Raw genomic sequence first — 250,550 nt, 5'->3', positions numbered from 1 at the left:
GGTGGGGGGTGGGAGAGTAGAGATGTATGTGTGGTGGAAGTGCGGTGACATTAACCTTGAAACATTTTTTTAAAATTTGCTTTTTGACCCAAGCGAACACAAAACCCACAAAAAGGTAAACCACTAGGACTGTGATCACTATGAAAATGAATTAGATGTCTCTGGTCCATTTGGTTGAATTTTCAGGCACCTTGTGTCAGCCTGCTGAGGTAAACCAGACTGCCAGATTTTACATTTGCAGAATCTTGCAAATCTTTCTTCCCCATTCCCTTTACAGCCCAAGGAACTAGGGAGGAGCTCTTAGGAACCCTTTGCCCTGCCCTTAGTCCTGTGGGCTAGGTTGCCTTTTATCATATATACATCTATGTTTCCTTGGCTGCAACTCTTTATCCTGTCTCCCAAGGTCACTTGCACATACAGTCACATATTTGTCTACCTTTGTGTCTTTGCGTGACACAAGCAGAGAGACAATTTTCTGGCAATTTTCCACTTTTCTGTGTGGTGGCAAAAGCTCATTGAATAAGCCAAAGCAATTGGAAAGATACAACTTGTTTCCTCATTAGGCTAGTAAGATACAGTGATTAATGAGTTCCTGTCAAGCTTCCCAAGTAGAACAGACAGAAAACATGACCAGATGAACTAATTTTATTTTATTGTAAAAGGTAAAGGTTCCCCTCGCACATATGTGCTAGTCGTTGCCAACTCTAGGGGGCGGTGCTCATTTCCGTTTCAAAGCCGAAGAGCCAGCACTGTCCGAAGACGTCTCCGTGGTCATGTGGCCGGCATGACTCAACGCCAAAGGCACACGGAACGGTGTTACCTTCCCACCAAAGGTGGTCCCTATTTTTTCTATGTGCTTTCGAAACTGCTAGGTTGGAAGAAGCTGGGACAAGTAACAGGAGCTCACCCCATTACATGGCAGCACTAGGGATTCAAACCGCTGAGCTGCCGACCTTTCGATTGACAAGCTCAACATCCTAGCCCCTGAGCCACCGCGTCCCCTGTTTTATTGTACGGCTAGATTAACATCATCTTTTAAGTGTATAAATCTCCTGGCATCTCCTTTACAGACTGAAAAGCTAGCTGGGGAGGATTCTTCAGAGCCTCTTTGTCAGGCCATTGTGCAGTTACAGGCTGTGCCTTGTTTGCTGACCTGACCTTTCCCTAGGCAACTTATCCCCCATCTCCCAAGGTCTTTCTCACATATCTCCCAACCAGCAAGAGTTAAGAGCAAAAAGACTGGTTAGTGTAGTTCTTATGTAGATGTACAAAGGATTGCAAGGGAAACTGTAAGTATATTATCTATGTTCTTGAAGAGATTACAGTGGAATATGCTTCTCTACTTAGTCTTAAAATACAAATAGAAAAGGTTAGGCACTGCTCTGCAAGAACTGAGGAGGTGAACTCCAAAATACCTGGAAAAGGTTTATTGGTGGCCAACCCTGTTTCAGATGAATTCTGAAAGACATTGGCAAGTTTTCTGTTTATGCTGAATAAATTAGCTCATTCATCATGCCCATAACAAAAAATTCCATCCAGAATAAATTGGGCCACCAATAAATGTTTTGTTTGTGTCCTTTTAGATCATTTTAGTGTAGTGTGGGCTATCAATCTAGTTTTATGTTATATCTCTTTTTGTGGGGTTTTTTTTGCTCTGTACACCACCCAGAGTCCATTGGAGTTGGGCAGCTATAATAAATATACATGAATAAAATTAAAAAAATACTTTCTCGTTTGCTTTGTATGACAATTGTTTGAAACTGTTATATAATATTGTCTTTTATATTCTTAACTTTCCTGAAGATTGTCCAAAAGTGTAGGATAACAGAATTCTGAGAAGCAGTATGGAAAGATATATAGTTACTCCTATATTACTATTTCAACAAAAGAACTTCCTTTTATCAAATGTGCAATACTAAAAATTGCACCTTAATCAGGATCAACCAGAGAACTGCAGAAAAAGATTAACATGTGTATGAAACCATACAAATGTAACCCAGAGAGTTTCCTAGATTCCAATGGGATAGTACAGTATGTCAAGCAAGCACCTTTCTTGCTTTTCTCACCAGGAATATACAAAAAGGAGAAGCATGGAGAATAACTTCACATGATTTTCATAGTTTCTTAAAGATAAAAATCTACTTGGAATATTCTTGTAATCATTACATCTTTTGAAGTGAAGGTTCTAATATATGATGAGCCATATTCTAATCAAATGGATGAGATGAATCAAAACGAGCATGGTTAGAAGGGTATAATGGCTGATCAAGAAGTGGAATTGGACTAAAATACACACATGGTTGGAGAAAATTATCAAAAAACATATTGATTTTAAGTCAGAAGTGTTTTTGCTTGGAATTTTACTTGAAACATATACTAGAGATGTTAAATATTTGATTGTGAATATTATTACAGAAGCTAGGATTGTTTGCTAAAAATTGGAAAAATGAGAAATAACCCTCGCAAGATGAAATTATTAGGAAGATGATGGAATGTGCAGAGATGAGTAAATTGACATTTGAAATTAGAGATCAAGAAGATAAGCAATATTTAAAAATATGGGAGCTATTTTATTATTGGCTAGAAGAAAAGATATGCTAGAAAAGCATATATATATATATATATATATAGAATAGAATAGAATAGAATAGAATAGAATAGAATAGAATAGAATAGAATAGAATAGAATAGAATAGAATTTTATTGGCCAAGTGTGATTGGACACACAAGGAATTTGTCTTGGTGCATATGCTCTCAGTGTACATAAAAGAAAAGATACGTTCATCAAGGTACAACATTTACAACACAATTGATGATCAATATATCAATATAAATCATAAGGATTGCCAGCAACAAGTTATAGTCATACAGTCATAAGTGGAAAGAGATTGGTGATGGGAACTATGAAACGATTAATAGTAGTGCAGATTCAGTAAATAGTCTGACAGTGTTGAGGGAATTATTTGTTTAGCAGAGTGATGGCCTTCGGGAAAAAACTGTTCTTGTGTCTAGTTGTTCTGGTGTGCAGTGCTCTATAGCGTCGTTTTGAGGTAGGAGTTGAAACAGTTTATGTCCAGGATGCGAGGGATCTGCAAATATTTTCACGGCCCTCTTCTTGATTCGTGCAGTATACAGGTCCTCAATGGAAGGCAGGTTGGTAGCAATTAATTTTTCTGCAGTTCTAATTATCCTCTGAAGTCTGTGTCTTTCTTGTTGGGTTGCAGAACCGAACCAGACAGTTATAGAGGTGCAAATGACAGACTCAATAATTCCTCTGTAGAATTGGATCAGCAGCTCCTTGGGCAGTTTGAGCTTACTGAGTTGGCGCAGAAAGAACAGTCTTTGTTGTCCTTTTTTAATGATGTTTTTGATGTTAGCTGTCCATTTGAGATCTTGCGATATGATAGAACCCAGAAATTTGAAGGTTTCTACTGTTGATACTGTGTTGTCAAGTATTGTGAGAGATGGAAGTATGGAAGGGTTTTTCCTAAAGTCTACCACCATTTCTACGGTTTTGAGTGTGTTCAGTTCCAGATTGTTTTGGTTGCACCACAAGGCTAGTCGTTCGACCTCTCGTCTATATGCGGATTCGTCATTGTCTCGAATGAGACCAATCACTGTTGTGTCATCTGCGAACTTCAGTAGCTTAACAGATGGATCATTGGAGATGCAGTCATTGGTATACAGAGAGAAATATATATATATTTTATATATATATAAAAAGAATTGTAAGACATAAACATTCTATTAGATCAATGGTCCATCTAATCTATCTAACCCAAAGTGGTTGGTCAGATATCTGCAGACAATGTAAAATAAGATATACAAGCTTCATACTTCGTATAATATATATTAAGGTAGTAGGCAATTTCAAGGGAGGGAGAGAAAGGGGGGAAAGTGATGAAATGTAGATATGATACAAGCTTCCCCAAGCATATGATCCTGCAATGCAAATGTAAAAAGGGTGACACTTTCATTGATGGCATCATCATACATTATTATTTTGGTGCCATCATAGTAAGGAAAGACACCTACGTTAGTGCTCTGCACTGCTTTATTTAGTTAGTTAGTTTGTCAAGCATGTATGATAAAACAAGAATAAGTATGAACATAACATATAAACATATAAGTATAAACAGGTATAAGTATATACATAAGAAATGAGTACGAATAAATGGGAACAGTAGGACAGGGACAGAAGGCACGCTGGTGTGCTTATGCATGCCCCCTGCACTTATGCTTTGGAAATATAATTTAGAAAGTATGTGTCAATCAATATTTAATAAATATTTAATAAAAGTTTAATTTTAATAAATTTAGTTATTAAAATTTAGTTATTAAAAAAGAAAGGAGCAAGAAAGATTTACAAACATTGTGAGATGAGATAAAATATTTTCAGATAACAAGGATTCAGCTATACATATTAGAAAACCTTACTTCAATTTTAAAACTTTAAATCAATACTAAAATTATTATGTATGCCTTTGCTTCAAGTTAAGCTTTTAATTCATGACTGAAATGACTGAAATGTGATTATATAATAGCCTAAAACTGATGGGAATAGTATATCTGCTATAGTTACCTCTCCTTTATCAAACTGGTTAAAGGCAAAACTCTTGAAAACTACTTGCTGCTGTCCAAATGTGTGGGACCTGAATTCCCACTTTTATTGGACAAAATGTCCTCTGGATGAGGTGGAAGAAAGGGAAGAATCAAAGGAACAGACAAAAAGCAGTATCAACATATTGGCAATTGAAACAGAATTATCCATAGACAGAAATGATAAATATTTGATGTCTCATATATATATATATATATATATATATTTGTTTTCTGAGGTTTTCGCGGGTGTTTGTATGTAGGTCTTTGGTTATTCGGGTTTTCTCCCGCGTAAAATTGGAAGTGTCTTGCCGATGTTTCGACGAAGTCTCATTCGTCCTCTTCAGGCTTCAGCTTCGTGCTTCTGGGAGCAATGTTCGTGCTTCTGGGAGCAATTGCTCCCAGAAGCACGAAGCTGAAGGCTGAACATGACGAATGAGATTTCGTCGAAACGTCGCCAAGACACTTCCAATTTTACGCGGGAGAAAACCCGAATAACCAAAGACCTACACACACACACACACACACACACACACACACACACACACATATATATATCTGTCTGTCTGTCTGTCTTTGGTTATTCGGGTTTTCTCCCACGTAAAATTGGAAGTGTCTTGGCGACGTTTTGACAAAGTCTTATTCATCATCTTCAGGCTGGTGTTTACAGCTTTGTGCTTCTAGGAGCAATGTGTGATCGCAGCAGTTTCTTCCTTTTAACTGCTAGTGGGGGTTTGAACTGAACACTTTAACAACAGAATAATCAGAGAAGCCATTGAGATAGAAAAAAGCCCACACAGCATGAATAAATGAGATGATACCTTCCGCCTACCAGCCATTTGGAAATCCACCCTTATCGACAAACGAGTCCCTAATATGAAAAATGACGCAATACTCACACTCACGAGTGCCACACAGCATGTCATCACCACACATCCACGCAGAAAGCAGACTGAAACCCACTGATGATGAAGCACGACCACGGACCAGAAGCCAGACCGCAGCTGCATCATTAGCCATTTCAAACCCCTCCAATCCATACATGCAGCAGACGGACAGGCACCATGAAGATGTAGCACAACCACGAACGTGAAGCCAAACAACAGCAATGCAGCTCACCAACTCAAATCCCCCTGCAACTCAGACTAACCTGAGCACAACCAAGCCCCCACCACCCAAACAGAACACACACCCATCCAATCAGAGCACAGCCAAACCCCCACCCAATCAGAACACACCTCCACCCAATCAGAACACAGCCAAGCTCCCAACCAATCAGTTCAAACCCCCACTAGCAGTTAAAAGGAAGAAACAGTTGCGATCACACATTGCTCCTAGAAGCACGAAGCTGTAAACACCAGCCTGAAGATAACGAATGAGACTTCATTGAAATGTCACCAAGACACTTCCAATTTTACGTGGGAGAAAACCCGAATAACCAAAGACCTACATACAAACACCCACGAAAACCTCAGAATATGTATATGTATGTTTGTATGTATGTATGTATGTATGTGTGTATGTATGTGTACGTATATATATATATGTGTGTGTGTGTGTGTGTGTGTGTGTGTGTGTATATATATATATATATAAATTTTATTTGCCTATTTTCATTGTTATTACATAAAACATATATTCAAACAAAGAAAAATTATGTTGACAAGTCTGGAGACCAGTAGTATAATAGAAGTATTGGATATGACTTCCTAAAATCCAACATTAGCATTAGCAACAGTTGTACAGACTACAGAGAATAAGACAAGAACGAGTCAGGCAAATGACACCTGCTTGTTGACATGCTTATATTTATGGGCTGAAGCAAATGTCTCCTTTTCAAAGAAACCATTACGCCTATTGAAACTTTTAATTAGAGGAAATCATGCTTGTCAACTTGACTGCTTTCTTTACTCCTTCTTTGCTAGTTTCATTGTAGATCTTCTGAAAATACAGAATAATAAAAAAGTTAGAAAGGAAAAATATTCAATAGAAAAGATGTAGCAAGACAAGAGAAAGCAGGAGGAAAAGATTTAAGAAAGAGAATATAGTATCAAAGTACTGAAGAAATCAAGAAAAGCCTTGGGATCTTCATGAACCTGTTTGTAAAATTTTAATGTATATTTGTACAAATGTAAGGTTACAAATATTACTTTCAGAATCATTAAGTTTCTACCCCATAGGATTGATGACAGATATGATTTTTGAACAATACATCTACATAATATCATTGCCTTATAAAAGAAGAATGGTCCCAAAAATATCCCATAATTTTTTTTAAAAAAATAGTCTGAGAAATCTGTTTTACAGTCTTTAGACCCACCTTTAGATATGTGTTGAAAATCAATGGCAATATTTTTAACTAATCCGAAGCAGAAAAGCATATGGTCAGTAAATTATAAGGTATAAACATTGGTATTGTTTCTTTTTAAAACACAGGTTTGATGGGAGGCAGAGAGGAAAAAGTGTCAAAGAAGTCTTGAAAGTCAGGGAAAAGAAATTGGGAATTCTGCCCCATTCATACTTATGACATGGCTTCACATAAGTTGCATAAGTTCCCTACTCTCTGAGGGCTTAGACTTCCAAAAAAGTATTAAGTATTTCAGTCTACCCCAATTTTTCTTATTATACAGTAAGGTCACGTTTGTCTAGAAATAAATATAATTTATTACTCAGAGTTTATTTTAAAATTTGTAATCTTATACTGCCATTGTAGCCAATCCCTAGCCATATTTGCTTAGTGCCAGGTTCCTCATATATGCATATATTGCTGTGATTTTTCAACATTCTAGGCAACTTCACCCAGTTAAGTAATTCCAGGAAGCAAAATTCAATTATTTTATTATCAACTTGCTTCTGAGCACTTTGCTATTCTTCAGTTATTCAGCAAAACTTCTCAAAATCAAATTGACTGATGAATAAAAAATTAATCTGTCTCTTTCCAGAAGAGGCTTGCAGACCCATTTATTCATTCTCCAAAACATCTTTTGTGGCCCAGCGTTAGGAAAAGATTGGTCTATATAGCTATACCAAAAAAGGGACAAGCAAGCCCATGTTAAACATGAGTGTGATGCAGCTGCTAAAAGGCCATGCTGTTTTGAAATGTATTAACAAAAACATAGATTCAAAATCAGTTATGCAAGTCATTCAGCCCCCACTTGGATTGTGGGGGCATCACAGTTTGGAAAAGGGAAAATTTCAGCAAGTTGAAAGGGGTGGTGGATGAGGGAGTACCAAGATAGTGACAGATCAGGAATTCAAGCTCTATAAAGAACGGTTAGAGGGTCTTAATAGATATAGCCCATGGATGAGCCAATTGACAGGGTGATATGATAGCAGTCTTCACATATCTGAAGGGTTACCACATAAAAGGGGGATTAATTTCTTCTCTGATTCCAATTGAGGAGGAACCAGTGGATTAAAACTATATTAAAATACTTTCAGGAGGAACTTCTGACTTTATAAGCTGTAAATCAATAAAACAACTTGCCATACAACGCAGTGAGTTCTTCATCATGGAAGTCTGCAACAGGGGCAGTAGTATAATAATTTCTCAGAGACTCTTCAGTGGATCCTGCACTGAGCAATATTTAGAACTGATCCATAAATGGAAAGAAAAATGCCAATTAACAGTCAGGTTTTAGAATACAAGAGTAACACAGATCAGATTGCTAACAGGGAAAGAGCAAGAGAATACTAGAAGGCTTATTCTTGTTACTGATAACAGTGTAAATTGTGTCAAAATGTGAACATATTAAGGTTACGGAATAGGACAGAACACCTGATTATTTTTCTGAGGAATCTACTATGAATAACTGTAACAACTGTTAACATCTGGATCTGAAGAATTAGAATGGTTCAGAACAAGGAAAGGAGTGAGATAATGATTCACTGTCACAATTTCTTATCTTGTGAATAGGTAAAGATAAAAGTTCCCCTCACACATATGTGCTAGTCGTTCCCGACTCTAGGACTCTGTTTATTGTGAATAAACAGTAACAAATTCAGAAAGCCAAACACTAACAGTTTGCAATGTTAAGACATTACGACATTCCTGAAAGTAAAGAAGATTTAGAAGGATTCATTATGAACATGAAATGGAAAAAACTGTTAAGGTTAATTATTAAGACAGAAGCAATGTCAACCAGCAGGCTTGAATGTACAGTTCATAGGACATGAAGATGGTAGATGGTTTGATTTGCTTGAGCTCAAAAATAGATGGGCAGTATACCAGAGAAGGAAAAATGAAAGTCATCCTAGGAAGGAAGAGAAGTTAATAAGATTGTGAAAGATAAAAATTTCAATGATAGAAAGGATTAGAATTCTTAATTCTATGATCTTTTTATGGCAAGGTGTAGCTTTGTAAGCTTGACACTGAGAAAAAGCAAGAGAAAGAATACATAGCTTCAAATTTGGAGGTCCTGAGTACTATGGACTGTAAGAAAAATAAATTACTCCTGGACTGAATAAAAGCTAGTTGCTCCTTTAGGGGCATGAACAATGAACAGAAAGTAATACAGTTTAATCATGGGACACAAGCTGTTGATGGGCTAGATAAAATGATTATGCTTGGAAAGGCTGAAGGTAGTAGAAAACAATGGATAAAATAGACTGATTGATTGATAATCTATCATCAAGTTAGTGTTGACTCTTGGTGATTGCACATATTATCTTTAGGTTAATCTGTTCTGAACCCCTTCAGGTCTTCCAACTACCTCTGTAATTGAGCTCATGCACCTTGCTACTTGTTGTCCTCTTCTGTGTATTCCTTCCATTTTTTGCAACACTAGGGATTTTAAAAGGGAGCTAGGTGTTTACATATAAATTCAAAATGTGAATTTGAATCTGGTCATTTGCGCCTAGAGTTAAAACTGTTTTCTTGGCTATTCTCAAGAGTCCTCTACAACACCAATATTCAAAGGGGTTAATAATTTTACTATCCTGCTTCTTCAAAGTCCAACTTTCACTTTCATAGTGTGTCCAAAATATAATAATTTGTTCCTAAAGTGAAAACTGAATTGTTTCTTCTATTTATTTGTTTGTGTATTCTTGGCTATTCTCAAGAGACTTTTCCAACATCAATGTTCAAAGGGATTAATAATCTTCCTGCTTCTTCAAAGTCCAACTTCGACTTCTACAGAGTGTCTCTGGGAAAACCATTGCCCATATGATTCTGTTGAGGTATAGCCACATCCCGGAATATGAAGTACTGATGTAACTTCATTTCCTAATACTAAATTATTTAATAAACATCTTCTTAAGTATTTTAAATGTTGACATGTCTATTGTACAGAATTTATTATACATTTCCATCTTTTTTTGATGTCTATGGAGATTCTCAGTCATCCAGGTCATGGTTGTCCCAAAGGTGCTTTTTCAAGAGGCAAATGGACTTTCTGGTTTTTTCTTTGAAGATGTTTTGCTTCTCATCCAAGAAGCTTCTTCAGTTTCAGAGTTAAAGAAGCTTTTTGGATGAGAAGCTTTTTGTCATTCTTAAGCTTTGGCTTCTCAACAAATTCTACTATTGGTTGTGGCAGTTAGTTTTCTTCTGTTTTTGTTCTTTGGCAATCTTTTCCACATTCATCCAGTTTATATTCTGTTCTACAGTCGATTCCTGGCCTGACTGCTGTTGCTTTTATAACTGAACTTTTCCACCTCCTTGTACCAGTAATATAATTTGATTTCTGTATCTCCATCTAGTAGAATGTGTATATTTATCATTTTTTATTGTTTGAAGAGTTTGTTAGCAATGAAGAAATCAATGGACTAGCAGATATTGATAAACGATTTTCCTGCTGCAGTCCTGTTTTTTGGCCATGCAGTCTAATTATGTTCTTCTCCTTATGATTCCCAACTTTAATATTCTAGCCTCCAAACACTATCAACACTTCTTGCTTTCATGTTCTGTCAACTTCCTCTACTTCTGCATTAACAGTTGAAGCTGCAACTTGAACAACCATAATGGTCATTCATGAAATCTAATTAGTTAGACACTCGCTCCATATACCAACCCCCCTTGCTTTGTAACTATGAAAGCAACACCATTCTTCCTGTTTTCCATTGTCCTGAATAGTAATGTCCAATTCCCATCCATTTCAAGTTTTGGGAGAACTACTTAACCCTTTCCTTTGATATATATTAAATAAGTAATAGATGGGATAGGATAGGACGATGGAAAATCTTTTTGGCACCTAGTGCCGAAAAGGTTGTGCGGAAACATTGCACGCACACATCCTCATCCAAGCCTGTGCTCCGGAAAAGCAGAACTTCCAGGTTCTAGGCACATGAAGCCATGTCGCCTGGCACACGTGGCCTACCTGTTTGTCTTCTGGGTTCTGGCACGCATGCGCACCCAACAATCTACAATGATTGAAATTTCTTTTGAGAGCCAATTTTTTTAAACTTAAACTATATAGGTAGGAACTTTATTATTAACTTAATTAGGGTACTCCTAAGATGGCCTTTGCTAAAAACATCCTCAATCTGATTGAGGTACATTCGCTGAGATCAACCCCTTCCAACTCTCCCATCCACACTCGTCTTGTATACTTGTTTTGTCTATCTCCTTTCGTTCATCCTCTCTATATGTCCAAACCATCTCAACATACCTTTCTCAATCCTCGACACTACATCTTCTTTCACTCCACAACATTCCCTAAAATTAACTTAATAAACTTTACTTAAAGTTTTAAGTAAAAACTTTACTTAGGTACATTGAATAAAACTTGATATCATACTTAATAATGATATTATTTATTGATAAAATTAAATTTCTTACAATTTACTTTACAATATCCATAAAATTAAATCATGACAATGACTGACAAACACTAATGTGAACAATGGCCTTGCATCTCCTTGGAAAGTTTGGGTAAGTCAGGTTTGTATGTTGTTGTTTTTAATTTTAGGCACAATTCCAGGTTCTCATTAATAAGACGACTTCTCAATTTACTGTTGATAAGGTTCATGCTTAAAAATGATTGCTCACATAAATATGAAGACCCAAATAAGGAAAGAACAGCAAATGCTAGTTTTTTCAGTTGATTATATGAGACAGGAATACTATTCCAGGTGTTAAAAATCAACATATTTTCCTTCTCCAGGTCTTTCAAAGCAGACCACTTGTGCTGTGAACTAAGTTCACATTTGTTTTTCTCCAATATTTCTATATCAGCACAAAGAGGTTCAAATTTCAAGCTCCACAATTCTTTGTTTTTTAAATCCAGCAATTGCATTTCAAAGTTGCCAATGTCAATATTAAAGGGAGAAAAATTTAATTCTGTTGCAATAGCATTAAGAGGTTTTTTAACAAAGGCTAACGTTGCTTTGCTGTTTCTGAATTCCTGAAACCTGTTGAGAAAAGCTTCCCTCATATTTAAAAGTGTTGTTTTGAAATAGCAAATGTTAATATCAGAATTATTTTCTTGGCGATGTTTCAATAGGCTTGGAAAGTGAATCAAAGTTCTGTTTCAAAATCTTGAGCAAAAAGAGATAATTTGTTTTCGAATGAAATAACCTCTAACATTGAAAAAATTGTGTTTCCTTTCCCCTATAGTTTAGGATTAAGCTGATTTAGATGAGATGTAACGTCTAACATGAAACAGAATTTTTGGATCTACTGATCATTCGTTAGTTCTGGATAGCGAACACTCTTCTCAAGGAGAAATGCTGTAATTTCTATTAATAAGGAAGCGAAACATTTCAAAACATTTCCTCTTAATAACCAACGTACCTTGTTACGCAGCAGAAGATCTGTGTACTCACTCTCCATTTCAACTAAAAATTCTTTAAATTGGCAATGATTAAGAGCTTTAGCTATAATGGAGTTGATAATCTTAATCACCAATTCCATAACTTTGCAAATTTCTTCAGGAAATGTCTGCGCACAAAGCGCTTCTTGATGAATGATGCAATGGTAAGTAAGTATCTTGTGATTATTTTTTTTCTTTCAAAATAGCAACAAACCCGTTTCTTATGCTGGTCATACTTTTCACCCCGTCTGTTGAAACTGAGACAATTTTATCGAGTGGAATATGATGTTTTCCAATGCACTCAATTACATCATTTGCTATATCCTCTCCACATGTTTGACCTTTGAGTGGCAATAATCCTAAAAGTTCTTCTTTAGGACCTGTAGATGAAATAAATCATACAAAAAGTGAAACTTGCGCTGTATCATTTATGTCACAAGACTCATCAACTGCTATTGTTAAAGCTGAAACCAGTTTAAGATCTTCGACTTGCTGGTTGGTTATATTTGACATTTTGACTGTTCTGCCTTTCACTGTTTTAGCAGACAATGGTAAATATCTGCTTTGTTCTTAAAATCCCAAAATAGCTCTTTGGATGCGTTTATAAAACAACTTTTTATGTATTCACTGTCTGTATATGATTTTCCTCTCTTAGCAATCTCTTGACTAACCATAAAACTTCCAATATTAACATTGTTGGAAGATTGCATCCAGTAATTAAATACAGAACTTGATTTTTCTTGACTCTTCTAAAGTTCCTCAACTGCTTTCTTCCTTGCATCACTGACAGGATATTTAGTACTAAATGACACATGTTTAGTTGTAAAGTGTCTCTTCAAATTTGATTTCTTGTTATGCGCCCATTTTTCCTGACAAATAAGACAGGTCGGAAGGCCATTTAAGTTTTGAATAAACGTGAAAATCTCAGTCCATTCAACTTTAAATTCACAGTTTTCGTCTTCCGTTTTTCTTCGCTTCTTCTTTGTAGCCATGTCAAACAGGGCACCTAAAAAAATGTTTCATTTTATAATAATAAAGCCACCAACACAAAATAATTACAATTCTTAAATTGATGCCAAAAATACCTGTAGGATTTGCAGCTGGTTGGAAAAATAAAGGTAACTTTATGCTTTATGTACTTTTGTCACCCGAATGCAATTTGAGGACGTGACTAGCACTAACCGCTGCACAATAAGACTGCTGACTGACTGGCTCACTCAACTCATGCATGAATTGTGCGCGCCTCCTCCACGCTGCGTATCCTGCGGCCTGCCTGCGCCATGTCTCCTGTCGCCCGACTGATACTCCCACTTCTTCTAATGCCACTTCTTTTTCGGCCCAGGCCGAAAACCGACTTCCTTGCATGGGCCACAAAGTTTCAATTGCACTGTACATGTGTGCCCGCACGTGATATTTTGTGGAAGAGCCACACTCAAGGGGCCAAAGAGCCGCATGTGGCTTGCGAGCTGCGGTTTGCCGACCACTTTCTTAAGGAATATGTTTATATCACGGCAGGAAACAAATTGTCTTATTAAAATTTCAAAGGATAGACTGACATCAGTGAGGAATTGTTAAGAGATGCCATGTGGAACTGACCATTATTCCTAGTGGATCAAATAATTTCTAAACACCTTTTGAAACCTTAACAAAGCGTGCCAACCTTTAAAAAGTCCTCCCCTCCAGAAGAACCTGTGCAGCACCCAAATTTATTGCATGTGAGAAACACATTTTTTAGAGGACAGCAGCATTTATATTTGAAATTAAGAGAGACTGAGAAAAGGAACTTTTCAATGGGAAAGGGGTGTGTGATTATCAAATGGTGTGTTCTTATGAAATAGATATTCTAGCCCTTTGACGGTGAAGCTATGGCATGCGTGCTGGAAGTGGCACGCAGAGCCATTTCTCTCGGCATGTGAGCCCATTGCTCTTCTGGGTTCCGTTGCACTGGCCAGCTGGTTTTCACATGCGTGGGAGTACCAGAAACTGGAAGAGCAGCCATCCAGTTTGCATGTGCACACTGGGCGGCTGCTCTTCTGGTTTTTGGCATGCGCATATGCGCCAGCCACCTAGTTTTCTGGTTTCTGGCACACAGGCATGTACGAAGACCAGCTGGCTGGTGCGCATGCGTGCACCAAAAACCAGAAGGGCAGCCACCCAACATGCGCCTGCACGTGGGAGACTGCTCTTCTGGTTTCTGGCACATGTGCACACGCGCTCCCATTTCAGCACTCGGTGCCGAAAAGGTTTGCCAATACTGCTCTAGCTTGAAGGGTTGCTTCTCTCCAAAAGGTTTTTCTCTTCTTTGGGATTTTTTTTTTTTTGGCAGGGAGGAGCTCTTTTCATGTAGTCAGAAAAAACCTAGATGCATTTTCATTCTAAATTAGCTTTATAAATATGAAAATTTATCTACTCTTGAGCCTTACTGTGTGTTTTTACCCCTGTTGCTGTTTTTAATTCTAATTTAAAAAGCGACTTCAATGCACTTTTTGGATGGAATGTTTTAAGGAGTTTCTTGAGCTGGTCTTTACACCCCATTTCATAAACATTAAGTAACATTGGCATGTTTCAACAGGTGGCAGCAGTTAGCTGATCTTATCTCAGAAGCTGGTCCAAGTCAGATCTGGTATTAGAACATGGATGAAGGACTGCTTGGGAATCCCAGGACTTTTAACTAGCTTTTTCAACTGGGAAGTTGAAAACAACATTGTGGAAGGAAGCCAGAAGGTATAACACTGCCAAGAAAACTGCATTTATGCAGTCATCACTCTATATTTCACACTAATAAAGTGTCTCCTCTAATCTTTTTTATCCTTACATGTGTTAATCAATTAATAAGCACAAGATTATTTATTTCAAGTCCAGCAACCCTTTATTGACAGTGACTACCAATAAAAGTGTCATCAGAACAGCAACTGGCTATCTAGTTCAAAACATCCTATTTCTAATATTTAATATTCAAATATACTTTCCTTTTACCCTTCCCTGCTTTTATTCTGTACAAGCACAAGCTTTTCTATAGCAGCTTGGTTGTGGTAACAGTGTCTGTATAATAGATGACATATAAAATGAAATATAATTCAATGTAAAATAAGAACAGCAGGGGAATAATGGTTGAACAATGGTTAAACAATTCATCTTGATTTCCATTTGGTCCTGTTATTTTGGCACTAACCTCAGCTCATCCCTAAATGCAAGGCAGGACTAACTCTGAAGGTAGACCTGATGACAATGTCACAGGTAGCTTTAAACACAAAGCAACAAACAAAAATGGCTAATAAATGATAATAAATAAAAGGCAAATTGGAAAAAAACTATATAGCTTGCAGCAACATACCGGATAATGTCTCTCCTTGATAATATCCCATGAGCATAGGTAGTTTTCAACTTACAATTTTTTGTAATTTACATTTATTTAGTGACTATTCAAAATTACAATGAAAAAAGTGACTTATGACCATTTTTCACATTTATGACTTGCAGCATCCCCATGGTTACATGATCAAAATTCAGACATTTGATAATTGGCATGTATTTATGGTTGCAGTATCCCAAGGTCATGTGACCACCTTTTGTAACCTTGACAAGCAAAATCAATGGGGAAGTAAGATTCACTTAACAACCGTGTTACTAGTCAAAACTGCAGCAATTCACTTAAAAACTGTCGCAAGGCCACAAAATGGGGCAAAACTCACTTAACTGTCTCACTTAGCAACAGAAATTTTGGGCTCTATTGTGGTTATAAATCAAGGACTACCTATATCTGTGAATGGTTTTGTGTCAACTTGGAAGATCTCAGATTGAGTCCTGGAAGGCTTTTTTTCCTGTGAACACCTTTTAATAATTTTATTACATTTAGAAATCTTATCAACAGAAGATCAAAAACAATAGAATAAAATGGGACAGTAACACTCTGGAGTCTGGCAGTACAGAACAACTTTACCATCCTTTGAAAGCAGAGTTAGCAGACAATCCTTCTTCCTTACAAGAGTTCGATAATCGGAGTATTATTACTGAAAAGAACATGTATATGCTTATCAAACTTTTTTAGTACTGCACATCTAATAGAACTGCTGCTCTTTATAGTAATTTAATGTGAAAAAGGCACTTTCAGATTTATTAACTTCGAATTGTTCAGGGTTTGTCAGACAGATTTGATTTATGCTAACAAATAGGAAGCCAGTGGAACTGTTTTCAATTTCGGAGCAATGTATCTCCAAAGTGTATGTACGTGATTGTATTTTGTATTACCTTTGATTTTCAAACATCTTTCAAGGCAACAACCCACATTTGTCTTATTGAAGATTAGGGAGAAGGTTCATTCACAGTAATATATCCATGTGCTTATCAAGGTCCATGATATGTACTGGGTGCAATATTTTAAGAGTATTAAACACAGCCTATCCAGAGATAGATAAGCAGAATAAGTGATCTGGAAGCCATGTTGAATGTTGGATATATTTTCAGCTTGGAGAAAAGCAGATAAGCTATTCAAACTGACAAGTGAGAAAAATCGAAGATGAAGCTTTTGCTGTTGGTTCAGAGGGCAGTGCATTGATGATGTTGATTTCATCAGATGATACAATACACTAACATTAATTTATATAGCAAATGAAATGCCAGTTCCCTGTCCAGTTTACAATCTAAATATTGAAGTGACGTCTTGAAGATACTCTTGAATATTTTTCTTCCAAACTTTGAAATGTCAGAATGAGTACTTAACTGATAGCTAATTCAACAATGTTTCTTTCAAATTTGTGTATTCCGTCCCACAATCAGTACAGCTCTTGATCTAGTTGTTCAGATTCTAAACAAACTAAAAAAAATTGGGACTGTTCCACTTTAAATATGCTTTGCCTAAACCTTTTGGCACCAAACCTACAAACATGATTGGGAAGTGTTACTAAATATAATATTTATATATAAATATAATAAATATATAAATAGGCTTTGGTATTTGAGACCAACATATGGGATAAAAATAGGAATAAAATCCTTTTTTGCTGAATTGTAAATTTTACTTCAAACATTTTAAAATACAAATGTTTCTTAAATCAATTTTTAAGAAAAATACATTATTATTTTTTCTTCTGCAGGGAGAGAAATGTTTGAATTTTGATATTTTGGAGTCAAAACTGTTACATATTAACCTTTATTAACTTGCTGCTTGTTGCAAAACATGTTATTCTTTCAGTCTCCAGAGGGTTTATGAAATTTTGTTCTTTGTGAATATATTCTGTATTCGAAACTGGTCCAAATCTATTCATTTGCAGCGACTCCACTAGGATCCTAATGTAATGAATCCTAAATTGCTTGTTGATTTAACTAGTGGCTCTTGTCTTTTCACCGAGTCTTTTTCTTATTGCCCTTAGTGGAACTTTGGCAAAATGCAATTACTTGCAACTAAAAGATAGAATGTATGTCAAGGAAATAAAGGAAAAACATGGCGAAAGTTTATAATGTACTGCATGGATAAAAGTAGAGGAAAGAAACCCGTTTCTTGGCTCCTGAAAATCTCAGGTAAATAACTCCACAGATATCTTAAGAGGTTTCTTTCTTTCTTTTTTTTTGAAAACTGTAAATGTTGATTACAGTTAAAAAAAATATGAACATTATTAAATACATGCTTGAAGAAACGTGTATTAACTATATCTAATGTTCATTAAATGAACCAAAATTTAATTCAGTTTTGGTTTGGTTCCACATACTGCTTTATTTTAGCAAGTGTGATGCTTGGCCTAGTTTCTATAGAAGAAAACAAAAAGAAAATTATTTTTAGAAACATATAACAGAATCTGGGGTATCAAATAGCTTTTAAAAACAAGAAAAAAGTTGAATTATGAATTTCAGGCAGGGATTACAGCATATGCAGAAGGTTAATACTTTTCACTCCAGCTGTATTTGCCTCTTGGAATCATGCATCCTTGGAACACTGACAATAGCTATCAGTGGACACTTTTTAAAAAAGTTGTGTATAGGAGACATTTATATTTTGCAAAGTCTCCCCCTCACTAATCCTGTGAAGTAGATTAGACAGAGAGATAGACAGCCCTAAATCATCTAATGAGCTTCATGACCGAACAGGGATTAGAACACTCATCTGCCCAATCTTAATCCAACACTCTAACCATTATGACACACTGGCTTGCACTTTAGTTGGGACTAAGAAAAGGACACTTGAAAACCAGACAGGAATGTTTCCCCAGCTGTATTTTAAATAAAAGAAATCAAAAGTTTATTGGCATCAATGTAGAGTCTGTTTTCAATCCGTCCCCAAAGAAGTACGGGGACTCATTTTAAATCTGAGAAGTAAAACTAGTAATTCAAATTATAAACAGCAACCGTGGAAAAATGGCTTGTTCACAAAGAAGTGAAATACATTAAATTTCACAGATAAAATTAGGTTAAAATGAAGTTTATTAGGTTTTTTGTGGGTTTTTCCTTTTAGTTTTTTTAATATATATATATATATATATAAAACTGTTTGTGAAACAGCTATTTTATTCCCATGGCAGAGTGATCCGTGAAAGATGCACTAACCCCTTCTTAAGGCCTTAACAAGAGAAAAAAGTTTTGTTTCTAAAACTCAAATGTTTAAAATTACACAATGTACAAACGAAGAAAAAATAACCATGTGGTGTAGGCTGCTAAATTGACATTCCCCCTTCCTCCTTTTGGGTAACAAAAGAGAAGGGCTAACTGAATTTTCCTGGACAGCTTAACACACACTGATTATATCAACATTCAAACATCTTTTGAATGCCCCTTTCCAGTAGGCAAGCCTCATATAGACTGCCTTCAAAAAAGGCAGCAATTCCTTGGAATGATTTGGGAATATTTGTCAGCGGCCAACAATGGCCCCAATCTCCCACCTTTTGGTACAAAGTTATGTATATAAGGTTAAAGTATCTGAATATGAAGCAAGTAGAAGACACTCTTTATTTCACAAACCACATGACATAGTAGTCTTCTGATGCTTCTCAGGCTTCTTTTCTTAATAAAAATAAATAGTGTTTTTCTTTTTTCTTTTTTTTAAGAAAAAAATGCTATTCACACATACACAAATACAAGCACCCAGCAACCATTCATCCCCACTCTCATCCCTGCAGACAATTTTGCCAGCAACAAAAAACTTGTATTTTTTAAAACCTGGATCTTCTATTGTGGAAAATGGAGCAGAGAAACAAGTTTGATTAAGAAAGCTCATTAACTCCAACACTCCTTCCGAAAGAAAAAGTGATTACATTGTAAAGGCCTTTTCTGACTTCTAGTTAATACACGTTTATGAGCAACTTCATACCTATGTGGGTCCTAAAAATGGAATTTAATGCATAAAAAGGGATAGCGCACCTTTCATTTAAAACAAGTCTATCAAGACTAAAAATAGATTTTTAATATATATATATATATAAAACTGTTTGTGAAACAGCTATTTTATTCCCATGGCAGAGTGATCCGTGAAAGATGCACTAACCCCTTCTTAAGGCCTTAACAAGAGAAAAAAGTTTTGTTTCTAAAACTCAAATGTTTAAAATTACACAATGTACAAACGAAGAAAAAATAACCATGTGGTGTAGGCTGCTAAATTGACATTCCCCCTTCCTCCTTTTGGGTAACAAAAGAGAAGGGCTAACTGAATTTTCCTGGACAGCTTAACACACACTGATTATATCAACATTCAAACATCTTTTGAATGCCCCTTTCCAGTAGGCAAGCCTCATATAGACTGCCTTCAAAAAAGGCAGCAATTCCTTGGAATGATTTGGAATATTTGTCAGCGCCAACAATGGCCCCAATCTCCCACCTTTTGGTACAAAGTTATGTATATAAGGTTAAAGTATCTGAATATGAAGCAAGTAGAAGACACTCTTTATTTCACAAACCACATGACATAGTAGTCTTCTGATGCTTCTCAGGCTTCTTTTCTTAATAAAAATAAATAGTGTTTTTCTTTTTTCTTTTTTTTAAGAAAAAAATGCTATTCACACATACACAAATACAAGCACCCAGCAACCATTCATCCCCACTCTCATCCCTGCAGACAATTTTGCCAGCAACAAAAAACTTGTATTTTTTAAAACCTGGATCTTCTATTGTGGAAAATGGAGCAGAGAAACAAGTTTGATTAAGAAAGCTCATTAACTCCAACACTCCTTCCGAAAGAAAAAGTGATTACATTGTAAAGGCCTTTTCTGACTTCTAGTTAATACACGTTTATGAGCAACTTCATACCTATGTGGGTCCTAAAAATGGAATTTAATGCATAAAAAGGGATAGCGCACCTTTCATTTAAAACAAGTCTATCAAGACTAAAAATAGATTTTTAATATATATATATATTTATCTATATATATATTTTATCCCTCCCTCTTTAATTCTCCCACTTTCTCTTCTTTTCCCTCCCCTACCCATAGTCACTATGAAGAGTGTGTCCATGAAAATAGCTGGTTCAGACTCCTAGATCATATTCTGTGATGTTGTCAATCAAATGTGATGAAAGAATTGATGGAGGAAGTGCTGGCATTGGTAGGCTTGTCAAAAGAGGGACATGACTGCACAGTGGGAAACAAACGATCTAATCTTGAATGTCCATCGCTTTTATCTCAACAGCCTAACCTGTAAGAGAGAAAAAGGCAGTATTACTAACATTTACAGATATTATATATCCTGTTAATTACAATATTTCTTCCTTTAGCTTAAACATCATTGCATTTCTGAAGATTGCAAGTAGCACACAAATAACATAATTTTTTTTAAAAATCACCTATTAGGATGGGTACGTGTGTAACCCTTTTATTAAGTATAATTTCAGAAAACACGGGTGAAAAATACCATACAAATACTTTGTTAAGATACATGTCAATAGCTGCAAGAATAAGCTTGGCATAAAAGAAAAAAGAAATTCTGCCTACGATACAAAATCGAAAGAGTAAAATGGCAAAATGATAGTGTATAACCTTAATAAAAAGTTTTAACAATTCAAGCAGGAATGGTTCTCTTAAAAACTGCACTTCACATAGCAAGACAAATTCAGATATTTGGAATATGGGTTTTAGGAAAAGAGACATGAGCCAATTAAAAGTAAGAGAGTCCTTGACTTACGACCATAATTGGGATCAGAATTTCACTGCTAAGCAAGGTGATTGTTAAATGAGCTGTGCCTGTCACAGTTGTTAAGCAAGTCACAGCAAATATTAAATCAATCATGAAGTCTTTAAGCAAATCCAGTTTCCTCCACTGACTTTTTGGAAACTGTTCTTGGAAGATAATAAATAGTGATTTCATGACTCCAGGACACTGCAACCATCATAAATACATGCTGGTTGCAAAGTAGCCAAATTTTGATCATATGACCTGCTATGACAGTGTGAGAACTAGTTGTTAGTCACTTTTTTCAGTGCTGTTGTAATTTTGAATGGTCACTAAACAAATTGTTGTAAGTCAAGGACTACTTGTAGTTGAAATGACTTAAACAGACAATACAGAAATGTTCAATTATTCAATGTATAAAATACAAATATTTAGGTTGTGGTTAGTGGTTAGGAAAATAAATGAGAAAAGGAGGATACATCATTAATATTTTTCCACAATAGTTTTTTAACTCAAGTTTTTAAATTGGGTTTTCCCTTTCTTTTCCACATTGTTTCTTTGTATATTTATTCTTGGTTTTTTTAAAAAAAATGTATAATAGTAATATTTAATTAAAAACTAATAGCAATGCCCTAATGTCACCATTTAAGGAAAAGAATCTTCAAACATCCTCGAGGCTCCCATGTAAGACCTCTCCTGCGCAAGCTGCACTGGCTTCCGGTGGTCTTCCAGGTGCAATTCAAGGTATTGGTCACCACCTTTAAAGTGCTCCATGGCATAGGACTGGGTTATTTATGGGACCGACTGCTGCCACCAATTGCCTCCCATCGACCTATGCGCTCCCATAGGGAGGGTCTCCTCAGGGTGCCGTCAGTCAAACAATGTTGACTGGTGACCCCCAGGGGGAGGGCCTTCTCGGTGGGGGCGCCTGCCCTCTGGAATGAGCTGCCTCCGGGGATACGTCAACTCCCTGACCTCCGGACCTTCCGACGCGAACTAAAGACCTTTTTGTTTTATCGCGCAGGGCTGGCTTAATGTAATTTTAACATGGGTTTTATTATGGTGTTATTATAGTTTTTAATTTTTGTTTCAGCTTAATTGAATTAGATTTTTAAAATGCTTTTAATTTTTTGTGTAATCTGTTTTATTTGGCTGTAAACCGCCCTGAGTCCTTCGGGAGAAGGACAGTATATAAATTAATTAAATAAATAAATAAATAAATAAATAAATAAATAAATAAATAAATAGATTTTCTGAAGAGCCAAGCATTAGGGAAGGGAGCCATCTCCTTTCATCCTTCTTCCTCTCATAAGGAGTTAGCAAAAAATTAAAATTCAACTGAAGTAGCATAATCATTCAGTTACTGGATCCTGTATTGATTCATTATGCATACTTACTAGTTGGTAGGAGATGGGTTAACAGAATATTAATTGCAATTAGTCTTTAGATTTGAGATCTTAGCTTGCATAGAGTAACACGAGCACATTGGGGGAAAAGCTGGGCTTTGGCTCTGCTTATTGCATGTGGTCCACAACTGATGTCAAACTGTGCCAAAACTGCAAGTGGCATTGATATGACTAAGATTGGTAAACTAGTTTCCCTTTATCTGACCAAAAAAAAAAAAAATTGCTCTTGGAAATCTGTTGGATAGTGAAGTCCAATATTCTATAGGCTCTTTTTTGATTATTTGAGAGTTGGATTCGGCAAAAACTATAAAAGAAATGTGGATAAATTGTTAGAGAAAGGGGAAGGGTATAATAAATGAAAATAGTCTGATCCAATGGAATGGAATTGACTATTAGCCACAAGTTGAGGTAGAGGTTTCACTCTGAAAACATGTTAAAATGCTCCAGTGTAAGGCGATAATCAAAGAACCATAGATCAATTTTTGGAAACAATATTTGCTCAATGTTCTGAATACAAAATATTTACCCTATTATGATTGATTTAAGATAAAAGACTGGAACAATTAGTGAAGGATACAAGGATGGTAAAAAGTTCTGAATGCGACCCAGAGCTTTATTTCATACTTTCAAAAAGTAGAATGAGGGGAATAAAAACAATGAAAATAGAATATTAACAGTATAAGACCTGCATGAAAAATTATTTAAAAATAAATTCAATAAGCTGAATGGAAAGTGGATATAGGAAGGCAGTTTTTGAAATTGTTCGGAACAGAGCAACAATGATAATTTGATTAACCACTCCATCTTTCTCCCAGGAACATAAGCAGGAGTGCACCAACTTTATCACACAACAATCCTGTGAGGTTGGCTGGGATGAAAGAGGTGACTAACTATATGAAAAGGAGTCATAGAAGTCTGTAAAGTTATTGTAACTGGAAAAATAAAAAACATGCTTGGTGGAATTACACAGATGAGAATACGAATAGATGGAAAAGTAAAGGGATACTGTATAAAGAACAGAGAGGAAAAGACTGCTGTAAAAATGTAGTCAGAGGAAAGGGAAGATAAATGTTAAAAGACATAGAAAATGCAGTTGTCGTGATAGAAATAAAAAACTGGAAGTGGATAAAAAGGAATAAAAGTGCTCTCTGACAGTAATATGCTCTTATTGTGCTCTCATATACAGAAAAAAAAAGACAAAAGCTACATGAAAATTCATTTGCTAAATGTACCTGGGAAGAGCTTAGCAAAATTGTGACTGAAAGAATAAGGAAAGCAACAATAAGCTAGGAGGGGCAGTTTGACGTCAAATGCTGCATGTCAGATTTCTGCCTTTCAGTATAATTGAGAAACGCACACACAAGAAAGAACATTTATTGTAAGGTTGTTATTAAAGAGTTAAATTAGTAATTAATTTGAATTATGAAATATTTCTGCCAGTATTGTGGTGAAGGTTGATTACTGAATACAGTAAGAGGAATATGATAGAAGCATATGTAAGATAAATTGAGGGGTCCTTGGTGCTCTCTGAACTTGCTTGTTTTCTTGCAGAAGTTTCATTACCCAAAGTAGGTAACATCACCAGTGCTAGTGACTAGCACTGATGATATTACCTAGTTTGGGTAATGAAACTTCTGCAAGAAAAGAGAAAGCACCTAGGAAAGCACCTCATGTCAACCCTGAGCTACAAATATTCCCCTTTATGAGAATAAACTGCATACTTAGCAAATGATTCAAGTCAAGAATTTGTTCTATCCCCCTTAGTTGTTTAATATATTTGTAGATAAATATATTAGAGAGATGGTGCTGAGGTCAGAGATATGTTGGTTGGGATAGGGACGTGTGTGTACTTTTGTATATAGATGATCTTGTGCAGTTTGTTGAGAACATAAATGTTAGAAGTTATCAAAGTGCAGGGGGAAAAGTGAGTAGAGAGCAAAAGAAATTAAAGGTATGGGAAAAACAAAGGAAATATAGATAAAACTGATTTATATCAACTTCATTCACTATATCTCTTTAGAACTATTCCACCATGTCTTTGACCAACTCAATGTATTTATATGCTTTGTATTCTTCTCACCTCTCTTCTTTTGAGGACTTCATCAGATCAATCCAATAACAATTCTCTTGGTCTTCTCTTTCCTCTCAGCTTTTTACTTTTCCTGTATATATTTGTTTTGCAATTCAATAATCATTCCTTTTCTCTGACCAAATCAATTCATCATACTTTTGTTATGCTTATTTATTCAGTAAATACTCTCTTGACTCTCTTTCTAGTAATGTAACTCACTCTCAGAGTAAATATATTTCTCCAGTTGAAAAAGCCAATTATTGAAGCCAAGCAGAGTTGTAATAATTTAACAAAATAAAAGAAGAAAATGACTGGCATTCATAATTATTGATTTTTCTGTTCTTTTCTGATATATCATATTTTTCAGTGTATAAGATGCACCTTTTTACCCCCCAAGAGGCTGAAAATCTGGGTGCGTCTTATACGCTGAATGTAGCCACACCCACCCGCTGGCCCCCACCCTTTGGACATTTTCAGGCAATTCCAGGCGGCGGGGGTACAGCCTGTTCTGAAGAGGAACAAACCTCTTTGGGACACTTTGGGGGCGGGGATCTGCCCGGTGGCTTTGGTGAACAAGGTGGGCCCCACATTTCGCGGCTGGTTACCCTCTGGCCGCCCAGCAGGCAGCTCAGGCCAGACAATGGTCGCGATGACTTCACTCCCTAGCAACGTGAGGAGCCATTGTTGCTGCCACCGCCTAAGCCCTCTCTACGCCCAGGAGCCGAGCTGAGTGGGAGCCCCTAAAGTGAAACGTCCCTCCTTTTCAGCCACCGCTGCCCGTTAGCCCGATTCCCCAATGCAATTCTTAGAGCCGCGTTTCAGGCAGCAGCCAGTTCCCCTGCAATGTGCAGTGGGGAACCAGGAACCATTTTGGATTTGGGGAGGGGATCGTAGCGCTGCTGCCTGAAAATGTTCCTTCTTGTTGCACATTGCAGAGCCACGCACTCTCATCCTCTTTCTCAGCAGACTCACCTCTTTCCTCCTGGCCAGATCTGTTGCCTAAAATGCAAAGCAATTTTTTTGCCTCTGCACACACCCCTTTTGGAATCAGGAAGGGGATTGTGGGTCTGCTGCCCGAAAACGCTTTCCTTTGGAATCAGGATCTTGATGCTGGTAGGCAGAGGCAGAATTCTTTTTTTGTTTTCCTCCCCCAAAATTAAGGTGCATCTTATACTGCAGTGTATCTTATACACCGAAAAATACAGTAATTCAGAATATCAAAACAGAAGTAAAATAACCAATTAAAGTCAAGAGATGTGAAATACAGAACATTTTTTACTGTTCTCTTTTTCTATTCTTGAATCCAGTTCAGAGCTGTAGCCCCATTCACATTTCATTTTCATTTTATTCCATCAGATTTCCACTCCTGTAAGTTCTTAAGTACTGCTTTTATAGGACACATAAAAGGTAAAGGTAAAGGTTCCCCTCGCACATATGTGCTAGTCGTTGCCAACTCTAGGGGGCGGTGCTCATCTCCGTTTCAAAGCCGAAGAGCCAGCGCTGTCCGAAGACGTCTCTGTGGTCAAGTGGCCAGCATGACTCAACACCAAAGGCGCACGGAACGCTGTTACCTTCCCACCAAAGGTGGTCCCTATTTTTTCTACTTGCATTTTTACATGCTTTCGAAACTGCTAGGTTGGCAGAAGCTGGGACAAGTAACGGGAGCTCACCCTGTTACACGGCAGCACTAGGGATTCGAACCGCTGAGCTGCCAACCTTTCGATCAACAAGCTCAACATCCTAGCCCCTGAGCCACCACGTCCCCCTTATAGGACACATACACACAGCTAAATATGTATGTACTAAATCAATTACAAATCATTATAGGGAATCCTCACTTCAATGACCATTTGTTCAGCAAACATTTGAAATTATGGCAGTACTAAACAAATAGTAAAACTGGTCTTGCAAGTTCTACTGCAGCACCTCTGCAGTCACCTTATCTCCCCCTCCATTTCTGCTCTTTTGACCACTCTGCATTCTGACACATACCCTTCTTCCCCCCACCAGGTCACTGCTTCTCTAGCTGACCTTTGCCATTTTCTTCCTCCTGTTACTAGTTTGGGATCAAGACATTGGACGAGAATGTAGTCTTAGGATGCATGTGGCAAGCATAGCAGGCTGGCAGATTCTTGTCTGCCAAAGGGGTCTTACCAGGCCCAGTTGGGGAGGAGGAGGCAAAATGGGATGGTAAGGTGTGGTACTCTCTGCCACCAGATTAGTCAAGAGAGGTGGCACCAGCTTCCGGGCAAAGGGGAAGGCTGTTCAGGAAGCGCTGTTTCGGATGGCAGAAGAACTGAAGGAAATTGAGTGATGAGAATTTGGCACAGTGTGCACACTGTAGTTGTGTTGGAACTGCTTCTGGAGACTTGGCCTATGGTCTTCAGCAGTGAACCCAGCACTAACAGAACTGACCCACGGGCCATCTGCTCATTCTTGGCCCAGCCTTTTTGCAAAGCCTCATGAAGGACCCGCATTTCGAATGTGAGGGGTTGGCAGAAATAGGCAGCAGAGTACAAGGTGGCCAAACTGTGGGGGGAGGGGGGAGATTGGCATGGTGAGTTTAACAAAGCAGAAGTGAGAGTTCCTTCTCTAACAATGACACAGTCCTGGACTAATGACCATAACTGAGACTACTGAATCTGCTGTTGCTAAGTAGCATGGTCAAGTGTTATTTTTGCCTAATGCCTGTGTCACTTAGTGATGGAAATTCTAGCCCCAATAACTATAGGACTACCAAGGACTACCCGTAGTTATATCTGTAGCCTTCTCTTTATATATACAAATTCCAGTTTCTCAAGTCTGTTTGCTGTTGATGATTTATTTCATTTTAACTTTTTGAGTTATCATTTATTATTGATCTCACAGTCAATCACTAAATTGATCCACCTATTTAGTTCTATTGCCTTGAATGTAAAGTACTGCTATATACTGAAGTAATGTCCTCCATCTATTGAGCCTATGAAAATTGATCTGCTTTTTCCCTAAAAAATATCCCATAAACAAGGTATAGTACCTTCAGCATGTAAGACAAAATCATAATAGATGATTTTGCAATCATATGAAGTCCAGAACAAATATATCACATTAAAGCTAAGCAGTATGCATCTGCTTATGCTTACCACATTGTATGAATAGACTACATTAATGTCCATAATTCACCAAATAACATTATACATAAAATAAATAAGTTTTGTATCAGAGCTCAGATAAACTATGTAACAGCCAAAATATCCCTCTTTGCAGGACTATATGCAAGTAAATCACACAATTAGTTAATGCCTGTTTAATTCAATCCTATGTAACCTTCCAGATATTTTGATTACAATGTCTATCATTCCTTAGTTAGCTATACTACATATCCTGAAGGCACCAGCCTTAGGAAAGCTGATCCAAGATCACTTGCAAATTAATATAAAGTATGATGTTATCCAATTTAACTTCAAGCATCAACTAAATCAATCTTCCCTACATAGTTATCCTCTCAATTTTCTGCTGAGGGAGCTGAATGTGAATTAAAAATCAAAACACCTGGTGGATACCAAGTTAAAATAAAATTTTAACGCCTTTATTAATGTAATCATATTGCATGTCCAGCAGACTATTGCATTTTAAAATTAATTCTTCTGTGTGCTAAACTGGAATCACTGTACTTTGGGGTTGCTTTAAAACCCCAAATATGAACATAGAATCACAACTAAAAAATATTCAGACACAAAGAATTGGAAATATAATATTCCCATTCATTATTTTTTTCAGGTTGTGAATAGCATTTTTAGCAGTTAAGTAGTTTCCTATTACTATTGTTTCAATAGGAATTTTGAGAGCTTTTTTGGAATCCAGAAATTTAATCCAGAACGGAAAGAGGGGAGAAACAATAAATATGTGCACAAGTGTCCTTATTAGAGTTGAGTCATTATATCTGAATAAATCGCAAAAATGCTAATCTTATTTTAGAGACTTTAATTACCAGAGTTTCTAAAGAATGAAACATACCAATTTTCATTAGAAATGACGTCAAAATGAAGATACCCACCTACAATAAGTATGTATCATGAATCAAAACCCATTTCTTGTACTAGCTTTCCATTTTAGCTGTCTGCTTACTGTGGGGGGGGGGAACCTTAATCCTCATATAAAACTACAATTTCCCCCAAAGCATCTGATTAATTATTCCCATGCCAAGAGACTTGAATAAATGGAATTCAGCTTCTGCTTCCCTAGTCTCTCCCATATAATCCCATTTATACAAAGGTAGAACTGGTGAAAATTGGACTATACCTTTGTAATCCTCAGGAGGGCAAGTTTAAGGTAGATAATTTTTAATTTGATAATCAGAGCAAGACACATAAGACTGCTATTATTAACTGGACAATGCAACAGTCTCTTCAAAACCCACACATTTGTAAAGTGCTAAGAGGAGGAGCAGGAGCAGGAGCAGGAGCAGGAGCAGGAGCAGGAGCAGGAGCAGGAGCAGGAGCAGAAGACAAGCTACTTACAAAGGCATAAGCAGAAGGTTCAGATGCTCTCTTCCCAACTATCTTTTTTTACAATGCAATGAACATATGCTAAGTACAAGGAGTAATAAATGAATGAATGACCTAGGCTGGATTATTCTGATTTGGAGGTTTGTTAGTGTATGTGTGTGTGAGAGAGAGACTGATGCCTTTTCTTGCTTTCCTTATATTCTCAATTAACTCCTTTTTATGTCTATATCTGTAACTTGTATCTAGACTAGGCATCATCCATTTTAGAAGGAAATATTTAATTATTTTTGTACATGCAATATTGCTAAATCACATAGCTAACCCTTGTGTTTCAGGATTGATGCATGGTTTGTTAGGTTTTGCATTTCTGGGCTCTGCCCAGGTAAAACACTTTCCTTTTCAGTTTTCCTACAGCTGGGCTAAGGAAAGAAATCACAGGTAAGAGGACTAAGAACTTCCCAGCTGGCTAGACTATGGTGTATCAGTAGTTGCAGCCTGGCAGATCGAAGCCTATTATAATGATTCTTTTACTGAAGAAAGAAGGGGTTTGCCAAGAAGACTTTAAATTATCTTCAATGATGATTTAATTGGGAGACAGCTACATTTTTACTATTGCATGGACAAAAAAGAGTAAGAAGTCAGTACTAAACTATCCATACAAAAGTACAGGTACTGTACTTAGTTAACTAAGCTAAATCAAATATCATTGTGAAAGATGATTGTATGCCTTTATTCCCAGTCTTTTCTAAATACAGACAAACTCTTGGGAGAGATATAATTTATTTGATGCAATTATATAATCCCAATTTTTATTATACAAAGTCCATACATGTGACATTAATATTTATTAAAATAAATTTTTAAGTAAAAATAATACCTGTCCACCTTTCCCCCTCTCTTTTCAGGAGTCGTTTCTACAGAGCTGTTAATGGTAATAGTAATAGATCTCTTTGAAGAGGGCAGAAAAACTCAGATTCTGAATGGTTTTCACCAGTCTTCTTCGTCCTCTTGACAAGGATTCAAGTCCAGAACGTAAAACTGTGACTTAGATTGATATGTCATAAAGGCTGCTTCCTAAATATCCAGTTATCAACAGTTAGCTGAGTTACCTTTCTATAACTCAAGTATTGTTGAACTGCATGAACTACCATGTTGAAAATGCTTTGTTTTCTGCCAATTAAAAAAGCAGATGACTTGATGTTTTCTCAAATCTACAATTTATTCTTCAAATAGCTGTATGACAAACCATTATTTGTGTTAGCAGACAAAAATAAATAGGTAAATAGTTCAGGATACTGAAGCAAAGTTGCTTCACTTTTGTCCCGCACTAATAAATATGACTAGTAGTTATAAAATGATTTGATAAGACCAACACCCTAAAGAAATAAACTGCAAGTTAAGATAAATACCTATTTCTCTCTTAAACTAGGGAGAAGGTAGGAGGGGCAACTCAGTGTCTTTCCCTCCACTCACCTGTGCTTGCCTTTATTTTCATTCCCACGAACACATTTCCCCCCTCACCCCCGCTCCGACTGCTCTGTGCTGAAGCTGCCTTTCACCATCTTGTTCTGCAAGGGGGGAAGAGAGCAAGGGAGGGGGGGCTGTTGTCCAATAGACCAAGGTAAGATGAAAGAGAAAGAGAAAAGGAATATACAGAGCATGAAAGAGATAAAGCAGCATCAGTACCACTATCAGTTTTAGAAATAAATTCTGATTTTTCAGGTAAGATCTCTGCAAGTCAACATTTGGTATTTTTGAGAATCAAGCAATATTTATTTTTATTTAGCTAGTATTTTTATTTTGCTAAGTGCAGGATTTTTATACCATAAAATCATGGAATTAGAATACATTATTTCAGTAAAGATTAAAATTGAAATTTAAAAAAAAACCAGATTTTAGCGATTTTGTTGAACTGACTGCACAGTTCAAAATTTCAACACCAAACTTTAATGTTCTCTCACAAATCAAACACTGACGCTCCATTTTTTAATAACTTCCTCCTAAATATTCTGAAATGACTTTTTGCTTGCCTCAGGAACAAACTCTTCGATTTTGCTATTCAGCCACATAAAGCTGAAAATAGTTTCATTTGTGACTTAACACCTTTAAATAAGAATCTTCTCCTTCTCAGTTACTTTGAATTATATCTACCCTTGTTTACATTTTAAAGCAGCAAGCCTTTTTTGTGGTAGGACATTCTTGTAAAAAGCACTTTAGCATTCCACTGGAACAAAATGGGTTCCATGGGTATTTCAGTCATGAGCAAAACCAGAAAAAAGTAAATATCGATTTTGGGCAAAAAAAACCAGTAACTTAGAGACAATATCTTATTTTTTCAAACAAATTAGTGAAAATGAATGTAAATTTCAAACTCTGATCAGATCTTTAGCATAAACAAAGACATTATATGTTTACAAGCTACTGTATTAAGAGATAAGGCATTGAGTATTCTGTAGAAAATGCAGTCTTACTGCAACAGAATTATTATATACATTTGATTTTTAAAGTATGGAGTAAAATTTTTGAAGCTGCTTAGTGAAATGAAATGTATTTGCGAATGGAAAGTGTTTTTTCAACAATAGCATCAATAACTGCTCAAGCTAAATGATAATTTCATACCAAAGTTTCAAAAAACCTCTATTTCATAGCATGTTACAGTATATTCTAATTTATCCTGAAATATACTAACGTTGCTTCGAAAATTCCATTCTTATTGGAAAATTATCAATTTTGTGTAACAAAATTTTATAAGAGTTTTATAAAAGTTAATATTATATAAGTCAAATGGTTTTTAAATCATATACATAAGCTCTGAACTTGGCCAATTAAGTTTATTCTCTCATAATATTATAGATTTCATTTACCATGACAGAAAGCTGGTCCTCAACAAATCTATTTTCTGAGATAAGGAAAAGAAATTCCAAGTATATATTTTACATTACAAAACATTGTTAACCAAGCTTAGTGTTTTGTTCAAAGAACAAGAAGAAAGTAATTCCATCAAAATTCCATTTTCAAATTCTTATTTTTTAGAAAATACTGTATGTGGAAACAGAAATGTAAGTAAAATTATAGAAATATACTTTTAGCAAGCATTATGAGGCAATACCATTTGATTCTGGATCCAAGAAAGGACAATACCAAGTACAATTTAGTTACCTTGTGCTTGGGGCACCTCACTGAGAAATTATCTTCATTTAGTAAACAATCTAGAAGAGAAGATAACAACAAAATATCAGAGTATGCCTAAAATCAAATGGAACCAAACAATTTCACAACCTGCATTAAGAAATCATAAATGAATACTTAACAATGGCATTGAATATTTTTCTTCACCTATAAAATGAATTCATTTGCATTCATTCAAGCTAATTGTGTTAACCAATGTGTAACTGACTAGACTGGTTCATACACAATTCTGAATCAGTTTGATTTTATTTTTGGCTTGGTTATATAGTACATGAACCAACCCATAACTTAGCTTTAATGCATAAACCAACCATTATAGCTTATTTAAACTTTTAAAAACTTGGCTAAGCATTATGTGTGAAATCAGACAGTAATTCAACTCTCCCATTTAAATATATTTCATTAGATCAAACAGAACTTTACAAATAGATCTTTTCCCCCCTTAATGCTGTGACAGAGAGTTTTTTTTAAGATTCAGATTCCAAGCTCAAACACGCAACAATAAAAATGAATATCCTAGGCATTCTTTTCTCAAAATACAGTTTCAGTTTATGCTTTAAAGATTTGTGTATAATTTTTTTTTTCCAGCTGTGCTTTGGGCTGAGGTGAATCTAATGCTAGTAGTCTTTTGGACACCAATGGACGCAGTCCTTGCAATACCTTATAACCACCAGGCAATTTTCAAGGTGATTTTAAAAAAAACACCACATGTGATATATCACATATAATTATGTGATTTAATTATACCTTACTGCCTTGGAATCTTTTGGAAAAATTATAAGTCAGCATGAACCTGGCAAAGAAAAAAACCTGTAACCTCTCTGATCCTGGCTCAGTTTTTCTTCAATATTATAAAATATATGTTATATATTTGCTTTAAGCTGTATAAAGAAAGACTGCAAAAGAAAAAATGTAGTTTATTAGGATAAAATTTCTTTCAGTTGGTAGCTAACTTCAAAACATAATTTTAGAGATACTAAATGATTCTACAGTTTGCATTATGGTATCGTACACATAAAGACAGTTTTCACTGAACTGGAATCTTCAAAAATAATTATTAGATTCCCCAGAATATTATTATAATTTAAAAAGTGATGGAAACTGAAGTATCTTCAAACATGGACAATCATAAAATAAATCTGATCAGTCCAACAGTCTTTCTAGTTCAAACATCATTTTAAAGATGCCTGCGAACAGGCCATTATCAGAACCTGTTTTCCTACCCTGATTGTTTTCAATTTCAGTACATATTTTTTCTTTTACATAAATACTTTTCCTTTAAAAACTTTAACTTTTCTAGGAAACCCTTTTTTTCCTAGAACTACCATGACTTTCCAATTAGCAGCAATTACTTGCTTAAATTAAAGGCTGATTTAATAAATGAGTAATAATAGTCAGTAGAAAAAGTTTAAATTAATGATGAATCAAGATTAAAAAAACCTGCTACAGACTAGCATGAAATGTTTAAAAATACTTATTTTCAAAAGCAGCATTTCCTAATTTTTTTACAAAGCAAAGATATCTAAATTCAACATGCCAATTTAGGATTGTAAAAAAACCAATTACTGTTAAACATCATTCCTTCCTGCACCAGCTTTCCTAACAAAATTTCTAAAATAATTAAACCTTTTAATTCCTCTTCACTGTAACTGTCAATATTCCAAACACAATTATCCTACTAAATCTTCTCTGCAAATGAAATAATTTGGGTAACATTAATTCCAGATTTCAGCGTGCTGATTTTGATGTGGAAAAATTAGGATTGGTGAGTTTCATGTTTAAGTCAACTTCAGTCATGGAAACAATGATCTTGGCCTGGTTTCTGTCTCTCAGTCTAGCTCAGAGGGTTCTTATGGGAATAAAACTGGAAGGAAAGATATGTAAACTGTAGGTCCTTGGAGGAGAAGCAGCATATAAATCTAATAAATATATAGTAATTAATGCAGCTAGCAATTCGAAATAGATTTTATCAACTATTTATGGTTCCAATCATATATACAAGTTGGGTAAGAATCAACAAATGCCATATATAGTTTGGGGATACAGTTTTATCTCTGGTAGGACAAATGTCCTTATGATTAAAATAATACTGTATTTTTCAGAGTATAAGACACACCTTTCCCCCACTAAAAGAGGGTGGAAATGTTGGTGCATCTTATACACTGAATACAGCCATTTTTGGCCTCCCGAAGCCTCGCCTCGCTTGTTCCATTTTTGTGACAAATAAGCCAGTTTTTCACAAAAACAGGGGGATTTTTGCCCTTCCCCAGCCCCCAGGAGCACTCTGCAGGCCTCCCAAACCCACTATGTGCCCCATTTTTCGTAAAAACGAGGCCTGCAGAGAGTTTGGGAGGCCTGCAGAGTGCTCCTGAAGACCAGGGAGGGCAAAAACATTTTTACTTCTTTGAAATCTTGGTGTGTCTTATACAACAGTGCATCTTATAGTCCGGAAAATATGGTAATACAAATATATAATTTAGCTCACGTTTTCATATGAAGAAGGGGAAAGGCACATGAGATTCTCAAAGTTCTGCTTTTAAAGGTATCTGGAAGAAGCCCTATTTATGTATAAAATACTGTCATGTTTTAATCTTCGCTGTTGTTTTTCATAAATATTTGTAATTTCTTATATAACATACTGTTCTTTATATAACATACTATGTTCTTTATTTTTGTCCTTAACAATGTCCTTGTAAGTCATTCTGTGTCACTTTAGCAGCAAACAATTTTTAGTCTCAGTCTCTCTCTCTCTCTCTCTTCATATCAGTAACTTCAATTTTTTTACCTGCATCAATGGCACATGGATAATGATACCGGAAGGAGCAGCCTTTGTTGTAGCAGCCTAAGGTGGCTCCTGGTTCCTGGCAATGAGAACATTTCTGGAAAAAAAATTGGATATAGATACTAGCTTATATAAAAAATATTTTTACTTAAGCCATTGTATATAATTTTTCATCTTTTGAGTCACTAAGTTCATCATACTTTTTTCTTTAAAACATCATATCACCTCTATTTCCTTGTGGATCCATCTTTGGATGAGGTAACAAGAATCTTTTAAATTATGGTGTCCCATCATTACTCTTCCCCAGTATACTCACTTAGTATATGGATTTAAAAGTAACCATTATATAGTTTTTCTTAAACTAAAGTTCAGGAAATATTATAATTATTACTAAATAATTGTCACAAAAAGTATAATAATGCAGGTATTTGAATTATTCAAATTCCTTTATTATTGTTCAAAGAATGCTGTCTGGATACCCAACAAAATTCCATAATGAGAAGCTTCAAGACGTCAAGGGGCCTTCATAACACGGAAATTGCCTTGATTGTGGTCTTGGATGACCCGTAGAGAGAGTTAGGGGACTGGAACACCCTTGGTCCTCCTGGTTCTCCTAGCAACATTCAATAGCATTGACCATAGTATCCTTCTAGACCAGTGATAGCTAACCTTTTTGCCATTGAGTGCCAAAAGCGGGGGAGCGCGGGGGGATTGTGTGCATGCCAACACCCATAATTCTATGCACCCTACCCCCCACATGCGTGCATGACACCCCCCCCCCCGTGCTCCCCTGCTTTTGGCACACAATGGCACAATGGGCCTGGTAGGGCCATCTTTTGCTCTCCCCAGGCTCCACAGCCTCTCTAGGAGCCTGGGGAGGGCGAAAACAGCCTCCCCCCCCCCGGAGGCCCTCCAGAGGCTGGAAACGGCCCATTTGCCGACTTCCAGTGGGTCCGAAGCCCAAAAATCATGTGGGCCAGAGCTGAGCTCGCATGCCCACCGATATGGCTCCATGTGCCACAGGTTTGCCATCACGGTTCTAGACCATCTCTGTGGGACTGGAGTGAGGGGCACTGTCCTACAGTGGTTCTTCTTTCTGAAGAGATAATTCCAGCAGAATCTTGGAATCTTACTTCTAAGATAATAATATTCCTGCCCTCCAGAATTTCTCCCATTTGCTTATGATAATAATTGCTAGCTTTGAACTTATTTGATCATCAGTGGGAAAGAGGCTTGTGTTTGGAGACGGAGCCTGTTCATTATGTTTTTTGTAAAGTAGTAGAGCCTTCCATTGTTACATATGAAAAAGTTGATGACCCAACCTTGATAGGATGGGAATAGCAGATACATTTTCTATCCTTTTCCCCCTTCCTAGTTTGCTGTCATTCATTCAACGAAACAAAATAGTTCAAAACTTTGGACAATGGTATCCTTCTAGACCAGGGGTGTCAAGCTCAAGGCCCAGGTGCTGGATCTGGGCTGCAGTGTACTTAGACCACGGGGCCACCCTAGAAACAGCAAAGGACTGGCCTATGGTGCTTCTGTCAGCGAAAATATGCTCCCAAGCCCTGTTTTCGATTGCCATGCCCTCCTGCAACCCTCTGCCAGTGATAGGAGTGACGTTGAGCTGGCCATGCCCACCTTGGCCATGTCCCCCCCCCGAGGTCAAACACAACCCTGATGTGGCCCTCAATGAAATAGAGTTTGACAACTCTGTTCTAGACTATTTCCAAGGATAATCCACAAGACCAATTAACTGAACTCCACACAACTCAGTGACACTCTCCACACCCAGTGCTTTGGGCTCCTGTTCCTGTGCATTAATATCATCAGCAAATACTAAATAAATAGTCATTTTTGCTAGGTGGCTCACAAAGTCATAGGAAAGCTTTCTCCCTCATACAATGTTATGCTGTCCTTCTGTAGTTTTGGATGACAAATCTAAAAGGTAGCATTGGCAGAAAGGCTCTGCCCCTATGATTCTGGAGAGATGGAAACCACAGAATATGTACTTGTTCATTGTTCCATTGATTCAAATAAGATTTATCCCCTCTCTGATCAGCAGTTATCCTGACTGCTTAGATCTGACCTATGCCCAGATGCTACTTATAGATTAATTGCTATTTATTACATGGCGTATGGCTAGATTTTGTGCATGTTACATCTGCCAGACCTTGACAGTTCTTATTTCTGCTATATAGATATATTTTATGTAATTTGAATATTACCACAATTTATATAATTTTAGGCATTAACTCATTTATAACCTTGCCAGATTGTTTCTTTTGAATTTATTAACATGAGGTGCAAGTAACCAAGGCTAAGTGTTGAGTTGAAAGCACTAAAATTTTATTACTTGCTACCTATACACATAATAAATAATTCAGGAGAACGAAGTTCCTGGTCTCAGTTTATTAACAAATTATTAGAAGACATTTCTAGTGCATAGCCAATAAATTTTCAATTCACTAGCTTTCATTTTGGAAATATTTCAAACATATCTATAACAAAACTTTCTGCAACCTTCTCTAAATGTATTCAAAATTGCAGAGATGTTATTTATGTTTCCTAACATTTTATCCCAAACTTAAAAAAAAATACTACCTAGACTTTGATTTAAAAAGTAGAGAGATTTATATTTTCTTTGAATGGTCTGCTCAAGCTGCTACATTATTAAAATTACTTTCAACTGCCCATTCAAAATTCCTACTGAACTGCAATTCCACCTACTATACCAAGGACAGCTCATCTGTTGCTTCTGCCAGCTTCCCTATCCTCAAATAAGTCTACAATTTGACAGCTGTTGCTGTTTTCCATGGTTTGCTCACAACATAATAGCTTCAATCTCTCCAGTTCTGAAACTAGAGACCATCTGCTTCTTTCAATAAACTATGGGGCACAAATTTCTACACATTCTGACTCTGACTGAATGGATCATTTATTAAAATAAAGCATCCTCACCTTTGTCCCATACTTAATATTCTTTATGCATCGAACAGTTCTACTTCAGAAATACCATTGATTTTAATCAGGGACAAGTATCTACTGCCTACTATATTAGATGAGTTGCATGATCTCCTCCATCAATTCCACATACTGAGATAATCTGCTAGTGTAGATACTTGCTAGTACCAGTATGGAAGCAGCACCACTATTTTATTTATCTGCAAATGAAGAACACTTGTATTTATCATGATGTCACAGAGTTTGTTCCCACTACTGACAAGGTATGTCGGGCCTAGCTGCTGGGCTATGGAAAAAGAAGAAGCCAAAGGCAGCTACAGAGCCATGATGCACAAAAAAAATCCCTTTGTGTTACACTCTTGGGTAAGGCTGGGCTAGGCTTTCGCTGCAAGAAAAAAAAATGCAAAAAGCAGCCTCTGAGCTACTGTACAGCTTCTCCTGCAAAGACTTGCCTCTGGAAGTGCCTCCTGCAAAGCCTCTGTTTGTGAGGCTTCGCCAGAGGCACTTTCAGGGCAAGGCTTCCCAGGAGTGCTTCCAACGTGAGCTGCAGAATGTCTGCTGTGCCTTCAGAAGCCTGCATCCCTTAACTTCCTCCAGTTGTGCCACCCTCCAGAATAGCACTTCCCAGACTCCAGACTTCAATTTTGCCTGAGGATCTGCTAGCAGCTCTCCAGCTTCACCCACCAATGGGGATCCTATTGTTTGTCCCATTGCTTCTTCCCTGGCTGGGCCTGGGAAGCTTCCTTTGCAGACAAAGCTATGCTGCCCTGTCATACTCGCTGTGCACATCCCAGGCCTGCACCCTTGCCAAGCATCTGGATCCTGGGCCAGCAGGAGGAGGAAGAAAAAGATGGGAAAGTTAGGTGTAGGTAGTGGGGAGGACAGCTATAACTTACCATAACCCCATAGTAAAACCACTCTCTTTAAAATGGGCAAGGTTAAAGCTGCCATGTCTTTTTTTTTTTTTAAGAATCACACAACAACCAAAGAGGACAGACATACAATCCCAGGAAAAGACATTTTTGAAAGAGATGAACACTAGTTTTGCAACTTGAAGCAGCTTTTTGATAATGAATCCAAAGCACACCATAACTCATATAACCATGCAATATACGCTGTTTCCAAAGAAGTATACAGTATAGCTTTTGGTCATTCCCTTTTTTAAGATCACATGTAGTTAATAAATATTACCTACATATGATATTCCAATTCAGCTGACCCATGATCCATCTTGGAAATCTTTATGGTTCTCCAAGTCAGAAAGCAACATGCATGCATAACTTAACTGGGGTTTTCAACCAGGGTTTCTCAGTCTAACATCTGATTTCCTAACTACTTTTTTGTCTTTATGAAAAAAAATCAGCATGGATTTTTTATACTACCCGAGGAATCTTTTTGCCAAACAACAGATTAATAGTGTATTCAATAAATTTATTTATTTATCAAATTTTAAAACCACCCATCTCCATCATAGAGGGATTCTGGATGGTACACAAATAAATTGTTAAAAACAAAACTAAACAATACAATACACACAGAAATTTTAAAAAGGCAAGCACTGTTAAAAATTCATTAAAAGGCATGGGGAGGGCTTTCAGAGTGCTAACCAGCTCCACAACTGTGTTCCTCTGCCCACATTCTATATTGGCTGAAGCTTCTGGATCCTTTTCAAGGGTAGCTCCATGTGGAATGCATTGTAATAGTCCAAACGGGAGACGAGCAGGGCATGAGTGACTGAATGGAAAGCTATCCTATCCAGGAAAGGATGTAACTGATACACAACACAAAGTTGCACAATAACTTCCCAATAAAATCCAGCACTTTACATGACACCACAGAATGCCTAACCTAGTATATTTTAATTATTTTACTTTTAAGTATTAGGCATGTATTAAATAGAATTTCTGTCAGTACAAGCCTGTTGATTTTTTTTTTTTACTAAACTGGCTTTTATTGCCTACTTATGTGTAGAAATTAAAAGATTAGCATCCACAATCACCAAATATGAAGTCAACAGGAAACAAAGTGAACTTCACCTTATCTAGCTAGAAAATAAAATTATTTGTTTTATTTATTACATTTATGTGATGTCCATCTCACGTTGTAGCAACTCTGGCCTGGCATAAATCTGAGAAATCATAACAAATACAAAGTAGAGTAGCTGCTAGACATAATTACAAAACATACAAATCTACTGGAACTTAAACTATGTTTAAACTAGGCTATGGGGGCCTGGATGAGACACAACAGGCTTCAATAGAACTCTGGTAAGATGGAGTGGATATGGGTTGATGGTTGTTCTGCATTTGGGACTTTATCATCTTTGGTTTTAGATGGGATAGCACTGCTCCAGACAGACCTGGTGCATAAGCAATAGGTCCTCCTGAACAGTGAGAAGGTGGCAGTCATGGCCAGGAAGGCCTTTGCTTAACTTTGTATTGTGTGCCAGTTATGCTCCTTCCTGGATCAAGGAGCTCTCCTTTCATAACACATGCCCAAGTCATTTCCCAGATGGTCTACTGCAATATGCTCTACATGGAGCTAGCCTTGAAGAGTATGGGAGCTGATAGGCAGAATGCAGCAGCACAAGCTGTTTTGGGTGCCCCTAGAGTGCTTGCATGTAAGACTGCTCCCACACGAGATGCACTGGATGCTAATTTGCTTCTGGGTCCAATTTAAGGTGTTGGCTATTACCTTTAAAGCTCTTTATTGACCTGTGCACCTGGCTAGACAGGTAGGTATGCTGCATATCAGTCAAGAAATTTCAACTGATGGGATGTAGGAAGTGGGACTTCTTAGCTGCTACCCCTGCTCTCTGGAATACCTTAACCCCAGAGATGAGACAAGCTCCCATTCTTTTGGCTTTTCAGAAGAGTGTTAAGACCTGGCTTTGCCAATGAGCATAAAGGATCTAAGAGTAAGATGCAATCTTGGCAATGGTTGGTGTCTTAAGGACACTCATGCTGCCTTGTTAACCTTTTTAGCCTTTTGAATTTTTTACTCTTCTCAGTCTTTAAGCTCTGTCTAGGGAGAGGCAGTGGCTTTTTCAAGAATTAGAATTAGAATAATAATGAGGCGGGGGGGGGGGAGAGAGAAAAAAGGCAAAGAGGAAGAAAGAGAGAGCTAAAGCTGAGGTGAAAGAGGCAACACATATTGTGGGTGTTAAGAGTGCCTGCACTTCAATTAAGAGTGATTCCAGCAACAGGAAACTTGATAGATCAGCCTATCAAAGATGTACTTCAGCATAGGGACAGATGCAAGCTCAGGATCAGAAACCAAAGCATCAGAGCCAAAACCATCACCAAGTCTTATGAACTGTCTGATGAAGGAGCCAGAGGGCCCCCAGAGATAGTAAAGAAAGCAGAGGCAAGCAATGCACTAAGAACTAGAAAGCAGCAATTGCAGCAACTAGTGGTGGCAACTGTTCAACAGATAAGATCCTCACACAGTAACACCCAAGCCAGGCCTCATTAATGATACCTCAGTTGAATCTTTCATCTCTCTATGGAATATTGGAATGGATGATATGTATAAGCCCTGATAGCTCAGAGGAGGAAGAAGGCAACCTTGCTAGGCTTCGGGAAAGGTGGGAAATCTACCAGATGTTCATTAAACAAGCTACTATTTATTCATAATCCTTTTCAAGCACACACACAAAAAGAATGAGGCACCATAAAGCATGAGTGAAAATACCATATGACATAGAAATGGCACCCAACCTGGCAGGAACAGAGAGAAGGGAGGAAAGAGCCAATCACGCTTGGGATCCTCAGCCTTCAACACACTATGTGATGAGGAGGAATCCCCATATCCTGTAAGCAAATGAAGGAGAGAGTTATATAAGGCATCCAAGGCTTATACTTTGTGGAATTTTGAAGAAAAGGAAATCATCTTCAAAGGACTGCCCAAGCCAGACATTCACATCAGAAAAAGTCCAATGCTGACTTTTTTCTAATGATACTTAACAGATCAAATGCTACCGACACCTAGCACTACTGAACCAGTAGCAGTATTGATTCCCAAATCAGTTGCCCCAAAGACAGAAGTGAAGTAATTGCAAATCCAATGCAGCATACAACAGAAAGAGCTCTAAAAGCAGTACTCAAAGAAGTAGCTCTGAGAATTGGAAACAACATTGCAGCTATCTCATATATTATTGCCTGATGCAAAATCATAGTGTAAAAAACCCCAATAACTTTAAATTAATATTTTTCTTTTGCTACTTGATTAAAGCCATACTATTACATGCCTCAGAGCTGGTTTGGGGTAATAGTTAACCAGGAGACCATGAGTTCTAGTTCCACTTTAGGCACAAAGCCTGTTGGGTGACCATAAGCCAGTCACTTTCCCTCAGCTTTAGGAAAAGGATAATAGCAAATCACTTCTGAAAGACCTTGCCAAGAAAACTGTAGGGACTTGTCCAGGTAGTCTTCAAGAATTTGATAGGACAGAAGAAGAAAAAAAATTATATGCTTAATTGAATGTCTAAGTGAATGCTTAAACAATCAAATAATTCCCATGGATTAAAAAACACCTTCAATAATGTATGAGAAAACTTGACAACAGTTTTAATTTGACTATTAACATCCAATTTTATCAGTGTAAAAGTTTTAGACACAGAATTTATCAGGTTTTGTGCAAAGTAAATATGTAAAAAATTAAATATTAGCATTTTTAGAAATTTGTTTATATGGAGAATGCACAAATACATAAGGAACAGGATTACTTCTATGAGCCCATCCACAAGTCCAGCAATGTTTTTCAGTATGAATGAGCTGGCTTTCTTCTGTGGTATTCTCCAACTTTTATAGTTTGACTAATTTGTGGAAATTCAAAGTTTCCTGATAATGCAAATATAAATGTAGTTGCAGCTACTTTTTAAATTTAATTATTTGTCTTTATCAGTAACTTCTGACTTTGAACTTTTTCATAGCAATCTGCTTTTCTCCTCAACTTTGTCCTCTACTGACAACAGTGAAAATACTGAAAATAGTAATCACCTAAATTCCACTGCCCTAACCCATTTCTGAAAGGACAGAATTATTGGTGTTCAGATACATAGTAGTAGTTATATTAGTTTCTCAACCTTTGTATTGTCCTAGGAGAAATAGCAGTGACAATTCAATTTTCCAATATGAATTTAACACTACATTTCTATTAGTAAGTATGAATCTTACCACAATTACAGGATATCAAGCACCAGTCCTTTGGCTATACTATCATGAACACAGATTCCATAATTATTAATATTACACTCTTAATACTGATTTACATTCATACATGAGTGAAAAGAAAAGAGCAATCATTGCTAGACTTTATATTTAATGAAATGAGGCTGACTCCATCCATGCTGATTTTCTAGACATCCTTCAAAATTTGGCTATGCCAACAGGTCTGGGTAACCAGGGGACTGGTAAGATACTGAGGTAGTTGCATTGTTATTAATATCTGGTCTTTGTCTATTATTTCTCTTAGAACCTTGACCATCTATCAACTGCAAAAGGCAGCTTTACTTGGAACAGCTTACATCCTGTAATGATACCTTTAATACCGTCAGAATCCATCCGTCTACCCAGGTCCTTGAGAAGGACTCAATAGATGGATAAAAATGCCAATGAACCATAATAATTATAATTATAATTTTGCATATATAGTTTTTAGCCATGTTGTACATCACCTGGTGTCACTTGTTTTGTGAGAATGGTGGTCATATAAAGTTGATGAATAAATAAATAAATTTAAAATAACAAAAATGTATAATTAAGTAAGAGGTGCCACGCTCAAAGCAAACCAGCAAATATACAGTAAATCTAATTTTTCCAGCCAAAGAAAGAAAAAATGTCTCAGTATGAATGCAAGAAACTACTTACAGTTCAGAATAGCAATCTCCTAAAATGTCTTAAATTCTTCACATTTAAATTCTTAAATGTGCAATGAAAATCTCTTTACTTCTAAAGCATAAACTATTAGACAAGCTTAGGAACAGCTACAGCACAATAATCTATAGCAAACAACATCTTGACAGCACAAGAGTTCAGAAGTCCTTACAAATTTGCCTTTATTACGTCAAGATGTCAGAACTCATTTGCATTATCTGATTTTTAAATATATTCTCTCTTCCACCCTAGCTATTATCTGGATAGATCTAGAATCTGGGGAAAAAAGGGTCGGTACAAGAAAGAAAGCTAACAAAATCTATCTTTTGCAGATCAATGAATGTTTGGAATTTTAAAAGCCCAACCCTCTGGAGAAGAAAAGATAAAGCATGTGGCTGTATACACACAGACTCACAAAGTCACCCAAGCTTAATTTCAAGTAATGAAAAATGCAAAATTACCCTCAAATGACAGGATTAAATAGAAACTAGTTCAACTAAGTCCTTTGACAATCTAAAGGTATCTTCTGGCAAATAATTTGCTTTTCTTTCCAATCTTTATATCTGATCAAACTTTATCTTATAAAATGCTTTTCTTTCTCAATTTTACCATTTGAAAGGGAAAAGTCTGAGAAATAATGAAGATATTTTTAATATGCCAACAACAAATGCTTCTTTCTAGTATCAGATTATTAAGACCAGTTAAATGACTTCCATTAACTAAAGTTGGCTGATCTAAACCAAGCAGGACCAGTCCTGGTTATTATTAAGATGTGAGACCACCAAGAATTTACAGAGCTGCAAGGTAGACTAAAAATATATTGGAAGAAGGCAATGGCAATCATATCTATACTTTTTTGAGTATAGATAGTCCTCCACTTACAACAGTTTATTTAGTGACTGTTCAAAGCTACAATGACACTGAAAAAAGCAAAAAAGGTCATAAAATGGGGCAAGTCTCACTTGTCTCATTTAGCAACAGAAATGTTGGGCTCAATTGTGGTTGTAAGAAGAGGATTACCTGTACAGTATCACATGGTCATATCATTATCATATCACATGAACAAAAATTCAATGTGACCAAAAGGAAATGTTATCTTTTACAAGCATTAAACCCTGCAATATCATTTGTTTGAGGAAATGTATAGCCTAATAAGAATACAATAATCACAGCATAAAATGATTCTATGGATTTCAAGCCAAAATAATTCTGAATAACGTAAAATTATGAGATTGGCTCATATAAACAATCCATAAATTACAGTGGCACCAATATGTTTAAAGATAAAGGTAAAGGTTCCCCTCGCACATATGTGCTAGCGGTTCCCAACTCTAGGGAAACACCAATATGTTTAAGACATGGCAAAAGAAGAGAATTAGAATATAATAAATATAGTGACAGTTGTAAAAGACACATTTGATTGTTTATATATAGTACTCACCATCTCTTTAGCTATTTCCACAGCTTCTTGCAGCCCATAAAGCCTGCCACAAACTAGGTAAATCCCATTGGCCCAGAGAATACAGCCCTCATGGACCCAAAATTCATTGCTATCAAGAGGTAGTTCAGGAATTTGTAGCTCCAACTCAGGACCACCTTCAGAAGTAGGTATGGGGGGTTTAGAGTCTGAAGAAGTATTTTCACCAACACTGCCACCCTCAGTGGCTGCTTTTTTACAAGCAGTGCCTCTTGAAAGTGACCGAGAAGTCCCAGCACAGTCCTCAGAGCGATGTCGTCTTTTAAAACGTGGGTGGGCAGCCAGGCTTCTCTGTTCTTTTTGCTCTTGTTCCTCCTCTTCTTCCTCTGTGTCAGTCTTGGAACCATTAGACAGACTTTTATGTCGTACTTTGATCTTGTTTTGCATCTCTGTGGACTTCTTAGGAGGGGGATTCTTGGGCAGTGTGGCTGCATAATCTTGTGGGTAGAAAGGTCCAAAGAGATCACCCATGTTGCGGTAGCTGGCCCATTTGCCGCAAAGGCAACAAACAAGATGGCCCATAACAGATGACTCTGTTACAACAGGACCTTGTAGCATAAAAGAGGAAGTAGGCAGTACTTTACTCTCAACGTTGCTAGGAGGTGGTGTTGATGACCTCTGTCCTTTTCGACCCCTCATCAATTTATTCTGCTCTTCTTCTTCTGCATTAATTATTGTGCATACAGCACCTAGCTCGCATTTGTTTACCACATGAATGTATGGGAAAAAAGATTTATTCCTAGTATCAGTTTTATCAAGAGACTGAATAGCATATTTTAGTTTGATTTCTGGTTCTTGAGGCTCCACAATGGGAGCAGCTCGTCTTGGTTTCCGCTTTCGTGGTTGTGTTGTAGTTTTCCTCCTCTCCCTTCGCTGTCTTTTAGGTTTTGGTTCACTGTCTACTGTCTCCTCTGATAGCTGCACTGCTTCTGGCACTAATAGAAGCGGTAATTGTTGCTGCTTCTTTTGTTTGTTTACACTACCGATAGGTCTTCCCTTCTTCTTACCAGAAGGAAAATATCCCTTTGGAGGAAAGGGATCTGACTTGGGTGTCATAATGATACCTCCATCTTTTTCTTCTGGCTTTACGCTTGTTTCAGGAGCCAAAATATTGGTTGGCGGAATTGATTTTGATTCAGCAAAATTTACAGATCCATCTATTCTTACTTGCCCAACAGATTTCTGCGAAGATGCTGGAATCAAGACAGGCACTGAACCATCCTTGCCAACAGTGACATGTTCAGAAATCTCTTTTTTCACAATCTCATCTCCATCATCACGCCAATCTTCAGAAGATATTGTCCGAGAAATTTCATTGGTCAGTACTTGATTTTCTCGATCTAACACTTCAACTTTTATATTTTCTTCTCCTATTTCATGATTGGCCACATTCCCACTGTCTGGGCGGCCACTCTTCAGAGACAGAATGTCATCAAGAGTGACTGCATCTGCACCAGCCTCAGCACAATTTGAAGATGCACTTCTCCTAACACTGGGAGAGGTGATTTTTTGAACAATAGCTTCCAACTTTAATCCACGACCCTTTCGTGGGGGAAGAATTTTTGTTTTAGCTGGGCTTGTGATGGAAACACCAGAACAGTTTCTATTATCAGGACTTGGAAGATTCTTAGATGATTCTCCTTTTGAGAATGATCTGCCAACATCTTGGTTTTGAGAGGAATGGGCATAAGAATTGAGAGTTTTATCAACTCCATCCTTTGATGAAGGGAGTATGCGTCCTTTGTCATCAATCCCACTGGTTTTCATTTCCTGCAGCTGCCTCTTGCTTGGAATAGGAGAAATGAATGAGCGGACTCGCCTTCTCATTATTAAAGGATTTTGAGGAGATTGATCTTCTTGGCCTGGAATTCTTACCATGGCATTGGCAGATTTAAGTACATCACCAACATCATCACGCCTATGTGTATCACTATTTTGTGAAATAAATCTCTTCTGACTTGTTGTCCCTAGAGAGCCACTGTTCTTTCCAGGGGTTAACTGACGGGAAAGATCCCAACCCGATTCATGTTGTTGAATCTTTTGATTTATGTGTTTAATTTCCACACACTTATTCTGCAGAGTGCTTTCACTCCCCAACAAACAACGGCTGGTTTCTTGGCACCCCACATCATGGTAAGAACCAGAATGGAGATATATCATTCCCTCCTTGTCATTTTTTAAAGGACTCCTTACTCTATCTAGGAATTGTTGCTGTCTTGGGCTCTTTCTAGCTGTTTCCTGCCTATGCTGAGCTGCAGCAATCACACCCTGAGCAGAGCTACTACTCCAATCTTTATAATCCTCTTGCTGTTGATGGTATAACTGTCTTTTATAGTGATACTGGGAATTCAGTCCTTGATTAGGATCACCATAAACGTGGGATCGGGAATTACCATGATATGCTGAAGCCAAAGATGAACTTTCAGAATTTGAAGAGAAAGAAGTATGTAAGGAACTCCGGTTGACCCTGTCAGAAAGCACCATATGTGGATTCATCTGGTGAAGATCTGTCCCTGGGCCTCTGTTTCTTCCAGGTGACATCTTTAATTTATCTGCCAGATCATGAAATTGAGAGGGAGATTTACCTCTCATTCCTTCCCGACTGCTTCCTATTCTGCTAGGTCCTCGTCTCATCTGTGTTGTTCGGTTATCCTGTTGTAACAGGTAGTCTGATGTAGAATCAAGTGTTGCAGCTCCAGGACTAGCATTCCCTCGGTAAGATTCATGTTTAAAACTGGCATGGTGACAATGATCTCCTGATTTTTTGTTGTTGATGTTGGCAGAGGTCTTAGGTTCAAAATCCTCCTCTTTAATCTGCCCACTATGAGACTTTAGCTTGGCTTCTATAGCTACGAGGCCACCAGGGAGGATGACTGACTGATTTAAACCAGAAGTCAGACGGTCACTTCTTCCACTCCTGCCATCAGAACTCATATGCCCTCCAGAATGTGGCCCAGAATCTCTAGCAATCTGCCTCAAAGGTGATATATCACAAATAACGGATCTTCTCTCAGAGACTCCTCCAGCTTCATGAGCTGTAGACTCTAAGTCAAACTTTCTAGGTATAGGATAATCTACCAAATTTATCTGTTTCATCTCAGCTGTATTGCCACTTAATTTTCTATCCCAGTGTCCCCAATGTGAACCTTCCATAAGAGATCCAATACTTTTATTTAAAAGGCCTCTGTTACTTAGTTCATTTGTTTGATTAACCAGAACATTGGGTCTCATGCTACTTTCTAAACTTCCACTGATTCCATGCTGATCTTGGGCATTTCTAGAATATCTTCTGTCAGGATGATGATGATAGCCTTGTAGAACTTCCTGCAATAGACTGGGAAATTTTTCATTCCTGCCCTTTCGCTCACTATGCACTGAAAACTCCCCTTTATCCTGACCTGAAGGATATTGTGAAAAGCTACCAGAAGTTCTTTGCATATTAACCCCAATACTATCTTTGAAGCTGTACCTCAAACTACCAGGGGATTTAGAAGGTTCTGTTCTGCTTGAAAAACTAGAGCCAATAGCAGCATGACCAGGTGGATTGTTTCCATCTTCATTATGATTAGTGCTGCTGTCCCCAGTTCTGCTTCCCTTATTTCCGCCTTGTGACTCTTGCTGAGCTCCTACAAGACTAGTTTCTTTCACTGCAGAGGCAGAAGGCAATGCTTGAGCACTTGTAGAAGCATCATCTTGTTGGGGTTTGTCTTGTCCACTTGATTTTTCCACTCTTCCTGACATAGCTTCTCTGGAGACTATCACGCCAACTGTCTTTTCATTGATCTTTGGGGGGACCTCCACAGAAATCAAAGCTTCTTTTTCATCAGCAGGGGAGGCCGCTTCTTCCTCAACTGCAGAGCTGGTAGTGATTTTTGCAGGTTCATTTTGAGATAGCGGTGCTGGTGATGACTGAGATTTCTCTAAATTACCCCCTTTATAAGTGGTGTCAGAACTGGTGCTCTGACCACTCAATTGTCTCACCCTTTCTCCTTGATCTTCTGAACTACTGGAACAGCCACCATCAATGGACTCTGCTAGTGGAGACTTAAGCTGTTCTTCTGCTTGAGAGGAACCTTCTGAGTTTGTGCAGCTCTCTGATTTTTTTGATGATTTTTTTGAGCTTTTCTTCTGAGGCACCAAAGCATCTGAGAGTAACATGTGCTGAACTGTATTGGGAAGATTAGCTACTTGACTACTCAGGGCACTTAAACTGCTTAGTCCTGGATCTGTAAGTCTTTTTTCTTGCAAGCCTTCAAGCCCAAATCCTTTGAATCCTGCACCCTGAGCACTGGGGCTTGGCATCATGGATGGTGTTGGACTAAGCTGAGGCATCATTTGTAAAATGCGGTTTCTAGATGTTACTGGAATGTTGCTTTGTCCACATTGAAGATTCTCACCACTTGGCATGAGAGGAGATGGTGTGGAACTGCAGCTTGGAGACTGAACCACAGAGGCAGCTGGTGACGGGTTAGATATAGGACTAAAATTCTGATGGAACTGCATGGGTGATCTTACAGGGACCTCAGCTTGATTGTACTGCCCCACTTGACTTTGAAGAGACAGTTTGGAAGCAGTATTTGAATACTGCATTACATGTTGCGAAGGAGTCTGTTGTTGTTGTGACTGTTGTCCCTGTCCTTGTGCCTGTTGACTCCCTTGGGTCAACTTTGACTGCTCAAAGTTTTTCATTGGCTGTGTCTGAAAGCTGTAATTTGACTGAGTCCCATAAGCTTGTGCACTTGAACCAACAGCATGTCCTTCATACTGTGAACCAGCATTCACAGTATAATTACCATCATAGTTCTGTCCAGATTGACCAAACCGTTGAGGAGAAGGAAATGAAGAAGAGGAAGAAACAGGAGGCTGATAGTGCTGACTATACTGACCTATTCTTAATGGATAGCTAGAAGTAGATGAAGGCAGATTTGAAGGGCGTTGAATTGACTGCAAATGAGGTGTGTTAGAGGCAGATTGGTTAGAGGCCTGTGGTAAAGGCTGATGAGATTGATAGAGCTGCTGCCTCATTTGCTGCACTTGTTGCTGTTGTTGGCTAGATGTCGGCTGCTGGTACTGAGCAGTGCCAGGGGAGAAAGGACCAGTATAGTCCTGCTGATAATGTGTTACTCCACTAAGTGATGAGTGTTGTGTTTGAAACTGGTTCACGTGACTTTCACTTCCATACTGACTCCCAAAGCTGCTACCTTGGGGTGGTCCATAGCTTTGTACTGGTCCAGAAGGCCTACGCTGAGGAAGCTGTTGTCCTGCTGCTGCAGGATCCTTGCTGGAAGCCATATAATAGAATTCTCCTGCTTCTTTTCTAAAACCTTGATAACTCTGATGTCCAGAGCTTTCACTGCCCATAGATGCAGAGTTTCCTGTTGCTTCACGCCGTCCACTAGTGCTGCCACCTCCTCCAAAGCTCTGAAACATCTGAGCTTGCTGGCGAGTGCTAAATTCCTCTAGCCGGGATGCACCATGTACTTCCTGTGGGTAGTTCTGTTGGTTTCCGTGGTAACTGTTCTGCTCCCGAAAGGACTGCATGCTGTTCAGCTGCGTATTGACAGCTTAACAGCCTGCCTGAAAGAGAAAAAAAAATAAATAAATGAGCAAACCAGTTCATGTCCCCCAAGTCACAGAAATATACATATTATCAACTAACTGACCTAGTATTGTTTTCCCCTCAGGAAACTAAGAGCATGAATTTCTGCTATGGAAACAGAATAGGATGACAATGACTATATTTTATAAGAACATTTTGGAAGATTGTTTTTATTAGCTATTTTCCACCTATTCCATGTTAGAGCTGCTGTGACAGATATCAGAATGACTCCAGCCCCAATAGCAATTCTATACTGCTTACAATAATATCTCACAGCAGAGGATATTTGAAATGGAGAAACTTTGAAATAGTTTTAAAATATTTATCTGGTTTGAAAACACAAGTATCTATGGTGTGAAAAATACAGAATGTACATCAATATTTATCAAGAAGCAAATACCATCTTTTATGAAGTGAATTACAGCGCCAGAAAAATAATCATCAGGTTGAGCATAACTTAAAATTACGAGTGAGAAATCACCAATAGTGCTTTTGGATTTTATGAAAGATTCCTATATTCCCAATTTTCCACTGTCCCAAAATTCAAATAATAATATCACATAAACAGCAATATTAATATTTGTACACATCCATGCACCTAGCACAGTTAAAAATCTGAATATAAAAGGTGGAGCACATAAACCAAATTTCAATTTAAGCAAAACAAATTTAATGTAAAATAGTTGAATACTCCCAAAATGCTTCCTTATGACTCTATAAATATTTAATTCAGGTTATGTCTATCTTCAAATATATGAATGCAGTCTGATTTAAGTGTATGTTCATCAAAAGCTATAATTTGTTTTAAGTCACCAAAAGTTAAGGAAAGAACTAAACAATTACAATTGTTCTGCTAGCGAAACCAAATCAAATATGTAACTGAATAAACCAATTAATTTACTTCATCAACAATCTTTAGGGATCAGAACCTGACCAAACTTGGCTGATTCCAGAAGCTAAGAGTATTAACACTTGGATGGGAGATACTTGAGAATTCCAGAGCTGTAAATAGAATATATGCTTTTGAATGCTGATGCTGGAGAAGACTCCAGAGAATAGCACGGAAAGCCAAGAAAATAAGCAAATGGATTATCAAACAAATAAATGCAGAATTTTCACTTAAAGCACAAATGACCAAGCTCAAATTAATCTACTTTGAGAAGAGGATGACCAGTAACAAAATGAATGAACTTGGTTACAATGGCAATAAGTGCTCCAATGGTAGATTGGAAAAACCAAGTTAGGAAAGATTGTAGTGGTGAAAAAAATCTGTCTACATGGTAACTAACAGTTGAAATGATTTGATGACATAATCAGGCAAGAGTAAAACAGGAAAAAAAAATATCCTCGAAGGCATTAGCAAACTTTTAAATAATTTTGCCAATGTTGAATGGATATAGTTACCTGGAGTTAAGCTCACCTTTACTATGGTACTCAAGAATTTGATAACAAATATAAAATGTAAATATAAATATGAAAAAAATATCAATAGACCAGTGGCGAAATCTAAAAACTTTTCCTACCAGTTCTGTGGGCGTGGCTTGGTGGGGTCATGTGACTGGGTGGGCGTGGCTATGTAGTCATGTGACTTGGGGGTTTCAAAAGACAGAAACTCACTTTAACAATGTCCTGCTGGAGCAGGGGGTTCGACTAGATGACCTCCAGGTCCCTTCAAGCCCTGGATTGCTGTGCTCTTTCACGGTATCCTCTGAAGCTGTATCTAGTGCCAGGTTTGTGGTCCTTCCTTCCTCTCCTTTGGGAGCCCACCATCTGGTGGGAAGGGGGGTTCCGGAAGTTGAGACTGTTGTTGGTCCTGAGCCACCAATCCGGAACCAGGTGAAAGGAGCAGAGGGAGATATACAGCAAGAGCAAGAGGAGTTCCCAGTTTTATACGGGGATTTGGCAAGTGTCTTTAGTGAGGAGGAGTGTGAGGTCTTACCACCTCATCACTCCACTGATTGCACTATCGAGCTAATACCTGGAACTAAACTGCCAAAGCAAAGCATATGTACTCGATGATCCCGAAAGAGATTGAAGAACTGAGGCGATAAACCAGTGGTTCTCAACCTTTATAGTGCTGCGACCCCTTTAATACAATTCCCCTCGATGTGGCGACCCCAACCGTAAAATTATTTTTTTTTAGGCAGCGATCTCAGCGCGCCTCAGGAGCCGAAGGGGGAAAAAAGCAACAAACTGTTTTTTTGAATTTATCGCGCCTGAAGCCATATTGGCTAGCAATCTGAACTGCTTGCGATTGCCTTGAGGACGAAGGCATTAAAGCGGAGACTCCTCCCCTATTAAGTTTATCACGCCTGAAGCCAGATTAGGCTAGTGATTGGGAGTGATTGCAGCTGGCTTGAGAGGGAGACATCAGAGCAAAGATTTCTCTCTTTTTTAATTCATCGCACCTGAAGCCGAATTCAGCTAGCGATTTGAAGAGCCTGCAGCTGGCTTGTAGAGTCAACCATTGCAGCGCGATTCTTCGACTCGCAAGTATACTTTCCATATTTCCGATGGTCTTAGGCAACCCCTGGCAAATCGTCATTCGACCCCCGACGGGGTCGCGACCCACAGGTTGAGAACCACTGCAATAAACCCTAGCACCAACAGAACAGCTGAAAGTAGCATTCTAATGCTATGGTGGAACGCTACTTGAGTTGTTACATTTCATATCAACAAACAGACTGGTCCAATCTTCTGCCATTTGCTGAATGAGTGGCCAGATAAAATGAGAGGTTTGGCCACAAGTCAAAATAGCGCTACAGAAAGCAGCCGATGAATACAAATGGCAAGCCAATAAAAAGAGGGCTGACCACAAACCTTTCCAGGTGGGGGACCAGATGTATCTAACCACTAAATATCTCAAATTATGGACACCCAACAAAAAATTGGGACCCAAATATGTTGAACCGTTTACTGTAACCAAAGTTATTAAACTTGTGACTGTAGCCCTGAAGCTGCCACTCCTGTTGGGGAAGGTACACCCTGTCTTCCATAGTAGCCTACTGAAACCAGTAGAGGCTATTAGGGCCTCCGCTAATGTGCCAGGGCCCGTAACCAATGACCATTACAAGATAGATAAAATACTTGATTCCAGGTTTTATAGAGGAAGGGTCCAGTATCTCGTACCCTGGAAAGGATACCCATACACGGATGCTTCATGGGAGAAGGGTGACTTCAATGGCCCAAGCCTGCTATGGCGGTTTCACCGCAAATACCCATATAAACAGGGGCTCTCCCCATGCCCACGCAGATAACATTAACCTCTCCATTTTGTCCCTTAAAGGTGGACTCCTGGTAGAGTGGGGCACCTGTTGAGCCTTGGTCTGGGCTCAACACATGAATGCGAGAGGGAGCGCACAAACCGAGGACGGCGAGAGCTCATGGGATGACGCATAGAGCTAGGGTGTGGGCATGGGTGATGGTGGTGGTGGGAGTTGCGACAAGTGGTGAGAGACGTAAGTACCGTGGACATGGTGAGCTCGGTGGCAGCAATGGCGGCAGACTGCAGGCGGCTGGGAATCCCAGCAATCCCTACTGATGTCAGGACAGGCGGTGCATGTGCATCAAACTGCCAAACAGCTGTTAAGCGCGGCCACCTGGGTGATGGATATGTTTGGCGGAGGCTAGAAAAGGGCGCTGAGAGGCGGAAGTTCTCAGCACCGACTTTGGTCACTGGCATTGACGAATAGCCACCTTGTAGTGGGGAAAATAAACCAGATACAACCCAGCATCTAGCGTCTGGAGGATCCATCATTCGGCTTCTGGATAGGGTCACCTTAGCAAGCGGAGATATTTATTGAAATGTCAATTTAGTGTGGCTGCTTTTATCACTGTTGCCACTGGTCAGAAAAACACTTTTTCCCATTCTCCCAATAGTCTATTATCAGTGACACTGTTTTCCCTGAAGGAATAAAAAGGTGGAAAAGAAGATGCAGGAAGGAAAGCAATAATAAAGGTGAGATTAAAAAAAATAAACTTGAGAAAGCAAAAGAAAGAAAAAAGAAGGAAAGGGGAAGACAGGGACTAGAAGGAACTGATTATAACTGATGAAGAAAAATCAGAAAAGTACACTTTAGTTTTTAGGGAAATCTCACTAGCTTACCTCACATGCTATGACAAATCAGAATATAAGAGTTAATGCAATGTATAAACTGCAACACCAAGCCAGAAAAGAAAGGGACAAGAAAAACAAATTAGAGATAACACATGTGGATAAATGAATAATTCCACATCAATACATTGGCCAATTTTGATTTTAAAAATGCTTCATTCCCTAAACTGAAAGATTTATCCACTGCAATACTTCTTTATGCAACCAATGTTGCAAATACCTCAGTAATCTTAATTAGCTTCAGCAAAGATAATTTTCTTGCCTTTCTATTGCTCTATAGAGGAATAACTATAAATGATCAAAAACCAAAGGTTATTTCCTTTATCAAGAGGCCTGTCAGTCACACATGGCTAATTAATAGATACACATGGAAGATATTATATTTTTTAAAACATGTAAGACCTCTTTTATTATTATTCAAATTCCTTGAATGCACAACTAAACCTGCTCTAGAGCCCAAATACCCGACTACTCAAGAATAAGTTTTAACATTATCTATCTTTGTCATATGTTTGCTAAAACTTAGTTGTTATTCGTCATGAAAAAAAAACTTTAGGAATTAAATTTCTTGATTTGTAAGTATATGTTTTATTTTTAAGAATCCCAAAATATTCCTGGATTATCTATCTGCAACGTAACTATCTGGATAGGGTATGGGTTAGGGAACCAAATAAAATCTAACAAGTAAAATTTTCCTTCCCCCACTCCCCTTCCTTTCCTCTTCTTCAATTTTAAATGGTAGAGATAATGGGGGTAAATTGAAATACACCAAATCAAGAAATGAAATAGTATACTAAATGGAAAAAATCCCAGTCCCCATAAAAGCTTCAACTTCAAACCTCCAGCAAAAATGGTAAAAATGATTATGCAAAAGTAGAAAATGCTGTGCTATTACTGTACTACAATTTCAAGTTCATTTTGGAACAAAACTTATTGCAATATAGTTTAATGCAGTTTAATAAAAATTAGATGATACCCTTTAACCAGTACTTGCACCCTATAATATTAAACAAGTACTCCGTAATATTGACCACACTGACTTCTATTGTTTGTTTGGGATGATCCATTCTCAAAATATAAGTTTATGTCATCATTCTCATACCATTTCATATCTCTCTGATAGCACTGTTTTGGACATATCATATCAGCAAACAGATCTAGTGCATCATCTACATATGCAAAAGAAAAAACCCTCCATAGTACAAAAACAATAAATAATTGTAACTGGTAAAAAAACTGAACAAAAATAAACATCAAAGTATTTATTTTACAGTAAGTTTCATCCTTAAGATAAATTACTTATTAAAATCTCCATCATGTTGCTGCCCTTACACCCACACATCCAACACATTAACATCTTTAACATTAAAAAATTTATCTACAAATCTAGTTACATACATTAATATATTATTTCAAAAAGATGTCAATAATTTACAGGATCAAATCTTGAGTCAATGACTCATATTTTTTACACTGACAACCAAGAAAATCACATGGCAATTCTTTGGGGTGTAGACTCGAAATAAAAACCTTTGATGAATCAATTTTAAACTTAAATCCACTGAAACCAATTTAATTATTTTTAAGGCCAGCAATCACTATATAATATTCAATTTTTTAAAGCAGAAACTGTAAATGTTGTTATATCAACTCTGGAATTATTCTTTAGTTTTTGATAGAAATATAATACAGATTAAGGTTTAATCAAACTTAACTCCATCAAAAACAAAAGTACTTTGACTCCATCAAAAACAAAAGTACTTCAGGTTTCTTGGAAGCAACCAAAACATCTGGTCCATATTGAGCAGACAAAACATGCCTGAGTTGATACCACTATTATGAAATAAGTAGGCCAAATTTTAATGGGAATGTGGCAAATATGAAATCCAAGTTTCCCATTCCTTCACATACAGGTAGTCCTCAACTGTCCAAAGTTAAGAGCCTCAGAAAGATTGTTTTACCACCTGACTGACATAAAACATCACACGCCCATCATATGACTGCAGTTCAGATGCTTGGTAATTGGCTTACATTTACAACTGGTTGCTAAGTGATCTGTGATCATCAGAAAGTCAATGGGGAAGCCAGAAGGGAAGGTTGCAAACAGAGAGAATGAAGGGGAGCTGAAATCCCTTGGTGAGCTCCAGAAGCCAAAATAATGAAGATTTCAGCTCCATTCCTGCAGTCCCATGAAGGATTTCCCTTCCGTGCATGGAAGAAATCCTTTGATGGGCTGCAGGAATGTTGAGAGTGAAAGGGCTGTCTGCCAGGATGATTTCAGATTCACATGAAACTGAAAACCTCCAAGCAAGCAGCCTTTCACTCCATCCTCTTAACAATCTGAGAGATTGCTTAACAACTGCAATTGGGAGTTCTGCGATTAAGGTCATTGCGCGAAGCACTTACATGGGTATCTCATTAATGATCACTTCCCTCAATAACTGAGATTCCAGTCCCAACTGTGGTCATAAGTCCAATACTATCTAAAACAATAAAAATAATTTACACACTACACAGTTATGTAGTAACTAAAACATCAGAGAAAATATCTTAAAAGTACTGCAATGAACAAAAGTGATCTGGTAAACAGGAGTTCACACTACACGGGTAAAACCCAGAAAATACAGATATATTATTATGCAGATGAAAAATTACAAATATAAAATATTCAGCAACATATATTTTCTAGGAAAATTTAAGAGGTGGCTATGAACTAACCTCAGAGACAGTCTGGCATAGTGATTAGGGCTGCAGGCTAGAAATCAGGAGACTAGGAGTTTTAGTCCTGCCATAGGCACAAAGCCAGCTGAGAGTGACCTTTACCCAGTCATTCTCTCTCAACCCTAGGAAGCAATCAATGACAAACTATTTCTGAAACCTTGCCAAGAAAATTGCAGGGATTTGTCCAAGCAGTCAGCAGGAATCAACAAGTCAAAGCACACCTATACACAAAAACAGAATCAACCTCATGTTACAATAAAGACCACCTCCAGCTAACTGCAGCAAATATGCATTTTATCATTTTCTACATATACGTTGAACAGCAACAGTCTCACAACAATTACTTCTCAACCTCCTCTGTTTTGAAATCTCTAGTTTTAAGCTAGGTACTTAGCCTCTCGGTGATGATAGCAACAATATTTCTGATAGGAACAGGCTTTCCATAACAGTGGGGTCAAAATACGTAACTAATATTGCCACTGGGAATCAAGGTGGTTTATAGCTACTGTATGAACTGATTCTTAGTCCTGCTCTCTCTGCTAATTCTTTATCTAGAACAAAGACAAATCTTAACAGGTTTCAGTCTAGCTAACCTATTAAGGTTTGTCTTTGTTCTAGATAAAGAAACTAGGGATAGGCAACATGGAAGTAATGGATACCTCTCAATGTGGAAAAAGAGTAAACTACTGATAATGATAGTGATTCAATCCCTCACTCCTCAGGAGGCCACCCTCCCCAGGTCAACAAGAGTTCTGTAATGCCTGCCTCCTTTACAAATTGCTTCTGGACCTTAGTGGATTCACAGACTTTCTTACTTAAATGGAAAACGTGAATCATATTATATTGCTTTAGGTTACTCAAAATCCAAAAAGGAAATAAAAAATAATTTTTGGAAAATCATATGTGCTACAGGAGAGATCAGGAATTTGGCAAATGATTTGACTAAATGAAAAAGTACCAAGCAAACTGCTGAAGACATCATCATGCAAGATCAAGTAGTCAGTTCCACAAAAACTGCAGCATTAGATACAAAATACATGGCATTTATAGTAATATTCTGCTTTTCATTAAGAAATTCAAGTTCAATTATGGCAAAAAAACTCTGCAGCAAAAACAATTACTACCAATCTGCTTTCCTTTGAGGATCTGTATACTGCACGAGTCAAAAAGAGGGCTGTGAAAATATCTACAAATATCCTGGACATAAATTGTTTCAACTTCTACCCTCAAAAGGACACTATAGAGCACTGCACACCAGAACTAGACACAAGGACAGTTCTTTCCCGAATGCCATCACTCTGCTTAACAATTAATTCCCACAACACTGACAAATAATTTACTAAGACTGTATTACTATTATTCTTCTCTTCCTTACTAGTATCTATTTCCACTTTCTACAGAATAAAATACATTCATCAAGAATAAAATGATACAACGCTTAGTGATAGTCAAGGTTACTAATAAGCTATCAAATCATACTAGAAAACAAAAACAATATGTTGAAAGATACAAGAAACATGGTAATAGTAATATAGTAATAACCATGTTTCTTATATCTTTCAATTTATATTGTTTTTGTTTTCTAGTATGATTTGATAGCTTATTAGTAACCTTGACTATCACTAAGTGTTGTTATCTTTTTATTTTTGATGAATGTATTTTATTCTCTTCATGTACACTGAGAGCATATGCACCAAAGACAAATTCCTTGTGTGTCCAATCACACTTGGTCAAAAAAGAATAAAGAATTCTAACACAGCTTCATGGCTAAACAGAAACTGAAGCCACACTTTGCTTGATAGTTTACCATTTTGAATTATGTTCTCAATTATATAACTACAGTACCTACAACTGAAGTGTCATATTACTTCACCAAAGGGAGTATATATTTTTAAAATTTTATAAAGTGGAATAATAATAATAATAGCAGCCATGATGGTGCAGTGGTTAGAATGCAGTATTGCAGGCTAATTCTACTGACTGCCAGCAGTTTGATCCTCACTGGCTCAAGGTTGACTCAGCCTTCCATCCTTCCGAGGTTGGTAAAATGAGGACCCAGATTGTTGGGGGCAATATGCTAACTCTGTAGATCACTTAGAGAGGCTATGAAGCAGTATATAAACCTAAGTGCTATTGCTATTAAATCTCACAAAAAACTGCTTATACATACATCTACCACCGAAAAGCTATTTTACCATTCATGAAAACTCATCCATCCGTATCACTCTATTTTCTGCTATATCAACACTAAATCATTAAATCTTTGACATGACTCATGTCTTGTGCACTCATCTTGTGCAGACTGAGGGTAGTGTCAAAAATCATGGGATATATTATTAATTCAAACAATGCAGATTGGTGTGAAAAAAACATCAGATCTGTGATTATAATGGTTCAGCTAGGCAACTAAATGTGAGGGGTAAACTATTTTGGAAGTTAGTATTTTTAAATAAGCAGTAAATGCCATTATAAAAACATCCACAAGTATTTTTTATAGAAGTACACACAAGTGCTTAATTTACAACTTGTGTATAAGACTAGAGCTACTGCCTTAGGGAAAAAAATATTAGGAAAAGTAATGAGACTCAACTATTGAAAGAAACACTGTTTTACTCTTCTTCCTCCCACATCCAGCCTTTGAATCCCTTCATTATACTTTCCTCTCAGACCCCTTTCTTCTTCTCGAGATGCACATACGTAAGGAACCAAGCACGGAAGTATGACAGGGAACTGAAAGGTCTGTAAAGGAACTCCCGAGGGGCGGATTTAGCTGAAATAAAGGACTTTCTGCCGTCTCCCCACTTCCGATCCACTCTAGGTCTTCCCTCTCTTAGTAGCCCGCGTTCCTGGTCCAGGCATCTATACAGGTTGGGGGAAGGAGACCCAGATGCTGCGGCCCAGAAACTGCCTGGCACCGTCTCCTTCTCCCACCCCGCCCCTTCCACCAAGGCCCGCAGGACGGCTTTAAACGTATGGAAGTCATTACCCAAGCCTCGTTCTCCTCCCCGCTCCCCCCCCACAGAGGGGAGCGCGGAGTGGACAAGATTTTTTTCAGTGGCGCGTGGGGCAGCAGGAATCTGCTTCTGTCCGGAAGCGGCTCCGCAGTAACAGACCGAAGATTTCTCTCTCCATTCTCCCCTCACAGAGACACACACGCAGGAAATAACACAGGGTCAGCTGACAAAGCCGGGCCAATGACGAAGGGGCGAGAGAGCGCGCGCAAAAGGGAGGAGTGCAAGACAGCGGGCGCCGCGGGTGGAGTGTGCGTGCGTGCGTGCGTGCGTGCCTCCCTCCCTCAAAGGCGCATAAAAAAATGAGTAGCAGGCGCCGCCCTCTAGATCAAGTCTTTAAAGAGGCAGCGCCGGATAAGAGCACCTCGATCGGTAATGGGAAAGCAAGCTTACGGTACACAAGTGGTGGATTGTGAGGAAACGCTGTGAAAACGGCATTTTGTCGCCTCTATGGACACATTAACGGTGTAATGCGTTTCATTTTCCATTCAGCGCAGAATTACTTGAAAGCAAAACTTTGAACTACGGCTTTGGAGAATGAAACTGCAAGTATGGATTGCAATTATATGGCTGAAATTGCTACTTCCCACTCAATAACTTCACACCACCAAGAAGTGGTAAACAGAACACTAAAATGTGTGGTTCATCCAACCTATATTTGAAACCGCAGGAAGGTAAACTTTGGAATCTGTTGGATGCCCTCAGAAGTGGCCAAGTAAGGTACTACAGTATTCTTTTGCTAAATCCAACATATATGCAAATATAGAAGATAACACTGGACAGTTACACTGAAAAAGGCTGGTGCAGAAATGGACATGGTCCTGGAGGCCACTCATATGTCCAAGTTTCTATTATGCAAACATTTATTGTGAACATTAGTTATTATTGATGCACCAAGTGTACTGTCTTCCCTAAGATCTAAACTTAGAACTTTGTTCATAATGGTAGCTTTTCAATTGGAAAGTTGATGTACAAGTTGTAGGGGACCTGTATTAAGAATTACAAAGGAATCAGGTAACATCTTTTTGGCAGATAAAAATATATATAGTTAGTCCTTGACTGAGGACCATAATGGAGTATGGACTTTCCATTGTAAGTCATGATGGTCATAAATTGAGGCACCCATGTGACTGACCTGATTTTACAACCTGTTTTATAGTAGTAGTTAACACCACATTGGTAAAGAGAATGTGCCAAACATTAAATGGTCATTAAGTCAGTCAATGCATTCCTATGAGCATTTTTTGCTGGAAATGTAAATTAACACATGACCATGAAATGCATCAATTGGCTGTAAAAGACAACCAGTTGCTAAGCATCCATGTGACTGCACGTGGGATGGTGTCTCTCTATTGGCACTCCAGAACTAGTACCTTCTGAGGGTCCGCTTTAATCTCAAACCATAGTTAACTGATTGGTCATTAAGTGATGACTATCTGTATTATAGTACCTATGATAAAAATACATTTTGCTGAAGTCCTATTTTGAAACTATTTTGAGAAGATACAGGAATTTTACTGAGACAAAGCAGCCTTTCATTCTCTCCACTGTTTAAGAAAGGACTGCAGAAAACATTCTACCATCAGAATCTTTATTCCATTTTTTATATTTGCATTGTAATCCTACAATTATTCATAGTAGTAAACTTTATAGGACTTGATCTCATGGTACACTGCATATGTTATACAGCAAGCGTGTCAAACTCGTGATGACACTTCATGTGAAGTATCATGACTTTCTCCCGCTTTATTAAACTGGGGATGGGCATGGCCAGCACGTGACGCATCCGGCCTGCGGGCTGCAAGTTTGACACTTCTTTTATAGTGTCTTTTGTTTAAACAGCACAAATGGAAAAACAGGCCTAATAAACCAACATCTTAAATTCTCGAGTTATCAGGTTTGCTAATAACTTAGTTCATATAATACATTCCCCAAAATATGTACTAAAGACCAAATATGATTATATAAAATAATGATTGTTAGTATAATTGATCCAAATATCTCCAAAAGAATAATAAAATCAGAATTTCCTTAAGATCAGAAGGACCAGTAATATCTGTGTAGGCCCTGTAATAGTTCATGAATTTGGATCACTCAATAACAACAATATGGGTAATCAAGACTTAAAAGGCTAATCACAACCTAGTACTTGTGTTGCATCATGTGTGGAGTAAATTATAGTAAATATGCTGCTGAGAGGGGTTTTTTTTTGCTTTTATTTTTTGCAAGTTTTAGAACTGGATAAGTTCTTTGAGCTTTGTTTTAGGAATTTATTTCTGGCATTTTTTTATGTTTTCAGGAATGTGTTTATTATGAGTAAGTTTAGCTTGAAGAAGAACTGCAAGTCATTTGTAACTTCATTGTCAGAATGTGAAGGTTATAAAACAATAAAATATTACTTTATCTACTGTTTTAGCAATTTCATACAAAGGAGAGGTGTATCACGACACACTATACTTTACACTTTGTAACTGTGGGATAATGTGCAGAAGGGATGATGCTACATTTTTTTCCATCCTAATTTCCTTTCTTCTTAATCACATGATTTGTTTTGGGGTAACAAATACCACTAGATATCAGCTATCCGTGAACCAAAAAAAAAAAAAAAAAGCACAAGTTGAAATGAGAAGCTTTCTCTTCTCCAACAGATGCCAGAACAGCAATAATTTTTCCACCCAAGATTTATAGTTAGCTGGCAAAAACTGTCCCCAGTATGGCAGAAGAGGGCAGTAAGTCAATAAATCTCCATTATCTAAATCATTAGAAGCATCCCTAGTTGGCAGTATAGAAAAATGCTACTATTGTGACTACCTCATCTTTTTATATTGCCTCTTTTAAAGATGTGCTCAATTACAGAATGTTTTATGGAAATATTTTTATGCAAACATTGCTTTGGAGATTCAATTTTTTTAAAAAAAAGCATAAGTAATCAAGTCATGGTCACCTTAAATATAATTTTAGAGCAGAGTAACTCCATCAGGGAGATTGGGGAAAAGGTTTTGTCAATCTGTGACAAGAAAATAAACACAAACTGAGCAGCAGCTCACATTAGCTTATGACTTAATAAACTTGGTTAGTCTTAAAGGTGCTACCAGACTTCATGTTTATTTCATTCGGTGAGGAACACAGAAAAGAAGAAATTATCTCTTGTAAGTGAGAAATTCATAGCAGCTGAACAATCAGCTTTCTCCTGAAATCATACCAGAACTGAATAGCAACCCACGAACACTGGTAGTAGTCTAAATTTTAAAAAATCAAGTGATATAAATAGTATATTGGAACAACTGCTTAAAGCAAAAGATATTTGGTAATAATATTTCCATTCACATCCGCAATACATTATTATTTATTTTAAAAAGCTATATGCCAATCATTTTTATTAATGATCTAGGCAACCTAAAAAACACATACAATACAAATTATTAAAAACTCTAAAGGTATGAATAAAATGAATACAGGTAGTCCTCGATTTACAACAGTTCATTTAGTGACCATTCAAAAGTTACAATGGCACTGAAAAAAGTGATTTATGACCATTTTTCACATTTAAGACCATTGTAGCATCCTTATGGTCACATAATTGAAATTCAGATGCTTGCCAGCTGGTTCATGTTTATGACGGTTGCAGTGTCCTGAGGTCATGTGATCAGCTTTTGCGATCTTCTGACAAGCAAAGTCAACAGGGAAGCCAGATTCACTTAATAGCCGTGTGACTAACTTAACAATTGCAATGATACACTTAACAACAGTGGCAAGAAAAGTCGTAAAATGGGCAAAAGGCACTTAACAAATATTTCACTTAGCAACATACATTTTGGGCTCAACTGTGCTGGCAAGTCAAGGGCTACCTGTACTTTCAGGCCTCTGCTAAACTGTAACAAGGGTAGGTACTGCCGTGTTCAATAATCAGGGCTTGTAACAAAAGTGAAGTTATTGATGTTCAGTGCATTTCTCTCTTTCTCTCTCATCTCTTTATATATTTACTCATTTAGTTTATAGAGTGAGTGTAAGCCCATCTCAAATGCCAGACTATGGGCAGCTAACAACGATTTAAAATGAAACATTGTATTTTACAATAAATCAGTAAATAACATATATGGCAATCCAGATAAAAAAAACACCCAACACATAATTAACACATGATAAGCCCTTAACCACACATTTGGGACACCAGAGCCTTATGAAAGGCCAGAAGGATCAGAGCAAGTGTAAACTGAGGGAACTGATGTTTCAGATGGAAGGTGCCATGAAAAAAAAAAGGCTCTTTTCCTGGGTCCCATTTTCATCCTATACTTAAATGTAACACTTCTGTCCTCGTCCCCCTCCCCCACTGTTAGTTTGATAATTTATATGTGAATTATATCAATTGGGCAAGAATTGAACCATTCATGTGGGATTTAAGCCAGTGGTTCAGAGATACAACTAATATTGTCAACCGATTATGGGAGAAAACACAACTAGTTTCTTTTAAGAGCAATTTGAGCTGTTGATTCACAAATTGAAATGTGAAAATATTTCAGTTGAAAATATGGATTATCATGAAAATATGGATTATCAACTACATCAGATAAAATAACAGTAGCAGGATCCTCTAATGGAGCTCTTTCCATTATTTAAAGCCAATCTATTATTAGATTTTTAAAAGCTTTTGTTAGTCTGCCTTATACTATACACTGTTTGACAGTATAGTAACAGTATCTCATAACTTGCTATTTGGAAATAGCTGTATAATTATATTCTGAAGGATTAGCTGATCACTTGGATGCATTTGGAATATATAATAAGGGAAGTGCTTTTATTACTGATATTTAAAGTTCTGCTTAAAGATTGGACATTTTACAGGCAATATTTGAAGGGCACAAACTATATATGTTTTCCAATAATAAAAGTCTACTGTAGTCATTTAGTTGTCTTTTAGCATGACTCTGAATTTTAGTTAGTACGTGATCAAATATAGCATCCACATGGGGCAATTCCCTTTATAAACTAGGATTATAATTCAAAATTCTTACTAGGTGTCACACCAAAAATAAGAACATAAATTTTGCCCAACTCCTGAATCTGGGTAGCTCACAACACACTAAATAATATTTTAAAAAAACAGAGAAACAACAACCAACAAACCAGACTCAAGACAAAAGAAATGAAGAGCAAAATAGCAAATTCCAAAACATCTTACCAACAACTTAACATCCATCAAAGGAGCACCAACCATCCTAAACAAAGGTCTGGGAGAACAGTTAAGCTACGAGGGGTCCTGCCTTATTTTTGAGATAGTAAAAGTGAAGGATTGTGGGGGGAGGTATCTTCAGACTTGTAACATTCTTTTAATGTAACCTTACAATAAAGATAGAGCTAGTATTTCTGGTTTTGCTCTTTGTCTGGACTCTGTAAGGCTAAAATCAGTTTGAGAGAAGAGATCACATAGACATACAAAGCATGCTCCTAACTGCGTACCTGGACCAGTTAAAGCTTCCAAATGGTCTCCAAAATCAACTTCATGTAGTATGCATTACAATAGCTGAGCAGTTGATTTCACCCATGTAGATGTTGAATAGAAGGGGGCAGAGTTGAATCCTATGGCACCACACAGAGAAGGGGGCTAGGGAATAACCTCTTCCCAAACCAATACAACTGGAACTGGCCCTGAAAGAAGTCAACCACTGTAAAACAGTGCTTCCCATTCCCAACTCCAGAAGCTGATCCAGATAGATACCATGGTTGATGGTAAGAAAAGCAAAAGCCACAGATCAAGATGCACCACCTCCATCCTGACTCCACCCCAGCTTATCTACAAGCAAAACCAAGACTTATTTGTACTAAATACCTGCCTGAAATGGGCCCAGGTAATCTGCTACCTCCAACATTCTCTGTAGTCCACTCCAATTACTTTCTCAACAATGTTCCCCAAAAGGAGAAGATTGAACACAGGGCAGTAGTTACCTAAAACGGTTGGGTCCAATGACAGCCACTTGAGAAGAGACATTATTATCACCTCTTTATGGCTGAAGGCACCAACCCCCCACTCCAACACCCCCCCCACAGCAGTTACCACAGTATGGAACCAAATACAGATTAACTCCCTAGATACTTTTGCAATTCAGATTTCAAAAGTCATAAGTCACTTTTTTCAGTGCTGTTGTAACTTCGAATAGTCACTAAATGAACTGTTGTAAGTCAAGAACTATCTGTAATGGTTAGATAACAGAGGAAAGAGAAAAGTTTTCTAAATAGACCTCAGAGCTATATGACTTCAATCCTCAAGTTCAGCCTCCAGAATTCCTCCATATGTTAATTTTTAATCAACTGTTACTTAGAGAACAAATTAATTTAATCATTGTAATTTTAATTAATTTATTTTGGCTTAGTCCATACATTTTCTAATATGACTTGTGGAATATCACTCAAATATCACGTGATTTTCCACTCCATTAAAAAAAAAAACTAGGCTTAGAAATGTTGCAAATATACTTTTCTCCCTCAGAATTAACAAATAAAAAACATTTCAGAGCCTACATAACAATTTCTGAAAGTTCCTCACCTCAAAAATAATATCAGCATGATTGTGATTTTTCAGCCACAATAGTTGGGAAAAAAAGCCTTCAAAAGGAATTTTAGAGCTGAGGCTCATTTTTTTTTCTTTAACTGGAATATCAAAATCTCAGGAAATCAATAGATCTGTCAATCAAGGTCTATTATTTGTGCATGTGTACATTAGAAATAGTGTGTGTGTGTGTGTGTGTGTGTGTGTGTGAGTGAGTGAGTATGTGTCCATACAGATGTGAATATTGCTAAGGAGAATGTAAATTGGAAAAATATGTGGGGCATACATGCATGCATATATGTATGTATAATGAAGGAAAGAGGACTAACAAATGGTTTTAGGGAAAGCATATTTTAGGAAGACGGAAGAAAAAAACATAAAACGGAATAGCATTCTGAGTCAGTCTTTTCTGCTTTGTATTTCAAATCAACTGTTCTGATCATCCAGACAAACTGGGGAGGGGAGAAATGCTGCTATATGACAATCATCAATTTTTGTGGCAAAACTAGGAGTGTCAGTCTTTCAAGAGATCAATCGTCCTATTAAATTTAATAAATGCTGCCATCTAGAGATCATTCAGATTAATTTTCTGCAGTCAAGCCTTGTATGCACACAGACAAAGTTCAACAATAGCAATCCTGACTCCTGGACAACACATACAGACACATTCAGACACACATACTAAATCAAAAGCATATTGCAACCCAATTGGAAAGGGAGACCGGCCACTTGCTCATATTAAGACACACTAAAGCTATAATCCCACACTTCTGAAAACATATTTTGCACTCAGGGAAGGGTATCACCTGGAACTCTCCTTCAAATTGCTCTTGGCACTCTGTTAAGGGGCCCACCATACACAGTTTTGTAAGGAGAGAAAAAAGCCCTGCAAAAGGGAAACTTGTATAAGTTTTCTTTCTCCTACGAGGACTCTCTGCAGTGCATCTTCTTGAGTAAGAGCAAAGGAAGAGAAAGGACAGGGATGCTGCAAGTGCAAGTAGTCCTCGAGATACAATTGTAATGGAGCCTGTCATGTCACAATGGCTGCTAAGTGAAGTCTCTCACTTAACAAACATCCCACTCCTGCTCTCCCCCCAATGCAATTGTTAAATGAACTTGGGGGTCATAAACTGGGAGGTTGCACAGCAGAAGGAAAGCTTCCAAAAGCTGTAGAAAATTTTTCCAGTGCTGTGCAAACCACATTAAGACAGCAAAATGGAGCAGTCTACCCTTCGGCTGCACAGCACAATTCCAAAATCTCACCATACAGCAAAGTGATAAAGCAACCCATTTTAGTGCTATGGAAGACTTCAGTGCTCCTCAAAAATTAAGTGAGGAGGAGTGTGTGGGACCAGGTAGGGGTTGGAATCAGAACCAGTCCGGGAGGGGGGGATAGGTGCAGGGAGGTTCTACAGCATCCCTGCGGTCAGCTGTAAGGGCGAATTAATCTGGTGGTACTGCTGCAGCAACCATAAATTCAAGACTGGTGGTAAGTAGCTTTTAGGGGATCTGTCATAACTTAAAACTGCCATTAAGCAATCTATTAAAAGCCAAGGCCCATCTATAATCCAAATGCCTGCTAAAGGCAATAATTATGAAATACTTTAATAAACTAATGTTCTCATATGTGATAGCCTGTTAGAAGAGACATCAAGTAGTTAATAAAATAAGGACTAACTAAAATAATTTGGCTGTTCTGCCTGTCCACCTCTAGGAAAGTGATTGATGCCAGTTTTCCTAATGGTAGGTAACACTGGGTATGGTTGGAAAAAATAACAGGGAATAACCCAATTGCTGCCCTGAAACATCCTCTCTCCTTCTCCCCACACCTTAATTTGAAGACACAAACACTCCTCGGCTATATTGCGTAAGTATGGGTAGTCTTCAACTTATGACTGGTTGCTTTGAAATTACTCCCTGAAGCTCCCTGTGGATACTTTCAATTGAATTCTGAAGTTCTGATGGTCATCCCTGATGTCATATGACTGCACTTTGGACACTTGATGACCATGCCACTTTTACAGCCGTTTGCAGCATCTCAAAGTGACATGAACTTGTTTTTGATCTTTTTGCTGAAAACTAGCATTTACTTCAGGGTTTATTTTGCAAAACTGGCCCATAGTGACCATGGTGTTTTCTTAACTATTGCCACAAAAATAATCATAAGATTGGATTAGTTATGTGGGTGATCAGTTTATGCCTGTGGTGGGCAGGTTCCATTATGGTTGTAAGTTGAGAATTACATGTATACAATACCAAACTATGGGGGCAGCACAATTTATGTGGCTATACTCTCTTTCTAACTCAGAGGTTGGGAGAAAAATACATTAGCATGGCTATGAAGAAGAGCTCTATGCCTGTAAAAAAGTAACTGAACTTTTAAGATTTAAAATCTCCTAATAAAATAAACAGGTAACTCCATGAGTTTTTCCAACCTTGTCGTCTCCAATGACTTAAATGAAATAGGTTGTGACTAAATTTACATCTATCATGTAGACTTGAACAGTTGTAGTCATAGAATTTATATTAACTGAAACATTTTGCTTCCTAACAAAGCTTCATAACATTGTGGAAAAGGCCTAGCTGTTTTCAACATGCACTTAAAGTGATACAATGCTCTGTTTTGTAACTCTATTACAATAGCTAGGAACGCAAAATGCTACTGTTTAACTGGGCCTGCAAGAGCAAAGCATTTTGTTTACAGTTACAACATTATTACTGGAAGAGAACTCCAAACTTCTTTCTACTTCTCCATATGATTAATTAAAGGGAAGATGGGTTCATACATTGTGCTATTAGGTTTGTTTGATTTTGGCCCAGTCCGTTGGAGAAATTCAGCCACTAATTTGAAAGCTATGGTTAATTCAGGCCAATTGTGGAAATGCTCTGGGTAGAAACATCAAGTCAGAAAAATAAGCTAACACTTGGGAGTGTACGATTGTCCCCTAATCAAGATGCTCAGTAAGATCTGGTAATGAAGAAGGAAATTGGAGAAGAATCCCAAAAATCATGAGTTGTAATTCTGGAGATTTCAATTACCCACATATTGACTGGGTGAATATGGTTTAAACCATGACAAGTAAAATTCTAATGATATTATAAATGACTACACTGGATCATTTGGTTATAGGATATTTATATGTAGTCCATCCAATTGAGAATAGTAACCATGATGCAATAAAATTAATATACAAAGAAGCAATAACTTCTACACAAGTTCCACATAATTATTATTTGACTTTAAAAAAAGGGAACTTCTCAACATCAGGAACACTCTGAAAAAGAAAATCAAAGGAAAGGTTGAAAGTGCAAGCTCATTCCATAATCTTTGCTGTGGTTTAAAACCACAATAATAAAGGCTTTTTTTTTTTTTTTTTTAGGAAAATGACTCCAAAGTCCAAAAAGAGGTCTGCATGGTTTACCAGCATTGTAAACGAAGCTGTTAGGGCCAAGAAAGCATTAAGAAAGTGTGGCAGAGGTGCTTTTCAAAAGGCAGCTGGACTTTCTTGGTTTTTTTTCCTTGAAAGTATTTCACTCCAATCCAAGAAGCTGAGAAATGAAGAAGCTTCTTGTAAGAGAAGTGAAACGTTTTCAAGGAAAAAAACCAAAAAAGTCCGGTTACCTTTTGAAAAGCACCTTTGTGACAATCATGACTTGGATGATTGACCATATACATTAAGAAAGTAGAAATCCTGGTCTAATGAACACAAAAGGAAACAAACTCTGGCCAAATAAATGCACAGTCAGCAAGGGAGGCAAAAAAAAATAAATCCAATGAGCATATTACCTAAATTCTGAAGATGGATAATAAAAGATTCTTCAAATACATTAGAAGCAGGAAACTAGCCAGGGAGATCATTGGTCTTCTGGAAGAAGGAGTCAAGGGTACGTTAAGAGGAGAAAACCAAATTGCAGAGAAGCTGAATGAATTCCTTGTTTCTGTCTTCACAGGAGAAAAATTGGGGCAGATCCCCAAGACATATAATGGTGACAAGAGAAGTAGTACTAAATCTTATTGAGAAAACTGAACCTCAACCAATCACCAGGCCCTGATGGCATCCAGCCATCAGACTGTGTATCTCCTAACTAGAATAGGTAATTAGGTAGACTGCCTCTACCCTCAGCCTTTGAAGATGAAGACTGGTAGGTGAGAGGCATAACTCCAATTTAAGAATGGCTCACAGGGAGATCCAGGAAATTACAGGGCTGTCAGTTTAAGAATAAAGAATAAAGAATAAATGGGGAATAAAGTGGAAACTGTTATAAAAAAGATTTGGAGACCCAGGCCTTGCTCTGACATACTTGATATGGCTGCATTAAGGGAAAATTCTAACTAATCTACCAGAACCTTTTAACAGTAATTTTATTGAAAATTACCATTACAACAATACAAATATAAAATAGAAGACTAAAAAGAAAACATATAAGGTACAGAAAAAAGAAAGTAAAACAGAAAATAATAAAGAAAAACAAAAGACATAAATTATTTCCCACTTCATAACAAGTATAAACATTTTAGTAACTTATTACTTCCTCTTAAAATGCAACAAATTATGCCCTCTTCCCATATCCCATCCCTTATCTATACACAGATCATTAAAGCTTTGTCATTTCAGTCCTGATGTCAGCAAACTCCATTAAAGCTACATCTGTTTTAACCATGATCAAATAAACCAATCTTATATTCCTTCCTTTTACCTATAACAATATTTAACTTTCAAATAATGTCCTAGAACTTAAATTTTCATTTTTTCTTTGTCCCTTCTGACAAAATTCTTAAAACTTTTAATCATCTCTTTTGTAAATCCAATATAGGAAATTAACATTCTCTTTGTTGGGCATATTTTAAATACATTATTTAATACATTTGCTTGGGTGTGGGGTGGGGAGAAGGAGGAAGAAAGCCAGGCTTCATGGGAATGAGGGGGCCTTGGTGCTCTGGGATCTTGTTTTTTTTTTCTTGCAGACCTTCAATTACCCAAAGTAGGTAACATAATCAATGCTAGTAAAGAGTAAGGTTTGATCTCAGTTTATATTTCCTGTGCATTTTATATTATCTACTAACTGAAATTGGTTGGATACTATACAATCAATTAAAATATGAAGTGCAAAATTATGAAAATATAATAGAAAGGAAAACTAATACAAACAGCATATGGTAAAAGTAAAATCCAGAAATTAAAATAAGATACAATAAAAATAAAACTGACACTACATAAAGAGTAGAAAGCTCTAAAAGCATTAAACTCACCTAAAATGTTTTAAAATGGAACAATTTTAAAAAGTCTTTATTAGCACCTAAACCAGATTGCAACGTAGGCACAATGCAAGCTATTGTGGGACAAATATGATATATTTTGTAAGCAAGTAATCCTGGTTAGAATCCTCCAATTCATTATCTAGGGTCCATACTTAGCAAAGTGCGCATGTGTGAGAAGAATCAGGCTCTTTACAGATTTCTAGAGGGAAATGTTTAAAATCTGAAAGGATAAATAACATTTAAGTTACAATATATATTATCATAGAAAATTTACATCTCCATCTTTCTGCTGTAACGATGCAGAAAGATTCAGATGACAATGCACTGACTCAGTATGATAGTATCAAGTACTATATTATGATGGCTCCACTTCTGGACTAAAATATTCAGATGACCCATAATTCAGAATCACTGTTTTCATTACCCTACAATGCCTCTTGCTTGTCATTCATACATTTGGAATTAAAATTAGACTCAGTTTGGAAGTAACTTCCAGGCAAGTCTGAGATCCACATAGGACCTCTGTTTGTAATCCACTATAATTAAAACTATTATCTGGAGTTAAGGTTTTGCAATGAATATTATTTGCCCTTAAAAACCAGGTCAATGGTGGCAACGCTGCCTTTCTGCATCAATCTTCAATACACTAGCAAAATTGCAGGAAATATTAAAGGAAGAATAAGTGGCAGAGTAAAAGGACAGGGAAAAATCAATTATCCTATAGGATCTCACTTCAATCTAGTTAAGACCAAAGTCATCCCAAGCTGCTGCTGCTACCCCCCCTTTTTTTTTTTTGGCCTGTTACCAGGAAGCAAACAAAAGGACATTCTGAATATTATGATGGTAAAGCACAAAATATTCAATCAATATTCACTCATCAATGAGAATCAATGTTTTAAGAAGGAAGCAAGACTATTTTTTATCAATAAACGCCTTCCTAGATGTGAAGAGAGGACAGGGTCCTCTTCAGGAGAGCACCCTTCACTTAAATACTACCCTTTTAAACCCTCCCTCCTCCGGAGCCATGCATTTAACAAATGCGGAGAGATAAAAGAACGTTCCGCATCCTTCCGCCTTGCGCTCCCTCTCCGTCTTTCTCAAGCAAAGCACAAAATGGAAATAGAAAATGATGGTTCTGGGCAGCCCAAAAAGTACCCACCCCCCCCGCGCGCTGTGTCGCTTAAATGCCTCTAGTTTGATTCTCTTATACGAGCCAGATTATAACAGAAGCCACCTATTTGCTACCCCTGCAAAACCAAATTTCTTCTTGTTACAAATTGACAAAAAACGGAGCTAAAAACGAGGAAAAGGAGGATGGGGCGAAAGCTTAGGCAAAGGCACCCGCCGGCAGGGGAGGGAAACCGAATGTTGCTTGGCGGCGACGGGCGGTTGCTGCTGCTGCTGCATCCGCATTGCTATTATGATGTCGTCAGTCAAAAGATGGAGAACGAGATGTGTTTTTTTTTTTTTCGCCAAAGAATCACCCCCCCCCAATCGTCAACCCCTCTCCCCCGGACCCGAAGCCTTGAAGAATACGACCCCTTCTCTTTCCCCGTGCTCTCTTTGCTCTGGGCAAATTGCTGCCACCCGGCCCTAAGTAGCCTGCAAAGCAAAAGTAAAACAGAAAATACGACATCAACCTAAGAGGCGCCCGAGCGCAATAACCCATTTGTGTCACATGCGCAAAGCCGCAAGACAGACTGCAGCGAGCAGCTGCGGCCTTTTGAAACGGACAAGGAGGAGGCTCGTCGCGGCCAGCCCAATAGGACGCCAGCTGCCTGCTTCTGAGAAATGGTCTGAAGCGGCTCGCTCGCCTGCCATCGCTCACTGCCTCCTTCCCCCTCCGCGCACTCTCTCTCTCTCTCTCACACACACACACACAAACACAGTACAGCCGATGGCACCGTACAGCCAGAGCGTCACTGGGTGACACGCGCGCACACACACACACATTACCCCCAGCAGCACCACCCCCTCCCCCACGTGCGCGTGGTCTGCAAAATCTGGCCTCTGCGGGGCAACTGGAACTTCCAACCAGAAGCCGAATGTAAAGCCAGTTCTACTGTACCTGTTTTCAGACATCATTCTCGGCTGTTTTTCCTGCTGCTTCTCCCCACCCGATTTATCTCAGCTACTGGATTTACAACGAAGAGGGTGAGGGCAAGGGAAGAGGTGCTTTTTTTTTTCTCCCCTCTCTTCTAAACCGTCTTGCACCTTCTGTTTGAGACTGCAAGTGAAGTCACAAGACTGATTCTGTGACATCACATGAAGTCTACAAACACTGGATTGTGACTTCACTGCAGGATGGAGCAGGGAGGATTTTTTAAAAAAGGAAAGGGGAGGGGGAAAAGCTCTTATTCAAACACATATCTGCAAGAGTAACAAAGGATCACAAGAAATGCTAGCAAAATATGTCAATGTAAATAAAACACACAAAACATACACACTAGAAACCAATTTAATTATGAAAAAAACAGTAATTAAAATGGATTAAGGGTGAAAAACTCCCAAAGTCATCATAATTAAGGAAAACATTTTTCTGTGCCTGTATGTCTCCTCCCATCTTCAAGAGTAAACCCAGATTAGCAGTCAACATCAGTAAACGTTGAGGGGCAGGAAGAATTGGACAAAGGGAGAGAATTAGAGAAGGTATTAAAATCAGAACATGTTAGAATAGTTACTGTAACAATTGCTGTAACTGCACAGAGCATATAAATGACAATAAAAGGGGCTGATTTTTTGAAGGTCAAAGATACCAGAAAACCAATCTGCTGTTACAAGGACGGCTAAAAGTCATATACATACCAAGATTCTGAATTCCAAGGCTCAGATCTATCTGTGGAATGTGTGTTACCATCAAAAAAGGCTGCAAAGAGATTTGTCCTCAATAGAAGAGGTAGAAGAACTGAGCCAAGGAAAATAATAAAGCAAACAGCTTCAACTTGCTATTTACTAAGTGACATTCTTGTATTGGCTAACAAGCAAGTGGCACTGATGCCAAGAGGAAAATATAGACAACAGCATTTTCCACTAATATTTAATAGCTCCATAGAACATGGATGTACAAATTATTTCAGGCTAAGGGCAGCCCTTAATCCTTGAGTGGTGTACACTTTTTCAAGTACACGTGATACAAGCAAGAAGAAAAGCTAAATTAAGGTAATTATTTCTTGTTAATTTAAGACATGTTGCCTTCTGTCACACTAAATGTAAAGCAGTAGCTTTGGGGAAGTGCAGAGGCCAGCACTATAGAACAGAAGGTCATACTCAGTATAAACTTTCAGTGCAAGATAAGAGAAAATAAGAGGGGAGGACAGAGAAAGGAAGGCAGTGTGTGTGCGTGGGGAGAGGGTTGCAAAGTTTTTCCAAATACACAGGGACAGAATTTTTTTTTAAAAAGAGGACTATTAAACAGTAATCTATAGACTTCTCTCATTTTCTGTCAGTTTAAAAACGCTCAGCAGAATGCCTGGATTTTTATGAATCCTTCAATTAGACTTTTCATTTTAGCATATTTTTAAACATCACCTGTTTTCTTACATATGCCCTTCAATTAACTTCACTGCTATTCAGTGAATAGAAGCAATTTGATTAAGGTGAAGTATCAATTAGTGTGGTCTGGCAACATGCAAAGCCATTTGGTCTGGCTTAACATATCATCTGAACCTGTCTCGCCACTCGGACTATGATCAAAGTAGACTTCTTTAATTACAGTCCATGTTATTTACTTTAAATTATCTCACCTTAATCACAATCTGATATGCAATCCAATTTAGATAGGAAATGGTTGACTCTCCTTTCTGACCTTCCAACATAGACATAATAACAGGAGAGGCCATAAAGTATGGCCTCCCTGCTACTCTGGCTTTCTTTTCATTCCCTATGGAAGATATTTAATCAAACAAAAACTGTGCTACATGTCAGCAAAGTCTCCATCCCCAATTTGGCTGCTATGTATCTTACTTTTTTCATTCACCCAAACAAAACTGTGCTACATGTCAGCAAAGTCTCCATCCCCAATTTGGCTGCTATGTATCTTACTTTTTCATTCACCCAAACAAAAACTGTGCTACATGTCAGCAAAGTCTCCATCCCCAATTTGGCTGCTATGTATCTTACTTTTTTCATTCACCCAAACAAAACTTTACAAAGTGATTAGGACAGGCAAATTTAAAATGAAAACATTATAATGCTGTTTGTTACATTATTTGGTAGGCTTTCTTTAAGGAAATTCTTTATGACTAATGCCAAGCCATGCTCAGCATATTCAATTTCTCATGTGTATCTGTGTGTATAAGTTCTCAAGATCTAACCAGACAAATTACAGCACCCAAACGCCTTCTTGAAAATTACTATTTTTTAATTTATTTGTAATACTAAAATACAGTACAGAAAATACTCGTTTATTTCAGGCTTCCAGGCTAATCACATAAACAGCATTTAGCATAAGCAAACAAATCCCCATCTTCTTTACTAGCCCACAAAGACATTAGAAGAGAGGCCGGAATATGCAACTTGATTTATAGCTGTATTCTTTAAAATTCTTTAGGCTAGAAAAAGACTGCAAATTGTGGATTATAACCACAATTGAGCCCAAAATTTATGTTGTTAAGTGAAAAATTTGTTAAGTGAGTTTTGCCCCATTTTACGACTTTTCTTGCCACATTGCTGAAAACAATCAGTTTTCAGCAAATAAACCAGCAAACATGTGGAAAACTCTTAAAAATATCACCGGCTATGGCAAACCTCCCTCCCAGGCTGAAGGAAATCAACAACTGGCAGATGACCTGAATGTGTTTTACTGCAGGTTTGAAAGGAAACTACAACCACCTATCTCCATAACCCTTATCTCAGACACATCAACAACAGCCAAGCCTCCTACAACTGACCCCATCCCATTGGGTTCACAACCTCTAGTGATCACAGAAAAGGCAGTGCAGGACCTATTTCACAGACAAAAGCCAGGAAAAGCTCCAGGCCCAGACAAGATAACTCCTTCTTGCTTAAAAGTCTGTGCTGACCAATTGGCCCCCATCTTCACCCATATCTTCAACAAATCACTAGAGATGTGCTATGTTCCTTCTTGCTTCAAACACTCTACCTTCATCCCAGTGCCAAAGAAGCCCACCATCAAGGAACTGAATGACTACAGACCAGTTGCTTTAACATCTGTAGTCATGAAAACCTTTGAAAGGCTAGTGCTGTCCCACTTGAAAACCATCACGGATCCGCTGTTAGACCCCTTGCAATTTGCATACCGAGCAAATAGATCAACAGATGATGCTGTTAATATGGCTCTGCACTACATCCTACAACATCTTGAATCTCCAAAGACCTATGCAAGGGTTCTCTTTGTAGACTTTAGTTCAGCATTCAATACCATCATTCCAGACACTCTTCTAACTAAGCTAAACCAGCTACAGGTACCTGAACAGACTTATAAGTGGATCACAAGCTTCCTAACAAACAGGAAGCAGCAGGTGAAGCTAAGCGGGATCACATCAGATACCTGTACAATTAGCACAGGGCCCCCCCCAAGGCTGTGTGCTCTCCCCACTTCTCTCTGTATACCAATGACTGCATCTCCAACGATCCATCTGTTAAACTACTGAAGTTCGCAGATGACACAACAGTGATTAGTCTCATTCAAGACAATGACAAATCCGCATATAGACGAGAGGTCGAACGACTAGCCTTGTGGTGCGACCGTAACAATCAGGAACTAAACACACTCAAAACTGTGGTAGATTTTAGGAGAAACCCTTCCATACTTCCACCTCTCACAATACTTGACAACACAGTATCAACGGTAGAAACCTTCAAATTTCTAGGTTCTATCATATCACGAGATCTAAAATGGACAGTTAACATCAAAAACATCATCAAAAAAGGACAACAAAGACTGTTCTTTCTGTGCCAACTCAGAAAGCTCAAACTGCCCAAGGAGCTACTGATGCAGTTCTACACAGGAATTATTGAGTCTGTCATTTGCACCTCTATAACTGTCTGGTTTGGTTCTGCAACCCAACAAGAAAGACACAGACTTCAGAGGATAATTAGAACTGCAGAAAAAATAATTGCTACCAACCTGCCTTCCATTGAAGACTTGTATACTGCACGAATCAAGAAGAGGGCTGTGAAAATATTCACAGATCCCTCACATCCTGGACATAAACTGTTTCAACTCCTACCATCAAAACGACACTATAGAGCATTGCACACCAGAACAACTAGACACAAGAACAGTTTTTTCCCGAAGGCCATCACTCTGGTAAACAAATAATTCCCTCAACAATGTCAAACTATTTACTAAATCTACACTACTATTAATCTTCTCATCGTTTTCATCACCAATCTCTTTCCACTTATGACTGTATGACTGTAACTTTTTGTTGCTATCATTAAGGGTTAAATTGCAACCTATGACCATCATTTCTAAATGTTGTACCTTTGATGAAGGTATTTTTTTTCTTTTTCTTTTCTTTTATGTACACTGAGAGCATATGCACCAAAACAAATTCCTTGTGTGTCCAATCACACTTGGCCAATAAATTCTATTTGTTAAGTGAATCATTGCAGTTGTTAAATTAGTAACACAGTTGAGTGAATCTGGTTTCCCCACTGACTTTGCTTGTTAGAAGGTTGTGAAAGCTGATCATATGACTCTGGGACACTGAAACCGTCATAAATGTAAGACAGTTGTCAAACATCCAAATGTAAATCACATGACCTTGGGGATACTGCAATGGTCATGTGTGAAAAATGGTCATAAGTCACATTTTTCAGTGCCATTGTAACTTCCAACAGTCACTAAATGAACTGTTGCAAGTCGAGCACTACCTGTAATCAAGAGGTAAAAAACATGTATGACAATCCAAATTGAGTTTTTTCTCTGCCTTCAAGAGGCACACATTTGCTACCATATCATAGTACCTATTAAAGTATAGTTATATGTGCAATTATAACTAAAGTCACCTTCTTACTTTAGGGCTTTAAGGGCTTTAATTATGCTTATCTGGGAATCTTTCATGGCTAAGCAGAGATCCTCTCCCCCACCCCCACCTCAAAATTGTGGGCAGTAAGCCACTTCCTTTAAAACCATGCTGATCTTCTTGTCATCTAAGAACTCTTTTAGCATACCTAAGAAAGTGCAAATCTTCAGTAGCAAAATTACTGCATAGTTTGCTAACTATCATCATGTTTTCTAAATTGCTTTCTTGCCAGCTCATCAGGTCATTCATTTGTTTCCTCCCATGCATGAGGACTCTATACATTTGGAAGATCCTAATCTGCTTCAGGTCAGTGCTTTTCCAGATGAGTTTATCACCCTCCAAATGCAAGCTTGTGTGCCTGGAAGATTGTGTAACAGGTAGATGATGCTTAGCTGCTCCTTAAGTTACCAAATCCATATGTTGAATGTGTGTTGTGGGTAATAAAGTAGTCTGGTCACTCACTTTGGGAGTGCTGTCCTTAACATTCTGCATAAACCCTGGTGCAGCCCCCAAGCCAGAGGAAGTTGCACACAGCTGAGATATATTATTTTTTATTTAGGAATATTGCTGTAATGTCAAAGAACAGAGCCTCATTTGTTTGTTTAATTCAATTTGTATGGCCACCGATCTCATACCAATGACTCTGGGCAGTGAACAATAATAAAAACAATAAAAACAGTCAAAACACAATGCAAAAAAGAAATTAAATACAAATAGCAACCAAGAAACGTTATAATCTGTTGGTGTCGATATAACCAGGAAATGGTAGCATTCACACACTCAGACCCAGGCACATAGCCAGGTCTTTCAAAGTCTTCTGAAAGTTCAGCAGAGTTGGGAGCATCCTAATTTCTGGAGAGAAAATGTTCCAGAGGGCAGGGACTATAGCAAAGAAAATACATTTCCAGACAACATTCTTTAGCTGATGGGACCCAGTGTACAGCCATTCTGCCGGACCAGATTGGCCAGGTAAAAGCAGCTGGAAGAAGACAGTCCCTCAGGTAACATTTACTATCCTAATTCTCTCAGGTATAGAATTATTGTTGCCCCCTCTTATTGAGTGATACTGATATTGGGTCTGCTGTTCTACTTATTTAAATGCTAAGCCTTTGAGTCCTTCCAAGACTCAAACAGTCTTTTTCCTCTGTGCACATTTTTACAATAACATTAAAAAAGTAATGATTCTCCTTTTAAAGAGTAAAGATTGTGGTTTGGGATGTAACAATGTTGTTGAGGAGAAAGCTATTCCATTTAAAAATTGTTGTGAGAAATGTACTATTTTAAAATTATGGCAATGATAATTTAAAACTAAAAGATAGGACCTATTTCTAAAATGTTCTTAAGGACAAGAAAGTTTTATGTCCTATCCTTTATTTTTGCATTGACCAGTTGTAATATTGATGCTTATGGTTGGACCAACTCTTATGAGATTTACAACTGGGAAAATAATCAACAACAAAACTGTGCAGTAAAATACCATTATATGTACATTCTCCTCACACCTATTAATACCTGTCATTCTCAGAACTTTTTTACATCAATGTACTCTTACATGAACTCAGGCAAGATGGAATTGCTGTTTATTTATGTAAATAAATAAACTTTATGTAAGGCTTTATGAAAGTTTCCATGTTGTCTCTCAAAGAAGTACTACCATTAAGGAAGTTGATCCATGACTTGGTCCTCTTGGACTCACAACTACTGTAGGTATATAATGTACCGGGTAGTCCTGGTACATTACCTAAAGTGGGAGGATCTTGCCGTGTAGCTCAGGCTCTCATCAAGCCAGATGGAATACAGAAATGGAGTCTAAATGGAATTGCCTCAGAAGATCACTCAAAAACTACAGGTAGTACAAAATATAGTAGTCCAATTATTCACTGAATATAGTTGCTAGGAACATATTACTATGGGCCCTGCACTGCAGGGTTTCTGGGTAAAACTCAAAGTGCTTAACTTAAAAAGTCCTATATAGTTGGCACCAAAATATTTTGGGACTGTCTTCTCCAGACAAAATTGACCTATCCTGTTCCCATCCTTGGAAAAACTTGGTAATTCCCTACTTTTTTGAGGTAATAGAGATCAAGACTGGCAACACTTGTTTTTCTGCAATAGCTCACTGTTGTGAATGTTTCCTTGGAACTTAGAAATTTTCCGTTGTTGACTGCCTTCCAGAATCTGTATACCAAGGAGCCTCTGGGATTAACAAACAAGGGAAAATTGTCTGGGAATAATCATATCAAGTACTTTCATGTCTTTTGTATTCCAGATTTTGACTACGGGCCTAACAGCTATCTGGCAAAATATTGTAAAAATGCTCTTTGAAAGCTCATAATGTATACCAGACATGTGAGGCAGACCATCTTAACTGGTCCATTCCCCCAGCCCCAGAGATTGATAGCACCAGCAGTTCAGTTATAAAAACATAACCTGCCTGTGATAAGAGCCAATAGGAGTGCCTTCCACCAACTGATTGCAACTCACCTATTCCAATATATTATTGTATCTAATATGTAGCTTCCTGTCTGAGGGAGTCCCATAATAATCCCAAGCAGGCCCATGGTTGTAATAGTGGTCATGAATTCCCAAGAGCCAAATTCAGCAACAATACTTTGCAAACTGTCATTCGGGTGATGCAGTCAAGAAGTTCAGAGAAGGATGCTACTGTATGGCTGGAATACGATACACTGTAGCATCTCTAGTTTATCCCTTAATCTGACCACACAAACAGGAATGTATATTTTAGATGATGCAAAATTCTATCCATTCATGACTGATTTGCTTTCTTGTGTGATCAGTATACACAGACATATTTATTTATTTCTTGATTCTTCTCCCTTTCTTCAGTCATTGGGTTCTTATTGCTTTTTTATGTGATTTTTTGTCCTCTAGCCTCCTAAATTAAAATTAACAATAGCTGCTAATTTTCCCATCACTATTTCTGCTCCTTCTCATGCTGGTCTTTGCCTTTCTCATTCTGGTTACTGACTGGTGTCCAAGCGGTGGCACTTCCTTAGGCACAGCAGTCATAGCCACTAAAACTATATTTCTGGTGTTATTTAAACTGTGCGGCTGTCCATATTCTTTGACCCAGCATGTTTTCTGCAGTATTTGCCTACTTTTTCCTCTTGGCCAGTCACACAAGGTATAGCTCTTGGCCAAAGTTCCTGCTTTTCTCTTATTGGTTCTTAAAAGTCTCCATTTCATATATCTCCTTCCATTTTCCTATCTTGTCTTCTTCTTCCATTCATACAATTTCTCAATTATTCCAGATTCTGCAGTAAGTAATATAAATTGGCACTGTTCCATCCTGAGCTGAAACAGTCATAGCAGTAGATAGGAAGCCTGCCTGTGATAATATGCCTACTTAGTCTTCCTCCAGATTGTAACCATTGTTAGGCACTTGAAACAAAATCCCTTTCACTTTTAGTCCTTTATCTCTAAATTCCCCCTTTTCAAAGCAAGATGTACATATATGGGGGGGAGGGAGAGAGAGAGAGAGAGAGAGAAAACAAGAGCATGCATTGAAATGCATTTCTATGCAGTGGTGCTGTAGAGAAACATAGAACACAAGTTGGTTTTGCAGAAGAACATAATTTTTCTAGAAGATAGAACCCCAACCATCTATTACATTCCTTCTTTCCTCCTGATTTTAAAATGGCACAAAATAATAAAGGCAATGCTAAAATGCTAAAATATAATTTATGAGATGAAAATTGCTATCTTCCAGTTGGCTCCCTGGGACTCAACAAGTACTGTCATAGATATATGTAATCCACTTTTAGCAAGAACTGTGACCAACAGTTGGCTTGTTAAGCGAAGTGGTTGTTAAGTGAAACTGCACCTGTGTTTATGATCAGCTTTCCTTTGTTTTATAGACTTGCAAATCATAAATGTGAGGACTAGTCGCAAAGTTACTTTTTCATCATTGTCGTAGTTAGGGTTGCTAAATGAGTCAGTCACTAAATGAGGACTACTTGTATCTATTATGTAAATATTAAAAACATCTGATTTTGTAGAAACATTAAGATGAAAACCTTCCTTCCCCCAAAATATAGTTGCAATAGATATGAGCCCTTTCTAGTCAGTACTAATAGACAAAAATAAATTTTTAGTACCAATGATGTATGGTTCTTCAATTACAGTGTTGAACAAGGGTTTTATGGTACAATTGTCCTTTTTATTTTATATTTTATATAAGGTCATGTATATCTATCTAAAATTGTATACCCCTTATGTATCATATGCATTTACATATATATATATATATATATATATATATATATATATATATATATATATATATATATATATATATATATATACACACACACACACACACAACATTTTATACATTCTCCTCCACTTGTAATTTTCTATTTTCCTATTGTTTCTTCTGTCCTTATTCTATTTATTTATTTTTATTTATTTATTTTGTCACACAGTATATATAAGCATAAACATGAAATAACTAAACAATACATAAGCATATATATAAGCATGAGTATATAATAACTATATTAACAGGATATAACGAAAGGAAACAATAGGACAGGAACGGTAGGCATGCTTGTGCTCTTATGCACGCCTCTTACAGACCTCTTAGGAATGGGGTGAGGTCAATAGTAGATAGTTTTTGGTTGAAACTTTGGGGATTTTGGGAAGAGATCACAGAGTCAGGTAGTGTATTCCAAGTATTAATAACTCTGTTACTGAAGTCATATTTTCTACAATCAAGATTGGAGCGGTTAACATTAAGCTTAAATCTATTGTGTGCTCGTGTATTGCAATTGAAGCTGAAGTAGTCTTCGACAGGAAGAACATTGTAATAGATGATTCTATGAGTTAAACTCAGGTCATGTCGAAGGCGGCGTAGTTCTGGATTTTCTAAACCCAGGATTTCAAGTCTGGTGGCATAAAGTATTTTGTTGTATTCAGAGGAGTGGAGAACTCTTCTTGTAAAATATTTCTGGACACATTCAATTTTATTGATGTCAGAAATGTGGTATGGGTTCCAGACAGTCGAGCTGTATTCAAGAATTGGTCTAGCAAATGTTTTATATGCTCTGGTTAGTAGTGTAGTGTTTTTGGAGAAGAAGCTATGCAAGATTAGGTTTACAACTCTTAAAGCCTTTTTTGCGATGTAGTTGCAATGGGCTTTGGCACTTAGATCATTTAATATGAAAACTCCAAGGTCTTTAACAGGGTGGGGGTCACCTGTATGGTAATGTCCATCAAGCTTGTACTAAATATGTAAGACTGAGTATTTGCTGGTTGAGATTTGGAGTTGCCAAGTTTTTGACCATTCAGATACAAAGTCAAGGTCTTTTTGAAGGGTAGCTATATTGTTGGTGGTGTTAAATAGTTTGACATTGTCAGCAAAGAGAACACAATTACTTGTAATATGGTCACAGGGATCATTAATGTATAATATGAAGAGTGTTGGTCCAAGAACGCTGCCTTGGGGAACACCACTTTTGACAGGAACAGGATTTGATAGAGCATTGCCAATTTTGACCACTTGTCTGTTTGACAGGAAAGCTGTTATCCAATTGTGGAGGGGTCCTCAGATGCCGTAGGATTTTAGTTTTAGGAGAAGTTTATCATGTACTACTGAGTCAAAAGCTTTACAGAAGTCTATGTAAATTGCATCTATTGCTTTGCCTTGATCAAGATTTGTAGTCCATATGTTTTTGCAGTGGAGAAGTTGTAAATTACATGATAATTTTTTTCTGAAACCAAATTGTTTCTTAGAGAGTAGGTTGTTTGTTTCTAGATGGAGGGTAATGGATTGGTTGATGATAGATTCCATTACTCTGCAGGTGACACAACATAGAGAGATTGGTCTGTAATTTTCAACTAGGCTGGGGTCTCCTTTTTTGAAGACAGGGATGACCGTGGCTAGTGACCAAAGTTTGGGAAGGGAACTGGACATGAAAGCTTTATTAAAGATTATGCTTAGGGGTTCTGCTATATTAGTGGGAAGCTTTTTTAAGAAGCATGCACATAGTCCATCAGATCCAACAGATAGGGATGGTTTCAGTTTGCGAAGAGCTTTTTCAACATTATCTTCTGTGAAATCTATTTGTGTTAGGTCGTTGTACTCATTGTTGGTACGATAGGGGAATGTCGGGTATGAGCCATTACTGTTAACAAAGACTGAGCCAAAGAATGTGTTAAAGATGTTTGCTTTAACTGTTTCATCATTATATTCTTTGCCGTTAGATTCTTTTAGTGGTGGGATGGATCTCGAGTCTTTGAGTTTGTTGTTTTATCTCTCCTCATTTCCAATACCCCACCCATCCAACCCAATTCAGGATATGCATATGTACCTACCTACCTACCTACCTGCATGCATGCATGCATGCATGCATGCATGCATGCATGCACATAGTCCATCAGGTCCAATAGATAGGGATGGTTTCAGTTTGAAGAGCTTTTTCAACATTATCTTCTGTGAAATCTATTTGTGTTAGGTCGTTGTACTCATTGTTGGTACGATAGGGAATGTCGGTATGAGCCATTACTGTTAACAAAGACTGAGCCAAAGAATGTGTTAAAGATGTTTGCTTTAACTGTTTCATCATTATATTCTTTGCCGTTAGATTCTTTTAGTGGTGGGATGGATCTCAGTCTTTGAGTTTGTTGTTTTATCTCTCCTCATTTCCAATACCCCACCCATCCAACCCAATTCAGGATATGCATATGTACCTACCTACCTGCATGCATGCATGCATGCATGCATGCATGCATGCATGCATGCATGCATGCACATAGTCCATCAGGTCCAATAGATAGGGATGGTTTCAGTTTGAAGAGCTTTTTCAACATTATCTTCTGTGAAATCTATTTGTGTTAGGTCGTTGTACTCATTGTTGGTACGATAGGGAATGTCGGTATGAGCCATTACTGTTAACAAAGACTGAGCCAAAGAATGTGTTAAAGATGTTTGCTTTAACTGTTTCATCATTATATTCTTTGCCGTTAGATTCTTTTAGTGGTGGGATGGATCTCAGTCTTTGAGTTTGTTGTTTTATCTCTCCTCATTTCCAATACCCCACCCATCCAACCCAATTCAGGATATGCATATGTACCTACCTACCTGCATGCATGCATGCATGCATGCATGCATGCATGCATGCATGCATGCATGCATGCATGCATGCATGCACATAGTCCATCAGGTCCAATAGATAGGGATGGTTTCAGTTTGAAGAGCTTTTTCAACATTATCTTCTGTGAAATCTATTTGTGTTAGGTCGTTGTACTCATTGTTGGTACGATAGGGAATGTCGGTATGAGCCATTACTGTTAACAAAGACTGAGCCAAAGAATGTGTTAAAGATGTTTGCTTTAACTGTTTCATCATTATATTCTTTGCCGTTAGATTCTTTTAGTGGTGGGATGGATCTCAGTCTTTGAGTTTGTTGTTTTATCTCTCCTCATTTCCAATACCCCACCCATCCAACCCAATTCAGGATATGCATATGTACCTACCTACCTGCATGCATGCATGCATGCATGCATGCATGCATGCATGCATGCATGCATATAATCCATCAGGTCCAATAGATAGGGATGGTTTCAGTTTGCGAAGAGCTTTTTCAACATTATCTTCTGTGAAATCTATTTGTGTTAGGTCGCTGTACTCACTGTTGGTATGATTGGGGAATGTCGGGTATGAGCCATTACTGTTAACAAAGATTGAGCCAAAGAATGTGTTAAAGATGTTTGCTTTAACTGTTTCATCATTATATTCTTTGCCGTTAGATTCTTTTAGTGGTGGGATGGATCTCGAGTCTTTGAGTTTGTTGTTTTATCTCTCCTCATTTCCAATACCCCACCCATCCAACCCAATTCAGGATATGCATATGTACCTACCTACCTGCATGCATGCATGCATGCATGCATGCATGCATGCATGCATGCACATAGTCCATCAGGTCCAATAGATAGGGATGGTTTCAGTTTGCGAAGAGCTTTTTCAACATTATCTTCTGTGAAATCTATTTGTGTTAGGTCGTTGTATTCATTGTTGGTACGATAGGGGAATGTCGGTTATGAACCATTACTGTTAACAAAGACTGAGCCAAAGAATGTGTTAAAGATGTTTGCTTTAACTGTTTCATCATTATATTCTTTGCCGTTAGATTCTTTTAGTGGTGGGATGGATCTCGAGTCTTTGAGTTTGTTGTTTTATCTCTCCTCATTTCCAATACCCCACCCATCCAACCCAATTCAGGATATGCATATGTACCTACCTACCTACCTACCTGCATGCATGCATGCATACATACATACAAACTACCTACTGATAGCACTACTAAGTAGCAAACAACTAATACTTATATATTATAATAGTGGCTTGTAGTTGAGCCATTTGCGTTGATTTGCACAAATAGTAAATAACTGGCTATGTTAACGTTATATGGAGATAACATCAATAATTTCTTAAATTAATTTATTGAAATATGTCCTTCTATACTTACCATTGAAAACGGTGTGCATTAAAATTGTTAGCAATCAATACACCATAGGAAATGAAAATATAAAATCCTATGCCCTCAAAGATGCTAATCTGTAAAAGTTAGAGTTTTGTTTGGCATTTGAATATTTTTTCCAAAGGGACAATATTTGTAGATATAAATATTTCCAACTGATAATCTCAGATTAATATAAATATAAAATGGTAGTTAAAATACCAATTAGCATGTGGGAAAAGATATTAAATATTCCCACCTACCCGTGGGCTAATAGGGTTATTAATACTTTAGACCAGCTTATGTCAATCACATTTCTAAATGACTCGAGTTATTGCCAAAGGAATTTGGATTGTTCTAAAACTGCAGAATAGTATAATTAATTAAAATATCTTTTGATTTTACAATTTCAGTCAGGATATATTAGTAATTGCTAAAACCTCTGAATTACTGTCATAATTGAAATGTTTTGGATTGTTCTAAATCCAAAACATTTCAATGTCATTACAGCATTTTTAAAAGCAGTTAAAAGGTACTATTAACATGGATATAAATTATTTGCAAGAACACAGGAATAAAGAGTTAAAATGCCTTCTTATTAACAATTCAATGATTATATATGAATTTTATTAACATTTTTTCATGTTTATTACCCACTGTAGCAAGTGTTTAAAAAGGTTTGTCTATCAAATTCATTACATCGAAAGAATACTATAAACTGGAATATGCTTATTCATATGATATGGACCTGCTCCACTATTGTTTTATCTGTAAACTTCATATGATTTGGAAAGAGTAATATGATTGAAAGAAGTGAATGTGAATAGTACAGCAAAAATGATGAAGGCATTAATATATGATGAACTATGGAGTCACTCAGAAGCCTAGTAAAAAAGAAAACTTTTTGCAATGGAAAAAGTACCATCAGGAATTTACAGTTTTTGTTTAATGATATGTATTTGCTTTATCAGCCTAACAAAAACAAAACAACAAAACAACAACAACCCTATTATTCTGTGTGTTCAAGGTTTAATGCTTCATTTTTAAAAAAAAAAACCACAAAAAGTATTATGTGCATGTATACATTCTCACACATCCCTGCATATACATATGATAAAAGATTCATTTTAGATACATATATAATTTATTTACTGAATTTATATGTTCCAATCTAGCATATAATGTAGTATAAAGTGCACTTGCTTCTTTTTGTTTTTTATTTCTTTTTTCTCTTTCTCTTTTTCCTTTTTCCACATAAAAACAATAAAAAAAACCAAAAAAACCCCAAACAAGCAATAAAAAATAAAAGTTACCATAAAATGAAATGCACACAAAAACATTCATATATGGAAATCTCACTCCCACAGTGGGTATATTACTATTGGATTCTTGCAGTTGTTTTTATTTTGAACTAGGAAATATATTACACATATGGTCTATCAGTTTAGGTAACTTAGATGAGAAAAGGGGATAATGGGCAAAAGAGACGGAAGTTAACAATTACCACAAGATATTAGCATCAGTATGAGAACATATTAAGATGTAGAACAATTGGATATGAAAGTAGATCATGAAAATACACAAGAAGCACAATAACCGATGAAAACATAAGGATGTAATATTATTATTTGAAAAGGATATAGGTTTTCTTTTTATTTAACCAAAGTTAATAATGAATAGGTAACTGGAAATGAAAGAGCCACTGAGAAATTAATGTCAGAGTTTAATTCCATGTTTAGACTTCCAGGATGTAATGTGAGCACTAAACCACAATGATTGCCTGCTCCCTCTTTTACCTTTATCATTAGTTCTTTTTTTAACAGTAATTCAGTAAAATACCTGAATCTTTCATATATGTCAGCCCCCCATTGATAAACCATACATATTTTCCATGTTTGAATTATCGGATTCATTTCTTTTCTAGGCAATGAATATTGCTGAATAAAGACCCCTCGCATCCTGGACATAAACTGTTTCAACTTCTACCCTCAAAATGACGCTATAGAGCACTGCACACCAGAACAACTAGACACAAGAACAGTTTTTTCCCGAACACCATCACTCTGCTAAACAAATAATTCCCTCAACACTGTCAAGCTATTTACTAAATCTGCACTACTATTAATCTTGTCATCGTTCCTATCACCTATCTCCTCCCACTTATGACTGCATGACTGTAACCTTGTTGCTGGTATCCTTACGATTTATATTGACTGTTTCCTAATATGATTTGATTGCTTATTTGTACCCTATGACTATCATTAAGTGTTGTACCTTATGATTCTTGAAAAATGTATCTTTTCTTTTATGTAGACTGATGTATGTCCAATCACACTTGGCCAATAAAGAATTCTATTCTATTTCAAAAATCTAATGAACACTGCAGGCATTTAAGAATCTATCTCTATATCAGTAGATGCAGTGTATAGATAATTATATATTTATAGATGTAGGAACATTCACAGACACATATATTAACATTTCTAGATTGCATATTTCTAAAAATACAGTGGCCATTAAAGTTGGGCAGCAACTCTATGACAGAATTATGCTTGGGAAAATTTCCAAACAGCTGTTTGATTGAGGGGTGTAAATTTCTTTCAGATCATATATCAGTACTTTGGGAGCTCATCATTCCTTTCCTTTTACTGTCACACTATTCACCCCCTTTTGCCATTAACACACTGCTTAACGTAAAGCAAATTTAATATAAATCCACCGCAGGAGTGTCTGTTATACTTACAATATATCCATTCAACAATGACTCAAGAGGCAAGTTTCAGGGTACCTCTTAAGCAAATGTTCTACTGGTACCTGCCCCACTTCCTTCCTTATACATAAGTTCTCAGTTAACATAGAAGGAAAATATATTTGTGCACAGAAGACAAAATAAAACCACTTATAATAAAAGATAAAATATAAAAATCCTAAATTCAGGAACATAGTGCTCACATTTCTCCAATACAATGCTGGATACATACCTGATGCTCTTATCTACGGCACCACTCAACTACATTAGAGACAGTAATATTCCTTTGGCATTCTTTTACTCATTCATAGAACCTCCTGTTCGTTTATTTTAACTGTTATTAAAGAAAGAATAGAACTTCTCTAATCTTTGGTTTATAGTTACTTTTCTATGTACCAGTAATCTGACTCTTCACAGAATTGAAATCCAGAATTAGTCACTTTTAGAGATCAAATCAGATTCTCAAGGTTTACACATAGCCATTCACCATTTGCTGAAAGATGGCATTCTCTGACTCCCAAACTCACAACCAGAAATCACAGGAAGTAGTCTGCATTTAAAAAGAGAGTGAAATAGATCTAATGCTATAAGCAGCTCTGCTATTTTAATCTTTGAGGTCTTTATTACCTGGTGATTTGACTTGCATAAGATGCTTTTCCATTTACCTTTCTAAAAATGTGCTTATTTGGTTTACCAGTAGGTTACTGAAATTGGCTGTCATAACGACAATCTATTCCAAATATTTCAATAAAATGCACAAATTCTTCTCAGAACAAATTCTGAACCTCTGTTGGAAGGATTCTGATGCCAAAACAGTACTAGTTGGAATTTATTATTATCTGCATCCTTTTCTCTCCTAGGCAAAAACAAATATGAGAGATTTCCACTTCTTCAGGCACTTTTCCCTGTAGAAAATCGACTATAAGGCAATATTTTACTTAGGATAGGTGGCTTAGGGTAGGCTGAATGCCACCACGTGTTTACTGGACCCGTGCCCCTCCTGGCTGGTGCTGGCCACTCAGGAGGTGACACGAGGCTGGCTCCCGGCGATTACGAGTGCCTCCTTGTTGGAGGGAGTCTTTCCGGCCGCCTTGAAAGAGGCGGTGGTGAGGCCCCTCCTCAAGAAGCCCTCTCTGGACCCGGCTGTCTTAGGTAATTATCGTCCGGTCTCCAACCTTCGCTTCGCGGCGAAGGTTGTAGAGAGTATGGTGGCATATCAGTTTCCCCTGCACCTGGATGAAACTGTCTATCTAGACCCGTTCCAGTCCGGTTTCCGGCCCGGCTACAGCACGGAGACGGCTTTGGTCGCGTTGGTGGATGATCTCTGGAGGGCCAGGGATAGGGGTTGTTCCTCTGTCCTGGTCCTATTAGACCTCTCAGCGGCTTTCGATACCATCGACCATGGTATCCTGCTGCGCGGTTGGAGGATTGGGAGTGGGAGGCACCGTTTATCGGTGGTTCTCCTCCTATCTCTCCGACCGGTCGCAGACGGTGTTGACAGGGGGGCAGAGGTCGGCCCCGAGGCGCCTCACTTGTGGGGTGCCGCAGGGGTCGGTTCTCTCGCCCCTTCTGTTCAACATCTATGAAACCGCTGGGTGGGATCATCAGTGGCTTCGTGTGAGGTACCAGCTGTACGCTGATGACACCCAGCTGTACTTTTCACACGGGCCACCCCAATGAAGCTCTCGAGGTGCTGTCCCGGTGTTTGGAAGCCGTACGGGTCTGGATGGGGAGAAACAGGCTCAAGCTCAATCCCTCCAAGACTGAGTGGCTGTGGATGCCGGCATCCCGGTACAGTCAGCTGAGTCCTCGGCTGACTGTTGGGGGCGAGTCACTGGCCCCGATGGAGAGGGTGCGCAATCTGGGCGTTCTCCTGGATGAACGGCTGTCTTTTGAAGATCATTTGACGGCCGTCTCCAGGAGAGCTTTCCACCAGGTTCGCCTGGTGCGCCAGTTGCGCCCCTTTCTAGACCGGGATGCCTTATGCACGGTCACTCACGCCCTCGTGACGTCTCGCCTGGATTACTGCAATGCTCTCTACATGGGGCTCCCCTTGAGGGGCATCCGGAGGCTTCAGTTGGTCCAGAACGTGGCTGCGCGGGTGATAGAGGGAGCCCCTCGGGGCTCCCGTGTTACACCTATCCTGCGCAGACTGCACTGGCTACCTGTGGCCTTCCGGGTGCGCTTCAAGGTGTTGGTGACAATCTTTAAAGCGCTCCATGGCATAGGGCCGGGCTATTTACGGGACCGCCTACTGCTACCAAATACCTCTCACCGACCCGTGCGCTCTCACAGAGAGGGACTCCTCAGGGTGCCGTCAGCTAGGCAGTGCCGCCTGGCGACACCCAGGGGAAGGGCCTTCTCTGTGGGGGCTCCCACCCTCTGGAACGAACTCCCTCCAGGACTTCGTCAACTTCCGGACCTCCGAACCTTTCGTCGCGAGCTTAAAACGCACTTATTCATCTGCGCGGGACTGGATTAGATTTTAAAGTTATTGGTTTTAAGGGTTTTTTTTTATTATTTATATTGTTTTTTAAATTCGGCAATAGAATAAGTTTTTTAATTGTTGTTTTTAATTTGTATTTATATGTATTTTAACTGCCTGTGAACCGCCCTGAGTCCTTAGGGAGATAGGGCGGTATATAAATTTGAAAAATAAATAAAAAATAAATAAATTATGAAGAAAAAATATTTCTCTGGCCATGAGAGAGAGTAGCTGCTCCACTCTATCTGGTGTCTTTCTCACAGGAAGTAGATGATTACCCTGAAGGCCTAGCTAATATCGCAGGAGGTTTAAAGACATTTTGTGCTGAGGGTAGGGTTCTTTGAAGGGGAAAGCAGAGAAAAGAATTTTGTGCTCTAAGTAGAATTAAGAAGGAAATAACAGAAATGTGACCTATTGATGCCGAATGCTCTTCCCATTCAAAAAGAAAAAGAAAAAAATAATGTAGTGCAGTGCAGTGGAATGGAATGGAATAGAATAGAATAATAGATATGGAAGGGACCTTGGAGGTCTTCTAGTCCAACCAAGCAGGAGATCTATACTATTTCAGACAAATGGCTGTCCAAACTCTTTTTAGAAATCTCCACTGATGGAACACCCACAACTTTGGAAGGTAGGCTGTTCCATTGATCGATGGTACTATTCGGAAATTTCTCATTTCTAGGTTGGTTCTCTCCTTGATTAATTTCCATTCATTGCTTCTGCTTTGGAGAATAGGTTGATCCCTCTTCGTGGCAGGCCCTTAGATACAAGAATACTGCTATCATGTCACTCCTGTCCTTCTTTTCATTAAATTAGAAATATCCAAATCTTGCAATCATTCTTCACATATTTTAGCCTTCAATCCCCTAATTGCCTTTGTTGCTGTTCTCTTTCTAGAGCAGGGGTGTCAAACTCAAGGCCGGGGGGCCGGATCCGGCCCGCAAGGTGCTTAGATCTGGCCCGCAGAGTCACGCCGGAAACAGCGAAAGACTGGCCCGCGGTGCCTCTGCCAGCAAAAACAGAACTTGTGAGAACTGTGGCCTCCCGAGCTCTGTTTTCACTGGCAGAGAGTTGCAGGAGGCTGTTACAGCCAAAAACGGAACTTGGGAGCCTGTTTTTGCTGGCAGAGCACTCAGGCCACCACAGGCACCCCAGGCGTGACATAGAGCTGGCCACGCCCACCCTGGCCACACCCACCCCAGCCCCGAAATCAAACACAATGGTGATGCGGCTCTCAATGTAAACAAGTTTGACACCCATGTTCTAGAGTCTCAACATCTTTTTTATATTAGGGCGACCAAAACTGGATGCAATATTTCAAGTGTAATCTTACTAAGGCACTAAAAGTGGTACTAACACTTCATGTGATCTTGTTTTTAATCTCTGTTAATGCAGCCTAGGACTGCATTAGCTTTTTTGGCAGTGTAGTACACTGCTGGCTCATATTTAAGTGGTTGTCCATTAGAACACCAAGATTCTTCTCAGTTACCACCACTGAGCTACCTACTCTACATTTGTGCAGTTGGCTTTTCTTGCCTAAATGTAGAGCCTTACTTTTCTCACCTCTGAATTGAATGTTATTTTGTTAGTTAGGAATATGTTCAAGTCTGTTGAGGTCCTTTTGTATCTTGAGCCTATCTTCTAGAATGTTGGCTATTCCTGCCAGCTTGTTGTGGTCTGCAATGATGAGTTCTCCTTCTATCCCTTCATCTAAAATGTTAGTGGAGATATTGAAGAGTACTGGGCCTAAGACAGAGTCTTGTGGTACCCCACTGCATACTATACTCCACTCCATGTAGATGCAGTTCCATTAAGAACTACACATTGAGCATAGCTGATCAACCAATAACTAATCTATCTGGTGATGATACTGTCTAATCTACATTTTTCTATCTTATCAAATAGTAGGTTGTGGTCTATTTTATCAAATGCCTTAATTTAAATCCAAGTAAATTATGTATATAACATCCACTAATTTAGTCAAGTTTTATTCATCTCCACAGGCCTAAGAATTGATGTGGTTACTTGGTGAGAAGTGAAAAAAGTCATTGATACAATGACTGATTTTTCATGGAATGTTTTATTTATTACAAATGCTTTTAAACCATTCCAATCAATCAAATATTTTTAAAGAATATTGTCCAGTCTACTATGCTGCAAGCATTCTGTGTTGTGTTTTCCACTGCAGCCACCACACTTCCATCATCTTTGAAATGATTTAATCAGATTGAACTCAAAACTGAGAAGCTTAGTTTTTACTAAGCGAGATGCACTTTTATACAGTGATAGCACTAACAATAGCACTTAAGACTTATATACCACTTCACAGTGCTTTACAGCTCTCTCTAAGCAGTGTACAGATCAGCATATTGCCCCCAACAATATGGGTCCTTATTTTACCAACCTAGGAAGGATGGAAGGCTGAGTCAAGGGACATGAAGAGAACTTGAAAATAGGAGATACATATTTAATCCTCCTTCTTTCCATTTTAAAACATGAATCAGTAGCAACTGTGCTGGACTAAGAATTCATATTAGTCCTATAAATTCCTCTTTCTCTACTGCATATAACAGATGGGAAGGGGGAGGACAGACACAGCAATATTTTTAATGACTGCCACTAAAAAACAGAAAACGTTGTGAGATACCATTTATAACAATAGCTATGTTTTCAATTCAGAAATGCTAGAACTGATATAAAAGGGGATGTGAAGGATCTTCTCATATGTCTCTTAAAATACAGCAGGAATCTAACTAAAAAAAATTCTGTCTTCACCCAAAGATTAGAAATACTTATTCAGCAATATATCTACTACTAAATGCATTTATTTCCAGGTAAACATGCTTATGCTTTCATGCTTAACCAATAGCTAAAGTATAATTTACCATTTTGGAAGACTGCAAGAAACGCTAGTTTAATGTATTATTTTGGCAGGCAGTCCTGTTGTTTATTATATAAATGCAAAGTCATGAGACAAACTGCATCTATGATATTACAATATATTTCAAGAGCATGCAATAAGCATATCTGTCTATTTTCACATTCTTGTACCACTTTTGGTATGTCATTTCCATGTGCCACTTTAAGAAATGCAGTATACAATTTAGAATCTGAAATGCAGTATACAGATAGGATTGGAAAAACTATTGTCACCAGCCAATTTTGTTTTTCTTCCACCATGTCTTGTTGTTGTTAGTTGCGAAGTCGTGTCCGACCCATCGCGACCCCATGGACAACATTCCTCCAGGCCTTCCTGTCCTCTACCATCCTCTGGAGTCCATTTAAGCTCATGCCTACTGCTTCAGTGACTCCATCCAGCCACCTCATTCTCTGTTGTCCCCTTCTTCTTTTGCCCTCAATCTTTCCCAGCATTAGGCTCTTCTCCAGTGAGTCCTTCTTTCTCATTAGGAGGCCAAAGTATTTCAGTTTCATCTTCAGGATCTGGCCTTCTAAAGAGCAGTCAGGGTTGATCTCCTCTAGAACTCTAGAACCATGTCTACCCTCTTTCTATTTTTTCTTTATTTTATTTTATTTTATTTTTCTTTCTATTTGAAACAGGAAATTGCTAAGCTTTCTGAAAGGATTTTAATTATACGATGCTGATAAACATGCATGGAGAAGAAAGAGACAGAAATGATTAGGAGTTGTGGGATATTTAAAGAGTGACATTTATAACTTGTTTTATATGAAACCTACTGCAACTTCTTTGTCGATTCTTCACATTAGATTTTTGGCATAAATTTATATAGTTATGTTATTTTAAGATAAAGATTTTGCATACACTCTGCATTAATGGAATAACCCTGCATTCACTATCCAGAGGAGACAACACTCTAAACCAAATCTAAAAACAAAGAATACTTACTTGCTACCAATTAAAATTTGGTAGAAAATATTGTAGTCTTTTTCTGTTTTTTTTCCCTGTGTAACCATTCAAACAATCAATGAAAAAAAAGAACCCTCAGATTAACTGGATCAGTTATTTTTTTCAAATCTAGTAGCCTGTGCAGCTGGAAGGACCTACTACAGACTGTGTCTGTGTGTACAGCTGTGAAAGGTAAAGTACATTTTTCAGCCAATTAACTAGAAACTCTGTTTTCAGCAGGATGAAAGGATCTGCTTTGAAGGATGGGCTAGTAGGTGAAAAGATCATTAGCAATGCTCTAAAGGGAGCGCATATGAAAGCTCTGCTTCAGGCAGCCGACTCTATTGGGTTTGATACCAATTCAGAACCCGGAATGGGATTTAGAAGACAACATCTGGCAAATCGATTTGCCTACCTCCCACTGTTTTCTTTTTGATGTGGGAAGAAAGGAAGTCCTGAGAAACTAACATTTCTCTATGGCAGCAATTACCTAAAGCCATAAGGGTTATCCAAGAGCCAAGGAGCATGCTCACAAACAGAAGGGAATAAAATTACATGGAAAAAGTATTCCTTTTTATAAAACTTTATGAAAGGGAACTTTAAAAATGTATTAATAGATCAGTCAAAACTGCAAATACCAAATAATGCAACTCTTTTTACAACTACATTAAGACACACAAAATGGAGGTGCTAATGACAACACGTGTGATGGCATCACACAAATGCCATGATTTTTGTACTTGTGTCAGATACAATGCAATTAAGTAACTGCAGCATTTGTTCAAGAATAGTGGTTTGAACTGTTAATTCACCAAAAACAGACAAAATGCCTGAGAGAATTAACAAGAATAGAGAAATTGGAAATCAAAATTTCTTTATTATAGACTTTGACCAGTATTACAAATATGATAAACTACAGCAAACCCGTTACCAGGACATTATCATAAAATGATAGGACAACCAAGACAGAGTGGCTGTGGGTTCCGGCGTCCCGGTACAGTCAGCTTACGCCTTTGCTGACTGTGGGGGGTGAAGTTCTGGCCTCCAGGGGAAGGGTGCGCAACTTGGGCGTTCTCCTGGACGATTGGCTGTCTTTAGAAGAACATTTGACGGCCGTCGCCAGGGGAGCATTTTATCAGGTTCGCTTGAGGCGCCAGTTGCGCCCCTTTCTTGACCGGGACTCCTTACGCACGGTCACTCACGCCCTCATTACCTCTCGCCTGGACTATTGCAATGCTCTCTACATGGGGCTCCCCTTGAAGAGCACCGGGAGGCTCCAGCTAGTCCAGAATGCGGCTGCGCGGGTAATTGTGGGAGCATCACGTTGCTCCCATATAACACCTGTCCTGCGCGGCCTGCACTGGCTGCCGGTAGCCTTCCGGGTGCAATTCAAGGTGTTAGTGCTCACCTTTAAAGCGCTCCATGGCTTAGGACCAGGCTATTTACGAGACCGCCTTCTGCCACCGATAGCTTCCCACCGACCTGTGCGCTCCCACAGAGCGGGCCTACTCCAGGTGCCATCAGCCAAACAGTGCCGGCTGGTGATCCCCAGGGGGAGAGCCTTCTCTGTGGCAGCACTGACCCTATGGAATGAGTTACCTCCTGGGTTACACCAACTTCCTGACCTCCGTACCTTCAAGCGGGAACTGAAGACTCTGCTATTCAATCAGGCGGGACTAGCCTAAATATTATTTTAATTTTGATATTTTAGTTTAACTTAGTTTTAATTGATTTTAAATTGTATTAATCTATTTATGATTTTATAGTTTAGGGCTTTATATCGGTCGTTTGACCGTTTTTTGTTTTAAATTGGCCGGTTAAATATTTCATTTTAAATGTATTTTAAATTTATTGTGTACCTATGTGTTTTAATAAGGCTGTACACCGCCCTGAGTCCTTCGGGAGAAGGGCGGTCTAGAAATCTAATAAATAAATAAATAAATAAATAAATAAATAAATAAATAAATAAATAAATAAAAAAACACATCTAAGTCATTGGGTAGTTCTGTAACTCAGTAAAGATATTTAGCAACTTAGAATGTGAGTAAATAGTTAACATCCTTTAAAGGATATTGACCATAAAATCTATCTATATGACCCGAAAATTTGGAAATAATTGAAGATGGTAAAGTGTACCTTCACATAATGGACACTGTAAGAACACTTGGCCAAGTGTTTCTACCTCTCTACAGCCACAAGGGCAAGTTTCTAAGAATAAGGAGTTCATGAAATTTACCTCCCCCTCCCCCCAACAAGCAGAAGGAAAAGCATTAACAGAATAACAGAGTTGGAAGGGACCTTTGAGGTCTTCTAGTAGTCCAGCTACCTACTCAGGAAACCTGCTGTCCCATTGCTCAGGAAACCATATATCATATCAGACAAATGGTTAATGTGGGCTCTGGAGAAAGTCCATCTATACTTACTTAGTGTCAGACAGTATAAATACCCCACAATAGAAGGCTTGCAGTAATCTAACATTTGATGATGAAATTCAGGAACAATGGTGAGGTTATTTTGATGCTCAATGTTCTAATTTATTGCTTTTTCACTGATTTGGTTCCCATAAGGGTTGATTGACCTATATTTTTTGAAGAAAGACTGAGACTGCATAATTTGTTCATACAAGTTTGATACCAACAAGATTGGTCACTTTTTATAAACAGCTGAGGTAACAGCCCATTAGGATCAAACAGGATTCAGAGCTATAAAGATAAAATCTTAGAACAAGCCTCAAAATTGCATTAGAATAGAATAGAATAGAATTTTTTATTGGCCAAGTGTGATTGGACACACAAGGAATTTGTCTTGGCGCATATGCTCTCAGTGTACATAAAACACATTTTGAAAAAACAAAAGAGTCCTAAGAAAGCTCAATTAAACAGTTTCATAAGCCCATAGATTTGTGAAGGGACCAAGTTATATAACATAAAATAGTTGAGACAGTTTATTTTAGCCATAAACAATTTGTCACTGGGATGTGACAGAATTATTCAAAGATGTTAGTTTTCTAGAAGCCTGAAAGACTATTCCCAAATATTTAAATCATTGAACTTGTTCTAATTATGACTTGATGGACCACTGGGGTTTTTTCCTGCTGTCTGTTTTTGAAGTTGCTATATTAAAAAGCAATGAAGCTAAAAGACTCCGTATTTGACTTATTTGAATGTCTAGATGAAATCAGACAGACCTTACCCAGTTGCTTTTTTTGTAAAACTTATGAATTAGCAACAAGAGTCACTGATCCACTCAAAATGTCCCAGAGTCTAATCTCAGAAATATTACTGAATCCTGCTTTAAAAATCAACAAAGGCTGCAAATAAAGTCAGATCAGAATGATTTCTGTTTATCAGCTAAATGATGTAGCATTATGCATTGTCCTGATTGAAAACCCACTTACTTGGTGTTGCTTATTGCTTCATCTGTAACCCAGGTTATTGAGTTGGTGAATTACCTGTTAAGTAATTTGTTAATGATGTACAATAGGCTAATTGGCCTATAATTAACTGTGTCATTCCTATTGCCCTTTTTATATAGGCAAACAATTATTTTTACCTTCCACTCCTCTGGGATCTTATCTGTGAGATTAATATATAAAAAGGGAGAGGTCAATACTGGTGCCCACTGATTGGAGTTAGATTAAATTAGTTAGAAGGGGGAGGATACAGTTGCTAGAGGAATTTATCACACTTACGTTGGTTGATAACATATCTACTTTCTTGTATGTGACTAAGATAGTGAGGATAAAGACACATCCATCACTGAGGTATCATCATAACGTTCATATTAATTATATTTATTTATCTAATTTATTTAGGTGCCCATCTCACAAGCAAAGACTCTGGGTAGCATACAAGACTAAAAAAAAAAGAATATTTTCTGTATAAAGTACAATATATAGATTTGTAACTCTTTACTACTGTAGCAACATATATTCTATATTTTATTTTTCTGTTACATTTTTTCATTTATTTTTAAGCACTTGTTATGTATTTTTTTATAATGTATGTATCTTTGTCCTTCGTTATGTTTTTTCTTTTCTGTTATTATTTTAATAGCAATAAAAAAATTATTAAAAAATAAAGCACCGTGTCCTGGCTATCAACTATTTCTAAAAGGTAAGTTATATAGCAACTATGTGACAATTAGCTGACCTTGGCTGATTTTAAAAACCCAAGCAGGCACTGGAACTGCTTAATATTGAATGCTAAATCATCAATAAATCCTGGGGCTATAAGCTAAACTGGAATGTTAAAAGAAGAAGGCAATACAAAACAACTTCCATGTTATTTTTATAAGAAGTACACGAAAACACTGTTAATTTTGATTTGAAATAAACTTTATTATTTATAGGTGGCTATTAAACTAATATTAGACCTCAGCACCCTCCTCCACACATCCTCCTCCCTTCTCCACCCATCTTTTAATTCATATTGCTGAATTTTCATTATTTATTGTTATTTTTTCATTGTTTTACTATTGTTATATTTATATTTTATAATTTTACATTCTACTGTTGCATGCTGCCCAGAGTAGCCCCACAGCAAGATGGGTAACAAATAAATTTAATAATAAATAAAATAAAATTATGCAATGCAGTGCCCAAAACATCTTCTACCAAACTCTGACCTACTCAAAACATATTGTGAATTTTAATTAATATGTATATACATTTATCTTTGTGTTCCATAATTCATTCAGCTGAGCTTATAAACCATATTTCAGATATGTAATCTTAGTAAAATCTTACCCTTTATTTGAAATGGCAATATTACTCCCATTATGAAAAAATAAGGGTGTGAGTAATAAATATACTGTTCTGAATTACACTAAACTCACTTTCATACAGGATTTTTGTTTCATTAAGAGTCAACTCTAGACCCCCATATTTGGTAGCTGACCTCATTTATTTCTGGTTCAGTTTCAGTATACCATACCCACACTTTAAGTACAGGTAGTCCTTGCTTACAACAGTTCACTTAGTGATCGTTCAAAGTTACAGTGGCACTTTAAAATGTGACTAATGACACTTAAGACCATTGCAACATCCCCATGGTCACATGATCAAAATTCAGGTGCTTGGCAATTGGTTCATATTTATGACCATTGCTGTATCCCAAGGTAATGTGATCAGCTTTTGCAACCTTCTGACAAGGAAAGTCAATGTGGAAGCCAGATTCATTTAAAATCTGGGTTGCTAACTTATCAACTGCAGTGATTCACTTAACAACTATAGCAAGAAATGTTGTAAAATGGGGCAAAACTCACTTGACAAATATCCCACTTAATAACAAGTTTTGGGCTCAATTGTGGTCGTAAGTCGAGGATTCCCTTTACTAGAATGTAGTTTTCACAGGAGCTATTTATGAGGTTACTTCTGTTTAATGCCATAGGAGACTACAGCAGTATGTACTGGTTGACAAAATTCACATGGCATTACATGGATGTGATTTCAACCCTAGCTATAGCTCTCCAAAACTTGCGATTTATTTTCTCACGAAGGAATACCTGGTTACCTCCCCCCCACTTTTAGCCCTTGATCTCCTGTTGTAACATTTTGATCACAGATCCTTAATAGTATGGTTTCCCTCACATTAGCGGCTCAGATTTTTTGGTATACTATCAATTAAATGTACACCACCTTGTAGTTCCACTTTAAAATACAACCAGGTTTCATCTGGACAGCCAAAGCAAGCCAAGCTGAAATTGATCTGAGGGTGTGTGGTGTTTTTTTTTTTTTGGTGGGAGGATTGGTTTTCTTCTGCAGGAACCAGAAAGGAGCAAAATATTCCCTGGTGCTTTTTTAAAAATAGCTTTAAGCAGTGGTGGGACTTGAATAACTTAACAACGGTTCTTTAACTGGGTAGGTGTGGTTGGTTGGTCATGTGACTGGGTGGGTGACATCACAACCAGCCCCACTTCCTGGCCACTCGCTTCAAAGGCAGAAGTAGGATTCAGCCAGTTGGGGCTAATCCCACCACTGGCTGGCCCTGCCGCCACCCATTTTTCAGCCTGAAAATGGGCCGGAAAACAGATCAAAAAACAAGCAGGGGCAGAGGCAGCCAGTGGTGGGACTTGCCAATTCGCCGAACTGTACAGAAACTTAACTACCGGTTCACCCAAACCGGTGCAAACTGCCAGCAGCCCACCTCTGCCCTTAAGGATGGAGGGAGTGCTAGCAATTTCTTTATTTTTCTATTGCATGGAGTGAGAATTGGGGGGAGGGGTTTGCTTCCCCTCTTCCCCTCTCTAGAATTACTCAAGCTATCTTTCTCTACTCAATCCACTGCAGCAATGTGCCACAATTGCTACTAGGATTCAGCACCAATTTGGAAAATAGTCCTTTTATATGCATAGCTAGCAAAAACCTTTTAAATGCAACAAAGGAATGGTGGCTCACAGCAATCCCTTTATAGCAATCACTGAGGGACAGAAAGAGATTTGCCAATAACCAGACAAACACACATCATGTGTTCTGGAAAGACATTGGGAGCTTACAGGTAAAGGCACTAGCAATTTACTTTAATTAGCACTAGCTATACACTGAGCTCCCCTTGAAGATCAACAAAAGTTACAACCGGTCTAGAATGGTACATGCAATGTTGGGCAGTTTGCCCCATTACAATGTTATACAAGCTGCACTAGCTCCCAGTTTCTTTCTAGATATAATTCAAGGTGCTGACTATCACTTTTAAAGGCCCACATGACATGGAGTCAAGTTATTTATCTCTCCCTAAGGGTAGTAGCATTATCTGAAGGAGCAGAGAAACCCTCAAAAGATTTTTAATCCAGATTTACCAATTACTTTCAGATGGAATAATTTGATATCTCTGTACATCATCACTTTTCTTTCACACACATACAAGTATGCACTAATTTATTTCAGTTCAAATTAAATTCACACATTTACATGTAATTTTCTCACCTTATTTACATACATTGCTTTTGTATTACAGTACTGTCATTCTGTGGAAAATCTACTAAGCATATACAGAAGATATAGTCTGCATAGAACATATTCAGAAAGCTAATACAGTGTATTACACAATAATGAGGGGAAAAAACCTTTCTTTGACTGATTTGATATTCCTTTTATTTCTTTTGTTCCTTTCATTTCATCCCTTTAAATATTCAGAAATAATAACAGAGTTGGAAGGAACCTTGGAGGTCTTCTAGTCCAACCCTCTGCTCAGATAGGAAATCCTATACCATTTCAGACAAATGGTTGTCCAATCTCGTCTTAAAAACCTTCAGTGTTGGACCACACAAAACTTCCGGAGGCAAAACTTTCCACTGATTAATTGTTCTAACTGTTAGTTCTAGGTTGGTTCTCTCTTTGATTAGTTTCCATCCATTGCTTCTTGTCCTGCCTTCTGGTGCTTTGGAGATTAGGTTGATCCACTCTTCTTTGTGGCAACCCATTAGATATTGGAACATAGCTATCATGTTACCCTACTCCATCTTTTTATTAAACTAGACATCCTCAATTCCGTAACCGTTCCCTAATCATTTTTGTTGCTCGGCTCTGAATTTCTTTTTAGAGTCTCAACATCTTTTTTATATTGTGGGAACGAAAACTGAATGCAAGTGTGGAATTATAAGTGGCATTAATACTTCATGTGGTCTTGATTCTATCCCTCTGTTAATGCAGCCTAGGACTGTTGGCTTTTTTGGCAGCTGCTGTACGCTGCTGGCTCATATTTAAATGGTTGTCCACTAGGACTCCCAGATCCTTCTTGCAGCTACTACTACCGTGTTTCCCCGAAAATAAGACTGGATCTTATTTTCTTTTGACCCTCCAAAATAAGAGTTTTGCCTTATTTTCAGAGAGGTCTTATTTTTTTCCTATGTACCGGGAGGTGGGGGGGGAAAAGCTGCTCCTCTTAGCTTGGTCCGTGGAACAGCTGATCTGCAGGTGACCTCCTGCCACCACCTTGAAGAATCCCAGCCACTCTTGCAGCCAATGAGGCTGCAAAAGCAGCAGGAGGCCCCATGTGCCCCCTTCAAGAACAGTCTTACCTCAATTGGCTGCAATGGCCTAAGTTTTTGGCGCACCCCAGCCTCCACCTGCCTTGCTTGCTGGCCCTGCTGCTGCTGGGACACTTTTGGCTGCTAGCAGCCTAGCGGCTGCCTGTACTACTACTGGCCTCTCAGGGGCTCTTTGCCTTTCTGGCAGTGCTGCTTTCAGCCGTCCTGCTGAGCTGCTCCTGCCTGGTATAGGATGAGTTGTCCTAGATCTACCATGACTATCAGAACAGGGAGGTGACGGTGGCGATGGGACATCCGGTCACAGGGAAACACAATATTGAACTAGGTACCAGCCGCCCCACCACCCCCAGGTATGACAAGCCCCAGATCAGGACTTGACAAGCAGCCCTTGGCTGCGAAGTTGCACGGTGCCGTGGCAGGGCTGGGGTTGGCAAGAGTGTGCAAGAAACACCTCCAGGCGCCCAGAGAGATAAAACGAGACAGCTCCTGATTTTCTCAGCTGATCCATGGGTTGTGATTAAGGGGCTCAGCTGCCATTATCTGACCAGGGAAGGGAAGGGCTGCCTCCTGTGCTGGCTATGCCCACCCCATCACTAGGGCTTACTTTTGTGGTAGGGCATATATTGGGCCCACTCCCAAAAATCAAGCTAGGACTTATTTTGTGAATAGTTTGTATTTTTGGGGAAACATGGTATTGAACCAGGTACCAGTTATTCTATACTTGTGCATTTGGTTTTTCTTGCCTAAATGTAGAACCTTACTTTTCTCACTGCTACATTTCATTTTGTTAAATAGAGCCAAGTGTTCAAGTCTATAGGGATCCTTCTCTATCTTCTGAAGTGTTATGTATACCTTTCAGCTTGGTATTGTCTGCAAATTTGATGAATTTCCCGTCTATTCCTTTGTCTAAATCATTGATGAAGATATTGATGAGTACTGGGCCTAAGATAATGGTATCTTGGGGTACCCCACTACATACTTCCATCCATGTAAATGCAGTTTTATTAAGGACTACATGTTGAGTGCAGTTGGTCAGCCAGTTACGAATCCATCTGATGCTGATGCTATCTAACCAATATTTTTCTATCTTATCAAGTAGTAGGTTATGGTCTATTTTATCAAATTCCTTACTACAGTCCAAGTAAATTACACAGCATTTCTCTGGTCCACTAATTTGCTCAACTTGTCAAAGAATGCAATAGGTTTTGTCTGACATGAACTATTTTTGGCAAATCTGCTTTGGCTTCTGGTTATAATTTTGTTTAGTCTCTAGATATTCACAGATTATTTTTTCCAGAATCTTCCCAGATATTGATGTCACACTGATTGGTCTGTAGTTCCCTGGATCCATTTCCCCCCCTTTTTTGAAGATGGAACCATATCAGCCCTTTTCCAGTCTCTGGTACTTTCCTAGTGCACCAGGATTTTTGAAAGATGTGGTTCAGTAGTTCTGAAAACACATATGGCAATTGCTTCAGAACCTTGAGATGTAATCCATCTGGTCTTTCTGATTTGAACTCCTCTAGGGTGGATAGGTGTTCTCGTACAATTTTCTTGTTTATTTCACTTGCACTCCTAATCAGCATTTCACAGTGTTTTTTCTGGATGGTTGAACTGGTTTGTGTGTGTAAAGGCAGATGCTAAAAATGAGTTAAGCAGTCCTGCTTTTTCCCTGCTGCTTATCACCTTCTTGCCATTTTCTCCCTTTAACGGACCAATCATTTCCTTGAGTTTTTTCTTTTCTTTTACATGTTGAAAAAAGCATTCTTTTTGTTATTTTTGACTTTTGTTGCAAGACTTACTTCATTTTGAGCTTAGCTTTCCTGACTTCAACTTTGTAGGTTCAGGCTATTCTGCCTTAGATATGTGCCCCACAAAATCCTAGACAAATAGTTTAGGTGATCTGAGTAATGGGAGCAGGAAAGTATTAGAACTTCCAAGAATAAGTCAGTGATATGAAGCCATTACACATAAGGTAAATGGCTCATTTAATTTCTCGTTGTAGCCAGCCAAACTCTTCTGGTCAAAAGGAGAAGATCAACTGAATATATAGGGCTGCCCACTTTAACTGTAATCTCCTTCAATTTAATATAAGCAGATATGTTGAGATTGCAGTTTCCTGAAATCCAAGCAATTGGCCAGATATAATTCCAACATATCTGGGACACCAGGATGGAAGTAGCTGCTGTAAAATAAAGGTCCAAGGAAGGCAGTGGGATATAGTATACCAACAATCATACTATTAAACTGGTCTGCTGAATTCTGTATAACTGTTCAGATTAATGCCTAACAGTTTGATTATGAGATTTTTTTAAAAAATTAAACATTCTCTCACTTGCAATTGAACTGTAAAAATAATCATATTCATACAATATTTTATCTTATAACAATCAACTAATTGGTTCTCTTATGTCACTTCCATCACAAAATACTTTGAAAAATCTTGACAGAGAAGTCAAGCTGTATGCATATGAAATAATGGCAATCATCTTTATATATACAACAGAGAAGGGGTCCACTCACCCCTCTTTTTCTATCAGCTTCCATTTGCAGTGTATTATCTGAAAAGATATTGGAAAGATATTGGAAAGGGATATACTTCTAGAATCTTATCAACAATTGTTTTTAATTAACTAGAGATAAAAAACATATCCACCTCTGGTTGTCTAACACTTAAATATGTTAAGTGCAAATGTCAATGTATTACTAACTTGCTAATACTGTACATGCCTTATATTTTGTACCAATTCTGCTCTTTTGAGGGGGAGGGGGAGGCTAGATCTCACTCTACCTGTACCATTCTGATGTCACATGGAGCTATTTCCAGCCTAGTTACCATGGAAACCACAAGGCCTTCACACCAGTTAGCAGTTCAATATATAATTTACTCAGTTTTTTCCACTCAAGTGATTGAAGCTCATATATAGTAACTGCATGCATACATGTATGCATAACTTCCTATCAATTTTTTTACAAAAATATATATAATTGTATGACTGTCAAAACAGTTAAATAGTAAATTCGTTTCTTTAAGAAAAATTGCATGGGCTCACAAAAGGAACATTAAAATTGGGGCTCTGATGTCAGTTTTTTTTTTTTAAATTTACATTTATATCCCGCCCTTCTCCGAAGACTCAGGGCGGTTTACATTGTGTAAGGCAATAGTCTCATTCTATTTGTATATTTATATACAAAGTCAACTTATTGCCCCCCCAACAATCTGGGTCCTCATTTTACCTACCTTATAAAGGATGGAAGGCTGAGTCAACCTTGGGCCTGGTGGGACTCGAGCCTGCAGTAATTGCAAGCAGCTGTGTTTAATAACAGGCTTCTTACAGCCTGAGCCACACGGGGGACCTAACAGGTTTTCCCAAACTGAAAACATCCCACATGTAATTAGAGACCCCCACTGTGATGGCTACACAGGAGTGAAATGGTAGAAGTTTGGTCAACAGACCTGTACCATAGCATCTTTAGGAAGCTTCACTATATTATATGCTCAGCACTTTAAGAAACAATCAAGCAAATGGTACTAAGGAGAAATTATATACAACAATGCCAGTGAACTAAATTAGGCTTGAAACCACAAAATCTAGATATGTAATATGTTAGAAGAAGGGCAATAATGGCCTGAGTTATTCCAGAGAAAAGCAAAGCCTTTTATAGGAAAGTTGATGCCCTCTCTCATTGCTAAGGTGGGCGGTGGGGGAGAGAGAATAAATTTTTATTATTTTAAGATATGCAAGAAGATGTTACTATTGTGAAACCTGTGGCATGGGTTAAAAGCAATATTTTACTTTTCTCTGTGGTGAGAATTGTCATGTAGAAACCATGAAGCATAACAGCTATAGCCACATGCTAGAGAGAAATTTGGAAGAAAGGAAGTAACTATTTTGCTACTATAGTTCCAATCCAGCTGGAATTGGGGAGTGGTAGTCATACGTTTCTGCGTGTGCTTGGAGTGATTTAAAAGTAGAAATTAATGTCAGATTAAGTATTTCTCACAATTACAGTATAGTATTTATTTATTTTTATTTTATTTTTCACATTTATATACCGCCCTATCTCCCTAGGGACTCAGGGCGGTTCACAGGCACATAAAAATACATATAAATACGAACTAAAATAACAAATAAAAAACTTATTCCACATAGCCGAATTGTTAAAAACAATATAAATAATAAAACCCATTTAAAACCAGTAAATTTAAAATCTAATCCAGTCCTGCGCAGATGAATAAGTGTGTTTTAAGCTCGCGACGGAAGGTTCGGAGGTCCGGAAGTTGACGAAGTCCTGGAGGGAGTTCGTTCCAGAGGGTGGGAGCCCCCACAGAGAAGGCCCTTCCCCTGGGTGTCGCCAGACGGCACTGCCTAGCTGATGGCACCCTGAGGAGTCCCTCTCTGTGAGAGCGCACGGGTCGGTGAGAGGTATTCGGTAGCAGTAGGCGGTCCCGTAAATAGCCCGGCCCTATGCCATGGAGCGCTTTAAAGATTGTTACCAAAACCTTGAAGCGCACCCGGAAGGCCACAGGTAGCCAGTGCAGTCTGCGCAGGATAGGTGTCACGCGGGAGCCACGAGGGGCTCCCTCTATCACCCGCGCAGCCGCGTTCTGGACTAACTGAAGCCTCCGGATGCCCCTCAAGGGGAGCCCCATGTAGAGAGCATTGCAGTAATCCAGACGAGACGTCACGAGGGCGTGAGTGACCGTGCATAAGGCATCCCGGTCTAGAAAGGGGCGCAACTGGCGCACCAGGCGAACCTGGTGGAAAGCTCTCCTGGAGACGGCCGTCAAATGATCTTCAAAAGACAGCCGTTCATCCAGGAGGACGCCCAGGTTGCGCACCCTCTCCATCGGGGCCAATGAATAGTATAGCCTTTATTGTCATTGTACATCATTGGTTTTAGCCTCACTGGTGCAATCCTTGACAGAAAATTCAAACAACATAAATTGTATAAAGAATAATCCCTATGCAAGTAATTAAGGGGGGAAAGAAAGAAAAAGCAAAACTAGTCATACATTTCTGCATGTGCGTGGAGTGATTGGGGTTGTGTTTAAGAGTCTGACAGCCATATTACAACTCCATTTGGGGGGAAATGGACCCATTTAGTTGTAAATGCCTGCAACCCAACTCAGGGAGTTAGTAGAAATTAGTAGAATTTATGGATTTTTCCTGTCTTAATGTTACACCGACAAAACTTCCTGATGAAAATTTCTTTTTGGTATAACACATCCTTTCAGAATCTGAACTCAGTGGCGAGTTGCTCCCAGTTCAGTCCGGTTCTTGCGAACTGATAGTAATGACGGCGGGAGGCTCTGCCCACCCAGCCAGACATCATCACGGCCGATCTGCGCATGTGTAGAAGTGCATGCATGCTCCCTTTGCGAACCGATAGTAAAGGTAATTGGAACCCACCCGTCTGAATTGATCACTTTCATTAGAAAATATACATTTATTTTTAGTCTCAGCCAAAGAATGTTGGATGTGAATGTTGTTACTGAAACATTTTTGAGACAAGTTATTTTTTAGTCCCATCTCAGTCAGTCTTTCTGAATATGAAGAGATGGATAAAATTTAGTGTACAGACATGCAGCTGCACATCTGTACTCAGATTTTGACTCACATATTTCCTTACACGTATCAGAATTAAAGTAGCAATCAAGTATTAAAAAAATTAAAAGATCTTCAAGCTGCAGCTTTTCAAGCAAAAGTTTTCAGATATTGGGTATCCCTGGATTAAAAAACAATAATTCAAGAGATATTTTTACTGCTTTCATTAAGAATTATTATTTACTCATGAACCTCTGCGCAAACTCAGTGAAATGTAACAATTCCCATATAAATCCAAGAGGAGATAGTAATAGACATTTCATTAAGTTGTGCCTTCTGATAACAATAGCCTTGTGGAAAAAAAATTTGTTTGAAATGTTTTAAATAATCTGTAAACTGGACAGAGTCACTGGGAGTCAGGCAGAATATAAATTTAATGAAACAAAAAACTAAAGAAAAATCTGAGGGCCTGCAAAGCTATAGAGAGATCATGCTTTTCAATGTAAATATTAAAAATACTTAATGCAGACTTTTCTTAGAAGTATTTTTATCTTGACATATCAGTTGTTTCTTTATCCATATTTCTAAAACCATAAAGTGTATAATCTGATTATATTCACATTTAGTCTGAAGTTTAATGTTTTATTTTGAATGGAAAATCTACGAGACTGTAGGCTAAAGACCCAATATAGTATATACCTGTTTATATCACTATCAACTCCCTTATAGCATTTTTTTATGGGAAAAAATGGACAGGAAATACTATATACATTATTTTGAGCTTCTGAAAAAGGCAAGATATACATTTAATGAATAAGTAAACAAACAAGCCCTACTGAACCCATCTTGCTCAGAATTTATTTGTCTATTTATTTATACAGCAAGTACATAATAATTGCTTGGATTCTCCATTGTCCAGAAATGATTATACTGGCAAATTTACAAGTCAGATATTTAAAGTATACTGATTAACAAATATATTTTGGGGAAGAGAATTCAATCAATTTCCCTCCTTTTCATGACAATTTCTTCAAGCTTGAATCTCCAAGCCTCTGTGGGAAGCAGAGGAAAAGGGTTTAATAGTTCACACCAGTGATCTATTCCTAATCTGGTGTCATCTGATGTGTTGACTTGCATTCTAACCAGTGGTGGGTTTCTACCGGTTTGTCCAGGTTTGGATGAACTGGAAGTGGTGGCAGTGGGAGGCTCCATCCACCTACCCGGACGTCATCACAGACACTCTCTGCATGCACAGAAGGTTCTGCACATGCACAGAAGTGCTGCACACGAGCGAAGTGAGCACACACACATGCTCCCGCTTCTGAACCGGTAGCGAAGATAAGTGGAACCCACTACTGATTCTAACCATCCCCAGTGATCAAAATTGTACCCATGGAAAATATCCAGGTTGGGAAAGACTGTTTTAGGGACTGAAGGAATAGGTTTCGGTATAGTTCCAAGAGGGATGCGGTGGCTCAGGGGCTAGGACATTGAGCTTGTCGATCGAAAGGTCGGCAGTTTGGCGGTTCAATCCTAGTGCTGCCATGTAATGGGGTGAGCTCCGCCATTTGTCCCAGCTTCTGCCAACCTAGCAGTTTTGAAAGCACATAAAATGCAAGTAGAAAATAGGGACCACCTTTGGTGGAAGGTAACAGTGCTCTGTGCGCTTTGGTGTTGTGTCATGCCGCCACATGACCACGGAGACGCCTTTTGGACAGCGCTGGCTCTTCGGATTTGAAACGGAGATGAGCACTGCCCCTAGAGTCGGCAACTACTAGGGAACTTTTACCTTTACCTTTACTTTACCTATAGTTCCAAACATTGATATATGAGATTGGAAACCATACTGTCCCACTACTATACTACATTTGCTGCTTAGAAATTTTCTATATTTTGGGCTTTATGTATGAAAGAACTTTTTCCAGACCCTGCATGCTTCCAGACATTGCTTGACTACGGATCCTGAGATAGATGATCCCATAAAGTACAACCTTTTGGCTTGCTTGAGCTGCATTGAGTGAAGAAGAATTGTCTTACATATAAAATATATAATATAGTTATATATTTTATATATAAGATCCAAGAAGAAAAACACTGTCCAAAGCACTTTGTTTCTTATCACACATTCAGAAATCAACACATAGATAAGAAAAAACCAATTACACATGCAGTATATTTTATGTTATAAAAGCTAAAATGAAAAACTATAGCCAGTGAAGTTAGGTAGACTGATTACATTCGACAACTCTGATCAAGACAGATAGAACCAGCTATCACATGTAAGAAGCCACTAAACCTCATTCCCTTTTATCAAAGCACTGATGATATTACCTAGTTTGGTGATGAAACATATGCAACAAGAAAGCTATTACTGAATACTTTATCTAATTCTAGAATAAATTGTCCTTTTATTTTTCAAGTACATTTCTAGCCTCAAATAACAGAAAATTAGAACAGAATGTACAGGTCATCTATTTTAATAAAATGTTCTCCCTGCTCCCCAGCATTACTGTTCTGATTCAACAGAATAGAAAAAGAGAGAAAAAGGAAAAAAACCAATTAGCCTGATTGACAAAGTAAGGAAAACTAAGGGGCTTCCTTATCCCTGCACACTCACAGGGATTTTTTTCCCTATTCATTATACAAGACGTTTTCCACTCCTTGCTAATATTGCAACTACTACTTTCCAATCCTTGCTAATATTGCAACTACTACTTTCCAATCCTTGCTAATATTGCAACTACTATCATGGCAATATTGGCCATGATAGTAGTTAAGCACTCTCTCACTCTGTCTTACACACACACACACACACACACACACACACACACATGCTCCCGCTTCTGAACCGGTAGCGAAGATAAGTGGAACCCACTAATGATTCTAACCATCCCCAGTGATCAAAATTGTACCCATGGAAAATATCCAGGTTGGGAAAGACTGTTTTAGGGACTGAAGGAATAGGTTTCGGTATAGTTCCAAGAGGGATGCGGTGGCTCAGGGGCTAGGACATTGAGCTTGTCGATCGAAAGGTCGGCAGTTTGGCGGTTCGAATCCCTAGTGCTGCCATGTAATGGGGTGAGCTCCCGCTACTTGTCCCAGCTTCTGCCAACCTAGCAGTTTTGAAAGCACATAAAAATGCAAGTAGAAAAAATAGGGACCACCTTTGGTGGGAAAGTAACAGTGCTCTGTGCGCCTTTGGTGTTGTGTCATGCCGGCCACATGACCACGGAGACGTCTTTGGACAGCACTGGCTCTTCGGATTTGAAACGGAGATGAGCACTGCCCCCTAGAGTCGGCAACTACTAGGGGAACTTTTACCTTTACCTTTACTTTACCTATAGTTCCAAACATTGATATATGAGATTGGAAACCATACTGTCCCACTACTATACTACATTTGCTGCTTAGAAATTTTCTATATTTTGGGCTTTATGTATGAAAGAACTTTTTCCAGACCCTGCATGCTTCCAGACATTGCTTGACTACGGATCCTGAGATAGATGATCCCATAAAGTACAACCTTTTGGCTTGCTTGAGCTGCATTGAGTGAAGAAGAATTGTCTTGGGCCACATATAAAATATATAATATAGTTATATATTTTATATATAAGATCCAAGAAGAAAAACACTGTCCAAAGCACTTTGTTTCTTATCACACATTCAGAAATCAACACATAGATAAGAAAAAACCAATTACACATGCAGGATATTTTATGTTATAAAAGCTAAAATGAAAAACTATAGCCAGTGAAGTTAGGTAGACTGATTACATTCGACAACTCTGATCAAGACAGATAGAACCAGCTATCACATGTAAGAAGCCACTAAACCTCATTCCCTTTTATCAAAGCACTGATGATATTACCTAGTTTGGTGATGAAACATATGCAACAAGAAAGCTATTACTGAATACTTTATCTAATTCTAGAATAAATTGTCCTTTTATTTTTCAAGTACATTTCTAGCCTCAAATAACAGAAAATTAGAACAGAATGTACAGGTCATCTATTTTAATAAAATGTTCTCCCTGCTCCCCAGCATTACTGTTCTGATTCAACAGAATAGAAAAAGAGAGAAAAAGGAAAAAAACCAATTAGCCTGATTGACAAAGTAAGGAAAACTAAGGGGCTTCCTTATCCCTGCACACTCACAGGAATTTTTTCCCCTATTCATTATACAAGACGTTTTCCACTCCTTGCTAATATTGCAACTACTACTTTCCAATCCTTGCTAATATTGCAACTACTACTTTCCAATCCTTGCTAATATTGCAACTACTATCATGGCAATATTGGCCATGATAGTAGTTAAGCACTCTCTCACTCTGTCTTACACACACACACACACACACACACACACACCAATGGTCATTCAACAAAGCTGACTGGAATGAAGCTAGAATAGATAAAAGAAAGTACTATTTTATACAGTGAGTAATTAATTTGTGGTATGTTCAGGTCTATCAAAACTAATGGCTTTAAAGCCTCAGTGTTTTACCCTGAGGTTGTGGGAAGTTTACTGTATCTCTAAATGCCAGTTGAAACTGTATAAAAGGGGTATGTCTCCATCTCCTGTTAGCACGTACCCCTGAGCATTATGAGAAAATGATGAGCTAAGATAAGTCTTGGTTTGATCCAACAGGACCATTCTTATGTTCTCATGAAATCGTAAGTTGAAGAACACAGAACATTAAAGAGTTAAAAATAAATTATTTGAGATTATAAAATGACAGAAGCAAAGCTTAATTTGAATTAAGCTATGAAATTTATTGTAATTTCAGGATACATGACTGCCACATTTCTAAAGAAGGAAAAGTATCTTAGAATATGCCAAATAGCAATAGCACTCAAGACTTATATACCTGCTTCATAGTGCTTTACAGCCCTCTCTAAGTGGTTTACAGAATCAGCATATTTCCCCCAACAATCTGGGTCCTCATTTTACCGACCTCAGAAGGATAGAAGGCTGAGTCAACCTTGAGCCTGGTGAGATTTGATCTGCCAAACTGCTGGCAACCTGTGATCAGCAGAAGTAGCCTGCAGTACTGCACTCTAACCACTGGGCCACCGCGGCTCATATTACTTCCTCCTTCCATCATTCCTTTCCATCTGTCACTAAGACAATTGCTCAAAGCTGTACTGTTACAGGTAATTAACCAGTTCTATTTAATTGCGAACTTGGTAATTCATACATATGGTTGAGCAATTCTAACATATATGGTTATTGGGAAACCTGTCATAACAATAACAAGGATTGGACAGTGCTTTTAAGATGAAATAGGACAGCTTTCTTTACTTTAGCATAGAATGGATGGATCCTTCAAGAATGGCACATTCCTCTGAAGATATGGCATGTCTGTCTCCTGAACATATAGTATAATACATGAAATGGCCTTTAAAGATGCGAGATCCTCTTTATGGCTCCTTGAGATATTTGGGAGAGGGGCTGGGAGTAGCTTTTTAAGAGATTGGGTTATTTTGGAAGCTCTGGAGGAAGAATATCAGACAGGCCTTCCAGGCTTCCATTACACAATTACCACACTATCTCAGACCTTCCCTTTTAGAGTGGGTTATTGAAAAGGAAGTAGAGCTTCAGGTGCTGCGTGACCTAGAACTAGCAGTTTAGCCTGACCTTTCAGGTGAGGTTTATGCCTGAATAAAGGATGGAAATGGCATCAGTTGCTCTAATAGAAGTCCTTAATAAGGACTTAGGCAAGGGAAAGTCTTGTTTGACCTCGCGGCAGCATTTAGGACGACTAATTATGGTATTTTTCTGGACTGTCTATGAAGATTAAGGGCAGGCATAGACATTTTGCAGTGATTCTTCTTCCCTGATAGGATGATCCAGGGTGGTGATGGGAATGACAATCAGTCTGATGGGCTCTCTTTTGTCAGGTGATGTATAGAAATAGTAACAGCACTTAGACTTATATACCGTTTCATAATGCTTTATAGCAGTCTTTAAGCTCTTTACATATTGTCCCCAACAACCTGGATCCTCATTTTACTGACCTCAGAAGGATGGAAGGCTGAGCCAGTAAGGCTCAAACTCCTGGCAGTGAGCTGAATTAGCCTGCAATACTGCATTCTAACCACTGCCCCATCACAGCTTCTATATGATTCAATCCTGTCATTATTTTGCAACATGAAACTTCTGGGAAGGATGTTCACATAGACCATCACCACCACCAAATACACAATTTGAGTCAGTAGATGCCTGGAACAATCTTTGTCTATAGTAACTCCCACTTTATGGAAGAGTCAGCAATCAGAAGAGGCAAAGCAATTCCCTTGGTGTCTTTTTGAAAAGGTGTAAGAGGAGGTTTTTTTATAGACACTTGAGGGTTGTCACTACTACTGAGGTTAATTAGCACCTATGTTTATTAGTAGTTCTTTTTGCTTTGGGATTTTATTGTTTGTTTTTGTAGTTTTTAGTTTATTGAAAATTAATAGCAGTAAATTCTTGTTTATGGAAGATGTAATGCAATTTCAGATATTACCAGATAGACCTGTAAAGTCATAAAACCAATTTATTTCTGAAAGATCAAAAACTGGTTAGAGATATGTATATAAAATTTGGGCCTAGATATGAATGTATATAATGTATCACCTCTAACTGATTCTGATGCCCTAAAAGTCTAAGGTCAGTACAATTTACAACAGTAATTGAAGGGCTGAGAAGGCAGCACAATGGCCAGTCTACTATGAAGCACAACTTTGGAACATGCTCCAGTGTGGTACTCATTTTCACTCAAAAGGTCATTGTGATAAAACAATCATCAACATGATCCCTAGGCTCCAGTGTAAAACCATAATCACAATGAAGGTTGATGCACCCAGCCACTATTTTTGCTGCAGTCTTAAGGAATGTGTAGCTACTGTTTGGCTGCCTCAGTATAGAAGATTTTAATAATGTTGTACCTACTGTCAGGCGTTAAAAGGAAAAAGATGAAGCTTTCTTCCAAAAAAAATGCTTATATTTAACAAAGTAAGCCTGATAACAATAAATACAACAGAAGAATAAAATTTGCAGGCTGTTTCTTTTCCTCTTTATATTTATATTTTCAATTCTATTACTTTAGAAATATAAATCCTGAACAGTTACTAAATTGGGAGAAGAATACTAAGACAGAAAATTAAAATTGTATTCTTGCACCTGAAATCTGTTTCAGGTTTGAAATCTGTAACCATTTTCAGAAACATGGACAATGTTAGTATTCTTTTACTACAGCAGTACAACTCAATTTTGAACATCTAGAATAGGATTGGGCAACACTTCAAATTAAATTCTTAAAAGATATTCTGATATACATAGTAATGCAATGCCCTTTAAAGCAGCCATGTCTTTTACTGAGATTCCATGGCTACCTTCTGAAACTGCCATGTGAGTACAGAAAAAAACATGGTTATTTTAAAACTGTAGAGCAGTACATCATTTGTGCCCCTGCATGCTCCAAAACACATTTCTGGAACAAAATGTGAAGCAGGTGCACAGCCATAATTGAATTTAATTTCTTCAGGAATTAAATGTTCAGAGTACTTCGCTTCTAATCCAGGAAATCAGGTGAGTTTTTTAGGTATCCATTCTTCCAGTAAAAAGCTATCCTCTTCAACAACCTGTATATGTAACAAGGAGTAAAGTTATGTTCATACTCCCAAGCTTTTATTTTTTCTTTTAGTTATACTTGGTTTTTTTTTCATTTTTTAAATTTATTTGTATGGTGATCCTGTTTTATTGTTGTTCTAGCCATCAAAACACTGATGAAGAGCTAAAGAACAATTTAAGATTTTTTAAAAAAAATAGTCATGTAGTCCTCTTTCTTCAGAAATGAAAACAACAAATACTGCAACCAAGGAAACCATGCATGCATAACATCTGAAATCCAATGTAATTTTAAATCATATTTCCATAATCTTTAACCCAAACCAATAAAATCAGACAATAGTTCTAAGAGAGCAAGAAATAAGATCAAAGCAGTAGTATATATATTCTAAGAGTAGACAAAATGGTTGATTCATAAAAGCAGTCACTGAAGATTAAGACAATAATCTTACATCTGCTGAATGTGCATTCACTTCTATCTCTAGATTTGGTTTTGGGTCATTATTGTGTTACTTAAACTAAAAATGAGGAAAACCCACAAACAATTATGGTAAGTTATTCTTCTACAGCAGTTTCCTCTTTTCTATAGTACAGAGATTTCATACCATGCTGTTGGCTTAAATGCAACAGAGCTAGCACAAAGATAGAGGGAAAAAGTTGCCATCTTGAAAGTCACTATGACATCCATCTTCACCTAGTTTCTAAAACTGTAGAAACAGTGGAAGCTGCTGGAAATATTCTGATATCCACTGTTATCAGGAAAGTAAGTATGATGTTTAGCAGTATAAACAGATCACTCAAAATTGACAGACAGATACTGCATATCTGGTTTTAATTGGGGTTTTTAGATTCTTAACTATTTTAATTTCGGCCACACTGTATAATAAGTTTTTTAATTTTATTTTAACTGTACATTGTTTCTTTTTATTTTGGCTGTACACCGCCCTGAGCCCTTCGGGAGAAGGGCGGTTTATAAATCTAATAAAATAAATAAATAAATAAATAAATATTTTCAGAGATGGAGTCTGCCTCTTTCTCCTGCTACCAAGCTGACCATTTGCCTGCCTGTAATTCTCTCTCTCCTGTATAATTTGCTTTAAAATGAGAATATTTCTGTTTTTCTTTTACTTTGCACATGAGTATCTGAAATTATAATGAACAAAAAGTTCATTGTTCATTTAGAGAATATTTGTGATTAAGGAGGTGAAATAGAAATGAAAAAGACAGCAAAAATATATCTAGAATTTTAAAAAATAATGATAGACAAAGAAGGCACCGCAAAAATGTTTGTTATTGACAACAGTCCAGAAGTTAGGGAGAGAGTTTATTCCATGCTCATTTGGGAGAACAGCAATAAATGGAGCTAACAACAATAAAAAAAAGCAAAGCAGAATTTTTTCTTTCAGTCTTTCTAGTTTCTAGATTTCACATCCTCAGTTGTATTTCCAAGTTTTATCTATTAATCACATGCAGTTCATATATGTTTATTAAGAAACATTTCCCACTGAGTTACACGGATAAACTGCAATACTCATACTTACCTGAAATAAGGCTCATATGATTCAATGTGATTTACTTCTAAATACAGAAGCACAGGAATTCATTGAAACTAGAAATGAAGAAAAGGTATTCAATGAAACTTATAGTCTTTTAAGGGTTGGTCCCCAGGAAAGTTTAACCTCCAAGCCCTTGCAAAAGAACTTACTTTTTTGAAATATAAAATGAATTTGAAAGTTTGAATATAAGGGCAATGGCTATTTATAATCCTCAAACAATAACTTTTCTTGTCCAATCCAGTATTACCAACATCATGGTACAATTCTTCCTGACAATCTGATAATGACTAAAATCCTATAATAAAGTCTATTGAACGTTGCTGTTGCCATCAGGTTACAATTATGTATTACTTTGGAGTTCCACACATCCCAGCAGAATTTATTTCTTTAAAAAGCAGCTAAATCATACATATCTATATACAATTTTGAAGACTCGTATAAAGAATTCCGCAATGAGTCTTCAAAATTTTATGTAAGTGTGCAGAGTAACTAAATTCCAACACACTAACCCAGGATGTAAACCTTTCAGAGCTGTTTCTTCTTTCCTTTTAAAAAATATACTTCTTGTTTCACTAGCTTTGTTATTAAGATATTCACCATATAGATGCAATGGATATGTACTATTACTATGTGCATAGGCAACCATAGTTGATGTATAGTATATGTTAAGCTCAATACTGTGCCATCATGACTAAAGCTCTTCCATGTTATGACATCATACAAAGGGTGGAGCTTTGTCAAAACAATAGAACATTACTTTCATTTTTGTAAAAGAATTGGATACTATAATTTCCCTTTTTCTTCTTCTCCAATTTTTGCTTTTTGTGGGACAATTCAATTTTTTAAAAAAGTTCTATAGTACTTGTCCAATGGCTATTTACTGTAGCAAAACAAAACTTGTTACATGGGCAGATTTAAGAAAATGTTAAAGTTGGTAGTTACAATAAAAATATATAAAACTAATCTCAGATAAGGCTCATATGATTCAATGTGATTTACTTCTAAATACAGAAGCACAGGAATTCATTGAAACTAGAAATGAAGAAAAGGTATTCAATGAAACTTATAGTCTTTTAAGGGTTGGTCCCCAGGAAAGTTTAACCTCCAAGCCCTTGCAAAAGAACTTACTTTTTTGAAATATAAAATGAATTTGAAAGTTTGAATATAAGGGCAATGGCTATTTATAATCCTCAAACAATAACTTTTCTTGTCCAATCCAGTATTACCAACATCATGGTACAATTCTTCCTGACAATCTGATAATGACTAAAATCCTATAATAAAGTCTATTGAACGTTGCTGTTGCCATCAGGTTACAATTATGTATTACTTTGGAGTTCCACACATCCCAGCAGAATTTATTTCTTTAAAAAGCAGCTAAATCATACATACCTATATACAATTTTGAAGACTCGTATAAAGAATTCCGCAATGAGTCTTCAAAATTTTATGTAAGTGTGCAGAGTAACTAAATTCCAACACACTAACCCAGGATGTAAACCTTTCAGAGCTGTTTCTTCTTTCCTTTTAAAAAATATACTTCTTGTTTCACTAGCTTTGTTATTAAGATATTCACCATATAGATGCAATGGATATGTACTATTACTATGTGCATAGGCAACCATAGTTGATGTATAGTATATGTTAAGCTCAATACTGTGCCATCATGACTAAAGCTCTTCCATGTTATGACATCATACAAAGGGTGGAGCTTTGTCAAAACAATAGAACATTACTTTCATTTTTGTAAAAGAATTGGATACTATAATTTCCCTTTTTCTTCTTCTCCAATTTTTGCTTTTTGTGGGACAATTCAATTTTTTAAAAAAGTTCTATAGTACTTGTCCAATGGCTATTTACTGTAGCAAAACAAAACTTGTTACATGGGCAGATTTAAGAAAATGTTAAAGTTGGTAGTTACAATAAAAATATATAAAACTAATCTCAGATACTGGTAGCTATGAACTTTTTTGATGGGTTTAAACAGATTGCTGTATTTCAACCAGAACTATCTATGCAGACATTAATATTCACCCACCTTATAAGCCTCTTATATAGACTTATAAATATATGTGAAGCATCTTAAGCAAACAGGATATATTTTGTATAAACACTGAATATTGTTACTGTAATAATACATAAATATTACATGCGTTTTAATAAGTAATATAAATGCACTTTTAAAGGCCATAGTAATTAAAAGTATAAAACATCAAGAACTATTCCTACATCACAAGATTAAAGTCTGACTAAGACTTCTTCTTCTTCTTCTTCTTCTTCTTCTTCTTCTTCTTCTTCTTCTTCTTCTTCTTCTTCTTATTATTATTATTATTATTATTATTATTATTATTATTATTATTATTATTATTATTATTATTATTATTATTATTATTATTATTATTATTACATAGTTTCTGCATGTTTCAATGTACACTACAAGAGATTTTAAGTCATTTTAGAAATATAGATATTTATAAAAGCAACAATGTTAGTGATATCACAGCCCTATGAAATAAATGAACTATCCTATCTCTCTTGGAAAACACATAAGACATCAAAGGTCTTGTTTACCCACATAAATTCTAGCAAAATTTCAGAACCACTTTTCCATTCTAAACATAAATCTCTGACTATGTCTAAGTGGAAAAGAAGGCAAATAACTGGATCTTGTTTAACCATCCAATGCTCATTTTGACTCCAATTACATACAGAGAAACAGGAATGAAAAAGAACAGGAATGGGAGGAATGTCTGATCAGTTGTCTGGACAGGAATCACTTAGGCCTCATTTCACAGAGAAAAGGCGGATGTTTAAAGCAAGAGTTTCAATTTTTCTGGCTGTCTAGATAATTTCAGCCAAAGAAGCAACAGCACCTGTTTCAAGTCCTAGTTACAGATAGTGCCAGGCAGTTGTGAAAAAAATATTCTGAATTCGGCCCAGATTCTGTAGTCTCTCTGTAATGTATAATTCAGTCTATTTATGGACTGTATTTAGCCTTGAACCAGATTGAAGCAGACAATACAAAGCCCCAGTGTATCACACTTTTGTTTATACCTTAAACAGTTCTGTGTCCCATTGCTATAAAATGCATTTACATTAAAACACTCAATTCATCCCACTGGGGGCTGACTATAAGCAGGTATGAACTAAAAAAAGGGCAAGAAATAACAAACTTCCCTCTCTGTGATCCCCTGAAATCAGAGTTCAGACAGGCAGTGAGTGTCATACCTGTATTTATGGATAAAGAACTCCAAGATCGAGAGCTGTCATATCTGCATCCTTCCACTGCATGTAGAAAGAGGGGAGGAGGAAAAGGAGGGGAGGAGCAACTAGCTTTAACTGGATCGTACCGGTAGCAGCTCCATCACAATTCAATCTGTCAAGGACTGTACAAGAAATATGTTTCTTCAAGATTTAGACAAAAAAGGGGGGAGGGAGCATTCTCTCTCAAAAATGCAATCATTTCCATACTGAGCAGCTTGGGCTAAAGCAAACTTGCATGCATACAAAATCAGGCACTTATATTCATAAAAAAAAAAGAGGGTGGGGGTTTAAGGAAGACAAAGATTTAGTATGAAGGAGTTCAGATGGGCTGGAAGTAAAATTATTGGGATCACAGAAAATAAGCAAAGGAAAAACAGTATGAGAAGAATTATTCCTTTCTGGTTACCCTGAAAACCCATATAATGAAGGGGCTGCGAGGATAATTACTCTCACTTGTTTGGCATGGCAGGGCATCATGCTGCCACGGGGCCAATTTCCTCTCTTCTTCTCCCAATTAGCATGCCAAGTAGTCCAAACAGCTCATTGGGTACTGATTGGAGAAGCAGACTAACAGCCAAATACCTCTTCATCCAATGAGAAGGCAGCATGTCTTTTGCTAGAAAGCTTCAGCTTCCTTCATTTTGTGTCCTTCTCCGCTATCATTCTCTCTCTTCTCCTCAGGAGACACTAAACGAGGTGATAAAAACAGTGAACCCATCCTTCCCCTCCCCAGCTGGTCTCATTCACAGCTCACAGTAGTCCTGGCTTCCTCAAGGGACCCACTAATGAAGACAGCCGATGGCGGACATTAATCTCTCCTCCCTACCCCACCCCTGTCGATTTATACTTCCACAGAGAATTCTGGCTCCCAGCCAGAGGGCTCAGCACATTCTTCTTGTTCTTAGACAGTAAGAGAGACTGCCGCACTCTCATACACACCCATTTCTTTCAAATACACATTGAGACTGACAATTTAGGAAGACAGCAGCTTGAAGGAAACATTAGAAAGCCAAAGAGTTGTTGAATAACACCTTTACATTCCTAAACAATCCCTTTATTCCAAAGCATTTCGCAGGGACAGCTTTCCAACTGTATTTTTTTAGCTATCTATATTATAGCTACAAGGCAGGGAAGGTTGTAAACTATCAAATGAAATTTTAGGCAGTAAGAAATAATCCCAGCTAAAACCTCCCCAAGAAAAAGGATTTTAAAATACATTTTGCTCTTAGAGTGAACTCAGGATCTCTCATTCTGATTAGTTACCTGTTTTTCAAATTCAAATATGTTTGATATAACACATCAAAAGACTAGATTTTTTTCCCCACATTTCCAATTCACAAACTAAAGATAATTAGTGATTGTTGAGAAAAAAACTAGATTGCATGCATATTACAGAATGAATCCTTTTGCTCTAGGGCAATCAATTTTTCAACCTTATTAGATATTATGCTTCAAAGCAGTCACAAAACAACATTTCCAAGACAGAAGGCACCAGTGCTTTCAGCACACTGAAAAAGTATTTTACTGCTCCAATCCTTCTCTCTGTTTTGATTTGTATTTTAACAATGCTTTCTTAAGCAAAAACTAAAAACATATATATGATTTTAAATCTAAATTTCAGCTTTACAATATGAAAGCACCAAAACAAAGGCTTTTTAAAAGATATGCATTTCAAATATTCACAGTGCATGCATATTCATTTGAGTCAATCTTGGGTAAGTCTCTGCAGGTTTTTTTAAAAAATCTAATTAAAATTATCATAATATTAAATACATATTAAAATAAAGATGATAGGAAAATGGGAAAGGGAAGTTTTCTTGGCAAGGTTTTTCAGAAATGGTTTGCCATTGTCACTTTCCTGAAAGAGTGACTGGCTAAAAATCACTCAGCTGGTTTCATACAAATCAGGATTAGAACTTATGATCTCTGTTTTCCAGCCTGATGTCTTAACCACTACACCAAACTGGCTCTAATCTTGAGGATTCTCCCAAAAAATTGATCTGTGTATTAGATAAATGTGCTTGGTAATGTATATTATATAGGTATGTTAATCATAAAGAAAAAAACCATAGATGTTATGAAACATCCACTCCAATTTTCCATTAGTAGAAATATTATTTTCAATTCCAAATTGTAACAATTAGATTGTAATTAGGACCAAGTCAAAATGATAATTTCACTTTCCAATTTGTAGTGAAATAATGTAGTGCATGATTAGAAAACAAAATCTTACCACCTAATGTCAGAATTCCTTTTAACAATAAGCAATAGAATTTCCTACTAATTTATAGATCTGAGGTACCTCTTGGTTTTCCTTGTCCAGTTCTGTCCGACTCTAGTGGACAGTGCTCGCCTCTTGTGTTTACTAAACCCTAATATTGAATGGCATATTATCTCTGATCCTAGGATATATAGCCATTATAACTTGCAATGATTAATAGTCTTATCCTTCATGAATTTCCTAATCCCTTTTAAAATCCTCCAAGTTTATACCACCAGTAGTGTGTCCTCTTCTCAGTGCTCTGCTGAGCTTCCTCTTTTCTTCTGATTGTAAATTCTTCTTTCTTAAATAATTCTTTACCTTGTCCTGACAATGTTACATATCTTGGTAATGAGGACAGATAAACACTTAGGCTTTAAACAGCAGAATGTACAAATCTAGCTTTCATAAGCAAGTAGAATTTAATTTACTGTATGTCTCAACTAGAGTAAACAATTAAAAGGGGAGATTGTTGTTGGAACATACAGCAATATACTTCCTTTAAATACCTTTTGTGGCCATAGACCACCAAGACTTAACTCAAGATTTAACTCATAACATTTCTTCAGGGCCCCCTGTGATGAAATTGCAGACCCTCAGAGGTCTACGGACCAGAGGTTGAAAACCACTGCTCTAGATTATTTATGCATTCCTCTAGGGGGATATATGAAAAACACTGCTTCAATGGATCTTTCTACAGATATCTTTATCTTTTCTTCTTTTTTTCTTAAATTCACTGGATCTTTTCCTTCCAGCTTTGAATTAATCTTTTCCCAGAAGTGTCAAAAGATCCTTTTTTCTAGTTGTCTTAAATAAATTCCCCTACACTTCTCCTATTCAACAGTTAATCCTCCTTCCCTTTTCTCTCAGCCTTCTAAAGCTGCCCTGAGTTTTTACATTTTCAGGGTCATAGCCAGCTTCTAAACTCTTTAAATATACAGTAATACAAGATACTGGTAGTTGTTAACTTAATGACTACAACTGAGAGCAGAATTTATGTTTATTTTATTTATTTATTTTATTCAATTTTTATACCACCCTTCTCCCGAAGGACTCAGGGCGGTGTACAGCCAAGTAAAAAATCACAGTATAAATATTAAAAGAAATTAAAACAAACATAAGGTGGCCGAATTTAAAACAATTTAAAACATTAAAATATAAATGACCCCAATAAAATTTTAGGCCAGTCCCGCTTGAATAAATAGGTGCGTTTTCAGCTCACGGCGAAAGGTCCGAAGATCAGGCACTTGACGTAAACCAGGGGGAAGCTCGTTCCAGAGCGTGGGAGCTCCAACAGAGAAGGCCCTACCCCTGGGGACCGCCAGCCGACATTGTTTGGCGGACGGCACCCTGAGAAGGCCCTCTCTGTGAGAGCGTACGGGTCGGTGGGAGGCAAAAGGTAACAGCAGGCGGTCCCGTAAGTACCCGGGTCCTAAGCCATGGAGCGCTTTAAAGGTGGTAACCAAAATCTTAAAGCGCACCCGGAAGACCACAGGAAGCCAGTGCAAACTGTGCAGGAGTGGTGTTACATGGGAGCAACGAGTTGCTCCCACTATTACCCGCGCAGCTGCATTCTGGACTAGCTGCAGTCTCCGGGTGCACTTCAAGGGCAGCCCCATGTAGAGAGCATTGCAATAATCCAAGCGGGAGGTGACAAGGGCATGAGTGACCGTGCATAAGGCATCCCGGTCAAGGAAGGGGCGCAACTGGCGCACCAAGCGTACTTGGTGGAAGGCCCTCTTGGAGACGGCCGCCAAATGATCATCAAACAACAGCCGCCCATCCAAGAGGACACCCAAGTTGCGCACCCTCTCCGTTGGGGCCAATAACTCGCCCCCCACAGCCAGCTGCGGCTGCAGCTGACTGAACCGGGGTGCCGGCATCCACAGCCACTCCGTCTTGGAGGGATTGAGCTTGAGTCTGTTTCTCCCCATCCAGACCCATACGGCTTCCAGACACCGGGACAGCACTCCGACAGCTCCGTTGGGGTGGTCCGGGGTGGAAAAGTACAGCTGCGTATCATCAGCGTACAGATGATAACTTACCCCGAAACCACTGATGACCTCGCCCAGTGGCTTCATGTAGATGTTGAACAGGAGGGGCGAGAGAATCGACCCCTGAGGCACCCCACAAGTAAGGCGCCTCGCGGTCGACCTCTGCCCCCCTGTCAACACCGTCTGCGACCAGTCGGAGAGATAGGAGGAGAACCACCGATAAACGGTGCCTCCCACTCCCAGACCCTCCAACCGGTGCAGCAGGATACCATGGTCGATGGTATCGAAAGCCGCTGAGAGATCTAATAGGACCAAGGCAGAGGAACAGCCCCTGTCCCTGGCCCTCCAGAGGTCATCCACCAACGCGACCAAAGCTGTCTCCATACTGTGACCGGACCGGAAGCCGGACTGGAATGGGTCTAGATAGACAGCTTCATCCAGGTACTGGGGAAGCTGCCATGCAACCACACTCTCTACAACCTTCGCCACAAAGCGAAGGTTGGAGACTGGATGATAATTACCCAAAATAGCTGGGTCCAGGGAAGGCTTCTTGAGGAGGGGTCTCACCACCGCCTCTTTCAAGGCGGTGGGGAAAACCCCATCCAACAATGAAGCATTTATAATTCCCTGGAGCCAGCCTCGTGTCACTTCCTGAGTAGCCAGCACCAGCCAGGAAGGACACGGGTCCAGTAAACATGTGGTTGCATGTAACCTTCCCAGCAACCTGTCCACGTCCTTGAGAGTCACAGTCTCAAACTCATCCCAAACAACCTCAACAAGACGTGCCTCCACCATCCCACTTGGATCATCGCAATTTTGGTCTAAACTATCCCGAAGCTGAACGATTTTATCGTATAGATAACCATTAAACTCCTCAGCACGTCCCTGTAGGGGGTCATCCCACCCCTCCTGGTGAAGGAGGGAGCGAGTCACCCGGAACAGAGCGGCTGGGCGGTTATCTGTCGATGCAATGAGGGTGGAAACATAGGAACGTTTCACCTCCCTCATTGTCACTAGGTAGGTCTTAGTAAAGGACCTCACTAGTGTCTGATCAGCCTCAGAACGGCTAGACCTCCAGGTGCTCTCTAGGCGTCTTCTCCGGCGTTTCATCTCCCTCAGCTCCTCAGAGAACCAAGGAGCCAATTGAGATCTACGCCGGGTCAGAGGCCGCAAAGGCACGACACGGTCCAAAGCCCCAGCCGCGGCCCGTTCCCAGGCCACAACTAGTTCTTCAGTCATGCCGTGGGCAAGATCCTCAGGGAACGGCCCAAGCTCCATCCGGAACCTCTCAGGGTCCATCAGGCGCCTGGGACGGAACCAACGCATTGGCTCCGTCTCCCTGCGGTGGTGAGCGGCGGTCCGAAAGTCTAGGCGAAGGAGAAAATGATCTGACCATGACACCGGTTCCGTCAACATGGTTGTTAAGCAGGTCATGCTTGATTTTGTAACCTATTTTTGCCCCAGTTGTTAAGCAAATCATGGCAGTTGTTAAGTGAATCATGCCTTTGTTAAGCAAATCTAATTTCCCCCTTGACTTGGCTTACTGAAAGCCAGCTGGGAAGGTCACAAATGCTGTTCATATGACTTGGGACACTGCAGCCATCGTAAATACATGCCGGTTGCCAAGCACCCAAATTTTTATCACATGATTGTGGAGATGCTGTGATGGTCATAAATGTGAGGACCGGTTGTAAATCACTTTTTCAGTGCCACTGTAACTTTGAACGATTGTTAACTAAATGGTTGTAAGTTGAGGACTATGTGTGTTTACAAACTATTCATCATCTTATAACAGAAAAAAATTCCTGTGGATTGAAGTATTCTCTTTAACCTGTCTTGAATTTCTTGCCATTCAGCTTTATAAACTGAGTTTTAGTATTGTCAGTTAAGGAAGTTAAACCTTTTCACTTTTTCCATATCACAATTTTGAATGCTGTTTATTATACATCCCCACTTTATTTTTTCTATCAAACATTCCCAAAAATTACAAACTTTACACACAAGAGGAGTCACTCCAATCTCTTAATAAATTTCTCTATTAGCACTGTCATTGTTATTATTATTACTGTTGTTTTAATTCTGGAGCAGTATTTCTGGGGCCGCGGTGTGGCTCAGGATGTAAGAAGCCTGTTATTAAAACACAGCTGCCTGCAATTACTGCAGGTTCTAGTCCCACCAGGTCCAAGGTTGACTCAGCCTTCCATCCTTTATAAGGTAGGTAAAATGAGGACCCAGATTGTTGGAGGGGCAATAAGTTGACTTTGTAAACATACAAATAGAATGAGACTATTGCCTTACACACTGTAAGCCGCCCTGAGTCTTCGGAGAAGGGCGGGATTATAAATGTAAATAAATAAATAAATAAATAATAAATTTCAAGTCAAGTACAGGTAGTCCTCGATTTACAACAGTTCATTTAGTGACTGTTCAAAGTTACAATGGGACTGAAAAATGTGACCTATGACTGTTTTTCATAGTTACAACCTTTGCAGCATCCCCATGATCATTCAGATGCTTGGTAACTGGTTCATATTTATGATCTTTGCACTGCCCCAGGGTCATGTGATCACCTTTTGTGACCTTTTGACTAGTAAAGTCAATGGGGAAGCCAGATTCATTTAACAACCATGTTCCTAACTTTACAACCCCTGTGATTCACGTAACAGCTCCAGCAAGAAAAGTCATAAAATGGGGCAAAACTCAGTTAACAATTGTCTCACTTAATAACAGAAATGTTGGGCTTAGTTGTGGTTGTAAGTGAAGAACTATCTGTAAGGGGGTCAAGTAATATATATGTAAACTTTGAAAGTTATTTTAGAACACGTTGCCATGCATAAAGGTAAAGGAAAAGGTTCACCTAGCACATATGTGCTAGTCGTTACCAACTCTAGGGGGTGGTGCTTATCTCCGTTTCAAAGCTGAAGAGCCAGCGCTGTCCAAAGACGTCTCCATGGTCATGTGGCTAGCATGACTCAACACCAGAGGTCCAGTCCATGGAACACTGTTACCTTCCCACCAAAGGTGGTCCCTATTTTTCTACTTGCATTTTTTATGTGCTTTCGAACTGCTAGGTTGGCAGAAGCTGGGACAAATAATGGGAGCTCACCCCGTTACGTGGCACTAGGGATTCAAACCACTGAACTGCTGACCTTTCAATCAACAAGTTCAGCGTCTTAGCCACTGAGCCACCGCATTGCCATGCAGAAGTCACACTGAAATATTGTTTGGCTTCTGATTTACATTAACAGTAAACACACTATAGGATAGCACAAGTATCTGCAGGTCCATAAGCTCTTACTCTCTTGTTACCTATGTTGCTTGTGGCATTCATGCTAAAAGCTGGCTCTCTTTGAAATTAAAAAAAAAAAAATCTCATTCCTCAGACTTCCACAACCTGGAGTCCTCCAGATGTGCTGGGACTGCAATTTCTAGAATTCTCTGCCGAGCAGTTGTTGGTACAGATAACCCTCAACACAATCAAGCCAAACATTTCTGCTACTAAGCAAGGTAGCTGTTAAGTGAATTTTGCCCCATTTTATGACCTTTCTTGCCATACCTAAGTGAATCACTGTAGTTGCTAAATTAGTAACACAATTGTTAAGTGAATCTGGCTCCCCCATTAACTTTGCTTGTCAAAAGGTCACAACAGGACACTTGGCAACTGACATATATTTATGACAGGTATCATTTATGACATGACCCCAGGACTTTACACCTGTCATAAATACATGCCAGTTGCCAAGTGTCCAAATTTTGATCTTGTGACCACAGGGATGCTGCAATGCTAGTGTGAAAAATGCCCTTAAGTCACTTTTCCCCCCAGTGCTGTTGTAATTTTAGTCACTAAATGAATGGGTGTAAGTCAAGGACTACCGACTACCGGCTTCCGACCCGAATACAGCACAGAGACAGCTTTGGTCGCATTGGTGGATGATCTCTGGAGGGACAGGGACAGGGGGTACTCCTCTGCCCTGGTCCTATTAGACCTCTCAGCGGCTTTTGATACCATTGACCATGGTATCTTGCTGCGCCGGTTGGGGGGATTGGGAGTGGGAGGCACTGTGTACCGGTGGTTCTCCTCCTATCTCTCCGACCGGTCGCAGACGGTGTTGACAGGGGGGCAGAGGTCGACCGCGAGGTGCCTCACTTGTGGGGTACCGCAGGGGTCGATTCTCTCGCCCCTGCTGTTCAACATCTACATGAAGCCATTGGGTGAGATCATCAGTGGCTTCGGGGTGAGATACCAGCAGTACGCTGATGACACTCAGCTGTACTTTTCCACCCCGGGCCACCCCAATGAAGTTGTTGAAGTGCTGTCCCGGTGTTTGGAAGCCGTACGGGTCTGGATGGGGAGAAACAGGCTCAAGCTTAATCCCTCCAAGACGGAGTGGCTGTGGATGCCGGCATCCCGATTCAGTCAGCTGCAGCCGCGGCTGACTGTTGGAGGCGAGTTACTGGCCCCAAAGGATAGGGTGCGCAACTTAGGCGTCCTCCTGGATGATCGGCTGTCGTTTGAAGATCATTTGACGGCCGTCTCCAGGAGGGCCTTCCACCAGGTTCGCCTGGTTCGGCAGTTGCGCCCCTTTCTTGATCGAGATGCCTTGTGCACAGTCACTCATGCGCTCGTTACCTCTCGCTTGGATTATTGTAATGCTCTCTACATGGGGCTCCCCTTGAAGTGCACTCGGAGGCTTCAGCTAGCCCAGAATGCAGCTGCGCGGGTGATAGAGGGAGCTACGCGTAGCTCCCACGTAATACCGCTCCTGCGCAGACTGCACTGGCTACCTGTGGCCTTTCGAGTGCACTTTAAAGTGTTGGTTATGACCCTTAAAGCGCTCCATGGCTTAGGGCCTGGGTACTTACGGGACCGCCTGCTGTTACCACATGCCTCCCACCGACCCGTACGCTCTCACGGAGAGGGACTTCTCAGGGTGCCATCCGTCAAACAATGTCGGCTGGCGGCCCCCAGGGGAAGGGCCTTCTCTGTGGGGGCTCCCACACTCTGGAACGAGCTTCCCCCGGGTTTACGCCAAATACCTGACCTTCGGACTTTCCGTCGCGAACTGAAGACACATCTCTTCATTCGCGCGGGGCTGGCTTGAATTGAATTTTATTAATTTTAAATTTTAAATTTTTATTAATTAATTTTAAATGGGGTTTTTTAGTCTAGTATATTTTAATCTATCAGGCTAATTTTAAAATAAGTTTTTTAATCTGCTTTTTAAATTGTATATTGTATTATCTGTTTTATTTTTGCCTGTACACCGCCCTGAGTCCTTTGGGAGAAGGGCGGTATAAAAATCAAATAAATAATAATAATAATAATAATAATACCTGTAATTCCAATAATATTTAGGCAGTAATAAATTGAAAGAAAGAACTGGATACTTCTGATACATACTACTCCTGTTGAAGGAAAGTAGAATGCCCAATTTGAAAAATATTGTAATTTGCTAATTTTTAATGGAAACAGTACAAGATATTTAGTTTGCACTATTTTATGGCTGTTTATACTCCGTTCCTAGCTATTAAACTGTTCTGTTGCCATGGAGGAAAAATGTAAGTTATTCTACCATGTATTGCTGCAACATTCCCTCATTATTTCAAGATTCTTTATTTATGGAAATAATTTACTTCGTTTTATATGTTTAAAATTAGTTCACACTTTCCAATTATATACATGTTTTTAATTAAATAATTCCTATAAAAATACTCTTACTTACTTGCCTTTGAAGAGTAAGATAGGCATTTTTATACAAAAAGTATATTGATTATATATTCTTTATATCCATCAGAAGAAGTTTTTTCTCCACTTGATTAATGTTTCTTTACATATTTCTTTAGCCATTACAATTGATAGGGTCAAGATTGCCTTCTTAAAACTACTGCTCTTTAGATGATTTTAGCAAGGCAAACAGTGGATATTGGGAGTTATGGTCTGATCAAATATTTCTTTTGTTTTGATACCGTACATAACAACTGCACAGAAATATCCACTCACAATAAATTACATTAAAATTAGACCATATATGAATCACACATGAAATTATATAGCAGAAAAAATACATAATATCCATAATAATTTCAGAGTTCCAAATTTTTAAGAGGTACTGATTAAATCATCCTGAATGAATGTTACAACTCCTCTCAAATTTTTAGTGCTGCTCATTTTCTGCTTCCCTCTAGGTCCATGTCAGAAAAATAGGGAAGAAAGACGATGGCTTTTTTTCTCCTAGAATTGCTGCAAGCAAATCTGGTGTGAGTGTCAATCACTGCCACCAAACCTAAATAATACAGGTGATCATTAAACACTACAATGAAGGTATAATATTTGTATTCAACCTTGATGATAATTTACATTATGGCATCAAATGCATGTCAACCTAAAATAGTGGGTCTTCAATGAAGCAATGCATCATCTTTAATCCCAGTTTGCCTCCCCACAACTTTGTAGCCAGCTTCAAAGAGGAAAAATAAATAAATAATTCACAGAAGTATACATCAAAGAATAGTCACCATAGGTAATGACCCTACCCTAACCCTAACAGACCTTGAAGTTGTTCTTGGAGTGTTGGAATAAATGAGAAAATGTTATTTTAAAAACAGTATAACTTAAGGATGTTGCTGTCATGAACTAGAGCAGAAATGAAGACATACTCATCGAGACCTAATAGAAAAAAAAAGATGTTGCCAGAGCTGGTTTGTGTTATGTTTGAATGCAAGTGAGAAGATAGTTTTTCCAATCTGGTGGCCATTTATTATTGGCAGGCTGTACACCACAGCTGCTCAAGAATCACTGGAAGATTTTCCTCCCATATTTTAAACTATGCCATCATTGGGTCAATGAAACACTCATCAGATGTGTGAACAAAGAACTTCTAGCAGTCTTGAGGAGGCTGCAGGATATACTGGGTTGTGGAATTCAAAACTGTTAAAACTAGCAGAAGGGGGAATTAACAGAGATAGTAGACTCATTCAAAAGTATCAATTATCCAGCCACTGAAAAAAGCTTGAGAATTTAATAGCTGGGGGATGTATTAACTATTGTCCAATCCAGACAGATCACCTAGCCAGGAACACATGTGGTTCACATGCTAAAGAGAAGGAATGGATTATATCCCAGAGATTTATTTTTTCCATGAGCTTCACTTCTTGTCTTTAGTACAAAAGACATGTACCTGAAGATTGTCTTGTAAAAAAACTCTCTACACTGGCAGAAAATATGCTCCTTTTTTTTCCTGGTTGGTTTTATTTTCTGGCTACAGAAGCTGCTGTATTACTATACTACTTACCTTCTACAGAGTTCATGAAAGATTTGTATTAGATGAGATCAATATGGGAAAAGTTTCTGCTCTATTCCAACAACATTCATAGATTAGTATACCAAAGAGCTGTGGCCTCACCCAGTTGTCTTTTTTTTTTAGAATTAATTTTTTTCTCTGTAAGAAAGGTGGCAAAAAAATTTCTTGGCTTTCTGATTCATTGTGAACACAATTATGTCACAAGCAACGGTACGAGTAGTTTCAGTACAATGGTCTTGTTTGCATTCAGGATGCTTTTATTTCTGTTTCTAAAACAGTAAATGTAATAATAAAAATGAAGAACTACAATTATTTTTGCTATTTTATTCATATTCAAAAAAAAAAATCCTCCTCTGTAGTATTTACAGAAGTGATTTTTACAAATAAAAGTTGGTTTATTTGATGAAGACAAAAAGACAAAAATAAATGTTACTGTCATCTCTATGACTATTTAATTTATTTAATTTATTAGTTTGGTTCTGCAACCCAACAAGACAGACACAGACTTCAGAGAATAATTAGAACTGCAGAAAAACAATTGCTGCATTCCATTGAGGACCCCTATATTGCACGAATCAAAAAGAGGGCTGTGAAAATATTTACAGATCCCTCACATCCTGGAGATAAACTGTTTCAGCCCTCAAAATGACGCTATAGAGCATTGCACACCAGAACAGCTAGACACAAGAACAGTTTTTTCCCGAAGGCCATCACTCTGCTAAACAAATAATTCCCTCAACACTGTCAAACTATTTATTAAATCTGCACTACTATTAATCTTCTCATCATTCCTATTACCCATCTCCTTCCACTTATGACTGTAACTTCGTTGCTTATATCCTTACATTTATACTGTAATTGATTGTTTCCTGATTGCTTAATTGTAGCCTATGACTATCATTAAGTGTTGTATCATTAAGAGTTAAATTTGTACCCTATGACTATCATTAAGTGTTGTACCTTGATGAAGGTATCTTTTCTTTTATGTACACTGAGAGCATATGCACCAAGACAAATTCCTTGTGTGTCCAATCATCCTTGGCCAATAAAAAATTCTATTCTGTTTTATTCTATTATTTTTACCCAACCTTTATTGTTTTTTTATAAATAAGTCAAGATGGTGAACATACTTAATACTCCTTCCTCCTCCTCCTATTTTCCCCACAACCACAGATCAGATCACCCAGGTAGATATTATGAGAGACAAATGGTTCTTCAAGTAACCAGCCCCTATGAAATGTATGCTATTTGGGGTATTATTTTCAAAATTCTGTTTATTAAATTATAATTGTTTCACTCTAAATTTGCCATAAAGTTAAACTTTCTGAGAGAGAACATCACTGATCTGAAATGCAAATTGAGATTAATATGTAACTAGTGTTTTAATCATTTTTTTCTATTTTGTGGTTTACATGGGTCTGTGTTTGAAAATAGTTCAAAACCTGTGGTTGGTGCAAAATGCATCAGCCCATATACTGGCGGTAAGAATTGCTTGCAGTTGTACTGTAGGCATCGCATGGTTTTCTGATGTTTTTAGTGCAATTCAGTGCTGGTTTTAACCTACAAAACTTTATGTGGCTTGGCCCCAGATTTCTTCAGGAATATTTTTTGAGGAGAAACCAATTGATACTATGTATTAATCCTAGGTAGGAATATACATCATGCTCAATATCCTATGAGGTATAAGAGACAGGGGTTCAGGGATAATGTTTTTCTCTGCCTTGGTAATCTTCCCCAAAGGCTTGGCTGGTCCCTATCCTGCATCTTTCCAAAGAACTCATTTAGAAAAACTAAAATTATTATTTGCTACCATTTAGATTAGATTTGACACTATGGTCAAGATAACAATTATTGCACTAATCTATGAATATTTTGCTTGCTATTTTGATTTCACATTTGCATTTCATTTATATTTTCAATTGCATTTGTACTCTAAATAGCAGTGGCTTAACTTGATTTGATGATACATAAATATGGTAAGCAAATTTATTACTAATAAGATTATAGTCTGCTTTATGTAGCAGAAATATTGTCCAGACTTCCAGGGATTCAGGGTTATATTACTAAAGGGATCAAACTGGACTTTTGAATTCCACTTTTATTTGTTTTATTTTATGTGTGGAATTTTTTTTGGGTGTAAGGTAACCTCATCACAGACTTAACAAACTACTGTACATGTTGGGTTTGATTTCTTTCAGAATAGCAGAAACCATGCCGTTTAACTAAGTCTAGATGGTGCAGTCTTGGGAGGGGGTTGTCACATATAATCCATGATATATGTGATTTTGCCTGATCTACAAATTGGAGCATTTGTGCCACACAGTGCTACTTTTTGTTCTGTATGATAATTTTTTAGAAGAATAAAGTGTTTCAAGGTCCCCTGCCTTTCACAATCAACTTCCTTCAGGAGCTTTGCCAGATGTAAGCAAACTCTTTTGGGAAAAAAAACCTCTTGCTTTTCCTTGGAAAACTGCAGCAATGTTTTTCTTAAATCTTTCACTGCACCAGGAAAAAAAGAGGTTTCTCCAAAGAATCAAAAGCACAAAGTAACCCCAAGACTCTTATCATATGCTCAGATAATACTTAATTGCCATGTATATTGATGTTAAACTAATCTTCTTTCCTTCTCCTACCCTAAATTACATCATTCCAGCAATAACTTTTATTTCAGAAGTGATATCTGGGTGCAGTCATATGTTTTAACTAGTTCATACATTCACATTATTTGTGAATATAACACAAGGATTAAGAACAAGCCATCTGATCTAAATCAATAGAGAGAAATATTAAAATTAAACAGCAACTGTTAATTCTCCTACATCAGGCTGAGATGATGGGATATCAAAATACTGATATTAAGGAAGTACCAATATTAAGGAAGTACAGGCCTTACTGATCTCAATGTTTTAATTCCAAACCTATAAAATCAAAATCCTATCCCTTAAGTCGTTATCAGTCTTACTGGATGATTCATTGTAGCTTAGTGATACACACAGTGAAACTGAAATGTTATAAAAACCATATATATATCTCATGTTGATTTTGCTTCTTTCTGTCAATCATAAATCTCACCTATTGTATATGAGTAGAAAATTCTACTATGAAAAAAATAAACCTTTGGGAACTAGTCATAACAGGATGAGCAAGAAAAGGAAAGAAAAAAAATATAAGGAATAGTGACATGAGAAAAACCATAGAAAGCCTCTGCAGCAGTGAAGAAAAGACACATTGCCATAGCAACCGAAGACAGGCTATTTTAGCAAAATTAATTTATTTGCATAAAATTGATCTGAAAGTGTGAAGGATCTTTGCTTTCCAAGGACTGGACACACTATAGTGTAGCAGATCTGTAGACAATGCTTGTAGCATGTATGTTCACCAACCTTGCTTTTTATCCTACTAGATTTTGTTGCCATGTAAATATATCTTTAATACTCAGTCCTTTAACACTTAGTCCTAACAAAAGACCTGAAATCTGTAAAGTGCTACACAATCTTTGTTTCCTTCCAAAAAAATTTACCCTACTTGGATGAGGTCTGCCTCAGTGGATTGTCCCCTTGCTAGTTGCTGTCAAGATCCCAGCACAACTCCAAGCTCTAGATAGTAATCCCATCAGGATATGCTGCTCATTGTAGTTTGTGGCCATGACAGTTGACTAGCTGTCAGTCTCTAGGCATTACTTCAGCTTTCCCAACTGCTTGTTGTTTTCTTACTTCGTTTTCCTACACATTACCCCTTCTCTGACTTAACTTTTTTATTTGTAAGCTAAGGGCATGGGTGGTATGTGGCTGCCTCTAGATATTAACACATCCTTGAAAATGCCAGAATGTGACTCAATTATTACAAGCAATTAGAAAACAGGCATGGGTACTTGTGGGTAAATTTAGTGAGTGAATTGAATGAATGCATGAGGGGATCAGGGTGCGAAGTGTTTCTATGGGGCTGCAGCTGTTTTCCCAACAACAGATAGCAATCCCAGCTTCATTCCCTCACAGATAAGTAGAGCCTTGCCTCCTTGAAAGATCAGCTGTAGCAGTTATTTCATAAATACTTGTACAGAAGCTTGGTTTCTTTGTATTTTTATTAAGAGTTTGGAAAGAAGATAAAAACTAACAAGAACTAATATCAAAAAGGAAAGGGAAAAAAATAAAAAGTGCAAAAAGAATAAAAAGAAATAGAAATAATTATTTTCTGATTTTCTTTGCAGTAAATCTAAGTTTGAGGGAGACTAGCAGAGCCAGGGGGAGGAGTCAAATGAGGAATCAGTTTAGAGTCTCTGTGTGGTCACAAGAGGATGAAGTTCAAGGCTACTGAAACTTATCTACTTTTATCTAGGTAAAAACTGTTACACTGAGAAGATTTCTGCACATCACAGGCCTGAGCAATAAATCAGTAATTTTGAACTCTTTATGTCTATACCTGGCTATTTGTGCCTGACATTAATCTTCTCAGAATCACAAATTTTTCCCAGAGAGCAATAACAGCTATCAGATGGTAACTGACACCCAAGCAGAAGCATCGTTGACCAAGGAGTAACAGATGTTAGGCTGTGGTGTCAGGATGGAGAATGAAATGTGCAGTTTACTGGCGATGGTGCTTTAGCTGGTGCAACACACCAGTGGTGGGTTGCTACCGGTTCACCCTGAATCAGGCGAATTGGTAGCAGTGGGAGGCTCTGCCCACCCATACGCTTCTGTGCATACACAAATGAACCAGTAGCAAACTAAATTGAAACCCACTACTCTGCAACACATACAGAAACTGGCCCAGCCAGCACTTTTGGTTGCTCCGGCAGCCACAGCAACTGGGAGTTCCTCAAAATCTAGGCAAAATCTACCAACTTTGTGTGATCATACACTCTCACTTGAAAGAGATTCAAAGCCAGTTTGAACAGCAAAGACAGCAGAATTCAAAGACTCATTATTCAACCTTTCCCTCACTGATGCCAATGGGAACTGAATTTGGGGGTGGAGGGGAGAAACCCAGAAAGGAGAGCAGCAGCTGCTGAAGAAAGATAGAGATAAAGAGACTTGACACTCTGTTTTTACTGTGGAGAATCTGGGCATCTACTAAGAACCTACCCTACCAGAGCCTCAGAAGAGGGGAAAGACTATCCAGCCATAGCAAAGGAGCGCATTGCACTGTGTGCAGTCTAAGCCCAGGGAAACAACAACAGCCACTCTTGCAACAGCTAAATTATAGGAGAGATTAATCAATCACGAAAGAAGGCTTGATGCTATCTAAATAAGGTATGTTGCTATAAATTTCTTATTTTGACCTTACTCCGTGGGCTGTGTGTTCCCACCCCTCTCACCCACCCACCCACCCGTGATTTAGTGGGTTTATTAATATTCTCCCAAAGCTCCCTTCACCAAAAACCCAGAACTGTCCCAATTAAGTCCACTCACAAGCAGACCAATGCTATTCTACAGAGCAATGGCCAATGAGGCCACAAGGCACTTGAAAGTTTCCCAATCAAAATAAACCCACCAGGCAAAATTAAATCCACAATACAAGAGGGTTCATGAGGCAAGAAAAGTCCAGAGTTCACAACACACGATCCAAGTCAAGGTATGATATCAATCCAAATGTGGCAAGAATCACAACAACCAGAAAACACACAGCTAGGAAACGAACACCTTCCCAGCATCAATTTCATCTGTCTTCTGGGCTAAATAGCCAGCTTCTGGTGCAGCCTATCAAGAAGGGCGAGGTTTTCTCCTCAGGAGTAATCTGGCTGTCCTTCTCTGCTCCTGCCTTTTCTCTGCCCTACATGCAGAAGGCAGTTCCTGTTCCTCATCACTGACAGGCTGCAGCTCAGGGGTGAAATGCTCCCGGTTCGGATCCAGTAGCGATGGCGGTGAGTGGTTCAGAGAACCGGTATCAAAAATCCCTGGACACCCCCCCCACCCATGCCCACCAGGTTGCCCGCTCCCCTTCTTGCCACTTCTTTTAAAAAATGCTGTTAAAAGGTAAAAAAAAGGGGCTCTGACGATCCCAGCTGAGCCGCATGATCGTTAGGGCCTTTTTTTTTTACTTTTAAAAGCATTTTTTACAACCTATTCAGATGAATAGGCCTAATAAAAAAAAGATCGGGTGTTACAGCTGATCACCCCTCCGCCCCCCCATGCTGTTCTACTTACCCCATGCTGCCTTTTGGCGTACTGCACGCACGCACACATTGCATTTGGTGCGTGGTGCGCACTACGTATGTGCAGCCAGCGAACCGGTAGTAAACCGGTTCAGATTTCATCACTGCTGCAGCTGCATGCTTTCTCTGTCTGAAGCCTCAGGGCTGTGCTGCTGCAGCTGTGCTTGAGCCAAATCCCCGTCAAATGGCTGCTTGGAGCCATTAACCAGTTCCCCTCCAGACGTGCCTGAAACAGGTTCATCTTCCTCCATGCTGACACTGGGGAGGTCATTACATGGGTAGGAAGAAGGGCTCATTGCATTAGTGGATTCTGGAGCAACAGCAAATTTTATAGATTTCACAATAGTCAAAGCCCTGCAGATCCCCACAGTTAATCTGATTACTCCAATGCTAGTAGATGGCCAAGTCTTAAAAGTGGTCCCAAGTATGGAAAACATAATCCCACTGCAGATGACATTAGTTTAATGTACGGAACTGTTACCCCTTTATGTCATGGACCATCTTCACATCTTAGGATCAGAGTGGCTGAAGCTTCACCACTCCACAATAAATTGGGAAATAGGATCTTTGTCTTTATCACCCAGCTTGCCAATTGCACCATATTCAGCCAACAACACCTTTGTGTCAAGCAGAGGAAAGCCCCAGAGGGGGAGAGGCAAAGTTACTAAGTACACAAATTTCACAGATATATTCAAGGAAGAAGAAAGAAGCAGCCCTTCTGCTGCAATTAAAAACTGCAATCGTGCTATTGATTTGGTCTGGGGGGGGCACTAAATTCCCCACTAAGAGACAGTATCCCATGTTGGCTAAGGAGATATCAATTTTAAAGTAGTATTTAACCCACAAAAAGGTTTTTATCTGTTGTGGCTCCAGCTCCCAAACCTGGCCCCATACCCGAAAGTGACTCCGAGAGTGAGGGGGAAGGGCCAGTAAGGCTTACCTCAGAAACACCAATTTCTTTGGCTCGGCTCCAGGAGCCAGAATCAGGCCAGTCGGAGGACGTAATGAGGCCGACATCCCCTGATTCCTCCCTTCCTCAGGCTACGCCCTCAGACGCAGCTGATAATCATACTAATCAAGCCTGGATCGACCTGCGCTTCAGAAGATTAGAGAGGCGGCGTCATCAAAGGATATATAAGGAGCTTTGGGACTGCTCTCAGTTCCACGGGAAGCAAATTAGCTGAACCGTGTCGAAGTGAGCTGAAGTCTTAATCTGTTTGAAATTTTTGGCAGGCAGCTGCGTTTTCTCGGCCAGGACTGATAGGAGCCGTGAACCCACTGGCTGTAGGCCAGCTTGTTACTCCAGAGTGAGGATGGAGACAGAACATTATCAGACCTTCAAAGTCACTGGCTTCATTGCCAATCTTCTTCATTCTTAAGAAGCAAGACCCAGATTCCTCAAACCCAAAAGGTGAGGTCGCAATGAGAATCATCCCCAACTACAAGATCCTTAATTCCATTACAGTAAGGGACCACTACCTTCTCATATCGGACATTGGATAGATTGTAAAGTGCCTGCATTTTTACACAAGTTGGATCTTCAAAATGTGTACAATCTCATCAGAATCAAAGAGGGCCATGAAATTTTAACTGCATTCAAAACCAGGTAGTTTGTACACACCATAATGCTGTTTGGGTTAGGAGTGGTGTTTTCTAGATTTATGAACCAGATTTTTTCTGATATACCCGAAAACTGTTGCCATGACCTCCGCTGCCTGGAACCGCCCAAAAACGCGATGCTCTTTCTTTGCCTCTGCACACCCCACATTTGGAACTGGGGAGGCAGCAGAGATCTCTAGCCAGCAGAGATCACGGCAACAATGTTTTTGGGTGGCAGCACCTTGCCTTTTGTCCCTTGCGCAGCGCCTGCTTCACCAAGCAAGTCCCGACCTCCGCGCTTCCCCTGGCTGCTTCCGGAATCAGGGTCCAACCAAGGCAGCAAAGGCACAGGGGGCTTGCTGGGAAGACCGGCACTGTGTTTACGAGATGGCAGCGTCCAGGAGGACTGAAGTGCTATGTCTCTATGAGGCCTTGCTGCAAGAAAGCCAGGCTTTCAACACCTCCAGCTATAGGTAGGAAGACGGGGCGTCTCGAGTGTGGAGCCTTTGGTGCCAAGTCCCTCTTCTGCCCTCATGAAAATCATCCCCCACCACACCCTACCCACTCCAGTTAAACAGAGTGATAGGATTTGTTTTAAACTGATAAAAAGTTCTGTGCTACCCGTTATCAAAATCCGAATGGAAGTGAGGATGCCATGAGGATCCTGATGCTTGTAGGCAGAGGCAGAATTCTTTTTTTCTTGTTTTCCTCCCCCAAAATTAAGGTGCGTCTTATACTCTGAAAAATACGGTAATTGAAAGATCTGAGATGATTTTTCTGGTTGACATCTTAATCTACTCTGAAGATGAAACACTGCCTGATCCCCATGTGCAAGTCTTGAATAGATTGAGGGAAAATCACCTCTGCTAAATTAGAAAAGTTGCATTTGATTTCAAGCAGTTAGATTTCTTGGGTTACCATATTTCCACACATAGAGTCCAAATGGATCTCCAGAAAATGCACAGTGCTTCCATGGCAGAACACAAAGGATGTTCAGAGTTTCTTAGGCTTTGCAAACATTATAGAAAGTTTATTCCAAGCTTTGTGCAAAGGATTCAGTCCCTAAATCAGCTGTTTAAAAAAGGAGTGAAATTTACTTGGATGAGGACATAGCAGGTGGTGACATTTCAGGAATTAAAATAACTCTTTGTATAACAATCCCTTTTTTAGCATCTTGATCCATCCGAAATTTATTGTCCTGATGCCTCCGATGTGGCTATCGGTATAATCCTCTTGCAGGAAGAGGGAAAAACTACCTTTTGCTTTGTGTGTTTTACTCCAGAACATTGATTTCCCCAGAACTATTAGCAATTAAATCAACTTTTGACCAATGAAGAGATTTTTTGGCATGCATTGGTCCACAGTAGTAAATACAGACCATAAGAATCTGGAAATAATGCAACAGATTAAGCCACTTTCTTCAAGGGAAATGAGATAGAGTCAGTTTATGAGATAGAGATGGAGTCAGTTTTTATCCCAATTTGACTTTGATATTCAATATGTCCCAGGCTCAAAAAAATTGATGCCGGGATGCCTTATGCACGGTCACTCACGCTCTGGTTACGTCTAGGCTGGATTATTGCAATGCTCTCTACATGGGGCTGCCCTTGAGGTGCACCCGGAGGCTGCAGTTAGTCCAGAATGCGGCTGCGCGAGTAGTAACGGGAGCCGCTCGTGGCTCCCACGTGACATCGCTGCTCCGTAGCTTGCACTGGCTTCCTGTGGTCTTTCGGGTGCGCTTCAAGATTTTGGTAACTATCTTTAAAGCGCTCCATGGCTTAGGACCCGGGTACTTACGAGACCGCCTGCTGTTACCCTTTGCCTCCCACCGACCCGTATGCTCGCACAGAGAGGGTCTCCTCAGGGTGCCGTCCGCCAAACAGTGTCGGCTGGCGGCCCCCAGGAGTAGGGCCTTCTCTGTGGGGGCAGTGACGTTCTGGAACGAACTTCCCCCCGGCATGCGTCAAGTGCCTGATCTTCGGACCTTCCGTCGTGAGCTCAAAACATATTTATTCATTAAAGCGGGACTGGCATAATTAGTGATGTATTTTAATTGGGTTTCTTAATATTTTTAACTTTTTAACTTAAATTTTAATAATCAGCCTTTAAAATTTGCTCTTTTTAAATGTTGTTTTAAATTGTATACATCTTTGTTTTTACTCTGGCTGTACACCGCCCTGAGTCCTTCGGGAGAAGGGCGGTATAAAAAATTAATAAATAAATAAATAAATAAATAAGATACACTTTTATGTAAACCTGAGTACTCACAAACACCCCATGCACCAGTTACTGCAAGCATTTTACAACCTCCTAATTTCTGGCAAATTCCCATGCAACTGAAGTCTTGGGAGCCACATGAATGCCCCAGGGACTTAATTGCCAGGATCATGACATAGCAACCCACTGAACAGTTCTCATGGGCCCAGATGGATGAGGTAATGTGTCCCCTTTTTTAGTAGAAGGAGGGACTTTGAAGCACAAGGGAAGAATACTAGTTCTCCCATTTTTGAGAGAAGATGTTTTGCAGCTTTGCCATGATAATCAGAGAGCGGAGCATGGGTGACTGTTCAAGACATTGAACAGTAATAAATTTATGGTGATTGAAAATGATAGTCAACATCAAGGGCTATGTAACATCAGAAGGCAATAGGGCTCTTACAATTGCTTCCAATACTACCCCATCCTTGACATATAGTAATAAGTTTTTATAGGTTTTTATTACTGACCTACCTCCAATCCATGGTTATAAATATGTAGTGGATCTATTTACCAAAATGGCTCATTTTATTCCTTGCAACTATTTGCCTACTGCCAAAGAAATAGTGTAACTCTTTTTGGACTACATCTTTTGCTATAGAGGCATGATATCCAGACTGATATCAGACAGAGGCAGTCAATGTACTTCCACATTCTGGAGGGCACTGTTCCAACATTTGAACATCCAGGTCAGCTTGTCCTCAGCCCATCATCCTGCCACAAATAATGAGGCTGAGAAAACTAACCAGCTGCTTTAGCAATACTTACGATGTTACTGCACCTACAGTCAAGATAACTGGCCCTCATTGTTTCCCCAGCAGAATTTTTGAATAGTAACATTCTCCATACATTGATTGCTATGACCCCCTTTCAGATACCTGAAATGGCAGCTTCAAGGGAGGAAGCCTCTGTTGCAGAACCAGTGGATTTTTGTAACAGCAGCTGGCTGCCCAAGCCCTCTTGAAACAGAATCTGGAGCAGACTAAACAGTCCTACAAGGCAGCTACAGATGCCCATTGACAGGAAGGGCCACCAATTGCTGAAGGCTCTGTACCAAATTCTTAGTTTCTTCTAGAGCCGTGATGGTGAACCTATGGCACGTGTGCCAGAGGTGGCACGCAGCGCCCTCTCTGATGGCACATGAGCCGTCAACCCATTTCAGATCCGCTGCACATGTGCACACCCCCTCCCACTGGCCAGCTGGTCTTCGGGTCTCTGCCACGCATGTGTGGGGTTGGGGCATGTGTGGAGGGCTGCACGAACATGTGCGGAAGCATGAGGTGCGCACAGGGGGCCAACGCGCATGCGTGGGGGTGGGGTATGTGCAGGGGGCATGCATGTATGTGCAGGGGGAGAGGTATGTGCGGGGGCCCATGCGTGCATGCACAGGGGTGCATGCAGGGTGCGCGCACATGCATTGCATTTTGGGGGTTCGGCTGCACACGCACGCACACACACACACACACACGTTTTGGGCACTTAGTCCAGAAAAGGCTAACCATCACTGTTCTAGAGACTCTAAGAAGCTGGATCAAAGTCCATCAAGTTTTTCCACCAGTTCTTGCTAGTCAAAGAAAAACCTTCTATCTCCTTGCATTCTCAGCACCCACTGAGTCTTAGTTATCTTGCCTTAAATATAAATCCTACTTTACCAATTTCATTGTCTTTGAGACAGTAGGTCTCGAAATGGCCGATTTAACAGCAATTCTTATAAGGTGGTCATTGTGACTTACTGATTATAGATAGTTCCTGCACCTTTTAATCCAATTTAGGGAACAAAACAGATTTGGGGAGAGGGCAATAATGAATAAGTGGAAGAAAATATAGGGAAAGATCCTGCAGACCTACCTTTACTTCCTGAGATAGTTTATTGCTATTTCATATTAACCTGTGATTCTCTTTCTTTTTTACTGACCTTACGCTTTTTGGTAAAATATTCCATATGAATCTTTAAATTCACATGGAATTATCCAGTATCTTTTTTATTTCATTGGAATCACTAGAATCAATTCTGACAGCCTCAAAAGAGGACAACTATACACAGAATTATGATATGGGTAATATACATTATTTCCACTTTTTTCCTCCTCTTGAAAGAATTGCCATAGAAGCTGCAAAATATGGGATTTTGAAAAGTTGATTCTACAAGGCAGAGTGAGAAATGGTTTGTTGTAACAGTCTGAAAATGTTGATGTGTTTTAAATATTGTTTTTTCTTCATATCGCATTGAAATTTTATACAGATTAATACACTATAATTTAACAATGAGTAAGACCAGTGTTTGGGAATGAATCCGGAAATATACTAAGAAATATAAATGAATTCTATTCAATTTAAGGTTTCTTTTTTCATATTTGCTCTATTTATTATGCAAGACATTTTTATAGGTTTACACATTCCTGATTAATGGATACATTACACTTAATACAACATCAAATAATGTTTAACATTATATTAATAGTCCTTGAGTTATGACCACAATTGAGCTCAAAAATTATGTTGTTAAATGAAACATTTGTTAAGTGAGTTTGCCCATTTTACGACTTTTTTGCCACTGTTGTTAAACACTGTTGTTGTTTTGCCATTCATTGCATTTGTTAAGTTGGTAACATGGTTGTTAAGTAAATCTGGATTTCCCATTGACTTTGCTTGACAGGTTGGAAAAGCTGGTCACATAACCCCAAGACACTGCAACTGTCATAAATATGAACCAGTTGCCAAGCATCTGAATTTTGATCATATGACCATGGGGTGCTGCAACAGTTGGAAGTATGAAAAACAGTTATAAGTCACTTTATTCAGTGCCACTGTAACTTTGACTATCACTAAATGAACTGTTGTAAATCGGGACTACCTGTATATGACTTGAAACAATTCCTAATCCTGGCATCCTAAGTATACAATTCTGTAAAAAAAAAAGTGGATGGAACATATGTTATCATGTACAAATTTTATATGTTAATGTTCATGATATAGGAAATGGCTTTTAAATCTCACAGCAAATTATATATCTATTCTTTTTACTAGTATAATAAAAAGTTATATTTTAAATATTATTATGATAAACATTCCATTAAAATCATACCTTTATCCTTTATAAAGAAAGCAAAAGTTCTTTGATCCTCATTGTGAAAGAGAACCAGAAGAAAACACTAAAAAAAGAAGAAGAAACTCTATAAGGTGTGGATTACATTACAATGTGTTTATTTTTCTGTATAAAAATAGATAACGTCATGCAAATATTGATTTTATCTCATAGGAGCATATCTCATCTAGCGATAAAATTCATTGGGTGATGTTGGGACAGCCTTTATCTCTCAACATATAATCCACTGTCGCCTTATTGGTGAGGTGGACAGCATATAAATGTAATAAATAAATAAATAAATAAATAAATAAATTAGATAAAACAAGTACTAAGAGCCAGTTTGCTGTAGTGGTTAAGGTACCAGGCTAGAAACCAGGAAACTGTGAGCTCTAGTCCCACTTCAGGCATAAAAGCAGCTGGGTGATCCTGAACCAGTCACTCTGTAAGTCTTAGAAAGCAGGCAATGGTAAGCTACTTCTGAAATGTTGCCAAGTTGGAGCTTGTCCAGGCAATCACCAAGAGTAAACACTGATTTGAAAACACACACACACACACACACATAAAAAAAAAAACCCCAAGTACTACAAACTGGGATACACAAGTTTCAAATCACTTTGAAACAGCACTTTCTCAAGTCTACTAGAGAAAAGAAGCAAGAAAATATTTCATTGCCAGTTTTTGACACTCACAAAATTTGGCTCTCCTCCCCCAGAAAAAGAATTCTTTATCTGAGATTTTTAAAAAACCCATAGAAACAAAAAAAAAGTAGAGATAATCAACCACCATCACTTAATTTTCATTATTGCTGAGTGGAGGGTTGGTTTTTTTTTAAAGTGATCGACGTAATTTTGCTTCCAACTCATGGCACCTTCCAGTCAACTTATCAGCAAGTAACAATGGCTGTCTCTTTTGGTAGCTTTATGTAGTAAGATCCCAGGGTGAATAAAAATCGATGATGTTTTGGGGGGCGGCTTCCGGTTCGACATCGTGGTGAGATTGAACGCGAGGAGCAAGGCTCCACGAACTTGCGCCAAATCCTCCTTGTTGGAGGGCCCCCCAAGAGGCTAAAGTAACCCTGTAGGGGTGACAAAGAAAGAAGGGGCACCCTGCAGGTTGTAGAGAGCGGTAGCTCTCCAGCTGGACCCAGGGATTCCCTCCCATCCAACGAAAAAGGGGAGAGGCAGCCATTATGGCTGCTGCGAAGCTGGGGCAGCTGAAGAAACAAAGAATGTGCTGGAGCAGTGCAGATGAACAGTGACTGGAACTAGGTGAGGTGATTCTTTTTTTACCTAGAACCTAAGCCCAAAGAAAATAAACCCTGGAAAAGAGACTCTTTGAAATGCTTGTCAAAACAGCAAATAATTACAGAGAGAAAAATTATAGACCCGAAAGAAAAGGAACTAAAAAGAGAGCACAAAATCTTTAAAATATAGAAAGATTGGATTTTTATACTTTATTGGCAATATTTTGGTAAGGTATTTTAAAGTGCTGGAATTATTTGTCTGAATATTGACTATTTGCAAAAAAACTGAAATAAATATTTGTTAGATTTTGTGCAATGTTGAAATTTAAGCTGAAGACGCCATCTACTGGTGAATGGAATATATGCTAAACTCCTACAACCTTGGGAAGTACTGATAAGACAAAGGGGGAAAAAAGTGGAAATAAATAACACCTGAAGGACTGCTGTGCTATCTGCTGTTCTATATCTGTCTACTTCATGGTTATTGGAAGTTTAACTGTGAGATTATGGAAGATATCTAAAGAAAGTAACTTTTAAATGCCAGGATCTATGACTGAATTTACAGAGTGGACTTAAGGAGACATTTGGAAATCTTCCTGGATTACCTAAATGAAACTAATTGACTAACTGTGGGACACAAAGAACTATAACTATTGCATTTCCCTGAGGAGCAACACTAGGATTGAGCAAATGGTTTCTAAGCTGGCTTTCTGAGGCCATAGACAATTAAGACTTTGGGGCAGTGACAGCCTACTGACAGGCTATTGAGTAATATTTGGACCTATCAAAACCAGACTAAGATGTTGCATTAAGGGGAGATGAGTGGATTTCAAAAAGAAATGGTGTTGATGCTCCAAAGTACTTATGATCTGTTGATAAAGAACCACAGGGAGATAAAAGACTTAATGTATGACATTGTGGGGAAATCAGAAAATGTTCAACAAGGGACAAGGAATAAATATAATAAAACACAGAAAATAGAGGATATAATAAAAACACCAGAGGAAACGACAGAACAGATAAATCAATGAATAAAACAAGAAGAGAAGGAGAAGTCAATAAAGACTTATTATCAAATAAGGGACAATATATATTAAGAGATCAAAAAATGGGATTGAATACAAATAAAGATATTTTTGAAGAGAAGATAAGGCAGATCCTCTGGAGGTACGGCAGCAAAAGATAGTAGAGATGGAAGACATATTTGGGTTTAATAGGAAAGATGTGTAGACAGAGACAAAGAACCAAGGGAGGAGGTTTGAGAGGCAAGCCAAAAAATGAATAAGAATTGAAATACTAAAGCGGGCAAGAGATTATGGGTAGAAAGGGAATGCTGTTTAATATAAGATTGGCTTTATTGAGAGCTAGAATAGAGGCAGAAACAAGATCAAGGGGGAATATTATTATACATATTTTTATATAATATACTAAAAGTAATAGTTAGATGTAAAGATTAGATGTTATCACTATGTATGATTAAATAATATGTTTGTTATTAGAATGGCGCACAAAAACACTGAACAAAGGAACAAATGAACACACTTTTATATAAATGTGTATAATAACATCACAATTAAATAAGTATGATTAATGTAACAAATTATTTCTTTTATTCATTAAACTTGAAACTCAGTCAACTGAACATTTAAAAATGTGTCACAAATACGATTGACTGGTGCTAATGGTTGATATGGTTGCTGCCAGCATCCTATATATCAACCAAGATCTTTTTAAAATATATGATGCTCCAAGTAGCATAGTTTTTTGTAATTCCACTGGTGTTATTGCAGGAAGCTGCAATTTCTTGATGTGTTTTGTAAAATTCTTGGACATGATATCAAGTGCCCCGATGACAATGGGTATCACTGTTATATGTTTCATTCATAGCCGTGTAGTTTTAATGGCCAGGTCACAATATTTTGTCATTTTTTCCAGTTCTTTTTCTTTGACTCTGGCGTCTCCTGGTACAGTGATATCAATAAACTGTATGCTTTGGCCCTCGACAACCATGATATCTGGTGTGTTATATTCCAAATGATAATCCATCTGTATTCAAAAGTCCCACAAGATCTTCACTGTCTCATTTTTGGTATATTTTTCCACTTTGTGCTCCCATGACTTTTCGGATACAGGTATGTCGTATTTTTTACATAATGACCAGGGGAGTAATTTAGCAAATTGATCATGTCTAGCTTTGTAATCAGTTTGCACGATTTTGCGGCACTCACATATTAAGTGTGAAGCAGTTTCAACTTTGTTGCAAAGTCAGCAGTTTGGATTGTCAGTGGATTTTTGTATCTTCGCTTTCATGGCATTAATTTGTAGTGCAATGTAATGTTGTTATTGTTGTTGTTATTATTATTATTGATACCCAGATGCCTCACTGTTCATATGATATTGATGTATATCCAAAAATAATTTTTAAAAATTGATGATTTTTTTTTAAAAAAAATTAAAAATCAGTTTTTATTTAAATAGGATTTTTTTTATTTTTATCAAATGTATTTTAATAAAATGCTTTAGGAGGAAAAATCTATCTAAAGATAGTTTTCTATTTAAGATACATTAATGATTAATACATTGTTGGGAGGGGGCATAGCCAACGTCGCTGCGGGATGGCGGTTCCCTGGGGCTCCTTTATGGACCATAGCTGTCTTGGAGAAACAGTGAAGAAGGGAGGCACGGATTGGCACAAACAGGGAAGCAGCAAATTCCCTGGAGCGCCGACATTAGCCTCCGACTCAACAGCACGGGAAGACAGTCATTAGAGCTGTCACAAGCTGGGGTGGCCACACAAAGAGATCTGAGCAGGAGCGGCAATTGAATGGAGTATTCTTACTGGAGGAGTGTTTTGCCAACTCATAGGTAAGAAGAAAACTGATCAAAGCTTAAAAGAAGTCTTCAATTTGAAACTAGTGGCTAATTGGCATTTGGAAATACAAATAGAAGAATATAAAAGGTAAAGCAGAACTTTGTAATTAAAACTCCAAAATGAAACTTTCCATCTGAATTTAAAACTGACTTTGGAAGAAACTAAAATACTAAAAGTGACAGGAATTTGAAGGAAACATCGGTTGCTAACAAAAGGATTAAGATAGGAAGTAACTAATTTTGTGGATTAACAAGAGACATTTTGTTGCTGAAGCATTTGTGAATTGGAGAGAGACATCTGCTGGAGGAAAGAAAGTATCACATCATTTAGATCAACATGGGAAAGTCAGGAGGAGGCGTTGTTTATACAGCTGCTGTAAGTGTAAAAAAAGGGAGTGGACTTTAATTGGAACAGATTAAAAGTATATTTGAATTGGACATTTGCAGAAACAAAGAAGAAAAGAAGAAAAGGGATATTACACGGACTTGAATTTGGACTAAGTTAAAGTAATAAATTTGAATTTGGACTATATATAAGTTAAGATAAATAAATTTAAAAAGTTTTTTCTCCTCATATTGAAAATATGGAGAACTGGGAGGAATTATGGGAAATGTTTCAGATGGTTCGAGAATCTATTAATGGGAACAAACAAGCAGAACTGTGGCTTAAAAATAAAAAAAGAGAAGATGAGGAAATTATGAGATATAATGCTGAAAAAGAAAGCAGTGAGGATAATATAGATTATCATATTGGGATTGATAATGAAAAAATAAAAATGGAGAAAGGGAAAGAAATCTTAAAAAAGAGGGGGGAAGGAAAAAAGAAAAGATTGAGGGGGAAAATTAAAAGAGTGAAAAAAACAGACGATTACACTGGGATTAGCATTGATAGAATAAAGAGAAGAGGAGGAAATAGAGAAAAATTGAGGGGGAATATTAAAAGTTAGAGAAAGGTGGAAAAGAGGATGCAAGAAAGGGAGAAAGAAGAAGATGAAAGAATGGGAGAAAGGGAGAAAAATATTAAGAGATGAGATCTGGGAGAGACTGAAAGAAAATGGTTAAAAATAGGAGAAAAATGAACAGAAGCAAAGAAATTAAAGTAGTGATAGATATGTTTTCTTTTTTTTATGTCTGAGAATGCATGGAATGAGAGAGAATTAAAATTGATGGTAAAGAAATAAATTTTAAACATATAAAAGAATGGAAAATCCAGCAGATGAAATATGAAAGACAGCATGGTTTATAAATGAAAATGAATGAAATTAAGATGTAAAAGGGAATAAAATTGAAATGTTAGTAAATGATGTCCACTATTGGAAGAAAATAATAAGTGTTGAATTGTGAACCGAAATGTTAAAATAAGAGGTGGAAAGTTGTATAATTGACTATATGATATAAATGGAATAAGATGAAAACAATGTTAAAATATAGGAGAGGAGGTTTGAAATATGTATAATAAGTGAGAAAATCAAGGTTGTCTGGACACTAGAAATATTGAAAATAAATACAGCAATGGAGAGAGATAAGAAGAGAGATGGAAAGGGAGAAGGAGGGAGAGAGAAAGAAGAAAGGGAAGAGGAGAGGAGGTAAGGTAGGGGAAATAAGAGTAGGAAAGAAGGTCAGATAGGGAGGTAGTAGGGCGGAGGAGAAAGGAACAGGAAGTAGAGAAGGGGACGAGAGAAGAAAGGAGGTACGAACAAAGGAGGGAAAAAAGAAGTGAAAGGAGAAAAAGGATTGCTGTGAAAAGGAAATGGAGGAAAGACAACTCCGAAAATATTTGAATATATTAGGATAAAAATTGAAATAGTTAACAAAAAAGAATGAAAGGGAATGAATATGAATAAAAATGGAGAAATTAGAACTTGAGGGCAAAAGAAGATGTGATTTAATAAAATGACCAAGGAAATATTAGGAAATGAATAAAAAACTATTAAAAAATAATATTTTGGCAAAAACTGTAACTGAGTAAAATATATTTGAATATATTGAACTGTATAAGATATGATATGGCCAATACTCTGTTCATAAATTGTGTATGTGTGGAGGGGGGGAAACTAAACAATCAATAAAAACTTATACAAAAAAAATAATACATTGTTCAGCATGAATGGAGCTTAGTTATGTAGCATGAGGCTATATAATCCGCAACATTGGGACTGTCAATAAGTCAACAGTGGGTCAGAGGAAGAGCCGCTGCAGGACAGAGGTGACAGTTGCTCTTTAAAAATCATGATTTAAATCAACTTGATTTAAATCAAATCCACCCTGTAAGATCCTGACACAGGCTCAGAAAGCCTCTGCAATTTGCTTTCTCCTTTCACCTTTTGACATGAGTTATATAGCATTACATTCTGCAGAAATCTGTAGAAATTTTCCATGCCATACAGTTCTGCTGTTTTCAGATCAAGGCTGCAAATATTTCCACAACTTTCAGATCTCCTGTCATCTTCTCTGGCTTCCACTTCTCTTAAATTACTCTCTAAGGTAAAATACTATTGCCTTGTTCTTGATTATCTTCCGAGTTTAATCAACCTCCTTTTCCTGGGAATAATATGTAGTAGACTAGTTGAACACCACCCCCCTCCCTGGATTAATTGAAGTAACCAGGATAATTTTATTTAATATCTAAGACAGTATTTCAGCTATCAAGGCAAGAAATGTAGTCAACAATTTTACAAATTAAATACAATCCCCTGCCTAATCTATATTAAATGTGTAAACTATTTCCTTCCTTCTCAGTTATACAAGCCAAACATTTGATTTTTTTTAAAAATAGATATGCAACAGATTTTAGAAATCAGACTTCTTTGCTATTAGCACAAAAAATCCATTTCTGACAGACAACCCCCTTTCCCCTTGTAGAAAGTCAGCACCTACTCCCCAGAAGAATGAAATATTTTTGGAAATATTAAAAAGTTATTTATTAAATATTAAAAATATTTTTCAAAATATTAAAAAATATAAAAATATTATATTTCCCTAAAGGAGAAATGGAGAAACATGCTCTTAAAGACCGAAAGCAGACTCAGTCTTTCTTAATAGCCCCCAGCAGATATTTATGCCCATTAAGAAAGGTTGAGCTAGCCTATTTAGAAACTAGCCCCCTTTCCCTGCTCCAAGCAGAAACTGAGGAGGCCAGCTTTTAGAAATGCAGATTTGGTAATCCATTCGAGACAGGATATTTTGAAACAAAGGCAGAATGGTAGGATTAGAAGCAGCCCCTCACCCAAGATTCAACAAAGGACGAAAACCATTAAGCCACAATAGGAATTGCCCAACACCCTTTCAGAACACAAGCCCCTTCATTGCACCATCCCAGAGCAGTCCAAACCTGGGAGCTCAGATAAACAGTAAACCAGAGGTTGACCAGATTAGCTCAGACAAGCACCTAGGATTTGCATTTCCTCTTTTGTCTATAGAGCTAGCTATGACCTCTACATAACCTTATAGGAATCTGACAACAGCCAATAGAATACATGTTCTTGCACAGGAACAGGAAGCTCAAATACAAAGCTAAGAGAAGGTATAAACACCCCCCTCTCAACTCCATTTTGTCAGCTGCCCAAAACCACAAACCATGTGGTTCTGCTTCATCCATAAACCATCTTTCCAATCAGCCTCCATGTTTCCAGTGTCTTTCTCCCAGCTTGGAACTGAACCAGGATTTTCCTTCCAACACCCTAATTATCATAGGTTATAGAATATTTCAGAAGACATGGATAGCGGAATAAATGTATATTTAAACCGACGGTTACAAACTGGGAGGGAAAATAGTTTTTTGTCCCCCTCTATATATTTTATATAATAAAATATATTTTATTTTAAATAAAGTTTTCCTTTATCGCTTCTTCCTTAGTGATCTGTCCCACTTTTCACTTTATGTATTTTCTATTTTCAGAAATAGCTGCTTCTGCTTCCTTTTTTCCCAGAGGAATTGTTTGCATCTTTTTTTTAAAAAAGTACTGCAAATAAAAGTTTTAAAAATATCTATTCATCTAAAGCTTCTTTTCCCATTAGTTTTCTGATGTGGAATCTAATTATTTATGTTGTGAATTTATTAAAATCTAGTTTTTTGAAGTCCATACAAATTCAATTGCACTGTTTTAGTTATCCTTGAATGTATGATAATGATTCCTCCATGTTCATTTTTTTTGTTCATTTTGTTGACTTAGTTTTCCCTTTTGGTTAATATGAAGTGAAAGATTGCTTACCCTCCAATTCATCTTTCCTTCTCTAAAGAAAAATAGGTTAACAATTTGGGAACTGACTGAAAGGACCATACTTGGCAATGTTTCTCTCTCAACAGATGTAGAGGTAATTCAAGTCCCCTACCACTATTAGTTCAGGCTTGTTTGAAAGATCCGTATTTTAGTTTTAGAAAACATCACCCATATATTGAACATAGTTGAACCTGCAATTGTAGACAACTATACTAATTTTGCTTTTATTGTTTTTCCACTTATTTGGCTAGTCCTGGATTAACAGTTAAGGAAACTAAATATGTGCATAAGGCAAGGCCCCAAGATAAGGGGGACACCACATGGGTTTCCCCCCCCCCATTACATCTTTAACTCTTTCACTGCCACACTGGACTGGGTTTTTTTTAGCACTTTTTGAGTCTTAATGTTGTGTCAGATTTTAAGCAATGAAAGGGCAAAGAGGCACCATTGTTTAACTATGTTTAGGGCATCAATTGTTCTCAATCTGGCCCTGATTTAATTCCAGAAAATACCTATGATTATCCAATTAATTCATTTGGGTTTCTGACAGAGGAAGATAGTTCTAACATATTGTGCAAATTATTTTCTCTTTCTATGGCTTCTTTACATTTGAATAAATTTTATTGTTCAGATGCTATGTGTGTCATTTATGGAAGAGATCTTGTTATGTTTCCATTCTACCTTCTAAATCATGTTTTTCTTCAAATGCTAGGATATGGAACTAATTTTATTTCTTATACTCTGAGAATCAATATATAAGTAAACCCATGGATTTTATGAGAATATTATTCTTTGTCATTGAGTGGCTTAATGGGTTCTATTGCAGCAACACTACCACTTCTGTCTATAGTGCACAACTATTCAGCATACAACTATAACATGGGATCCAGACATCAATGTATTCTATCAATATTATTTAAAGAACTCTTCTTTTCCAGCACCTTGCATGGATTAGAAAGATAGATAAGAATTCCATCTCAGTTTACGAGGTTCTTAACTTTCCTTCCCAGAATTTCAAAATTTACAGTGATATGGTTGTAATTGCAACATCATTTGTCCCTACATGGATTAGCAAGAAGAAATAATTATCAGTGGTGTTACTGATTTATCTTCTTGCAGAATAAAACTGTGTGCAGTCTGCCCTTCAGGGACTCACAGTGTCTCTTTTTTCTTCCCTGAAGACTCAGGGCCTATTTCATCCATGAGAGGCTGATAACTGTTTCTGAGTAACAATAATGAAAATATCTTTTATTTTCTTTGTTTTTGACTGTCATTGTTGTGCACTGGGCTTATTTCTTTGATTCTCTTTCTTATGGAGAATTACCTCCTCCATTACTCTTTCAGTCACAAATGCTTTTCTGATATTATAAAATGTAATCTTCTTGTGTCAGATGAAGTATAGTTGCACTCTACTTCCTTTCTTCAGTTACTGTTATGAGATTGTACATGCTGCAAATATATATCAGCTTGTCTCAAGTAGGATTACAAACATGCCTGAAGCACTTAACTAGAAACTCCAGTCCATTTCCATTCAGTTTCTTAATGTACCACTACTAGAATTTTATTTATTTCTTCTTTCCTAGGCTCGCATGAAAAAAATAGTTGGGGTCTTCCCCTTAAACTTTTCAGCTATGAGCTCTTTTGGACTTTTCACTTAGGACAGGGGTCTGAAAACTTAGACACTCAAAGAGCCATTTGGACCCATTTCCCACAGAAAAGAAAACACCGGGAGCCACAAAACCTGGGTGGAAATGGCCAACTCGACGTCACTCACTCCCACTACACACTCTCTCTCTCTCTCTCTCTCCCTCCCTCCCCTGGTGGGGGGAAGGAACCCCTGAACTGATGGGAATCTGACATCTGGAGGCTGACAAGCCCAGGAGTAGCTCGCTGATGATCAGCTAGTTGGTGGAGAGCTGAAGACCAGCCAGCTGGCGGGGAAGCAGTGCATCACAACACTCGGGGCTCTGCAGGAAAAGGAACTGACATCCGGGAGGCAAGAGCAAGCCGCCGCTGCTGCCGCTCTGCATCATAATGGGCTCCAGAAGGAGGAGACCCTGTATCCCCCATTGTGAAGTGCACTAAATTTCACTCTGCTACGCAAGGCGCTGCAAGAGCAGCAGACAGACCATGGAGACAGCAACAGCAAATGCACCATGATGAAGGCAGAATGCTGTTTCGGCAAGTGCAGGGGCACTTCGCTCCCGCACTAAGGCTCCAGCCACCACCACTGCTGTGACAGGGTGACAGCTCTTTCATCCCTCTGCCACAACAGGGCGACAGGGAGCAGCAGCAGAGGGATGAAAGAGCCGCATGCAGCTCTGGAGCCACGGGTTACCAACACCCGACTTAGGAAGAACATGTAGGTTGTTGGCACTTTGGAAAGACTTTATCCAAAAACTATAGATGCAACCTCCCTTAAAAAAAATCCACTATGAACTGATCAAAGACCTGTAACAAGACCGAGGAATGTTAATAGGATTGCAGGTAGTTGCTAAAAGGCTTCAGTCACCCAACTAAACATTTATAGGTAGAAAAGGCAGCAAACCAGGTCAGAGAAACTTCAGCTGGTGTTCAAGTCATTTTACACATAGATAGCTTAAGGCCCCCTTTTTATTTACTTATTTTTATTCTGCTTGTTTTTTTTAATAAATAACTCAAGGTGGCAAGCATATCTAAAACTCCTTCCTTCTCCAATTTTCCCCACACAACCCTGGAATAGATTGAGCTGGGAGAAAATGACTGGCTTTCATACTAAGGTAGGACTAGAACTCAAAAGTCCTGATTTCTAGCCTCATGCCTTAACTATTCAACCAAACTGGCTCTAAACATGGCAAAGAGTATGTACAGACAACAAAACTGATCTCCTAAAATGCCATAAATTCAAGAACAGTAAGACATTTTGCAGCTGCCTCTCATACTTGAAAAATTGAAAAACACAGGGATAACAATGGATGTTTTTTCTGGAACTGTGCCTTTTCGCCATGGACTGTAATCTGTTTCTGTGTAAGGCTTTGCAAATTAATAGCCATGCAGCATGTCCTAAAACTGATACTGCTGTTGATGTAACAGATTTCAAAAATAGTTTACTGAAATGTCCAAAGCCTGCTTCTTTTCCAACAGTTCCTCAAGTGCTTTGTATATTTGGCAGCCAGAATTTATACACAGTTCACACCTGGTATAAAGTCAGAAATATGAGCTCAAATTTATATCATATGATCAAATAGCCTTCTAAGCCGAAAGATACCTGTCATAATGGAACTACAGGTAGTCCTCAACTGACAATTGCAATTGAGCCCAATAATAACTTGTTGCTGGCAATCCTTGTGATTTATATTGATATATTGACCATCAATTGCGTTGTAAATGTCGTACCTTGATGAACGTATCTTTTCTTTTATGTACACTGCGAACATATGCACCAAGAAAAATTCCTTGTGTGTCCAATCACACTTGGCCAATAAAAAAATTCTATTCTATTCTATAAAAAAAAAATTCTATTTCTGTTGCTGAGTTAAAAATTTGTTAAGTGAATCTTAGCCCATTTTACAACTTTACTTGCCACATTTGTTAAGTGAATCACTGCAGTTGTTAAATTAGTAACACGGTTGTTAAGTGAATCTGGTTTCCCCATTGGCTTTGCTTGTCAGAAGGCTGCAAATGATCCTGGGACACTGCAGCCATCATAAATGTCAGTCAGTTGTCAAGCATCCAAATGTAAATCACGTGACCAAGGGGATGCTGCAGCAATCATAAGTGTTAAAAATGGTCCTAAGTCACTTTTTTCAGTGCCCTTTTAACTTCAAACAGTCATTAAGCGAACTGTTGTAAGTCAAGGTCTACCTGTAGTGCACCATGTAGAACACATCACCAAAAATAATACAGAAATAGGAATTTTAAAGATAATTCCTATAGAGGAATTAGTCCATCCCAATGCTTCTCAACCTTTTCTTCATCAGGGACCCACTTTAAATATCTTTTGTGGCCACAGATCATGGCCACAGATCACCAAGACTTAATTCATAACATTTTTTCGAGGCTTCACAGATCACCTGTGATGACATCGTGGCCCCCCAGGGTCCACGGACCACACACTGGGAACAACTGGTCTATCCTGTAACAGTGTATTAAAGTCAAGATGGTATTAGTCTTATAAAGTCAAAAAGAAAAATATGGACCAATGTGAAACACATTGCACCAACAGTGTGCAACAACTTTATCAGATCCCCAGAAAAATGGCACAGTCTGCATACACTCAGACTGGAACACATGAACAAGACTGAACATAGCAGCTATTTCCTGCTACAGATGACATTCTTCCTCACCCTGTATGTGCTTAAGTTATCTTATGCTTGATGATTGGCGTTTGACTATTTAAAAGTTCCCCAGTAACCAGTAAATCACTCAGAATTAATAGACCCCCTTAATTCATTATACTCCCATATTTCATTTGAGGTTGAATAGAATAGAATAGAATAGAATAGAATAGAATAGAATAGAATAGAATAGAATAGAATAGAATAGAATAGAATAGAATAGAATACAATATAATACAATACAATACAATACAATTTTTTATTGGCCAAGTATGATTGGACACATGCTGCATATGCTCTCAGTGTACATAAAAGAAAAAATACCTTCACCAAGGTACGACACTTACAACACTTAATGATAGTCATAGGGTACAAATTTAACACTTAATGATACAACACTTAATGATAGTTATAGGTTGCAAATAAGCAATCAGGAAACAATCAATATCAATATAAATTGTAAAGATAAAATTGAAGGTGAAGAGTATGCCAAAAGAGGACCTAACTTATTACTGTAGTTTCTTGGATGTACTCTAAACCCAAATCAGTTGTTAATGAATTTTCAGGAACAATTTAATAATTATAATGAAATTTTACATGACTACAAATAAAATATGTACGTTTTCTTGGTGTTCATAAATGCAGATGTTGTTCTTCATGTGGCTCCTGGATAGCATATCCACCACAAAGCTAGTTTTTTTTTTTTATTCAAAAAGTTTTACAAAATTTTTTTCCCCCTTTCCCCCCCTCCTCTCCCCTCCCTTCACAACCCCCCTCCCCCCCCCGACTTCCCGGAACGGGCACAAGGTATAGTTAAAAATAAAACAAACATATGCTAAAAATTTTTCATCCCAACTTAATTATACCCCTACAATCATCAATTCCTAACTTCCCCAAAACAATCAAAATAATACATCATAATCATTCAAAACAGTCTGATAACTCTTAGTTTGATATCTACGTTGAATATAGTCAATCCATTTTTTCCATTCCTTTAAGTATCTTTCTTGCGTATTGTCTTTCAAAAAGGCTGATATCTTCGCCATCTCAGCCAAATTGGCAACCTTCAATATCCATTCTTCTATTGTAGGTACTTCTTTTTTCTTCCCGTATTGGCCTATTAGTAATCTTGCTGCTGTTATTAGATTTAAAATCAATTTAGTCTCAATTACTGTACAATCCGTAATAATTCCCAACAAGAAAAATTGCGGCAGGAACTTTATCTTCTTTTCAAAACATTTTGTAAAATCCACCAAATTTTTATCCAAAAGGCCTTTATGTCCTTACAAGTCCACCAAATGTGAAAATATGTAGCGTCATCACAATTACATCTCCAACATTTTGCTTGCATATCTGGATACATACACGATAATTTTTTAGGATCTAGATGCCATCTATAAAACATTTTATAAAAATTTTCCTTCAGATTCTGTGCCTGCGTGAATTTAACATTTCTAACCCAAATTTTTCCCCAAGTTTCCAATAATATTGGCTCCTGAAAATTTTGTGCCCACTTTATCATACAGTCCTTTACCAAGTCCCTTTCAGAATCTATTTCAAGTAACACATTATACAATCTCTTTATATGCTCCTGAGACTGATTTCTAATTTGCTTTACCAAATTTCCCTCGTTCTGCTCTATACCAATTTTCTGATCTTCCTTCCATCTAGCACGTAGTTGCTCATATTGAAACCAAGTATAATTTTTCCCTTCCTCTCTTAATACTTGCAGAGATTTTAACTGCAAATTACCTCTTTCAGTATACAAAAGATCTTTATATGTAATCATTTCCTGATTCTGTTCTATATTTATATTTTCTATTGTATGTCTAGGACTTGCCCATATAGGAACCTTATAATTTAGTTTATAAGAGTATTTTTTCCAAACACGCAGAAGGGCATTTCTTAGCACATGATTTTTAGAATAGAATAGAATAGAATAGAATTTTATTGGCCAAGTGTGATTGGACACACAAGGAATTTGTCTTGGTGCATATGCTCTCAGTGTACATAAAAGAAAAGATACCTTCATCAAGGTACAACATTTAAAGGCCTTATCCACGTTTTTGTCATAAATTAAATATGCATGCCATCCATATAGCAAATCATAACCTTCTATATTCAAAATTCTGTCCTCTGTTAAATTAAACCAATCACTTATTGCAGAGAGAGCAGCTGCTTCATAATATAATTTAAAATTAGACATTTTTAAACCTCCCCTTTCCCGAGAATCTTGAATTATTTTCATTTTAACCCTAGCTTTTTTACCTTCCCATATGAATTTGTTAATTCCCTTCTGCCATTCCTCAAGATTCTTATCTTTCTTAATTATTGGTATATCTGAAAGAGGAATAAAAATCTAGGTAAAACATTCATTTTAATAGCAGCAATTCTCCCCAGCAAAGATAATTGCAATTTTTTCCAAACAATCAACTCCTTCTGAACTTTTTGCCATAAAACCTCAGTTATTCTTATACAATTTCACATTTGACGATGTAATATAAACCCCTAAGTACTTAACCTTCTTTACAATTTCAAATCCTGTTATTTCCTCTAGTCTTTCTTTCTGTTGTCTGGCCATATTTTTTATTATCACTTTTGTCTTTTTCTGATTTACCTTAAACCCTGAAACATTCCCATATTGATCAATTATTTCCAACAAAGATTTAGTAGAATTTATAGGGTTTGTTAAAGTAATCACCAAATCATCTGCAAAAGCTCTTAACTTATATTCATACTGTCTAACTCTAATTCCCTCTATCTCCTTTATTTCTCGTATTTTATCCAATAATGGTTCTAGAGTTAAAATAAACAATAATGGTGATAAAGGACATCCCTGTCTTGTTCCTTTCGCAATCTTAAAAGGTTCTGTTAAGATACCATTGATTATAATCTGTGCTGTTTGCTCTCCATAAATTGCCCTAATTATTCTTAAAAACCATCTCCAAATTGCATCTTTTCTATTAATTTAAATAAAAAATCCCAATGCAATCGATCAAAAGCTTTCTCTGCATCGAGAAAAATAAATGCTGCTGGAATAAAATTTTTCTTTTCTAAGTACTCCAGTAAATTAACAATCTGCCTAACATTATTCCTCATCTGTCTCCCTTTTATAAATCCAGATTGATCATTATGAATTCTTCGCTGCAGAATTAACATTAATCTATTAGCTATTATTTTAACAAAAATCTTATAATCATTATTTAAAAGTGAGATTGGCCTATAATTCCCAGGTTTAGAACAATCCTGTTCCTCTTTGGTATCAATGAAATAAAAGAGGTTCTCCATGAGGGGAATTCTCCTAGTTGTATCTGATTAAATAATTCCTTAAGTGGACCTAACATCTCATCCTGTAAATTCCTATAATAACTAACTGTGAGCCCATCCGTACCAGGAGTTTTCCCATTTTAATTGTTTAATTACCAAAATAATTTCTTCAGAGGTTATAGGCCGATTCAGTTCATCCGCTTGTTCTAAAGTTAAATTTTTAACCTTATATTCCTTCAAATAATTATCAATATCCCTATTCAATATATTATCTTTAAGATATAAATTTGTATAATATTCTAAAAAGCTTTTTAATTTTATCCTGTTGATATCTCTCTTGCCTTTGTATTCTATTTTTCTATAGTACGTTGTTTTGTCTTTTCCTTAAGGTGTATGCTAACCACCTACCAGGTCTATTTGCGTTACAAAAGTATTATGTTTGGCATATTGTATATTTGTTGCCACCTGATCAGCCATTATCATATTAAATTGATTCTGTAGTAACTTTATTGCATCTTTAAGTTTTTGATCATGTGGATTATGTATTAATAATTGTTGTTTCTTATAAATTTCCTCTTCTAGATACCTACGCTGTCTTTGTTGCTTATTTCTCTGTCTATTATTAAGATATATTAATACACCTCTCATAAAAGCTTTACTGGCGTCCCAAACCATTTCTATCGATGTTTCATTATTCAAATTATAATCAAAAAATTCTTTCATCTGCTTTTTACATTGATTTACATTATCCTGATATCTAAACAAATTTTCATTTAATCTCCAAGTTCTTCTACCCTCTTTTCCATATTGCAATTCCATCCAAACAGGACTATGATCAGACAAACATCTTGGAAATATCTTAGTTTTCTTCACCCTAAAAAGCAAATCATTAGAAATTAAAATAAAATCAATACGTGAGAAGGATTGATGCCTATCAGAGAAAAAGTATAGTCTCTTTCCTCCAAATTCCAGTCTCCATACATCTCTTAACTCAAAATCTTCTATCATATCAAAAAGGATTTAGGCAGCTTTGCATGTGCAGGTATCTTCTTGGAAGAAATTCTCTTGTCCTTTCGTATCTATTACTCCATTCCAATCTCCCAATATAATACGATTTATAATCCCATAGAATCAAGTAATCATATAACATTCTATAAAATTTTTCTAGTTGCTGATTGGGTGCATATATACCAAACAAGAGAGTCCTTTTGTTTCTATTGTAAGTTCAATAGCAATATATCTTCCGTGAATATCTGCCTCTATTAACTTGGCTGGTATATCTTTTCTCAAATAAACCACTATGCCATGTTTTTCTCCAAAGCTGAAGCAACAAAATGTTTACCTAACTTTGAGTTTATTAGTACTTTTGATCTGATAATTTAATATGCTTCTTGTAAGCAAATAACATCATTTTAAATTGTTTCAAATAATGAAATATTTTTCTTCTCTTCTGAGCTGAATTCAAACCATTGACATTCCAAGTCAAGATTTTATTTGCCATTACTGGGCTGCTGAAGCTTTTGGGCAATCAACTGAAGATCGTCCTCCCGTATCTTCGGCCGTGCTCCTCCCACCGCTTCTGTAGCAGAATCCTGAACTTTACTTTGAGTTTGTTGCTCCTTTTCTTTACGCTTAAGGGCTCCCCTCGTCAGTCTTTGTTCTTGTGGTTGTTCCTCAGATGGTAACATCACTGGAATCACCTCAGCTTCCACACCCATTTGAGTCTCTTGAATTCTTTTTTCTATTATTTCTATTTCAAGTTTCAGCACTGTAGAAAGAAAATCTTTGGCCTTAAGCACTGTGTCAATACGATATCTCCTTCCTTGATAATACACTGTCAAACCAACTGGAACCTCCCATCTAAATTGAATCTGGTATTTCTTAAGTTCTTGTGTAAAAAATGGATATCCACCACAAAGCTAGTTTTGTCCTTTACAAAACTAAAATTATACCCTTGCACAAGTACTTTCTTGCAACCATCAAAATGCAAAATGATTTAGCTATAATTAAAAGACATAACTGCATAGATACTGACGGTATTTATTTCTTATTTATTTGATTACTATAGCCACATATCTCAATTAAGTGATTCTGGGTGACATCATAATCAAGATAATCAACAAGTCACTCGGGGAAGCATACATTATAACCACGATACAACTTCTCCAAAGCATTCTTTCAAATGCACTGAATGGAATATCTATTATCTGTATTAATGGAGAAGGTAGTTAGAGAGTGTATTGTGTTTGTTTCATGGCCTAAGCAACAATCTATTTGCCAGTCTTCTGCTTTCTGAGATTCGTAGCATTTCATATAACCCTCTCAGTCAAATGTTATCTGGAACTTCCTTTTCCTCAGCTAATTATACCAAGATATTAAGCATCAGAGCTTCTCATGCACAGTAGAATTTATGAAGACTCACATCATGAACTCATGAGTTTAAGCTGAATTTCTGGGAATTTAACCATATAATCAATTATCCCCCCACCTTTTTTATCTAGTACAGTGATGGTTAACCTTTTTGGTGCCAAGTGCCCAAAGTGCCTGTGCACGCACGCATGCCAGAACCCCCAAAATGCAATGTGAGCACTCCCCACGCATGCAGCCTGCCCCTGCGCATTTGTGCGTTCCCACCCCGTTTTGGCTTCTAGGTTGATGCAGGAGGTTTTCCAGGGCCCCCGCGCCTGCCATATGGGATCTAGTATGATCTTTCCTAAATCTTGGCTGTTGTTTGCCTTGACTAGTCAGGAAAGTTAGAATCAAGACTTCAGCAAAAGCTCATTTGCTATTGTTTTCTAGCAGATGATATTCAGAAGTATGTTCCCCCTAATTCTGGAGGTACAGTTCTCATAAGTTAATTATCCATGAATTACTTGGACTTTTAAAGTATTTTATAGCTTCTTCTGTTGGCAGTGTAGAAAGTTAGCACCCATCCTTCTCCTAGAAGAATGAAATGTTTTGAGAAATATTAAAAAGGAAAATTATATTTCCCTGGATGAGAAATGGAGAAACATGCTCTTGGAAAGCAGCCTCCACCTTTTTTAATAGCCCTTAGCAGATGTCAACACTTAAGAGATAAAGAGATAGCTAGCTCTATTCATAAGCAAACACCCTCACCCAAGATCTATCAAAGGTAGGATTAGACCTCAGCCACAATAGGAATTGCCCCAAACCCCTTCATTGCATCCACCCCCCCCAGCAGTTCATATTTCAATCAAGCTTAGCTCAGACAAATTCCTAGGATTTGTACATGGCCCCATGGTAGTCTGACAACAGCCAATAGAATACATGTTCAGGAACAGGAAGTTCAAATGCAGAGCCCAAGAGAAGGGATAAATACCCCCCCCCACTCAACTTCATGTGGTCAGATAACCAGAACCCATGTGGTTCTGCTTCATTATTAAACCATCTTTCCAATCAGCCTCCTCCATGTTTCCAGTGCCTTTCTCCCTGCTTGGAACTGAACCAGATGAATATTTTTTCCGACAATAGCAATGTCATGTTTCAAACTGAATTCTATATCTAAACTGTGTGATCCCCATATTCCTTGTGTCTTTTGTGGATCTTCACTATTCAACCATTTAATTTCTTTGAGCCCCAACTTTGTGAGAAGGAAAAGAATTCTGGATTATGTGTTACATCATGTAGATTTATATAAAGAAATTAAAAGATTGTAGTGGGGCCTGCAAACTAGCTGAGTTGCCTAGTGTTACTACTATTTCTTCTTTCATAGCTAATTTTTCCTCTAGCTAGATCTTCAGGAGCATTACCAATTTAAATGCTGGGACATGTTTATAGAAAGCCAGGTATTTGAATAACTTTATTATAATTTATGTTCTGTGCCCTTGACTCAATTGTGAATTCAGGATCATTTAGTTTTCCCTTCATGTCAGAAAGACTACAACCACAAGTCCCTGTAGTTTTTTTGGTAAGGTTTCAGAAGTGCTTTGCATTGCCTCCTTCCAAGGACTGAGGAAAAGTGACTGACTGACCCAAGGTCATCTAGCTGGCTGCATGCCTAAGGTAGATTAGAATTCATGGTCTCCCAGTTTCTAGCCTGATGCCTTATTACAGCAAACCGGCTTTTATAACCCTGGTTAAAAGGAGAAAATAGGGAGAAAATATTCAGACTCCAACTGAAGAGAAACATCTATCCATTCCAGCACACCTGACCGCATTGCAAAGCTCCCTGCCTGGTGGAACTTTGATGCTGGAAATATATCTGGATTCTCTAGGAACATCTGCTTCTACTGATGTTCGACACAGAAAAGTACAACCACTACCTCCCTTGTTACACATCCATTTTTATCCCCTTTCTAATCATTCTTGGTATGGAATTTGCATTTTTCACAGCTATCATGGATTTTTCTCCTTTAAAGTTGGAATTTTCCCATTTCTTTCCTATGTTGCTAAATTTCCAGATACGTTAAATCTTTACTCTTGAAAAACATTTAATTTTTTCCCTTCAGAGTTTGCTACAATCTCTCAGATCCTCTATTTACATATGAAGATGTCACTAATCATAATTTTTACTTTGATTTTCCACGCAATCAGTGAGAAGACCAGCCACATCCAATCTCTTCTCTTCTCAGAATACCTTATTAACTACAAGGCACTGTGCCAAATTTCAGCAAGGGCAATCTCGGATGTCATCCAGAAATTCATGTAAAGGCAGAACTCTTAGGTAGCACACTAAAACAATATTACTGCCAGATCAATGGCTGAACAATACTGAAAAACAAAAGAAAAATCTTATCAGAGAAAAACTAGGTATTGTTCTTTCCTCCTTCTCAGCAAATAACTCTGACATCTTGAAAGCATCCATTACTTTTATTTATTTGCTTTGATTAATAAAACACACAATTCAAATCATAGGGAGCCATAACTTAACTATAGTCCAATTCCAAAGACAAGTTGGGTCTGGCTAATAAGAAGAATGTTGACAGCAGCTGTGTTTTAACAGGTTATGAATGTTTTTGTTATAATGTGTATTTGCCAAGTAAAATGGTTCCAAATATCTATCTCATAAAACTCTTATTGCCTCAAATATAGTTTTCTGCATATAAAAGAAAACTACGTATTTAGCAGGCATTAATGAAAGGGCACTTAAGTTGTTGCTAGATAAAAGAGGAGCCTGAACTAATAGAGGAAAAAGAGAAAATGTCCTGGTGGAGGATAAGAATTTGAAATCCATGATTAAAGCAAATCTTTGGGTTATTATTCATATTAACTAATATCAGTGGCTTTCTGGTCATGATAATGATTCAGGGGCAAGTATATATTAAAGATTTTGTAATCTGAAAGTTGATAAAAAATATGGCAACAATGTTATTGAATATTTTCTAACTTGAATTTGTTAGATTATCCATTCAGAAATTGTGTGGGATGTAAAATTTAATAAGTATTTGTTTTCATTCTTCTAGTACATCGATCCACAATATTAAATAGAAAAGATTTTGAATTTCTATAAACCACACACTTGTGGGACATCAAAGCCTGGGAAATCTCCTAAACAATCCAGAGGCAGAAGTACTAAAGGCAAGCTAGAAAAAACTACACTGTCAGCTAATCAGGACTGCAATGATTGCATGTCATTTTAACCGAAAGGATTTTTCCAACACAGTGATTACATTTTTGACTGGCTGCATGAGTACCGTAATGAAGGAGGATATTGTTTTTATTATGATATTTATTCTGCCAGTTAAAAGGTCAGTAGTAGAAAAAGCTAAGTTGAGCCCTAGGCACAGCTTTGCCCAGAAACCATTCAAAATGGGAATCTTAGCTAGCTCATGTATATTCATAACATAAAAGCAGGATAACCAAGAAAAGGGCAGTGTTGCAAGGACAAAAGTAGGTAAAGGAGTGTAGATAGAACCCAAAATCAAAATTGTTCTTTCACCTATTTATTATCCATGTCATATTTGGGGATATACTTTGCCCTTACTCAGCCTTATGTACTGAAATCATCATTGTATTTGGTCATAAGAAAAAGAAGAAAACCAGTTAAACAAGTTACTCACAACCCAGGGAATAGGATTTTTCATTCCCTGCCAACAATGGATAAAAAGAGACAACTTAACCTCAATAGGAGAAATCTGATTCTTAAAATCTGTTTCTCCACTCCAAACCTCTGAAGTTGTTTTTGGTAACATCAAAACGGATGGGAAAACATTATTGGAATTGCCCACGGGGAGCTGTGGATTTCAGATTCAAGGCTCTCTGGAAGTGAAGCCTCTGAGTAATTGCTCATGTGTTAATCTGGGAGAGACTGATTAAGGAGAGAATGTACCAGTAGAAAAACCAACATAGTCAACCATTTCCCAGTTAGGTTGGGAAATGATTGAACTAAGAAATAAGTGTTTTTTAAGTGAAAGCAAGCTTTTATTAACTTTATTATCAAAAACTAGTTACAGGAATCTAATGGACACATTGCATAGGCTTAACAAAATAGTTACAGTTAAAAGTACAGGTATTCTTTGACTTATGACCATTGACCCTGGAATTACAGTTGTATGTCATGCTAGTCATTAAGGTGATCATCATTTGACCGCACCCAATTTTATTATCTTTTGGGGAGCAGTTGTAAAGCAAACAGTGTAGGTGGCTCAGTCACGATGGCTAAGACACTGAGCTTGTCGATAAGAAAGGTTGGCAGTTCGGCGGTTTGAATCCCCAGTACAGGTCTCCTGCGTAAGCAGGGGGTTGGACTAGATAAACTCCAAGGTTCCTTCCAACTCTTGTTATTATTATTATTTTATTATTATTATTTATTAGATTTTTATACCGCCCTTCTCCTGAAGGACTCAGGGCGGTTTACAGCCAGAATAAAAACAATAGCAATGTACAATTAAAACAAAATTAAAAAACTTATTATATAATTGGCCGCAATTTAAAAACATTTAAAATCTAAAAACCCTTAAAATTCATCTAAAAAATTTAAAATTTACAATTTAAAATTTAAGCCAGCCCCGCGCGAATAAATAAATACGTTTTCAGCTCGCGGCGAAAGGTCCGAAGGTCAGGCAATTGGCGCAAGCCAGGGGGAAGTTCGTTCTAGAGGGTAGGAGCCCCCACAGAGAAGGATCTTCCCCTGGGGGCCGCCAGCCGACATTGTTTGGCGGACAGCACCCTGAGAAGTCCCTCTCTGTGTGAGCGTACGGGTCGGTGGGAGGCGTGAGGTAACAGTAGGCGGTCCCGTAAGTACCCAGGCCCTAAGCCATGGAGCGCTTTAAAGGTAGTAACCAAAACCTTAAAGTGCACCCGAAAGACCACAGGCAGCCAGTGCAGCCTGCGCAGGAGTGGTGTTACATGCATTCTGAATTAACTGAAGCCTCCGAGTGCATTTCAAGGGGAACCCCATGTAGAGAGCATTGCAATAATCCAAGCGAGAGGTAACAAGAGCATGAGTGACCGTGCATAAGGCATCCCGATCAAGGAAGGGGCGCAACTGGCGAACCAGGCGAACCTGGTGAAAAGCTCTCCTGGAGACGGCCGTCAAATGATCTTCAAACGACAGCCGTCCATCCAGGAGAACACCCAAGTTGTGCACCCTTCCCATTGGGGCCAATGACTCGCCCCCAACAGTCAGCTGCGGCTGCAGCTGACTGTATCGGGGTGCCGGCATCCACAGCCACTCCGTCTTGGAGGGATTGAGCTTGAGCCTGTTTCTCCCCATCCACACCCGTACGGCTTCCAAGCACTGGGACAGCACTTCAACAGCTTCGTTGGGGTGGCCCGGGGTGGAGAAGTACAGCTGCGTGTCATCAGCGTATAGTTGGTATCTCACCCCAAAGCCACTGATGATCTTACCCAGCGGCTTCATATAGATGTTGAACAGGAGAGGCGAGAGAATCGACCCCTGTGGCACCCCACAAGTAAGGCGCCTCACGGTCGACCTCTGCCCCCCTGTCAACACCGTCTGCGACTGGTCAGAGAGATAGGAGGAGAACCACCGGTAAATGGTGCCTCCCACTCCCAAACCCTCCAACCGGTGCAGCAAGATACCATGGTCGATGGTATCAAAAGCCGCTGAGAGATCTAATAGGACCAGGGCAGAGGAACAACAGCTGTCTCTGGCCCTCCAGAGATCATCCACCAACTGTCTCCGTACTATATTCGGGTCGGAAGCCGGACTGGAACGGGTCTAGATAGACAGCTTCATCCAGGTATTGGGGTAGCTGCCATGCCACCACACTCTCTACAACCTTCGCAACAAAGTGAAGGTTGGAGACCGGACGATAATTACCCAAAATAGCTGGGTCCAGGGAAGGCTTCTTGAGGAGGGGTCTCACTACTGCCTCTTTCAAGGCGGCAGGGAAAACCCCTTCCAACAAGGAAGCATTAATAATCCCCCGGAGCCAGCCTCGTGTCACCTCCTGTGTGGCCAGTACCAACCAGGAAGGGCACAGGTCCAGTAAACATGTGGTGCCGTGCAGCCTCCCCAACAACCTGTCCATGTCCTCGAGAGCCACAGGGTCAAACTCATCCCAATCAATCTCGACAAGACGCGACTCCGCCCTCTCACTTGGATCATCCCAATTTTGGTCCAAACCATCCCGGAGCTGAACGATTTTATCGTATAGATAACCACTAAACTCCTCGGCACGTCCCTGTAAAGGGTCATCCCACGTCTCCTGATGAAGGAGAGAACGGGTCACCCGAAACAGGGCGGCCGGGCGGTTATTTGCCGACGCAATGAGGGTGGAAACGTAAGAACGCTTCGCCTCCCTCAATGCCACTAAGTAGGTCTTAGAATAAGACCTAACTAGTGTCCGGTCAGCTTCGGAACGGCTGGACCTCCAGGTACTCTCTAGGCGTCTTCTCCGGTGTTTCATCTCCCTCAGCCCCTCAAAGAACCAAGGGGCCGGTTGAGATCTGCGCCGGGTCAGAGGCCGCAAAGGCACGACACGGTCCAAAGCCCCAGCCGCGGCCTGTTCCCAGGCCACAACTAGTTCTTCAGCCGTGCTGTGGGCCAGATCCTCAGGGAACAGTCCAAGCTCCGTCAGGAACTTCTCAGGGTCCATCAGGCGCCTGGGACGGAACCAACGCATTGGTTCCATCTCCCTGCGGTGGTGGGTGGCGGTCCGAAAGTCCAGGCGAAGGAGAAAATGATCTGACCATGACACAGGTTCTGTTACTAAATCTCCTAATTCCAGATCATTTAACCACTGTCCAGAGATATAAATCAGGTCCAGTGTGCCTCCCCCAGTGTGCGTAGGGCCATCAATTACTTGAATCAGGTCCAAGGCCGTCATGGAGGCCTGGAACTCCCGGGCCGCCGTCAATGACAAGCCGGTCGATGGCAGGTTGAAATCCTCCATAACCATAAGTCTGGGGGTCTCAACCGCCACTCCGGCAAGCACCTCCAACAACTCGGGTAGGGCTGTAGTCACGCAGCAAGGAGCCGGGTACTGTTACCTCAGTGTGTTCATTAAGTGAATGCAGCCATGGTTATGCAAACCTATTGTTTGCTGGGCAATTTTTGCTTGAAAATGGAAGTAAATGCCTATACCGGCAAAGAAAACCATAAATTGCAGTCATGTGACCATGGGATGCTGCAAATAACTGTAAATAAGAGTTGGTTGCCAAGTGCCCAAAATGTGATCATGTGACTGTGGGGGAACTTTGAATCCTGTCGTAAGTACATTTTTGGAGATACGTTGTAACTTCAAGCATTTGCTAAGGACCAGTTATAAGTCAAGGACTACCTGTGCTTATGATTATTCACATACTTCCAGCATAAGTGATTCCTGAAGTTGCTCCTAAGATCATGATGTGTGGAGAAAGAAGACAGAGCAATTAAATTTAAGAGTTTATGAACTCTTTTGTCCCAAATTAGTTATATACTAATTATAATAACAAATCTAACAGGATAATTGTTAAAAACTAATTCTCAAATATAAATACTACTTCCACTCCCACATCTGATGGCATCCTTTCAACAAATATAAGAAATCCCAAATTATTACAAGCCCAACAAACAGAGCTTTAAATTTATTTCTTTTTCAGGAGAGTGCCTTCTCATTCTTGAAATGTAAATCTTTTTTGCCTTCCCACTCCTAACTCTAATTCTTTTGTTGACTTCTTCCTCATTTTTTAATCCTCTACTCTTTTCAGCAGTTTTCTCTCAGGAGTTTCAAATGTTATTTTTTCAATCACCTAGGTAACCAACTTTCTGCTGCATTCTCTAGTGAATTTATTTATTTTTTCTATTATACATTATATATCTGGTAAGCCTTCTAAGAATGCAGGTTACCTTGGGCACCTGAAAAATCATATGATGAACAATTTTCAGTTGAAGTGAGGACATACAAAATTGCTTATATTAATCGATTTGTACAGATAGTCCTTGACTTATGACCAAAATTGAGCCCAATATTTCTGTTGCTAAGACAATTGTTGTGTCCCATTTTATTATTTTTCTTGACCTAGTTGTTAAGTGAATCACTGCAGTTGATACATTAGTAGCATCATTCTAAAGTGAATCTGGCTTCCTCATTGACTTTGCATGTCAGGTCATAAAAGATGATCACATGACCCCAGAACACTGCAACTGTCATAAATATGAGCCAGTTGCCAAATGTCTGAATTTTGATCACATGACCATAGGGATGCTGCTATGGTCGTAAGTGTGAAAAATAATCATAAGTCACTTTTTTCAGTGCCACTGTAACTTCGAAGAGTCACTAAACGAATGGTTGTAAATCAAGGCCTACCTGTATACTGAGAACACTGAATTTGTTCTGAGTTTTGTAAGAAATCTGTTCATAGTTACAGTAGTATTGACATTACTCTTTGAAAGTTTTCAGCATATTTGGGTACTATTCAGAGTTCACACATCATACTAAACCACGATTTCTTAAATAAGTCATTATGGGGGAGGGTTTACATACACTACTACAGCAAAACATAAACTATGGTCTACAAATCAGAGAGCTAGGATTCATACAACACAGCAAATCTATATTATGGTTTATTTTGAAGTGTAAAATAAACTAATGACTGCAGATTATTGGCTTGCTAAAAAATTAGTGCAAAGGTAGGAACGTTTGAATCAGGATGATCACCTTTTTAAAAAAGTTATTAATTTACAGCTAAACCCATCAATGCATGTAGATTGTTCCTTCTGGACTTTATTATTATGAAGGCAATAATAACAGGTAAGGTTAATAAAAGGGAAACGTGTGTGTGTGTGTTGTGTGTAGGTGGGGGAGAGAGAGAGAGATGTTAGTAGTTTTAAGACTAGGCCTATTTATGCTTGTAGTAAGATACAAATAAAATATTTTTCCTGCATTGGATGTAGATAGGTAGACCTTGACTTATGACTAGTTGCTTAGCGACTGTTTGAAGCTAAGACAGACACCCCCCCCCCAAAAAAAAGTTACTACTCCAAAAAGATCCAATTGCAGAGTTATAGCCGCTGCAACACCCCCAGTCATTTGCCAGTACAACCAACTGCAGAAATGCTGCAACACATTCTTCCTGACTCATCTCTCCCCATCCCATTTTACAAGATCCCCACTTTTTCCCTCATCATTCCTGAGCTACATCATTGCATCCCAGAAGTGGCTGCCATTTTCAAAGCAGACACAATTCATTGCAGTCATGCCAAACTGGCGTCCGTTTCTGGGATGCAGCCATGTGACACAAGGATAAAGCAGTCCACTCTGCTTCCCTAACATGATCTGCACAGCACTACAGAATATTTTTGTGAAGAAATCTCTTTTGCATCCTCTATTCTTATTTGTAAGAGTATCTTTTCTGCTGTTTTCATAATTCTGCCCTCTCATTGAAAGAATTCACTCCATTCATTCCACTTTTATACAATTTGTGGAAAGCAGCAAATAAATTCCCACCATCAACTTAAGGAAGCTGCTGCCTGGGCTGAGAGGGATATCTTAATTCCAGAATTGTTCTTTTTATAATTAAACACACAGATTAGCACCCAGACAAACAGACACTTTTCATACTTCGGGGGCTTTTTCTTGTCCTGATTCCAATACTATCATATTGCTTTTTCTCCTTAGAAATTTAGTGCTGTTTGTCCATATAACAATTCCAAATTATTTACATTCTTGCATCATGCTGTTCTGAGTAAATCATATTTCAGCAGGGCCAAAGACTTATTTAATTCAGAATTGTTTCTGTCTCAGCTGCTTTAATCCAAATGGGGATGCAGCCTGTTTGAAAAGTCCCACCCACAGTGCACTGTTTTCAGAATCTCTGCAGGGAACTCTGGGATAAGTGCCCAGAAAGTCTGTAAATGGAATCTAAAATTACTTTAAAGTAAGACAATCCAAATGTGAATGCAGAGCAAGCCTCTAACAGTTTTCACCACACCATCTGCATTCAAGATGTGGCTACACAGCTAGCTGAATTTTCTAGGGTCACCCAGCCTCTTATATACACTGAATCACAAGTTATTTGGACTGACTTGCATAATTTCAGACAACATCATGAGGTGTACAGTTAATGATGAAAGAGAAGGAAAGGAAATGGAACTAGTTAACTATTTTTTTAAATTTATATCCCTCATTATTAGCAATAGGACATTCAAGGCAGCTCACAAGAGAAAATAAAAATATAGCAAACACCTAACTGGAACAATATTTTAACAGACGATCTTAGTGTCCTAAATTATTGTATTTATGTACAGTATTTGGACTCTCATAATGTTGTATATATTGGGTGAATAGTTATCAATTAGTATTGCTCCACAATAGTTAATGTATATAGTGAAATACCTATAAAGCTAGTTACAATCCAGAGGCTCACAGTTCAGAAAATTTAAGATTACTTAAATTTAAGATTACTGCAGAAGCATCTCTTGGTTCCAGACAGTGTCATTCCTGCAAACATGTCGAGGTCAAGAGTAAGGGAAAAATTTGTTCATTATTTGGATTTCAGTTTCAATATAATGCAACAAAAACTTTTAAATATCAAACTGTTTTGGATAAGAAACATTCATTTCAGTTTCACAAATTTTTAGGACCATAGTACTAACCTGGATTTTTAAAAAAATGCTATTATCTGGAGCCACTGAAACAATTTTTGACAATTATCTTAAAAAGGCTATTAACTTCACTCCTCTATTCATCCACTCAGCTCTCAGAATGAATATACAGTATGTATGTGTATATCTCTGTGTACAACTACAACTACATCTCTGTGATTAACTCAGCTTTTCATTAGTGAAACATCAAGTTTCATTAAGCAGCAAATAAAAAAAAACCTGTCATGTTCACTAAATAAATAGAAATTTCTATTCAACAAATGATTGGCATAAAATCCCCATTAGTGTCACAGGGAGAAGCCATGGTTGATGTACTCAAACCAAGAACACTGAAATTTTTTGTTGCAAACTCAAGTCTTAAAATCCCAGCCGCACTAGATTCCAAAAGAAGAAAGGATGGGAAAAATCAAGTTAGAATTTGATTGCCTTGAGAAGGAAACAACCACCAGAGAGCACATTTCAGGAAGTTGAAAGTTGGAAGCAACTTGAAATAAGACTAATTTTACATATCACAATTAATGAACAACTTCAAGAGAATATTCCGTCAGACCAAAACTAAAACTGCATAACATTTCCAAGCAGAAATATATGTTGAAAAACAGAAACTTAAAATTATGCAACTGAGAGCAGAATTTGATATTCTACATCAGGACCAGGAAGATCTAAGAAGAGACACACCCAAGAATTCCAAACAAATTACTATTTGGAAAAACAATTCTAAATGAGATCATATAGTGTGATTGGCAATAAAAACTGAACAGCAGATTGTGGAAGATCTGAAGTCATCAAGATATCACTTTGCTACTCTGGACTGAGTATCTTAGCTTCTAAAGCTATACAAAAAATACTATGTAATTTGTGATTTATAATAACAGAGTTTATGAAAAAATTAGCTTCAGTGGCAATAGTCAATAAGCATATTTTAGAATTTATTGATACAGTAACTAGTGTAACAAAGTGATTTTTCAAATGCTAGTAAGTATATGTTAATTGCTATAGCTGACATGAGAAGTCAGGGTCAGTATGAAAGAAAAAAACAGGAATGCAAACATCTGTGTATTTTTCTCTGCTCCAACTTATCAATTCCAATTTTGAAGCAAATCTGGAAACATCATCTCTATCACAGACACCACTAAGTACCACTTGATGTAAAGTTAAATGGAGATAATATAGCCTAACAAACATCAAATTAGAAAGATACTTAATATCATTTTTAAAAATTTATATAGGTGTCAATTCACATGTAGTTACACTGGGCAGTTTACAACATTTAAATTACATAGTCCTAAAACATAGTGCTTTGACAAGAACTACTTGTGGGAGAAAAATGGCACAAGGAAATGCAATCACCAGAAATACCCATCAACTTCACATTTTAACGTGGCTTAATGTTGTGGTATGACATACTTATTGAACGAAATGTGGTAAACAAAAGATTCCCAAATGTTAAACTTGAGCAATGAACAGCAGAACAAGGCAGTCGTATCTGTTAGATTACCCAACAGCTAATAAGATGTAGAGTTTTCTTACATTGTATTGTGCATTCCCCACCCCATGCCCATCAACTCTTAGGCAGGCTTCTTTTAAACACAGTTTTAGAACTCTTAATTAATAAAAAATGTAATTAAAATAGTTCCCAAGCAGCCATTTTTCTTAAAAACAGCAGCTAACCTAACAGCTAACATAGGACTGGGATATTTGCAGGACTGCCTTCTCTCAAGAATATCTGCCTGACCCATCTGCTTCAATAGGAAGGGTATGCGCCAGGTTCCACCTTCTGATTGGTGATTCAATTGTAAGGGATGTAAATTTAGGAAAGGATATGGAGGTTTTGAAAGAGGTCAGGTGTCTGCCTGGCATAGACAAGAGGCGTATTCTTAAGATAGTCAAGAATGCCAGTAAGGATTCTGATGTTGATGCTATTATACATCTTGGCACAAATGATCTGTCCTAAAAGGATGTACTTTCTGTGCAGAATAATTTCCAGAGCTTGGGGTATGAACTTAGTAGTATAGGTTGTAGGCTTATCTTTTCAGAGGTTTTACCAGTATATAAGGAACAAAAAGGTAAAGGCCAGCGTGTAGTGGACTTTAATGTGTGGGTAAAGGAGTGGTGTAAAAGGGAAGGCTTTGGTTTTATTAGTCATGATGTCTGCAACTGGTCCAATGAAAAACTGTACAAAAGAGATGGATTCCATCCATCAAAGAAAGGGACTGAGTTACTTAGCAATACATTGACAGATTTTCTGGATAAACATTTAAACTGAACAGCGGGGACAGAGAATTAATTGATACAGAACATTTCTGTCCCCAGCAATCCAAATTTAATAGGGTTATCAGTGCATGTAACATAGATGTCTGTGTGGGTAAGATTATCAGCCTTGCTGTCGAGCAAAACCAAGCATTCAATAGTGAGTGCCATACCATGTGCACTAATCCAACAGGTGGCAAGAAAGTAGGGGCAGTCAGGCACAACACAGGTTATGTAGACAGTAAACACAAGATCAATCAAAATGGACTCAAATGTCTATACACCAATGCACAGAGTATGAGGAATAAACAGGGTGAATTAGAAATTCAAGTAAATGAGGGCAAATGTGATATTGTTGCCATTACGGAAACTTGGTGGGATGAAACCCACAAATGGAACATACAGCTAGAGGGATTGAATTATTTAAAAGAAATAGACCAAATAAAAGAGGAGGTGGAATTGCACTATATTTAAGAAATAACTACCTCTCTAAAGAAATAGAGCACAATAATGATGAAAATTATCTTGAATGCATTTGGGTCAATATACAAGGGGGGGGGAATGATAGTGCCATAGGTCTATACTATAGGCCACCCAACCAAACAGAGGAAGTAGATGAACTTTTTGCTAGTCAGCTAACTAAGGTATGTAGGAAGCACATCACAATAGTAATGGGGGATTTTTAACTACCCTGACATCAACTGGGAGACAAACTGCACCAAGTGGAAGTCCAACAGGTTCCTAACAAACCTAGCAGACAACTTTGTTTCCAAAAAAGTAGAGAAGGGAACAAGGGGATCAGCGATATTGGACGTAATTCTCACTAACAGAGATGAAATGATAGAAGGTGTTGAAGCTACAGGAACCTTGGGGGCAAGTGATCACGCAATATTGGAATTCGACATTAAGCAAATACAAGTAGTAGAACAAAGTCAAACTAGAGTCTTGGACTTTAAGAGAGCTAATTTCAATAAACTTAGAGAGAGCTTGAGAAGGATTCCTTGGATGAGAATCCTCAAGGGGAAAACAACTCAAGAAGCTTGGGAAATTTTGAAAAGTGAGATTATAAAAGCCCAGTCTAGCACAATACCAGTGAAGAAGAAAAATAATAGATCTCAAAAGAAACCAGCATGGATGCATAAAGAACTATCTGACAAATTAAAAGACAAAAAGGACAAGTATAAAAAGTGGAAAGAGGGGCAAGTAACTAAGGCAGAATATCAGCAAATAGCCCGAGCCTGTAAAGATGAAGTGAGGAAAGCTAAGGCTCACAATGAACAAAGGCTAGCAACAAAAGTAAAAAATAACAAAAAAAGCTTCTTCCAAAATATTAAAAACAAGAAAAAAGTCAAGGAAACAATTGGCCCATTGCTGGGAGAAAGTGGCAAGCAGGTGACAAGCAACAGAGAGAAAGCAGAACTACGTCAGTAAAGCATTTGATAAAGTAGACCATAACCTACTATTAGATAAAGTAGAAAAATGTGGGTTAGACAGCACCACCACCAGATGGATTCGTAACTGGCTGACCAACCACACTCAGTGTCTAGTCCTCAATGGAATTACATCCACATGGAGGGAAGTATGCAGTGGAGTACCCAAGGCTCTGTTTTAGGCCCAGTACTCTTCAACATCTTCATCAATGACTTGGACGAGGGGATAGATGGGGAATTCATCAAATTTGCAGATGACACCAAGCTGGCAGGAATAGCCAGCACTCCAGAAGATAGGCTCAAGTTACAGAAAGATCTTGACAGACTTGAACATTGGGCGCTATCTAACAAAATGAAATTCAACAGTGAAAAAAGTAAGGTTCTACATTTAGGCAAAAAAACAAAATGCACAGGTACCATATATGTGGTACCTTGCTCAATAGTAGTACCTGTGAGAGGGATCTTGGAGTCCTAGTGGACAACCATTTAGATATGAGCTAGCAGTATGCAGCAGCTGCTAAAAAAGCCAACACAGTTCTGGACTGCATAAACAGAGGGATAGAATCAAGATAACGTGAAGTGTTAATATCACTCTATAATGCCTTGGTAAGGCCACACTTGGAATACTGCATTCAGTTTTGGTTGCCGCAATGTAAAAAAGATGCTGAGACTCTAGAAAGAGTGCAGAGAAGAGCAACAAAGATGATTAGGGGGCTGGAGGCTAAAACATATGAAGAACGGTTGCAGGAACTCGGTATGTCTAGTTTAATGAAAAGAAGGACTAGGGGAGACATGATAGCAGTGTTCCAATATCTCAGGGGTTGCCACAAAGAAGAGGGAGTCGGGCTGTTCTCCAAAGCACCTGAGGGTAGAACAAGAAGCAATGGGTGGAAACTGATCAAGGAAAGAAGCAACTTAGAACTAAGGAGAAATTTCCTGACAGTTAGAACAATTAATAAGTGGAACAACTTGCCTGCAGAAGTTATAAATGCCCCAACACTGGAATTTTTTAAAAAGATGTTGGATAACCATCTGTCTGAGATAGTGTAGGGTTTCCTGCCTGGGCAGGGGGTTGGACTAGAAGGCCTCCAAGGTCCCTTCCAACTCTGTTGTTTGTTGTTGTTATTGCTGTTGTTATTATTAAATATTACTCTCTTATGGAACCTAAGAAGGCGGGCTTCCTCTATTTTCTGGAACCTTATTTTCTATCTGCCCTTCCACCATACACAACCCTCAACTTTGCCTGCCATTAGAAAAGCTATTAAGACCTGGCTTTTTCCTCATGTGTTTGGGTCCAGTTAGGTGGATTCTTGTTAATAATAATAATAGTAGTAGTAGTAGTAGTAGTAGTAGTAGTAGTAACACAATTGGAAGGGACCTTGGAGGTCTTCTAGTCCAACCTCCTGCCCAGGCAGGAAACCCTACACCATTTCAGACAAATTGTTATCCAACATTTTCTTAAAAATTTCCTGTGTTGGAGCATTTACAACTTCTGCAGGCAAGTTGTTTCACTGATTAATTGTTCTAACTGTCAGGAAATTTCTCCTTAGTTCTAAGCTGCTTCTCTCCTTGATTAGTTTCCACCCATTGCTTCTTGTTCTACCCTCAGGTGCTTTGGAGAACAGCCCAACTCCCTCTTCTTTATGGCAACCCCTGAGATATTGGAACACTGCTATCGTGTCTCCCCTAGTCCTTTTCATTAAACTAGGCATACCGAGTTCCTGCAACCGTTCTTCATGTGTTTTAGCTGTCTGTCTCATTTGGTTGCCCTTTTACATGTTACATATTAGACTGAGTTTTTTAAGATTGAATTGTTATTTGTGTTCATTTACTGTCACATTGAGTTGGGTGGTCATGTAAATCAACAAAATAAATAAATGCACAATGCAAGCTCCATTTATAATAAGGTCAATGTTTGCATCTCTTTCTTCTTCCCATGTAGCACAATAGATTAAGGGCATTATATTTTCAGATTGGTAGGAAGAGTGGATAGTTACAGGTTTTTGTGATAACTGATCAGTTTGTTCTCCAGAGGTTTTTTTTTGACTTGACAAATCAAGCAGTCACTGATTCTTAAGATCGAACAGCTGATCTCCCTCCATTGTGGTTATTATTAATTCTATAAAAACAGACAAGCCTCCTGGTCCAGATAGTCATACATATATTTTATTCCTGTTCTTTTGAAGATGCATGATGCTTCTGTGAGGTTGGTATACCAATAATATTAAAGCCAGCTAAAAATTTAGTAGAATGTACAACTGGTTTCTTTCCTAAACATGGATACTAAAATTTTGACATCTTCTGCATGGAGATTGCAGACTACATTCTGAAAATAGATTCTTAATACTCTTGAAATATGAGAAGGCACCTCTGGAATCACTGAAAATATGTATCAGCATGCCACAGGATTTACTAAGATAAAAAATATTAAGAAGTGCTACAAAATAAGAGAAACAGCGAAAATATATTGCTGTGTTTATATCCAACTGTGTTCTGTTCCTATTATCATGGGTCAAATTAGATTCTGCAGCATTAGAAAAGATGTAAAGAAGAAACAAGTTTCTCCAAATTCAAGCTAGGAACTAGTCTTTCTGAAAATATTCATTATTGGACAGTGTGCACCTGTGGATACCGTACTATTCCCTTTTGCAATTGTAGTTCCCCTCAAGATGGCTCCAGCTACAGGACAAAACAAGTCAGCCTCTGCTGCTCCCAAAATGGTGCCTGCTTCTGGGAGGGCAGCACATGGGCTCCGAAAGGAAGGCTGAAAGGAATCAGCCAAAGACGATCTCCAAGATCTAAAGCTCAAATAAAAAAGCTTGACCTTTAAGAGAAGTCTGGAAACAGAACTGCTACAAGTAATGAGCTCCTATCATGGCTTTTTGTTTGATGTCTGATTGCTTCATGGATGCCTAAGTTTTTATAATTCCCAAAGTAGTGGTAAATTATTGTTTATTTTAAGTTTTAAACTTTCATTGTAAAAAGAGAATGTAGGGAATGTAGAAGAAGAGAATTCAGAGGGCTTTCAGGTAGGAGCAGAATATAAACCTTAATAAACAAGCATTCTGCTTAGTTTGAGACATGTTACTAGAATTCTGAAGGCAAAATGATTTACAGAAGGTTCACAGTTCCTCCATTATTATAGCTGTTGTAATGTTATTATAACTATGGTTCACCAGAGTTTATTCTGTATGGATTTAAGTCTTTAAATATTATGAACAATTAAAAAAACACACGAAACACCCATGTATGATGGGTACCATGTATTGTACTAAGTAGTGGCCATATCTTCATGTCAGGGCAACAAATTTTGAAGTGCAAGTTTTAGTAACATGAAGAACTCGCTTTTGAAACCAGTTGCTTTTTTGCTCTTTTTAAAATGCTGCTATGCTGTTACTATGGCCAAACAGGACGAAATAGTGCAGGGGACATGAGAAATATCACTTCTTGGAGCATCATGTAGCTATTGATATCTTAGTAACAGAAGAAATGTATAAGCAGAAAAACCTAAATGCTAAAAAAACCACTTCTTCACTGCCCCAGTTTCTTTAAAGTGCTGTTAGAATGGATAGACAGATACAATAACAATTACAGTTTCTGCTCCAAAGAGTGATTTTCTTCATTCCCTCAAGGAGCCAAACAATTCAATCACATATCAATACACATCTTTGTATATCTTGGTATCTTACTGCATTGATTGTTCAGTGAACATATATACAAAAACCTGTTTTCACACTAATCAACCAGAGAAATTTTTCAAATGTATAAAATAGAAAATCCTTAAGACTGTATTTTGATAAAATAAAGGGAAGGGAGAATAAGCATTTTTCACTGACAACATATACCAAATGATAGTTTGTGCCTATATTAATGATTTTGAAATTAAACAAAATCGATATAAACACCTAGTATTTTTTTTTACAATTCCCTTCAAATCAAGAAAATGTAGCTGCTCAGTGTTTTTTTATTTACACAATGACATTGTATCTTCCAATATTCAACCTGCTCCTGTTATTCTAAAATCCTGCAGAGTTGAAAATATGCACAACTGCAGGAGAATAATGTCCATAATAGTCACCACTTTCTCTGGAACTTAAAGGAGACTGTAATGGAAAACAATATTTAGGTCAAATTCAAACATCTGTAGTCAGAATGGAAGTCAGTTTGGGTGAGAGCCTTTCATATCTAAATGGTGAACAAGATAACATGAAACTCATGAATAAATGCAACTGTTTATTATTTGTATTTTTCAGTATTCTATTTCACTCTCCTTGTTAAAGTGAGGGAATAGCTTCCTCCATTCACTCTTGTAGTGCTTCAATCATTACGCTCTTCCATTACTGGCAAAGCAGTTTCTCAGGTTCAAAATGGCTGACAAAAAAAATTCTCAAAGAAAGCACAGCATAAAAGCAGCAATTTACTGCAAGAAATTACATAGTGCACAGGATGGACCAGCCAAAGTATTTTTGATAAATTCTATCAGTCTTCAGTTGTAGCTCATCAGCAACATGACTCTTTTATCTTGAAATCGATTTTTGTCGCTCTCATTTAGCATAATGCAAGAAAAGCTGCACTAATTCAGATTTATTCTGTCTCCCCATTTAATGTCTTTCCTGCAACATAAAGCACGTTCGGAAATAAAAATTGATGCATGACTAATGCATACCACTGGTATGCTGGCACAAAACTGACAATCTAGCAAAGCTACCTACTACATTTGGCTTTTATTTCTGTGCATCCACACCAATTAACTCCCAAAAGCTTTTTGAGGAACAGACATTTCAGCTTGCAATCAATTTTTTAGGGTATCTAGTATTTCCTTGTTTAGTTCACTATGAATATATGCAGATCTCTTTAGAAAAAAAGCCCACTGGGATCATCTGAACAAATAATCAACCTGCAGATTGAAAAGTCAGGGACTTTATTTTTTTTTAGCCACTGTTTTTCCTTATTGCTTATAACAAGGGTGGAATATATAGATAAGATGAATGATGTATTGCAGTTTCCAGAAACATCCTGTTCCATGTTTTAAAGCACCATTCCCACACTGATTTTTTTCCACTTCAAACATACAAAATTACAAGATTTGAATATAGAAATTAGGATCTTTAGAGTATAAAAGCTATATTGTTCAAGAACAAAAAGTGCAGCATTCCCATGTTTCTGTACAACATGCGCATGTGCAAGCACACACGCAGAGTATATAAAAATGGGATTTATATGCCATCCCAATCAAATGACTATAATAATGCCAATGTAAAAGTATTCCATAAAATACATTAAAAAATAACAATGTAATATAAACTGTGGATCTGTTTCACAAGGGGAGTGTAACTGCTATCGTTCAAATATATTCATCAGTATTCAACTTGGGGGTGGCAATCTATGTATATGGTTTTTTTCTTCTTTTTGTGCACATTTTTTCTTGTCCTCTTTTTCTTTGTTCTTATTTTCTTTTGGAGTTTGGATTTTAACTTTGGAATTTTTTTTTAAAAAAACCACCAATATATTAATAAATTAAAGTGGAACCCCCACCCCATACAGCAAGGCATCAAAAAACCCAAGTAAAAATAAGTCTTCCAAATGATTTCCAGAAAACCATATCTCCAGAAATAGTATATTTCACAATCTGGATATTAGCATTGAGAAAGCTTGTGTATATTGACTTACAATTCCTATAGTATGGCCATATAAAAACCTGGAAGACATAACATCATGAACATTCATTTTACAGCAGTTCAAACTTACGATGGTGTTTAAAAAAGTAATATATTGTCGTGTCCCACTCCTCCGCTGACGGCCGGGTCGGGGAAGTCCGTATCAAGCGTGCCTCTGCAGCTCTGCCAAAGTCCTATCAGAGTTCTCAAGGCAGGCAGGAGACCAGGAAGTGACTTCAGCAATCCAAGGTAGACTTTGCCTGACTCAGAGAATGCCAGAAAGCAGATCCTTTATATAGGCCATGGGGTGTGGCTCCATGACTCAGCACTTATCCAGGCCTGCCCCTCCCTTCCTTTTGCTGACGCCGCCTATCAATTCTCCGGAAGCGAGGATCTCTCCAGGCTCCAGCTGTTGGCAATTCAATTTCCTCAGGCTCACATGCTGTGGGAGGGGGAGGGGTCTAGTTGCTCCGTTTGCCTGGGCATGGAGCCAGGGCTGGGGGCTGGAGGCACGTCAGGCCCTTCGTCTTGCTCGGCTTGTCTGGGCATGGTGCCAGGGCTGGGGCCTGGAGGCATGCCAGGACATTCCTCAGTGTTCGGCAGGAGATAAGAGGGACCCGGCTGCGGGGAAAGCGAGCGAGACACAACACATACAGCTATGCCCAAATTTATGACTTTCATACAACTCTCCATCACATGATCACAAATTGGGTGCTTGGCAACTGGCTCACATTTACCACAATTGCAGCATCTCAATAGTCACGTGTGTCGACCCTGAAGATGACATATGTGTAGCCATTTTATACTGTCTATTCTTTTCTTAGCTTTTAGGTTTGCTAGTAAAGGAATTTAGTATTACTTCAATTTGATATGTTCCTAATAAATAGACTTTGAATGGAAAATGGATGCCTTGGATTTTATTTCATGGGACATGTTACTTGGAAGCTTGACATTGTGATTACAACCTTCCTAGTTGGCTTCCAACCAGCAGTCAATGGGGGAAGCAGATTCACTTAATGACCATGTGATTCACTTAACAATCTCAGTAAAAATGGTTGTAAAATTGGGTCCAGTCACATGATCATTCATTTAATAACCACATCGTTTAACAACCCAAATTCTGATCCCAATTGTGGTCATACATTGAGAGCTACCTGTACATAACTGATGGAATTTAAGTCTTTGTCATATTTTCCCAAGGACCACTGCCCCAAGTAGATTACAAAGCCTGGCAGCACTAGTGAAACACTATCAGTTGGATCCAATTAACTCTTCTAGTTTCTGTGAATTAGAATAGCATTTGTAACAGAGGACTGAATGTGGTATTAAAGTAGTTGGCGTGTTTGACTAATCTGAGATTTCTGTTTTCAGATACTCTGTATACAGAGAACGTCACTCGTGCTTTCAGAAGACTGGTAAGCCGGTGCTCAGAAATAGTCCAAATAACAAGGAATACTGTAAGGAATCTGTGATCTGTCGCTTGGGCAACTTGAAGGTGATCAAAACCTGTGTTCAAGGTATCTATTGACCCTTCTCCAAGCAAACCCCAACAAGCAGGTCTTCTATTGCCAGTAATTGGCAGTAAAAGTGTTCCACTTCTCTCTCTCTCTTTCTGTCTCTCTCTCCTTACCTCATTTCTTATATAGAAAGAACCACTATTCTGCTTCAATTCTTCTGCAATTTTTAAAAGTAGATATACTTTAAACCAGATCCCCCCTGCCTAACAGCACTTTATAGATAGCTCTGGATGAGCTTAATGTCAAGAGTTCTATAATGTCAAGAGTTCTATAATGATTGGATTAGGGCCACAAAGATTCAAGTCTAAATCCACACTCAATTATTGATTTTTTTTCCCCTATAATTCTAATTATAGGAAATTCTATAATTTCCTATCATTTCTAAGCCTCATCTATCTCTCAAAATGGTTACAGCAACAAAACAAGAAGAGAAAGTGTTACACGTGCTAACTTGAGCTCTTGGAAAACCAGAATGTAAATGCTACCTCCTGTACACATTTGACCATAATACTTAAAATTGTCAGTATTTCTGCTGCTCTCTAGATTTTGCCATAGTACTAAATTATGATATCACGAATTCCTCTTTGGAGGCAGGTCTTCTGCATTACCAAAATTGAGTAAACGTCTGACTGCATGCATGGTTTAAATGCTGTTCTTACCACAGTGCAAATCTAAAGTAAGAGTTGGATGATTATTTTGATAGATGAATTCTTCCATTTTGAAATCTTGTTTTTTATATATTAAGCCATACAAATAATGAGCAATTTCAGAACTGCCAAAAAGGTTTAAAACAAACCTTATGATGTCCCATTGACTATTGTGCTGAGCTTGAGAAATGAAACTTGAATCTTCAGGATCTGAACTTTGTTTTTGCAGCCCAGTGCAGGGGTTTCCATCTCTCATTGCATGGAAGGCAACTCCTATAGTAAACTGCCGAAATGAAACTTGAAACCCAAACATACAAGGTTTATTTTTCCAGCCCAGTGAAGGATTTCTCCCCCTCCCCCATACATGCAGAGAAGGGGAAATCCTTTGGCAGATGGCAGCAGCTTGCAACCTTCCTTCTGGTTTCCCCACTGACTTTCTGACAATGTTTCAGAGAAGATTGTAAATGGCAATCAGATTACCACAGGGCACTCGGTAATTGGTCGTAAGTGTGAAAAGGCTGCCAAGCACCCAAATCATAATCACATGATGGTAGGGGTGTGTGAAATGGAACATTTTATGAAAGCCAGAAGTGTTTTACTTTTTTAAAAGCACATTTTAACCATTGTAACTATAAATGGTCAGTAGGCCCTAAGTTGTAAGTCAAGGACTACTTGACTTCCTCTCGTATCATCTTTCTATCCTGAGCAGTATGCTCTTTCCAAAACCTGACACTGATCAGTTCAGATACCTTTCCATCATTCATTTGAGTGGGTTTGCCACTAAATCAAAAACTACTGCATCTTTTTTAGTTCACTGATGTCCTGAGATGGAGCAAATTAAGGAAGATTCAGAATAGAATACAATAGAACAGAATTTTTTATTGGCCAAGTGTGATTGGACACACAAGGAATTTGTCTTGGTACATATACTCTCAGTATACATAAAAGAATAGATATGTTCATCAAGAATCGTAAGGTACAACACAGTCAATATAAATCATAAGGATACAAGTAACAAAGTTACAGTCATACAGTCATAAGTGGAAGGAGATGGGTGATGGGAACGATGAGAAGATTAATAGTAGTGCAGACTTAGTAAATCGTTTGACAGTGTTGAGGGAATTATTTGTTTAGCAGAGTGATGGCATTTGGGAAAAACCTCTTCTTGTGTCTAGTTGTTCTGGTGTGCAGTGCTCTATAGTGTTGTTTTGAGGGTACGAGTATTTGGCATTGGTCACATTATACAGTAAATTAATTTAAGAGGACTCCAGTAATATTTGCCATTTTAGTTTCAAGCAAAACACTGAGTGATGATCTTATTTGAGGGCCTTGACAGCAAAACACTAAACTAAATGAGCTTTGGTCTGATCCAGCACAGCATCAATCTATATATATCTACCTCCATAAGAACCAGTAGGAACTTAGATGGCACCAGTTCATACTTCTGGACACATTTTTAGTATTTCCGTTCATAATTAAATCTACATCTTTATTTCTCCACATGTATTCATCGTCTGCTCTACATATTCAAACTATCTTCATAGAGAGATCTATTACATCTCTCTTCTTTCTCTTAATTTTACTATATTTTCTTCCATTTCATTTATTAATTATTGCTCTGCATTCCATACTTCTCGTACAATAGTTTTGCTTAGTTGACACTTTCACATAATTTTACTGTGTTTTCCTAAAAATAAGACCTACCCAAAAAATAAGACCTAGCATGCTTTTGAGCGCATGTGTTAAAATAAGACCTCCCCTGAAAATAAGATCTATTCACAGCGGCCGCTCCCACATCCCTAACCACTGTGCCCCTTCTTGTTAATGGCGGCTGCAAAAAGAGCGCTAGGCCCAGCAACGTGTCTTGCGCCCCCCCCTCCTTACCTAACGGTGCAATGGTCACAGCAGGCCATGTACAAAAGAGCTGCTTCGCTGGTGCCACCCAGGCCACTGCCTCTAGCAAGCGTGGCTGCTTTTGCAGCCACAAAAGCGGCCTGAGTGGCACTGATGAATCAGCTGTTTTGTAGACAGTGGGATGGCCTGCTGCGGCCATCGCACCATTAGGTAAGGAGGGGAGTGCGAGGCGTGTGGCTTGGCCTACCACACTTTTTGTGGCTGCCATTAACAAGAAGGGACGCCATGGCTAGGGTTGTGAGAGTGGCCGCCGCGAGGCTGTTTCATGTGGATGGCAGGTGTGTGGGGCACGTTGGGCATATTCACTAGTTGTGCCGGTATGATGAAGCTCACAGCGGTGCTGCCATTAGTGCGTGCAACGGCACAACAAGCCTTGCAGAGTTGTGCTCCAAGAGGTTGTGGTACACGTCAGGACAGCGCCGGCCAGCTGCTTGTCAGTAGGCCATTCTCCTGGCCAGGTCTGGTCACAAGGGCACCGTCAGGCAATGAGATGTGCAGCTGGTGCAAAGAACAGGGAGGCGGTGGCAGGACTTCTGGTCACAGCGGCGTGGCTGGGCCAATAGCGTGGTGCAGAGTCCTGGAAAGCGTGGCTGGAAGCGTGTGCACAGCTGCAGGGACAAACAGCTGACGAGCTGCTGTGTTGCAGTACCACTGGAAGTCCCGTCGTCGCTGTTGTTTCCCTATTCTTTGCACTAGTTGCGCACCTCGTTGCCTGCCAATGCCGCTTGTGGCCAGACCGAGCCAGGAGAGCAGCCTGCTGAGAAGCAGCTGCCCATCCTGACATGTCCCACCACTGCTACAGCCTTGCTTGTTGAACTCACCAGCTCCGACGGTTGCACTCCGTGCCCCCCTACCCTCAGGTATGGCGAGTCCCGGATCGGGACTCAACAAGGGGCCCTTAGCTGCTAGGCTGCCTGGTGCCGCAGCAGGGCTGGCAAAAGTGTGTAAGAAACACCTCCATGTGCCCAGAGAGATAGAATGAGACCCAGCTCCCGATCAGCTTAGCTGATTCCACAGGCCGTGTTTTAGGGGCCCAGCAGCCATGAGGTGACCATGCTCACTGCCTCCTGCACCTCAAAAAAAAAAAAATCCTTCCCGAAAATAAGGCCAAGCACTTATTTTGGGGGTCAAAAGAAAATAAGAACCGGTCTTATTTTCAGGTAAACATGGTGGTAGTATAGTAGAATAGAAAAGATGAGACAAGATTACCAATCTCAGTCATACTTGTGCAACAGTAAATACTCCCTGCTAATGGGAAGGATAATACCAATGAGTTTGTCCAACAAGTCATAAGAACAACCAAAGGCTAAGCAAGCTTATGTTATTCTATACAGGAAGACAAATTTAGATGTTCAATGAACATATTGTTGCCTTATCCCATCAACTTGAAGTTCATGCAATGAACTGCCACATACTCCAGCTTTAAAAGTAAATCTGGAGAAATGATGGGTTTATATCTAGTTGATAAATTGGAAACATTATTTATATAATGGCAAGTTATATAAATTGAAAACCAGCATTTTAATTTATTGAAGAAGATGCCATACTGAGGAACAAGCTGCTTTTCTGCAAAAGTAATATGTTCAGTACATTTAGGATACCAGAATTCATTCAGGATTGTGCAAATTAGTCAGTATTATTATCCTCATAGTCCAGGAGCAATGGGATAGAAAAGCAAAGACTCAACCCAAATTCATGGCACAACCAAAATTTATTCTTTGTGGATCTTAATAACTCCTCACCAGGACATTTCAGAAACAGGTCTATAACAATTCACCCCAGCCAAATTGCCACGGCCAGTTCACCATCGCCAACTAGCCACAGCCAACTTGCCATGGAAAACTCACCACAGGATAACTCACCATGGCCAACTCGCCATGGGAGAACTCACTGCAGGACAAGAGAAATCGTGGAATAGAATAATTAAAGAAGGGATGCAAACCAGAGACAAACTGAAATGTGAATTGCAAAAATTAAAATCATTTTTATTTATTTTAAATAATTAAACTGAATTGTTAAATTGCCATGTGGCAAGTTGTCCCACGGCAAGTTGGCCACGATGAGTTGTCCTGTGACAAATTGGCCATGGCAAGTTAGATGTGGCAAGTTGGCCATGGCGAGTTGGCCCATTCCATTCAGAAACATAGATATACCTATGTAGATTCTTGGAGCAGCATATAAATCCAAATAATACATTAAAAATGAAGTAACAACAGTACTTCAGTAAATGCAACAGTTAAATTGGAGCTGAAAATGGTAAGAAAAGAGCACAATTGCTAATTTAACAAGTAATTTGTAAGGCAAATGGAGAAGCATCCTTTCCAAATTACTAAATTGGCAATGTATTCATGCAAGAAAGTTGTTCAAAGCTGGCATTAAATATAGCAGTGGGGTTCATGAAGAAGAAGGAGGAGGAGGAGGAGGAGGAGGAGATAAGAAATGTTGTAAGCTGTCCTGAGTCATTGGATATGAGATGGGTGGTAAATAAATTTCATAATAATTAAATAAATAAACATGTAAAATGGACAGATGGACACTTAATATTTAACCTCAGAAACATGAAAAGTATCATTGGAAAAGGCAAGACAAGAAACTAATAAGGATTAATTAAGAGGAAAAAGAAAATGTATATGTGGAATGTAATTACAAAGTGCAAGGAATAGATTAAAATTTAAAACATTACGATAGAATAGAAGTTTTCCCCTTCCTTACAGCAAGTGTTTTTTCCCCTTCACTTTTTCCCGGATAATGGTCATACTGTAAATATATGCTCATCATAGTATGCATTTACAATTTACAACCAGTGACTTTAGAAGTTAAGACAGCAGTGAAAAAAGTGACTTATGACTGTTTTTCACACTTATGATCACTGCAGCACCCCCACAGTCACGTGATTAAAATTCAGATGCTTGGCAACTGGCCTGCATTTATGATGGTTGCAGCGTCCCAGAGTCATATGAACATATTTTGCAAACTTCTGACAAGCAAAGTCAGTGGGGAAGTGAGATTCACTTAACTATTTACTAACATAACAACTGCAGTGAGTCACTTAACAACTGTGTCAAGAAAAGTCATAAAATGGGGCAAAACTCACCTAACAACTGTCTTGCTAAGCAACCAAAATTTTGGGCTCAATTGTGGCCATAATTCAAGTATTATCTGAATAGTCAATTAGTGATTTTTTTAAAAATCCCAATGACCAATAAGGAACAACAAAGTGCAATTAAACTGAGGAATTTCTTATACGAAAAAAAATGAATCTTTGCTCTTTCTCCAGTCTGTGTCACTTCTTTGATATTCTGGACCATCTGCAAATTTGTTCACAGTGTAGCAATGCTGGCTACTACTGACAAAAGCTCTCTGTACTTTACAGAAACACTATGTATTAGAAGCAATATTTATCAGTTTTCTCCTCTATATGTGCTTTCATACAATTCTATATCCTTCCAGGACTTCATTCCACCTCTTGAACAGCATCTTTGTAATCTAGTCTTCTATAAAAGTTCTCAATATTCAAGTTCCAATTTGGTTAAATGGACTATAGAAAAAGAAAGCCAGCTGCATGATAAAGTGAAAAGGTTTACTGTATGTTGAGTGCAATCCCCAATTTATATTCCTTTACCAGTTTGCTGTCAACTTAACTTGTTAGCATGCATCATTTGAAGCATGCCTAGCAAGTAGTAGTCACACAATGTATCAAGCACCAATATAAGAAAGAAGACAAAGAAAGCCCTATTAAACATTTACTGTTGATATTGTACTGGGCAGAGAATGAGCGATAAAGTTACAATGGGAACATCAAGTCAGTCCATGAAGGTAGTTCCTCAAAGTGTGTATGTGTAGTCCTCAACTTACAACCATAATTGAGCCCAAAGTTTCCATCGCTAAGCAAAAAGGTTGTTGTGAGTTGTGTCCATTTTACAACCTTTTTGCCATAATTGTTGTAGGAGATGACCAGGCTGAGCCCAAAGGAGAGGTCAAATGCATCATAAATCACAAGTCCCTGTGCACCTGCAAGAGATCTAATTCCACCTTGAATGCCTTTTTATTCCCGCTCATTTCCCTTGACCATTAGTAGGTTAGATTTTTGTAGAGACCTTAACCTTGGAATAAATCTTTATACTCATTTGAACTCCCTGAATCTCCTGATTTCCCTGGCATTTGATAATTGTTAAGCAAATCACTGAAGTTGTTAAGTGAATCACGTGAAGCTGGCTTGCTCATTGGAAGCCAGCTGGGAAAATTTCAAATTTCAAATTTCATAACCCTAGGACAGTGCAACTGTCATAAATACAAGCCAGTTGCCACGTGCCCAGATTTTATAATGTGACCATGGGGATGCTGCAAATGATCGAAAGTGTGAAAATCAGTCATAAGTCACTTTTTCAGTGCTGTTGTAACTTTGAATGGTCACTAAACAAATGGTTGTAAGTTATATATATTTATTTGAGTTATAGATAACATACACATACCTCACTCCAGAGACTCCAGGTTGTATATAAAATCAAAATACAATACAAGGAGTAATGTAATAAAAAGCCATAAAACCATAACCAATAATCAACAGTAATGGCATGGATCTTCCTGTAGTGGTTTAATTGTCAAAGACTTTAACTATTTTCCACTAGGCTAAAAGACTGGAGCCGTTCTTGCCTCAAGAAGTGAGCTACTCCAAAGGAGGGAACAGCCCCCAAGAATGCTTCTGCCCATACTCTCTCCAATCACACTTTTGAAAGGAGCTCAATAGATGCTCCCTGTTAACCCATATTGGTCAGACAGATTTATTTGGAATAGTCAGTCTCTAAAATACCCAGAGACCAGTTTAGTGGAAGTGACTAAGGTACCAGGGTAAAAACCAGAAGACTGTGAGTTCTAGTCCTACCACAAAGCCATCTGAATGAAGTTGGGCCAGCCATTCCGCTTCTCAGCTCTAGCAAGCAGGCAATGGTAAGTAAGCTACTTCTAAAGGCATGCCAAGAAAACTGCAAGAACTAGCCCAGGCAGTTGCCAGGAGGCAACACTGACTCGGAGGCTCACCAGATTAAATATCCAGGTATTGAACTATATATGTAGTCCTCGACTTACGACAGTTCATTTAGTGATGGCTGAAAGTTACAACAGCACTGAAAAAAGTGACTTATGACCATTTTTCACAGTTACCACCTTTCCAGAATCCTTATGATCATGTGATCAAACTTCAGATGCTTGGTAACTGGTTCATATTTATGACTGTTGCTATGTTACGTCTTTCTGATAAGCAAAGTCAGTGGGGAAGCCAGATTCACTTAACAACCAGGTTACTAACTTATCAACTGCAGTGATTTACTTAACAACTGAAGCAAGAAAGGTTGTAAATGGGCAAAATTCACTTAACAAATGTCTCACTTAACAACAGAAATGGGACTCATTTGTGATCGTAAGTCGAGGACTATCTGTATAGGGCTTTGTAAGTAATAAATTTAAATTGCACTTGAAAATGGAGTGTGGTGTTAGAGGTATTATTGCAGGATGTAAGCTGTTATTGTTGTTGTTTTGTCACAGCCACCCAGATGTTCAGACTGGATTTGGCATTTTTATCCACCTATTGAGTCCTTCCCACGGACCTGGGATAGGCAGATGTTAATGTTTTATGATGTTAGAGGGGCTACATGGGGACGCCCTTGAAGAACGCCTGTAACATTCAGCTGGTCCAGAGTACAGTTATGTGGACAGTGATAAGCATGCCTTGGAATGCCCATGTAACACCTCTATTTGTGAGCTGTAAAAATTGCCAGTTTGCTTCCAGGTGTGATTCAAGATACCAACCATTTCCTACAAAGCCCTACATGAGATAGGGCCTAGTTACTTGATGGGCCACCTATCTCCCATAATATCTACCTGATCAATCTAACAAATTGGTGGGCTCCATGTTTTCTTCTTTCTTTGACTCAGCACCTGCTCTCTAGAATGAGGTTCTTCCCAAGATTCAAATGGCTCCCATTCCACTGGCATTTTGGAGAACCTTGAAGACTTGGCTTTTTGCCCAGAATTTTGGCTAGAGTGGTTGAAACCCCTTCTGAGTACTGTCGTATGTACACTTTTTTATGCCGGCATTCCGGAAGAACCCAACTCCAATTAAAAACTCTGAGACAGGCATTTTCTCAAAGTTCCAATTTATTAGAGTAGGTATACTGGCACATCTGGGAAAACCCAAATCTGAGAATTCCAGGTTTTCCCTCAGTAAATCAAAATCCCAAATCCAGTCCCTGCACCATCACATGGCCCAATCACCATCCGTCCCAACTTGAGCCATCACTGCAACCACTCCTGCTCCAGATGCAGGAACAGCCTGACCTTGACCAAAAAGAATGCTATTATGTCTAACTACAATCCCCCTACTAAATCCTCCCTCCTAATTTCCCAAGTGCAAGAAGGTGGCAGTATGGAAGCTTCTGGTGTTAATATGGCTTCCAAAGCTGACATTTTAGTTATTGCCTGATTTTTCAATAGTTTTACTTCTTTGTCTTTATTGGTATATAATTATATTTTCTCTTCTTATCTGTGAACAATCCAGTCACTAGATGTTGGGTATATAAATTTAAATAATTGTGAACATCTTTATCATTTCAACTTGCTATCTAGCTGTACTGGATGGAGTGACAGAGTCAAAGCCAAAAAATAACTGGAGAACACTAGATTGAATAATTCTAGGATTTGTTGATTATCATAGATTATCTTACTCCAAACACTGTTTCTCTATAAGAGATAATTGATACTATTTCATAAACCATGGGTTTATTATTTTCTATTATTTTTCTCAACCCAATACATTATATTTCAAGGTTCAAAGAACCTTGCCTTATATTTGTGTAGAACCTATCCTATCCTTGTTTAAGATATGAATAGTCACAATTGGTGGAATTCATACAACATACTAAGTTTTACATTGTGCTCTATAAATTAAGTGGATAGGTTCCTACTACATCATGAACTAAAACCAAAATGAATACAAAGCCTTAGTATGATACAGTTAAGCTCTTTACATCGTAACATCAAATAATTGCATAAAAGGCAATGTTCCTTTCCTAAAATCTAGAAAAAAAACCCAAGCACAGCCATTTGCAACATCACTTTTGCCACAACCTACAAAATTTCACTGAATATGTGGTTGAGGAACATGTTCAGAGGAAGAAATGGTAAACAGAAGAAGGCTTCACAGGAGTCAACGGCTGCAATGAAAAACTAAGCTAATAGATTGTTCTTCAAATCTCTCCAGATAAAGAGGGGACTTGAGGTCACCCACGAAAGCTCCAGACCAGCGGTCACCAACTGGTGGTCTGCGAGAAAATTCTGGTGGTCCGTGGAGAAATCTTCATATTTTTGCCAGTGCACCCTGGTGGAGGAGCTGCAGCGTAAGTGGGCCGAAGCACCAATTGCGATGGCTGGAAGCTGTGGGAGCGAAGCAGTACTTGCATTTGCGCAGCATCAGCATTCCACCGCAGTATATTAGCCCAGCTGGTGGCACAAAGCAGCCCTTGTCTCCTGCTGCTTGGGATTCGGAGCTGTAAATTGTGTCTGGTCCGGGAAGCAGCCGGATTTTGCTCTCTATTGCAGATGCCAGATCGGCCCCCTGCAAGCTCTCATCTCTCCAGGAGCGCTCGCTGAAGCGGCGCGGGAAACTTCAGCCAGGCTCCTTGAGAGATGAGAGCTTGCAGGGGGCCGGTCTGGTGTCCGCAATGGAGACCAAAATCTGGCTACTCCCCTGATCAGACGCCCTTTACAGCTCTGAGTCCCAAGCGGCAGGAGACGAGGGCTGCTTTGCTCCACCAGCTGGGCAAATATACCAAGACGGAATGCTGATGCCGCACAAAATGAAATAGAGAAAAAGAGACAGAATAAAAGAGAGAGAATGAGAAAGAGAATGAGAGAGAGAGAGAGAGACAGAGAGAGAAGCAGAGAGTGAGAGAGAATCAGAATGAGAGAATGAGAGACAGAGAAAGAGAATAAGAGAGAATGAGAGAGAGAGAGAATAAGAGAGAGAGAAAATCAGAGAGTGAGAGAGAGAGAATCAGAGAGAATCAGAATGAGAGAATGAGAAACAGAGAATAAGAGAGAATGAGAGAGAGAATAAGAGAGACAGAGAATGAGAGAGACAGAGAGAGAGCACTGCCTTCTTGGAAGAAGTGCGGGGGCCCCTCAAAAGGGGATGTCTTGCATTAAGTATCAATCCCCCCACCTCAATTTCATGAGGTCAGCACATCAGGCAGCGGTCCTTCCTGGCGCACCTTGTTTCTCCGGAGCACTCTGCCCCCATTCCCACTTCTGCCTGCCTCCTCCTAACCCTAACCCTCCTCCTCTTGGAGTCTCTGGGCTGCTTACTCAGCCGGATGGAAAACTCAAAGGGTGCTTCACCATCCAGCTTGCCTGCTTCCCCGGGGATGTCGCCCAGAGGGGGGCGCTCTCTTTGCAGCTCTTGCTCGAAGCCGCCTGGCACGGAGAATCAGAATCAGAGAGAATCAGAGAGTGTGAGAGAGAGAATAAGAAAGAAAGAGTGGGGGGGGGAGAGAGAAAGAGAGGGGGGAGAGAGAGGGGGGAAAGAAAGAGAGAAAGAATGGGAGAGAGAGAGAGAGAAAGAGTGGGAGAGAGAGAGAGAGAGAGAGAATGAGTGGGAGAGAATGAGTGGGAGAGAGGGGAGAGAGAGAAAGAGAATGAGAAAGAGTGGGAGAGAGAGAGAATGAGTGGGAGAGAGAGGGGAGAAAGAGAGAATGAGAGAAAAAGAGAAAGGGAGAGAGAGAGAGAGATGAGAGAATGAGAGAGAATGAGTGGGAGAGAGAGGGGAGAGGGGGAGAAAGAGAGAGAGGGGGGGAGGGAGAGAGAGAGAAAGAATGAGAGAGAAAGAGATATGAGACAATGAGAGAGAATGAATGGGAGAAAGAGAAAGAGAGGGGGTGAGAATGAGAGAGAAAGAGTGGGGGGGGAGAAAGAGAGAAAGAGAGAAGAGGGACAGTACTTGAAGGACCCCATTCCATCACTGGGAGTCCAGGTACTTCAGCAAGCGGCACGCTGGATTCGTATTAGTGGTCTGCGGGATTTAAAATTATGAACTTAGTGGTCTCTGAGGTCCAAAAGGTTGGGGAACCCTGCTCCAAACAGATGTTTTTTCTAAGGAAACTGCAAGTATAATAGTATGTAAGAAAGAATATGAGCCTAGGAAACACTGCCTAGCAAAAGATTAGATACGAAAAAGCAAAGCCTCCAGTTGAATAATGGGAGGGGCAAGAGGCTGAGAAGAGATATTCTCTAGTTTCTCAGATTCTTAAGGACAAGACAGGAGAACTGTATTTTCAGGCTTGCAAGATTGAGGTCAGCCATACTAAATAAATCAGATAGGAAACACAACTAATTCTGCTTAATTGTACAGAATCTTGAAAATATGATTAGTCTAGGCCCATGATGGCAAACCTATGGCATGCGTGCTAACAAGTGACACGCAGCACCCACTCTGTGGGCACATGAGCTGTCACCTCGGTTCAGCTCCGCCATACATGTGTGCCTCCTGCTGGCCAACTTGTCATTGGATCTCTGCCGCGCATGTGGGGGGCCATGTATGCGGGGGGCCGTGTGCGCAAGTATGGGGTGGGGTGCGTGCAGGGGGCTGTACATGCATGCGTGGGGTGCACGTTGGGTGCCACACATGCATGCAGGGGGGCACATGCATGAAGCCACATGCGCATTGTATTTTGGGGGTTCAGGTGTGTGTGCACTCATTTGCGCACTTGTGCTTTGGGCATTCGGTCTGGAAAAAGTTAGCCATCACTGGTCTAGGCAGTATTTTTCGGGTCCAAGCTCCTAAGAACTTTCTCACATATCATTACTGCAATAGTGATATTCATAAGATTAGAGCTCTGGAAGATAAGAGAATAGCTATCTTGCTCAAACCGCTGGTGGCACCTTTGAAAGGACACTAAGTTTGCATACTTCCTTTCTTAACCATTTTTAAAAATTGCTTGTTAACTGCTTTTCAACTATTAAAAACCTTTAATTGATAAGTTTGACACCACCAGATAAATTTCCCTTTAATCCTTAGGGAAATAAAGTTTTAACTATTCATTTAAAAGCTTTTTTTGAAAAACAATAAAAGGGTGATTAAAACTTTTATTTAAGAAAATTACAAACAGAGAAAGGGACCAGATACAGTTGAAATAAGATTTTGGAATTACTTATACAGAATCCTTTATGTGAGAAAATGCTTATAGTTTGAATTAGTTTTAAAAATTAGATACTAGAAGGAAGTAAAGATTACAATTAAAAAAGAACATATAAAATCATTGCAGAATTAAGAGAATGAGCAAAACATTTTAACACATATTTTAACATGTTTTTGAAAAATGGAGTCAGAGATTAATATTATTAGTGTTAACAGGGACCTCTATCCATATGGAGAAATTGTGTCTACAATTTTTTATGGAAGAGGAACAAGTTTTACTTGATGAAATCAAGACAGAGTTGAAAGTGGATTTACAAATGACAGGTTACAAAAATTACTTGGAAAAAGATGTACACTGGACATACAAAAGAAATTGTATTAGAAGTATTAAAAGAAGTGTTTTAATAAAAGGGTTATACAAACAATAAACCAAGCGAGTGACCTGGTTAATTTTCTTATAATGGATTTACAATGGAGGCTTAAAGTTTTGAAAAATCTTGTGAGAAGAGACAAATAAAAAAAAATAAAAAAAATCATGTTCTACAACGTTTGAAGGAACCAAAGATTAAGATGGTTACAAGTAAAAGAAAAGAACATCTAGTTGGTTTATTTGTTCAAAGCTAACATAGATCTTATTTCTCATTATCCCTAATGGTCTTCTGCTGACACCAGGATTGAAATGATGGTTTATGTATTTGTTTATAAATAAAAGATAGATTATAGAAAGACGAAATAATGTGTTGTATTAGAGGTGATAAATTAATAAAATTGTTTACATTTGTTGTGATCAATGTGAAAAATCACTTCTTTATATATTTCTTTTCTTTCTTGTCTATTTCTATTTTTTTCTTTTTTTCTTTTTTGCTTGTTCTACTCTTTATTCTTCTATCTGTATCTTAGTTTGTATTAATTTTTACTTTTGTATTCATGATTTTTAATAAAATTACTATAAAGCAAAACAAAAGCTTCTCAAGATGTAATAGGATTTCTAGCCATATTCTTCTCCAGTAGATAACTAACAATTTCATCACCTATATAGTTCAGGTGTCTAACAAACGTACACAATTATTTTAACCATAAACAATCCCAAAAGATTCAATTTGGATTCAGTCTCTAAGAAACTAGGCTTTTTATCAACAGAGGGATGAATTCTCAAATCAAGACAGCTCAATTGCTTTTTAGTTTCTTTTAAGTTCAAGTATAAAGTCAATAATCAACATATTTTACAAAAAAGGCAAATGGTCATTTGAATAGTATTTTTCTTCAGTTAAAATCAAATATAAAAAAGAAAAAGAAAAACCTTTGCTCTTTTATTCTGCATTTCCATTATATTACACTGGAGTTTTTAATCTTTTGAAGACTATTAAACACTTGGTATTTATGATAATTCTCCAGTAGGCATAAACTAAATTTGAGTAGAAACATGTTTCAGAAACTGTGCTCTGCCATTTATTATGGAAACCTCAGAATATTGTTTAGTTCCTAGGTATTTGAAAAAAGCACCTCAAGTAATGAAACATTCAGTGAGAATCCTTCTAGGTTAGACAAACAAAATAAGATTTTAATCAAAGCTCTAAGTTAATTAGAGTTTATTGAATTACATCCTGACACTTGAATTAATTTATCCGGATTAAATTAATTTCAAAAGATATTGTTACATTTTTTAAGATTGGACACAATGAACACAGTATGCTACTTCTACTCTCTGGTGGTTTTTCCTTAAAATTAAAAATATTTAAGTTACCTAATATTTGATACATGCTTTTTAATTAAACTGAAATAGGTAACTCAGAGCTTGTTGCCAAGATGAATTATTGTAATGTCACATATCACATTTTAGTTTGGGGGGCAGGATCAAAGGAAGAAAGCATAGTGAAGGATGTGTAATTGTAAATATCAGTTTTAAAGGCTCATGAGTTTGAGGCATAAAAACATTATTCTAGAAGAATGATTTTTAAAAGATGGATTGCAAAGGTCCCTAAAACATAACACAGACATTTTCTTAAAATCAACAATTATTAATAGTCCTTACAAAAATTGTTTAAAATTGCTTAGATCATGCTGCCCATGAAAAGAGTTCAGAAGCTGCAGCTGATCTAGAATGCCACAGTATATTTTTTTTGATGGCTCTGATGCCCATTAACACCACTGCTCTACAGCTGTACTAAGTCCCAACAGACTTTTAGGTGTGATTCAAAGTACTGATTGTTAGCTGTATAGTGCTGGTTGGCAGCAGAGTGGAGGAATGAGTGCCACCTCCTTCTATTGTTTCTGCTTGACCCACCAGATCTAACACAGGGGACATGCTTTGAGTCCCTTCTATTAAACAATGGCATTAACAATGGAGTCAGAAGCTATCTACTCTCTGAGATAGCACCTGCCTTGTAGAACAGCATTCCCTCCAGAGATCAGGATGGCTCTAATCCAATTGTCTTTTTTGTAAGGCTCTGTAGACCTAGCTGTTTCCCCAGATGTTCAGGCCAGGAGGTTAAGCTAGCTCTGTTGTGAATGAGATTTTATGACTGGAAAATGTCATTTACCTGAGGCGCTATGAATTATAGTTTCATAACATAACATAACATAACATCAGAGTTGGAAGGGACCTTGGAGGCCTTCTAGTCCAACCCCCTGCCCAGGCAGGAAACCCTACACCATCTCAGTCAGATGGTTATCCAACATTTTCTTAAAAATTTCCAGTGTTGGAGCATTTACAACTTCTGAAGGCAAGTCGTTCCACTTATTAATTGTTCTGTCAGGAAATTTCTCCTTAGTTCTAAGTTGCTTCTTTCTTTGATCAGTTTCCACCCATTGCTTCTTGTTCTACCCTCAGGTGCTTTGGAGAACAGCCCGACTCCCTCTTCTTTGTGGCAGCCCCTGAGATATTGGAACACAGTTATCATGTCTCCCCTAGTCCTTCTTTTCGTTAAAATAGACATACCCAGTCCCTGCAACCGTTCTTCATATGTTTTAGCCTCCAGTCCCCTAATCATCTTTGTTGCTCTTCTCTGCACTCTTTCTAGAGTCTCAACATCTTTTTTACATCAATTTCAATTGTTATATTTTAATCTTTGTAGGCTATCCAGTCACCATTGTGAAATGGACAGCCATATAAATTATTTAGATTAATATATCTAAATAAATATCTTAATATTTATTTAGATAAATAAGATATTAAATATCTTTATTGCCAATTCTAAGGCTGTTTGCTGTGCTTAGCGTCATTAGTTTGATTTTATATTTAGTCTTAGTTCCATTTTTTTCCACTGTGCTCCTTGATCTTTTTATAATTTTATTAAATATATGAGTACAAGGATAAAAGACTAGTCCAACTAAATAAAATATAAGGGAAAAAAAAAGAGAGGTGCAAAGAGACAGAAAAAAGTAAATAAATAAGAAAAAAAATATAAAAGATTATTCAAACAAATATAAACATTTTCAGTAACTAAATACCTTCTCTAGAATTTCATCTAAAAATCTCTTCTTCCCATATCTCATTCTTTATCAATAAGCATTGAAAATTCTTCCATTTGTTTTGTTTGATGTTCTCGGAATCTGTTATCTTTTCGCTGACATCTTTTAATGTGCAAATTTGAGGTTGGAACCTCCTTCTAAATTCAGAAAACTTTTAGAAGGCTTTCCTTTTTTTTTCTGTATCTGTTTCCATCTTTGATGTTATAATTAGTCCTCTGGTTATGACAGTAATTGGGACTAGGATTGCCATTGCTAAGTGATGTGATCATAAAACATGGTATTAAATGACTGCATTGCTTAGCAATGGTAATCCAAGCATTCTCCAAAGAGAGAGGGGTCATTAAAAGCAAAGATGCGGGAGTGCCAAGTAAGAACTGTGGGGAGGCCCGCAGGAGGGTGGGAAAAACCCTAGGTGGACTGGCTCAGGCCATATATGACTTGGGGGAGGGGGAGACCTTGAAAGGACCAGCACAGGCTTTACACAAGTCGGGAGAAGCTAGGGATGGGTGGGCATAGGCTACATATGAGTAGTGGGAGGATTGCCACAGGCTGCATGCAAAGCTGGCAGGGAAGGTTACAAATGGCAATCGATTGATCACTTTATTGCAGGGTACTGCAATGGCTGGAATTTTGAGACCAGTCAAATGTCCATTTTTTTCAGTGCTGATATAACTTGGAATTTTTGCTGAACAAATGAGCATAAGTTAAGGACTTATATGTATAGTAATATTGCTTCTTCTATTTTCTAAACTGAATTCTATTATCTATTATCTAATCTATTTCAATTCACTGAAACCTAAGAGGAGACAACTTGAGGTTGATTCATCTTTCATCTTTCACTGTGCTGGGCTTTCCCATATTCACGCTTCTTTCATTCCATGTTTCTTCCACTGTAATTCTTTCTTTGCAGCTTTTGGATTTTCATTTCCGCAATGAAAGCATCAACAACTAAATGTCCCAAAGGCTTTAATCTAGCCACTTCATAAACATTACTAATGCTCAGCTCTTCCTAAGTAGCATGTTTAGTGCCATCTGGCCTGAGTGGCACATCATCTGGCTTTATATCGTCAATCATTTTTATTGCCTATCTCTTTAGTTTTCTTGGTAAAAGGTATATTGGTCAAGAACTGTAAATACCACTATCTCCTTCAACTGTGACAGTCTATCTAGTTGAGAGGGGTATTAATTATCGAGCAAAATACCTTCCTCAATGGCAAACGTCACTCTCAACCAAGAGAGAGCTGGAACTAAAGGACATGTAGTAGCTTAAATTCATCCATGTGTTATATCTATATTTTCAAGGTGCAGAGGCATAAATTGAGCCCAAAACACTAAACAACTAAGCAGCCTCCATGACAGGATGGCTACCAAAAACAATGGTAAATGAAGTGGTGGGGTGATAGTGGCAGATATAATGTTGTAGCAATCATTCTTGAATGACTATGTTCTTCTTTCTTTTCTGGGGCCTCTGCCAATGGTCTGGCAACATCAGGGGCCCAAACCTCAACCCTAAATCCCAAATCCTTCATGGGGGATGGTTTCAGATTTAAATCAAACCTGTATTCTACACAAACCATGGCAGCAACTATTGCTTACTGGAAGCAATCCCACCCCCACTTTTTTAACCAGATTAAGCCTTTATGAATTTCACAGTGAACGGCCTTTCCAGACAGCCACAAGAAGGGCTGTTTTTCCAAATGGTCTAACTTCATATATACTACCCCCACTTCTCACCCAGAAGCAATGATTCGTCCAGAACTTTCTTTCAAAATAGCAGAGATAAATGTTAGCCTGACTAGGTGGCTCAGTGGCTAAGACACTTAGCTTGTTGATCAGAAAGGTCAGCAGTTCGAATCCCTAGTACAGGTCTCCTGCGTGAGCAGGGGGTTGGACTAGATGACCTCCAAGATCCCTTCCAACTCGGTTACTGTTTACTTTACTTTAAATGTATGCCATTTTTGGGTAGTCTGCTAACTACTTGTCCTATGCAAAGTTAGATATATATGGTAAAAACCACTGAAATCAAGGAAACTAAGGTGCAACTGTAAACCACCATATCAGTCACTAATTATAGTAAATTATCCAGCATAAAAAAGCCAGCTTGGTCAGTGTTAAGGCAACACGCTAGAAACAGGAAGATTGTGAGTTTCAATCCTGCCTTAGACACGGAACCAGCTGAGTGATCTTGGGTCAGTCACTTTCTCTTAGCTCTTGGAAGAAGGCAATGGCAAACCACTTTTGAAACCTTGTCAAGTAAACTGCTGAGACTTGTCCAGGCAGTCACAAGGAGGTGCATGCGAGCTCACTCATCACACCCACTTATTGAAGAAAGTGCACTCCAAGTCTCATGCCGCAGTATTTTAGTTTAAGAAAAAACATGAAAGGGAGGAACTTGGTGCCAAGGTCCTGATTAATAAATGGATAATTTTCCACAACTACATAGAATCATAGATATTGTACTATCTCCTAGGGAGCTAGGCAAGAACTAAAATACTGACCATTTAAAATTAAAAGGAAGGAAGAAAATGTTGGGACAAACATTATAGCTGTCATTAACGCAGTGGCAACATTACTTGGCAGAAAAGCATTTACTACAATGCTCAGTAACCAACAACCCAGGTAAGCATTGGCAAGACTTGTTCTGTTGAAATCTGCTGCCAATCATTTCAAGGTAAAGGTGAACAAGCTTTCGGCACACCTGGGAATTATATTTTTGAAGGTTTTATTCTTTTAGTTTTATTACATAGCAGTGATATTATCAGATATGATAGAGGCAGAATTTCCTTCTTTCCTTTTTGTTTTGGTGGGTGCTTTCCACCATAAGCCTAACTTACTGAAAGCTTGACATACATACTTTGATCTGCTAAAATCAATTTCATCGCAACTAAATTATTTCCCCACATATATGTCTTAAAAACAAAATAGTCAATGTTTCCTTTTCTTTAACCAACCCAAAATAATTTCCCACCAGATTCCACTTTCCTCTTTTTAAATTGTGCTTCCAATTTTCTCTCATCAGATTTTCCCCAACCAATAACTGTAATTTTTCACAGAGAGCCATTAGCTCCATCTTTGTAAATGGAAATAGTATTGTATTCAAACTTCTTCAATTGCCTTTAGTATTTAAGGGCACAAACCCTGAAGATCCCTATTTTTATATAATAGTCCAGCCCTTGATGACCATATTTATAAGCATGGTATAGTGCAGTGGTCACCAACCTTTCAGACCTTAAGGACCACTAAATTCATAATTTTCAATCCCGTGGACCACTAATATGATCTGCCTAATGACCGACTGGGTGGGCGTGGCTAGATGATCATGTGACTGGGTGGGCATGGCCAACTCGATGCCATTCATGTCAAGGGGTGCCTTGCCAGCCTATACTTACCCCTCCCTTCCCAGCTACTCCTTGCCTACCCACTCAGGCTCCTTAGGGCCCAACGGGTAGCCATCGTTGGAGCTAAGCAGCCACCACGAGAAAGAGTCCATAGTTTGAGGACCCCTGATTTAGTGCAATATAAAAAAATGCAAATAATCTTTCTGCGGACCACCAAAATTTTCTCGTGGACCACCAGTGGTCCACGGACCACCAGTTGGTGACCGCTGATATAGTGGTTAAGATGTTAGAATGGAGAAACTGAGATTGAAGTTAAATCTTAATACAGCAATTTAGTTCACTACTGAACTACATTTGATTTAATTTTTCATAAGGTTCTTGAGAAAAAAAATTATACAGTATTGTAAATGGTTAACATCAGCTGTAACTGTTAGGTCTTCTTCACTGCAGGTACTTGAGGGCCAACAAACGAGGCAGACGCAAAGCAATCCTATAAATACTTTTAATGCCACTTCTTGGAAAGCAACATTTGTTTTTAAATAGTCATATGCTTGTTGATCTTATGTTCTTGACATTTTAAAAAATATCAGGCTTTGCCTGAGATGTGTGCTAGAAAGAAGAAAGGCTGGAATGTTATATGCCACACTGCTTCTACTTGTCCACATCTCAATTCTCAAACGACTTTATTTCAAATGCACTACTGCCAGCATTAAAAATCAAACCACTCACAGAAATTCAATTTCTATTGTGTATTATATATAAAGGAAAATATATTTTCACAGAATATAATCCAACACAGCAAGAAATAACTAAGAGACAAAAGAAACGCAGAGCAATTTTTATGGAAATAAAAAACTGTTTTGAATCTGAGAGAGTGGGGATAAACAAGGAGTTTCTACGTGAAGTGAACAGATGCTAGGAAGGGGGATTTTAGAGATCAGTATGGTAGTGACAGCAATTTGCCCAAGACTGGAATGGAAACAAATGCTACAATTATTCGTTCTGAAGAAGAAAAAATGAAGGCAGTCATAAATGCTGTGAGAAAGTTGAAAAATGATCAGGCTGCATATATACATGGCATAACTTGAAAAGTGTTAAAATGTGGACATGGTTTGCTTATGAAGTGGCTATGTGGTTTCTCACGTGTGAAGATTGCATCTCTGCCTGATGAATAGAAGGATATCGTTATTCTTTCTCTGTATAAGAACGATAACAAGAGCAAATGAAAAAGCTATGAGGGATTAGTTAAACATGCCTGAGAAAATGTTTGGTTCTGACAGAAAGAGTTAACAGTGAGCAAAATTTGGACAGTGCAGTGTGGCTTTATGCCAGAAAGCTGGTGTACTGATTAATTTTTTATTCTTCGGGACATGAAAAAGATGTACAAATATGTGGAAGTTTATTGTACATTTTTTGATTTAGAAAAAGCATGTGACAGAATGAACAAATTTGGACTACAGAATGATGCACATGAATATTAATTGAAAGGTTGATTGAGTTAAAATCAGTATAAGATGGAAGTAAAGCATGCATAAATGGAATGCTGAGCAAAAGGTTCAACATTCAGCAGGAAAAATGACAAGGGTGTGTGATGCTCCCTCTGCTGTTTTATATATATATTATATGAATAAATGCAAATTCATGTAAATTCATTTATGAATAAGAAATACTGCCATTACTGCCGTTCAAGGTGGAGCATAAATGCACATGTATTCTTTGTGTGGAGACAATACCATGTTATGGCTAAGGATTTAAGTTCTTACAGAAAAGTATGATGTTGCAAGGGGAATGGATCTAAAAATTAATGTATCAGAAAATCAAGGCAGCTATGAACAATTACAAGTTATACATAAATGGAAAAAAACTAAAGCAAGTAGATAAATTTGTAAACCTTAGAAGAATGTTTATTACAACATTTTCAGATGTATAAATGCTGGCAGAAAGTGTTTAGTAGCATGTTATCTAATGTAGGGGTCCCCAAACACTGGTCCATGGACTGGCACTGGTCCGCGGCATGCCAGAAACTAGGTTGTGCAAATTAGCAAAGCCCCATCTGCAGGATACAGGTAGCACATGAAACCATCCTCCCTCCACTCCATGGAAAACCTCTCTCCACAGAACCGGCCTGATGCCCAAAAGGTTGGGGGCTGCTGACCTAATGTGAAGAGTGCTATGTGCCAAAAAAGAATATTCATCTAGCTTTTGCCCATTTGTTGGATAAAATGAGTTATGTCAGGGCAAACATAAAAGCCGTGAGTATGGAGTATTTGAGACTAAGATAACTAAGATAAAACTAAGATAAGAATAGAACCAAGAATGAATGGGAACTGAATAAATGTTGAATGCAATGCAAAGTTGAATGAACAGTGTGAAATAAATCTGATTTGGACTATACTATACTATACATGGGAAAGGTTGAAAAGTCTTAGATGAATTGAACTTATGAGAGTATTAGGTCATGTATGAAGTAGCTGAAGTAGGTATACTTTACAAGGAGGGAAAGATAAAGAAATGTACATAGTGAATGATGTTGGTAAAAAATAAATTTAATTATACTTTTTTTCTCTCATAATTTAAATTATTTGGGTTATTAGTTCTTCAAAAATGCAATGATTTCATTAAGTTATATTGTTCTTCTGTATCTTTAAAAGATCCATTGTTAAAGTGTTTTAATCTTAATGTTCTTCAAGTATGATATTCTAATAGAAGCAGCAGTAGTTTAGATTGTTATAACATAGAGGGTTGTCTTTCTATTGTTCCTTATAATTCAGTTCCAAAGACCCTGGAATGTTGCCTAAATTCAATGATACAGAATGCTGTTTGTTAGTAAAACAATTGGACACTGGGATGGAGATTCAGCTTTCTAAAACCAAATTATTATTCGTCCACAAAAAAAAAAAAAGTCTAGGAGTTGCCCCTAATCTTCATTTTGACACTGGATTCATGACTGGAAGCTCTGACAAGATACCTGTTTACCCAATTACAACTCCAGAAAGTTGGTGATATTTTCTGATAGTTATTCATACCCTTGTTATACCGACTGTTTTTCTAAATTTATGGAAGTCGCGAATGGAAAAAATGCATCAAACAATTTACTGAATTATAGAAGGAATAAAGGTTGAACTGAAAGATCTGCCAATTATTACTGATCATATGTTGTTAAACTTTAGAAGCTGACTGCCTTTCCCATTATGAACCTGCTCAGGCATTAAGATCTACAGGAGAGGCCCTTCAAAAACTACCCTTGCTGTTGGAGGCTCCATTATCTGGCATACAAGAGAGTTTTTTCCTGCCTTGTTCCTAGATAGCGGAATACATTTGGCCTTATTCTTGCAGCTTTTATGAAATTTATTTCCTTAAAATTTATATGGCCACCTATTTCATAAAATACAACTCTGGACAGCTCATAATAATAGTAAAACCAAATGCAAGAAAAACGCCTGACCTGCCATCTTCAATCCAGCAATCCATTCAATCCTTAAGCTCCAACCTTATCCTATCCCAGCACTTGGGAACTTTCCAAAAAACTAAGAGTGTAGGTCTGCTGGATACTTTCATATCCCAAATACGAAAACAAATCAAAATTTTAATTGTTAATCAATTTTAATAATTTTAATTTAATATTTAATTTTGCCAAGTTTGTTTTGCTATGATTTCAATGTCTCGGAAGAAGTTTGGATTCACATATTTTATTAATTGGTATAATTAACTTTTAAGGAATCATCACTGATTAGATTCACCCAAGAGACTAAAACATATGGTAGTTTGCACAATTATGGTTAAATTTGATACTTGAATCTAACCAATTTTCACCCTTTACTGTGTTTAAAAATGTCTGACTGAAATTTTGGAATTTTGAAAATTGGTTATATCAGAAGCCTGCTGTTCTCTGAAATTTAATGCCCAGGTGAGCTGTCTTTCCTCAAAGGCCTTTCATTGCCAATCAGAATAAATATCTATAGTGGGCAATGAAACACATGTTTTCAATATCTGACTAACTTAACTTAATAGTGGCTGTGATGACTTCGGTCTTTTTAAATACGTTGTAGGACTCCAACCCCTATCAGCCCCAGCCAGCATGGGATTGATGATCAAATGATCAAAATGAATTGAAGATTGATGATCAAAAATGAATGATCAATGACTTCATCAAAGTCCGATTACTACTACTTCTTTTAAATATTCAAATGTATCGTGCAAAAAAATAGTGAATTGTGTTGAGTTTTTATTTATCGTTTTTGATACTGAGATTTTGATTGGAATTGCAAATTTTGGGTAGTAAGTAATGGTGGAGAATTGGGCCCCAAGCCCCTTTAAGCTCACACCTGGCAAGGAAAGAAAAACAGCAACCCGTGTAAAACTTCCCAGGAGAAAGGCGGCAATTAATTAGCCCCCACTCCAATTTAATGGAGGAGGACCACCGTAATTTTTCCGCAGCCTCCCACGGCTCGCTACTCGGGCGTTTTGCACCCAAGCCAGAGAACTTTTCTCCTCCAAGCGGGGAGAGGGAAGGATCTGCTCTCAAGGGTTAAAGCTGAGCGGCAGAAACCCCGCGTGCGGCTGCCCTTCATTCGCGCTCCGGTGGGAGCTGAAGAATGCGAAAGGAGAGCCCGGGTCGCTCCTTTCCCGCTGGCGGCGTCCCTCCTCCCTTCCCTTCGGTCACACAGCCCTCTTGACTTCAAACCTCTCCGAAGAGAGTCAGCTCCAGTTACAGCCGACGGGTTATTGTTCCTCGTCGTCTTTTGTGTTTCGTTTCCAAGCGCCACCGGGCAGAGTTTCACCTTCTTCGGGGCTTCCCCTTCCTCCCGGGATTCGCCCAGGGCGCCTTCACGCCGAGTTCTCTTCCCGCACTTCCTTTCGCGCGGCATTCACGCCGAAAGTCCTGGGGAGGGACGAGATGAGGGCTCTACCGCTCGCGCGGCTTTTTCCCCCTTTTCTTTTCGCAGCTCCAGAGAGTCTGGGTGGGTGGGTGGGTGAGAAAGCAGCCCCGACGACCGAGTCCCTTCCACCCACCACCTACTCCTCTTTTCGGACATCGCAGCCACGTGAAAAACAAGCAACCCCCGTGTCCCCCACCCCCCGCGAGCCCGTCCCCCCCCCCCCGGCCAAGAGGCGCTGGAGGAAGCAAATTCTGTTTAAAACACGCCTTCCACGAGGAAACGCTTACCTTGAGATGCTTTTTTTTCTATTGCCCCATCCTTAGCTCCTCTATGGGCGTGGGAATATTGAGGGGGGAGGGGGGGGCTCTCTGCTTTTCTATAGATACAATTTCGCCGCACGATAAAAAAAATGGTTAGAAATCCTGTCAAGTCATGTGATTGATTGAATTATTTCCACCCCTCTTTTCCTCCTAAACCCCCCCCACTCCTACCCACCCCGTTTTAGGACAATACTCGGCAGCTTTTTTTCATTATGTCAGACAAAAATGGCTGATGACAGAGAGGAGGAGCGCGGCTGCCGTTGCCAGGGAATGCTGGGCTCTCCCCGCCGCTCCTCTGGCCGCGGAGGCTTGAGGCGCGAGGCACCCGCGGAGGTTGATTAGGGTCTGGTATCTCCCAGTCATGCCTTGAAGTGCAGGAGAGCAACTCTTCCTGATTCCTCCCTTCTCTTCCCTCCACCCTTTTCCTGCTTCTCCGGGCAAAAGGAAAGTCGATGCGGAGAAAACCCGAGCCGAGTCTTTGGAGAGCCACCCGGCTTCGTTTCAATGGGGATTGAGAGCGGACTGCAGCTTGCACTCCTTTGGAAAGCGAGCTAACAAATCCCCCCCCCCATTTGAAGGCCGGAATTAAAAAAAAAATTGCAATAGGGGATCGATTCTATTAGGGTCGTTATTCTATCTTTTGAATCTATCCATTGAATGTATCCAGCAGCTCCTGTCCTCTTTATGTACTTTAGCAGCAACTCTGGTCCAGATGCTCATTTTACAGCACCGGTGGCCTCCCCCAATTTGTTGTTCTTCATATTGAACGTTTCATCTCCAATATTAATAGCGATGCTGGGTGGGGGCTTAATGGCAGTGACAGTCCAATGTGAGGCATTTGTGAACAGTCCCAAAGGGCACTGGACTTTATTTCCTATTGTTGCATCCATACCTTCAAGCTGTATCGCATCATCTGTACACTTGTAAAGCATTTCCTACTATAAATGAGAAAGAGCCATCTAGTTTCAATTTGAAAACTTCCAGTGACAATTCTCCTTATTTAACAGCTATTAATTTTCTCCCCAACAACTGTCCTTGTCCTTTTCTATTTTAACAGAGAACAAAAGTCCACTCTTCCACTACACAACCTTTTAATCTTTTCAAATTTTTTTTACACATCTTTAATAATAAATGTTGATGTGGGAGAACTTAATAAATTATTGAAATCCAGAGCCATGTTTTGCCACATTAGGACCAACAGAAGAGGAAAAATAATATTCCAGATTATTTCCCACAATCCATTATGGCATAAATATAGTAGGTACATCACATCCAACCAATGCTCATGTTGTCTTTAAAAAGCTCAGGCAGTGGTGTGAAGTTGGGGAAAACTAATTCCCAGAATTAGAGAGAGAAACACTAATACTTTTGCAAATTGGCTTTTTCAGGGGGCCCAATAGGAATCAGAAGTACTTCAAGCAAAGTAAAAAGCATTTTATTAAGTGGGAGGAGTCAAGTCTTTATATAGGGTACAGAAACAAGTAATAAATACACTATGTTTAAGTGATGCATCAGCAAATTAATAAAATATATTGGTTAGACATGAGAAAAGACAAATATCACCCCTTTTCTCATTCAGGCTTGTTTCTTTAACACTCGCAATTGACAGACTTCAGAATACAGCCCTATTTTTAATTTTCCGAATAAGTTAGTTTTTGCACAACAAAGGACATGGTTTTGGTTAAAGCAAAAACATGATTCCCTAGAGTTCAAAAGGAGGTATAGATGTCCTGCTAAAATGTGAATATCACTTTTATTAAAATGCTAATAAAGCCTAAAATTCTTGTTTCAGAACAAAAAATGGTGTTCCATAGCTAATGGACCATTTATACCTCTCCTGCTCTACAGGCAACTCTTGAGAAGTGAGGCTTTTGAAAGATGGCTTTGATACACAAGGTGCTTATATTTTAAACAAATTATTTCAAGATGAATATTGACTCAGCCTTCCATCCTTTATAAGGTAGGTAAAATGAGGACCCAGATTGTTGGGGGGGCAATAAGTTGACTTTGTAAAAAATATACAAATAGAATGAGACTATTGCCTTATACACTGTAAGCCTCCCTGAGTCTTCGGAGAAGGGCGGGATATAAATGTAAACAAAAAAAAAATGAAATTAAATGAAAAGTTCTTTCATGGACTTAAAATGTAAAACATTTCTAGGACTGGGAAACTTTCTAGGGAAAGCCTTACAAGCAGTAATGTATAGTGCAGCAGCAGAGGCAAGGAAGGCAGCACTGGACAATAAAATCCAAAATTAAGCAAAAAGTCAAAGCATCAATCCAAGCAGCTCATTTATCAAGAATATTCTGAATCTGAAAAGAGTCTAGTAACAGTATGGGGAAACTAGAAGAATTAGATATTTAAATTACGGCCTGAGGCTTGTTCAACAATCCAGCACTGACATGTTAAAAACTGAATGCTTTTGTACTCCTGTCTACAAAGCACCCACCCAGTCTCAATTGTTGCCATCTGTTAACCAGCTAGAATCATCACGAATCTATTCTTGGGTATACTTTTTAAACTGAGGAAACTTTCCTGGCAAGTGGACACTCCTTTTTGCCCCAGGTATTCACAATTTGGAAGCTGTTTGAATTTCAACTCCCATATTTTTTCTACCAATATGTTCATTTCATATCCAGTTCTAGGAACTGGCCACACATCTGAAGAAATACTTGCAGAAAATGGTTCTATCTCTCCTATAAATTTGCAAGGAATTTCTTCTTCAACGGAAGAGTTAGATTCTATGAATGCATCTCCATATCATTGGTGGGAAATTGTGATAAAAGGTTGTGTTACTATTGTTTGTGAAATGAAAGCCTACAGTGAGTACTCTTCACACTTTAAGCAATGTGCAATGATTGAATTTTGACCCAGAGTCCCTCCAAATAAAATTCACCACTGAATGCAAGTTGTTTATGGAGATGGCTGTTTTGACATAAGTAGTCTTCTTGGCCCACAGAAATCTACAAGTGGTGAACCAGAAAAAGTTGATTTGTGTGTAATAGGTCACATTATTGACATTCTTCAAATTGAAGATTTAAAAAGAATCAGCATCCAACCTCTTTGATGAATGGCATAATATAATTATCTAACTAGACTAGATGGATAAAATACCAAATTGTAACCAGTATATAACATCCGCATGTTATCCTTTGTTTTTTATGTCTCTAGTCTAGGACAACTCTACTCAATACCGGGGAAGATTCTGGAAAAGATAATCAAGCAACGAATCACCGAACACCTAGAAGCAAACAAAGTAATAACCAAAAGCCAACATGGGTTTGTCAAAAACAGATCATGCCAGACTAATCTTTCACTCTTTGGCATTCTTTGACAAAATGACAAAATTAGTAGACCAGAGGAATGCTGTCGATATTGTAGGAATTTAGCACCCACCCCCCTCCTAGAAGAATGAAATATTCTAGGAAATATTTTAAAAAGCAGAATATTATACCTTCCTGGATGAGAAATGGAGAAACATATTTTAAAGACAAAGGAGCTCCCTGCAACTTCCTGACTCCCCCCCACCTTTGTCAATGGGCCATTAAAAGCCTCAGCTAAGCTCACTCATTCTCCCCACCTTTGTCAATGGGCAATTAAGGCTTCAACCAAGCTCACTCAATCCCCCCATGATTTGCAACACAATACAACTGAAACTCACCACATGGCAAGGCTCAAGCAAGCTTGAGAGACAGCCAGCAAGGCTAGCTAAGACTCCCACCCCCTGGGAGTCTGACAACCAATCAGGATACTCTTCCTGTGCCCCAGAAAGGTCAAAGCTCAGAAAAATCATAAAACCAGGGAGCACACAGGATCTCAGCCCCCTTTCTGTTCAGGATCTCAAGCCATGTGATCCTGACCACCATTAAACCATCTTTCCAAGCAGCCTCCATGTTTCCAGTGTCTTTGTCCCCACTTGGAACTGAACCCAGATGGATATTTCTTCCAACAATATAATTTACTTGGACTTCAGTAAAGCATTTGATAAAGTAGACCATAACCTACTACTAGATAAAGTAGAAAAATGTGGATTAGACAGCACCACCACCAGATGGATTCATAACTGGCTGACCAACCGCACTCAACGTGTAGTCCTCAACGGAACTACATCCACATGGAGGGAAGTATGCAGTGGAGTACCCCAAGGCTCTGTTTTAGGCCCAGTACTCTTCAACATCTTCATCAATGACTTGGATGAGGGGATAGATGGGGAACTCATCAAATTTGCAGATGACACCAAGTTGGCAGGAATAGCCAACACTCCAGAAGATAGGCTCAAGTTACAGAAAGATCTTGACAGACTTGAACATTGGGCGCTATCTAACAAAATGAAATTCAACAGTGAAAAAAGTAAGGTTCTACATTTAGGCCAAAAAAACAAAATGCACCAGTACCGTATATGTGGTACCTTGCTCAATAGTAGTACCTGTGAGAGGGATCTTGGAGTCCTAGTGGATAACCATTTAGATATGAGCCAGCACTGTGCAGCAGCTGCTAAAAAAGCTAACACAGTTCTGGGCTGCATAAACAGAGGGATAGAATCAAGATCACGTGAAGTGTTAGTACCACTTTATAATGCCTTGGTAAGGCCACACTTGGAATATTGCATCCAGTTTTGGTCGCCACGATGTAAAAAAGATGTTGAGACTCTAGAAAGAGTGCAGAGAAGAGCAACAAAGATGATTAGGGGACTGGAGGCTAAAACATATGAAGAACGGTTGCAGGAACTGGGTATGTCTAGTTTAATAAAAAGAAGGACTAGGGGAGACATGATAGCAGTGTTCCAATATCTCAGGGGTTGCCACAAAGAAGAGGGAGTCGGGCTGTTCTCCAAAGCACCTGAGGGTAGAACAAGAAGCAATGGGTGGAAACTGATCAAAGAAAGAAGCAACTTAGAACTAAGGAGAAATTTCCTGTCAGTTAGAACAATTAATAAGTGGAACGACTTGCCTTCAGAAGTTGTGAATGCTCCAACACTGGAAATTTTTAAGAAAATGTTGGATAACCATCTGACTGAGATGGTGTAGGGTTTCCTGCCTGGGCAGGGGGTTGGACTAGAAGGCCTCCAAGGTCCCTTCCAACTCTGTTGTTATATTTTAACTAATTGTATGAAGGAAGGTTAATCACAAAGAGACCATTGCTGACTTACTCCACCATTTATGCAAAATATTTTCCATTGTTTGGTTTCTGAAATAATTTCACCCCTTCTCTACTACCCATAACATACATATTGTATCAGAATGTCATAAACTCTAAGTACAATATTTTATTCTGGACAGTTCCTATCAAATAGTAAATTTAACAAACCTTCTGTTCATACAAGCATATTCACAGTTGTTTTATAAAGAATTATTAATGCTACTCAATCTGATTATATTTCTTATAGAGTATATGTATATAATTTCATAAATTGTAAAAGTGGAAGGTTTTTGAAAACATAAACGTAAAGGCCTACAAAAAGGTGGGAATTAGAGGCACCACCTGCTGGTTTAAAGGATAGTTTTTCTTAATCCATCTTCCATTCTGTGTGTAAATATTACACATAGCACTACGTAAAAAGAAATTATTAATCATAATCTAACAACAAGGATGTTTGTTAGATAGAATTTATAACAGAAATTATTCTTACTTAATAAAACCAGGGAAGGAGAGCATAATGGTTTTTGGTTAAAAAATCTTTAACCAAAAACTATCTACTATTGATCTTACCCCATTCCTAAGAGGACTGTAAGGGGCGTGCATAACAGCGCAAATGTGCCTACCGTTCCTGTCCTATTATTTCTTTTCATTATATACAATTAATATAGTTATTACATACTTATGCTCATATATATGCTTATATATTATATAGCTATTTCATTTCATGTTAATGCCTTTATATACTGATATGACAAAAAAAATGTCCCTGCATTTTGTTCAACTATACTGCAATCTCAAGTGCTTATTATCATTTCCGTTTAAACTTATCTTCTTCCCTTTACTTGCTCCCTCATTGTAGTAATATTTAGATATTTCAGAATATATCCTCCACACTCATTTCCCTCTTCCTACACTAAAAGAAGCGAAGATTTTACATTTTAATCCTAAAATTGTAACTGCAAATGAATTGGTCTTCTCCCAAGACCCTAAAATATACAACTGTATTTACTCCAGCAGCAGTAATGTAATTCTAATTATATATTATTAATAGACAATCCAATAAGCCATTTGGTCATCCTTTGAGAGAAAGGTGGTACAGTCTGAGGTGAGCAGAATGAACATCAAAATTGCAGGTGACTTTATGTTTTATTTATCCCAATGCTGTATGGCCCCATGATCATCAAAGAAAAAAGTATATATCATAAATAGAAAAGTAATTGTAGTGGCAAACAAACTCCAAAAATAGGTCAGTATTTACTGGAGTTGTTGGACCAAGGCAATAAGAAGAGCCACTGAATGGATTGGCTCCTCAGAACTCTTCTCCATGTCAAGGAGAGGATCACCCACAAGTTTGCAATCCTGCCTAAACTGCAATTCCAAGCCTTCAAACAGACACTGAGTTTGCCTTTCCTGGGGTCTAACTACTTTCGAAAGTTGCTTATCATTGATTTTGTAGACATTAGGAACCTTCTGAAAGGTAGATTTTATTCATAGATAATTTCCTTCCACCCTGGATTAAAGAAGTTGTATGCAAGTTTAAGAATAAACTAAACTCCACTCAGTAAATTCAAGGATTGACTGCAGCATTATGCTGCAATCAAAGATTGTTGCAGCATTATGCACCATTTGGGCAGTGAGGATATGAACAGACAAATAGTTAAATGCAATGAGAGTTTTGGTAGTATATAGATTCAATAATATTTTCAGTAGTACCATTGCTCCTAATACTATTCAGAATGTGATATATTTAGCAGCATTTCTACTCATTTCTACTCATAACGCCTTGGGAAAACAAGTATGTGTATAGAAATTGGAAGCAAACAGCAAATATTTCATTCTATGGTATGTATAGGGCAGAATCCATTTAAATATATGGATAAGACATGCATGTTTCCAGTTCACATATAACATTTTGTGGCTATACAAAACTACAGTTGACTCCACATCTGCTCTTTCCAGAAAACAACTAACATTCAAATTGGCCCCAGGAGCAACGTAACACAGATAAACTAAAATATTTTACTCTTAAAAGTAAAAATAATCATTTTTATGTTGTAGATTTGAAAATGTTCTTGGCTTGTCTGATGTGACTCAACTTCTTTCTTTACCGAAGGGGTGTCATTCAATCAACTAGGCAGAATACAGACTCAAGCAATAATATTTTTCTTTATATACAAGAGTAATGGAAAGGAAAAGGAAGAACAAAACTAGGAGTGCCAGGAAGCTCCAATACCTATTAATAAGAAGAAATGAAATTGTTATCATTTATAATGCTGAACCAGGGGTGAAATGCTCCCAGTTCAGACCGGATCGCCTGATCTGGTACTGATAGCGGCAGGTGGTTTGGAGAACCGGTAGCAAAAATCCCTGCCCCACCCCCACCCCAGCTGAGCCGTGCGATCATCAGAGGTGGGTTTTTTTTACTTTTAAAAGGTTTTTTCCTTCGGCCGAAAAAATGCTTTTAAAAGTAAAAAACAAAAAAGCTCTGATGATCGTGCGGCTTAGCTGGGATCATCAGAACCCTTTAAAAGCATTTTTTCTACAACCTCCTCGTCCGAAGAGGTTGTAAAAAAAAAAAGCTTTTAAAAGGCTCCTTTGGAGATCCCAGCTGAGTTGCCTGATCGCCAGAACCTTTTAAAAGCATTTTTTTACAACCTCTTGGGCTGAAGAGGTTGTAAAAAATGCTTTTAAAAGGTTCTGGCGATCAGGCAACTCAACTGGGATCGTCAGAACCCTTTAAAAGCTTTTTTTCCTCTGGCGATCCCAGCTGAACTGCCTGATCATCACAGGCTTTTAAAAGTATTTTTTTACAACCTCTTCACTACCAAGCCCCCCACCAAGCCACGCCCACAGAACCGGTAGTAACAAATCTTACATTTCAGCCCGGTGCTGAACCCAAACAGGGTTCACATTTTCAGGCTGATAACCTAAGAATGGCTTAGGTAAAGGTAAAGGTTCCCCTCGCACATATGTGCTAGTCGTTCCTGACTCTAGAGGGCGGTGCTCATCTCCGTTTCAAAGCCGAAAAGCCAGCGCTATCCGAAGACTTCTCCGTGGTCATGTGGCCGGCATGACTAAATGCCAAAGGCACACAGAATGCTCTTACCTTCCCACCAAAGGTGGTCCCTAGTTTTCTACTTGCATTTTTTACATGCTTTCAAACTGCTAGGTTGGCAGAAGCTCGGACAAGTAATGGGAGCTCACCCCATTACATAGTACTAGGGATTCGAACTGCTGACCTTTTGATTGACAAGCTGAGCATCTTAGCCACTGAGTCACCACATCCCTCAAGAATAGCTTAGTTTACTTATGTTTTACATATACTTCAGATTGCATGGTGTTAGTGAGGTCTGTTCCTTCTAGTGTTGCCACTGGATATTGCCCATCCTAATGGGTGGTGCTGAGCTGAACAGAGACAAAATTGACATCAGGCCCAGGTGACAAGCTGGTTGGTCAGGGTTTTTTCTGTCCCAACCTATAGCCATCTCTGAAAAAAGGTAGACATGACCAGATGCTGCGTTTGATCTTGCAAGATGGTATTATCCGAAAAGAAGACCCTGCACATGTGGGAATAACGCTAGGAAGTTGATAATGACTTTAGATTGCATGGTAATTCTATCTGTAAATTATTTTTTTATACTGTACCATACATAATAGAGAGATGGGTTAATGTTGTGGTTAAGGCATACATCTAATAGTTTTGTTTCAGTTACAAAGCCAGATGAGTGACCTTGGGTATGGAATATATGTATATTTGTGTGTGTGTAAGTGTATTTTGCATGCTTGTGTCTATAAGGACAGTTTATTCAAAGTTGAAACCTGCTTAAAAGAGGATGCATCACACATGATGTCTATGTTTATCCCATATTTAGAATAGAATAGAATAGAACAGAATAGAATTTTTATTGGCCAAGTGTGATTGGACACACAAGGAATTTGTCTTGGTGCATACGCTCTCAGTGTACATAAAAGAAAAGATACGTTCATCAAAGTACAACATTTACAACACAATTGATGCTCAATATATCAATATAAATCATAAGGATTGCCAGTAACAAGTTATAGTCATACAGTCATAAGTGGAAAGAGATTGGTGATGGGAACTATGAGACGATTATTAGTAGTGCAGATTCAGTACATAGTTTGACAGTGTTGATGGAATTATTTGTTTAGCAGAGTGATGGCCTTTGGGAAAAAACTGTTCTTGTGTCTAGTTGTTCTGGTGTGCAGTGCTCTATAGCGTCGTTCTGAGGGTAGGAGTTGAAACAGTTTATGTCCAGGATGCGAGGGGTCTGTAAATATTTTCACGGCCCTCTTCTTGATTCGTGCAGTATACAGGTCCTCAATGGAAGGCAGGTTGGTAGCAATTATTTTTTCTGCAGTTCTAATTATCCTCTGAAGTCTGTGTCTTTCTTGTTGGGTGGCAGAACCGAACCAGACAGTTATAGAAGTGCAAATGACAGACTCAATAATTCCTCTGTAGAACTGAATCAGCAGCTCCTTGGGCAGTTTGAGCTTACTGAGTTGTCGCAGAAAGAACATTCTTAGTTGTCCTTTTTTAATGATGTTTTTGATGTTAGCTGTCCATTTTAGATCTTACGATATGATAGAACCTAGAAATTTGAAGGTTTCTACTGTTGATACTGTGTTGTCTAGTATTGTGAGAGGTGGAAGTATGGAAAGGTTTCTCCTAAAGTCTACCACCATTTCTACGGTTTTGAGTGTGTTCAGTTCCAGATTGTTTTGGTTGCACCACAAGGCTAGTCGTTCGACCTCTCGTCTATATGCGGATTCGTCATTGTCTCGAATGAGACCAATCATTGTTGTGTCATCTGCGAACTTCAGTAGCTTAACAGATAGATCATTGGAGATGCAGTCATTAGTATACAGAGAGAAGAGAAGTGAGGAGAGCACACAGACTTGGGGGGCCCCTGTGCTAATTGTACAGGTATTTGATGTGATCTTGCTTAGCTTCACCTGCTGCTTCCGGTTTGTTAGGAAGCTTGTGATCCACTTACAAGTCTGTTCCAGTACCTGTAGCTGGTTTAACTTAGTTAGAAGAATGTCTGGAATGATGGTATTGAATGCTGAACTAAAGTCTACAAAAAGGACCCTTGCATAGGTCTTTGGCGACTCAAGATGTTGTAGGATGTAGTGCAGAGCCATATTAACAGCATCATCTGTTGATCTATTTGCTCGGTATGCAAATTGCAAGGGGTCTAACAGCGGATCCGTGATGGCTTTCAAGTAGGAAAGCACTAGCCTTTCAAAGGTTTTCATGACTATAGATGTTAAAGCAACTGGTCTGTAGTCATTCAGTTCCTTGATGGTGGGCTTCTTCGGCACTGGGATGATGGTAGAGCGTTTAAAGCAAGAAGGAACATAACACATCTCTAGTGATTTATTGAAAATATGGGTGAAGATGGGGGCCAATTGGTCAGCACAGACTTTTAAGCAAGAAGGAGTTATCTTGTCTGGGCCTAGAGCTTTTCCTGGCTTTTGTCTGTGAAATAGGTCCTGCACTTCCTTTTCTGTGATCACTAGAGATTGTGAACCCAATGAAATGGGGTCAGTTGTAGGAGGCTTGGCTGTTGTTGGTGTGTCTGAGATGGGGGTTGTGGAGATAGGTGGCTGTAGTTTCCTTTCAAACCTGCAGTAAAACTCATTCAGGTCATCTGCCAGTTGTTGATTACCTTCAGCCTGGGAAGGAGGTTTGCCATAGCCGGTGATATTTTTATGAGTTTTTCACATGTTTGCTGGTTCATTTGCTGAAAACTGATTCTTTAGCTTTTCAGAGTAGCTTCTTTTTGCTGCTCTGATCTTCCTTGTTAGTGCATTTCTGGCCTGATTGTACAGCATTTTATCACCTTTTCTGTAGGCTTCCTCTTTGGAATGTCGTAGCTGCTTAAGTTTAGGTGTAAACCAAGGTTTGTTGTTACTGTATATTCGCAAGTTCCTTGTAGGTACACATAGGTCTTCACAGAAGCTGACATATGATGTTACAGTCTGGCAATTCACTGTTTTCTTAAATATGTGATCATGTCAAATAATATTTTTTGGCAAAGGTAACAGAATACAGTGGTGTATTCTATTGGTCAGATGTACTGGACTTAAAATACATCTTCAATTAAGTATACTTTAAACCACTCTCAAACTTCTTGAAACACATCTCAATATCTTTAGCATCAGTTTCCTTTCTTCTATAAATTTCAGGCAGGGCAAATTTCCTTTAAACACTGCTCACAACTTCCCTATAAATCAAAGTGTATTGTAGCCAAAAAGCATTTTCAGATACAGGTAGTCCTCAATTATGATCATAATTTAGCCTGGAATTTGGTCATAGTCATTGTAATCATTAAGCAAGATACCTACGTGGCTACCTTGCTCAATGACCACAATCCCAGCTCTCCTTACTGTCATTAAATGATACAGGTTATTAAGAAACCCTGCCGGGATGCCTCACAGACTAGTGGGGGCCTTTGGAGGACTGCCCCCTATCCCAACATGTGGAAACTTGCTGTGGTCTAGAAGGCCCAGTGGGCCCAGCCTCCCCCTCACTCCCAGAAACATGCTGGTCTCCTGCCTCCCCCTCCCCCTCCCCCTCAGCCCACACTCCTGGAAAGTCTCAAGTGGCTAGGTCCCAGGATTGCTGCTTTCTTCTTTGATAAGGTATTAATCCTCCCAAATTTCTTTTAATTTAGCATTCTGAATACAACCCTTATGATCCAACTTGGATTAGCTTTTGCAGTTTAGTTTTTACTGATTCCATTCCCCTGACTTATCCATGATTGAAAAGTTTATTGTTTCAGTCTGGTACGATGATGAAATAAACTGATTATAAAGATAAAATAAACAAACCAAACCATTAGAACAAAAACCTGGATAATGACATTAAACGTTAGAAATGTCCTGCTTTATTGAAACATATTGTTTATGTTTCAGGAAGGCAAGATACTACAAATAAATCATGAGCATCAATACTAATTTCAGTGTAACAAATACAGTTTCTACATGCGTGATGCCATTAATAGTACAGATGTAGTGATGATATATGTCCATAAAACCCATGTAGGGTATTTTAGATATTATAGTTGTAGTATATGTCAGACTATTAGTTTGTGCACACCTCTATATCTCAGAATCGCATGACCTGGGCAGACAAATGATCTTTTTTTGTTGTGATTTTCTAAAGTGTATTGTATCTACCGCATTTTGTTTTGTGTTTTCACCAATTATTTATTAATAAATGAACACAATAACATTTTGCAGAATGTTACTGCGATTCGCCATTGAAGGCTCCAATTTCAAAACCTCAAACATCCTGCTACAAAACTTAGCATAGAAGGAGAAACCTCTTTCCTGTTACTAAGAGCAATGTAAATTCAGTGTTGTAAATGTGCTGATTCCCTTTCTAACTGTGACTAATGTCAAATGCTATGAATTTTGAATGCATTGGCCTAAAGGATAGAAAGTTGTTTCTTCAGACCTCTTTGATCAACTATAAATATACTAGATAAAGTAGAAAAATGTGGGTTAGACAGCACCACCACCAGATGGATTCGTAACTGGCTGACCAACCGCACTCAATGTGTAATCCTCAACGGAACTACATCCACATGGAGGGAAGTATGCAGTGGAGTACCCCAAGGCTCTGTTTTAGGCCCAGTACTCTTCAACATCTTCATCAACGACTTAGACGAGGGGATAGATGGGGAACTCATCAAATTTGCAGATGACACCAAGCTGGCAGGAATAGCCAACACTCCAGAAGATAGGCTCAAGTTACAGAAAGATCTTGACAGACTTGAACATTGGGCGCTATCTAACAAAATGAAATTCAACAGTGAAAAAAGTAAGGTTCTACATTTAGGCAAAAAAAACAAAATGCACAGGTACCGTATATGTGGTACCTTGCTCAATAGTAGTACCTGTGAGAGGGATCTTGGAGTCCTAGTGGATAACCATTTAGATATGAGCCAGCAGTGTGCAGCAGCTGCTAAAAAAGCCAACACAGTTCTGGGCTGCATAAACAGAGGGATAGAATCAAGATCACGTGAAGTGTTAGTGCCACTTTATAATGCCTTGGTAAGGCCACACTTGGAATATTGCATCCAGTTTTGGTCGCCACGATGTAAAAAAGATGTTGAGACTCTAGAAAGAGTGCAGAGAAGAGCAACAAAGATGATTAGGGGACTGGAGACTAAAACATATGAAGAACGGTTGCAGGAACTGGGTATGTCTAGTTTAATAAAAAGAAGGACTAGGGGAGACATGATAGCAGTGTTCCAATATCTCAGGGGTTGCCACAAAGAAGAGGGAGTCGGGCTGTTCTCCAAAGCACCTGAGGGTAGAACAAGAAGCAATGGGTGGAAACTGATCAAGGAAAGAAGCAACTTAGAACTAAGGAGAAATTTCCTGACAGTTAGAACAATTAATAAATGGAACGACTTGCCTGCAGAAGTTGTGAATGCTCCAACACTGGAAATTTTTAAGAAAATGTTGGATAACCATCTGACTGAGATGGTGTAGGGTTTCCTGCCTGGGCAGGGGGTTGGACTAGAAAGCCTCCAAGGTCCCTTCCAACTCTGTTGTTATTATATTATATTATATTATATTATATTATATTATATTATATTATATTATATTATATTATATTATATTATATTATATTATATTATATTATATAAAAAACTCAATAGTCTCCCAAAGATTACGGAATTGCACTGTTTTATAGCACTGGAACTTGCTCTCACCTGGCCTCAGTTGCTCAGTTCACAAAACTACCATGCCTAAACAGATACTATACATCATATACTAGCTTAATTTGATACTTGAGCTATAAAACAAAAAAAAAAGTCCTTTATGTAATGTCTTTTATTATAAAGTATGGTCCTTTATTTCAAAAAGCTCTTTTAGTTTTATTTTTCAAAATATCACTTTGTCCTTTATTTTGGTCATTTTTTAACCATTCAAATGGTACCACTTAATGCCGTTTCTGATATTCATGTGAAATATATGGAAATTATATTTTAAAAACAAATTTATATAAAGGTAAAGGTTCCCCTCGCACATATATGCTAGTCGTTCCTGACTCTAGGGGGTGATGCTCATCTCCATTTCAAAGCCGAAGAGCCAGCACTGTCCGAAGAAGTCTCCGTGGTCATATGGCCGGCATGACATGTGGCCAAAGGCGCACGGAACAACCTTACCTTCCCACCAAACGTGGTCCTTATTTTTCTACTTGCATTTTTACGTGCTTTCAAACTGCTAGGTTGGCAGAAGCAGGGACAAGTAACGGGAGCTCACCCCGTTATGTGGCACTAGGGATTTGAACCACTGAACTGCTGACCTTTTGATCGACAAGCTCAGTGCCTTAGCCACTGAGCCACCACTTCCCTTAAATTTATATATAGTGCTATAGATTTTAGATGTTTTTATTTTGTCAGTTTTTGTAAGTACAAAAAGTTTTTGTAAAGTTTTTCTTGGTTTTGTTCTTGAATTTTTCTTTGTAAAGCAAAGTAATAAACCTTTTTCAGATTTGCCCCCTTTTAAGGTTTGTCTTTTCTTCCCCCCCCCCAAACTAATAGGATCATTGTCCCAATATACCCAGATTCATTTATTTAGCTATTGTATAATACAGCAGTCCCTAACCTTTTCAGTTTGACGGACTGGCGGGGGAGGGGATAGTTCTGTGTGACTGGTAAGCATGTGTACATGCAGCTCCATTTGCACAAGCAAGAGAGCATGCCTGCTGCTCCCATAAGCGGAGCTTTCCAAGTGTGGGTGCCCACCTGCTCATGCAAATGGAGCTGCCCGCATGTGTGTGCTTACCCGCTCCTTGTGAGAGGCCTGGTTCAGAATGGGCTGTGGCCCAGAAGTTGGGGACCCCTGGTATAATCACTCTCTTCTACCTGGAAGACTCTTATAAACCCTAGAAGAGAGATATGTTACTGAAGGTAACTGGGAACACTGGGAACATAAATGGGCAGAAATGGAAATACTAGCAGCAGAGCAAAACAGGTCTGACCAAATTTAAACCAGAATGACTTCCACAGATATTGCATATTGTCATAAGATAAATTTAAGTATTTAATGTAGGGTGTTTAAGAATAAAAAATGACTAAGGAAATAAAAATATTTCTTTTTTTAAACAAATATTGTACATCAGTTAGAGAACAACTAAGGGGAGGTTAGAAACGAAATATTTACCTATAATGTTTTTAATAGTTTTTCTCCTTTTTTATCTTTAAATAACAAAACAGTGAACACTTTAGCATTCAGTTCAGAGATTCACTAATATTCTTAAAATTCTTTTCCTTATTGTTACAAACAACAATGCATTTTGTTTTTTAATTTCTCATCAGTGATATATTGTGTATCAACTGCACAACTTTTGCAACTTCTTTGTCCACTTACTGGCATAACAGCATTTTAAAAAATTGTTTCTTCTTTTATCTCTTTTTAAAAAAAAATATAAAAAATAAGAAACCCTTGACATTTATGGCTTATAGTAATTACAGTTTGGGGAGGGGGGTTGGACAACTGCCCTTCACCTTCATTGATGCTAAAGCAATAAACTGCAGAATGGTTCATTATAAAAAGTAGTCCTAAATTCATGAGGCTAGGAAGTCAGAGGACGAAATTCAGTTGCAGTCTGTCAATAGAAATTCTTGACACTGAATTACCAGCTTCACAGAGATTTAACAAATGACTGCAGTTGATACCTCTTAGTTAGCAGCTGAGGCATGAGTCCAGCCAAGAGATCAGGGATGGTTTCTTAATTAAAAACTAATTTCTAAGTCTGGCTATTGTCGCCCTGGGGACAGCTGCAACTTCTCCAAGTTAATATGGACGGAACTTTCGCTGTGCTCTCATGAGAGCAATTTTCTGCTTATCCTCTTCAAATTTCTTTCTTAGCTGGGCTATATCTGAAAGAATCACAAAAGATATTAGATAGGAGAGATGAGAATAATCTTCTTAAACCATCTAAATTTTCAGTCCTATAATCTGTTAGCAGGTAAGCTACTCAAGGTGATTCAAATTATTACTGGAAATTAGGGAGGAAGAAAAATGCTTTCACAACCTTCAACCCATTTGCCGTTATGTCAGCGGATAACATAGTGGGAGTCAGCTAGAGAATATGAAAACATTTTTGTGCATTTAACAATCTTCCTATCCCATTCTGTCTTATTTAGTATTAGCCATTCTGAGTTGGGCAATATTTAGATTGAGTTCCACCTGTCTTTCAAGTGATCTGCTGGGGATAATTTGTCCTCCTGGTAGCAGCATTTTAATTGGGGAGAAAAAGAGCAAAATAAAAAAAGGGTTGTTCCAGATCACATTTGCTCTGGATTGATGTGTATCCTCTGACAAGCCTAGTCCCCTCAAAAGTATGTACCTCCCAATAGATAACTTCCCCAAAGTAATGTGGCCCTTTAAAGAGTACAGCATATTGCCCTGAAAGAAATAATTAAAACTCAACAATTTTAGCTTTAAGAAAAATAGCACTATGCTATATGTTGAATTTAATTTTACAGCCCAATATTTTTTCTACTACACTTTATCTGCCAAGGTTAACTATAAAGCCTGTTGGGACTAGGACAAATATGAACTATCTCCTGCCAAAATAAACAAAGAAGTGTCCAATGATGCTGTTTAATGCCTTGTCCTCAGTGTTATTTGTAGGACAATAACTCTTATCACCTTAGATTGGCCACGAAGTGCCTAATTTTTAAGAGGAACTTACAAGAACTAAACTGTATCTTAACTCTTTTTTTGTTCAGTAATAAAAGTGGTTTTTTTTCTGAGTAACTGGAAATTACCATTTGGAAATTACCTTGGTTTTTTTTGAAATTCTTTATTTCTGAGCACAGCAAAAATGCCTTTAAATTCTAAACTTAAATTAATAAAACTTGCTGTGATATAGCTTGAGTCTGGAACCCAGTTTTATTTGCTTTTTTAATTTCAATTTTTAGTGGCTTCTTTTTGGTAAAGCCTTGCTACAAGGGATATTGGGGTTCCATACTGTTTGTCCATGATTTACTGATGTAAGAAGCAGAATAAAAGAAAACGAAGCCTCTCAGTTTTAGTTTTCCTTCTCTCACCTCCCCAAAGCAATATATGTTTTCACTGCATCATCATTGATCACCCAAATTAAAACCAATTTTTGGAAATGATGTTAACAACTTTTTGTTATTCTCCAGATTGACTACAGGAAGACTATGTTACCTAAACAACACAATAACACAATTTGTTATTCGAACTATGCTCCTTTATAATTAGGAGATGTGCTATAGCCTAGAGAGCTAGTTTAGGGCCATGATCAAGCCATCAAGTTGAAACTTGGAGACTGTGAGTTCTACTCTTCCCTTTAGTACAGTCTCTGTCAGCTCCAGGCCAGTCATTCTCTCTCAGCCCTAGGAAGCAGGTAATGGCAAACCACTTCTGAAATCTCTGGTGGTGTTACCAGGTCAGGTAGCCTGCATTCTGTATCTGTGCATCTGAAGAATTTTGCATTTACAGGTGAAACTTGAAAAATTAGAATATCGTGCAAAAGTTCATTTATTTCAGTAATGCAACTTAAAAGGTGAAACTAATATATAAGATAGACTCATTACATGCAAAGCGAGATAGTTCAAGCCTTGATTTGTCATAATTTTGATGATTATGGCTTACAGCTCATGAAAACCCCAAATTCACAATCTCAGAAAATTAGAATATTACATGAAATCAATAAAACAAGGATTGTACATAGAACAATATCGGACCTCTGAAAAGTATAAGCATGCTATGTACTCAATACTTGGTTTGGGCCCCTTTTGCATCACTTACTGCCTCAATGCGGCGTGGCATGGATGCTATCAGCCTGTGGTTCTGCTGAGGTGTTATGGAAGACCAGGATGCTTCAATAGCGGCCTTCAGCTCTTCTGCATTGTTTGGTCTCATGTCTCTCATCTTTCTCTTGGCAATGCCCCATAATTTCTCTATGGGATTCAGGTCAGGAGAGTTGGCTGGCCAATCAAGCACAGTAATCCCATGGACATTGAACCAGATTTTGGTACTTTTGGCAGTGTGGGCAAGTGCCAAGTCCTGCTGGAAAATGAAGTCAGCATCTCCATAAAGCTCGTCTGTGGAAGGAAGCATGAAGTGCTCCAAAATTAACCCTGGACTTAATGAAGCACAGTGAACCAACACCAGCAGATGACATGGCTCCCCAAATCAATACAGACTGTGGAAACTTCACACTGGACATGGGCTTCAAATGTCGTATTCCTCTTGTCAAGCCGCTCCTGAACAACAAACAACGTCAGAAGCGTCTTATCTGGGCTAAAGAAAAAAAGTACTGGTCTGTTGCTCAGTAGTCCAAAGTCCTCTTTTCTGATGAGAGCAACTTTTGCATTTCATTTGGAAACCAAGGACCCAGAGTCTGGAGGAAGAATGGAGAGGCACACACTGCAAGATGCTTGAAGTCCAGTGTGAAGTTTCTACAATCTGTGTTGATTTGGGGATCCATATCATCTGCTGGTGTTGGTCCACTGTGCTTCATTAAGTCCAGGGTCAACGCAGCTGTCTACCAGGAGACTTCATTTTCCAGCAGGACTTGGCACCTGCCCAACCGTAAAAATGAGAGACATGAGACCGAACAATGCAGAAGAGCTGAGGGCCGCTATTGAAGCATCCTGGTCTTTCATAACAGGCTGGTAGCATCCATGCCACGCCGCATTGAGGCAGTAAGTGATGCAAAAGGGGCCCAAACCAAGTACTGAATATATATGCATGCTTACTCTTTTCAGAGGTCTGATATTGTTCTATGTACAATCCTTGTTTTATTGATTTCATGTAATATTCTAATTTTCTGAGATTGTGAATTTGGGGTTTTCATGAGCTGTAAGCCATAATCATCAAAATTATGACAAATCAAGGCTTGAACTATCTCACTTTGCATGTAATGAATCTATCTCATATATTAGTTTCACCTTTTAAGTTGCATTACTGAAATAAATGAACTTTTGCACGATATTCTAATTTTTCAAGTTTCACCTGTATCTCATGAAATTCATAATCTAATTTTCAGCTAATTTTTCTAACTAACAATATCATTTTGAATGTTATTTCTATCTTATCGGATATTCCACTCCAATAGTTTTCTTCTGCAAATTTGATAAATATTTCTTATTCCTGTTTATCCAAGTGATTAATAAAAATGTTGCTTGAACCTTATGCCTGAAACAGTTCGTGAAAAGTAAATAACTCACGTTCCCTCTTGGTTTCACGATGTTGCCAGGCATAAAAATTGAGCAGTTCCTTCCGTGCTCTCTTGCGTTTCTCTCTTTCTAGGGCCCGCAAATTGGCTGCTTCTGTCCATGGAAGACCAGGCTTTCGGCCCTTCCTTGTCACTTTCACCCACCCTTCCTTATCAGGAATACCTTCTTCCTTTTCAGCCTTGGCTTCTTCCTATTCCAGGAATGTAAAGGGAAAAAAATCTCAAGGTTGTATGAAAATAGTTTGATGTCATATTTGCTTTCAAGAAGTGTTTACAATCCAGAAGGCCATTCTTAACTAGAAGAAATACCAGTTTTGTGCAAAGTGAGCTTACTTATAATAACAGTTTTGTTCTCAGGAAATATGAATAATGTAATTGTTCAAATAATCACTTTTTAGATATGTGATACATATTGTGGAGAAAATGCCCTGGCCAAGTTCAGTATGGTGGACACAATGTGGTACATAGATAATATACTGAATGTATAACCATAGATAATGTATTGAAAAACTACTATAATTTTTAGATTGAAAACATATTAACACTTTACATTCCACTTTGCTTTTCTCTTCTGCCTGTTTACAAAGTCTCAAATATACTTTATGAGATAATGTGCTCAGACAAATAATGGCTAGTCCAAGATCACTCGGTGAGCTTTCTGGCTGAGAGGAACTAAACTCCAGTTTCCCAGGCCCCACCTAAACATTTTAATCACTGCACCATGCCAGCCATTACTAATCCTAACCCATTCCAGAGGGATGGGATCAAGGAAAGACTCTTTGAAGACAGGCAGTATTTCCCTACAACAATTATGTCCTTGGTTGCTTTACCTTTGCAATCTTTTGATCATAATTTTGCATGAAAGAGTCAACTTCTGTCTTCAGCTCAGCAGGATCCACAACTGAGGCTGCGTATCTAGCAATCCATTCTGAAAGAATGAGAACAAAATAATCAGCAACTTTGTAGTGCAATTCTCAAGATATGAAAAGAGGGGGAAATCATCTTGAGGCTCTGGAAATTACTCTTCATATATTCTGAACCAGATTTAGTGTTGTAGGACAAACCGATCTATATCTAAGCACAAAAGTTTACACTTTATAGTGTTATTTTATATTATTATTATTACATCAAACAAAGAAACAATATAAATGCATGCATACACCCAATATGACAGCCACTGGGGATTTAGTGCTGTTAGGCTGGATTGCCATTAGGGAGACCCAGTGTTGTGGTTTGTCCATCCTTGCCTGTAATACATTCTAGACCAGAATCAGAACTTTTAAGCCTTAGATAATCTAACATTTCTTTGGATTTTGGGTTAGGACAAATACGATTAAGAAGAATGATTTACATTTTATTGGGCCTTCTAACTTTTATTAATATTACTTTGAACAAAGGTTGCTATTTAATAACTTTGTGTCAAGGCTATCCTTCAAGATGTCTCACAGTTTGAATGCTATCCTTTAAGATGTTTCACAGTTGGATTTAATTTTACCTATTTCGTTTGTTGATAAAGACACTGCCTGACTTCAGACTGATACTGGGCAGCTCAAAATACAAGCATAATCTTATACCAGTAAACAGATGGCATATCTGGTAAACCCATAAACAGCATATACCCGACATGGATTTCACTTATCCTAGACTAGAGATGGGAGAAGAACCAGTTTTTTAAGACCCTCCAGAATGCTATCAGGGTGGGAGTCATCCAGTTCCAGGAGGACCCACAGGTCCTATGCCATGAAGAGATTTATAGGCAATAACCAGCATCTTCAATCATCCAGAATCATTAATTGAAAAATAAACAGCCTTTTAGCTAGCAAATGGATTTTATTATATTTGCATTTCATTTTTCATTGCTCAGTCTCAAATCTTTCATGTATTTCCACTCTTCTTGGTTTCATTCTAAATGTTTTATCATAAGTCAGATCAGGCAAAAAACAAAACAAAACAAAACTAGAAGCCTGAAATCAAATGTGTGAAGAGAGAATCGAACCCTTGATTTCCAGTTCTGTCCAATATTTCTTAGAGACTACTGAGTGCAGCCCTAAATGTAGACTTCTGTATGGAAAAAGAAAATGTGTAGCATTTGTGCTTCACTTACTGTGAATGCCAGTTTGCACAGGATGGCTGTCTGAAGATATTATCAGGGGTCCTTGTAGTGATGAGGATTTGGCAGCTTGTACTCCAGCAGGTCTTTTGAATACCACATAAGCTACGTGGAATCCCTGTGAAGCAAGAAGCATTTTGTTTCAGGTTTCCCTCACATTTGTCCCCAAAAATAAGGGCAACCAGAGAGATAGCTGTTCAGCCTCAACCTGGCTGTTCATATGCCATTATGATTCCCCCCCCATTGCCCCATAAGATACAAAAGTCAGCCCCTGGAATCATTGTCTATTTTGCCTGGGATTACTTGCAGGTTGTTCTGTCACATTATATCGTGTTTCCCCAAAAATAAGACCCTGCCTTATATTTTTTTGAACCCCGAAATAAGCACTTGGCCTTATTTTTGGGGAGGTCTTATTATTTTGGGGCACTTGGGGCAAGATGGGGCTTCTCTTGTCGTCTTACCTGATTTCCAGCTCTGTGTTTAAATATTTTTGGGGAGAGCTTATTTTTTTGGGGAGGCTTATTTTAGTGCATGCACTCAAAAGCCTGATTGGGCTTATTATCGGGGAAGTCTTATTTTTGGGGAAACAGGGTAGGTCTAGAAATATTTATGAATCCTGGTCTAACCTAGAACCCACAGAAAAAACTTAGCTAAATAGTATATAATAAATATTGCACACTAGTTGCTAAAATAAAGTCAGGACCAAAAATTGCTTCTTAAACAAGGGCCTTGCCTCTCCCTCCTTTAAAGAATCAAGAAATCAGTCTGCAAAAATTATCTAGGATAATCCAGATTATAAAACGAGCAGAGGCAAAGTGAGGCAAGCTAGAAAGGGACCCAACTCCTTTCAGCCAAAAACTACCATAACAGCACATAGTAAGTTTGTTAGTCTAAAAGATCTTTATGTACAACATAAACATTACTTGATTATTTCAGTGAGGAATCAAGAACAATGTGAAGAATAAGGCAATACTTGACTATCATAATGACACATTTGCTTTTTCAAAAGTGCTCATTTGTCTTTCTTTAAAAGGTAATGCCATAGCTTCCTTCATCATGCTATTCTCCTCCACATTCCCGATTTACCAAGAATATCTTGTTATTGAAGAACTTGGTCCTGGATATTTCTGTCTCATCTCCTGGCTTTGGCCTTTCACACATCTCCACAGATTGTACGGGGCAAAAGTTGGAGAACAGCCTTGATAAACATTCCTAAAAGGAAAGGAAAAAGGGTTTCAGCACAATTCATGGTATAGTTAAGAGAGCGGACATTTCTGAAAGATGAAATGGTTTCTTCTATTTTGTCCAAAATTCTCATCTATCTATAGTAGGCAGGTTACTATTCACATCTTTCTTCTCTTCACTCATAGCTTGAGGACCAAATCATGAACATGGCCTTTGAAAACCTTTGATATTGGTTCCAAAATCCCTCTAAACGTTTCCATGGTTATATAATTTTTAATATGTAATATTTTATTACAAAATAAATGGCTAGATATCATATAACATATATTTAATTATATTTATCCCGTTATCCTGCTCACTACTTTTTATGCCTTAATTTTTAGACTCCAGCAACCAACACGTCATTCAAAAAGTCAGCATGGACCCCTGAAAACTGTGGATTCTTTCTTAAGAACTCATAAGAATTCTGTACCTTTCTTCTGGAGTCTTGGCATGCTGCACCTTTCTTTTGGCAGTGAGCCTGATCACAATTTTGAGATAGAATTAACTCTGCCCTTCATGTGGATGGGGGGCAGGGCAGAGAGAAAAAGGCCTATGTATTCCTTTAACTATACTACTACTTTATTTGCTCAGTCTTAAAAAATTAAACTTTCTCTTAGCAAAGTTTTCTTCATATTCAAGCTGATCATTCAGTCCAACCAGCACTGCAAATATCTACAATCAGTTGTTCCATACCTGTTTTCAATGCTAATATCTGAACTATGGAAGTTGAAAGCGGACACAACTTGTGGGGCACCAAGTTAGAGGGACCACGTTAGGCAGAAGTTCAGATAGACTAAAATAAGATCAGTTAACAGAATGAAAAATACAACAAACTTTTGCCAGCAGATTTGTATTCTAAGCAGAATGTTATTCATAAAAGTTCAATGTATATAATCTTCTCAAAGTTATCTTGTTAATTTGTAATATCTCTGTTCTGAATGTCCAAATCTCTGTAATTTATGTAATCCTCCTCTCCTTCCCCAAATAAACTCACCTCTGTACAATATGGAGGAATGTTTAAGACAAAAAGAGTTCGGTTTTGAGGCCTCTTGGGATCTCTGCCCTCTCTGACTTTGTGTTCTTTCACATAGAGATAATGAAGTGACTGGTGCTTCTCAGAAAACTTGACTGGAATAGCTAAAGAGAAAATTATTTTCTAATCAAGTAACTTCATGGGTGAATGTTTCATAAATGAAAAAACAATCATTTCAGAGGCTGTCACAATTATTTTTAGGGACAAAGAGAATACTTTGTCCCTAAAAAAACAACTGGGTCACAATTTCTCTGCAACATGTAACAATTCTGAAAGACAGTCTAAGGCAACTTTTCCCAACCCAATGCCTTTCATATTGTTGAATTAGAGTCCTTCTCATCTCCAGGAAGAGAGCAGCATCCCGCAAGTTTATTTGCAGTAATAACTGTACACTGCTGAATGACTAAAGAGCCATAGTGGGGCAGTAGTTAGAATGCAGTATTGCAGGTTGACTCTGCCCACTGCCAGGAGTTTGATCTTGACTGGCTCAAGATTGACTCAGCCTTCCATTCTTCCAAGGTCAGTAAAATGAGGATCCAGATTGTTGGGGGCAATAGGTAAGTAATAAATAAAACACTTAGACACTATTGTAAAGCATTATGAAGTGGTATAAAAGTCTAAGTGCTATTGCTATATGCTTGAAGCAAACCTGGTAGATTTGTGAAGAAGGAAATGTTTTATTACTATGTCTGTATGCGACTGGACAAAGTAAGATGAATATAGGCTTAATTACTTATTTTTCTTTTGTGCAATATTTAGTTTTCTAAATCCTTTTAAAAGGATTGGACTGATTAAACAAACATGCAATCAGATAAAGAGACAGGGGCTGTCCCTTAACTAATAACATCCTTTTCTTCAGAAATATTTTTTTTTAATTTTTACTGACTCTTGATTAGACTGGGGGAAAAACTTCTTGAAGTAAGAAAAGCCCAGGGAGACTTTTCTCTCCACACAGAGAACATTAAAATTCAGAAATTAAAATGCATGTAAGTGTATATGTAAGACCTGTCTCCATTTTTACAGATATATCTGCCGCATTTGTCCACCTTAACCTTCATGGGGTCTAGACAGTGGTAAACTATTTTTGCTGAACTGGAGTGGGAAATAGGTTTTGCATGACTCTCTAATATCTCCTTTCCACTTTAGGTCTATTTTTGTACAGGCAAATATTTAAACAGAACCACCACAAATTAATAACATAAATGTTTAATTGAGCAAAACCTTTTTTTTATCTAAGCATCAAGAATAATTATGAGTACATCAGAAGTTTACTAGTTGGACACATGAATCCAGAGGATCTCATATTGTTGGTGGAGAACCTGTATAAATTGCAGCGAACACATATGCTATATGAGGCAAAAAATATACATTTGAACATTGATTAAAGATCATTGTCTTTTATAAGGAAAAAGGAGTAAAAATCACAAGTTATTAATAGTGAGAAACTAGAGTAAGTAGATGAATTTAGGTAAATTTGACAAAATGTTTACTAAAAGCAGGAAAATACAAAAGCATTCAGACACACAAACATTGGAGAAAATTAGTAGATAATAAGTGCCTTTTGCCAGGAATGAACGTTTTCTTAAAAAAAGAGGTGACTATGGCTACATATAAAAGCAAGTTTTTGCCAATTTTGCTACATTTATGTCAAAACTGAGTATGTCAAGACAAATGTGAAAATAAGACTGAATGTAGTGAGAATGGGATACTAAGAAATACGTATAGTTAAAACAAGAAGAGACAAAGTAAAACCTTGGTATTGAATGAACATCAATATAAAAGTGAGTGACTTTCATGAGAAAAGTATGTTGAAGTGGTTTGATCTTACAGAGAAAATGAAAGAAAATTGAATTTCAAAACAAATGTAGGAAGAGCAATGGCTAGATCAGCGGTGTCAAACTCGTGCCTTCACGGCATCATCACATGACGTATCAAGACTTTTTTCTCCTTTACTAAATCGGGTGGGGGCAGGGGCAGCACGTGACACATCCGGTCCCCGGGCCGCAAGTTTGACACCCCTGGGCTAGATGAAGGGGGAGGAAAAGAACAAGAACATTGTAATGGATAGAACTGAAATTGATTTTCAAAACAAGACAGGCAAAGGAGAATTTGGTGGAAACAGGAAGAATTGTAAGGATAGAAAGGCACAGAGAGCAGCATCTGACCTCACAATGGTGTTGTGGGTAAAATAGGAGGATTATTATATATGCTTCCTACCTAGAGTTATTTATAAAAATAAAGGTGGTATAACACAAACATTGTGCTTTTGCACCACACCGGGTATTTGTGCTACCAGGTAGTTCATGTGAAAAAAAGGGATGGGATTTGTATCACACTCCTCCACTGCTTTGTCTAATCTGAACCCCTCTGCCTTCCTTGCAGATGTTGCTAGATTTAGTTGCCTTTTTTAAATCCCGTGCTTCATTTTACTGGTTTACTATTTCTTACACCTTTTTGCACTTTATATAATGCTGCTTAGTGGAAGCATATTCTTTTGTATATGCATACATTTACAGAGTACTCGGATCACAAGTGGAATCAAAATTAATTTGGATTCTCCGTCTAAACTACTTCGCTGAAAGGCCAATTTATTTAATTACTGCCTCCATTACCTCCTTCTGAAGAAAACCAGTTTCCAACCACAAGCAGGAGCGCAACACTCTATTGACTTGCATACAAGCCTTTTGCATCGGAGTATACATTACATGTTTGTCCCATTAGTGAAAAAAAGAAAAAAATGCGTATCAGCACCCTGTCAAAACCGGGTCGGAAGCCATTGAAACCGTCAAGCAACCGAGAGAGCAGCTTCAGGATTAACAGAGGTTTCTTTCTTCATCTCCCAGCCCTATTGCCTACTCACCGGTGTATCCTTGAGTGGCGACAGCTTCATTTTTCACACACTTCGAGACGGAGGCCGCCATTTTGGCCCGGAGGAAGTCGCGTCATCCTTGGCCAACGGCTGAGTATCGCGAGATTTTTTGGGACCAATCGCTTTCCCGGGAAAATCGAACGGTGGCTTCGCCCCGGCCATCTGCACAAACCTTGGGTGGGGCGGTGGGTTTGTTAAGCACGTCTGTTGGGCCGGAACGAAATCCCACAACCCAGAAGGGGCTTTGCTTCCCGAGACCCAGGCCCACGCGTGTACGTGAACTGGGTTAGTCATGTGCCGCCTTGTTGCCTTTTTTTTTAGAAGAAGGTTTTAGGATTGTGATGAGATAGACTAGAGCAGGGGTCTCCAACCTTGGCAACTTTAAGACTTGTGGACTTCAGCTCCCAGAATTCAAAGCTGGCTGAGGAATTCTGGGAGTTGAAGTCCACAAGTCTTAAAGTTGCCAAGGTTGGAGACCCCTGGACTAGAGGCGATAAGTGACACAAGCCCCCTTTTCAAAGCCTATTTTCACATTCATGAAATGTTCCTAACCGGCGAGGAAAGGGAAGATTCTGGAAACAGAAGATTCGGAGGCGAAGATCACACGGAAAATGAGTTTCCAGGGTTAATTTTGGAGCTGAAAACTTCTAGCAAGGAGTCCAGCGCTACGTCTTTTTTAAAACCATCGTAGAAAGCTCCTCCGTATGGGCGAGAAGCGTCCGCAGAGATTATTTTTTTTTTGATAGGATGGGTATATCGGCATATGGAAGATTTTCCTTTCAAGATGAGGAAAATTTCTGATGACTTCCCAACAATATGGAAGCGATTCCGTGTTGCTATTTTTTTCGGCTGACTTCCCGATATGTTCAGGATTTCTGATGGGACTGATGATCCCTATTAACTTAAATTATAGTTGGCTTGGGGTCTCCAGGTAATTAGGGTAAAAGTGTGCCAGTAGCCTGAGTTTAAACATAATAAAGTTCACATTGTAATAGAATTGTAAGTTCATCTTAAATGTAAAAAGTTAAACATCATATTCTGATTTCTCAAACAACTCCCATCAAAATCTTCCAGAATATGAAAAGCATTATCTAAGGGTGATCTGCAGATTTAGAGTAAAAATCCTTTTTAAGAGTTTCTTGTCCACAGGAGAGTAATCCTTAAGTAGACTTATGCTATCAGCTATTGTTTAGAAGCACTCCCAAAATTAAACATTATAAACTTTGTTTTGTATCTTTAAAAAAAATGTAGAATATTCTCTGTATAACAAATACAGTATTTATTCAGAAACACATCATGTCCTCCCGTTAACCTCTGAAATCAACCCCACTGCTGTTAATGAAGGAGACACAAGGAATAGCATTTCTACACAAAAAATACCTGTTTGTTCAAATGTACATTTCCCCAGTTAAGAGTAAATATGATTTTTCCAAAATTAATAATTGAGATTAGCAAATTCCATAGGGAATAATGATTCATATCCTGAAGTGATATAATTTGACTGCAATGTCCCTGTGAGATTAACACCCAGATACTATACAGAATGAAGAGCAACTACTGAGCATCAGGCTTACAGTGGAATAAGCTGTTACTAGAGGATCTTAGCACAGACGAAAATGTTTAAATCCTGCAGTTAAGAGAACAAAAATCCAATGTCCAAGGAGTTATCCAGTGCTATTTTGCTTTGTTATCAAAGTGAAATAGCACTGGATAACTCCTTGGACATTGGATTTTCGTTCTCTTTAACTGCAGGATACTTTAAAAAAAAGAATTTTAAAAAATCTTTTAGCAAAAATTTGTACATCAGGTAAAATTGCACATGGACATAAAATACATCTTTCACTGCCCACCTTTCTCTATTTTATGTCAAATAATTCATTTAAGGTGCCCTTACCACTTTTTCAAAGAAATAGTGCTACATGGCAGCAGCAGAATTTTATCCAGAGAAAAGGACTTAGGGATACATTTTATACAAATATATAACTCCTGAAGAACAAAATGGGTGCTGTTTTCTATTGATATTTCAAATACTAGAATAAGAGTTGAAGTGACCCTGGAGGTCTTCTACTCCAACCCCCCCCTACTCAAGCAGGAGTAGTCCTTGATTTACAACAGTTCATTTAGTGACTATGAATTTACAACAGCATTTTAAAAAGTGACTTATGACCATTTTTCACATTTACAACCAACCATTCCTGCATCTCCATGATCACGTGATCCAAATTCAGATACCTGATATAGCTGGAGTGTCCTGGTTGAAATGTGATCCCATTTTGCAGCCTTCTGAAAAGCAAAGTCAATGGGGAAGCCAGAGTCACTTAATAACCATGTTAGTAACTTAACAGCTCCAGAGATTCACTTAACAACTGTGGCATGAAAGATTGTAAAATGAGGCAAAACTCACTTAACAAATGTCTCACTTAGCAACAGAAATTTTGGGCTCAATTGTGGTCGTAAGTCAAGGACTACCTGTACCATTTCAGACAAATGGTTATCCAATCTCTTCTTAAAAACCTACAATGCTGAAGCACCCACAACTTCTGGAGTTTTACTGATTGTTCTGCCAGGAAATTTCTTAGTTCTAGACTGATTCTCTCCTTGATTAGCATCCATTGCTTCTTATTCTGCCTTCAGATGCTTTGGAGAATAGGTTTTCTCTTTTCTATGTGGCAGCCTCTGAGATACTGGAACACTGCTATTATGTCACCCCCTACTCCTTTTCATATTTGACTTAATCAATTGCGAAGTGATCAACTGTTTTGCAGCCTGAGAGAAAATTGCATTGAATTAGCTTATGGACAACTGTTTTAGAGCCAACATCTCAGAAAAATTTAAATGTAACAAAATAAAGGTCTGACTTGAATTCTATTGACATCAGGGCTAGGAGGAAGAGACCTCTACTTGCAATTCTAAAGCACTGTGTAAAAACAGCTTACAGTATTATTTTCTATGTTGTGCTGTTTAAGTGGGACATACTATTTTCCTCTGCAGTATAGATCTTCTTATCAAAAACTGGAAAATAATATAAATACTAGATAATGAAGCTAAGTACTTTACTGGCATTCAAACAAATCCATAGGAAAAGCACTTCCGTGTAACATCCTGAAGATCACAACAATATTCCTCCATCAACATATTAACAACATGAATACATGGCAATGAAAGTAGTGTAGAATATGTTATATACATATTCCCACTCCTTCATAATCTCTTCTATTAGTTGCTGCATGGACATTTGCTGCTTCCTTTTTACCAATTTTAGAGTAGCAGACAAGCTATTATCAATGCCTGGGAGTACAGTATTATATCAAGCCTCTTCCACAGACACAGATATATTAAAATGAAATGTTTATTAGTTGTGTAAAGCAAAGGGTCACCATTTTTACTAAAAGAATGGAAGTCACAATAGATGTTTATCACACCTTTAACTAGGTGTAGTTTTAACTGGCTGGATATTGCAGTGGGGGGGCAAGTATAATAAAGGAAGAGTTGTATGGTGATACAGATATCAGTAGAGAAAGGGGAAATTATTCAATTAGAAATATTGGGACAAAAATTCCGACTATGAAAACAGAACAAACACATTTAGGGGACCACTACTGTACAGGAAAGGTAGCAACTGTAGAAAAACAAAGGTTTGAGTGCAGTCCAACACAACAATTGTGTTCCCATGTCTCCCAATTTTCCACACTCAGTTTACTAGTCCACTTTTGACTGCTACTTTTCAAAGTTTGATTTTGAACTCTGTAGGCTGCACAGTAGCAGAAGTCCCCGAGGATTTGAAGAGTGCCTTCAAGATGGTGTCAGGATCCACTTCGGCTGGGGGATTTGAAGATGTTCCTGTGCTTGTTCGACGTGGTTCAATTTCTTTCTTCACTGAAGGAGTGTCACTCAATCGACTAGGCAGAGTTACAAGAAATAACATTATATTTAGCCTCCTGACAGAATGTAGACTCAAGCAATAGTATTTATTTATTTTTTTATATAATGGAAAGAAAAAGGAGGAACAAAATTAGAAATGCTAAAAGCTCCAACACTGAGTGATAATCAGGAATGAAATGGTTGCTATCAATTATAATGCTGAACTCAAATAGTTTTTATATTTTCAGGCTGATAGCCTAAGAGAGGCAAAATTGATTTACATCTTACATTTATATTCTGTCCTTAAAGATCTTTAATTTTATGAATGTAATACACTTACAGCAAAATAGGCTGGTCTGATGTGATGACATTTCCATTAATGAAAAGATTACATTTCATTGGTTGTCCTAGTGAGAAAAAACATAACATCAAAAGATGCAATGCTTTAAAGTACTACTATTAGAATTGTTACTAAGATGGCACAAATTCTGGAAAATCATAATCTGGATCATATTCATTCTTTCACTTTTCCCTCACTTTATATTCAGTGTCAGAAGCATTGCTTCAATGGTTTTTCTCCTCTTGATAATAAAAAGATAAATCACTGTTAATTTGAGAAATTCCAATCGCAAAACACTGTATTCTAAAATCCTGGTAAAATAGAAATCTTTTTTATTGTTTGATTCTTTGCTTTCCTGAAAACGTTTGAAGTATTTTGCAAGAAAAAAGAAAGAAAAGCTCAACCTTTCGTTATGAGGTTCATGCTCACCATCCAAACATCTGTTGTTGTATTTCTTATATGCAGTGATGGCATCTTCCTTTTTCACAAACACAACTTCAGCCATCCCAGGGTTCACTAGGCGAGCTCGTTTTAGGGCACCACACACACAGAACAATTCCTGAGGAAAAAGTTGTTGTTTTGGAATAAAGAATATAGTTTTATATTGCCATAGCTTTAAACAAGACAGGATTGTTAAAGCAATAGCAGCAACATACTAGATTTAGATACTACCTAATGCATGTCTCTTCCAGTTTTTGCATTTATGAAGTCTTATTATCAGTAAATTAAATTTGTGGTAACAAAACATCTAGTATTGAAGAGTTTCTGCATTATAGAAAAAAAAATCTATGAATGAGATACTACAGTATTGCCTGCATGTTATATATGCTCTAGAAGATTCCTTAGATTTTGAAACTACTGTATACTTATATAGTGTCAAGCTTACAACAAATTGAAGAATTCTAGGCTTTTGTACGTCAGTACAAATAAAGAAGGAACTATTACATTCCTTCTGGTGTTTAAATCATTGTACATTTGAAATATCTAAGGAATGAAGGAGACCAAGTTAAGTAGGTTACTAGTCAGCTTTTGATAAAAAGTTCTAGTTTCTCAAAAACATGTCCCTTATTACAGTGTTTAGTAGAAACATTCAGAAAACAGGCTACAGGCACTCCTTGACTTATGACTGTTCATTTAATAACATTTCAAAGTCACAACAACTTTGAAAAAAGTGATTTATGACCTATCCTCACGCTTATGACAGTTGCATCAACCTCAAAGTATGTGATCGCAATTTGGGTGCTTGGCAACCATGTTGCATATACAACCAGTTGCAGCATCCTGTGGTCATATGACTGCGATTTGTGACCTTCCCTGCCAGTAACAAGCATCAATAAGCATCAACTTATTATCAACAATAAGCATCAACTGGGGAAGCTGGATTCGCTTAATAACCACAATTTGCTTAATGACCATGTGATTTGCTTAACCATGGTACAAATGGTCATAAAATCGGGTCCAATCATATGGTGATTTGCATTATGACAGCACCAATCTATAATGGATATTCTGGTCCCAATTGTGTTTATAAGTCACAAATTACCTGTATTCTCACACTTGAAAAACATACAATACTCACAACAATATCCTCTTCTGTAACACGGGGGTGTAAATTATTCACAGTCATCTTAGTACCCTCTAAAGGACTAAAGGCTGGCTATAATAAAAATAAGGTAAACATCAGCAATAAATAAGAGTAAACAGCAGTGATGTAATAATGCACACAAGCAAAGTGAAAAACTAAAGTCTACAGTTAAATTTTTACAATTTCAGAATGCAGGTAGTACTTAACTTACAACCATTTGTTTAGTGACCGAAGTTACAACGGCATTGAAAAAAGTGATGTATGACTTTTTTCACATGTTCATTGCAGCATCCCCATGGTCACGTGATCAGAATTCAGATGCTTGGCCACTGGCATGTATTTATGACAGGTGCAGTGACCTGAGATCATGTGATGACCTTTTGTGACCTTCTGACAAGCAAAGTCAATGGGGAAGCAAGGTTCACTTAACAAACATGTTACTAACTGAAGAACTGAGATGATTAAGTGATTCACTTAACAATTTTGGCAAAAAGGTCATAAAATGGGACAAAATTCAGTTAATAACCATCTTGCTTAACAACAGAATTTTTGGGATCAATTGCGTAGTATGTTGAGGACTATCTGTATTCCCCCTAATATCCAACCACCATATAAAGCATATTCAGTCAGCAAAAAGTTATCTTGGATTCCACAAATAGCTGTTATATACAATTCTGCACTTTGGTTAGGGTGGGGGAGAGCCCATTCATAATTGTGAATCACAGTTATCAGTTGAATGAAGGAAACTGCCATGTCAAAAAAAATGGAGCAAGACAAAAACTAAATGCAATTTAATTTAATTTAAACACAATTCAGCATAATTAATATAGTTCTCTGGAATTCTCTAGGAACCCTGGAGGTGCTTTGGTGACCTCATGTTTGCATCTGCATTTGGGAAAAGGACATAATATATCTGTTCATCTCATTTTAGACTAAAATTAATTTAATTTTTTTTTTTACAATTCTATGGACAGCAAACAAAGACATTCCCCCTCCAACTCTTCAACTCACCTCAACCACTGTAGGCTCTTTAGGAGGTTCCTCCTTGGTCACTAAGGTTCTAGACATGTTTGTGAGGGCCTTTGTTCGGATGGGGGAAGACGGAACTGGGGGAGCTGTATATGCATCATTCTGGACAACTTTTGTGAGGGGGACTGTCTTTGAGAGGGAAAACTTGTTGCCACTGTGTCCAGCCTGCACAAACAAAACAAAATATTGGAAATGCCAGAAGCAATTCCTTTTCTGCCAAACACCAAAAGCCAAATAGTATTACATAGCAAGATCTCTCATGTCAGACAATTTAGCTGCAGGAACAAACTCATGTAGACTTATAGCTGTTGAATTAAGCTAACCCACTACAATATATCCTTTAGTTTTCATCTAACAAGGACCCGCTAGCTGGACTTTTAGACTTTAGTGAAAACTGAAGCACTTTGTATTTTTTTAAAATAAAGCTTTAATTTTATTACACTATTATACTTTAGTCTTTCTAAAAATGTCACAGACCAGAGTAACCTTAATGAAATACACTGCCTCTCTCAGCAAATGTTTCATCTAATTTAGAATATTTTTTTTAAAAATCACATAGTTCCAGATACTATTGATGAAAACAAAGGAGGCATTTCAAATAATTCCTGTAATATAATCCACAGGATAGAGGCCAATAAAAAGGTACAAAATGGCTGCGCAAAGTATAGCAACTAAAAGTAAACTATTTTTCAACTATTTTTCATTTTTCAGTTATATTTAAAACAAGAAAATAAAGCAACTATCTTAATGAAGGATAGGCAAAAATGTTAAAATATATTCGTAAATATTATATATAAAATTTTATTCTACTAAGCTTTCGTCAGCCATCTGCTGATATCCTCAGAGTATTAAACTACCATTGCAGAGATCTCTGCCTTTATATGCCATTTATATGCCATTAATCAATTTGGCCATTGCGCATGTAATAGGCCCCACGCACAATGGCCAAATTGATTAATGGCATATAAAGACAGAGATCTCTGCAATGGTAGTTTAATACTCTGAGAATGTCAGCAGATGGCTGACAAAAGCTTAGTAGAATAAAATTTTAATTATTTCAGTTCTGGAGCTCGTAGAATACAAAACAGTCTTAAAAGTTACTTTAACTTTACTCAATAAAATGTTAAACAAGGGGAAAAAAGAGTTACTTTAACTTTAATGAATGGAGTTTTTAAATTACCACCACTGTTTTCACAGAAGCTTGAAAAAGGTTGGGCTACTTTAATAAATAACAGAGAGATGCTATGCTTACACAAGGACCCAAGCAATTCTTTGGATTTATTTCAAGGTGCTGCACAGCCTTATTATACCAGCAAGCCAAAGATTTACACATTGTATTAAGGCACAATATGGTTTATTTGCATTTCAGATAATATGTTTGTGAACTCAGCTACTTGTGATTTGATTTAATAAAAGTTAGTTAAATATACAGTCACTGAATAAATGTTGAAAGCAGGTATTGTTTTAATCAAACATAAGAAATCTCTTATTTTTATTCCTTTTTAAAAATCTTAGCATACAGTGTGGGACCTGATTTACCCATTTAACCCTGCTTATTCATATTCATGAAACTTTCAAAACTTTTGAAAAAAACTCCCCACCCCCGCCCCCTGGACTGTAATAGAATACCGAATTCTAACATGATATTCTTCGTCCAGAAAATATATTCTAGTATGCTGAAAACATCATCTCCCCTCCCATCAACTCTCTATCACAAAATTGAATTATATATTCTAAAACTAGAGCAGGAATCTTTTTGGATTACTGTATGCAACTTTGTTACACAGTTTCAAAGTTAAAACTATAAAAACAAAAATGGAAGATAGGATTAGATAATCTACTCCCTGGTATCATATTTTGATCTTTGAATTTGATTCTTTCCTCTGGTGTTCTGTAGTTATTCTTACCATTCAATTGTTATTTTTTTATTTGTTTTAATTCTGTTATTTTAATCTTAATATGTAAGCCATCTAGAGTTACATCAGCAATTGAGGTGGCATACAAGTAAGTAGGAAGATAGAATAGTAAGCAAACAAAACAACTTAAGCACAGATCACTAATTTTGGTTGAAAGCCACAACCTATTATTTATCACAATAATTCCTTTAAGGCAACCAATACTACTACAGTATAAGTTGGTTTTTTAAAACTATAGCTTCTTTCACCCTGAACAGAATTAAGTGACACATGACTAGTTAGACTGACCATGGAAACTGAGACTTCCTTTCATGCTTTTGCTTAACTTTTGAAGGACCTTTGACTATATTTCATAAAATATGGTTCTTAAAGTAAATAGTAAAAGCATTGGTAGTCTAGTTCAGCAAACAATGATTACTTCATTTTTACGCTTTTAACTGATAAAGAGATGAAAAAGAGATGAAAAAATGAAGCAACATTTTTAAGAGATCGTTCTGTAATTGACTTGAAACATACCTTCCATTGTCTTATCAAAATATATTGACTGGGCTCCTGCATGATATTAACTTATACCGTAGCTTATTAGTGGCTTTGTACAATGCATGAATCTCAAGATGATCAATCATTTATAATATGCACCTTTTCACACAATAATATGGACTTTCAAGACAACATCAGAAATTATATCCCAGAACTGTGGGGATTTGATAGTAAAACACAAGACTAAATTACCAAAAACAACTTTCCTCTTGCTTCTTTAACTATCTTTCACCAGAATGATAAAGTTAGTTTGCAATACAATGGAATCTGGACAGATTTCAATTACTAGCTAGTTCAAAAGATGAAAAGAGAAATTAATGGCATATTAATTCCATGAGGCTCTACATCTGCCACAGATACAGGTAATTGTCACCTTGTCCTAGAATAGGTGCAAAAAAAATGTACAAATCTGAAAGCTAGAACAAGGATGTTCATCCAATATGAACAGAGAGAAAGCATATTTATCGTACATAGGTACATATGTACATGCCCGCTAAAGGCAGAAAAGAAAGAAGATTACAAAACCAGATCCTTACTGCATTGTTCAGGAAGCTATCTGTTGCTGTGATTTTCATCTGTTTGTTGGGAAAGGGAGATACAGTTTCATCATCATCCTCTGTATCGTATAGGCACTAAAACAGAAAATAAGTTGATATAATATTTATAATGAAAATAATTAACGGAATATTTCACATTGTAGCTGCAAAATGGGTATCTTAAAGAGACGGGGTTATGCTGAAGTAACAGCTAACCTCAACAAATAAGCTGTTATGGACTTCAATTCTACTTCTAGCTATCAAGAATAGGCATATAGTGATCTTTTTAAACTTATACTGTATATATTAGGGCACAAATTAACCAACCAATTTTTCTGAGTATAATACTTCTCAGAGGTGAAACAGACATGGAGATATCACAATTCTGAATAAATTTTTGCTGCATATGAAGGCTATTTTAATACACAAATATACACTTTTCCATGCATGTATTGCTTACTTACTAAAATGCTTCAAAACTGTTCGATCAGGTAATAGCAAAAACTATTTAGAAACCCAGGAAAGCTTGACAATATTTACAGTGAAACAGAAGATGGCTCATTTATGCTATAATTCACATTTTAAGTGACAAACTGATTATTGTATTAATTGGACTTTTACATTTATGATGTGTGGTTTCTGAAATGAAGATAGGTAATGGAAGAGTAGTATTTATAAACAGGATTGGAACCCCAATATGGGTGGGCAGGCGGGGGGGGGGGGAGAAACAACCTTTTCTTTTCATATTGAACACAAGAAACATTTCATAATTAATATATTGCTCTTACAGGTGATTTGTGCTTTCCATTCAATGAAAATAATGTTGAAGGCTGAGCTGCTTCTTACTGTTTTTCACTTACTATGGATGCTATGCAACCGTCTGTTCTACACAATATCTTAAATTCTCAACAAACAAAGGCTTACATTCTCAAAAACAAGTACATTAAATGCAAAGTATTTATTTACTTGGGGTTAAATCTTTTCAATACTTAACTAAGCATTATTTTGTGAAATGATAGTAGGTAAGCCAAAGACAACTGAAGTAGCTCAATATCTTCCATTATCTCTCGGCCATTAAGTATCATAATAGTGAAGAATGGCAATATTCAAGAGTCTGATGGTACTTATAGCCAACCCCTATCCCAGGGAATGCTGGACAAGAAATAGTTCATAGAGTGGAAGTTATCATACAGAAAGCTTGTCATTTCACCCATATCCCATCAATCTCATGAAGAGAGGGAAGCTTTGCCAGACCTCTTGATGAGTGGATTGGAACAGAAGATTTGGCTCTGCTGAGCCATTTCCTGATGTGCCCTAATAGCTTCCTAACACTGCAAAACTAAAGATACCATACAGCTGAGACGCACAGATCTATACAGAATAACCCCAAAGCAGATGCTTCCAATGAATTGTCAACATTGTACGCATAGTAGCAAAATGTATAAAA

At 38.1% G+C, this 250,550-nt stretch overlaps 3 protein-coding genes across 14 annotated transcripts in view; all 3 read right to left on the bottom strand.

The window, feature by feature from the left end:
* Positions 1-20,129: 20,129 nt before the first annotated feature.
* Positions 20,130-212,737, bottom strand: TCF20 (transcription factor 20). Of its 8 annotated transcripts, XM_058191633.1 has the most exons (8): positions 212,622-212,733; positions 148,113-148,179; positions 108,016-108,053; positions 45,651-51,263; positions 35,373-35,466; positions 32,558-32,607; positions 30,872-30,999; positions 20,130-20,960 (listed from the first exon to the last, which is right to left on the bottom strand). In XM_058191633.1, the coding sequence occupies exons 4-7, from the start codon at positions 51,225-51,227 to the stop codon at positions 30,916-30,918; spliced, it is 5,805 nt and encodes a 1,934-aa protein (XP_058047616.1). In that variant the 5' UTR covers positions 51,228-51,263; positions 108,016-108,053; positions 148,113-148,179; positions 212,622-212,733; the 3' UTR covers positions 20,130-20,960; positions 30,872-30,915. The 8 variants fall into 8 exon arrangements, with proteins under 8 accessions (XP_058047616.1, XP_058047615.1, XP_058047618.1 ...); XM_058191632.1 differs by lacking the exon at positions 148,113-148,179 and having other exon boundaries at positions 212,622-212,737; XM_058191635.1 differs by lacking the exons at positions 108,016-108,053; positions 148,113-148,179.
* An 11,955-nt stretch (positions 212,738-224,692) lies between these two features.
* RRP7A (ribosomal RNA processing 7 homolog A) lies at positions 224,693-239,373 on the bottom strand. The gene is given in 8 exon segments (XM_058191130.1): positions 224,693-228,722; positions 232,050-232,248; positions 232,888-232,985; positions 234,162-234,285; positions 235,254-235,379; positions 236,389-236,531; positions 239,288-239,352; positions 239,354-239,373. Coding segments are annotated over 8 exon segments (861 nt in total). The 3' UTR covers positions 224,693-228,636.
* A 2,959-nt stretch (positions 239,374-242,332) lies between these two features.
* Positions 242,333-250,550, bottom strand: part of POLDIP3 (DNA polymerase delta interacting protein 3) — a 13,672-nt gene continuing 5,454 nt past the window's right edge. For 4 of the 5 annotated variants that reach the window (XM_058190950.1, XM_058190951.1, XM_058190952.1 and 1 more), the window contains 6 exons: positions 249,104-249,199; positions 246,094-246,276; positions 245,077-245,154; positions 243,927-244,056; positions 243,498-243,564; positions 242,333-243,195 (listed from right to left, as the gene is read on the bottom strand). In XM_058190950.1, coding sequence (XP_058046933.1) covers positions 243,021-243,195; positions 243,498-243,564; positions 243,927-244,056; positions 245,077-245,154; positions 246,094-246,276; positions 249,104-249,199 — 729 coding nt within the window. In that variant the 3' untranslated portion in view covers positions 242,333-243,020. The remainder of the gene's footprint in view (positions 243,196-243,497; positions 243,565-243,926; positions 244,057-245,076; positions 245,155-246,093; positions 246,277-249,103; positions 249,200-250,550) is intronic. The other variant, XM_058190955.1, reaches the window with a different exon arrangement.

The sequence above is a fragment of the Ahaetulla prasina genome, chromosome 7, assembly GCF_028640845.1.
Source record: "Ahaetulla prasina isolate Xishuangbanna chromosome 7, ASM2864084v1, whole genome shotgun sequence".
NCBI lineage: Eukaryota > Metazoa > Chordata > Lepidosauria > Squamata > Colubridae > Ahaetulla > Ahaetulla prasina.
Note: the sequence above shows the minus strand (reverse complement) of the source record. Positions and strands in the feature narration are given on the sequence as shown.

What these genes read in the sequence shown, in the direction of transcription:
- TCF20 (XM_058191632.1), bottom strand. Translation starts at nt 51,227, where the DNA reads ATGCAGTCCTTTCGGGAGCAGAACAGTTACCACGGAAACCAACAGAAC. An exon ending in TCCATGTGCCATTGATGCAG is followed by an intron (nt 32,608 to 35,372) that starts GTAAAAAAATTG and finishes CTTCTCTTCTAG; the next exon opens with ATTGTTTACTAAATGAAGAT. An exon ending in TGAGGTGCCCCAAGCACAAG is followed by an intron (nt 31,000 to 32,557) that starts GTAACTAAATTG and finishes ATTGGACAACAG; the next exon opens with CCCCCCCTCCCTTGCTCTCT.